At 47.6% G+C, this 288358-nt stretch overlaps 2 protein-coding genes across 5 annotated transcripts; one reads left to right on the top strand and one right to left on the bottom strand.

The window, feature by feature from the left end:
• Positions 1-49394: 49394 nt before the first annotated feature.
• On the bottom strand, positions 49395-79575 carry SUMO2 (small ubiquitin like modifier 2). The gene is made up of 4 exons (XM_063960653.1): positions 79452-79575; positions 78708-78839; positions 76526-76597; positions 49395-50044 (listed from the first exon to the last, which is right to left on the bottom strand). Exons 1-4 carry the CDS (start codon positions 79470-79472, stop codon positions 49982-49984), a joined length of 288 nt encoding a protein of 95 aa, XP_063816723.1. The 5' UTR covers positions 79473-79575; the 3' UTR covers positions 49395-49981.
• A 42708-nt stretch (positions 79576-122283) lies between these two features.
• NUP85 (nucleoporin 85) lies at positions 122284-288077 on the top strand. 4 transcript variants are annotated; one of them, XM_063960650.1, is made up of 19 exons: positions 122284-122446; positions 123593-123686; positions 157848-158019; positions 189812-189882; positions 200348-200391; positions 202950-203019; positions 206970-207091; positions 245933-246067; positions 248773-248895; positions 249161-249292; positions 255754-255860; positions 256076-256159; positions 262155-262220; positions 278281-278432; positions 279013-279130; positions 279986-280086; positions 280172-280323; positions 287648-287752; positions 287919-288077. In XM_063960650.1, exons 1-19 carry the CDS (start codon positions 122414-122416, stop codon positions 288015-288017), a joined length of 1980 nt encoding a protein of 659 aa, XP_063816720.1. In that variant the 5' UTR covers positions 122284-122413; the 3' UTR covers positions 288018-288077. The 4 variants fall into 4 exon arrangements, with proteins under 4 accessions (XP_063816720.1, XP_063816719.1, XP_063816721.1 ...); XM_063960649.1 differs by lacking the exon at positions 122284-122446 and adding an exon at positions 122910-123054; XM_063960651.1 differs by lacking the exons at positions 122284-122446; positions 256076-256159 and adding an exon at positions 122910-123054.
• The last annotated feature ends 281 nt before the right edge of the window (positions 288078-288358 follow it).

Raw genomic sequence — 288358 nt, 5'->3', positions numbered from 1 at the left:
GTTGAGATTGCACCGAAAACAGACATCCACTGTATCCTGGGCATCTCTCGTCTCCTCCCCGAGGGGCCTTTCCACTGCCGAGTCGTGTAATCTGGGAGGCTAGCAAGGTTCTTTTAGAAACCTGGAGAGGTGAAAGGACGTTGCGTAATCTGAGCTGTTCCAACAGGAGTGTCCTGCAGGTGCGTGGAGGGCTAAGCAGATGGCTCCACCGCATACTTCACACCTAAAAGGGAATTCTTTGACTATCCCAGGTGAGACAAACGAAAGGAGAAAAGGTGGGTTAAATAAACACAGCGCTATGTAAGGTCTGCACTATAATGTGTAGAGACCTACACAATTCCATATAAACTTTCTAGTGAACCCGTAGCGCTGCGCTGTTCTACTGACTGAGCTATTTGTGCTCTGTTGGGATTCAAAACCCCGGTCCCCCTGTTGAGATACCCGCTACTAGCGTACTGAGCCGCAACGCTAAAAGTATCTGTTGTGGTACTTGAACCCAGGCCTCTGTGGTTGGGTGTTTAGGGGATTAGTGTGCTGAGCCACACTGTTTTATATATACACATTCCCCAAATTGCCAATAGCATTAGTACCCAGTGACACCAAGGAATAAGAAAGGGAAGGCAACACCCCGCCCTGTATGTAGCGTATCGCTAATTAAGGTGCACCAGATGTTTTTGGAGGTTCCGCTGGCTTTTCAAAATGGTGGCCAGCCTGCGAGAAGAGATGGGGGAAAGTGTTATGTGGCAAGGCGGGGCATTTTGTCGTTATAAAACATTGCGGAAGTGGTTTGTTTTACCCCCTATATCTGGCATTGTATGCATATATATCTAAATATATATATATATTACACCCGCACACATACAAATATCTATATACACAAACAAACACCCAACAGGGTAGATAAATACTGTGTGAAAAACTGTTATTGCACACTAGATTTAAATCCTTAATGAGCTGATCCCCAGCTCCTGTTATATAGCAGGCTCCCTGATCTACAGCCTTTTGTATGGAATGCCGGGCAGAGGACTCTCATGCAGGAAGGAATGGCTGCCAAAGTGAGATATACACAATATCTTATCTCCCTGCACAGAAAACTAAAATCGCCCTTTGTGACAATGAGCGCTGGGAGCCGCCGCCGGGAGCCCGCTGAGCAAAGCAGGAATGTCAGCCTCACCTTTTAAATGTGCTGGAGCGGCCGGGGAGCGGAGGTACTGGAGCGGTCGGGGAGCGGAGGTACTGGAGCGGCCGTGGAGCGGAAGTGCTGGAGAGGCCGGAGTACGCGCTGCTGGAGCGGCCAGGGACTTGTACGCGCTGCTGCAGCTGCCGCGGCCGGGGGACGGAGAGCGCTGAGCCTACAGCGCGGGAGTTAGCTCCGCCCCCCCGCTCCGGAGCCAATTTCAAAAGTGAAACCCGCTGCACATGAAGCGGGAAGCGACTGTATCTCCCCGGCCGCCTGTATGCTGCGGCCGGGGAGCGTAGAGTGCTTAGCGCCGAACGGAGCGGGAGTTAGCTCCGCCCCCTCCACTATTGGCGCCCAATTCAAACTTTTTTATTTTGTGTAAAAATAAGCTCTGCATAACCGGCTGCCTGTATACTGCGGCCGGGGAGTGGAGATCGCTGAGCCCGTTTACAGAGCGGGCTGAAGCTCCCATCTAAAACCCCAAATGCGCCCTTTATACGCTCCGGTATAGGGGGCCACATATGCAAACATTAAAACAGACAGTGGAAGGAGGAGGGGGGGGGGGGGGAGAGGGGAGAGATTGTACTCACCGCTGTCCTTCCCGATACACGCCGCACTTAGCGGTGTTACACTGCTCGACAGAGCGGCCCCGACACGCGCCGCACGCAGCGGTGTCTGCTGGTGTAGCGGCCCCGACACGCGCCGCACGCAGCGGTGTCCGGCCCTTTATACTCACCGCTGCCATGCTGCCGGAATCTTCTGCTGGACGGAGTGGCCCCGACGCGCGCCGCACGCAGCGGTGTCCGGCCATCTCAGGAGAGCTCAGTGTCTCCCTCAGCCGGGGCCCATCCCGAGCCGCACGCAGCTGCGATGGGGCCCCGCCGGCAGCTCCCACGGTGCAGACTGGCAGTGGCAGAGCTGCCAGTCTGTGAGTGTAAGAAAGAAAAATAAAATAATAAAGAAAAAAGAAAAATTTCTTCAGCTAAACCCAAGTGAACCAGCTCACATCGGGCACTAACTAAGACTGCCTTGGAGGGGAGATAGTAGGGGAGGAGCTAGCCACAGTGTGAGAATTTTAAAGTGCCAGCTCCCATTTACTGCCTACTATTTCCCCATTGTAACTACACTGTGGCCCCTAGTGGATGAAGGAGAAAATGGTATCCTTATCAAGGGTCTCAATATCCGCTGATAAGGAATCTGTCCATGCTGCTACAGCACTACAAACCCAGGCCGACGCAATAGCCGGTCTGAGTAACGTACCAGAATGTGTGTAAATGGACTTCAAGGTAACCTCCTGCTTGCGGTCAGCAGGATCCTTAAGGGTAGCCGTATCTTGGGATGGAAGCGCTATCTTTTATGATAAGCGCGTCAAAGCTTTGTCTACCCTAGGGGAGGATTCCCACCGTATCCTGTCCTGCGACGGGAAAGGATACGCTATCAGAATCCTTTTGGGAATCTGCAGTTTTTTGTCTGGAGTTTCCCACGCTTTTTCGCATAATTCGTTCAGCTCATGTGAGGAGGGAAAGGAGACCTCAGGTTTCTTTTCCTTATACATGTGTACCCTCGTGTCAGGGACAGGGGGTTCCTCAGTGATATGCAAAATATCTTTTATTGCGATAATCATATATCGAATACATTTAGCCACCTTTGGCTGTAATTTTGCATCATCATAGTCGACACTGGAGTCTGAATCCGTGTCGGTATCTGTGTCAACTATTTGGGATAGTGGGCGCTTCTGAGACCCCGAAGGTCCAGGCGACATTGGGACAGACATGGGTTGACTCTCTGACTGTACCCCAGCTTCAGCTTTGTCTAGTCTTTTGTGCAATAAATTAACATTAGCACTTAAAACATTCCACATATCCATCCAGTCAGGTGTCGGCACTGCCGACGCAGACCTAACCTTCATACACTCCCCCTCCTCCTTAGGTGAGCCTTCAACCTCAGACATGTCGACACACACGTACCGACACACCACACATACACAGGGTAGCCCTTTTCTGAAGACAGGTTCCCCACCAGGCCCTTTGGAGAGACAGAGAGAGAGTATGCCAGCACACACCCCAGCGCTATATGACCCAGGAAAAAACACAGTATGTTTACCCAGTAGCGCTGTTGTTGTATATATGCGCCAATTATGTGCCCCCCCTCTACTTTAAAATCCTTCTTTCACCGTGTGTCAAGCAGGGGAGAGTCCAGGAAGCTTACTCTCAGCGGTGCTGTGGAGAAAAATGGCGCTGGTGAGTGCTGAGGGAGAAGCCCTGCGCCCTCGGCGGGGGGCTTCTGTCCCGCTCAAATTTTCCAATAACATGGCGGGGGCTCTTTATATACATGTACAGTGCCTAGCTGTACATGTATATATGTGTATTTGCCATAAGAGAGGTTTATATTGCTGCCCAGGGCGACCCCCCCTGCGCCCTGCACCCTTACAGTGACCGAGGTGTGTGAGGTGAAGGGGAGCAATGGTGCACAGCTGCAGTGCGTTACCTCCGTGAACAATCTGAAGTCTTCTGCCGCCTGTGATGATCTTTTCCTCACATACTCACCCGGCTTCTTTCTTCCGGCTCTGCGAGGACGACGGCGGCGCGGCTCTGGGACCGACGGCGAGGGTGAGACCTGCGTACCGATCCCTCTGGAGCTAATGGTGTCCAGTAGCCTAAGAAACAGAGCCCTGAAACTCAGAGAAGTGGGTCTGTTTCTCTCTCCTCAGTCCCTCAATGCAGGGAGTCTGTTGCCATCAGGCTCCCTGAAAATAAAAAACCTAACAAAAATGCTTTCTTACAGGAAACTCAGGAGAGCTCCCTGAAAGCACCCAGTCTCCACTGGGCACAGTATCAAACTGAGGTCTGGAGGAGGGGCATAGAGGGAGGGGCCAGTGCACACCCAGAGTCAAAGTCTTTCTTAAAGTGCCCATGTCTCCTGCGGAGCCCGTCTATCCCCATGGTCCTTACGGAGTCCCAGCATCCTCTAGGACAGGGATTCTCAAACTCGGTCCTCAGGACCCCACACAGTGCATGTTTTGTAGGTAACCCAGCAAGCGCACAGGTGCATTAATTACTCACTGACACATTTTAAAAGGTCCACAGGTGGAGCAAATTATTTCACTTGCGATTCTGTGATGAGACCTGCAAAACATGCACTGTGTGGGGTCCTGAGGACCGACTTTGAGAACCTGTGCTCTAGGACGTTAGAGAAAATAAAATAAAAAGCTTGAGGCTGCATTACTACAGCAGCCCTGTGACCATGCGGCTTCCTGCCGCACCAAGCAAAAAACTGATTTGACCGAGTCAGTGGGCGGGACTATATGGTGAAGGCTCCGATGCATCCTGGGAGGCCAGAAAGCTTGTGACCGTGTTGGTGCCATTTCTGCTGTCGCTCAACCATATCCCAATGTTATCCTGTGGATAATCCTGTGGACCCAGCCAAAGAAATCTTCCGTACTGAAGAGCCTTGTATGAGGCAACCATTTTCCCCAGAAGGCGAATGCACTGATGAACCGATACCCGGGTAGGCTTCAAGACATCCCGGACCATACTTTGGATCACCAACGCCTTTTCCACCGGTAGAAATAGGGATTTTTGTTTACTTACCGTAAAATCTCTTTCTCTGATTCCATCTGGGGGACGCTGCGCCGTTACTTGTGGGTTAGAGGTGTGTGGTTGTGGAGTTTGGCACAGAACTATTACAAAACCTGACTCCTCCCCCCTCTAACCCCTTCCATCTCCTTCCTGTCTAGCCAGCACCTCAGTTAACGTTTAGCCAAGCCAAAGGAGATAAACCAAAAAAAATTAACCGGTTAAACCAGACAAACCCATGGGAGGGATCGCAGCGTCCCCCAGATGGAATCAGAGAAAGAGATTTTACGGTAAGTAAACAAAAATCTCTATTTCTCTTTCATCCATCTGGGGGACGCTGCGCAGTTACTTGTGGGATTTCCCAAAGCAAGCTGAGAGGAGGGAGACGGTGACGGCATAGCAGTCTGTAAAAAATGACGCCCAACAGAGGCAGTCTCCAAACCAAAAGTATGAAAACGGTAAAACTGTGAAAGTATGGACCGACGACCAGGTCGCAGCCCTGCACAGCTGCTCAATAGATGCGCCACCGCGAACAGTCCAAGAGGCTCCAACAGCTCTAGTCGAATGAGCCCTAATTGAGTCAGGAACCGAAACATATGAAGACACGTACGCCTGTCTGATGGCCGAAGTTACCCAACGGGCCACAGTGTTCTTGGAAGCCGGCCAACCTCGTTTGGGAGCATCAATCAATACCAACAAGGTATCCGTTCGACGGAAAGACTCCGTGCGAGACAAATAAACACGTAAGGCCCGAACAACATCCAGGAGGGCCAAATGGGAGTTCTCCCGAGGAGAAGACGACAGAGTAAATGCTGGAAGGACAATGTCCTGATTTAAATGGAATGCTGAAACAACCTTTGGAAGGAAAGGCTTAGTCCGCAGAACCACCCGGTTCTCATGAAACACTAACAAGGGCGGCCTGCAAGAAAGAGCCGCCAACTCAGACACTCGTCAAGCTGAGACAATAGCTAAAAGAAAAACAACTTTTAGTGTTAGATAACTTAGTTCTACAGATTCCAAAGGCTCAAATGGAGATTTTTGAAGGGCTGTAAGGACCAAGTTTAAATCCCAGGGAGGAACCGGAGGAACAAAAGGTGGTTGAATCCGAAGTACTCCCTGAAGGAATGTCTGACCCTCTGGAATGATCGCTAGTTTCTTTTGAAAAAGAACCGACAAGGCCGAAACCTGACCCTTCAGTGAAGAAAGCCTCAGACCCTTCTCGAGGCCCTCTTGAAGGAAAGATAGCAGGCGAGGAAGTCTAAACAAATGCGGAGTCAAGCCCCGCTTTTCGCACCAAGCAATGTAAATACGCCATACCCTATGGTAAATGCCAGAAGTCACCCCGGCAGAGTTTACAAATTTGTTTAGAGATTGAGCCCATAGAGCTTCCACTGTAGCCATGGAGGACTGATCCGCGGAACTTCCCTGCTGGTCTGCCACAGATGCACCAGAGCATGAAGCACAGGGGGTACCTGCGTCCGGGCTACCCTTCGCTAGCTATGACCCACATTGTGAGCAGGAAAAATAAACCACCGAGGTGGTCTTACCCTTTGTAGATTTGTCTGGCTTATGGTCATAATTAATTAATTAATTTAATCTTTTTTTTTTTTTTTTTTTTTTTTTAATGAAATAGCAAATGCACTACAAATGAACAATAAACTCAGTAGAGTAGTGAACAGTACTTTGAATTATACTGTGCAATGTATATTGTAAATATACTGTGAATTATACTGTGCAATGTATATTATATATTGCAAAAATTACATCCCCTCAGAGTATAGAATGACACAATGTAAATATACTGTGAATTATACTGTGCCCCAAAATATACTTGCTGTTTTGAGCCAAACAAGTGTTGCAAGTGCTGCACAGCATCCCCCGTACTGCCTCTGGAGAAGATGGCGGCCGGAGCCCTGTATACGCTGGAGGGGAGAGCGCGCGTGGCCGTGCAGGGCGGGGCGGGAATCTGTCCCTTCGTGAAACAAGGAAGCGCTCAACTTCTCAGAGACAGGAATCCAGCCCCAGTGACCGAAGTGTGGTGGCCTCCAGCAGCAGAATAGCGTGGGAAAATCCTAGCTAACTCCACTCTAATAGTACCTGCCACCTGTATACAAGGACTAGGCACTCCAAGTAATAAAATACCTAACTAAAATCTTACAGAGAAAAAAAAATAAGAATTTACTCACCGGTAATTCTATTTCTCGTAGTCCGTAGTGGATGCTGGGAACTCTGTAAGGACCATGGGGAATAGCGGCTCCGCAGGAGTCTGGGCACAACTAAAAGAAAGCTTTTAGACTACCTGGTGTGCACTGGCTCCTCACCACTATGACCCTCCTCCAAGCCTCAGTTAGGATACTGTGCCCGGAAGAGCTGACACAATAAGGAAGGATTTTGAATCCCGGGTAAGACTCATACCAGCCACACCAATCACACCGTATAACTCGTGATACCATATCCAGTTAACAGTATGAAATTTAACTGAGCCTCTCAACAGATGGCTCATAACAATAACCCTTTTGTGAACAACAACTACGTACAAGTATTGCAGACAATCCGCACTTGGGACGGGCGCCCAGCATCCACTACGGACTACGAGAAATAGAATTACCGGTGAGTAAATTCTTATTTTCTCTGACGTCCTAGTGGATGCTGGGAACTCCGTAAGGACCATGGGGATTATACCAAAGCTCCCAAACGGGCGGGAGAGTGCGGATGACTCTGCAGCACCGAATGAGAGAACTCAAGTTCCTCCTCAGCCAGGGTATCAAATTTGTAGAATTTTGCAAACGTGTTTGCCCCTGACCAAGTAGCAGCTCGGCAAAGTTGTAAAGCCGAGACCCCTCGGGCAGCCGCCCAAGATGAGCCCACCTTCCTTGTAGAATGGGCTTTTACTGATTTAGGATGCGGCAGTCCAGCCGCAGAATGCGCCAGCTGAATTGTGCTACAAATCCAGCGAGCAATAGTCTGCTTAGAAGCAGGAGCACCCAGTTTGTTGGGTGCATACAGGATAAATAGCGAGTCAGTTTTCCTGACTCCAGCCGTCCTGGAAACATACATTTTCAAGGCCCTGACTACGTCCAGTAACTTGGAATCCTCCAAGTCGCTAGTAGCCGCAGGCACTACAATAGGTTGGTTCAAGTGAAAAGCAGATACGACCTTAGGGAGAAACTGGGGACGAGTCCTCAATTCTGCCCTATCCATATGGAAAATCAGATAAGGACTTTTAAATGACAAAGCCGCCAATTCTGATACACGCCTGGCCGAAGCCAAGGCCAATAACATGACCACTTTCCACGTGAGATATTTTTGATCCACGGTCTTTAGTGGCTCAAACCAATGTGATTTTAGGAAATTCAACACCACGTTGAGATCCCAGGGTGCCACTGGAGGCACAAAGGGGGGCTGAATATGCAGCACTCCTTTTACAAATGTCTGAACTTCAGGTAGTGAAGCTAGTTCTTTTTGGAAGAAAATCGACAGAGCCGATATCTGTACCTTAATGGAGCCTAATTTTAGGCCCATAGTCACTCCTGCCTGTAGGAAGTGCAGAAATCGACCCAGCTGAAATTCCTCTGTTGGGGCCTTATTGGCCTCACACCAAGCAACATATTTCCGCCATATGCGGTGATAATGTTTTACCGTTACATCTTTCCTGGCTTTAATCAGCGTAGGAATGACATCCTCCGGAATGCCCTTTTCCTTTAAGATCCGGCGTTCAACCGCCATGCCGTCAAACGCAGCCGCGGTAAGTCTTGGAACAGACAGGGCCCCTGCTGCAGCAGGTCCTGTCTGAGCGGCAGAGGCCATGGGTCCTCTGAGATCATCTCTTGAAGTTCCGGGTACCAAGCTCTTCTTGGCCAATCCGGAACCACGAGTATTGTCCTTACTCCTCGTTTTCTTATTATTCTCAGTACCTTTGGTATGAGAGGCAGAGGAGGGAACACATAAACTGACTGGTACACCCACGGTGTCACTAGAGCGTCCACCGCTATCGCCTGAGGGTCCCTTGACCTGGCGCAATATCTCTCCAGTTTTTTGTTTAGGCGGGACGCCATCATGTCCACCTGTGGCCGTTCTCAACGATTTACAATCAGTGTGAAGACTTCTGGATGAAGTCCCCACTCTCCCGGGTGGAGGTCGTGCCTGCTGAGGAAGTCTGCTTCCCAGTTGTTCACTCCCAGAATGAACACTGCTGACAGTGCTAACACGTGATTTTCCGCCCATCGGAAAATCCTTGTGGCTTCTGCCATTGCCGTCCTGCTTCTTGTGCCGCCCTGTCGGTTTACATGGGCGACCGCCGTGATGTTGTCTGACTGGATCAGTACCGGCTGGTGTAGAAGCAGGGGTTTTGTCTGACTTAGGGCATTGTAAATGGCCCTTAGTTCTAAAATATTTATGTGTAAGGAAGTCTCCTGACTCGACCATAGTCCTTGGAAGTTTCTTCCCTGTGTGACTGCCCCCCAGCCTCGAAGGCTGGCATCCGTGGTCACCAGGACCCAGTCCTGTATGCCGAATCTGCGGCCCTCTAGGAGATGAGCACTCTGCAGCCACCACAGCAGAGACACCCTGGTTCTTGGAGACAGGGTTATTAGCCGATGCATCTGAAGATGCGATCCGGACCATTGGTCCAACAGGTCCCACTGAAAGATTCTGGCATGGAACCTGCCGAAAGGAATTGCTTCGTAAGAAGCCACCATCTTTCCCAGGACTCACGTGCAGTGATGCACCGACACCTGTTTTGGTTTCAGGAGGTCTCTGACTAGAGATGACAGCTCCTTGGCTTTCTCCTCCGGGAGAAACACTTTTTTCTGGACTGTGTCCAAAATCATTCCCAGGAACAGTAGACGTGTCGTCGGAACCAGCTGTGACTTTGGAATATTCAGAATCCAACCGTGCTGGTGTAGCACCTCCTGAGATAGTGCTACTCCTACCAACAACTGCTCCCTGGATCTCGCCTTTATTAGGAGATCGTCCAAGTACGGGATAATTAAAACTCCCTTTTTTCGAAGGAGTATCATCATTTCCGCCATTACCTTGGTAAACACCCTCGGTGCCGTGGACAGTCCAAACGGCAGCGTCTGGTATTGATAATGGCAATTTTGTACCGCAAATCTGAGGTACTCCTGGTAAGGATGATAAATGGGGACATGCAGGTAAGCATCCTTGATGCCCAGGGATACCATGTAATCCCCCTCGTCCAGGCTTGCAATAACCGCCCTGAGCGATTCCATCTTGAACTTGAACTTTTTTATGTATGTGTTCAAGGATTTCAAATTTAAAATGGGTCTTACCGAACCGTCCGGTTTCGGTACCACAAACAGTGTGGAATAGTAACCCCGTCCTTGTTGAAGTAGGGGCACCTTGACTATCACCTGCTGGGAATACAGCTTGTGAATTGCCTCTAGCACAGCCTCCCTGCCTGAGGGAGTTGTTGGCAAGGCAGATTTGAGGAAACGGCGGGGGGGAGACGCCTCGAATTCCAGTCTGTACCCCTGAGATACTACTTGCAAGATCCAGGGATCCACCTGTGAGCGAGCCCACTGATCGCTGAAATTTTTGAGGCGGCCCCCCACCGTACCTGGCTCCGCCTGTGGAGCCCCACCGTCATGCGGCGGACTTGGAAGAAGCGGGGGAGGACTTTTGCTCCTGGGAACCTGCTGTTTGTTGCAGCCTTTTTCCCCTACCTCTGCCTCTGGACAGAAAGGACCCGCCTTTTCCTTGCCTGTTTCTCTGGGTCCGAAAGGACTGTACTTGATAAAACGGCGCTTTTTTAGGCTGTGAGGGAACCTGGGGTAAAAATGCTGACTTCCCAGCTGTTGCTGTGGAAACTAGGTCCGAGAGACCATCCCCGAATAACTCCTCACCCTTATAAGGCAAAACTTCCATGTGCCTTTTGGAATCTGCATCCCCTGTCCACTGCCGAGTCCATAAGCCTCTCCTAGCAGAAATGGACAATGCACTTATTTTAGATGCCAGCCGGCAGATCTCCCTCTGTGCATCTCTCATGTATAAGACTGAGTCTTTTATATGCTCTATGGTTAGGAGAATAGTGTCCCTGTCTAGGGTGTCAATATTTTCTGACAGGGAATCTGACCATGCAGCGGCAGCACTGCACATCCATGCTGACGCAATAGCTGGTCTAAGTATAATGCCTGAGTGTGTATATACAGACTTCAGGATCGCCTCCTGCTTTCTATCCGCAGGCTCCTTTAGGGCGGCCGTATCCGGAGACGGAAGTGCCACCTTTTTAGACAAACCTTTTTAGGAGGTGTTTCCCAACGTGCCCTATCCTCTGGCGGGTAAGGGAACGCCATTAGTAATTTTTTAGGGATTACCAATCTTTTATCGGGGAAAGCCCACGCTTCTTCACACACTTCATTTAATTCTTCAGATGGGGGAAAAACTACGGGTAGTTTTTTCTCCCCAAACATAATACCCTTTTTAGTGGTACCTGGGTTTATATCCGAAATGTGTAATACCTCCTTCATTGCCTCAATCATGCAACGAATGGCCCTAGTGGACATTAGATTTGACTCATCGTCGTCGACACTGGTATCAGTATCCGTGTCGACATCTGCTTCTGCCATCTGAGGTAGCGGGCGTTTTAGAGCCCCTGATGGCCTTTGAGACACTTGGGCAGGCACGAGCTGAGAAGCCGGCTGTCCCGCATTTGGCATGTTGTCAAATTTTTTGTGTAAGGAGTCGACACTTGCACGTAATTCCTTCCATAAAACCATCCACTCAGGTGTCTGCCCCGCAGGGGGTGACATCACTTCTATAGGCATCTGCTCCGCCTCCACATAATTTTCCTCATCAAACATGTCGACACAGCCGTACCGACACACCGTACACACACCGGGAATGCTCTAACAGAGGACAGGACCCCACAGAAGCCCTTTGGGGAGACAGAGAGAGAGTATGCCAGCACACACCAGAGCGCTATATAATGCAGGGACTAACTGAATTATGTCCCCTATAGCTGCTATAATATTTACTGCGCCTAAATTTAGTGCCCCCCCTCTCTTTTTTACCCTTTTCTGTAGTGTAGACTGCAGGGGAAAGCCAGGGAGCTTCCTTCCAGCGGAACTGTGAGGGAGAAATGGCGCCAGTGTGTTGAGGGAGATAGCTCCGCCCCTTTTTCGCTGACTTTTCTCCCATTTTTTTAAGGATTCTGGCAGGGGTAATTATCACATATATAGCCTCTGGGGCTATATATTGTGATTGTTTTGCCAGCCAAGGTGTTTTTATTGCTGCTCAGGGCGCCCCCCCCCCAGCGCCCTGCACCCTCAGTGACCGGAGTGTGAAGTGTGTATGAGGAGCAATGGCGCACAGCTGCAGTGCTGTGCGCTACCTTGGTGAAGACAGAAGTCTTCATGCCGCCGATTTTCCGGACTTCTTCTTGCTTCTGGCTCTGTAAGGGGGACGGCGGCGCGGCTCCGGGACCGAACACCAAGGCCAGTTCCATGCGGTCGATCCCTCTGGAGCTAATGGTGTCCAGTAGCCTAAGAAGCCCAAGCTAGCTGCAAGCAGGTAGGTTCGCTTCTTCTCCCCTTAGTCCCTCGTTGCAGTGAGCCTGTTGCCAGCAGGTCTCACTGTAAAATAAAAAACCTAAATTATACTTTCTTTCTAAGAGCTCAGGAGAGCCCCTAGTGTGCATCCAGCTCGGCCGGGCACAAAAATCTAACTGAGGCTTGGAGGAGGGTCATAGTGGGAGGAGCCAGTGCACACCAGGTAGTCTAAAAGCTTTCTTTTAGTTGTGCCCAGACTCCTGCGGAGCCGCTATTCCCCATGGTCCTTACGGAGTTCCCAGCATCCACTAGGACGTCAGAGAAATCTGTGTCTGTACTCCACAGGCACAAAACTAAAACTGAGGTGCTGGCTAGACAGGAAGGAGATGGGAGGGGTTAGAGGGGGGAGGAGTCAGGTTTTTAATAGTTCTGTGCCAAACTCCACAACCACACACCTCTAACCCACAAGTAACGGTGCAGCGTCCCCCAGATGGATGAAATAGAAATACCCTCTGCACTTCCATGTCGAGCACCATCCCCAGGAAAGAATCTCCTTGTCTGCTCCAAATATGATTTTGGAAGAATCAGGATCCATCCATGTTCCCTGAGCAGTCGAGTCGTGAGAGCAATGGACTGCAACAACCTCTCCCTGGAAGATGCCATTATTAGCAGATCGTCCAGATAAGGAATTATATTCACCCCCTGCCTGCGGAGGAGGATCATCAGTGCCTAAAACTGATGATGACAGCCCAATAGCGCAAAACTGAGATAAGCCTGGTGTAGCGGCCAAATGGGAATGTGCAGGTATGCATCCTTGATGTCCAAGGATACCAGAAACTCACTCTCCTCCAGTCCTGAGATCACCTCTCTCAGAGACTCCATTTTGAACCTGAATTCCCTTAGATAAGGGTTTAGCGACTTCAGGTTCAAATTGGCCTGACCGAACCATCCGGTTTCGGTACCACAAAGAGGTTTGAATAGTAACCCTGGTTTAACAGATGAGGTTGAACTGGAACAATTACATCTGCCCTTTCCAATTTGTGAATGGCTTCCTGAAGGATAGCCCTGTCTGTCAGCTTTAAGAACCTGTGGGGTGGGAGCTCTTGAAACTCCAGTTTGTACCCCTGGGACACAATATCCTGTACCCAGGGATCCAGGCCGGACGACACGCAGACATGGGAAAAAAAAAAAAAAAACTTTTGATCCTCGCTCCCACTTGCCCATTCTCCAGGCAGGGAGGTCCACAGTCATGCTGAGGATTTTGAGGACACAGAGGCAGGTTTCTGGTCTTGGGAACCTGCAGGTGCCTTTTTTTGGATTTAGTTCGACCACCCCTGAAGAACGTGGTAGGAGTCTGGGACTTTTTAGCTTTTGCAGACCAAAAGGACTGCACCGAAGAAGTAGAAAAGGGTTTCTTAGTCATCTGAGAAGCTGAGGGAAGGTAGACTTACCAGCTGTTGCCGTGGAGATCCACACATCCAATGCTTCCCCAAAAAGAGCCTGACCTGCGAAGGGTAGGTTCTCCACACTTATCCTGGATTCCACGTCTGCAGACCATTGGCATAGCCAGAGTCCCCTGCGTGCTGAGACAGCCATGGACGATGTTTTCGTAGTCAGATTACCGAGGTCCTTCATGGCCTCCACCATGAAACCCGCAGAGAATTCTGTATGTTATGTAAAAACAATTCAATGTCACTTCTATCCATAGAATCTAAGTCCTCTAGTAATGTGCCTGACCACTTTACTATGGCTTTAGAAATCCATGCACAGGCAATAGTGGGCCTTAACTCTACTCCTGAAGCAGTGTATATGGATTTGAGTGTAGTTTCAATCTTGCGGTCTGCCGGTTCTTTCAAAGCAGTAGACCCCGGGACAGGTAAAACCACCTTTTCAGACAGTCTAGATACAGAAGCGTCTACTATAGGCGGGTTTTCCCACTTTTTCCTATCGTCCTCAGGGAAAGGAAAAGCCACAAGAACCCTCTTTGGGATCTGGAATTTCTCTGGATTTTCCCAGGATTTTTCAAATAATGTATTTAATTCCTTAGACGCAGGGAAGCTTTCTTATTGTCTGTAAAGTAAGCCTCCTTTACCTGTTCACGTGGTTTGTCAGTAATGTGTAGCACATCCCTAATAGCCGCAATCATGAGTTGCACCCCTCTTGCCAGGGAAGCCTCACGCCCTCGCAAATCCGCATCACCCTCTGCCGTGTCAGAGTCGGTGTCGACCTGCATAATCTGAGCAAGCGCACGTTTCTACACCAGGGGATTTTGAGGTAGTGGGGACAGAACCAGACAAAACCTCCACAGATTGTTTTAAAATCTGTGATTCAGTCTCATAATGTGCAATCCTAGTAGAAATCTGGGATATCATTCCCTTAATAGAAGCTACCCACTGGTGCTCGAGTTCGGAAGGCCGAGACAAAAAATTACATTCCCGAGTACATGGAATGGATGTCTCTGGTGAAGATACATATTCTGCAGCACAAGACACAGAGTCCCTGAACATGGTTATGTGATAATTTGCATACACACACAGGAAAAATAAGATTTTACTCACCGGTAAATCTATTTCTCGTAGTCCGTAGTGGATGCTGGGGACTCCGTAAGGACCATGGGGAATAGACGGGCTCCGCAGGAGACTGGGCACTCTAAGAAAGAATTAGGACTACTGGTGTGCACTGGCTCCTCCCTCTATGCCCCTCCTCCAGACCTCAGTTAAGGAAACTGTGCCCGGAAGAGCTGACATTACAAGGAAAGGATTTTGGAATCCAGGGTAAGACTCATACCAGCCACACCAATCACACCGTATAACTTGTGATAACTTACCCAGTTAACAGTATGAACAACAACAGAGCATCAGATCAACCCTGATGCAACTATAACATAACCCTTATGTAAGCAATAACTATATACAAGCATTGCAGAAGAAGTCCGCACTTGGGACGGGCGCCCAGCATCCACTACGGACTACGAGAAATAGATTTACCGGTGAGTAAAATCTTATTTTCTCTAACGTCCTAGTGGATGCTGGGGATTCCGTAAGGACCATGGGGATTATACCAAAGCTCCCAAACGGGCGGGAGAGTGCGGATGACTCTGCAGCACCGAATGGGCAAATACAAGGTCCTCCTCAGCCAGGGTATCAAACTTGTATAATTTTGCAAAAAAGTTTTGAACCCGACCAAGTAGCTTACTCGGCAAAGCTGTAATGCCGAGACCCCTCGGGCAGCCGCCCAAGAAGAGCCCACTTCCCTTGTGTAATGGGCTTTCACTGATTTTGGATGCGGCAATCCAGCCGCAGAATGAGCCTGCTGAATCGTGTTACAGATCCAGCGAGCAATAGTTTGCTTTGAAGCAGGAGCACCCAGCTTGTTGGATGCATACAGGATAAACAGCGAGTCAGTTTTCCTGACTCCAGCCGTTCTGGCTACATAAATCTTCAAAGCCCTGACTACATCTAGTAACTTGGAATCCTCCAAGTCACGAGTAGCCGCAGGCACCACAATAGGTTCGTTCAAATGAAAGGATGACACCACCTTTGGCAGAAATTGCGGACGAGTCCGTAATTCTGCCCTGTCCATATGGAAAACCAGATAGATTGGCGGCTTTGTCATGTAAAAGCCCTGACACACGCCTAGCCGGAGCTAAGGCCAATAGCATGACCACCTTCCACGTGAGATATTTTAACTCCACGGTTTTAAGTGGCTCAAACCAGTGTGATTTCAGGAAACTCAACACCACGTTAAGATCCCAAGGTGCCACTGGTGGCACAAAAGGGGCTGAATATGCAGCACTCCCTTTACAAACGTCTGAACTTCAGGAAGAGAAGCCAGTTCCTTTTGAAAGAAAATGGATAGGGCTGAAATCTGGACCTTAATGGACCCCAATTTTAAGCCCAAAGTCACTCCCGACTGTAGGAAGTGAAGGAAACGGCCCAGCTGGAATTCCTCTGTAGGGGCATTCCTGGCCTCACACCAAGCAACATATTTGCGCCATATACGGTGATAATGCTTAGCCGTCACGTCCTTCCTAGCCTTTATTAGCGTAGGAATAACCTCATCCGGAATGCCTTTTTCTGTTAGGATCCGGCGTTCAACCGCCATGCCGTCAAACGCAGCCGCGGTAAGTCTTGGAACAGACAGGGCCCCTGTTGCAACAGATCCTGTCTGAGAGGCAGAGGCCATGGGTCCTCTGTGAACATTTCTTGCAGTTCCGGATACCAAGTCCTTCTTGGCCAATCCAGAACAATGAGTATTGTTCTCACTCCTCTTTTTCTTACGATTCTCAGCACCTTGGGTATGAGAGGAAGAGGAGGAAACACATAAACCGACTGGAACACCCACGGTGTCACTAGTGCGTCCACAGCTATCGCCTGAGGGTCTCTTGACCTGGCGCAATACATTTGCAGCTTTTTGTTGAGGCGGGACGCCATCATGTTCACCTGTGGCAGTTCCCAACGATTTGTAATCTGTGTGAAGACTTCTTGATGAAGTCCCCACTCTCCCGGGTGGAGGTCGTGCCTGCTGAGGAAGTCTGCTTCCCAATTGTCCACTCCCGGAATGAACACTGCTGACAGTGCTTGCACGTGATTCTCCGCCCAGCGAAGAAGTCTGGTGGCTTCTGCCATCGCCACCCTGCTTCTTGTGCCGCCCTGGCGGTTTACATGAGCCACTGCGGTGATGTTGTCTGACTGAATCAGCACCGGTTGGTTGCGAAGCAGATGCTCCGCTTGACTCAGGGCGTTGTATATGGCCCTTAGTTCCAGGATATTGATGTGCAGACAAGTTTCCTGACTTGACCACAGCCCTTGGAAGTTTCTTCCGAGTGACTGCCCCCCATCCTCGGAGGCTTGCATCCGTGGTCACCAGGACCCAGTCCTGTATGCCGAACCTGCGGCCCTCGAGAAGGTGAGCACTCTGCAGCCACCACAGAAGAGACACCCTGGCCCTGGGGGATAGGGTGATCAGCCGATGCATCTGAAGATGCGATCCGGACCACTTGTCCAACAGGTCCCACTGAAAGTTCCTCGCATGGAACCTGCCGAAGGGAATGGCTTCGTAAGACGCCACCATCTTTCACAGGACTCGCGTGCATTGATGCGCCGACACCTGTTTTGGTTTTAAGAGGCCTCTGACCAGAGTCACGAGCTCCTGAGCCTTCTCCGCCGGGAGAAAAACCTTCTGGTCTGTGTCCAGAATCATGCCCAGGAAGGGCAGACGCGTCGTAGCAATCAGCTGCGACCTTGGAATATTCAGAATCCAGCCGTGCTGTTGCAACACTTCCCGAGAGTGTGCTACGCTGATCAGCAACTGCTCTATGGACCTCGCCTTTATGAGGAGATCGTCCAAGTATGGGATAATTTCGCTTTCGCAGAAGCCCATCATTTCTGCCATTACCTTAGTAAATATTCTCGGTGCCGTGAACAGATCAAACGGCAGTGTCTGGAATGGGTAATGACAATCCTGTACCACAAATCTGAGGTACGCCTGATGAGGTGGATAAATGGGGACATGAAGGTATGCATCCTTTATGTCCAGAGACACCATAAAATCCCCCCCCTTCCAGGCTTGCGATGACCGCTCTGAGCGATTCCATCTTGAACTTGAACCTTTTCAGGTATATGTTCAGGGATTTTAAATTCAATATGGGTCTGACCGAACCGTCCGGTTTCGGTACGACAAACATGGTCGAATAGTAACCCTTTCCTCGTTGAAGGAGGGGAATCTTGACCACCACCTGCTGAAGATACAATTTGTGAATTGCAGTTAACACTGTTTCCCTCTCGTGAGGGGGAAGCCGGCAGGGCCGTCGGTGAGGTGGCATCTTCTCAAAGTCCAGCTTGCATCCCTGGGACACAATATCTATTGCCCAGGGATCTAACAGGGAGTGAACCCACTTGTGGCTGAACTTACGCAGGCGTGCCCCCACCGGGCCTAGCTCCGCCTTGTGGAGCCCCAGCGACATGCGGTGGATTATTGTAGAGGCCGGGGAGGACTTCTGTTCCTGGGACCTAGCCGTGTTGTGCAGCTTCTTTCCTCTGCCCCCGCCTCTGGCAAGAAAGGACGCACCTCGGACTTTCTTGTTTCTTTGTTCTAAAGGCTGCATTTGATAATGTCGTGCTTTCCTAGGCTGTGCAGGAATATAAGGCAAAACAACAGAATTACCAGCTATAGCTGTGGAGACCAGGTCCGAGAACCCTTCTCCACACAATCCTCAGCCTTCCATATGCCTCTTAAGTCGGCATCATCTGTCCATTGCATATTCTACAGGACACGCCAAGCAGAAACCGACATAGCTTTGTCTCTAGGACCCAGTATACTCATGTCTCTTTGGGCATGTTTCATATATATATATATATATATATATATATATCTCTTAAGACCGCATTAATATATATTATATATAATAAGATTTTACTCACCGGTAAATCTATTTCTCGTAGTCCGTAGTGGATGCTGGGACTCCGTAAGGACCATGGGGGAATAGCGGCTCCGCAGGAGACTGGGCACAACTAAAGAAAGCTTTAGGACTACCTGGTGTGCACTGGCTCCTCCCACTATGACCCTCCTCCAGACCTCAGTTAGGATACTGTGCCCGGAAGAGCTGACACAATAAGGAAGGATTTTGAATCCCGGGTAAGACTCATACCAGCCGCACCAATCACACCGTATAACACGTGATACTATACCCAGTTAACAGTATGAAATATAACTGAGCCTCTCAACAGATGGCTCAACAATAACCCTTTAGTTAGGCAATAACTATATACAAGTATTGCAGACAATCCGCACTTGGGATGGGCGCCCAGCATCCACTACGGACTATGAGAAATAGATTTACCGGTGAGTAAAATCTTATTTTCTCTGACGTCCTAAGTGGATGCTGGGACTCCGTAAGGACCATGGGGATTATACCAAAGCTCCCAAACGGGCGGGAGAGTGCGGATGACTCTGCAGCACGGAATGAGCAAACTCCAGGTCCTCCTCAGCCAGGGTATCAAACTTGTAGACTCTTGCAAAAGTGTTTGAACCCGACCAAGTAACAGCTCGGCAAATTTGTAAAGCCGAGACCCCTCGGGCAGCCGCCCAAGAAGAGCCCACTTTCCTCGTGGAATGGGCTTTTACAGATTTAGGGTGCGGCAGTCCAGCCGCAGAATGTGCAAGTTGAATCGTGCTACAGATCCAGCGAGCAATAGTCTGCTTAGAAGCAGGAGCACCCAGCTTGTTGGGTGCATACAGGATAAATAGCGAGTCAGTTTTCCTGACTCCAGCCGTCCTGGAAACATATATTTTTCAGGGCCCTGACTACGTCCAGTAACTTGGAATCCTCCAAGTCCCAAGTAGCCGCAGGCACCACAATAGGTTGGTTCACATGAAAACTGATACCACCTTAGGAAGGAATTGGGAACGAGTCCTCAATTCCGCCCTATCCATATAAAAAAATCAGATAAGGGCTTTTGCATGACAAAGCCGCCAATTCTGATTCACGCCTGGCCGACGCCAAGGCCAACAGCATGACCACTTTCCACGTGAGGTATTTTAGCTCCACGGATTTAAGTGGCTCAACCCAATGCGACTTCAGGAAATGCAACACCACGTTGAGATCCCACGGTGCCACTGGAGGCACAAACGGGGGCTGAATATGCAGCACTCCCTTAACAAAAGTCTGAACTTCAGACAGTGAAGCCAGTTCTCTCTGGAAGAAAATCGATAGAGCCGAAATCTGGACCTTAATGGAACCCAATTTTAGGCCCATAGTCACCCCTTACTGTAGGAAGTGCAGAAATCGACCTAGCTGAAATTCCTCCGTTGGGGCCTTCCTGGCCTCACACCACGCAACATATTTTCGCCAAATGCGGTGAAAATGGTTTGCGGTAACTTCTTTCCTAGCTTTAATCAGTGTAGGGATGACTTCCTCCGGAATGCCCTTTTCCTTCAGGATCCGGCCGTCAAACGCAGTCGCGGTAAGTCTTGGAACAGACAGGGTCCCTGCTGCAGCAGGTCCTGTCTGAGCGGCAGAGGCCATGGGTCCTCTGAGATCATTTCTTGAAGTTCTGGGTACCAAGCTCTTCTTGGCCAATCCGGAACCACAAGTATAGTTCTTACTCCTCTCCTTCTTATTATTCTCAGTACCTTGGGTATGAGACGCAGAGGAGGGAACACATAAACCGACTGGTACACCCACGGTGTCACTAGAGCGTCCACAGCTATCGCCTGAGGGTCCCTTGACCTGGCGCAATATCTTTTTAGCTTTTTGTTGAGGCGGGACGCCATCATGTCCACCTGTGGCCTTTCCCAACGGTGTACAACCATTTGGAAGACTTCTGGATGAAGTCCCCACTCTCCCGGGTGGAGGTCATGCCTGCTGAGGAAGTCTGCTTTCCAGTTGTCCACTCCCGGAATGAACACTGCTGACAGTGCTAACACATGATTTTCCGCCCATCGGAGAATCCATGTGGCTTCTGCCATCGCCATCCTGCTTCTTGTGCCGCCCTGACGGTTTACATGGGCGACCGCCATGATGTTGTCTGACTGAATCAGCACCGGCTGGTGTTGAAGCAGGGGTCTTGCCTGACTTAGGGCATTGTAAATGGCCCTTAGTTCCAGAATATTTATGTGTAGGGAAGTCTCCTGACTCGTCCATAGTCCTTGGAAGTTTTTTCCCTGTGTGACTGCCCCCCAACCTCGAAGGCTGGCATCCGTGGTCACCAGGACCCAGTCCTGTATGCCGAATCTGCGGCCCTCTAGAAGATGAGCACTCTGCAGCCACTACAACAGCGACACCCTGGTCCTTGGAGACAGGGTTATCAGCCGATGCATCTGAAGATGCGATCCGGACCACTTGTCCAACAGATCCCACTGAAAGATCCTTGCATGGAACCTTCCGAATGGAATTGCTTCGTAAGAAGCCACCATCTGTCCCAGGACTCGCGTGCAGTGGTGCACCGACACCTGTTTTGGTTTTAGGAGGTCTCTGACTAGAGATGACAACTCCTTGGCCTTCTCCTCCGGGAGAAACACTTTTTTCTCTTCTGTGTCCAGAACCATCCCCAGGAACAGTAGACGCGTTGTAGGAACTAGCTGCGACTTTGGAATATTCAGGATCCAGCCGTGCTGTTGTAGCACTTCCCGAGCTAGTGCTACTCCGATCAACAACTGTTCCCTGGACCTCGCCTTTATAAGGAGATCGTCCAAGTACGGGATAATTAAAACTCCCTTTTTCCGAAGGAGTATCATCATTTCGGCCATTACCTTGGTAAATACCCTCGGTGCCGTGGACAGACCAAACGGCAACGTCTGGAATTGGTAATGACAGTCCTGTACCACAAAACTGAGGTACTCCTGGTGAGGAGGGTAAAATAAGATTTTACTCACCGGTAAATCTATTTCTCGTAGTCCGTAGTGGATGCTGGGAACTCCGTAAGGACCATGGGGAATAGACGGGCTCCGCTGGAGACTGGGCACTCTAAAAGAAAGATTAGGTACTATCTGGTGTGCACTGGCTCCTCCCTCTATGCCCCTCCTCCAGACCTCAGTTAGGATACTGTGCCCGGAAGAGCTGACACAATAAGGAAGGATTTTGAATCCCGGGTAAGACTCATACCAGCCACACCAATCACACCGTATAACTCGTGATACTATACCCAGTTAACAGTATGAAATATAACTGAGCCTCTCAACAGATGGCTCAACAATAACCCTTTAGTTAGGCAATAACTATATACAAGTATTGCAGACAATCCGCACTTGGGATGGGCGCCCAGCATCCACTACGGACTACGAGAAATAGATTTACCGGTGAGTAAAATCTTATTTTCTCTGACGTCCTAGTGGATGCTGGGAACTCCGTAAGGACCATGGGGATTATACCAAAGCTCCCAAACGGGCGGGAGAGTGCGGATGACTCTGCAGCACCGAATGAGAGAAGTCAAGGTCCTCCTCAGCCAGGGTATCAAATTTGTAGAACTTAGCAAACGTGTTTGCCCCTGACCAAGTTGCAGCTCGGCAAAGTTGTAAAGCCGAGACCCCTCGGGCAGCCGCCCAAGATGAGCCCACTTTCCTCGTGGAATGGGCTGTTACTGATTTAGGATGCGGCAATCCAGCCGCAGAATGCTCCAGCTGAATTGTGCTACAAATTCAGCGAGCAATAGTCTGCTTAGAAGCAGGAGCACCTATTTTGTTGGGTGCCTACAGGATAAAAAAACGAGTCAGTTTTCCTGACTCCAGCCGTCCTGGAAATATAAATTTTTAAGGCCCTGACTACGTCCAGTAACTTGGAATCTTTTGTCCCTAGTAGCCGCAGGCACTACAATAGGTTGGTTCAAGTGAAAAGCTGATACCACCTTAGGGAGAAACTGGGGACGAGTCCTCAATTCTGCCCTATCCATATGGAAAATCATATAAGGGCTTTTACATGACAAAGCCGCCAATTCTGACATACGCCTGGCCGAAGCCAAGGCCAATAACATGACCACTTTCCACGTGAGATATTTCAAATCCACAGTTTTAAGTGGCTAAAACCAATGTGATTTGAAGAAACTCAACACCACGTTGAGATCCCAAGGTGCCACAGAAGGCACAAAAAAGGGGCTGAATATGTAGCACTCCCTTTACAAATGTCTGAACTCAAGGCAGTGAAGCCAGTTCTTTCTGGAAGAAAATCGACAGAGCCGAAATCTGGACCTTAATGGAACCCAAATTTAGGCCCATAGTCACTCCTGACTGTAGGAAGTGCAGAAAACGACCCAGCTGAAATTCCTCTGTTGGGGCCTTCCTGGCCTCACACCACGCAACATATTTTCGCCAAATACGGTGATAATGGTTTGCGGTTACTTCTTTCCTGGCTTTTATCAGCGTAGGAATGACTTCCTCCGGAATGCCCTTTTGCTTTAGGATCCGGAATTCAACCGCGATGCCGTCCAACGCAGCCGCGGTAAGTCTTGGAACAGACAGGGCCCCTGCTGTAGCAGATCCTGTCTGAGCGGTAGAGGCCATGGGTCCTCTGATATTATTTCTTGAAGTTCTGGGTACCAAGCTCTTCTTGGCCCATCCGGAACCACGAGTATCATTCTTACTCCTCGTTTTCTTATTATTCTCAGTACCTTTGGTATGAGAGGCAGAGGAGGGAATACATAAACCGACTGGTACACCCACGGTGTCACTAGAGCATCCACAGCTATTGCCTGAGGGTCCCTTGACCTGGCGCAATTTCTAGTTTTTTTGTTTAGGCGGGACGCCATCATGTCCACCTGTGGCCTTTCCCAACGGTTTACCAACAGTTGGAAGACTTCTGGATGAAGTCCCCACTCTCCCGGGTGTCGGTCGTGTCTGCTGAGGAAGTCTGCTTCCCAGTTGTCCACTCCCGGAATGAACACTGCTGACAGTGCTAAGACGTGATTTTCCGCCCATCGGAGAATCCTTGTGGCTTCTGCCATCGCCATCCTGCTTCTTGTGCCGCCCTGTCGGTTTACATGGGCGACTGCCGTGATGTTGTCTGATTGGATCAGTACCGGCTGGTTTTGAAGCAGAGGCCTTGCCAGACTTAGGGCATTGTAAATGGCCCTCAGTTCCAGAATATTTATGTGTAGGGACGACTCCTGACTTGACCAAAGTCCTTGGAAATTTCTTCCCTGTGTGACTGCCCCCCAGCCTCGAAGGCTGGCATCCGTGGTTACCAGGACCCAGTCCTGTATGCCGAATCTGCGGCCCTCTTGAAGATGAGCACCACAGTAGAGATACCCTGGTCCTTGGAGACAGGGTTATCAGCCGATGCATCTGAAGATGCGATTCCAACCACTTGTCCAAGAGGTCCCACTGAAAGGTTCTTGCATGGAACCTGCCGAATGGAATTTTGCTTCGTAAGAAGCTACCATTTTTCCCAGGACTTGTGTGCCGTGATGCACCGATACCTGTTTTGGTTTCAGGAGGTCTCTGACTAGAGATGACAGCTCCTTGGCTTTCTCCTGCGGGAGAAACACTTTTTTCTGTTCTGTGTCCAGAACTATCCCCAGGAACAGCAGGCGTGTGGTAGGAACCAGCTGTGACTTTGGAATGTATAGAATCCATCCGTGCTGTTGTAGTACTTCCCGAGATAGTGCTACTCCGACCAACAACTGCTCCATGGACCTCGCCTTTATAAGGAGATCGTCCAAGTACGGGATAATTAAAAACTCCCTTTTTTCGAAGGAGTATCATCATTTCTGCCATTACCTTGGTAAAGACCCTCGGTGCCGTGGACAGTCCAAACGGCAGTGTTTGGAATTGGTAATGGCAATCCTGTACCACAAATCTGAGGTACTCCTGGTGAGGATGGTAAATGGGGACATGTAGGTAAGCATCCTTGATGTCCAGGGATACCATGTAATCCCCCTCCTCCAGGCTTGCAATAACCGCCCTGAGCGATTCCATCTTGAACTTGAATTTTTTTATGTATGTGTTCAAGGACTTCAAATTTAAAATGGGTCTCACCGAACCGTCCGGTTTCGGTACCACAAACAGTGTGGAATAGTAACCCCGTCCTTGTTGAAGTAGGGGCACCTTGACTATCACCTGCTGGGAATACAGCTTGTGAATTGCCTCTAGCACAGCCTCCCTGCCTGAGGGAGTTGTCGGCAAGGCAGATTTGAGGAAACGGCGGGGGGGAGACGCCTCGAATTCCAGCCTGTACCCCTGAGATACTACTTGAAGGATCCAGGGATCCACCTGTGAGCGAGCCCACTGATCGCTGAAATTTTTGAGGCGGCCCCCCACCGTACCTGGCTACGCCTGTGGAGCCCCCGCGTCATGCGGTGGACTCAGAGGAAGCGGGGGAAGAATTTTGATTCTGGGAACTGGCTGACTGGTGCAGCTTTTTCCCTCTTCCCTCGTCTCTGTGCAGAAAGGAAGCGCCTTTGACCTGCTTGCTTATCTGAAGCCGAAAGGACTGTACCTGATAATACAGTGCTTTCTTAGGCTGTGAGGAAACCTGAGGTAAAAAATTTTCTTCCCAGCTGTTGCTGTGGATACGAGGTCCCAGAGACCATCCCCAAACAATTCCTCACCCTTATAAGGCTCTATGTGCCTTTTAAAGTCAGCATCACCTGTCCAGTGTCGGGTCTCTAATACCCTCCTGACAGAATGGACATTGCATTAATTCTGGATGCCAGCCGGCAAAATATCCCTCTGTGCATCCCTCATATATAAGACGACGTCTTATGTTCGCAAAATAGTATTGCTGTTTGACAGGGTTACAGACCACGCTGCAGCAGCACTATCTGCAGGTCTCAGTCTAGTACCTGAGTGTGTAAATACAGACTTCAGGATAGCCTCCTGCTTTTTATCAGCAGGTACCTTCAAAGTGGCCGTATCCTAAGACGGCAGTGCCACCCTTTTTGACAAACGTGTGAGCGCCTTATCCACCCTAGGGGATATCTCCCAGCGTAACTTATCCTCTGGCCATCAGTAACTTTTTAGAAATTACCAGTTTCTTATCGGGGGAACCCACGCTTTTTCACACTTCATTCACTCATTTGATGGGGGAACAAAACACTGCCTGCTTTTTCTCCCCATACATAAAACCCTTTTTTAGTGGTACTTGGATCAATGTCAGAAATGTGTAACACATTTTTTTTATTGCCGGGATCATGTAACGGATGTTCCTAGTGGATTGTGTATATGTCTCAACCTCGTCGACACTGGAGTCAGACTCCGTGTCGACATCTGTGTCTGCCATCTGAGGGAGCGGGCGTTTTTTAAGCCCCTGATGGCCTTTGAGACGCCTGGGCAGGCGCGGGCTGAGAAGCCGGCTGTCCCATAGCTGTTACGTCATCCAGCCTTTTATGTAAGGAGTTGACACTGTCGGTTAATACCTTCCACCTATCCATCCACTCTGGTGTCGGCCCACAGGGGGCGACATCCCATTTATCGGCATCTGCTCCACCTCCACATAAGCCTCCTCATCAAACATGTCGACACAGCCGTACCGACACACCGCACACACACAGGGAATGCTCTGACTGAGGACAGGACCCCACACAGCCCTTTGGGGAGACAGAGAGAGAGTATGCCAGCACACACCAGAGCGCTATATAATGGATAAACACTATCACTGAGTGAATTTTCCCCAATAGCTGCTTGTATAAACAATATTGCGCCTAAATTTAGTGCCCCCCCTCTCTTTTTAACCCTTTGAGCCTGAAAACTACAGGGGAGAGCCTGGGGAGCTGTCTTCCAGCTACACTGTGAAGAGAAAATGGCGCCAGTGTGCCGAGGGAGATAGCTCCGCCCCTTTTTTGCAGACATTTCTCCCGCTTTTTTATGGATTCTGGCAGGGGTATTTATCACATATATAGCCTCTGGGGCTATATATTGTGATTATTTTGCCAGCCAAGGTGTTTTTATTGCTGCTCAGGGCGCCCCCCCCCAGCGCCCTGCACCCTCAGTGACCGGAGTGTGAAGTGTGTATGAGGAGCAATGGCGCACAGCTGCAGTGCTGTGCGCTACCTTGGTGAAGACTGAAGTCTTCTGCCGCCGATTTTCCGGACCATCTTCATGCTTCTGGCTCTGTAAGGGGGACGGCGGCGCGGCTCCGGGAACGAACACCAAGGACGGGTCCTGCGGTCGATCCCTCTGGAGCTAATGGTGTCCAGTAGCCTAAGAAGCCCAAGCTAGCTGCAAGCAGGTAGGTTCGCTTCTTCTCCCCTTAGTCCCTCGTTGCAGTGAGCCTGTTGCCAGCAGGTCTCACTGTAAAATAAAAAACCTAACATATACTTTCTTTTTAGGAGCTCAGGAGAGCCCCTAGTGTGCATCCAGCTCGGCCGGGCACAGAAATCTAACTGAGGTCTGGAGGAGGGGCATAGAGGGAGGAGCCAGTGCACACCAGATAGTAACTAATATTTCTTTTAGAGTGCCCAGTCTCCTGCGGAGCCCGTCTATTCCCCATGGTCCTTACGGAGTTCCCAGCATCCACTAGGACGTCAGAGAAATGGGGACATGCAGGTAAGCATCCTTGATGTCCAGTGATACCATGTAATCCCCCTCGTCCAGGCTTGCAATAACCGCCCTGAGCGATTCCATCTTGAACTTGAATTTTTTTATATATGTGTTCAAGGATTTAAAATTTAAAATGGGTCTCACCGAACCGTCCGGTTTCGGTACCACAAACATTGTGGAATAGTAACCCCTTCCTTGTTGAAGTAGGGGTACCTTTACTATCACCTGTTGTGAATACAGCTTGTGAATTGCCTGTAACACTGCCTCCCTGCCTGAGGGAGCGGTTGGCAAGGCAGATTTGAGGAAACGGCGGGGAGGAGACGTCTCGAATTCCAGCTTGTACCCCTGAGATACTATCTGAAAGATCCAGGGATCCACCCGTGAGCAAGCCCACTGATTGATGAAAAATTTGAGACGGGCCCCCACCGTACCTGGCTCCGCCTGTGGAGCTCCAGCGTCATGCTGTGGACTTAGAGGGAGCGGGGGAGGACTTTTGCTCCTGGGAACTGGCTGTATGCTGCAGCTTCTATCCCCTACCTCTGCCTCTGGGCAGAAAGGACGCGCCTTTAACCCGCTTGCCCCTATTGGGCCGAAAGGACTGTACCTGATAATACGGTGCTTTCTTTGGTTGTGAGGGAACATGGGGTAAAAATGTAGACTTCCCAGCTGTTGCTGTGGAAACGAGGTCCGAGAGACCATCCCCGAACAACTCCTCACCCTTATAAAGGCAGAACTTCCATGTGTCTTTTGGAATCTGCATCTCCTGTCCACTGCCGAGTCCATAACCCTCTCCTGGCAGAAATGGACATTGCACTAATTTTGGATGCCAGCCGGCAAATATCCCTCTGTGCATCCCTCATGTATAAAAGTGCGTCTTTTACATGCTCTACGGTTAGCAATATAGTGTCCCTGTCTAGGGTATCTATATTTTCTGACAGGGAATCTGACCACGCAGCAGCAGCACTGCACATCCAGGCTGAAGCAATAGCCGGTCTCAGTATAACACCTGTGTGTATATATAGATTTCAGGATAGCCTCCTGCTTTCTATCAGCAGATTCCTTCAGGGCGCCCGTATCCGGAGACGGTAGTGCCACCTTCTTTGACAAGCGTGTGAGCGCTTTATCCACCCTAGGGGATGTTTCCCAGCGTGACCTATCCTCTGGCGGGAAAGGGTACGCCATTAGTAACCTCTTAGAAATTACCATCTTTTTATCAGGGTAAGCCCACGCTTCTTCACACACTTCATTTAACTCTTCAGATGGAGGAAAAGCTACTGGTAGTTTTTTCTCTCCAAACATAATACCCTTTTTTGTGGTACCAGGGGTAACATCAGAAATGTGCAACACATTTTTCATTGCCTCAATCATGTAACGTGTGGCCCTACTGGAAGTTACATTAGTCTTGTCGTCGTCGACACTGGAGTCAGTATCCGTGTCGACATCTGTGTCTGCCATCTGAGGTAGCGGGCGTTTTTGAGCTCCTGATGGCTTTTGAGTCTCCTGGGCAGGCACAGGCTGAGAAGCCAACTGTCCCACGTTAGCTATGTCGTCAAACCTTTTATGTAAGGAGTCGACACTGTCGCGTAATTCCTTCCACAGCACCATCCACTCAGGTGTCGACCCCGCAGGGGGTGACATCACATTTACAGGCATCTGCTCCGCCTCCACATATGCATCCTCATCAAACATGTCGACACAGCCATACCGACACACCGCAAACACACAGGGAATGCTCTGACAGAGGACAGGACCCCACAAAGCCCTTTGGGGAGACAGAGAGCGAGTATGCCAGCACACACCAGAGCGCTATATAACACAGGGATCCCACTATAAAATAAGAATTTACTTACCGATAATTCTATTTCTCATAGTCCGTAGTGGATGCTGGGGACTCCGTAAGGACCATGGGGAATAGCGGCTCCGCAGGAGACTGGGCACATCTAAAGAAAGCTTTAGGACTAACTGGTGTGCACTGGCTCCTCCCCCTATGACCCTCCTCCAAGCCTCAGTTAGGATACTGTGCCCGGACGAGCGTACACAATAAGGAAGGATTTTGAATCCCGGGTAAGACTCATACCAGCCACACCAATCACACCGTATAACCTGTGATCTGAACCCAGTTAACAGCATGATAACAGAGGAGCCTCTGAAAGATGGCTCACAACAATAATAACCCGATTTTTGTAACAATAACTATGTACAAGTATTGCAGACAATCCGCACTTGGGATGGGCGCCCAGCATCCACTACGGACTATGAGAAATAGAATTATCGGTAAGTAAATTCTTATTTTCTCTAACGTCCTAAGTGGATGCTGGGGACTCCGTAAGGACCATGGGGATTATACCAAAGCTCCCAAACGGGCGGGAGAGTGCGGATGACTCTGCAGCACCAAATGAGAGAACTCCAGGTCCTCCTCAGCCAGGATATCAATCTTGTAGAATTTTACAAACGTATTTGCTCCTGACCAAGTAGCTGCTCGGCAAAGTTGTAAAGCCGAGACCCCTCGGGCAGCCGCCCAAGATGAGCCCACCTTCCTTGTGGAGTGGGCATTTACAGATTTTTGGCTGTGGCAGGCCTGCCACAGAATGTGCAAGCTGAATTGTACTACAAATCCAATGAGCAATAGTCTGTTTAGAAGCAGGAGCACCCAGCTTGTTGGGTGCACACAGGATAAACAGCGAGTCAGATTTCCTAACTCCAGCCGTCCTGGAAACATATATTTTCAGGGCACTGACAACGTCTAGCAACTTGGAGGCCTCCAAGTCCCTAGTAGCCGCAGGCACCACCAATAGGTTGGTTCAGGTGAGACGCTGAAACCACCTTGGGGAGAAACTGAGGACGAGTCCTCAATTCCGCCCTGTCCGAATGGAAAATCAGATAAGGGCTTTTTCAGGATAAAGCCGCCAATTCTGACACGCGCCTGGCCCAGGCCAGGGCCAACAGCATGACCACTTTCCATGTGAGATATTTTAACTCCACAGATTTAAGTGGTTCAAACCAATGTGACTTTTGGAACCCAAAACTACATTGAGATCCCAAAGTGCCACTGGAGGCACAAAAGGAGGCTGTATATGCAGTACCCCTTTTACAAACGTCTGAACTTCAGGGACTGAAGCTAGTTCTTTTTGGAAGAAAATTGACAGGGCCGAAAATTTGAACCTTAATGGACCCCAATTTCAGGCCCATAGACACTCCTGTTTGCAGGAAATGTAGGAATCGACCCAGTTGAATTTCCTCCGTCGGGCCTTACTGGCCTTGCACCACGCAACATATTTTCGCCAATTGCGGTGATAATGTTTTTGCGGTTACATCCTTCCTGGCTTTGATCAGGATAGGGATGACTTCATCCGGAATGCCTTTTTTCCTTCAGGATCCGGCGTTCAACCGCCATGCCGTCAAACGCAGCCGCGTTAAGTCTTGGAACAGACAGGGTCCTTGCTGGAGCAGGTCCCTTCTTAGATGTAGAGGCCACGGATCCTCCGTGAGCATCTCTTGAAGTTCCGGTTACCAAGTCCTTCTTGGCCAATCCGGAGCCACGAATATAGTGCTTTCTCCTCTCCATCTTATCAATCTCAGTACCTTGGGTATGAGAGGCAGAGGAGGGAACACATACACTGACTGGTACACCCACGGTGTTACCAGAGCGTCTACAACTATTGCCTGAGGGTCTCTTGACCTGGCGCAATACCTGTCGAGTTTTTTAATCATGTGGACGACTTCTGGGTGAAGTCCCCACTCTCCCGGGTGGAGGTCGTGCTGAGGAAGTCTGCTTCCCAGTTGTCCACTCCCGGAATGAATACTGTTGACAGTGCTATCACATGATTTTCCGCCCAGCGAAGAATCCCTGCAGCTTCTGCCATTGCCCTCCTGCTTCTTGTGCCACCCTGTCTGTTTACGTGGGTGACTGCCATGATGTTGTCCGACTGGATCAACACCGGCTGACCTTGAAGCAGAGGTCTTGCTAAGCTTAGAGCATTGTAAATGGCACTTAGCTTCAGGATATTTATGTGAAGTGATGTATCCAGGCTTGACCCTAAGCCCTGGATATTCCTTCCCTGTGTGACTGCTCCCCAGCCTCGCAGGCTGGCATCCGTGGTCACCAGGACCCAGTCCTGAATGCCGAATCTGCGGCCCTCTAGAAGATGAGCACTCTGCAACCACCACATGATGGATACCCTTGTCCTTGGTGACAGGGTTATCCGCTGATGCATCTGAAAATGCGACCCGGACCATTTGTCCAGTAGGTTCCACTGGAAAGTTCTTGCGTGGAATCTAACGAATGGGATTGCTTCGTAGGAAGCCACCATTTTTACCCAGAACCCTTGTGCATTGATGCACTGAGACTTGGTTCGGTTTTAGGAGGTTCCTGACTAGCTCGGATAACTCCCTGGCTTTCTCTTCCGGGAGAAACACCTTTTTTCTGGACTGTGTCCAGGAACATCCCTAGGAAACAGAAGACAAGTCGTCGGAACCAGCTGCGATTTTGGAATATTGAGAATCCAATCGTGCTGCCGCAACACTACCTGAGATAGTGCTACACCGACTTCCAACTGTTCCCTGGATCTTACCCTTATCAGGGAATCGTCCAAGTAAGGGATAACTAAAATTCCCTTCCTTCGAAGGGATATCATTTCGGCCATTACCTTGGTAAAGACCCGGGGTGCCGTGGACCATCCCTACGGCAGCGTCTGAACTGATAGTGACAGTTCTGTACCATAACCTGAGGTACCCTTGGTGAGAAGGGTAAATTTTGACATGAAGGTAAGCATCCTTGATGTCCCGAGACATCATGTAGTCCCCTTCTTCCAGGTTCGCAATCACTGCTCTGAGTGACTCAATCTTGAATTTGAACCTCTGTATGTAAGTGTTCAAAGATTTTAGATTTTAGAATCGGTCTCACCGAGCCGTCTGGCTTCGGTACCACAATAGTGTGGAATAATACCCCGTTCCCTGTTGCAGGAGGGGTACCTTGATTATCACCTGCTGGGAATACAGCTTGTGAATGGCTTCCAAAACTGCCTCCCTGTCAGAGGGAGACGTCGGTAAAGCCGACTTTTGGAAACGGCGAGGGGGAGACGTCTCGAATTTCAATATGTACCCTTGAGATATTACCTGAAGGATCCAGGGGTCTACTTGCGAGTGAGCCCACTGCGCACTGAAATTCATTGAGAACGGGCCCCCACCGTGCCTGAGCTTGTAAGGCCCTAGCGTCATACTGAGGGCTTTGCAGAGGCGGGAAAGGATTTCTGTTCCTGGGAACTGGGTAATCTCTTCAGCCTTTTTCCTCTCCCTCTGTCACGAGCAGAAAAGAGGAACCTTTTGTCCGCTTGCCAACAAAGGACTGCGCCTGATAATACGGCGTCTTATTTTGAGAGGCGACCTGGGGTACAAACGTGGATTTCCCAGTTGTTGCCGTGGCCACCAGGTCTAAAAGACCGACCCCAAATGTCCCCTTTCAAAGGCAATACTTCCAAATGCCGTTTGGAATCCGCATCACCTGACCATTTTACTGGTAGAATTGGACAACGCACTTATACTTGATGCCAGTCGGCAAATATTCCGCTGTGCATCATGCATATATAGAAATGCATCTTTTAAATGCTCTATAGGCAATAATATACTATCCTTATCTAGGATATCAATATTTCCAGTCAGGGAATCCGACCATGCCAACCCAGCACTGCACCTCCAGGCTGAGGCGATTGCTGGTCGCAGTATAACACCAGTATGTGTGTGAATACATTTTTGGATACCCTCCTGCTTTCTATCAGCAGGATCCTTAAGGGCGGCCATCTCATGAGAGGGTAGAGCCCTTGTTCTTACAAGCGTGAGCGCCTTATCCCCCCTAGGGGGTGTTTCCCAACGCACCCTAACCTCTGGCGGGAAAGGGTATACAGCCAATACTTTTTAAGAAATTATCAATTGTTATCGGGGGGAAACCCACGCATCATCACACACCTCATTTTATTTCTCAGATTCAGGAAAACTACAGGTAGTTTTTCCCTCACCGAACATAATACCCCTTTTTGGTGGTACTCGTATTATCAGAAATGTATAAAACATTTTCCATTGTCTCAATCATGTAACGTGTGGCCCTACTGGAAATCACGGTTGTCTCTTCACCGTCGACACAGGAGTCAGTATCCGTGTCGGCGTCTGTATCTGCCATCTGAGGTAACGGGCGCTTTAGAGCCCCTGACGGCCTATGAGACGTCTGGACAGGCACAAGCTGAGTAGCCGGCTGTCTCATGTCAACCACTGTTTTTTTATACAGAGCTGACACTGTCACGTAATTTTCAACAGTACATCCACTCAGGTGTCGACCCCCTAGGTGGTGACATCACTGTTACAGACACTCTGCTCCGTCTCCACATCATTTTTCTCCTCATACATGTCGACACAAACGTACCGACACACAGCACACACACAGGGAATGCTCTGATAGAGGACAGGACCCCACTAGCCCTTTGGGGAGACAGAGGGAGAGTACGCCAGCACACACCAGAGCGCTATATATATATATATACAGGAATAACCTTATATAAGTGTTTTTCCCCTTATAGCTGCTGTATGTTTTAATACTGCGCCTAATTAGTGCCCCCCTCTTTTTTTTAACCCTTTCTGTAGTGTAGTGACTGCAGGGAAGAGCCAGGGAGCTACCCTCCAACTGAGCTGTGAGGGAAAATGGCGCCAGTGTGCTGAGGAGATAGGCTCCACCCCCTTTTCGGCGGCCTTATCTCCCGTTTTTCTGTATATTCTGGCAGGGGTTAAATGCATCCATATAGCCCAGGAGCTATATGTGATGTATTTTTTGCCATGTAAGGTATTTTTATCATGTTTTATTGCGTCTCAGGGCGCCCCCCCCAGCGCCCTGCACCCTCAGTGACCGGAGTATGAAGTGTGCTGAGAGCAATGGCGCACAGCTGCAGTGCTGTGCGCTACCTTATTGAAGACAGGAACGTCTTCTGCCGCCGATTTTTCCGGACCTCTTCGCTCTTCTGGCTCTGTAAGGGGGTTGGCGGCGCGGCTCCGGGACCCATCCAGGCTGGGCCTGTGATCGTCCCTCTGGAGCTAATGTCCAGTAGCCAAGAAGCCCAATCCACTCTGCACGCAGGTGAGTTCGCTTCTTCTCCCCTTAGTCCCTCGATGCAGTGAGCCTGTTGCCAGCAGGTCTCACTGAAAATAACAAACCTAAACTAAAACTTTCACTAAGAAGCTCAGGAGAGCCCCTAGTGTGCACCCTTCTCGTCGGGCACAGAAATCTAACTGAGGCTTGGAGGAGGGTCATAGGGGGAGGAGCCAGTGCACACCAGTTAGTCCTAAAGCTTTCTTTAGATGTGCCCAGTCTCCTGCGGAGCCGCAATTCCCCAAGGTCCTTACGGAGTCCCCAGCATCCACTTAGGACGTTAGAGAAAATAAGAATTTACTTACCGATAATTCTATTTCTCATAGTCCGTAGTGGATGCTGGGGACTCCGTAAGGACCATGGGGAATAGCGGCTCCGCAGGAGACTGGGCACATCTAAAGAAAGCTTTAGGACTAACTGGTGTGTACTGGCTCCTCCCCCTATGACCCTCCTCCAAGCCTCAGTTAGGATACTGTGCCCGGACGAGCGTACACAATAAGGAAGGATTTTGAATCCCGGGTAAGACTCATACCAGCCACACCAATCACACCGTATAACCTGTGATCTGAACCCAGTTAACAGCATGATAACAGAGGAGCCTCTGAAAGATGGCTCACAACAATAATAACCCGATTTTTGTAACAATAACTATGTACAAGTATTGCAGACAATCCGCACTTGGGATGGGCGCCCAGCATCCACTACGGACTACGAGAAATAGAATTATCGGTGAGTAAATTCTTATTTTCTCTAACGTCCTAAGTGGATGCTGGGGACTCCGTAAGGACCATGGGGATTATACCAAAGCTCCCAAACGGGCGGGAGAGTGCGGATGACTCTGCAGCACCAAATGAGAGAACTCCAGGTCCTCCTCAGCCAGGATATCAATCTTGTAGAATTTTACAAACGTATTTGCTCCTGACCAAGTAGCTGCTCGGCAAAGTTGTAAAGCCGAGACCCCTCGGGCAGCCGCCCAAGATTAGCCCACCTTCCTTGTGGAGTGGGCATTTACAGATTTTTGGCTGTGGCAGGCCTGCCACAGAATGTGCAAGCTGAATTGTACTACAAATCCAACGAGCAATAGTCTGCTTAGAAGCAGGAGCACCCAGCTTGTTGGGTGCACACAGGATAAACAGCGAGTCAGATTTCCTGACTCCAGCCGTCCTGGAAACATATATTTTCAGGGCACTGACAACGTCTAGCAACTTGGAGGCCTCCAAGTCCCTAGCAGCCGCAGGCACCAACAATAGGTTGGTTCAGGTGAGACGCTGAAACCACCTTGGGGAGAAACTGAGGACGAGTCCTCAATTCCGCCCTGTCCGAATGGAAAATCAGATAAGGGCTTTTTCAGGATAAAGCCGCCAATTCTGACACGCGCCTGGCCCAGGCCAGGGCCAACAGCATGACCACTTTCCATGTGAGATATTTTAACTCCACAGATTTAAGTGGTTCAAACCAATGTGACTTTTGGAACCCAAAACTACATTGAGATCCCAAAGTGCCACTGGAGGCACAAAAGGAGGCTGTATATGCAGTACCCCTTTTACAAACGTCTGAACTTCAGGGACTGAAGCTAGTTCTTTTTGGAAGAAATTTGACAGGGCCGAAATTTGAACCTTAATGGACCCCAATTTTAGGCCCATAGACACTCCTGTTTGCAGGAAATGTAGGAATCGACCCAGTTGAATTTCCTCCGTCGGGCCTTACTGGCCTCGCACCACGCAACATATTTTCGCCAATTGCGGTGATAATGTTTTTGCGGTTACATCCTTCCTGGCTTTGATCAGGATAGGGATGACTTCATCCGGAATGCCTTTTTTCCTTCAGGATCCGGCGTTCAACCGCCATGCCGTCAAACGCAGCCGCGGTAAGTCTTGGAACAGACAGGGTCCTTGCTGGAGCAGGTCCCTTCTTAGAGGTAGAGGCCACGGATCCTCCGTGAGCATCTCTTGAAGTTCCGGTTACCAAGTCCTTCTTGGCCCATCCGGAGCCACGAATATAGTGCTTTCTCCTCTCCATCTTATCAATCTCAGTACCTTGGGTATGAGAGGCAGAGGAGGGAACACATACACTGACTGGTACACCCACGGTGTTACCAGAGCGTCTACAACTATTGCCTGAGGGTCTCTTGACCTGGCGCAATACCTGTCGAGTTTTTTAATCATGTGGACGACTTCTGGGTGAAGTCCCCACTCTCCCGGGTAGAGGTCGTGCTGAGGAAGTCTGCTTCCCAGTTGTCCACTCCCGGAATGAATACTGTTGACAGTGCTATCACATGATTTTCCGCCCAGCGAAGAATCCCTGCAGCTTCTGCCATTGCCCTCCTGCTTCTTGTGCCACCCTGTCTGTTTACGTGGGTGACTGTCATGATGTTGTCCGACTGGATCAACACCGGCTGACCTTGAAGCAGAGGTCTTGCTAAGCTTAGAGCATTGTAAATGGCCCTTAGCTTCAGGATATTTATGTGAAGTGATGTATCCAGGCTTGACCCTAAGCCCTGGATATTCCTTCCCTGTGTGACTGCTCCCCAGCCTCGCAGGCTGGCATCCGTGGTCACCAGGACCCAGTCCTGAATGCCGAATCTGCGGCCCTCTAGAAGACGAGCACTCTGCAACCACCACATGATGGATACCCTTGTCCTTGGTGACAGGGTTATCCGCTGATGCATCTGAAAATGCGACCCGGACCATTTGTCCAGTAGGTTCCACTGGAAAGTTCTTGCGTGGAATCTAACGAATGGGATTGCTTCGTAGGAAGCCACCATTTTTACCCAGAACCCTTGTGCATTGATGCACTGAGACTTGGTTCGGTTTTAGGAGGTTCCTGACTAGCTCGGATAACTCCCTGGCTTTCTCTTCCGGGAGAAACACCTTTTTTCTGGACTGTGTCCAGGAACATCCCTAGGAAACAGAAGACAAGTCGTCGGAACCAGCTGCGATTTTGGAATATTGAGAATCCAATCGTGCTGCCGCAACACTACCTGAGATAGTGCTACACCGACTTCCAACTGTTCCCTGGATCTTACCCTTATCAGGGAATCGTCCAAGTAAGGGATAACTAAAATTCCCTTCCTTCGAAGGGATATCATTTCGGCCATTACCTTGGTAAAGACCCGGGGTGCCGTGGACCATCCCTACGGCAGCGTCTGAACTGATAGTGACAGTTCTGTACCATAACCTGAGGTACCCTTGGTGAGAAGGGTAAATTTTGACATGAAGGTAAGCATCCTTGATGTCCCGAGACATCATGTAGTCCCCTTCTTCCAGGTTCGCAATCACTGCTCTGAGTGACTCAATCTTGAATTTGAACCTCTGTATGTAAGTGTTCAAAGATTTTAGATTTAGAATCGGTCTCACCGAGCCGTCTGGCTTCGGTACCACAATAGTGTGGAATAATACCCCGTTCCCTGTTGCAGGAGGGGTACCTTGATTATCACCTGCTGGGAATACAGCTTGTGAATGGCTTCCAAAACTGCCTCCCTGTCAGAGGGAGACGTCGGTAAAGCCGACTTTTGGAAACGGCGAGGGGGAGACGTCTCGAATTTCAATATGTACCCTTGAGATATTACCTGAAGGATCCAGGGGTCTACTTGCGAGTGAGCCCACTGCGCACTGAAATTCATTGAGAACGGGCCCCCACCGTGCCTGAGCTTGTAAGGCCCTAGCGTCATACTGAGGGCTTTGCAAAGGCGGGAAAGGATTTCTGTTCCTGGGAACTGGGTAATCTCTTCAGCCTTTTTCCTCTCCCTCTGTCACGAGCAGAAAAGAGGAACCTTTTGTCCGCTTGCCAACAAAGGACTGCGCCTGATAATACGGCGTCTTATTTTCAAAGGCAATACTTCCAAATGCCGTTTGGAATCCGCATCACCTGACCATTTTACTGGTAGAATTGGACAACGCACTTATACTTGATGCCAGTCGGCAAATATTCCGCTGTGCATCATGCATATATAGAAATGCATCTTTTAAATGCTCTATAGGCAATAATATACTATCCTTATCTAGGATATCAATATTTCCAGTCAGGGAATCCGACCATGCCAACCCAGCACTGTACCTCCAGGCTGAGGCGATTGCTGGTCGCAGTATAACACCAGTATGTGTGTGAATACATTTTTGGATACCCTCCTGCTTTCTATCAGCAGGATCCTTAAGGGCGGCCATCTCATGAGAGGGTAGAGCCCTTGTTCTTACAAGCGTGTGAGCGCCTTATCCCCCCTAGGGGGTGTTTCCCAACGCACCCTAACCTCTGGCGGGAAAGGGTATACAGCCAATACTTTTTAAGAAATTATCAATTGTTATCGGGGGGAAACCCACGCATCATCACACACCTCATTTTATTTCTCAGATTCAGGAAAACTACAGGTAGTTTTTCCCTCACCGAACATAATACCCCTTTTTGGTGGTACTCGTATTATCAGAAATGTATAAAACATTTTCCATTTTCTCAATCATGTAACGTGTGGCCCTACTGGAAATCACGGTTGTCTCTTCACCGTCGACACAGGAGTCAGTATCCGTGTCGGCGTCTGTATCTGCCATCTGAGGTAACGGGCGCTTTAGAGCCCCTGACGGCCTATGAGACGTCTGGACAGGCACAAGCTGAGTAGCCGGCTGTCTCATGTCAACCACTGTTTTTTTTTTTTTTTATACAGAGCTGACACTGTCACGTAATTTTCAACAGTACATCCACTCAGGTGTCGACCCCCTAGGTGGTGACATCACTGTAACAGACACTCTGCTCCATCTCCACATCATTTTTCTCATACATGTCGACACAAACGTACCGACACACAGCACACACACAGGGAATGCTCTGATAGAGGACAGGACCCCACTAGCCCTTTGGGGAGACAGAGGGAGAGTATGCCAGCACACACCAGAGCGCTATATATATATATATATATATATACATATACAGGGATAACCTTATATAAGTGTTTTTCCCCTTATAGCTGCTGTATGTTTTAATACTGCGCCTAATTAGTGCCCCCCTCTCTTTTTTTAACCCTTTCTGTAGTGTAGTGACTGCAGGGAAGAGCCAGGGAGCTTCCCTCCAACTGAGCTGTGAGGGAAAATGGCGCCAGTGTGCTGAGGAGATAGGCTCCGCCCCCTTTTCGGCGGCCTTTTCTCCCGTTTTTCTGTATATTCTGGCAGGGGTTAAATGCATCCATATAGCCCAGGAGCTATATGTGATGTATTTTTTGCCATGTAAGGTATTTTTATCATGTTTTATTGCGTCTCAGGGCGCCCCCCCCAGCGCCCTGCACCCTCAGTGACCGGAGTATGAAGTGTGCTGAGAGCAATGGCGCACAGCTGCAGTGCTGTGCACTACCTTATTGAAGACAGGAACGTCTTCTGCCGCCGATTTTTCCGGACCTCTTCGCTCTTCTGGCTCTGTAAGGGGGCCGGCGGCGCGGCTCCGGGACCCATCCAGGCTGGGCCTATGATCGTCCCTCTGGAGCTAATGTCCAGTAGCCTAAGAAGCCCAATCCACTCTGCACGCAGGTGAGTTCGCTTCTTCTCCCCTTAGTCCCTCGATGCAGTGAGCCTGTTGCCAGCAGGTCTCACTGAAAATAACAAACCTAAACTAAAACTTTCACTAAGAAGCTCAGGAGAGCCCCTAGTGTGCACCCTTCTCGTCGGGCACAGAAATCTAACTGAGGCTTGGAGGAGGGTCATAGGGGGAGGAGCCAGTGCACACCAGTTAGTCCTAAAGCTTTCTTTAGATGTGCCCAGTCTCCTGCGGAGCCGCTATTCCCCATGGTCCTTACGGAGTCCCCAGCATCCACTTAGGACGTTAGAGAAATAAGTGTTTTCCCTTATAGCTGCTTTTTTATATATTATATATATATATATCTATACTGCGCCTAAATTTAGTGCCCCCCCCCTCTCTTTTTTACCCTTCTGTAGTGTTTAGACTGCAGGGGAGAGCCAGGGAGCTTCCTTCCAACGGAGCTGTGAGGGAAAAATGGCGCCAGTGTGCTGAGGGAGATGGCCCCACCCCTTTTTCGGCAGACTTTCTCCCGCTTTTTCTGGAATACTGGCAGGGGTAATTATACATCTATATAGCCTCTAGGACTATATATGATGTAGATTTGCCAGCCAAGGTGTCATATATTGCCCCCCCCCCCCCCGTTAGGTAGGTTCGCTTCTTCTCCCCTTAGTCCCTCGCTGCAGTGAGTCTGTTGCCAGCAGATCTCACTGTAAAATAAAAAAATAAGAATTTACTTACCGATAATTCTATTTCTCGGAGTCCGTAGTGGATGCTGGGGTTCCTGAAAGGACCATGGGGGATAGCGGCTCCGCAGGAGACAGGGCACAAAAAAGTAAAGCTTTACTAGGTCAGGTGGTGTGCACTGGCTCCTCCCCCTATGACCCTCCTCCAGACTCCAGTTAGGTACTGTGCCCGGACGAGCATACACAATAAGGGAGGCATTTTGAATCCCGGGTAAGACTCATACCAGCCACACCAATCACACCGTACAACTTGTGATCTAAACCCAGTTAACAGTATGACAACAGAAAGGGCCTCTTAAAGATGGCTCCTTAACAATAACCCGAATTAGTTAACAATAACTATGTACAAGTATTGCAGATAATCCGCACTTGGGATGGGCGCCCAGCATCCACTACGGACTCCGAGAAATAGAATTATCGGTAAGTAAATTCTTATTTTCTCTATCGTCCTAAGTGGATGCTGGGGTTCCTGAAAGGACCATGGGGATTATACCAAAGCTCCCAAACGGGCGGGAGAGTGCGGATGACTCTGCAGCACCGAATGAGAGAACTCCAGGTCCTCCTTTGCCAGGGTATCAAATTTGTAAAATTTTACAAACGTGTTCTCCCCCGACCACGTAGCTGCTCGGCAGAGTTGTAATGCCGAGACCCCTCGGGCAGCCGCCCAAGATGAGCCCACCTTCCTTGTGGAGTGGGCTTTTACAGTTTTAGGCTGTGGCAGGCCTGCCACAGAATGTGCAAGTTGAATTGTGTTACAAATCCAACGAGCAATCGACTGCTTAGAAGCAGGTGCGCCCAACTTGTTGGGTGCATACAATATAAACAGCGAGTCAGATTTTCTGACTCCAGCCGTCCTTGCAATGTATATTTTTAAGGCTCTGACAACGTCCAACAACTTGGAGTCCTCCAAGTCGCTAGTGGCCGCAGGCACCACAATAGGTTGGTTCAGATGAAATGCTGATACCACTTTAGGGAGAAAATGCGGACGAGTCCGCAGTTCTGCCCTATCCGAATGGAAGATTAGATAAGGACTTTTATAAGATAAAGCCGCCAATTCAGATACTCTCCTGGCAGAGGCCAGGGCTAGTAACATAGTCACTTTCAATGTGAGATATTTCAAATCCACCTTTTTCAATGGTTCAAACCAATGGGATTTGAGGAAATCTAAAACTACATTTAGATCCCACGGTGCCACCGGAGGCCCCACAGGAGGCTGTATATGCAGTACTCCCTTGACAAAAGTCTGGACCTCAGGGACAGAGGCCAATTCTTTTTGGAAGAATATTGACAGGGCCGAAATTTGAACCTTAATGGATCCCAATTTGAGACCCATAGATAATCCTGATTGCAGGAAATGTAGGAAACGACCCAGTTGGAATTCCTCCGTCGGAACCCTCCGATCCTCGCACCACGCTACATATTTTCGCCAAATGCGGTGATAATGTTTCACGGTGACTTCCTTCCGTGCCTTAATCAAGGTAGGAATGACTTCTTCTGGAATGCCTTTCCCTTTTAGGATCTGGCGTTCAACCGCCATGCCGTCAAACGCAGCCGCGGTAAGTCTTGAAAAAGACAGGGACCCTGCTGTAGCAGGTCCCTTCTCAGAGGTAGAGGCCACGGTTCGTCCGTGAGCATCTCTTGAAGTTCCGGATACCAAGTCCTTCTCGGCCAATCCGGAACCACTAGTATTGTTCTTACTCTTCTTTGCCGTATGATCTTCAATACCTTTGGTATGAGCGGCAGAGGAGGAAACACATACACTGACTGGTACACCCAAGGAGTTACCAGTGCGTCCACAGCTATTGCCTGTGGATCTCTTGACCTGGCGCAATATTTGTCCAGTTTCTTGTGGAGGCGAGACGCCATCATGTCTACAATTGGTCTTTCCCAACGGTCTATTAACATGTTGAAGACTTCTGGATGTAGACCCCACTCTCCCGGATGAAGATCGTGTCTGCTGAGGAAGTCTGCTTCCCAGTTGTCCACGCCCGGGATGAACACTGCTGACAGTGCTATCACGTGATTCTCCGCCCAGCGAAGAATCTTGGCAGCTTCTGCCATTGCACTCCTGCTTCTTGTGCCGCCCTGCCTGTTTACATGGGCGACCGCCGTGATGTTGTCCGACTGAATCAACACCGGCTTTCCTTGCAGGAGAAGTTCCGCCTGGCTTAGAGCATTGTAGATTGCTCTTAGTTCCAGAATGTTTATGTGAAGAGACTTTTCCAGACTCGTCCATACTCCCTGGAAGTTTCTTCCTTGTGTGACTGCTCCCCAGCCTCTCAGGCTGGCGTCCGTGGTCACCAGGATCCAATCCTGAATGCCGAATCTGCGGCCTTCTAATAGGTGAGCCTTCTGCAACCACCACAGAAGTGACACCCTTGTCTTTGGTGACAGGGTTATTCGCAGGTGCATCTGCAGATGCGACCCTGACCATTTGTCCAACAGATCCCTTTGGAATATTCTTGCATGGAATCTGCCGAATGGAATTGCTTCGTAAGAAGCCACCATTTTTCCCAGGACTCTTGTGCATTGATGTACTGACACTTTTCCTGGTTTTAGGAGGTTCCTGACCAGATCGGATAACTCCTTGGCTTTTCCCTCTGGAAGGAAAACCTTTTTCTGAACCGTGTCCAGAATCATTCCTAGGAACAGCAGACGAGTTGTCGGGATTAAATGGGATTTTGGAATATTCAGAATCCACCCGTGTTGTCTTAGCACCTCTTGAGATAGTGCTAAAGCTGTCTCCAGCTGTTCTCTGGACCTTGCCCTTATTAGGAGATCGTCCAAGTATGGGATAACTAATACGCCTTTTCTTCGAAGAATCATCATCTCGGCCATTACCTTGGTAAAGACCCGAGGCGCCGTGGACAATCCGAACGGCAGCGTCTGAAACTGATAGTGACAGTTTTGAACAATGAACCTGAGGTACCCCTGGTGTGCGGGGTAAATCGGAACGTGTAGATACGCATCCTTGATGTCCAAGGATACCATAAAGTCCCCTTCTTCCAGGTTCGCTATCACTGCTCTGAGTGACTCCATCTTGAACTTGAACTTTTTTATGTAGAGGTTCAAGGACTTCAGATTTAGAATAGGCCTTACCGAGCCATCCGGCTTCGGTACCACAAATAGAGTGGAATAATACCCCTTTCCTTGTTGTAATAGGGGTACTTTGACTATCACCTGCTGAGCGTACAGCTTGTGAATGGCTTCCAACACCCTCTCCCTTTCGGAAGAGACGGTTGGTAAGGCAGACTTCAGGAAACGATGAGGAGGATCCGTCTCTAATTCCAACCTGTACCCCTGAGATATTATCTGCAGGATCCAGGGGTCTACCTGCGAGTGAGCCCACTGCGCGCTGTAATTTTTGAGACGGCCCCCCACTGTCCCCGAGTCCGCTTGAGAGGCCCCAGCGTCATGCTGAGGTTTTTGCAGGAGCCGGGGAGGGCTTCTGTTCCTGGGAAGGAGCTGCCTGTTGGTGTCTCTTCCCTCTTCCTCTGCCTCGTGGCAGGTACGACAAGCCCTTTGCTCTCTTATTTTTGTAGGAGCGAAAAGGCTGCGGTTGAAAGGTCGGTGCCTTTCTCTGTTGGGGAGTGACTTGAGGTAAAAAAGTGGATTTCCCGGCAGTAGCCGTGGCCACCAAGTCTGATAGACCAACTCCAAATAACTCCTCCCCTTTATACGGCAAAACCTCCATGTGACGTTTTGAATCCGCATCGCCTGTCCACTGTCGTGTCCATAAGGCTCTTCTGGCTGAAATGGACATAGCACTCACCCGAGATGCCAGTGTGCAAATATCCCTCTGTGCATCACGCATATAGATAAATGCATCCTTTATTTGTTCTAACGACAGTAAAACATTGTCCCTATCTAGGGTATCAATATTTTCAATCAGGGATTCTGACCAAACTACTCCAGCACTGCACATCCAGGCAGTTGCTATAGCTGGTCGTAGTATAACACCTGCATGTGTGTATATATTCTTTTGAATAACTTCCATCTTTCTATCTGATGGATCCTTAAGTGCGGCCGTCTCAGGAGAGGGTAACGCCACTTGTTTGGATAAGCGTGTGAGCGCCTTGTCCACCTTAGGGGGTGTTTCCCAGCGCGCCCTAACCTCTGGCGGGAAAGGGTATAATGCCAATAACTTTTTTGAAATTATCAACTTTTTATCAGGAGCAACCCACGCTTCATCACACACGTCATTTAATTCTTCTGATTCAGGAAAAACTGTTTGTAGTTTTTTCACACCATACATAATACCCTGTTTTACGGTATCTGTAGTATCAGCTAAATGTAACGTCTCCTTCATTGCCAAAATCATATAACGTGTGGCCCTACTGGAAAATACGTTTGAATTTCTACCGTCGTCACTGGAATCAGTGCCCGTGTCTGGGTCTGTGTCGACCGACTGAGGCAAAGGGCGTTTTACAGCCCCTGACGGTGTTTGAGGCGCCTGGACAGGCATTAATTGATTGTCCGGCCGCCTCATGTCCTCAACTGACTGTTTAAGGGAAGATAAACCATCACGTAATTCCACAAATAAAGGCATCCATTCTGGTGTCGACCCCCTGGGGGGTGACATCTGCATATTTGGCAATTGCTCCGCCTCCACACCAATATCGTCCTCATACATGTCGACACCACGTACCGACACACACCGCAAACTCACAGGGAATGCTCTAATGAAGACAGGACCCACTAGCCCTTTTGGGGAGACAGAGGGAGAGTCTGCCAGCACACACCACAAAGCGCTATATATACAAGGGATATCCTTATATTAAGTGCTCCCTTATAGCTGCTTTAATATATATATATATAGCCATTAATGTGCCCCCCCTCTCTGTTTTACCCTGTTTCTGTAGTGCAGTGCAGGGGAGAGACCTGGGAGCCGTTCTGACCAGCGGAGCTGTGACAGAAAATGGCGCCGTGTGCTGAGGAGATAGGCCCCGCCCCTTTTTCGGCGGGTTCTTCTCCCGCTATTTTTCCAGTCAGGCAGGGGTTAAATATCTCCATATAGCCCCTATGGGCTATATGTGAGGTATTTTTAGCCTTGTATAAGGTTTATATTTGCCTCTCAGAGCGCCCCCCCCCAGCGCTCTGCACCCTCAGTGACTGCCCAGTGAAGTGTGCTGAGAGGAAAATGGCGCACAGCTGCAGTGCTGTGCGCTACCTTATGAAGACTGAGGAGTCTTCAGCCGCCGGTTTCCGGACCTCTTCACGCTTCAGCATCTGCAAGGGGGTCGGCGGCGCGGCTCCGGGACCGGACTCCACGGCTGGGCCTGTGTTCGATCCCTCTGGAGCTAATGGTGTCCAGTAGCCAAGCAGCAAATCCACTCTGCATGCAGGTGAGTTTACTACTTTCCCCCTAAGTCCCACGTTGCAGTGATCCTGTTGCCAGCAGGACTCACTGTAAAGAAAAAAACCTAAAGTAAACTTTCTCTAAGCAGCTCTTTAGGAGAGCCACCTAGATTGCACCCTTCTCGTTCGGGCACAAAATCTAACTGGAGTCTGGAGGAGGGTCATAGGGGGAGGAGCCAGTGCACACCACCTGACCTAGTAAAGCTTTACTTTTTTGTGCCCTGTCTCCTGCGGAGCCGCTATCCCCCATGGTCCTTTCAGGAACCCCAGCATCCACTTAGGACGATAGAGAAACCTAAATATACTTTCTAGGAGCTCAGGAGAGCCCCTAGTGTGCATCCAGCTCAGCCGGGCACAGGATTCTAACTGAAGTCTGGAGGAGGGTCATAGTGGGAGGAGCCAGTGCACACCAGTTAGACCTAAAGCTTTCTTTATAGTTGTGCCCAGTCTCCTGCGGAGCCGCTATTCCCCATGGTCCTTACGGAGTCCCAGCATCCACTTAGGACGTCAGAGAAATATATATACACATATCTATATATATCTACATACTAGGGTCTCAATTTCTGCTGATAAGGTACCTGTCCACGCTGCCCAAGCGCTATAAACCCATGCCGACACAATCGCCGGTCTGAGTAGTGTACCAGAATGTGCACGCTATCTGCAGGATCCCTGAGAACAGCTGTTACGACAGGTTACCTTTTGGGCAAACGTGACACCCTAGGGGAATATTCCCATCATATCCTGGCCCTAGTGGGGAAAGGATACTGCCTGAGAATTCTTTGTGGGAAACTGCAGTCTCTTGTCTGGAGATTCCCGTTCTTTTTCCTCATGAGAGGAGGGAAATTTACCTCAGCTTTCTTCCCCTTAAACATGTGTACCCTTGTGTCAGGGACAGATGAGTCATCAGTGATATGCAAATCATCTTTTATTACAATAATCATATATTGAATACTTTTCTGCCATTTTGGCTGTAACTTTGCATTATCGTAGTCGACACTGGAGTCAATCTCCGTGTCGACATCAGTATTTATTATTTTGGATAGTGAGCATTGAGAAACACTGAAGGTCTCTGCGACAGAGTGACAGACATGGGTAGATTTCCTGTCTGTTCTCTAATCTTTTGTGAAATAAATTCACCTTAGCACTTAATTACACATATCCAACAGAAGTCGACGGAGACACCCTCTCACACACATATTTGCTCTATCTCCTCCTTAGGGGAGCCTTTTACCTCAGACATGTCGACACACGTACCGACACACCACACACACAGGGGATGCTCTATTTGAAGACAGTTCCCCCACAAGGCCCTTTGGAGAGACAGAGTATGCCAGCACACACCCCAGCGCTTTATGACCCAGGAATCACACAGTAACGTAGTGTTAACCCAGTAGCTGCTGTATATATTGTTTTTACGCCAATTTATGTGCCCCCCCCTCTCTTTTCACCCTCTTCTTCTGCAGGGGAGCTTCCTCTCAGCGGAGCTGTGGAGAGAAAATGGCGCTGGTGAGTGCTGAGGAAGAAGCCCCGCCCCCTCAGCGGCGGGCTTCTGTCCCGCGATTTTGTGTAAAAATAATGGCGGGGCCTCATGCATATTACAGTGCCCAGCTGTATATATGCTGCTTTTTGCCAGGAGGTACTCAATTGCTGCCCAGGGCGCTCCCCCCTGCACCCTACAGTGACCGGAGTGTGTGGGTTAGTGTGGGAGCAATGGCGCACAGCTGCAGTGCGCTACCTCATATGAAGACAGGAGTCTTCTGCCGCCGATTTTGTCGTCTTCCTGCTTCATCCCGCCGGCTTCTGTCTTCTGGCTCTGCGAGGGGGACGGCGGCGCGGCTCCGGGAACGGACGACCAAGGTTAGGTTCCTGTGTTCGATCCCTCTGGAGCCAATGGTGTCCAGTAGCCTAAGAAGCACAACCTAGCCGCAGTTAGTAGGTTTCCTTCTCTCCCCTCAGTCCCACGTAGCAGAGAGTCTGTTGCCAGCAGAAGCTCTCTGAAAATAAAAAAACCTAACTAAAATACTTTCTTAATAGCAAGCTCAGGAGAGCTCATTAAAATGCACCCAGCTCCTTCCGGGCACAGATTCTAACTGAGGTCTGGAGGAGGGGCATAGAGGGAGGAGCCAGTGCACACCAGTAGTCCTAATTCTTTCTTAGAGTGCCCGGTCTCCTGCGGAGCCCGTCTATTCCCCATGGTCCTTACGGAGTCCCCAGCATCCACTAGGACGTTAGAGAAATGTCAGTTTCCCCCCAAGTACCTTCAGATTGGAGCCAGCATACACAGCGCCCCAGTAGACAGTTACAGAGTAATTGCCTGGCGCTGACTGTGTACCTTAATAGATTACACAGTAATTTACAGCCTCCCCCAACCCCCTGGTACCTCACAGGATAGCTGGAGTCATGGGGGGCAGCGCTCCCAGTCAGCGTCTTAGTGATGAACCGCAGGAAGAAAATGGCACTGGTGAGCTGCTGGGTCTGCGGAGAAGCTCTGCCCCCAAACATGCCGCGGCTTCCTGCACTTTACAGGATTATACTGGCCTGAGGTAATGCATTCTAGCAGTAGAACCAACGTCCCTGATAGGAGCGGTGATCAGTTCTTAGGGTATATGCGCTGTCCCAGGGCGCCCCTCACAGCACCGCACCTGATGTACCGCTAAGCCGTTCGGAGCGCAGTGTCAGTACTGCGCTCCCACATGATGCCGCCATTTACACCGGCTCCACGCTTGTCGGGTCACCGGTGACCCACACCACCGCGATCTTCTGGCTCTGTTAGGGGGTGTCGGCAAGCTGTAGGAGTGAGCGGTCGCCTCGGGGGCTTAACGATCTTCACCCTCAGGAGCTTAAATGTCCTGTCAGCGGAGATAATGGCCATTAACCTCTGAGGGTTGGACACTACTTCCCCCCCCTAAGTCCCACGAAGCAGAGAGGCTGTTGCCAGCAGTCTCCCTGTGCCTAACATCTTTAAAAAATAAAACTAGAAAAGCTCCCCTAGCTGTGACCGGCTCTTCCGTGCACAATTTCTAAACTGAGTCCGGTAGGAGGGGCATAGAGGGAGGAGCCAGCCCACACTATCAAAGTCTTAAAGTGTCCATGGCTCCTGGTGGACCAGTCTATACCCCATGGTACTAATATGGACCCCAGTATCCCCTAGGATGTAAGAAATTCACAAAACATGACCTGTTTGTGGTACTTGAGGACTGTATTTGAGAACCCCTGGTGAAGTGAAAATTAGTAAAACTTTGCTGTCGCAGTGAATAAGCTAACTTCTTTGGTATACTGGACAACTTAATGCAGTTGCCACAGTAGCACTACCACACAAGAAAAGCAAGGAAACCAATATATAAGTCACCCATTGTCATGAATATTTTTGTAATTAATTGAATAAAAACAGGCTGTTTTCACTTAGGCTGTTCATAAATAAAGCAAAAAAGGTAATTTATTTTAAACAAGATTTATTTAAACAACGAGATGTTGGAAAGGGAATATCTACCTAAAATGTGTTTTTTTTTCTTTTTTTACATCATTCCTAGTTATGCACCCAGCTACATGTAACAGCTACATACAAAAAGATATAAAATCGTTAACAGTTAATAATAAAAAAAAAAAACATTATACCCCAATTGTGATGAGGGTTTGCTCCCATAAGTATAACCCATTAGCTGCTGGAGGTGCCTGTATATTGCAGTGTAGGGATAACCCAGCCAGTACAAAGGTAGGTGCCTGTATTTGACAGCACTGGGTGGGGGTCTGTAAAAGGACAGCAAAATAATTTACCGGAATAAAAGTTGAACAAAATAGATCAAAATAAAGATTAAGGTTGGAGACTGTGCAAATCTCCCACAATTTTAGGATAACTTGGTCCAAAATCAAAATAAACGTAAAAAAACAAACAAAAATTAACCCCTAGAATAACACACATCCACCCTATGTTTATGTACAATAAGGGAAGGGGGATGAGGTGAACATAGTCAGGAAATTTAACAGTGGAGCCAGTAGGTGACGGATTGGGCAATAAACATGTTCTAGAAGTTTCCTCCCGTCTGCTGCTGGAAAACATCAATTGTATCTTCATCCTCCATTTCCAACTAAGTAAAGCAAAAATAAAGTTAGGAAGTGTAGTTTCTCTACATAAATTCAAGCAGCCTTCAAATTACAAGCCTTTACATTTATTGAGACTATTAACACAATTAAAACGTCCCGGTTTCTCTCAATTCCGAGCTAGACCGAAAAAGACAACTACAATCGCTTGTTACGGTTGTCTTGCATATTTTCACTATCAAGTAACATTAGAGACCAGCCCCCCCCCCCCCCCCCTCCAAACAAAAACCCAAAACACTTAGATGCTTCTTGAATAATAGCCACAAGCCCAAAAAGGTACTTACATGAGAGGCATCCACATATCAACCATGGCACATCGCTAAGCATACCACTGCTCATTTGTTGTGACAATGAATGGGTGTGCGCCACTATTTGCCCCTGGTCTCTTTTCCAGACAGATCACTTGTTTTATTCCAGTAGTGGGAAATGTGTGCAACACATTTGTGGACCTACTGGTCTGCATAATCAGACCCCTGGTAATCAATGTTTTGGGGCAGTGTTATAATTAAGAGGCCATTTTTGTTTTATAAATTTACCCAAGATTGCATATTTCTTATGTTCGTAGAGGGGGAGTAGCTGTAGGCCAGCAATTGGATAAGTGTAGCTGAAGCAAAACCTACAAACGTAAACCTCGAATACAACAAGTCAGAGGTTCCCAAACGGTGTGCCGTGGCTCCTTGGGGTGCCTCGGGACACTTGCAGGGGTGCCCTGCGTTGATGGTCCAGGACCAATTCAAATTATTCATGGTCAATATAATAGGCAAAACCAGTGCTGGTGGCTGCCAGTAATAAAATATGTGGCCAAACAGAAGCAAATCTTGTCCCTCACCACACAACTGACCCTAAGGATGACATATAAACGCGATCTACTTAATGTAATATTTATTTCTAAATTTCTCAAGAAATTTTTGGCCTAGGGGTGCCGTGAAAAAAATTGATATTCTAGGGTGCCGTGATTCAAAAAAGTTTGGAAACCACTGCAATAAGTCCATCAGATTTTTAGTAGCATTTACCGGTTAAGAAAGGCAATTTTCTTACTTGTATAAGCCACATAGAAATAGTGTTTGTTCTACTCAAATCTTTCATTACAGACAGATTTCCAGTCCTCTGACAAGGTGGCAGCTTTTCATCCCATATGGGAATGCCCAAATCATACTACCATAGCTGGTATGGGCAATCTGTTGCCATCAGCCATGGCCAAAGTATAGATAACATTGTGGCCCAATGCAGAACTAGTTCATATCGCACACATTTTGGGCAACTTCATACTATCAATGTCATCTAATAGTTATATTGTAGCAATCTGTATTGAAATAAACAATGGTTCCAAAAGGATTACAGAACAGAATATGTAGGAATTTAACAGTCCACACGTAATGCTGCAATTTAATGTACACCATGCTGCTGGCACCGGGCAACACTTAGGGGCCGATTTATCACCATCTGCATCTGATGTGGTATGATAATATCGGCCAAACTCACATGGATGTACCAATTATTGCATGCAGGGACAGAGCTTGTCAGAAAGCTGTGTCCTGGTGATGCCTCTCCGCAGCCTCAGGGTATTTCCCCCCCATCAGGGCAGCGGATACCAACTCCTGGGATAGGCAAGTATGTTTTTTTTTGTAAAGGTGACCAGCACATAACTAATCACACTGGCCGGGTCCTGCACAGCTTTCTCTGCCAGGGGCGTATCAGTGCTGCCCTGTGATTTCGCCAGCCTGAGCTGGCGTTAATATAATAGGGTACACTGCAGTTTATTTTTTTATTTTTTATTTTTTTTTAGTAAAATCGGCCCAGAATGCATTTCCCATTATAAGTATGGGGAATGCCATGCGAGTTACAAAAAAAAAATAAGAATTTACTTACCGATAATTCTATTTCTCGGAGTCCGTAGTGGATGCTGGGGTTCCTGAAAGGACCATGGGGAATAGCGGCTCCGCAGGAGACAGGGCACAAAAGTAAAGCTTTTACAGGTCAGGTGGTGTGTACTGGCTCCTCCCCCTATGACCCTCCTCCAGACTCCAGTTAGGTACTGTGCCCGGACGAGCGTACACAATAAGGGAGGATTTTGAATCCCGGGTAAGACTTATACCAGCCACACCAATCACACCGTACAACTTGTGATCTAAACCCAGTTAACAGTATGATAACAGAGGAGCCTCTGAAAGATGGCTTCCTAAACAATAACCCGAATTAGTTAACAATAACTATGTACAAGTATTGCAGATAATCCGCACTTGGGATGGGCGCCCAGCATCCACTACGGACTCCGAGAAATAGAATTATCGGTAAGTAAATTCTTATTTTCTCTATCGTCCTAAGTGGATGCTGGGGTTCCTGAAAGGACCATGGGGATTATACCAAAGCTCCCAAACGGGCGGGAGAGTGCGGATGACTCTGCAGCACCGAATGAGAGAACTCCAGGTCCTCCTTTGCCAGGGTATCAAATTTGTAAAAATTTACAAACGTGTTCTCCCCTGACCACGTAGCTGCTCGGCAGAGTTGTAATGCCGAGACCCCTCGGGTAGCCGCCCAAGATGAGCCCACCTTCCTTGCGGAATGGGCCTTAACAGATTTAGGCTGTGGCAGGCCTGCCACAGAATGTACAAGTTGAATTTTGTTACAAATCCAACGAGCAATCGACTGCTTAGAAGCAGGTGCACCCAACTTGTTGGGTGCATACAGTATAAACAGCGAGTCAGATTTTCTGACTCCAGCCGTCCTTTAAATGTATATTTTTAAGGCTCTGACAACGTCCAACAACTTGGAGTCCTTCAAGTCGTCTGTAGCCGCAGGCACTACAATAGGCTGGTTCAGGTGAAACGCTGATACCACCTTAGGGAGAAAATGCGGACGCGTCCGCAGCTCTGCCCTATGTCGAATGGAAAATTAAATAAGGGCTTTTATAAAACAAAGCCGCCAGTTCAGATACTCTCCCGGCCGAAGCCAGGGCCAGTAACATAGTCACTTTCCATGTGAGATATTTCAAATCCACATTCTTTAGTGGTTCAAACCAATTGGATTTGAGGAAATCTAAAACTACATTTAGATCCCACGGTGCCACCTTAGGCACCACAGGAGGCTGTATATGCAGTACTCCTTTGATAAAAATCTGGACCTCAGGGACTGAGGCCAATTCTTTTTGGAAGAATATTGATAGGGCCGAAATTTGAACCTTAATAGATCCCAATTTGAGACCCATAGACAATCCTGATTGCAGGAAATGTAGGAAAACGACCCAGTTGAAATTCCTCCATCGGAGCACTCCGCTGCTCGCACCACGCAACATATTTTCGCCAAATACGGCGATAATGCTTCGCGGTGACTTCCTTCCTTGCCTTTATCAAGGTAGGAATGACTTCTTCTGGAATGCCTTTTCCTTTTAGGATCTGGCATTCAAACGCCATGCCGTCAAACGCAGCCGCGGTAAGTCTTGAAAAAGACAAGGACCCTGCTGAAGCAGGTCCCTTCTCAGAAGTAGAGGCCACGGATCGTCAGTGACCATCTCTTGAAGTTCCGGGTACCAAGTCCTTCTTGGCCAATCCGGAGCCACTAGTCTTACTCCTCTTTGCCGTATAATCCTCAATACCTTTGGTATGAGAGGCAGAGGAGGAAACACATATACCGACTGGTACACCCAAGGTGTTACCAGCGCGTCCACAGCTATTGCCTGCGGATCTCTTGACCTGGCGCAATACCTGTCCAGTGTTTTGTTGAGGCGAGACGCCATCATGTCCACCATTGGTTTTACCCAACGGTTTAATAGCATGTGGAAAACTTCTGGATGAAGTCCCCACTCTCCCGGGTGAAGGTCGTGTCTGCTGAGGAAGTCTGCTTCCCAGTTGTCCACGCCCGGGATGAATACTGCTGACAGTGCTATCACGTGATTCTCCGCCCAGCGAAGGATCCTGGCAGCTTCTGCCATTGCCCTCCTGCTTCTTGTGCCGCCCTGTCTGTTTACATGGGCGACTGCCGTGATGTTGTCCGACTGGATCAACACCGGTCTTCCTTGAAGCAGAGGTTCCGCCTGGCTTAGAGCATTGTAGATTGCTCTTAGTTCCAGAATGCTTATGTGAAGAGACTTTTTCAGGCTCGACCACACTCCCTGGAAATTTCTTCCCTGTGTGACTGCTCCCCAGCCTCTCAGGCTGGCATCCGTGGTCACCAGGATCCAATCCTGCATGCCGAATCTGCGGCCCTCCAATAGATGAGCCTCCTGCAACCACCACAGAAGGGATACCCTTGTCCTCGGCGACAGGGTTATCCGCAGGTGCATCTGAAGATGCGACCCTGACCATTTGTCCAACAGATCCCTTTGCATGGAATCTGCCGAAAGGGATTGCTTCGTAAGAAGCTACCATTTTTTCCCAGGACTCTTGTGCATTGATGTACAGACACCTTTCCTGGTTTTAGGAGGTTCCTGACCAGGTCAGATAACTCCTTGGCTTTTTCTTCGGGAAGAAAAACCTTTTTCTGAACTGTGTCCAGAATCATCCCCAGGAACAGCAGACGAGTTGTCGGCATTAATTGGGATTTTGGAATATTCAGAATCCATCCGTGCTGCTTTAGCACCTCTTGAGATAGTGCTAAACCCATCTCTAGCTGTTCTCTGGACCTTGCCCTTATTAGGAGATCGTCCAAGTATGGGATAATTAATACGCCTTTTCTTCGAAGAAGAAATATTATCTCGGCCATTACCTTTGTAAAGACCCGAGGTGCCGTGGACAAACCAAACGGCAGCGTCTGAAACTGATAGTGACAGTTTTGTATAACGAACCTGAGGTACCCCTGGTGTGAGGGGTAATTGGAACGTGGAGATACGCATCCTTGATGTCCAAGGATACCATAAAGTCCCCTTCTTCCAGGTTCGCTATCACTGCTCTGAGTGACTCCATCTTGAACTTGAACTTCTTTATGTACAGGTTCAAGGACTTCAGATTTAGAATAGGCCTTACCGAGCCATCCGGCTTCGGTACCACAAAAAGAGTGGAATAATACCCCTTCCCTTGTTGTAGAAGAGGTACCTTGACTATCACCTGCTGAGAATACAGCTTGTGAATGGCTTCCAAAACCGTCTCCCTTTCTGAGGGGGACGTTGGTAAAGCAGACTTCAGGAAACGGCGAGGTGGCTCTGTCTCTAATTTCAACCTGTACCCCTGAGATATTATCTGCAGGATCCAGGGATTTACCTGCGAGTGAGCCCACTGCGCGCTGTAATTCTTGAGACGACCGCCTACCGCCCCCGAGTCCGCTTGCGAAGCCCCAGCGTCATGCTGAGGCTTTTGTAGAAGCCGGGGAGGGCTTCTGTTCCTGGGAAGGAGCTGCCTGTTGCTGTCTCTTCCCTCGTCCTCTGCCTCGTGGCAGATATGAATAGCCCTTTGCTCTCTTATTTTTAAAGGAACGAAAGGGCTGCGGTTGAAAGGTCGGTGCCTTTTTCTGTTGGGGAGTGACTTGAGGTAGAAAGGTGGATTTCCCGGCCGTAGCCGTGGCCACCAAATCCGATAGACCGACCCCAAATAACTCCTCTACGCATCGCCTGTCCACTGTCGTGTCCATAAAGCTCTTCTGGCCGAAATGGACATAGCACTTACCCGTGATGCCAGTGTGCAGATATCTCTCTGTGCATCACGCATATAAAGAAATGCATCCTTTATTTGTTCTAACGACAGTAAAATATTGTCCCTGTCCAGGGTATCAATATTTTCGATCAGGGACTCTGACCAAACTACCCCAGCACTGCACATCCAGGCAGTCGCAATAGCTGGTCGTAGTATAACACCTGCATGTGTGTATATACCTTTTTGGATATTTTCCATCCTCCTATCTGATGGATCTTTAAGTGCGGCCGTCTCAGGAGAGGGTAACGCCACTTGTTTTGATAAGCGTGTTAGCGCTTTGTCCACCCTAGGAGGTGTTTCCCAGCGCTCCCTAACCTCTGGCGGGAAAGGGTATAAAGCCAATAACTTCTTTGAAATTAGCAGTTTTTTATCGGGGCACCCCACGCTTCATCACACACGTCATTTAATTCTTCTGATTCGGTAAAAACTACTGGTAGTTTTTTCACACCCCACATAATACCCTGTTTAGTGGTACCTGTAGTATCAGCTAAATGTAACATCTCCTTTATTGCCAAAATCATATAACGTGTGGCCCTACTGGAAAATACGGTTGATTCGTCACCTTCACCACCGGAATCAGTGCCTGTGTCTGGGTCTGTGTCGACCGACTGAGGCAAGGGGCGTTTTACAGCCCCTGACGGTGTTTGAGGCGCCTGGACAGGCACTTATTGAGTGTCCGGCCGCCTCATGTCGGCAAACGACTGCTTAAGCGAGTTGACGCTATCCCGTAATTCCACAAATAAAGGCATCCATTCTGGTGTCGACCCCCTAGGAGGTGACATCCTCATATTTGGCAATTGCTCCGCCTCCACACCAATAACGTCCTCATACATGTCGACACACACGTACCGACACACAGCAGACACACAGGGAATGCTCTATACGAAGACAGGACCCACTAGCCCTTTGGGGAGACAGAGGGAGAGTCTGCCAGCACACACCAAAAAGCGCTATATATGACAGGGATAGCCTTATGATTAAGTGCTCCCTTATAGCTGCTTTTATATTAATATATTGCCATTTATTTTGCCCCCCCTCTCTGTTATACCCTGTTTCTGTAGTGCAGTGCAGGGGAGAGACCTGGGAGCCTTCCTGACCAGCGGAGCTGTGACAGAAAATGGCACCGTGTGCTGAGGAGATAGGCCCCGCCCCTTTTTCGGCGGGCTCGTCTCCCGCTATTTAGTACATTTAGGCAGGGGTAAATATCTCCATATAGCCTCTGGGGCTATATGTGAGGTATTTTTAGCCTTTTTAAAGGTTTTCATTTGCCTCCCAGGGCCCCCCCCCCCCCAGCGCCCTGCACCCTCAGTGACTGCCGTGTGAAGTGTGCTGAGAGGAAAATGGCGCACAGCTGCAGTGCTGTGCGCTACCTTAAGAAGACTGCAGGAGTCTTCAGCCGCCGATTCTGGACCTCTTCTTGCTTCAGCATCTGTGAGGGGGCCGGCGGCGTGGCTCCGGTGACCATCCAGGCTGTACCTGTGATCGTCCCTCTGGAGCTTCATGTCCAGTAGCCAAGAAGCCAATCCATCCTGCACGCAGGTGAGTTCACTTCTTCTCCCCTCTGTCCCTCGTTGCAGTGATCCTGTTGCCAGCAGGAATCACTGTAAAATAAAAAACCTAAGCTAAACTCTCTAAGCAGCTCTTTATGAGAGCCACCTAGAATTGCACCCTTCTCGGCCGGGCACAAAAATCTAACTGGAGTCTGGAGGAGGGTCATAGGGGGAGGAGCCAGTACACACCACCTGACCTGTAAAAGCTTTACTTTTGTGCCCTGTCTCCTGCGGAGCCGCTATTCCCCATGGTCCTTTCAGGAACCCCAGCATCCACTTAGGACGATAGAGAAAACAAAAAACCACACATTACATACATATCCGTATTTTGGAATACAGGATGAGTATCCCTTATCCAAAATTCTTGGGACCAGAGGTATTTTGGATATCGGATTTTTCCGTATTTTGGAATAATTGCATACCATAATGACATATCATGGTGATGGGACCCAAGTCTAAGCACATAATGCATTTATGTTTCATATACACCTTATACACAGCCTGAAGGTAATTTTAGCCAATATTTTTAATAACTTTGTGCATTAAACAAAGTGTGTCTACATTCACACAATTCATTTGTTTCATATACACCTTATACACACAGCCTGAAGGTCATTTAATACAAAATAAATATATATATTTATTTTGTATTAAATGACCTTCAGGCTGTGTGTATAAGGTGTATATGAAACAAATGAATTGTGTGAATGTAGACACACTTTGTTTAATGCACAAAGTTATTAAAAATATTGGCTAAAATTACCTTCAGGCTGTGTGTACAAGGTGTATATGTAACATAAATGCATTATGTGCTTAGACTTGGGTCCCATCACCATGATATGTCATTATGGTATGCAATTATTCCAAAATACGGAAAAATCCGATATCCAAAATACCTCTGGTCCCAAGAATTTTGGATAAGGGATACTCATCCTGTATTCCAAAATATGTGTGTGTGTGTGTGTGTGTGTGTGTTATATATATATATATATATATATATATATATATATATATATATATATATATATATATATATATATATATATATATATATGATCCTGAGTGTAGCGGAAGTCCTTCCAAGTAGGTATATCTTATACTATGGATAATTTAATTTCTTGGGTTCCTGCAGTGGATAACCCCTCACCAGAAAGTCACCCAAACAAATGGCCTAAGGCCAATTAGAATAAAAATATTTAATGCAAAGAAATTCATAAAAGTCTTTAGCATGAGAATTTTACAACAGGTTATACATAGATTTTGATAACTCTGACAGCAGAGACATCCAGTAGGTAGATGTATGAACTCCATCACCTTAGCAAGGTGTGCGCTTGGCAAAGGGAGTAATTTTCCTATCTGGAATACTGACTAATTGACTTTTATGAATTTCTTTGCATTACATATTTTTATTCTAATTGGCCTTGGGCCATTTGTTTGGGTGACTTTCTGGTGAGGGGTTATCCACTGCAGGAACCCAAGAAATTAAATTATCCATAGTATAAGATATACCTACTTGGAAGGACTTCCGCTACATCTATACATCGCTCAGGATCTGTTTTTTCTACCCTATGTATGTTTGAGATCTGGCAACGGAGGTCTCGCCTGTAGTGCTGCTGGTTCTACGAGCGCAAGATAAGGATATTGTGTGTATAATATATATATATATATATTTTTTTTATAACTATTAAACAAAGTTTGTGTAAATTAAGCCATCAAAAAACAAAGGTTTCACTATCTCAAAAAAAAGTCCGTATTTCGGAATGTTCTGTATTTCAGAATATTTGGATATGGGATGGGATGATAGATATATATATATATATATATATATATATATATATATATATATATATATATATATATATATATATATATATATATATATATATATATAAAGAATTTACTTACCGATAATTCTATTTCTCATAGTCCGTAGTGGATGCTGGGGACTCCGTAAGGACCATGGAGAATAGCGGCTCTGCAGGAGACTGGCCACATCTAAAGAAAGCTTTAGGACTATCTGGTGTGCACTGGCTCCTCCCCCTATGACCCTCCTCCAAGCCTCAGTTAGGATACTGTGCCCGGACGAGCGTACACAATAAGGAAGGATTTTGAATCCCGGGTAAGACTCATACCAGCCACACCAATCACACCGTATAACCTGTGATCTGAACCCAGTTAACAGCATGATAACAGAGGAGCCTCTGAAAGATGGCTCACAACAATAATAACCCGATTTTTGTAACAATAACTATGTACAAGTATTGCAGACAATCTGCACTTGGGATGGGCGCCCAGCATCCACTACAGACTATGAGAAATAGAATTATCGGTAAGTAAAAATTCTTATTTTCTCTAACGTCCTAAGTGGATGCTGGGGACTCCGTAAGGACCATGGGGATTATACCAAAGCTCCCAAACGGGCGGGAGAGTGCGGATGACTCTGCAGCACCAAATGAGAGAACTCCAGGTCCTCCTCAGCCAGGATATCAATTTTGTAGAATTTTACAAACGTATTTGCTCCTGACCAAGTAGCTGCTCGGCAAAGTTGTAAAGCCGAGACCCCTCGGGCAGCCGCCCAAGATGAGCCCACCTTCCTTGTGGAGTGGGCATTTACAGATTTTTGGCTGTGGCAGGCCTGCCACAGAATGTGCAAGCTGAATTGTACTACAAATCCAACGAGCAATAGTCTGCTTAGAAGCAGGAGCACCCAGCTTGTTGGGTGCACACAGGATAAACAGCGAGTCAGATTTCCTGACTCAAGCCGTCCTGGAAACATATTTTCAGGGCACTGACAACGTCTAGCAACTTGGAGGCCTCCAAGTCCCTAGTAGCCGCAGGCACCACCAATAGGTTGGTTCAGGTGAGACGCTGAAACCACCTTGGGGAGAAACTGAGGACGAGTCCTCAATTCCACCCTGTCCGAATGGAAAATCAGATAAGGGCTTTTTCAGGATAAAGCCGCCAATTCTGACACGCGCCTGGCCCAGGCCAGGGCCAACAGCATGACCACTTTCCATGTGAGATATTTTAACTCCACAGATTTAAGTGGTTCAAACCAATGTGACTTTTGGAACCCAAAACTACATTGAGATCCCAAAGTGCCACTGGAGGCACAAAAGGAGGCTGTATATGCAGTACCCCTTTTACAAACGTCTGAACTTCAGGGACTGAAGCTAGTTCTTTTTGGAAGAAAATTGACAGGGCCGAAATTTGAACCTTAATGGACCCCAATTTCAGGCCCATGGACACTCCTGTTTGCAGGAAATGTAGGAATCGACCCAGTTGAATTTCCTCCGTCGGGCCTTACTGGCCTCGCACCACGCAACATATTTTCGCCAATTGCGGTGATAATGTTTTTGCGGTTACATCCTTCCTGGCTTTGATCAGGATAGGGATGACTTCATCCGGAATGCCTTTTTTCCTTCAGGATCCGGCGTTCAACCGCCATGCCGTCAAACGCAGCCGCGGTAAGTCTTGGAACAGACAGGGTCCTTGCTGGAGCAGGTCCCTTCTTAGAGATAGAGGCCACGGATCCTCCGTGAGCATCTCTTGAAGTTCCGGTTACCAAGTCCTTCTTGGCCAATCCGGAGCCACGAATATAGTGCTTACTCCTCTCCATCTTATCAATCTCAGTACCTTGGGTATGAGAGGCAGAGGAGGGAACACATACCAGAGCGTCTACAGCTATTGCCTGAGGGTCCCCGGACCTGGCGCAATACCTGTCGAGTTTTTCCCAACGGTTTATAATCATGTGGAAGACTTCTGGGTGAAGTCCCCACTCTCCCGGGTGGAGGTCGTGCTGAGGAAGTCTGCTTCCCAGTTGTCCACTCCCGGAATGAATACTGCTGACAGTGCTATCACATGATTTTCCGCCCAGCGAAGAATCCTTGCAGCTTCTGCCATTGCCCTCCTGCTTCTTGTGCCACCCTGTCTGTTTACGTGGGTGACTGCCGTGATGTTGTCCGACTGGATCAACACCGGCTGACCTTGAAGCAGAGGTCTTGCTAAGCTTAGAGCATTGTAAATGTCCCTTAGCTTCAGGATATTTATGTGAAGTGATGTCTCCAGGCTTGACCATAAGCCCTGGATATTCCTTCCCTGTGTGACTGCTCCCCAGCCTCGCAGGCTGGCATCCGTGGTCACCAGGACCCAGTCCTGAATGCCGAATCTGCGGCCCTCTAGAAGATAAGCACTCTGCAACCACCACAGGAGGGACACCCTTGTCATTGGTGACAGGGTTATCCGCTGATGCATCTGAAGATGCGATCCGGACCATTTGTCCAGCAGGTCCCACTGGAAAGTTCTTGCGTGGAATCTGCCGAATGGGATTGCTTCGTAGGAAGCCACCATTTTACCCAGAACCCTTGTGCATTGATGCACTGAGACTTGGCTCGGTTTTAGGAGGTTCCTGACTAGCTCGGATAACTCCCTGGCTTTCTCCTCCGGGAGAAACACCTTTTTCTGGACTGTGTCCAGGATTATCCCTAGGAACAGAAGACAAGTCGTCGGAACCAGGTGCGATTTTGGAATATTGAGAATCCAATCGTGCTGCCGCAACACTACCTGAGATAGTGCTACACCGACCTCCAACTGTTCCTTGGATCTTACCCTTATCAGGGAATTGTCCAAGGAAGGGATAACTAAAATTCACTTCCATCGAAGGAATATCATCATTTCGGCCATTACCTTGGTAAAGACCCGGGGTGCCGTGTACCATCCATACGGCAGCGTCTGAACTGATAGTGACAGTTCTGTACCATAAACCTGAGGTACCCTTGGTGAGAAGGGTAAATTTTGACATGAAGGTAAGCATACTTGATGTCCCGAGACATCATGTAGTCCCCTTCTTCCAGGTTCGCAATCACTGCTCTGATTGACTCAATCTTGAATTTGAACCTCTGTACGTAAGTGTTCAAAGATTTTAGATTTAGAATCGGTCTCACCGAGCCGTCCGGCTTCGGTACCACAACAGTGTGGAATAATACCCCGTTCCCTGTTGCAGGAGGGGTATCTTGATTATCACCTGCTGGGAATACAGCTTGTGAATGGCTTCCAAAACTGTCTCCCTGTCAGAAGGAGACATCGGTAAAGCCGACTTTAGGAAACGGCGAGGGGGAGACGTCTCGAATTCTAATTTGTACCCCTGAGATATCACCTGAAGGATCCAGGGGTCTACTTGCGAGTGAGCCCACTGCGCGCTGAAATTCATTGAGACGGGCCCCCCACCGTGCCTGATTCTGCTTGTAAAGCCCCAGCGTATACTGAGGGCTTGGCAGAGGCGGGAGAGGGTTTCTGTTCCTGGGAACTGGCTGATTTCTGCAGCCTTTTTCCTCTCCCTCTGTCACGGGGCAGAAATGAGGAACCTTTTGCCCGCTTGTCCACGAAAAGACTGCGCCTGATAATACAGCGTCTTCTCATGTTGAGAGGCGACCTGGGGTACAAACGTGGAATTCCCAGCTGTTGCCGTGGCCACCAGGTCTGAAAGACCGACCCCAAATAACTCCTCCCTTAATAAAGCAATACTTCCAAATGCCGTTTGGAATACGCATCACCTGACCACTGACGTGTCCATAACCCTCTACTGGTAGAAATGGACAACGCGCTTAGACTTGATGCCAGTCGGCAAATATTCCGCTGTGCATCACGCATATATAAAAATGCATCTTTTAAATGCTCTATAGGCAAAAATATACTGTCCCTATCTAGGGTATCAATATTTTCAGTCAGGGAATCCGACCACGCCAACCCAGCACTGCACATCCAGGCTGAGGCGATTGCTGGTCGCAGTATAACACCAGTATGTGTGTAAATACCTTTTAGGATACCCTCCTGCTTTCTATCAGCAGGATCCTTAAGGGCGGCCATCTCAGGCGAAGGTAGAGCCCTTACAAGCGCGTGAGCGCTTTATCCCCCCTAGGGGGTGTTTCCCAACGCACCCTAACCTCTGGCGGGAAAGGATATAATGCCAATAACATTTTAGAAATTATCCGTTGTTATCGGGGGAAACCCACGCATCATCACACACCTCATTTAATTTCTCAGATTCAGGAAAACTACAGGTAGTTTTTCCTCACCGAACATAATACCCCTTTTTTGGTGGTACTCGTATTATCAGAAATGTGTAAAACATTTTTCATTGCCTCAATCATGTAACGTGTGGCCCTACTAGAAGTCACATTCGTCTCTTCACCGTCGACACTGGAGTCAGTATCCGTGTCGGCGTCTATATCTGCCATCTGAGGTAACGGGCGCTTTAGAGCCCCTGACGGCCTATGAGACGTCTGGACAGGCACAAGCTGAGTAGCCGGCTGTCTCATGTCAACCACTGTCTTTTATACAGAGCTGACACTGTCACATAATTCCTTCCAACAGTTCATCCACTCAGGTGTCGACCCCCTAGGGGGTGACATCACTATTACAGGCAATCTGCTCCGTCTCCACATCATTTTTCTCCTCATACATGTCGACACAAAAGTACCGACATACAGCACACACACAGGGAATGCTCTGATAGAGGACAGGACCCCACTAGCCCTTTGGGGAGACAGAGGGAGAGTTTGCCAGCACACACCAGAGCTATATTATATATATATATATATATATACATATACATACATACATACATACATACATACATACACACACACACACAGGGGGATAACCTTATATAAGTGTTTTTCCCCTTATAGCTGCTGTATAGTTAATACTGCGCCTAATTAGTGCCCCCCTCTCTTTTTTTTAACCCTTTCTGTAGTGTAGTGACTGCAGGGGAGAGACAGGGAGCTTCCCTCCAACGGAGCTGTGAGGGAAAATGGCGCCAGTGTGCTGAGGAGATAGGCTCCGCCCCTTTTTCGCTGACTTTTCTCCTGCTTTTTTATGGATTCTGGCAGGGGTTAAATGCATCCATATAGCCCAGGAGCTATATGTGATGCATTTTTTTGCCATCCAAGGTGTTTTTATTGCGTCTCAGGGCGCCCCCCCCCAGCGCCCTGCACCCTCCGTGACCGAAGTGTGCTGAGAGCAATGGCGCACAGCTGCAGTGCTGTGCGCTACCTTGTTGAAGACAGGACGTCTTCTGCCGCCGATTTTCCGGACCTCTTCTGCCTTCTGGCTCTGTAAGGGGGCCGGCGGCGCGGCTCTGGGACCCATCCAAGCTGGGCCTGTGATCGTCCCTCTGGAGCTAATGTCCAGTAGCCTAAGAAGCCCAATCCACTCTGCACGCAGGTGAGTTCGCTTCTTCTCCCCTTAAGTCCCTCGATGCAGTGAGCCTGTTGCCAGCAGGTCTCACTGAAAATAAAAAACCTAATCTAAAACTTTCACTAAGAAGCTCAGGAGAGCCCCTAGTGTGCACCCTTCTCGTTCGGGCACAGAGATCTAACTGAGGCTTGGAGGAGGGTCATAGGGGGAGGAGCCAGTGCACACCAGATAGTCCTAAAGTTTTCTTTAGATGTGCCCAGTCTCCTGCGGAGCCGCTATTCCCCATGGTCCTTACGGAGTCCCCAGCATCCACTTAGGACGTTATATATATATAAAAAAAAAAAAATAAGATTTTACTTACCGATAAATCTATTTCTCGTAGTCCGTAGTGGATGCTGGGACTCCGTAAGGACCATGGGGAATAGTGGCTCCGCAGGAGACAGGGCACAAGAATAAAAGCTTTAGGATCAGGTGGTGTGCACTGGCTCCTCCCCCTATGACCCTCCTCCAAGCCTCAGTTAGGATACTGTGCCCGGACGAGCGTACATAATAAGGAAGGATATTGAATCCCGGGTAAGACTTATACCAGCCACACCAATCACACCGTACAACTCGTGATCTGAACCCAGTTAACAGTATGATAAAACGAAAGGGAGCCTCTGAAAAGATGGCTCACAACAATAATAACCCGAATTTTTGTAACAATAACTATATACAAGTATTGCAGACAATCCGCACTTGGGATGGGCGCCCAGCATCCACTACGGACTACGAGAAATAGATTTATCGGTAAGTAAAATCTTATTTTCTCTGACGTCATAGTGGATGCTGGGACTCCGTAAGGACCATGGGGATTATACCAAAGCTCCCAAACGGGCAGGAGAGTGCGGATGACTCTGCAGCACCGAATGAGAGAACTCCAGGTCCTCCTCAGCCAGGGTATCAAATTTGTAGAATTTAGCAAACGCGTTTGCCCCTGACCAAGTAGCTGCTCGGCAAAGTTGTAAAGCCGAGACCCCTCGGGCAGCCGCCCAAGATGAGCCCACTTTCCTTGTGGAATGGGCTTTTACCGATTTTGGCTGTGGCAGGCCTGCCACAGAATGTGCAAGCTGAATTGTACTACAAATCCAACGAGCAATCGTCTGCTTAGAAGCAGGAGCACCCAGTTTGTTGGGTGCATACAGGATAAACAGCGAATCAGATTTTCTGACTCCAGCCGTCCTGGAAACATATTTTCAGGGCCCTGACAACGTCAAGCAACTTAGAGTCCTCCAAGTCCCTAGTAGCCGCAGGTACCACAATAGGTTGGTTCATGTGAAATGCAGAAACCACCTTAGGTAGAAATTGAGGACGAGTCCTCAATTCTGCCCTGTCAGAATGAAAAATTAAGTAAGGGCTTTTATATGATAAAGCCGCCAATTCTGACACACGCCTGGCTGAAGCCAGGGCTAACAGCATCGTCACCTTCCATGTGAGATATTTTAAGTCCACAGTGGTGAGTGGTTCAAACCAATGTGACTTTAGGAAACTCAACACAACATTGAGATCCCAAGGTGCCACTGGAGGCACAAAAGGAGGCTGTATATGCAGTACCCCTTTTACAAAATGTCTGAACTTCAGGCACTGAAGCCAGTTCTTTCTGGAAGAAAATCGACAGGGCCGAAATTTGAACCTTAATGGACCCTAATTTTAGGCCCATAGATAGTCCTGTTTGCAGGAAATGGAGGAAACGACCCAGTTGAAATTCCTCTGTAGGGGCCTTCTTGGCCTCACACCACGCAACATATTTTCGCCAAATGCGGTGATAATGTTTTGCGGTTACATCCTTCCTGGCCTTGACCAGGGTAGGGATGACTTCATCTGGAATGCCTTTTTCCTTCAGGATCCGGCGTTCAACCGCCATGCCGTCAAACGCAGCCGCGGTAAGTCTTGGAACAGACAAGGCCCCTGCTGTAGCAGGTCCTTTCTTAGAGGTAGAGGCCACGGTTCGTCCGTGAGCATCTCTTGAAGTTCCGGGTACCAAAGTCCTTCTTGGCCAATCCGGAACCACGAGTATAGTTCTTACTCCTCTCCTTCTTATGATTCTCAGTACTTTTGGTATGAGAGGCAGAGGAGGGAACACATACACTGACTGGTACACCCACGGCGTTACCAGAGCGTCCACCGCTATTGCCTGAGGGTCCCTTGACCTGGCGCAATATCTGTCTAGTTTTTTGTTTAGACGGGACGCCATCATGTCCACCTTTGGTTTTTCCCAACGGTTTACTATCAGGTGGAAGACTTCTGGGTGAAGTCCCCACTCTCCCGGGTGGAGGTCGTGTCTGCTGAGGAAGTCTGCTTCCCAGTTGTCCACTCCCAGAATGAACACTGCTGACAGTGCTATCACATGATTTTCCGCCCAGCGAAGAATCCTTGCAGCTTCTGCCATTGCCCTCCTGCTTCTCGTGCCGCCCTGTCTGTTTACGTGGGCGACTGACGTGATGTTGTCCGATTGGATCAATACCGCCTGACCCTGAAGCAGGGGTTTCGCTTGACTTAGGGCATTGTAAATGGCCCTTAGTTCCAGAACGTTTATATGAAGAGATGTTTCCATGCTTGACCACAAGCCCTGGAAATTTTTTCCCTGTGTGACTGCTCCCCAGCCTCTCAGGCTTGCATCCGTGGTCACCAGGATCCAATCCTGAATGCCAAATCTGCGGCCCTCTAGTAGATGAGCACTCTGCAGCCACCACAGAAGAGACACCCTTGTCCTTGGCGACAGGGTTATCCGCTGATGCATCTGAAGATGCGATCCGGACCATTTGTCCAGTAGATCCCACTGAAACGTTCTTGCATGGAATCTTCCGAATGGAATCGCTTCGTAAGAAGCCACCATTTTTCCCAGGACCCTCGTGCACTGATACCTGGCCTGGTTTTAGGAGGTTCCTGACTAGCTCGGATAACTCCCTGGCCTTCTCCTCCGGGAGAAACACATTCTTCTGGACTGTGTCCAGAATCATTCCTAGGAACAGTAGACGTGTCGTTGGAATCAGCTGCGATTTTGGAATATTTAGGATCCACCCGTGCTGACGTAACACTACCTGAGATAGTGCTACTCCGACTTCTAACTGTTCCCTGGACCTTGCCCTTATCAGGAGATCGTCCAAGTAAGGGATAATTAAGATGCCCTTTCTTCGAAGAAGAATCATCATTTCGGCCATTACCTTGGTAAAGACCCGAGGTGCCGTGGAAAACCCAAACGGCAGCGTCTGAAACTGATAATGACAGTTTTGTACTACAAACCTGAGGTACCCTTGGTGAGAAGGGTAGATTGGGACGTGGAGATAAGCATCTTTGATGTCCAGAGACACCATATAGTCCCCTTCTTCCAGGTTCGCCATCACCGCTCTGAGTGACTCCATCTTGAATTTGAACCTTTTTATGTAAGTGTTCAAGGATTTCAGATTTAAAATTGGTCTCACCGAGCCGTCTGGCTTCGGTACCACAAACAGCGTGGAATAATACCCCTTTCCCTGTTGTAGGAGGGGTACCTTGATTATCACCTGCTGGGAATACAGCTTGTGAATGGCTTCCAAAACTGCCTCCCTGTCGGAGGGAGACTTTGGTAGAGCAGACTTCAGGAACCGGCGAGGGGGAAACGCCTCGAATTCCAGTTTGTACCCCTGAGATACTACCTGTAGAATCCAGGGGTCCACTTGCGAGTGAGCCCACTGCGCGTTGAAATTCTTGAGACGGGCCCCCACCATGTCTGAGTCTGCTTGTAAAGCCCCAGCATCATGCTGAAGACTTGGCAGAAGCAGGGGAGGGCTTCTGCTCCTGGGAAGCGGCTGCATGGTGCAGTCTTTCCTCTTCCTCTGCCCCGGGGCAGAAAAGAGTGGCCTTTTGCTCGCTTGTACTTATGGGAACGAAAGGACTGAGTTTGAAAAGACGGTGTCTTTTTCTGCTGATGTGAAGTGACCTGGGGTAAAAAGGTGGACTTTCCAGCCGTTGCCGTGGCCACCAGGTCCGATAGACCAGCCCCAAATAACTCCTCCCCTTTATACGGCAATACTTCCATATGTCGTTTGGAATCCGCATCCCCTGACCACTGTCGCGTCCATAACGCTCTTCTGGCAGAAATGGACATAGCACTTACTCTTGATGCCAGGGTGCAAATATCCCTCTGTGCATCACGCATATATAGTAATGCATCCTTCAAATGCTCTATAGTTAACAATATATTGTCCCTATCCAGGGTTTCAATATTTTCAGTCAGGGAATCCGACCACGCGACTCCAGCACTGCACATCCAGGCTGAAGCGATTGCTGGTCGCAGTATAACACCAGTATGTGTGTATATACTTTTTAGGATATTTTCCAGCCTTCTATCAGCTGGTTCTTTGAGGGTGGCCGTATCAGGAGACGGTAACGCTACTTGTTTAGATAAACGTGTGAGCGCCTTATCTACCCTAGGGGGTGTTTCCCAATGCGTCCTAACCTCTGACGGGAAAGGATATAGTGCCAATAATTTATTAGAAATTAGCAGTTTTTTGTCGGGGGAAACCCACGCTTTTTCACACACCTCATTTAATTCATCTGACTCAGGAAAAACTATTGGTAGTTTTTTCACACCCCACATAATACCCTTCTTTGTGGTACTTGTAGTGTCAGAAATGTTCAATGCCTCCTTCATTGCCGTGATCATGTAACGTGTGGCCCTACTGGACATTACGTTTGTCTCCTCACCGTCGACACTAGACTCAGTATCTGTGTCTGTGTCGACCCACTGAGGTAACGGGCGTTTTAGGGCCCCTGACGGTGTCTGAGACGCCTGGACAGGCACTAATTGATTTGCCGGCTGTCTCATGTCGTCAACAGTTTTTTGCAAAGTGCTGACATTATCACTTAATTCTTTTAATACGATCATCCAGTCAGGTGTCGACTCCCTAGGGGGTGACATCACTAACCTAGGCAATTGCTCCGCCTCCACATCATTTTCCTCCTCATACATGTCGACACACACGTACCGACACACAGCACACACACCGGGAATGCTCTGATAGAGGACAGGACCCCACTAGCCCTTTGGAGAGACAGAGGGAGAGTCTGCCAGCACACACCAAGCGCTATAGAAAAATATATATATATATATATATATATATATATATATATATATATATATATATATATATATATATATACACACACATATATACAGGGATAACCTTATATAAGTGTTATTCCCTTATAGCTGCTGTTTATTATTATTTAGCTGCCAATAGTGCCCCCCCTTCTCTTTTTTACCCTGATTCTGTAGCAGGTCTGCAGGGGAGACTCAGGGAGCCGTCCTTCCAGCGGAACTGTGAGGGAAAATGGCGCTTGTGTGCTGAGGAGATAGGCTCCGCCCCTTCACGACGTCCTTATCTCCCGCTCTTTTCTGTAAAAATGGCAGGGGTTAAAATACATCCATATAGCCCAGGAGCTATATGTGATGTATTCTTTTGCCAACCTAAGGTATTATCTGTTTATATTGCGTCTCAGGGCGCTCCCCCCCCAGCGCCCTGCACCCTCAGTGACCGGAGTGTGAAGTGTGCTGAGAGCAATGGCGCACAGCTGCGGTGCTGTGCGCTACCTTAGTCTGAAGACAGGATCGTCTTCTGCCGACGATTTCACCGGACCTCTTCGCTCTTCTGGCTCTGTAAGGGGGCCGGCGGCGCGGCTCCGGGACCCATCCAGGCTGAACCTGTGATCGTCCCTCTGGAGCTAATGTCCAGTAGCCTAAGAAGCCCAATCCACTCTGCACGCAGGTGAGTTCGCTTCTTCTCCCCTTAGTCCCACGATGCAGTGAGCCTGTTGCCAGCAGGACTCACTGAAAATAAAAAACCTAAAATAAACTTTTATTCTAAGCAGCTCAGGAGAGCCACCTAGCCTGCACCCTTCTCGTTCGGGCACAAAAATCTAACTGAGGCTTGGAGGAGGGTCATAGGGGGAGGAGCCAGTGCACACCACCTGATCCTAAAGCTTTTATTCTTGTGCCCTGTCTCCTGCAGAGCCGCTATTCCCCATGGTCCTTACGGAGTCCCAGCATCCACTAGGACGTCAGAGAAATTATATATTATATATATATATATATATATATAAAAATAGGGAGATTTATGGTTAAATCCTTCTGCGAGGTGCACTGGATTCCACAGGGAATACATCAGGGTATAGAGTTGGATCTTGATCCAAGGCACCAACAGGCTAAAGCTTTGAATGTTCCCAGGATGCATTACACAACCTCCTCTATAACCCCACCTCCGGGAACTGAAGCTCAGTTTCGTTAACCAGTCCAATGCAGTAGCAGGTAAAAGACGGTGGATGTTAGTCACATAGAAACACATTCTCACGACAGAAGGGACTAGTGGCTAATGCCATACAAACTCAAAGAACTTAGTGTGTCAGGGTGGGCGCCCTGTGGAATCCAGTGTACCTTACAGAAAGATTTAAACCATGGTAAGTCTATCAAATCTCCTTTTCTGCGGCGGGGTACACGGATTCCACAGGGAAAACATCAAGGACGTCCTAAAGCAGTTCCCCATGGGAAGGGACGCACCGTAGCGGGTACAAGTACCCGGTGTCCAAAGGAAGCATCCTGGGAGGCGGAAGTATCAAAGACATATACCTGAACCTGATGAACGTTTTCACCGAGGACCACAAAGCCAACTTGCAATTGCTCAGCGGACGCGACACGGCGAGCCGCCCAAGAAGGTCCAACAGACCGAGTAGAATGGGCTTTGATAGCAGCAGGAGCTGGAAGACCAGCCTGTGCATAGGCTTGTACAATCATTCTAATCCATCTGGCCAAGGTTAGCTTATTCGCAGGCCAGCCACGTTTGTGAAAACAAAACATAACCCCCCAAAACATAAAAAAAATAAAAATGGGTATCTGACTTCCTGAGGGAGGCAGTCCTCTACGTAAATCCGGAGAGCCCGTACCACATCCAAAGAACGCTCTTTGGATGACAAACCAGAAGAGATAAAAGGCCAGAACCACAATCTCTTGGTTAAGATGAAATGATACCACCTTAGGTACAGCGATAACCAGGGCGAGTTCTAAGAACTGCCCGGTCACAGTGAAAAATCAGAAAGGGTGGACAACAGGACAAGGCGCCCAAGTCAGACACCCTCCTAGCAGAGGCAATAGCCAGTAAAACACAACCTTAAGACAGTTAAGATCCACAGACTCAAGAGGTTCTAATGGAGACCCTTGTAGGGCATTTGAGACAACAGACAGCTCCCATGGAGCCACAGGAGGGACCAAGGAAGGCTGAATCCATAAAACGCCCTGAGTGAGTATGAACGTTAGGAATAGACGCAATTTTCCTCTGAAAACCACACCAACAAGGCAGATATATGAACCTTGAGGGAGGTCGGACGAAGGCCTAAATCTAAGCCTTGTTGCAAGAAAGCCAAAAGCCTAGAAGTTCTGAACGAATAGGCATCAGAATTCTTAGCAGCACACCATGTGAAGTAAGAGTTCCAGACCCTGTAATAAATCCGTGCAGAAGCCGGTTTGAGGGCCTTCAACATAGTTTGAATAACCGACTCAGAGAATCCCTTGGCCCTCAGGAGTGAAGCTTCAAGAGCCACGCTGTCAAAGCCAGTCTGGCCAGGTCCGGATAGACACAAAGGCCCTGAGCAAGGAGGTCTGGGCGTTGAGGAAGTAGAAGAGGACGCTCTATCGAGAGACCCTGCAGGTCTGAGAAACAATGCCGTCTGGGCCACGCTGGAGCAACTAGAAGTAGTATTCCTCTTTCTTGCTTGAACTTCAGTAGTACCCTGGGCAGGAGTGACACTGGAGGGAACACGTATGGCAGCCGAAAGTTCCATGGAATTGCCAGTGCTTCCACTAACGCTGCTTGAGGATCCCTTATCCTTGATCCGAAGACAGGAACCTTGTGATTGTGTTGGGACGCCATCAGGTCTACAGCCGGTAGGCCCCACTTGTCCACTAGGAGTTGAAAGACCTCCGGATGAAGACTCCACTCTCCGGCGTGAACGTCCTGACGACTGAGGAAATCCGCTTCTCAGTTGAAGACTCCGGGGATGAACACTGCCGACAGATGTCGTTCCGCCCAACGGAGGATTTTTGACACTTCCAGCATTGCCATGCGGCATCGAGTGCCGCCTTGATGATTTATGTACGCCACCATGGTGGCGTTGTCTGATCGTACTTGAACAGGCCTGTGTCAACGCATTGAACACCGCCCGCAATTCCAGAATGTTCAATCGGGAGTAGAGACTCCTCCCTGGTCCACCGACCCTGGAGAGTGTTGCTCCAATGCCACCCGTTGTCATGAGGACCCAGTTGGAGATCCAGAAGGGACGGTCCCTGCTCAACTGTTGGTCCTGTAGCCACCAGCTCAGTGACAGATGAACTTCCGGAGTCAAATAGATCATTTGAGACCTGATCCAATGAGGCAGAGGGTGGGAATGAAATGGAGCGTACTCTACCATGTCACAAGCAGACACCATGAGGCCTAGTACTTGCATCGCCCAGTGTATCAACACTCTTGGGTGAGAGGGGAAGTATCTGATCCTGTCCTGAAGTTTCAGGACTTTCTCTGGAGACAAAAACAATCGTTGGCTGTGTGTGCCCTGTAGTGCCCCCAGGTGCACCATGCTCCGAGCAGGGACCAGCGAGGACTTTTTCCAGTTAATGAGCCACCCATGGGCTTGTAGGAATTGGACAGTCAGTTCCAGATGACTGAGGAGAACTTCTTGGGAGTTCGCCAGGATCAGCAAGTCGTCCAGATACGGCAGGATCCCGATTCCCTGAAAGCGGAGAAGAGCCGTCATCACGGCCATGACCTTGGTGAAGATCCGAGGTGCCGTGGCCAATCCAAAAGGTAGTGCCTGGAATTGATAATGTAGGTTGCCAATAGCAAACCGCAGATATTGCTGATGTGATATGGCAATAGGTATGTGCAGGTAAGCATCCTGTATGTCCAGGGATACCATATGGTATTCGGGTTCCATGGCCAGCACTATAGAGCGCAGAGTTTCCATACGGAATTTAAATACTCAAACTTTTTCAGTAATTAGCGGTTGAGTATAGGCCGGAAGGACACATTTGGCTTTGAAACTAGAAAGTGTTGAATAGTATCCCCTGCCTTTCCCTGAGACAGGTACTAGCACTACCACTCCTGTATCCAGGAGGGATTGTACAACCAAGTATAGAGCTTGCGCTTTTAACAGAGTCACAGGAATAACCGCTGTGCAAAACTGGCGAGGGGGACGTCTCTTGAAAGATTGCGTACCCGTGAGACAACTTCCCGCACCCAGGCGTTCAAACCAGGTCTGGGCGAACTGCATAAGTCAGCATCCCACCCTTGGGGACCACCCCCCTCCCCCATCATGCAGCAGGCTTGTATTGTTTGGAAGCAGGCTGACGGGCGGTCAAGGATTATTTCGCTTTGGGCTTAGTGGTTTTGGAAGCACAAGCCTGTCGCGGATACGCCTGACCCTTTGCTTTCCCTGGAGGTCGAAAAGAATGAAAGGTGGTACTCTTAGCCTTCGGAGCAGTAGGATTAGTATTTGGGAGATACGCAGTCTTGGCAGTAGCCAAGTCAGTTACAATCTTGTTTCGATCCTCCCCAAATAGGATGTCTCCCTTAAAAGGGGAGCACCTCCAAGGTCTTTTTGGAGTCCAGGTCCACCTTCCAGGACCTCAACCACTTAATTCGACAAGCCAGGATAGACGTAGTGATGCCTTGGCCACCATTACACCTGCATCAGAGGCCGCCTCCTGAATATAGTGGGAGGCTGTGGTAATAAGAGATATTGCCTGGAGTGTCAGAAAAATCCTGGAGGCAGCTCATCCTCAATTGGCTGAACCCATGCTTTAATTCCTTTTGCAGCCCAGGAGGCTACCGTGGATCAATGTACCGCACCAGTAAGAGAGTAAATAGACTTCAGGCATCCCTCCACACGCTTATCCGTTGGTTCCTTCAGTGAGGTGATAGGCAGAGTAGATGACACGAGTCCACCAGTGGTGGACTTTCCCACTTGTTACTTAATTACGCAGGGGTAAGATAACGAGCTAGCATCTTTTTAGACCTGGAAAATGTCTTTTCTGGAGACTACCAGGACTCCTGACGTATGTCAATTAAATGTTCAGAATGTGGTAAGACTACTTTAGCAACCTTCTGACGTTTGAACTTATCAGGTTTCTTAGACGCAGTAGTAGGCTCATTGTTATCGTCTATTTGAAGAATTAGCTTAATAGCCTCCACTAGGTCAGGATCAACCACCTGGGTTGTAGATTCCTCATCAGAAGCAACTATCAGTGCCGTACGGATCAGTATATTCCCCATCCTCATTTGAAGAATTACCTGAAATATTAGTGGATTGTGAGGAAGAAATGGTCCGTTTAGATGGCCCAAGAGGGGCGTGGGGTAGACTTCTGTCTAATCAAAGATTGATTTAATTGTTGTAATTGGGTAGACAGAGTATCCACCCAGGACGGATTAACTACAGGGACAATATTTGTCTGCAATGGCACCGGAGGTCCCACAGGGGGTGTAAGACATGTCACAAGTGTACTCAGCATACTTGAGAACGCTGCCCATGGTGGATCCCGATTGGCCACAGGTGCTGCAGGTTGACTGGGTGTATGGCACTCAGCTCCTGAACCAGCAGCTAAAACTTCCTCCTCAGGTAAATCTGTGGTGCCGGTACTGCAGGATGCAGAAGGGTCCGTGGATTTCCCACCCTTTGTGGCAGACATAAGGAATGTAGCCTTACGGCGTAACGTTAGCATATAGCCAGACAAACACAATACCTGCAAATAACTCCCTGTGTTATGTGACAGTATATAACCCTGACGCCCCTAGCCCCCCTGGGTACAGAATATAGTGATAGCAGTATGCGATACAGGAGAATGGAATCGCACACAACAGCTACAGGCACACTGCAGAAGTTATAACATATAAACAATAAAACTGGACTAGTAAATTTACATATAAATATGTGTGAGTATAGATATAACAATGCACAGTAGATACTGGATGTATATCGCAAAATACTTGTACTAAATATTCAGAAAGCAGTACACTTGTTCTTAACTAACTGTCTAAAACGACATGTAGAATACTCGTGTCTGTAAATGCACAGTGCTGATGAGACGGCTTTACAGGAGACAGAGCCCTGCAGTCCCAGAGATCAGCCCAGCTAGTAGTGAAGATGGCACCAAAATCTGTCAGGGAGTGAGGGAGAGTGAAATGCAGCTCTAGGGCGGGAACACCAGCAGTAGATGGCGTCCGGAGCTGGGGGAGGGACTACAGGTTAGCGCCTTATCCCCTATGCTGGTCCTCACCACCGGGTACTGTGGAGCCTATATCAAACGGATTTTAGTAAATCCGACCTGTGCTCCCTTGCCCTTGTGGATATAGTGGGGTCCCTGTGCAGTATACAGTGTCCACGCCAGCGGCGCGGTCCATCTCCTGGGACCGTTATTAACCGGCAGGTCCCACCTGGGGGACCCTCTTACCTCCGCCCTGATGTGCAGCCACACGATCCTGGAGAGCGTCCGCGATAGTGTGCCGATGACCAGTGCGCCTCCGCTGCAAGTACCTGGGAACCCAGTCACAGAAGTATGCAGCGCTGCTGGGGAGGTGATGGACACGCAGCACAGAATGTCAGACTGACAAATAGTGCTGCGGCCCTTGAAGTCTTCTTAAAAAGCTCTTTTCAGGGCTGCCTAGCGCAGCGCCACCTGTTAGTGACCTGCACTGCAGGCACCAACTTACAAACTGAGCTCCAGTGCCTGGAGGCGGGGTTATAGTGGCGGCAGTGCAATGCATCCTGGGAAGTCAAAGCTTTAGCCTGCTCGTGCCTCGGCTCAAGACCCAACACTACACCCCGATGTATTCCCCTGTGGAATCCCAGTGTACACTGCTGCAGAAATTACAATTCAAGGATTTGGAGCAGTTTCACGACAACTGCTCCAAATGCCCTTTAATACATTCAATGATACTAAAATATTAAACGGGTTTGTAAACACCATTTACATTATAGTAAAAATTATGTTAATAAATAGGCTCCTTAATGTTTTTTTAAAACTACCCAACATGGTTACCTGTGCTGGTGTGTCCGTCTCATTGATAGGCTGCCCATCAAATCGGAATCTAATTTGCCTCATTGACAACCCCTAGGGAAAATAGACATCAGTTTAGTATTTACATTTAACAATTCAATGCCCCACACACCAGAAAACAAGCCAAACAATTTTGGATTTGTTATTTATATAGCACAGACTTAGTACCCATGACATTACACAGAATATTTCAGTCACTGTTCCAGTGGAGCTTGCAAACTATGGGGCAGATGTATTAAGCCTGGATAAGTGATAAAGCAACGATCAAGCAGTGATAAGTGCAAGGTGATAATGCACCAGCCAATCAGCTCCAATATGTAAACTAACAGGAGCTGATTGGCTGATGCGTTAGCACTGCTTTATCACTTCTCCAGGCTTAATACATCTGCCCCTATATTCCTTACAAAATGCAAACACTAGGCTTCATTTTGTCAGAAGCCAATTAACTGAACAGTATCTAACAGTATGTTTCTGGAGTGTGGTATGAAACCCACACATTGGGAGAACATACAAACTCAACACAGCAAACACCTTACTCAGAAATTGAACTAAAGTGGCAGCAATGCTTACCACTGTGCCAATCATGTAGACCATTTCACAGATTACCTTTCCAGGGAACTGCTCCTCACCTGATCAATTAAATGCCTCCAGTCTGTATACAGACAATGGAGTGTCTCAGTCAGACAATCAGGTTTCTAAAAAGTAAGGAACTCTTGCAAGACACGGACTGCTCATCTATAACCACAAGCCATTTGTATTTTAAGCAATTTAGTATTTCTCCAACATAAAATTTGAAAACCAATTTGGGAAAATACATTTTTTTCTGAAAAGGTTCACTACATATGGCCTCAGTCAATCTACCACTATATTCTATTACAGGATGAGTATCCCTTATCCAAAATGCTTGGGACCAGAGGTATTTTGGATATTGGATTTTTCCGTATTTTGGAATAATTGCATACCATAATGAGATATCATGGTGATGGGACCTAAGTCTAAGCACAGAATGCATTTATGTTTCATATACACCTTATACACACAGCCTGAAGGTCATTTTAGACAATATTTTTTTATAACTTTGTGCATTAAACAAAGTGTGTGTACTGTACATTCACACAATTCATTTGTTTCATATACACAGCCTAAAGGTCATTTAATACAATATTTTTAATAAATTTGTGTATTAAACAAAGTTTATGTACATTGAGCCATCAAAAAACAAAGGTTTCACTATCTCAGTCTCACTCAAAAAAGTCCATATTTCGGAACATTCCGTATTTTGGAATATTTGGATATGGGATACTCAACCTGTACTAAATCTTGCAGAGAATCTTCTGAAACTCCCATCATATTTAAGATGCCTTTTTTGGGGGGAGGGGTGTAAAAGGTTTAAAAAAAAAAAAAAAAAAAGGAGCATACATTATAAAATTATAAAGCTATTTGCAAAGAAGCAAGTATACTTCATAATGTTAGCTGAAGGGGGCAATATTGTTATACATAACACTCCACTTTCATGAAAGACATCACAGAGGTTCATCTGCAGGTGAAGCTAACCAATGTGAGCCATAGGGGTGGCCCCTTCAGAAAATTATATTATAGAGAGGTCCTTTAAATTCAATTTAGAACAAGGCATGTAACCCACCAAATGCTAAAGTTACTGATACAGTACACCTGGAGATACTTAAAACGGTGTTCCATATAGCACCATGAGTTTAATTTTTAATGTTACAACAAAACAGTTGTACAGAAACAAACGTAATCAAAACTACAAACTTATTGGAGCAAGTTTAAGGAGCATCATACACTAGAATGATAATGCCCGATTTCATCTGATTTGGGCCCGATATATCAGGTGAAATCGGGCATTTGAGGCGTTTCTGAACCAAGCCGATGCGCGTTCCCGTGAGCATCGGATCCTCCAGATTGAACGTGCTGCACTCGTGATATGTCGGACCACACAGGCATGGCTGGGATCGCCCAAGATACATTGCATGCAAAAGGACCGCATACGATGCATCTTGGGCGATCCTGCTGCCCGGGAGGCTGCCGGGGTGATCGCCTGCAACATGACGGACAGACATGTCACAGTAGTGAATGTCTTGACTTAAAGCAGATTCCTAACAACTTATAATGTAAATACAGTAGCAACAATGTAAATACTTGCCTGTCGTTCACAATAAGCCTTCATAAGCTTGTTGAGTGGCGTATGTTTCTTGATTTTGAACTGCACCACTGAGCCATCCTGGCCAGCCACTTTCAAGTTAATGTGATCATTGTTCTCAGTCTTCACTCCTTCCTGCAACATGAAAAAGAGCTTAGTAGCATCCATCCTACTACGCAACTACACACTTCCATCCCAAGTAACAGTCACACTTGGAGGGAAAGTATATATATATATATATATATATATATATATATATATATATATATATATATACATACACATACACACATATACACATATACACACACACATACATATACATCTTAAAATTTGAGGCTAGTTATTTTTCTATTAGGATTTTTCCCATTACATCTATATTCAAGGAATGCTCATGAGTACACGGCATGATGCACAGTCACACATCCGTATAGTGCATGCCCCATGCAACCCACTCTCTGCACATAAGAGACCACAGCACTTGCTGTGTGTGTCTGCATATAGCTCCCCCGGTCATAGCATCACCAGCCACCACTTATATCATCGCTAACGAGGCCCTAGAGATCTCGCCCGGCCGCCGATTTACCCCCTACGCAGATATCGCCTTCCCGCCGTGCGTCTGCGCCCCACATACACACAGGCCTCTGCGCTACTCCCAGCATCGCCATCACCTCAGGCTCCCCTCAAGGTTAATACAACCCCGCTGCATCGCCCCGTCAGCCCCACACACAAATCTCGACATCGTACCTTTGGTTTATCGTCCGCCATGCTGGGTCTGACGCCGGTATCCGGTGCTCTCGGTGGTGCCGCCTCCTCCTACTCACAAAGAGCCTGAACCCGCGCGGGTCGTGTGCCGGGAGCGCGCACGCAAGGTGGTTATAAAACGCGTCGTGCGTGCGCAGCCCCGCGTGGACACTCCCCTTGAGCGACGAAGAAGCCCGCTCTGAGGAGCACGTGGCGGCGGGTGCGCGCATACATGGGGGGGGGGGGGGTGCTGGGAAAGTGGTTGTGTAGCATGTCATTGAGCATCTCTGCTGAGTCTGCTCTGCCTGGCGTACCGTAAGATTTTTTTTTTTTTTTTTTTTTAGCATTTATGTAGAATGAGGTATAGACGAACAGAAAGAGTGTGCTTCTGCCAGGGGTAATGTGCTGTTCATGTGAAAGTTTGTATAAACCAGTTGCTCTCAACAGCGGTCCTCAAATACCCCCAACAGTTCATGTTTTCCAGGTCTCCTCACAGGATTGCAAGTGAAATTATTTGCTCCACCTGTGGTCTTTTAAAATGTGTCAGTGAGTAATGAATACACCTGTGCACCAGCTAGGTGACCCGGAAAACATGAATTGTTGGGGGTACTTGAGGACCGAGGTTGAGAACCACTGGTATAAACCACAACATATTGTAGAAGGTACACTCAGTGCATTAGAATGTACAGAGTGTGGGTGGAATTCAAATATTATGGTGCGTACACACAGTGTGATTTCGGCTTATGCCCGATATCGGCTATAAACTGTCTGCATGAGCATCCGATCTAGCCAATATCGACCTTGCCTGCACAGTCTATTTTTTTACGATGCTGATCCCGCGGGAGTGCACGTCGGCATCACAAGAGCATATGTTTGGTGCGATTTACACTAACTTTTCTTACAATATTGACTGGGCAAAATCGTAAGGATAAATCGCACCGTGTGTATGGGGCTTTATTGACGCTGGCAGCCACTAAATGGTGCCGAACAAAGATATTCAAATGTTCAGCTGTGGCGAGCTGAAATGTGTGACAAACGGCATTTTTGCCAATTGCGCCCATTAGTTTAGTCGGGTTTAGTTGCTTTACGCGATTACATCCAACACTAATGGGTGCGATCAGCACGATAGGGGACCTCAATTGTATATCGCCCCCTGTGATCTCCCGTCACTTTAGATGGGAGATCGGGGTCGATAACATTAGGAGTCCCCAGTGTGTGCAAACATTCATGGCAGTATTGGCCTGACTTAAGCTGGGTACACACTTTACAATATATTGGTCAATGTTGTGATCTGTGATGCATCACAAAGTTTGTACCGTCAAATTCAGCCAATTCATCATTTGATGAATTGGGTGGTTGCATCATCCCATTGAATGTGCTACATGTACAATGGGACGATTCCATGGCCAACGTGGTGTCCTTACGTGCAGCATGTAAGACATACATTGCGTTGTCGTACAGCAGATCATCATTGGCATTTCTTTTTTTTTATTTCTTTTTTTATTTTATTGAAGCATATCATATTATAGAATGTACAGTATGAATTTATACAATGTAATGGAATTGACATCAATGCAAAACACAACAATTGCTCTTAAGTCGGAACATGCATTAGAGAACAGCTGTGTCAGTAGCAGGCATATACAGTGGATGGTTATGGATGTTGTATCAATTTACTAAATAAAAGTTAAACGTTTACCAGAGTCCGTGTCCAACTCATGTTTCATTTCCACCATTACCAATAAAAGTAACATATGGTAACGCAGTAAGCCAAAAGGCACAAAGTATACATTAATATTGCATAAGGTAGAATATGCAACACCCGCTATTCATGTCCTGGCAAATTCCGTAGAATCAGGACGTTGTCAGAGTGATCAGAGAAGCACCATCAAGTATTCTCAGGCAATACCAATTAGTTAAGTGTAAACTATTATGGATGGCTCGATGCGTTGAGAGAGGCAACTGGGCAACATAACTTTCCCACATGTCAAAGAATCTACCTATGTATTTTTCTTTGTTAAACATAGTCTCCACCCAGTCCATCCGAAAAATATGGTGGAGTTTTGCTTTGTATAGAGTATATATATATATATATATATATATAAAATTTCCGGGCATCCGCACAATACTGAATCTCTAGAGGACAACACGGTGGTGCTCAACTCCAAGGAATTTCGGGTTCCTGATAATAGTCTTTTGAAAAAAGAGGGCACTCACCAACAATTTCTAAAAGAAGGTCAGAAGGTCATTTATTGGTACATTCGTAGGTCGACGTTTCGATCACATCCCAGTGATCTTTGTCAGGACAACAAAGCAGTGTTGTGTGGTGACAGAGCACCAGAAGCAGAGTGTCAGACATGTTCAACATATACAGGTATTTATACCATCATCAATTTGAATATCCAAGCCCCACCTACATGTGTCACTTCCTGTTAAGTAATCAACTACAAGTATTAAAGCCTTATGTTGTAATACATTGCTGTTACAAGAGAAGTCAGTATCAATCCTTAATGTTGGCACCCCAAACAGGGTAACATATACTTTAAATCGTGCTAGTAGTCTTAGAGAGCGCCGAACACATAAACCAGGAAATGGTCCGTGCGTTCCAACAGCTCTTGGAACGCACGCGCTAACCGGAAGTCACTCGCGTGAACCGGAAGTCTAGTTTAAGGAGCCGAAAACAAAGAGACAAAGAGTGCCGGTGCGTTCCAGCACCACATGGAACGCACAGCATATATCGGAAGTGACGCACATGTCAACCGGAAATGACGCTCAAGTCATCACACCCGGAGTGATACGCGTCGTCATGACAATAGTATAATCGCATCAAAGGGGCAGTATTACCAAATAATTATCATTAGGTCAGCCAGGAATAACAGATAGATGATGGTGTACAATTTCTTCCAAAATTAAAATTAAAACATAACTTTTAATAATGCCATTAAAACTTAACAAATATGTTAATACAATGATATATATTATAATAAAATGATATATATTTTATAGGCCTCCGGAGACAAGGGGATTTAACGAGGCCGCCATAATAATGGCTGGCGTCAAGAAAGCCACAATGTACTCAAACAAAGGCCACATATATATCAATATGTCTGAATAAAATAGAAATACACCATGACTATAGACTATCCCAAAAAAATCCCATACGGGTTTGCTTCATTGAGACCTAGTGGAATAAGTGTCTCTAATTCAAAGATCCACCGTGATTCACGCCGTTTCAATCTCAATTCCCTATCACCACCTCGGATCGAAGGTGGGATATGGTCAATTAGCATACATTTTAGACTTGAAACTGAGTGCTTGTGATGTAACCAGTGTTTGGCTACTGGTTTGTCCGTTTTATTGGTCTCCAGAGCCTGTCTGATAGAGTAACGGTGGTTCGCCATACGTTCGCGGAAACACCGTGTCGTAAGTCCCACATAGTACAGCCCACAGGGGCAGATGATAATGTAAATCACAAAATCAGACGTACACGACAGCTTGTGTTTAATTGGGATTCGTTTTCCACTTTGTGGGTGAACAAAAGAAGATCCACTCATCATAGATCTGCATGTTGTACAGTCCGGACACCGGAAACAGCCTAATTTCCTCCTCGCCAGCCATGTTTGATTTGCGATACGTGGTTGCAGAGTAGGACGCATCAGCAACTGTCGCAAGTTAGGCCCTCTGCGGTAGGAATGCATTGGAGGTCTTTGGCTCAGACCATCCAGTTTGGCATCTGATGCAACTATAGGCCAGTGTTTCCTGATTGTTTTTTCAGCATTCTTGGACTTTGTGTCAAACGTGGAAGTGAAAATAAGCCGGCCAGGCTCAAGTCTTGATGTAGGTTTCTGACCAATACTTTTGTGTTTGACCTTGGCCTTCCTAAGGCATCTGGAGACAACCTTCGGTGAGTACCCTCTCGCAAGAAACCTCTCAGACATGTCGGAGAGCTGTTGATCAGCAGTGTCCATTGAAGAGTTGTTACGTAACACACGTAGGAATTGAGAGATAGGCATACTTTCTTTTAAGCTCTCTGGGTGGTGGCTTGTTGCAAACAGCAGTGTGTTCCTATCTGTTTGTTTGCGGAACAGGGTAGATCCTAAGTGGGTACCTTCTCGGAAAATCGTAACATCAAGGAAATTGATACAGTCATGGTGTATTTCATAGGTGAACCGAATGGGACTATCAATTGTATTCAAATACTGAACCATTCCATGAAACTCGGACTCAGTGCCCCTCCACAAAACAAATATATCATCAATATAGCGGCCGAAATATACCAACTTATCTCCAAATTTGGGGATAATATGTGTATTCTCATACTGATGCATAAATAAATTAGCATATGCTGGCGCCAAGTTGGAACCCATGGCGGTCCCGTTGCACTGGAGGTAAAAGTCAGTTCCATAGCAGAAATGATTTTTACTTAGAACAAGTTCTGCCAGTGTTATCAAAAATTCAGTGGGGGGACCACCATGAGTACCACTACTCAGCGCCAACCTCAATGCTTCAAGTCCAGCAGAGTGGGGGATCACTGTATACAGTGAGTTGACATCCATTGATGCCAAAAACACATCATCATGAATGTCACCAATCTTATAGATCTTATCAAGAAAATCACCCGTGTCCCTGATAAAACTCCACATATTGCTCACAAGTGGTTGTAAAAAACTATCTACAAATCGAGCTATCGGTTGCAGAAGAGAATCGTTGGCCGATATAATGGGGCGTCCAGGGGGGGTATCAAGGGATTTATGAATTTTCGTCAATGTGTAAAGGATTGGACACACCGGGTGATCAACAGTGAGATACATGGCAATCTGCGCATCAATCCAGTTGTTCTGGAGTCCCATTGAAATAGTGGAGTCTACAAGTTTTTTTATCCCTGGCATGGGATTCTGAGTAATTTTACAATAGGTCTGAGTGTCTGACAGTTGTTGCATTATTTCTCTATTGTACTTGGCCCAATCCTGTACCACTATCGCCCCGCCTTTATCGGCTGGGCGGATCACAATTTGATCATTGTTCTTAAGTGCCTGGAGTGCTAACCTCTGTTGTTTATTGAGGTTATCATATGTATGGTCACCCCTCTGTTGTTTCATTTCATGTTCAGTTAGTCTAAGAAACGATTTAATACTAGGATTGTGAGAAATAGGGTCAAAGCTACTGGGTTTTGAAAAGGTGTGATCCCGAGGGGTCTCACAGAGCTGGTTGGAGAAAAATTCCCTAAGCCTAAGTTTCCTGCTAAACTTAAAGTGATCAACAGACCATTGAAAAGCATCGTGTCTTACTGTAGGGACGAAGGATAGACCCAAAGAAAGGACTTCCATCTCAGTAGTGGAGAGGGATACAGTAGACAAATTAAAGACAGTGGTTAAGTCTTTGTTCCTTTGGCTTTTTTTGTGTTTCCTCCCGCCCCTCCTTGTCGGGTATTTGGGGGACGTCTTTCCGGGGGAGTGGTATTTTTGCGGGTACCCCGACCTAAAAAATCACCCCTGGGCGGTCTAGAGTCAGTGAATTCACTATCAGAATTGGATTGAGAGGAGCTATCGTATTGTCTCTGTGATCTATATCTGGGATTGTGTTGGAATCTACGTGTGGAATTTCTAGTATCCCCTTTCAGCCACCTGTAAACTTGGTGGTTCGAATAGTCAGAGTTTACGGTGTCCAATTTTTTTCTCTTGAAAGCAATGAGGTCACGTTGGTATGTAGACACTTGCTCCTTAAGTTTATCAATCCAATTCTCTGATTTTTCACGTGTGAGTGTATTAAGATGTAGTGTATTAAACTCAGTGAGTTCTAGTCTGACCTTACCCAGTTCGGTACCCACTTCCTCAATTACAAGAAGAATTAGATCAAGAGAGCATTTGTTCAATACTCCACACCACCGTGTGCAGAATGACAAATTGTTCCGCCCGATGGTGGGAGTATTGCTAACTCTAAAACCACGAGGGATTTTTTTGTTCCTATAATAATAGATATTGGCCTTTGTTTGAGTACATTGTGGCTTTCTTGACGCCAGCCATTATTATGGCGGCCTCGTTAAATCCCCTTGTCTCCGGAGGCCTATAAAATATATATCATAAAATATATATCATTTTATTATAATATATATCATTGTATTAACATATTTGTTAAGTTTTAATGGCATTATTAAAAGTTATGTTTTAATTTTAATTTTGGAAGAAATTGTACACCATCATCTATCTGTTATTCCTGGCTGACCTAATGATAATTATTTGGTAATACTGCCCCTTTGATGCGATTATACTATTGTCATGACGACGCGTATCACTCCGGGTGTGATGACTTGAGCGTCATTTCCGGTTGACATGTGCGTCACTTCCGATATATGCTGTGCGCTCCATGTGGTGCTGGAACGCACCGGCACTCTTTGTCTCTTTGTTTTCGGCTCCTTAAACTAGACTTCCGGTTCACGCGAGTGACTTCCGGTTAGCGCGTGCGTTCCAAGAGCTGTTGGAACGCACGGACCATTTCCTGGTTTATGTGTTCGGCGCTCTCTAAGACTACTAGCACGATTTAAAGTATATGTTACCCTGTTTGGGGTGCCAACATTAAGGATTGATACTGACTTCTCTTGTAACAGCAATGTATTACAACATAAGGCTTTAATACTTGTAGTTGATTACTTAACAGGAAGTGACACATGTAGGTGGGGCTTGGATATTCAAATTGATGATGGTATAAATACCTGTATATGTTGAACATGTCTGACACTCTGCTTCTGGTGCTCTGTCACCACACAACACTGCTTTGTTGTCCTGACAAAGATCACTGGGATGTGATCGAAACGTCGACCTACGAATGTACCAATAAATGACCTTCTGACCTTCTTTTAGAAATTGTTGGTGAGTGCCCTCTTTTTTCAAAAGACTATTATCAGGAACCCGAAATTCCTTGGAGTGAGCACCACCGTGTTGTCCTCTAGAGATTCAGTATTGTGCGGATGCCCGGAAATTTTACATTTTGGCAACGTGTATATTCTACTATTGCTATCATCCAGCACCTGTGGACCTAGCTCTTTTGATTTCCCTGTGAGATTCACAAGAAAAATAGTTTCTATGCATGTGTTGGTTGTAACAGTGCTTTTAGTTGCATAATGTATCAGCTTGTTCTGTTGTTTTTAACTATATGCCTGTTTTAAGCTCTGACTTAGACATCACTGCTTATTGTTTCAGTTCTGACCATTCCATGAGACTTGTCCAAGGTCTATTGTTATTTGTTAAAGAATACTTTTTTGTTGGTTTAGCTGTTTGCCTATTATGTCACTTGGGGCAAGTAATATACTCGATGAGGCCACGCTGAATCTAGCACAAAATAATTTTGTCTCACTTACTGATGATGACGCTGAAAAAGTTTTATTCGATCACCGTGATTTTCAGAGATTACCAGACGATACACCCATTGATTTGTATCACAAATTGTTGAAATTAAGAAAGCGGGAAATAGATCTTACCCTCCATGGTCAATTTCTTTCTGATTATTATAGGAACAAAAAAATCCCTCGTGGTTTTAGAGTTAGCAATACTCCCACCATCGGGCGGAACAATTTGTCATTCTGCACACGGTGGTGTGGAGTATTGAACAAATGCTCTCTTGATCTAATTCTTCTTGTAATTGAGGAAGTGGGTACCGAACTGGGTAAGGTCAGACTAGAACTCACTGAGTTTAATACACTACATCTTAATACACTCACACGTGAAAAATCAGAGAATTGGATTGATAAACTTAAGGAGCAAGTGTCTACATACCAACGTGACCTCATTGCTTTCAAGAGAAAAAAATTGGACACCGTAAACTCTGACTATTCGAACCACCAAGTTTACAGGTGGCTGAAAGGGGATACTAGAAATTCCACACGTAGATTCCAACACAATCCCAGATATAGATCACAGAGACAATACGATAGCTCCTCTCAATCCAATTCTGATAGTGAATTCACTGACTCTAGACCGCCCAGGGGTGATTTTTTAGGTCGGGGTACCCGCAAAAATACCACTCCCCCGGAAAGACGTCCCCCAAATACCCGACAAGGAGGGGCGGGAGGAAACACAAAAAAAGCCAAAGGAACAAAGACTTAACCACTGTCTTTAATTTGTCTACTGTATCCCTCTCCACTACTGAGATGGAAGTCCTTTCTTTGGGTCTATCCTTCGTCCCTACAGTAAGACACGATGCTTTTCAATGGTCTGTTGATCACTTTAAGTTTGGCAGGAAACTTAGGCTTAGGGAATTTTTCTCCAACCAGCTCTGTGAGACCCCTCGGGATCACACCTTTTCAAAACCCAGTAGCTTTGACCCTATTTCTCACAATCCTAGTATTAAATCGTTTCTTAGACTAACTGAACATGAAATGAAACAACAGAGGGGTGACCATACATATGATAACCTCAATAAACAACAGAGGTTAGCACTCCAGGCACTTAAGAACAATGATCAAATTGGGATCCGCCCAGCCGATAAAGGCGGGGCGATAGTGGTACAGGATTGGGCCAAGTACAATAGAGAAATAATGCAACAACTGTCAGACACTCAGACCTATTGTAAAATTACTCAGAATCCCATGCCAGGGATAAAAAAACTTGTAGACTCCACTATTTCAATGGGACTCCAGAACAACTGGATTGATGCGCAGATTGCCATGTATCTCACTGTTGATCACCCGGTGTGTCCAATCCTTTACACATTGCCGAAAATTCATAAATCCCTTGATACCCCCCCTGGACGCCCCATTATATCGGCCAACGATTCTCTTCTGCAACCGATAGCTCGATTTGTAGATAGTTTTTTACAACCACTTGTGAGCAATATGTGGAGTTTTATCAGGGACACGGGTGATTTTCTTGATAAGATCTATAAGATTGGTGACATTCATGATGATGTGTTTTTGGCATCAATGGATGTCAACTCACTGTATACAGTGATCCCCCACTCTGCTGGACTTGAAGCATTGAGGTTGGCGCTGAGTAGTGGTACTCATGGTGGTCCCCCCACTGAATTTTTGATAACACTGGCAGAACTTGTTCTAAGTAAAAATCATTTCTGCTATGGAACTGACTTTTACCTCCAGTGCAACGGGACCGCCATGGGTTCCAACTTGGCGCCAGCATATGCTAATTTATTTATGCATCAGTATGAGAATACACATATTATCCCCAAATTTGGAGATAAGTTGGTATATTTCGGCCGCTATATTGATGATATATTTGTTTTGTGGAGGGGCACTGAGTCCGAGTTTCATGGAATGGTTCAGTATTTGAATACAATTGATAGTCCCATTCGGTTCACCTATGAAATACACCATGACTGTATCAATTTCCTTGATGTTACGATTTTCCGAGAAGGTACCCACTTAGGATCTACCCTGTTCCGCAAACAAACAGATAGGAACACACTGCTGTTTGCAACAAGCCACCACCCAGAGAGCTTAAAAGAAAGTATGCCTATCTCTCAATTCCTACGTGTGTTACGTAACAACTCTTCAATGGACACTGCTGATCAACAGCTCTCCGAAATGTCTGAGAGGTTTCTTGCGAGAGGGTACTCACCGAAGGTTGTCTCCAGATGCCTTAGGAAGGCCAAGGTCAAACACAAAAGTATTGGTCAGAAACCTACATCAAGACTTGAGCCTGGCCGGCTTATTTTCACTTCCACGTTTGACACAAAGTCCAAGAATGCTGAAAAAACAATCAGGAAACACTGGCCTATAGTTGCATCAGATGCCAAACTGGATGGTCTGAGCCAAAGACCTCCAATGCATTCCTACCGCAGAGGGCCTAACTTGCGACAGTTGCTGATGCGTCCTACTCTGCAACCACGTATCGCAAATCAAACATGGCTGGCGAGTAGGAAATTAGGCTGTTTCCGGTGTCCGGACTGTACAACATGCAGATCTATGATGAGTGGATCTTCTTTTGTTCACCCACAAAGTGGAAAACGAATCCCAATTAAACACAAGCTGTCGTGTACATCTGATTTTGTGATTTACATTATCATCTGCCCCTGTGGGCTGTACTATGTGGGACTTACGACACGGTGTTTCCGCGAACGTATGGCGAACCACCGTTACTCTATCAGACAGGCTCTGGAGACCAATAAAACGGACAAACCAGTAGCCAAACACTGGTTACATCACAAGCACTCAGTTTCAAGTCTAAAATGTATGCTAATTGACCATATCCCACCTTCGATCCGAGGTGGTGATAGGGAATTGAGATTGAAACGGCGTGAATCACGGTGGATCTTTGAATTAGAGACACTTATTCCACTAGGTCTCAATGAAGCAAACCCGTATGGGATTTTTTTGGGATAGTCTATAGTCATGGTGTATTTCTATTTTATTCAGACATATTGATATATATGTGGCCTTTGTTTGAGTACATTGTGGCTTTCTTGACGCCAGCCATTATTATGGCGGCCTCGTTAAATCCCCTTGTCTCCGGAGGCCTATAAAATATATATCATTTTATTATAATATATATCATTGTATTAACATATTTGTTAAGTTTTAATGGCATTATTAAAAGTTATGTTTTAATTTTAATTTTGGAAGAAATTGTACACCATCATCTATCTGTTATTCCTGGCTGACCTAATGATAATTATTTGGTAATACTGCCCCTTTGATGCGATTATACTATTGTCATGACGACGCGTATCACTCCGGGTGTGATGACTTGAGCGTCATTTCCGGTTGACATGTGCGTCACTTCCGATATATGCTGTGCGTTCCATGTGGTGCTGGAACGCACCGGCACTCTTTGTCTCTTTGTTTTCGGCTCCTTAAACTAGACTTCCGGTTCACGCGAGTGACTTCCGGTTAGCGCGTGCGTTCCAAGAGCTGTTGGAACGCACGGACCATTTCCTGGTTTATGTGTTCGGCGCTCTCTAAGACTACTAGCACGATTTAAAGTATATGTTACCCTGTTTGGGGTGCCAACATTAAGGATTGATACTGACTTCTCTTGTAACAGCAATGTATTACAACATAAGGCTTTAATACTTGTAGTTGATTACTTAACAGGAAGTGACACATGTAGGTGGGGCTTGGATATTCAAATTGATGATGGTATAAATACCTGTATATGTTGAACATGTCTGACACTCTGCTTCTGGTGCTCTGTCACCACACAACACTGCTTTGTTGTCCTGACAAAGATCACTGGGATGTGATCGAAACGTCGACCTACGAATGTACCAATAAATGACCTTCTGACCTTCTTTTAGAAATTGTTGGTGAGTGCCCTCTTTTTTCAAAAGACTATATATATATATATATATATATATATATTATTATTATCCTTTATTTATATGGCGCCACAAGGGTTCCGCAGCGCCCAATTACAGAGTACATATGCACATAATCAAAACAGGAAAACAGTGACTTACAGTTGATGACAATTTAGGACAAGTACAGGGTAACTAAGCATAACTACACCAGTAAATGACAGTGAAGTTCCAGGTGGCCAAAAAACTGCTTGATTTGTGCAGTTGAGGATTATTAAAGTAAGAAAAGGATAAGCACATGAGGGAAGAGGGCCCTACTCGCGAGAGCTTACAATCTAAGGGGTATATATATATACACACACTCAGGCTCGGACTAGGCCCTGCCGAGTATTAGCCACGCCCTCTTTTGTGTGAGGGCGGGGCCAACAAGTGTCAGACTGAGGGGAGGAGAGGTGTGCGGCACGCTGCGCTCTCCTCCCCAGCCACAGGAGCAGCAGGTGCTGTGTACGCACCTTCCAGCATTATTCTGGCAGGCAGCGCTGGTGCGGCAGTGAATCTCTGTCGTGCCACAAGTTCGGCAGGAGCATGTACGGGACTTCCAGGACTGGGACAGACGCCCCTCTTCCCTAATCAGGGGAGCCACGCCTCCATCCTACCTCCTCCTACTACAAGGCATCAAGGGTGGGCTGTTCCTAGTGCCCCGCTCCGCCTCCAGGCATATCATGTGAAGGAGAGGGGCCGCAGGTACACAGCCTCCAGGCCGCAGAGACAGTAACCCCAGAAGCGCCAGTTAGCCGCACACCGAGGAGCCGATAGGCCAAAAGCAGTCACCAGGTGGGTGTAATGCTTGCAGCAGTCCCGGGCAATACAGCATGAGCGAGTACCACACAGTGGCCGGAGGGCTGCCACAATGATCCAGGTTCCCTCATAGGAGTTGTGGTGCTAGGCTCGCGGTAAACCCAGGAGGCAGCCAGGTAGAGGCGCAGCATCGGTAGGGATCCGGCAGCCAGAGCCACATGCAGCAGACTGTGGAACATAAGCTGGAAGTCCCAGGAGGCAGACGCCTGACAGTATCTAGCAGCCGCCAATGACACCAGGTACCCCAGGATGACACTGAGGGTAGGAGGGTGGGGACAGAGGCAGTAGGGGATGTAAGGCCACATGGGAAGCAGTGCTCCATGCAGGGGGCAGCTGGAGTCCGGTATACTGTAGGTGACGCTTGGAGCCGGTCACTAGTATGTACACTTGCCGACACTTATCCCTGTGCCGTGCCAGCACCAGTTGGCAAAGTGCTCGGCAGATACAAGCCGGGATGTGTGTGGGTAGCAGATGCCAGCAGGGAGCTCTAACACACCTACCATAGTAGCCTGCCCACCAGAAGTGCCTGAGTTACTTATTTAATGCTGGCAATGCTGGTACAGTGGTGTGAGTACGGGACTTCTGGGCAGGGCCATAACTACGTGTATGCCAGCAGTGCCTGGCACACAGTGCAGGCACCCTGTGAGCGCAACTGCCCACATCCCCGTTGTGCCACCACCATGGGCCCAAAGTCTGCGGCATTGTAATGAGTCAGACTGACTCATTACAAGCCGCCTGTGCTGTGTGCTACCGCTGGAGCGAGGACAGGAGAGTGGGGGACTCTGGAGCCGCAGCACCACACTGTAATTGGTAGCAGCGCTGCTGCGGCTGTCCGTCTCGCTGCCACTGTGAATGCTGGGAGGCGGGAAGGACAGACGGGAGCTGCCAGCAGCTGCATCGAGGAGCCTGAGCCATCTATCTATCTATCTATCTATCTATCTACTGTATATCTATCTATCTATTTTATCCAGGGCCATAACTAGGTGGCACGTAATGCGTAAAAATGGGACGCTGTCTGTCGTAATGTGTAAAAAGGAGTCTGCCTGCCGTAATGTGTAAAAGGGGCTCTACCTGGTGTAGTGGCGCTACTGTGTGGCGTAATTTGAATAATGAAGACTACAGTGTAGCGTAATATGAATTGGTATTATTTTGTGGCCATGCCTCTTACCCATGATGCAACGCACCTGTATTTTTGACGCACACCTACGGCATGCACTGTCCCTATTTTAAAATGGGGAGGGGGGCCGATACTGTTTCTTGCACACATCGCTAAAATGTCTAGTTATGGCACTGATATAACAGGGAAACATTGAATTAGAGAGTGGTTAGAGTGACTTTTTCAGAATAATGTTTTCATTTTGTCCCACCTAGAGGTAATTACTCACATTATTATTGTTGAGCTTGTGACATTAATAATTTGCTACTGTAGCGACAGACAACATTTATAACACCAAATATCAGTACAGATAATTAAATTAATCAGTTTCAAAATGACTGCAGCATACATACAGAATAGTTACTAGCGCTCTTCTCCCCAGCACTTACACGGAGCAGCAGGCAGCAGGAGCGGCAGCAGAGCCCGGGCGGCGGCGGTTACTGTGTGAGGCAGAGTCAGAGACCTCAGACACAGGAGCAGCAGCGGGAGCCGGCAGCAATGAGTAGCACTGTGGGGGCAGTACCTGTGTATCTAGCACTGTGGGGGCAGTGTCTGTGTATATGCACTGTGGGCATATGTGTATCTGGCACTGTTGGGGGCATATGTGTACCTGGCACCTCTGGGGGCATATGTGCATCTGGCACTGTGGGGGCATATGTGTATCTGGCACTGCTGGGGGCAGCATGTGTGTATCTGGCACTGCACTACTGGGGGTGTATGTGTATCTGGCACTGCTGGGGGCGTATGTGTATCTGGCACTGCTGGGGCATCTGTGTATCTGGCACTGCACTACTGGGGCATATGTGTATCTGGCACTGCACTACTGGGGGCATATGTGTATCTGGCACTATACTGGGTCATTATGTGTATCTGGCACTACTGGGGTCATTTGTATCTGGCACTCTACTGGGGTCATTATTTGTGTATACTGTTCTCCCCTGCTGTAACCCAGGCGTGTATACTACTGTTCTCTCCCGGTGTACCCAGGCGCATATACTACTGTTCTCTCCTGGTGTAACCCAGGAACCTATACTACTGCTCTCTCCCGGTGTAACCCAGGCACATATACTACTGATCTCTCCCGGTGTAACTCAGGCACATATACTACTGTTCTCTCCCGGTGTAACCCAGGCACATATACTACTGTTCTCTCCCGGTGTAACCCAGGCACATATACTACTGTTCTCTCCCGGTGTAACCCAGGCACATATACTACTGTTCTCTCCCGGTTTAACCCAGGCACATATACTACTGTTCTCTTCTGGTGTAACCCAGGCACATATACTACTGTTCTCTCCTGGTGTAACCCAGGCGCATATACTACTGTTCTCTCCTAGTGTAATCCAGGCACATACACAACAGCTTGAAGTGGCACTGCTGGGGGCGTATGTGTATCTGGCACTGCTGGGGCATCTGTGTATCTGGCACTGCACTACTGGGGCATATGTGTATCTGGCACTGCACTACTGGGGGCATATGTGTATCTGGCACTATACTGGGTCATTATGTGTATCTGGCACTACTGGGGTCATTATTTGTATCTGGCACTCTACTGGGGTCATTATTTGTGTATACTGTTCTCCCCTGCTGTAACCCAGGCGTGTATACTACTGTTTTCTCCCGGTGTACCCAGGCGCACATACTACTGTTCTCTCCCAGGGTACCCAGGCGCATATACTACTGTTCTCTCCTGGTGTAACCCAGGAACCTATATTTTGCTCTCTCCCGGTGTAACCCAGGCACATATACTACTGCTCTCTCCCGGTGTAACTCAGGCACATATACTACTGTTCTCTCCCGGTGTAACCCAGGCACATATACTACTGTTCTCTCCCGGTGTAACCCAGGCACATATACTACTGTTCTCTCCCGGTGTAACCCAGGCACATATACTACTGTTCTCTCCCGGTGTAACCCAGGCACATATACTACTGTTCTCTCCCGGTGTAACCCAGGCACATATACTACTGTTCTCTCCCGGTGTAGCCCAGGCACATATACTACTGTTCTCTCCCGGTGTAACCCAGGCACATATACTACTGTTCTCTCCCGGTGTAACCCAGGCACATATACTACTGTTCTCTCCCGATGTAACCCAGGCACATATACTACTGTTCTCTCCCGGTGTTCCCCAGGCACATATACTACTGTTCTCTCCCGGTCATAAACAAAAGAGTGTAAAACAAGGGCAACGGAAATTGAGGGTTAACCATTTCCGTCAAAGTAGAATAGAATCGACAACAGCACCGATACAGGATAGAGAAGTTCCCCAAGAGACAAACACTAGGGATCATTTTGGGGGAAGGAGGGATAGATACCCAAATAGGAGGTTTGATAGATTGGGATATGATGATAGAACAACAAATAGAGATCATTTGAATTGGAGGAATGGAAACGATAGCAATAAATGGGGCCATTGGAATGGGAGAGATAGGAGACCCAACTTCACACATCCCAACCGTTTTTTTCCTCTAGATGATATACCTTCATACAATTCATCCCCTTTTTTAGACAGAGGAAGGAAAGCCCCTGTATGGAGATAAAACACACACATAGGGGAAATAGGGGCGGGAAAAATCAGAATCGGATCAAAGCAAGAAACAAAAAGAAAAAGAGTAAAGAAAAATGAGAAAACCTTTGAATAGTCATAAAAGTAATGGTCCAGAGGACCATAGTGTCAAGATTTTTAACCTGAGTTCACATATCCTTTTGAGTGAGGAACGGACCCTACTTGAAAAGGGATTAAAGTTCTCCCCCTCAACAAAGATAGACCAATTTAACACCTTCATTGACATTCAAAAGTTCATAAGGAAATTAACTTTGAAAAAATTCTTCAAACTAAAATCTGATGAGCAGTTGGTGAGTGAAACTGAAGGGAATCTCCCTTTTTTAGACCAAAATCAAATTTTTTTCCTTCACACCTTAAGGGATGTTTTCTAGAGTCTTTCAGTGCATTGGTACTCGGTGATCTGGAAAAACTAGAATCGGAGAAAGTTAGGTATAACCTAACCTTTAAAGAACGGCGGGCTCTTGATACTCTGTCAAAAGATAGGAGTTTAATCATCAAGCCGGCCGATAAAGGTGGAGCCGTAGTCTTGATGGACAGAGTTAAATATGAAACAGAGGTTATCCGACAGTTGAGTGATGGAACGACATACAAAAAAATCAGGGGGGACCCCACTAAAAAAATGGGTATACAATTACGGACCCTGGTAGAAGTCTATAATAAGAAGGGTACCATCTCAGAAACAGAATCCAAGTTCCTCCTAATAGAGAACCCCATCATACCAACTATTTACATTTTACCAAAAATGCACAAAAGCACTTTGAACCCACCAGGACGACCCATAGTGTCCGGGGTGGACTCATTGACAGCGAATCTATCCTCTTTTATTGATTTTTATCTTCAGCCCTTAGTTTTAACGAACAGATCCCATTTGAAAGACACAGGAGATGTGTTAAATTTATTACCAGCTATAGAGTGGAAGGAGGACTTTTTCTTCGTGACATCCGATGTTAGTTCATTATACACAATCATAGAACACAAACAAGGAATAGAATCTGTAACGAAGAAATTGAGACAGTCCAATTTGGATTCTAACCTAACGGAATTTTTAGTGGAAGGTATTAATTTCATTTTAACTAATAACTATTTTGTTTTTAAGGAGGATTTTTATCTACAGAAAAGGGGTACCGCCATGGGCACTAGGTTCGCCCCGAGTTATGCAAACATTTTTATGGGGGAGTGGGAGGATATCTCCATTTGGAATAATAACCCCTTCGGGGCGAACCTAGTGTCCTGGCGAAGATATATCGATGATATATTTTTTATTTGGAGAGGTGGGAAGGAGGAACTTGATCATTTTTGTTCTTTTTTAAACAATAATGATAGGAATATAGTCCTGACTTTTGATATAAGTCAGGAATGTGTGAACTTTTTAGATTTAACAACTTATGTAGAGGAAAGTTCATTAAAAACAAAAAATTACATTAAGCCCACCGACTCCAGATCCTTCATCTCCAGGGATAGCTGCCATCATGACAGATGGTTAGAATCCATACCGTCAGGACAGCTCAGACGATTAAGGAAAAACTGTTCGGAAAAGGAAGTTTTTCAGATGCCGGCTGGAGAAATGGTAAAATGTTTTGACAAATGTGGGTATGATAAAGACAAGACTGAAAAGGCTCTCCAAGAAATTTCAGAATTGGACAGAGACACCATTCTAAACAAATCAGGGGGTAAGGAAAAGGGAAAACAAGAAGAGAAATTCAAATGGGCTTTCATTACGAATTTTTCTTCACAGCACACCAAGGTCCAACGGATCTTTAGGAAGCACTGGCAAGTGTTAAAGAAGGATCCAGTAATAGGGGATGATTTACCTCCGAACCCACTATGTATATTCAGACGGGCCCCTAATCTTAAAACCAAATTAGTAAGAAGCATGTGTCCTGTATCCCCGAAAGGCCCTAAGGTTTTATCCACTGGCTTTTATAGATGTGGGCTGTGCACGGCATGTAAGAAAGTGAAGAATACATTTGGTATGAAAATAATAGAGGTTACGATCAACAATAAAAAGGTCAAAATAACGGATCTGATCACCTGTAATACTTCGAATGTAGTTTACTGTATTGAGTGCACGTGTGGGAAATTTTATATTGGACGCACTGGTAGACCCCTAAAAGTGAGATTAGGGGAACATTTAAGGAATATCACTAAAGGTATAGAAACACATGCCCTTTCCTCACATTTTAAAAGCATCCATAATTGTGATATAGCCCACATCAGGAATTTTTATGGTCTTAAGCATATTAAGGGTGATAGCAGGGGAAATGATTTGGGGTCTAAACTGGCCAGAAGTGAAATGACTATGATCTATAATCATGGTAGCCTTGTCCCTAAAGGACTTAATAAGGACTTCGAATTGAAATGGTTTTTATAAAAAAATTGTTCCCAGACCATATAAAACATTGTTTTAAGATTGTTATCTTTATTTTTATTAATAACAAAAAAAATAATTTTTATCATAAATTTTTTTTTTTTATCCATGGGTTTAATATGTATTTCTAAAGTATCTATAATCAAACCCTTCTGACAGGATATTTTAGCTATTAAGATGTGTTTTAGTATTTAGGATGGAATCTAATTTATCTCTATGTTTTCCCCTTCTTTTGAGGTGATTCCCTTCACCAAAATGACTTTACCGTGGACTGTTAATAAATCTATTATGGTTCAGAAAGGTGGACTTCTCAATAGAGGAGGTCATTCCGAGTTGTTCGCTCGGTAAAAATCTTCGCATCGCAGCGATTTTCCGCTTAATGCGCATGCGCAATGTCAGCACTGCGACTGCGCCAAGTAAATTTGCTATGCACTTAGGAATTTTACTCACGGCTTTTTCATCGTTCTGGCGATCGTAATGTGATTGACAGGAAATGGGTGTTACTGGGCGGAAACAGGACGTTTTATGGGCGTGTGGGAAAAAACGCTACCGTTTCCGGAAAAAACGCAGGAGTGGCAGGAGAAACGGAGGAGCGTCTGGGCGAACGCTGGGTGTGTTTGTGACGTCAAACCAGGAACGACAAGCACTGAAATGATCGCAGATGCCGAGTAAGTCTGGAGCTACTCAGAAACTGCTACGAGGTGTGTAATCGCAATATTGCGAATACATCGTTCGCAATTTTAAGATGCTAAGATTCACTCCCAGTAGGCGGCGGCTTAGCATGAGCAAATCTGCTAAAATCCGCTTGCGAGCGAACAACTCGGAATGACCCCCAGAGAGAGGGGATTGATGGACAACATACTTCCGGCGGGACGTTTGAAGCTGCATACCCGTAACTTCCGGGTGTAGTGGATTGCAGAGGATGTGGATGACGCACTTCCGGCCGCGGGCCAAATGACGTACTTCCGGTCGCGGCTACGGTGATGACTTCCGGCCATCGGGATTTAATCGGTTGGAGGGGACAGACTCTCCCCCTTGGCGGGAATATGTGGCTTATCGGGAAATGTGGACTGGATTAAGATTGGAGCAAGTTGTTAGTATTGTAATGGGGATTTTAGATGATAGCAGTTCCATGTCTGGAAATAGGTTTACCCCTTGGAAAATTAAGATGGGTATATATAGATTAGAAGGTCAGTTCCTCCTTATGCCTTGATGAAGACACTGCTTGTGTCGAAACGCGTCGGCAGGAGGATTTGTCTGTTGTGAGGGAGACGGTTGGGACATCACCTGTGGAGCTGAACGGCTGGTTCCGGGGACGCCCGAGTGTGACCATCTTTAAAAACTTGCTGGTTTTGTCTACTTTGTAGACCACTTCATATGGTGAGAGACCACCCTTATCCCTGTCTTGTATATGTTCAGCACAGTGAATAAAAGATATTGCACCATTGGAGGTTTTCTATCTTTCTTTTTTTGGGTAACACTTGCGGAGAGGAAGACCAGAGCCATTCAGAACTCATACTGGTGGAATTTCAGCTCCCCCCAAAAAAGCGCGATTGTCTACTCTTAAAAAAGTAGACTCATTTATAGGTACAAGGCTGGTGTAACCCAGGCACATATACTACTGTTCTCTCCTAGTGTAATCCAGGCACATACACAACAGCTTGAAGTGGGCAGCGAGGTAGAGCTCTTTTTCTTTATATACTATGCTAGGTGACGCCTATAATGGCTGGCCATTCCTCTCTGGTCATGTGGCCACACCCCTTCCAGCATATGGTAATGCCCCTTAGTGGGCCCCTGTGATTTCATTTCCCTGGTGGGCCCTTTATGCCCCAGTCCGACACTGCACACACTGCTCAAAAAAAATAAAGGGAACACTAAAATAACACATTCTAGATCTGAATGAATGAAATATTCTTATTAAATACTTTGTTCTTTACATAGTTGAATGTGCTGACAACAAAATCACACAAAAATTATCAATGGAAATAAAATTTATTAACCCATGGAGGTCTGGATTTGGAGTCACCCTCAAAATTAAAGTGGAAAAACACACTACAGGCTGATCCAACTTTGATGTAATGTCCTTAACACAAGTCAAAATGAGGCTCAGTATTGTGTGTGGCCTCCACGTGCCTGTATGACCTCCCTACAATGCCTGGGCATGCTCCTGATGAGGTGGCAGATGGTCTCCTGAGGTATCTCCTCCCAGACCTGGACTAAAGCATACGCCAACTCCTGGACAGTCTGCGGTGGATGGAGCGAGACATGATGTCCCAGATGTGCTCAATTGGATTCAGGTCTGGGGAACGGGCGGGCCAGTCCATAGCGTCAATGCCTTCGTCTTGCAGGAACTGCTGACACACTCCAGCCACATGAGGTCTAGCATTGTCTTGCATTAGGAGGAACCAGGGCCAACCGCACCAGCATATGGTCTCACAAGGGGTCTGAGGATCTCATCTCGGTACCTAATGGCAGTCAGGCTACCTCTGGCGAGCACATGGAGGGCTATGCGGCCCCCCAAAGAAATGCCACCCCACACCATTACTGACCCACTGCCAAACCGGTCATGCTGGAGGATGTTGCAGGCAGTAGAACGTTCTCCTTGGCGTCTCCAGACTCTGTCACGTCTGTCACATGTGCTCAGTGAGAACCTGCTTTCATCTGTGAAGAACACAGTGGCGAATTTGCCAATCTTGGTGTTCTCTGGCAAATGCCAAACGTCCTGCACGGTGTTGGGCTGTAAGCACAACCCCCACCTGTGGACGTCGGGCCCTCATACCACACTCATGGAGTCTGTTTCTGATCGTTTGAGTAGACACATGCACATTTGTGGCTTGCTGGAGGTAATTTTACAGGGCTCTGGCAGTGCTCCTTCTGTTCCTCCTTGCACAAAGGCGGAGGTAGCGGTCCTGCTGCTGGGTTGTTGCCCTCCTATGACCTCCACGTCTCCTGATGTACCGGCCTGTCTCCTGGTAGTGCCTCCATGCTCTGGACACTACGCTAACAGACACAGCAAACCTTCTTGCCACAGCTCACATTGATGTGCCATCCTGGATGAGCTGCACTACCTGAGCCACTTGTGTGGGTTGTAGGGAGGTCATACAGGCACGTGGAGGCCACACACACTACTGAGCCTCATTTTGACTTGTTTTAAGGACATTACATCAAAGTTGGATCAGCCTGTAGTGTGTTTTTCCACTTTAATTTTGAGGGTGACTCCAAATCCAGACCTCCATGGGTTAATAAATTCGATTTCCATTGATAATTTTTGTGTGATTTTGTTGTCAGCACATTCAACTTTGTAAAGAACAAAGTATTTAATAAGAATATTTCATTCAGATCTAGGATGTGTTATTTTAGTGTTCCCTTTATTTTTTATGAGCAGTATATATATATATATATATATATATATATATATAGTGTATATATAGGGTGTATCCAATTTTGTAAAATATTTTTTTTTTTAGCTGCAGAACTTAGAGCTAGTAATAGCTTCTTACTCCCTTTGGTGACACGTTGAGATTTGGGGGGGAATCCAAATATAGCACATTTCGGGGAGAAGGGGACATAGGGGGTAATTCCAAGTTGATCACAGCAGGATTTTTGTTAGCAATTGGGCAAAACCATGTGCACTGCAGGGGAGGCAGATATAACATGTGCAGAGAGAGTTAGATTTGGGTGGGGTGTGTTCAATCTGCAATCTAATTTGCAGTGTAAAAATAAAGCAGCCAATATTTACCCTGCACAGAAATAAAATAAATATGTCTCTTGGTGTGAGAGCAGACAATATTCTACGGTGGAATTTCATTTGGAACGTTTCCTGTTTTTTCTGCAGTCTGGAGTGGATGTGGGCCTACGCCTAGGCTCCATTAAAGTCCAGAGTCTATTTTCTTTCAGTGACAATTGGCTTCTCTCCCTGAGGTTCAGATGTTCTTGAAGGGCACGCTGAAACAGGCTCACTATCCAGCATGCTTATTCCACGCAAGGTCTACCGGTCCCGAAATCGGTACAGGCCCCCTCTGCTAGATCGGTGGGTTCCTCTTGGGTGGCTGCTCGAGGGGTCTCGGCTTTACAGCTCCGCTGAGCAGCTACTTGGTCGGGTTCAAACATGTTTGCCAAGTTTTACAAGTTCAATACCTTGGCCTCTGAAGACCGTCAGTTTGGTCAATCTTTTCTGCAGGAACCTCAGCACTCTCCCACCCGGTTTGGGAGCTTTGGTGTTTTCCCATGGTACTAAATGGATTCCCAGTATCCCCTAGGACATAAGAGAAAATAGGATTTTAATTACCTACCGGTAAATCCTTTTCTGGTGGTCCGTAGGGGATACTGGGCGCCCGCCCGGTGCTTCGTTCCTCCTGCACAGTTACTTGGTTACGTACTGTTGTTTGGTTCAGCTGTTTGCTGTCCCTGTTTTCAAGTTTGGTTAGCATGGCTTTCCTCTTGTTCTGGTTGTGCTGGTTCAAAATCTCACCACTTTCCTTTTCTATATCCTTCTCTTAAAGCATGTCCGTCTTCTCGGGCACAGTTTCCTAGACTGAGTCTGATAGGAGGGGTATAGAGGGAGGAGCCAGAACACGTTCTCAAACTTCTATAGTGCCCATGTGGACCCATCTATACCCCCTATGGAACTAAATGGATTCCCAGTATCCCCTACGGACAAGAAAATAATATTTAATCTACATCAGTGTACATACTATAGAGCCACTTATTGAAGTACATAATAATTATTTTATTTGGTGTATATACTATCACCTACTTTTAAATAAGCATAAATACAGATTGCAGATCTGGTCCCTGATCACGATATGTCAATGGTTTCCAAGAAATATCACTATTATAAATAAATATTTCCTCTAATTTTCTGTAATTTTACTACTGTACCTATACAGTCTTCATTTAAAAATATAAAAGTTGTACTAATAAAAAAGTTATATTTTTTATATAATTTCTATTTTCTAGCATCTTCACAAAAGCATCTTCGTGATTTATCTATTTCCCTTCCCTTGTGAAATTCTGGTAGAAATGATTTCTACTGAAATGTCAGGATCCATGCCGGAGGAGTAGCTGATCGCGGGGAACAGCTTGTTGCATTCTACAAGAAACGGGTCTAAGCACTGGTGAGCGCCCTCCGCAATCAAGGGACATTAAAATAGAATGCTTCTTAGCTGGCAGATCATAGAGGTGGACAGCCTAGTATTCTGAAATAATGGGTAAAACTAAACGGACACCTACACTTTACTAAATATTGTTTCTGTAAACATTGTTCACATTATCACAAAATGCTGTATTTCACTGTGGCTCTACTGATGGTGTAGAACTACAAAAAAGAACTAGTAGATTAACTATAGTGGGAGAGCATACACGACTCCCTTCTAACAGACAAAGGGGCCTATTTATCATTCAATATTTACGGCATATCTCCCAAAAACAACCGTTTATGCCCGCAAACATTAAGTATCACCCCAATGTACAGTAGCTGCAACCACCATGGGTTTCTATGGTTCTGCAAAGATGTCAGGTTTATCAAGCTCCGGAATGCAAAGCATTCACAAGTTTGCCCTTCGCAGCTGCAATCTATGGACTGCATTTCACAAAAACTGCTGAGAAAAGGTTTCCCTGTAACCCTCCCTGGGCTCTGGCAATGGGCGCTGCACATGCGTGGTCAGTAGAGAGAACAATCTGCATCAGGTGAGATGAGAGATAATACTTGTGCATACATGGTAGGTCAAGGCCACCATCACTGGTGTATTTATATAAAACTCTAAGAAGGACTCTGGGTATCCTCCCAGACCAAACCAAGTAGGAGATGTGACTTTGGACGTTTTTTACGGAAAGCAGTCGGGACACTGGAAGAAGATAAAGAAGCCTAGGTAAGGTGTGGCCGGAGACCCCGTCAGCCACGTGTGTTAATGTCTGCCACGGCACTGAAGGGATTATCCATCAGTGGCAGGCACCATTTTGGTGGACAATGGGTTTTGATTATGCACTGGCACTAGGTGCCATCTTTAATGCATTGTAGATGCTAGGCGCCGGGTATTTAATGTTTAAATAATAAGAATTTACTCACCGGTAATTCTGTTTCTCGTAGTCCGTAGTGGATGCTGGGAACTCCGTAAGGACCATGGGGAATAGCGGGCTCCGAAGGAGGCTGGGCACTCTAGAAAGATCTTAGACTACCTGGTGTGCACTGGCTCCTCCCACTATGACCCTCCTCCAAGCCTCAGTTAGGTACTGTGCCCGGACGAGCGTACACAATAAGGAAGGATTTTGAATCCCGGGTAAGACTCATACCAGCCACACCAATCACACCGTACAACTCGTGATATGAAACACAGTTAACAGTATGAAACAATAGAGCCTCTCAACAGATGGCTCAACAATAACCCGATTTAGTTAACAATAACTATGTACAAGTATTGCAGATAGACCGCACTTGGGATGGGCGCCCAGCATCCACTACGGACTACGAGAAACAGAATTACCGGTGAGTAAATTCTTATTTTCTCTAACGTCCTAGTGGATGCTGGGAACTCCGTAAGGACCATGGGGATTATACCAAAGCTCCCAAACGGGCGGGAGAGTGCGGATGACTCTGCAGCACCGAATGAGAGAACTCCAGGTCCTCCTCAGCCAGGGTATCAAATTTATAGAATTTTGCAAACGTGTTTGCCCCTGACCAAGTAGCTGCTCTGCAAAGTTGTAAAGCCGAGACCCCTCGGGCAGCCGCCCAAGATGAGCCCACCTTCCTTGTGGAATGGGCATTGACAGATTTAGGCTGTGGCAGGCCTGCCACAGTATGTTCAAGCTGAATTGTACTACAAATCCAACGAGCAATAGTCTGCTTAGAAGCAGGAGCACCCAGCTTGTTGGGTGCATATAGGATAAACAGCGAGTCAGATTTTCTGACTCCAGCCGTCCTGGAAACATATATTTTCAGGGCCCTGACCACGTCTAGCAACTTGGAGTCCTCCAAATCCTTAGTAGCCGCAGGCACCACAATAGGCTGGTTCAGGTGAAACGCTGACACCACCTTAGGGAGAAACTGGGGACGAGTCCTCAATTCTGCCCTATCCATATGAAAAATCAGATAAGGGCTTTTACATGATAAAGCCGCCAATTCTGACACTCGCCTGGCTGATGCCAGGGCCAATAACATGACCACTTTCCACGTGAGATATTTCAGATCCACGGTTTTTAGTGGCTCAAACCAATGTGATTTCAAGAAATTCAACATCACGTTGAGATCCCACGGTGCCACAGGAGGCACAAATGGGGGCTGAATATGCAGCACTCCTTTCACAAATGTCTGAACTTCAGGTACTGAAGCTAGTTCCTTTTGAAAGAAAATCGACAGAGCCGAGATCTGTACTTTAATGGAGCCTAGTTTTAGGCCCATATTCACTCCTGCTTGCAGGAAATGCAGAAATCGACCCAGTTGAAATTCCTCTGTTGGGGCCTTTATGGCCTCGCACCATGCAACATATTTCCGCCATATGCGGTGATAACGTTTTGCCGTAACATCTTTCCTGGCTTTAATAAGCGTAGGAATGACTTCCTCCGGAATGCCCTTTTCCTTCAGGATCCGGCGTTCAACCGCCATGCCGTCAAACGCAGCCGCGGTAAGTCTTGGAACAGACAGGGGCCCTGCTGTAGCAGGTCCTGTCTGAGCGGCAGGGACCAAGGGTCCTCTGAGATCATCTCTTGAAGTTCCGGGTACCACGCTCTTCTTGGCCAATCCGGAACCACGAGAATTGTGTTTACTCCTCGCTTTCTTATTATTCTCAGTACCTTTGGTATGAGAGGTAGAGGAGGGAACACATACACTGACCGGTACACCCACGGTGTCACCAGGGCGTCCACCGCTATCGCCTGAGGGTCTCTTGACCTGGCGCAATACTTCTCTAGTTTTTTGTTTATGCGGGACGCCATCATGTCCACCTGTGGACGACCCCATTGATTTACAATCATTTGGAAGACTTCTGGATGAAGTCCCCACTCTCCCGGGTGGAGGTCGTGCCTGCTGAGAAAGTCTGCTTCCCAGTTGTCCACTCCCGGGATGAACACTGCTGACAGTGCTAGTACATGATTCTCCGCCCATCGGAGAATTTTTGTGGCTTCTGCCATCGCCGTCCTGCTTCTTGTGCCGCCCTGTCGATTCACATGGGCAACTGCCGTGATGTTGTCTGACTGGATCAGCACCGGCTGGTGTAGGAGCAGGGATTTTGCTTGACTTAGGGCATTGTAAATGGCCCTTAGTTCCAGAATATTTATGTGAAGGGCAGTCTCCTGACTTGACCATAGTCCCTGGAAATTTCTTCCCTTTGTGACTGCCCCCCAGCCTCGTAGGCTGGCATCCGTGGTCACCAGGACCCAGTCCTGTATGCCGAATCTGCGGCCCTCCAGAAGATGAGCACTGTTCAGCCACCACAGAAGAGACACCCTGGTTCGTGGAGACAGGGTTATTAAACGATGCATCTGAAGATGCGATCCGGACCACTTGTCCAACAGGTTCCACTGAAAGATTCTGGCATGGAACCTGCCGAATGGAATTGCTTCGTAGGAAGCTACCATCTTTCCCAGGACTCGCGTGCAGTGATGCACCGATACCTGTTTTGGTTTTAGGAGGTCTCTGACTAGAGAAGACAACTCCCTGGCTTTCTCCTCCGGGAGAAACACTTTTTTCTGGGCCGTGTCCAGAATCATTCCCAGGAACATTAGACGTGTCGTGGGGACCAGCTGTGACTTTGGGATATTCAGAATCCAACCGTGCTGGCTCAGCACTTCCTGAGATAGTGCTACTCCCACTAACAACTGTTCCCTGGATCGTGCCTTTATTAGGAGATCGTCCAAGTATGGGATAATTAAAACTCCCTTTTTTCGAAGGAGTATCATCATTTCCGCCATAACCTTGGTAAATACCCTCGGTGCCGTGGAGAGTCCAAACGGCAGCGTCTGGAATTGGTAATGGCAATCCTGTACCACAAATCTGAGGTACTCCTGGTGAGAATTGTAAATGGGGACATGTAGGTAAGCATCCTTGATGTCCAGGGATACCATGTAATCCCCCTCGTCCAGGCTTGCAATAACCGCCCTGAGCGATTCCATCTTGAACTTGAATTTTTTTATGTATGTGTTCAAGGACTTCAAATTTAGAATGGGTCTCACCGAACCGTCCGGTTTCGGTACCACAAATAGTGTGGAATAGTAACCCCGGCCTTGTTGGAGTAGGGGTACCTTGATTATCACCTGCTGGGAATACAGCTTGTGAATTGCCGCTAGCACTGCCTCCCTGTCTGAGGGAGCAATCGGCAAGGCGGATTTTAGGAAACGGCGGGGTGGAATCGCCTCGAATTCCAGCCTGTATCCTTGAGATACTATTTGAAGGATCCAGGGATCCACCTGTGAGCGAACCCACTGATCGCTGAAATTCCTGAGGCGGGCCCCCACCGTACCCGGCTCCGCTTGTGAAGCCCCACCGTCATGCGGCGGACTTGGAAGAGGAAGCGGGGGAGGACTTTTGTTCCTGGGAACCTGCTGTTTGCTGCAGCCTTTTTCCCCTGCCTCTGCCTCTTGACAGAAAAGACCCTCCTTTTCCCCGCTTATTTTTCTGGGATCGAAAGGACTGAACCTGATAAAATGGCGCCTTCTTAGGCTGCGAGGGGACATGGGGTAAAAATGCTGACTTCCCAGACGTTGCTGTGGAAACTAGGTCGGAGAGACCATCCCCAAATAATTCCTCCCCTTTATAAGGCAAAACTTCCATGTGCCTTTTGGAATCTGCATCTCCAGTCCACTGGCGAGTCCATAAACATCTCCTAGCAGAGATAGATAGTGCACTTACTTTAGATGCCAGCCGGCAGATTTCCCTCTGTGCATCTCTCATGTATAAGACTGAGTCTTTTATATGGTCAATTGTTAACAGGATCGTGTCTCTGTCTAGTGTGTCAATATTTTCTGACAGGTTATCTGACCATGCAGCGGCAGCACTGCACATCCAAGCTGACGCAATTGCTGGTCTGAGTATAATGCCTGAGTGTGTATATACAGACTTCAGGATCGCCTCCTGCCTTCTATCAGCAGGTTCCTTAAGGGCGGCCGTATCCTGGGACGGTAGTGCCACCTTTTTTGACAAACGTGTGAGCGCTTTATCCACCCTCGGGGGTGTTTCCCAACGTAACCTATCCTCTGGCGGGAAAGGGAACGCCATTAGTAATTTCTTAGGAATCACCAATTTCTTATCAGGGGAAGCCCACGCTTCTTCACACACTTCATTTAATTCATCTGACGGGGGAAAAACTACAGGTAGTTTTTTCTCCCCAAACATAATACCCTTTTTTGTGGTACCTGGATGTAAATCAGAAATATTTAACACCTCTTTCATTGCCTCAATCATGCAGCGAATGGCCTTAACGGGCATTAAATTTGACTCATCGTCGTCGACACTGGCGTCAGTATCCGTGTCGACATCTACTTGTGCCACCTGAGATAACGGGCGTTTTAGAGCCCCTGATGACTTTTGAGACCCTTGGACCGGCACGAGCTGAAGACTCGGCTGTCCCACAGTCGGCATGTCGTCAAATTTTTTATGTAAGGAGTCTATACGTGCACTCATTTCTTGCCATAATACCATCCACTCAGGTGTCTGCCCCGCAGGGGGTGACATCTCTGCTAAAGGCATCTGCTCTCCCTCCACATCATTATCCTCCTCAAACATGTCGACACAGCCGTACCGACACACTCCACACACACAGGGAATGCTCAAATAGAGGACAGGACCCACAAAAGCCCTTTGGGGGGACAGAGTAAGAGTATGCCAGCACACACCAGAGCGCTATATATATATATATATATACAGGGACTAACTGAGTTATGTCCCTAATAGCTGCTTATACTGTATACAATGCCAATTTAGTGCCCCCCCTCTCTTTTTCCCTCTTACTGTATTGTAGAAATGCAGGGAAGAGCCAGGGAGCTTCCTTCCAGCCGAGCTGTGAGGGAAAAATGGCGCCAGTGTGCTGAGGAGATAGGCTCCGCCCCTTTTTCGCGGCCTATTCTCCCGCTTATTTTGGGATTCTGGCAGGGGTATTTACCTCATATATAGCCCCAGGGGCTATATATTGAGGTATTTTAGCCAGCCAAAGTGTTTTTATTGCTGCCTCAGAGCGCCCCCCCCCAGCGCTCTGCACCCTCAGTGACCGGAGTGTGAAGTGTGTATGAGGAGCAATGGCGCACAGCTGCAGTGCTGTGCGCTACCTTGGTGAAGACAGGACGTCTTCATGCCGCCGATTTTCCGGACCATCTTCCTGCTTCTGGCTCTGTAAGGGGGACGGCGGCGCGGCTCCGGGACCGAACATCAAGGCTGGGCCTGCGGTCGATCCCTCTGGAGCTAATGGTGTCCAGTAGCCTAAGAAGCCCAATCCAGCTGCAAGCAGGCAAGTTCGCTTCTTCTCCCCTTAGTCCCTCGCTGCAGTGAGCCTGTTGCCAGCAGGTCTCACTGAAAAAAACAAATTCTAAGACTATAACTTTCTAAGAGCTCAGGAGAGCCCCTAGTGTGCATCCAACCTCGGCCGGGCACGAAATCTAACTGAGGCTTGGAGGAGGGTCATAGTGGGAGGAGCCAGTGCACACCAGGTAGTCTAAGATCTTTCTAGAGTGCCCAGCCTCCTTCGGAGCCCGCTATTCCCCATGGTCCTTACGGAGTTCCCAGCATCCACTAGGACGTTAGAGAAAAATGTTTTTATTTTTTTTATATGTTTAATGTGCCGTGGCCCCAGACCTCTGAGCAGTGAGTGTAAACCCCCAGTGCACTGCGCTGGGGAGAGAAAGGAAGACCCTGCAGCCGGGAACCAAGTCCTGGGGCTGCGTGTGCCGCCGGTGGGTGACGGGCACCCCAGCATCAGAGCGCACCTCCGTTTCCAAGTCAGAATGAGGAGAAAAGCTGATGGATTTCAGTCGTCGGAGCTTTGTCCTTACTCACAAACTTGGAAGGAGTAGAAAGAACAGTAGATTTCCTGTGCCAATGCAACATCTTTTCATCATACATTGACAGTATTGTCAGATAGAGAATAACGTTGTCACATTTAGTGTTTGTACCCCCTAGTCTACTTAATTATGTTGTATTATGCAAGCATGGTGCACAATGTGAGAGAGAGAATGGGGGGGGGGGGGGGGGGGGGATCAGAGTGGAAGGTGAGAAAAGGAGTTAACTGAAAACTCAATGTGCAGAGATGATTTGGAGAGATGTAGGGGGTCATTCCGAGTTGTTCGCTCGCTAGCAGATTTTAGCAGCATTGCACACGCTAGGCCGCCGCCCTCTGGGAGTGTATCTTAGCTTAGCAGAATTGCGAACGAAAGATTAGCAGAATTGCGAATAGAAATTTCTTAGCAGTTTCTGAGTAGCTCCAGACCTACTCACAGATTGCGATCAGATCAGGCCGTTTCGTTCCTGGTTTGACGTCACAAACACGCCCTGCGTTCAGCCAGCCACTTCCCCGTTTCTCCAGACACTCCCGCGTTTTTCCCTGTCACGCCTGCATTTTTCCGCACACTCCCAGAAAACGGGCAGTTTCCGCCCAGAAACACCCACTTCTTGTCAATCACACTCCAATCACTTCAACGATGAAAAATCTTTGTTCGGACGTGAGTAAATCTACTAAGTTTTGAGCTAAAATACTAACCGCATGCGCACTGCGTACCATGCGCATTTTTGCCTTAATCGCTCCGTTGCGAAAATCGACAACGAGCGAACAACTCGGAATTACCCCCGTAACTCAGAAAGTCAATATACTGCAGAATAGACTCACTCATCAGGAATCAGGGATTTGCAACTGCTTCCACTGGAGCTGCACCACTACGGTCCTGTGTCAGATCGCGGCTGCAGGGTACCTATAGGTTGTGGAGTGTAGGGGAGTTACAGGGAGTGCACAAATTTCTTTGTTTCAACAAAGTAGTAGAGGCCGGATCCCCAAGGCTGATGGGTGCGCAAGGAGGCAGTGAGGAGTGCCGGGGTTGACAGCAGCTGCAGTGTCTGTAGGAGCAGTTTGGCTCTCAATGCAGTAGAGAAGTGATGACTGCAAGCCATTGGATACTGCTTTCTGATAGCCATCCGATGGCTGGATGCATCAATGCAGCTGCAGACACCTGGAAGTGGTGACAGCAGCTCAGCTAATGTGCATATAGGTAAATCTCTGAATGCTTCTGCGCACACTAATAGCATTGCTGGACTTGAGGACTGAAGTGAGTGAGTTGATGATGGGCTTCAGATGTGTCCATCTCTAATTGATGTTGGGCGTCTGGAAACCATTTGATGCCGGGCTTCTGATGTTCATTCCTAGCACTGCTAGGTTGATGCAGCAGGGAGGACTGATAATCAGCCTTCATAACACATGATCCACATGTGGGGGAGGTGTAATGCCACAGGTGGGGATGGGTACTGCCCAATTATCTTCTGTCAAAGAGTGATGGGGTACAAAATAGTCACATAGTGACACAGCACTTGTGGTTAGTAGCACAATGGGACTATCAATAGGTAGATTGGGGGTGGAGTGGCACTGGGCTCTATCCACACTAAGGAGGTGGGGTAATATTACAGTGGATCTACTGGCACTGGGGGGCTTACTGTACTGAGGGGTTGGGAAATATTTAATAGTGAGGGCTTACATTCTTAAAAATGAAAAGTTGTAGGAAATGTAATGATCCTAATTTCCAACCTTTAAATATATGTCCCCGGAAAATAAGATTTTACTTACCGGTAAATCTATTTCTCCTAGTCCGTAGTGGATGCTGGGGACTCCGTAAGGACCATGGGGAATAGACGGGCTCCGCAGGAGACATGGGCACTTTAAGAAAGAATTTAGATTCTGGTGTGCTCTGGCTCCTCCCTCTATGTCCCTCCTCCAGACCTCAGTTAGAGAAACTGTGCCCGGAAGAGCTGACAGTACAAGGAAAGGATTTTGGTAATCCAGGGCAAGATACATACCAGCCACACCAATCACACCGTATAACTTGTGATAAACTTACCCAGTCAACAGTATGAACAACAACAGAGCATCAGTTCAACCCTGATGCAACAATAACATAGCCCTTATTGCAGCAATAACTATATACAAGTATTGCAGAAGAAGTCCGCACTTGGGACGGTCACCCAGCATCCACTACGGACTACGAGAAATAGATTTACCGGTAAGTAAAATCTTATTTTCTCTAACGTCCTAGTGGATGCTGGGGACTCTGTAAGGACCATGGGGATTATACCAAAGCTCCCAAATGGGCGGGAGAGTGCGGATGACTCTGCAGCACCGATTGAGCAAACACAAGGTCCTCCTCAGCCAGGGTATCAAACTTATAGAACCTTGCAAAAGTGTTTGAACCTGACTAAGTAGCCGCTCGGCACAGCTGTAATGCAGAGACCCCTCGGGCAGCCGCCCAAGAAGAGCCCACCTTCCTAGTGGAATGGGCCTTAACTGATTTTGGCAGCGGCAATCCAGCCGCAGAAAGAGCCTGCTGAATCGTGTTACAGATCCAGCGAGCAACAGTTTGCTTTGAATCAGGCGCCCCAAGCTTGTTGGAAGCATACAGGATAAACAAAGATTCTGTTTTCCTGACTCTAGCCGTTCTGGCAACATAAACCTTCAAAGCCCTGACCACATCAAGTAACTCGGAATCCTCCAAGTCAGTAGTAGCCACAGGCACCACAATAGGTTGGTTTATATGAAAGGATGAAACCACTTTCGGCAGAAATTGTGAGCGGGTCCGCAATTCTGCTCTATCCGCATGGAAAACCAGATAGGGGCTTTTAGGTGACAAAGCCGCCAATTCTGACACACGCCTAGCCAAAGCCAAGGCTAGTAGCATGACCACCTTCCACGTGAGATATTTCAATTCCACCGTTTTCAGTGGTTCAAACCAATGTGATTTCAGGAAACTCAACACCACGTTAAGATCCCAAGGTGCCACTGGAGGCACAAAAGGGGGCTGAATATGCAGCACTCCCTTTACAAACGTCTGAACTTCAGGTAGGGAAGCCAGTTCTTTTTGAAAGAAAATGGATAGGGCCGAAATCTGGACCTTAATGGAACCCAATTTTAGGCCCAAAGTCACTCCCGACTGTAGGAAGTGAAGGAAACGGCCCAGCTGGAATTCCTCTGTAGGGGCATTCCTGGCCTCACACCAAACAACATATTTTCGCCATATACGGTGATAACGTTGAGCCGTCACGTCCTTCCTAGCCTTTATCAGCGTAGGAATGACCTCATCCGGAATGCCTTATTCTGCTAGGATCCGGCGTTCAACCGCCATGCCGTCAAACGCAGCCGCGGTAAGACTTGGAACAGACAGGGCCCCTGTTGCAACAAGTGCTGTCTTAGAGGCAGAGGCCACGGGTCTTCTGTGAGCATTTCGTGCAGATCTGGATACCAAGTCCTTCTTGGCCAATCCGGAACAATGAGTATTGTTCTCACTCCTCTTTTTGTTATGATTCTCAGCACCTTGAGTATGAGAGGAAGAGGAGGAAATACATAGACCGACTGGAACACCCACGGTGACACCAGTGCGTCCACAGCTATCGCCTGAGGGTCTCATGACCTGTCGCAATACCTCTGTAGCTTTTTGTTGAGGCAGGATGCCATCACGTCCACCTGTGGCAGTTCCCACCGACTTGCAATCTGCGTGAAGACTTCTTGATGAAGTCCCCCCTCTCCCGGGTGGAGGTCGTGCCTGCTGAGGAAGTCTGCTTCCCAGCTGTCCAATCCCGGGATGAACCCTGCTGACAGTGCGCTTACGTGATTCTCCGCCCAGCGAAGAATTTTGGTGGCTTCTGACTGAATCAGAACCGGTTGGTCGCGAAGCAGGGTCTCCGCTTGACGTAGGGCGTTTTATACGGCCCTTAATTCCAGGATGGTGATGTGAAGGCAAGTCTCCTGACTTGACCACAGACCTTGGAAATTCCTTCCCTGTGCGACTGCTCCCCACCCTCGGAGGCTTGCATCCGTGGTCACCAGGACCCAGTCCTGAATGCCGAATCTGCGGCCCTCGAGAAGGTGAGCACTCTGCAGCCACCACAGGAGAGACACCCTGGCCCTGGGGGATAGGGTGATTAACCGATGCATCTGAAGATGTGATCCGGACCACTTGTCCAGTAAGTCCCATTGAAAAGGTCCTCGCATGGAACCTGCCGAAGGGAATGGCCTCTTATTGTCACAACTGAGGGCCTGAGCTGACGGGAGGCAGCCTCAGTTGTAGGGGCTGAGATGTACCGGAACCTGGGAGGTTGTATCAGACCCCTGGACATGTAAGTAACATGAATAATAACTGCCCGAAGGCGTGACCACGACAACTTGGATAAAAGTCAATGATGTTTATTATGACAACTCCGCAACACAGCAGCAGTAAAAGAAAACGTAAAAGTCAGCAAATAATAAATACAGTTCCTGGGTACTACAGGATGGCAGGAGCCACAGGGCACTGGTAGTGTGAGATAGTTCTTATGATCTTCTAGATGGAAAGTCCTTACCAGGCCCGACTGTAGCAATGGAGATAACCCAGGATTGTGCCAGCTGGTGTTCCAGGAAAAGCTGGGTTGCTGAAGGTAAAACAGCTGCTGTGGATACTGGCTGGAACCAGACTGTTGTTAGCACGGAGTGGATACTGGCTGGAACCAGTTAAATAATAGATGAACTTGGGAGCGATGAAATATGAACTGAAATGTAGAACTTGAGAGCGGAGAAATAATAATACCGGTGGAGAGTGGTAAAGTGTAGAAAGGACACCGGCCCTTTAAGGGAAGCTGTACTCTGCTGAAAGCTGAGCTGGAAGCAGGTAATGTTGTAGCTGGAAACAGATGAATCCACAATGGATTGGAGAGTCAGGCTACACCGCAGGTGGAATGCTGGTGCGGGTCTCTATGGTGGAAGTCTTGAGACAGGAGCTGGAACCTGGAAGACAATCACAGGAGAGAGACAAACAGGAACTAGGTTTGACAACCAAAGCACTGACGCCTTCCTTGCTCAGGCACAGTGTTGACAATACTAAATACTTTTGTCGTATAAACAACCCTTTATGAAGCTAAGAACACTGTACGCTGTTTGCTTAAGAAATACCGTATGGGTACGCTATCTGCGTAACGATCGCTAAGCCGTAGGCGAGACGCTCAAGCGTCACGTTCGCTCACGGCCCAGTGATCACAGGACACGTTATTGGTTATGTCTAGGGGAATGATTCGCTGTAGCGTAGCCTACGCTCGAGACCACGAGGAGGTCACCAGCGATGCAGACGCTCACAACACTATACCTTTATGTTAAAACCTTATACCAATGAAATACACTGAATACCTTAATGTGAGTACAGGGTGTAAGTGCAACCTTGTGTAACCTGACTAACTACAAAGCTGCTTGAGCGTCACCGACGCTCAAGTGAACACTTAACACTATAGAAAATACACAGATACTGGTTTAGGTTCCAAAGCCTATTAACTATGTATTATAACTAATATACTTGCAAAAAGGAATCACAGTACAAATGATACACTACAGTATAACATAAACCACCTAACCAGATAACTATACAGGAAACACACTACAATACAATACAGTTAAGTTTAAGGAGAAATAAGAGAAGATGAGAAGACAAGAGAGAGAGAGAGATTTGAGAGAGATTGGCTCACAATAACATTAAAAGACAATATGGTTGCAGCGAAGCTTACACATGTGAGGAACAATCGCTGCGCAGTTAATCAATGCTGAGAATCTTTGTTTAGAAAGTACTTGAGCTTACCCATGCTGCCTGTCCCTATATACACAACACCCAGCTACACAATCGTCCCTACAATGCCGCATGGGGCAGAAGCTAGACTCCATTTTATTCCAAAATGTCCAAGCCTCAAAACAATGCATATGTTCTGATTTTACAATTCCAAACAATCTAAATCACCTTTCACAATTTCAAGCAAACACAGTATCTCTATAACCAGAGCATATGAGTTATCACAAGACCAGACCACCAGGTACTCACAAGTATCAGCCTGCCATTGCTACCAGCACATATTCAAAAGTACTGCATGGTGGTATTTATGATTAACAAGATCCCAGCTACCATCACAGATTCCACAGGGCACCAACACTAACACCCAACAATCATCACAGCCAAGTTACAATATCCTATTTAAACCAGAAAGCAATATGTCTATATTTCCTTCTATAGCCATGTGATTCTATACTTAGCCTTTGGGAAGGAATTCTGTCCTGGGGATGTAGCCGCCATGCTGCTTGATGCTAGCTTAGTTCTGAGTGTCAGCCAGCCCTGTGATCTCCAGTGGGTATATCATACCTGCATTCCAGCTGTGGGGGTGTGTCAACCACAGGAAGTGTGTGTCCCTCCCAGCATGTGAGCCAGCTGCATCAGTGGCCTTGGTTATGTAACACAATGGGTGATGACCAACACATTCCTGTCTAGTGAGAAGCTATTGTTTGGCGAATACAAAACAGAATCCTGTCTGGGTTTTGTTCTATATTCATGATGTCCACTTTCAGTTGAGACAATGACATCTCAGCCCTCATTCTCCTGTATACAAATCCAGCCCCATTTGTAAACACAGGTGTTGGCCCTCCTTATTGAGTCTCAAAAGCTCAGTGTAATTAAAGGCTATTGTACTCCGTCTGCGGGAAAGATACTGATTTGGAGTACAATTGATCTTCAATTACTATTCCTGTGTTTACCTTATGCATGTGTAGATATGAGGCCCTCTTAACATGCAAACTATTGTTTGGGGGATCTCTGAGGTCAAAGAGACATTTGAGACCTACTGATGCCTGTCTCCAACTGTTCAGATGCATGACTAAGTAAGAACAAATAATAATAAATAAATGGACATAACTTCTTATGTCCATAACTATTCGCACGAGCAATTAATACGCTCCAAACCAACACCGGAATATTGCTAATTAAATACTCTTCCGATGGGTACCAAACACTGCTGTATGATTCCTGTTAGACCCTTCGTACGATGCAAAGAGGGACTCCTCAGCTCAGGGACATTCTATTTTAACCAAACTTTCAGAATCTATCAAAGGGACCATGATCTATAAACTACATTAATTGTGAACAGTTGTAACGAATGGGTCGCACGCTACGACTACGTAAACTCTACCGTAAATACGCATACCGCGCCTGCGAGTGCACGCTATTGCGGGTATGCGCCTCCACGGGAGAGCGCACGCATGCGCAGCACGGACCAGTGTGCGGTGCAAATATGGCAACGTGCATAGAGACATTTTTCTGACTTCGACAGTGTATTTATACCTGCAGCAAGGAAGGGATTGGCTAGGCAATTATGCAGATTATCAATACTGAGAACAGATTGGTGGAAATGATCAGCTGACAGAATCCAAGATGGCTGCGCCCATGCAGACACTTGGAGGGAAGTTTGGTTTGTAATCCATGTGGTAATGAAAACAGTAATGGCGGCGCCGGCCACCGGAGACAGGAGGCGCCAGGCTGACCGATGCACATCCAACCACGCGGACACAGCGGAGGCCGCGGCTGACGTAATCGCCACTCAGACACTCTGCATGCAGAAGTTCAGGAACGGCGGCGGAGGCCGCGGGAGACGCCATGCCAGGTGTAATATGGCGTTTACTGTGACAGCGTCCCAGAGTGACAGGAGAGGATACAGGAATGTACACATCAGGATAACAGATGGGATCCGGTCCTGGAGCGCTGAGCCAGCCTTAGGAGGCATCTGATGGGTAAGAAATGGCGTCCAGATACCCGGATCGTGACACTTATGATGCCACCATCCTTTCCAGGACTCGAGTGCAGTGAAGCACTGACACCTGTTTTGGTTTTAATAGGTTCCTGACCAGTGTCATGAGCTCCTGAGCTCTCTCTATCGGGAGATAAACCCTTTTCTGGTCTGTGTCTAGAATCATGCCTAGGAAAGGCAGACGAGCCGTAGGAACCAACTGAGACTTTGGAATATTTAGAATCCAGCCGTGTTGCAGTTACACTTCCAGAGAAAGTGCTACGCCGATCAGCAACTGCTCTCTTGATCCCGCTTTTATGAGATCGTCCAAGTATGGGATAATTGCGACCCCTTGCTTCCGCAGGAGTACCATCATTTCCGCCATTACCTTGGTAAATATTCTCGGTGCCGTGGAGAGACCAAACGGCAAAGTCTGAAATTGGTAATGACAATCCTGTACCACAAATCTGAGGTACGCCTGATGAGGTGGATAAATGGGGACATGAAGGTATGCATCCTTTATGTCCAGAGACACCATAAAATCCCCCCCTTCCAGGCTTGCGACGACCGCTCTCAGCGATTCCATCTTGAACCTTTTCAGGTATATGTTCAGGGATTTTAAATTCAATATGGGTCTGACCGAACCGTCCGGTTTCAGGACTACAACATGGTCGAATAATAACCCCCTCCTTGTTGAAGGAGGGGAACCTTGACCACCACCTGTTGAAGATACAATTTGTGAATTGCAGTTAACACTATTTCCCTCTCGTGGGGGGAAGCCGGCAGGGCCGTCGGTGAGGGGCAGGGCCGTCTTTTCGTATGGGCTCAATGGGCTCTTGCCCAAGGGCCCCAGGAGTATAAGGGCCCTAGGCTGATAGCTGAGGGTCCCCTCTTTCCAAGGGTACCAGATTTTTGAAAATCGGCCCTGGGGAACCGGAGATATCTGACCTCAAAGTAGTGGTCCGCATCCAAGCCTGTTAATTGCTCTTCCCAGCCAGATATCTTGGGTTCTGTCTGATTTAGAGTTTTTCTGAGGGTATAATCCAAAATCTGTGACTCTCTCCTTTTGGTGGACACTAGCAGCTTGTCTCTACTATGCCCAGAACCAGAAATATCAGCCTTCAAGCAGCTGGTCCCTGCTCCAGCTCCACACGCCTAATATGCAGTTTTAAGTTTTCATTGGTGAATTGCTCTGGCACCTGAAATCTGAGCCCTAACTCCTCAGTACCTTGTGAAAAGTGGGACTCTCTAGTTTTTTATCCCGTTGAAAGCTGAGAAATCTATTTTCAGGAACTTGAGATATCTGTAGTCAAGCAAGCTGTCCTCTCACCGGAAAATGATAAATATTAAGCCCACTACACTATCCACTCCTCCCCTACATATTAAACACCCCCTACCACCCTAAAAGTCATGTACCAGGGCTTCTTCATTCAGCCCAATGCCCCCTTCCATAGTTTAGCCCCATCTGTGCAGTAAAGGAGTAATTAGCAGAAATCACTGCTCCAGGTCCTACATACTGAGCGGAAGATAGACAACCCCCTACCACACACGGGACTTCAAAGCTGCCGCTGATAGCACCCTCTACCCCTACCACTGGAGGATGGGTAGGGGGCCCAGTGCATTGCTGTGCCCAGGGGCCTACACTGCTGTTAAGATGGCCCTGGTGAGGGGGCATCTCCTCGAAGTCCAGCTTGTATCCCTGAGACACAATATCTATTGCCCAGGGATCCAACAGGGAGTGAACCCACTTGTGGCTGAAATTTCGAAGACGTGCCCCCACCGGGCATAGCTCCGCCTGTGGAGCCCCAGCGACATGCGCTGGATTTTGTAGAGGCCGGGGAGGACTTCTGTTCCTGGGAACTAGCTGTGTTGTGCAGCTTCTTTCCTCTGCCCCTGCCTCTGGCAAGAAAGGACGCACCTCGGACTTTCTTGTTTCTTTGTGATCGAAAGGACTGCATTTGATAATGTCGTGCTTTCCTAGGCTGTGCGGGAATATAAGGCAAAAGATCAGAATTACCAGCTATAGCTGTGGAGACCAGGTCCGAGATCCCTTCTCCACACAATCCTCAGCCTTGTAAGGTAAACCTTCCATATGCCTCTTAAGTCGGCATCACCTGTCCATTGCATGTTCCACAGGACACGTCAAGCAGAAATCGGCATAGCGTTGACTCTAGAACCCAGTAGACTAATGTCTCTTTGGGCATGTTTTATATATATATCTAAGACAGCATCATATATATATATATATATATATATATATATATATATATATATATATATACATACACACACACATACTAGGGTCTCAATCTCTGCTGATAAGGTATCTGTCCACGCTGCTTCAGCGCTATAAACCCATGCCGACACAATCGCCAGTCTGAGTAGTGTACCAGAATGTGTGTAAATGGACTTCAAAGTACTTTTACTGCAGGCTATCTGCAGGATCCCTGAGGATAGCTGTTAAGTCAGCGCTACCTTTTGGGCAAACGTGACACCCTAGGGGAAGATTCCCATCGTATCCTGGCCCTAGTAGGGAAAGGATACTCCCTGAGAATTCTTTGTGGGAAACTGCAGTCTCTTGTCTGGAAATTCCCGCTCTTTTTCTTCATGAGAGGAGGGAAATTTACCTCAGCTTTCTTCCCCTTAAACATGTGTACCCTTGTGTCAGGGACAGATGAGTCATCAGTGATATGCAAAACATTTTTTATTACAATAATAATATATTGAATACTTTCCTGCCATTTTGGCTGTAACTTTGCATTATCGTAGTCGACACTGGAGTCAGACTCCGTGTCGATATCAGTGTCTATTATTTTGGATAGTGAGCATTGAGAGACTCTGAAGGTCTCTGTGACATAGGGACAGACATGGGTAGATTCCCTGTCTGTTCTCTAATCTTTTGTGCAATAAATTTACCTTAGCACTTAATTTCACATATCCAAACAGGTGTCGGCGTTGTCGACGGAGACACCACTCACACACACATTTGCTCCATCTCCTCCTTAGGGGAGCCTTTTACCTCAGACATGTCGACACACACGTACCGACACACCACACACTCAGGGAATGCTCATCTGAAGACAATTCCCCCACAAGGCCCTTTGGAGACACAGAGAGAGTATGCCAGCACACACCCCAGCGCTATAAACCCGGGAATAACACAGTAACTTAATGTTAACCCAGTAGCTGCTGTTTATATTGATTTTTGCGCCTAATTATGTGCCCCCCCTCTCCTTTTACCCTCTTCTACCGTGTATCTGCAGGGGAGAGCCTGGGGAACTTCCTCTCAGCGGAGCTGTGGAGATAAAATGGCGCAGGTGAGTGCTGAGGAAGAAGCCCCGCCCCCTCGACGGCGGGCTTCTGTTCAGCTTAAATATACATTTTCTTGGCGGGGGCTCATACATATATACAGTGCCCAACTGTATATATGTGTACTTTTGCCAAAAGAGGTCCATATGCTGCCCAGGGCGCCCCCCCCTGCGCCCTGCACCCTTACAGTGACCGGAGTATGTGAGGTGTGTGGGAGCAATGGCGCACAGCTGCAGTGCTGTCCATTACCTCAGTGAAGAACAGAGTCTTCTACCGCCGATTTCGAAGTCTTCTTGCTTCTCATACTCACCCGGCTTCTGTCTTCCGGCTCTGCGAGGGGGACGGCGGCGCGGCTCTGGGATCGGACGACGAGGGTGAGATCCTGTGTACGATCCCTCTGGAGCTAATGGTGTCCAGTAGCCTAAGAAGCAGGACCTAGCTTCAAAGAGTAGGGCTGCTTCTCTCCCCTCTGTCCCACGATGCAGGGAGTCTGTTGCCAGCAGAGCTCCCTGAAAATAAAGAACCTAACAAAATACTTTCTCACAGCAAGCTCAGGAGAGCTCACTGAACAGCACCCAGCTCGTCCGGGCACAGATTCAAACTGAGGTCTGGAGGAGGGACATAGAGGGAGGAGCCAGAGCACACCAGAATCTAAATTCTTTCTTAAAGTGCCCATGTCTCCTGCGGAGCCCATCTATTCCCCATGGTCCTTACGGAGTCCCCAACATCCAATAGGAAGTTAGAGAAATGTATGTCCCTTGAGCGGTCATTCCATATTGGCCACAAATCCTGTGAGTATGAAATGCAGTTGAGGCTTTGTTGACGAGGCTGAAGTTAGCTTCTTATTCGGCCAGCTTTTTATTCAAGCTCCAGCTTCTTATTCAGAACACTGAGTTCTGATACGGTTAACTAGTCTTGGGCCACAAATTTGACTTCTGAAATCAACAGAGGGTGGTCACTTTGGGGGTCATTCAGACATGATCGCTTTCTAGCTGGTTTTTGCAGTCCTGTGTTCGCACAGTCGCCGCACACCAGGGGGTGTATTTTGGGTGTGCAAGTGTGCGATCACATGTGCAGCCGAGCGGTACAAAAAAACATTGTGCAGTTTCTGAGTAGCCCAGGACTTACTCAGCCGCTGCGATAATTTCAGCCTGTCCGGGCCCGGAATTGGCGTCAGACACCCGCCCTGCAAACGCTTGGACATGCCTGCGTTTTTTCCAACCACTCCCTGAAAACGGTCAGTTGCCACCCACAAACGCCTTCTTCTTGTCAATGTCCTTGCGATCGGCTATGCAAATGGATTCTTCGTAAAGCCCATTGCACAGCAACGACCCGCATTGTACCCGTGTGACATGCCTGCGCATTGCGGTGCATATGCATGCGCAGTTCTGACCTGATCGCAGCGCTGCAAAAAACGCTAGCGAGCGATCAGGTCAGAATGACCCCCTTACTTATCACCCACTTGCTGAAGTTAGCTTCCTAGTAACTACTATTTCTCCAGTGTGCACGATGGTTTGGTAACCCAGTTCCTGTGGCTGAATACGTAGCTTCACATCCTTTTTATATAGCGTCTGGTTTACGACATGATAATGCTCTGACCCCGGAGATTGTTGTGAGTGAGCACTACAGTCAGCATTGTACAGGCAGCTGCGTGAACAGCCCCGGGGTCCTCGTTGGTGTCCTTGGCTTGAGATCACGCGGGAAGCCGGAATAGCCAGCACCAAAGATGGAGGAGCTGGATGTGGAACCGACGGAGATTGTAAGTGTGGCAGCCCCTCGTATGTTCACGCTGCCGTCTCTCTTACCGCTCCTTTTATTGTACGATGCGTCTTGCTAATTGGCTCCTGTCACAAGGCTGACTGCTGTACCTCCCCGTCTGTGTGCAGCCTGACAAGCGGGTTAAAACCCGGTGTGCCAGGGATGTCAGCAAGGAACCTGGCAACCTGTACCCCAGTTCGCCAGGCATGCCCCCATTGTGTATATGTTCAGCATGTCGACGTTCACAGAAATGTTGACGTTGTGACTGCCGATGTTAGGTCAGTTGCATACCTCCCAACATGACCCTCTCCAGGAGGGACAGAATGCTCTGCTTCTGGACTTCCTTCTTAATGTATGATTGCAATCAACTGTGCTGAAACGCCTATCTTATCCATTAACCTGTTCAAAACAGGTGATGGCAATCATAAATTAATAGGGAAGTCCAGGAGCAGAGCATTGTGTCCCTCCTAGAGAGGGTCATGTTGGGAGGTATGCAGTTGGTCAGTGGAGAAACCCATTATTGACATGCCGACTGTCAACATTCTGGCAATGCTGCCACTGAAAGTCGACTTTTCATACCCCAACCTCCTCCCCATTCCAGTGTGGCAGGTAGGCTGAGGGGCTGTTCCCTAATATATTTAGCAGGGTGATGAGCTTTCCGCCACCATGTTACTTATGAATCCCATTTATTACTTTATAATTTTTTTTTTTTGTGCTATCTGAACGGGAAGCGGTTACGACACCGCTAGTCGGTATCCTGGCATAACCTATAAGAAGAAGGGCAGGAACCTCATTTTTTATTTTTTTCTGCTTCTTCACCCCAACATTAAGAGGTTTATTTACTAAGCGTCAGGTTCCAAAACCTGGCACTTCTGATCTTATTTATGGTCCATAAGTTATGCTTTTACTAACAAGACACAGCTAGTAAAAACATTGCTGGGTTTTATAACATGTTGCTTCGTAAATAAACACCTAAGGCTGTCACTCCTGGACTCTCCCACATTAGTCTCAGAGAAAGGGATTAGGGATTTATCAATGAGTACACAATACATTTTTAGTCTAGTTCCTGTGTGTTAGGGATTAGGATTCATTTAACAGTCTATTCCATATATTAACTGTTCCTACCTATATGCCTTTTTCTTTTTAGACCATTCCCGGACTTGGGCAGCGAAACCGTCATATTGGTTTTAACTGGGGACCAGGAGAATTACTGTTGTATGAGACTCGCTATCCAAACACAGGTGAAAAAAATTATATTCCGTAAACCATATGTCCGTACCCCAAGTTCCATGCCAGGGCAGTTTAAGAGAACTCCCTCCCAACAAGTGCTGCACATGGCCTTCCTGCATTTGTAGCAAGTAAAAATAGAGGTACAATTAGTTCTTGCATAGACGTAGAAACATAGGGCATGATTCAATTCAGTGACAGTTGAGTAGCGCTGGGAATTAGCTCCTGGCGCTATTCAATACAGCGCCATGTGACACCCAACGAAGGTTGCAACATCCCCCAGAGGGTTGCGAGCAGAAATCCGACAAAAGTGCCGGCGAAGGTGATTTCTGCCCTTAGCGCGGCGGAAACAGTGTCGCGCTGGGCACTTGTTCTCCCGACAAAACACCCTGTTTAGTCCGGGAGAATGGGCATTCTCTGATTTACCACTGCGCTGTACTGAATAGCGCCGGGAACTAATTCCCGGCACTAATCAACTGTCACTGAATTGAATCGTACCCATAGAATTTGACAGCAGATAAGAAACTTGTCTCCTATAGGGTTCTTTTTAAAGGCTCTCCACTCTTCTGGAGACTACTTACATAAGTTTACTTATGACTGAACATGTACTTTGAAGAGCACACACATCGTTTGTGTACAATGAGGCAGGTCTTATGATTATTGGTACATCCTATAAAATTGCTGCCTCTACCGTCTGTAGGGGACAAGTAAAATGTACAGATTAAAAACATTGCGCCGATGACAAAATGTGTTGTCTCCCTCCAGAAGTGGTCAGATATTAGCTTTGTGCAGCCATGTACTACTAAATGTGTAGTTATGTGACAGACCGCCGGTCACTATACCGACGCTGGGATTTCACCAGGTTCAGAGCCCAACGGTCAGCATGCCGACTAACAGGGACTATACCCACTCATGGGTGCCCATGCCAAAAAGTGGGAAAAGAACCTGTGGCGAGCACACATCCCCCTGCCGGCAATCTAAACATCGGGATCCCAGCGTCTGTATAGTGACCGGCGGGATCCCAAACGCCGGTCACCCAAACCTTACAAAGATCATATTGCAGTCTCCTAAATAATGTTATCACTCACCTATAAAAAAATAATAATGACCAAATGTAGTAACCCTGTAGAACTGACACTATTACACAAACAAGTACATTTTAAGCCAAATTTGAGTAGGATGGAAGAGGTAATTAAGTTGCAGTAGGCATGTGCCTAGCATGTATGTAGGTGGACCTTTCCAGTGTAGCACAGCTTTTGTTTGGGGGTGCCATTTCACACTAATGATTGTCCATGTCCAACAGATCAATAATTACTGTTCGTTTGCAGCAATGTATTTTTCGTTATCTGACCCAATTAGCTGATTAACAGCGGATTGGACCAATTATTGAACAGCGTATGCTCAGCATTGGTGGTGCTCAGTGATATTATCAAGCTTAACCATGTGGATGGATACATGCTAACAATAAATGAGGAGACAGTCCCTAAAATATACCATGTGGTAGGATGCCTGTAGTGTGATGCAATATCACTGGATGAAACTGCAGAAGGGCTATTCCATGTCACCTATAGGACATAAAGGAAACTTCTATTTCTAATTTAGCTCAACTCTATATTAAGAGCCTGTGTTATGTTTTTATGAAAACCTATGCGAAAGCTCAGGATACATGACTACAGTTGTTTATATTTTACAGTGCAGTGTATCGGGCATACTTTAGAATGCTAACAATTTGCAATAAGAAATATTCAGAAAGTCTCTCCTGTAATTTATCTGTTGGAGATCTTGATTATTCTGGGCTTGCAATGTGCAGTGAGGCCACCTAGCTTGTACATGATTTGGAAGCGGTACATGACTGGCATGTTGTGCATAGATATAAGGAGCAAATGACTGATGTTAGAAACCTGTAACACTGCTGCCAGACTGGTCTTCCTTATATGCAGATATTTTCTCTCATCTATCAGCCAAAATCTCCACTGTCTTCCTATCTATCGCAAAACTCATTTTCTCTAACGTCCTAAGTGGATGCTGGGGACTCCGTCAGGACCATGGGGTTTAGCGGCTCCGCAGGAGACAGGGCACAATAATAAAAGCTTTAGGATCAGGTGGTGTGCACTGGCTCCTCCCCCTATGACCCTCCTCCAAGCCTCAGTTAGATTCTTGTGCCCGGCCGAGAAGGGTGCAATCTAGGTGGCTCTCCTGAGCTGCTTAGAATAAAAGTTTAAGTTAGGTTTTTTATTTTCAGTGAGTCCTGCTGGCAACAGGCTCACTGCTACGAGGGACTTAGGGGAGAGAAGTAAACTCACCTGCGTGCAGGATGGATTTGCTTCTTAGGCTACTGGACACCATTAGCTCCAGAGGGAGTCGGAACACAGGTCTCACCCTGGGGTTCGTCCCGGAGCCGTGCCGCCGACCCCCCTTGCAGATGCCGAAGTTGAAGAGGTCCAGAGGTCCAGAAACAGGCGGCAGAAGACTTTCAGTCTTCATAAGGTAGCGCACAGCACTGCAGCTGTGCGCCATTGTTGTCAGCACACTTCATACCAGCGGTCACTGAGGGTGCAGGGCGCTGGGGGGGGCGCCCTGGGCAGCAATGTATTATACCTTTTTTTTTTTTTTTTTTTTTTTTTTTTTTTTTTAATTTTTATTGAAGAGAAGTCGAATATGCTGGTACAAGACAAACAGGAGATGATGACTCCAAATGAAATATTCAAAATTACATACACGTTATCCCATGGGGAATAACCAAATGTAGCATCAACAGGGAAGTACATCATCACTACCATATATATATATATCGACAACAATTTTTCTGTGTTTAAACTTAAAAATGAAGAGAAGGATAGAAGGAGAAAAGAAGAGAATAAGAGAGAGGGGGGGAAAGGGGACGGGGGGGGGTGGGAGAGTGGGGGATCATCCTAGTAACATACATACAAGGTAGAGCCATGTCAAGGGAGGTAGCACCTCCTAACTGCACTCTTTACCAATTTTACAACTGTGGACAGTATATTACTTCGTTTGCTTATTGAGAACCATATGACGGAGGGTATCACACTCCGGCATTAGAGGGCGTAGTATAGGTGAACCAAGGATCCCATATCCTCCTATATTTCTCTGACCTGTCCCGTAAGGAGGCCGTAATTTTCTCCATCATGGAAATATGCCATATTTTGGCTATCAACATGCTCCTAGGGGGGGTGGTGGTTTTTTTCCAATTTTTAGCTATCACACATCTGGCGGCGTGTAGAATTTGGAGTACCAGGCTACTCGCCTGGGTGTCAAAGTTGGGCAGAGGTAGGCCCAGGAGGGCCGACCAAGGGCCCAATGCTACTTGCGAGTGGAAAATGGAACCAATGAGGGTTTCCACCTGGGCCCAAAACGTGCATATTTTGGGGCAGGACCACCAGATGTGCTTAAAGTCTCCAGTCTGGCCACATCCACGCCAACACAATGGAGATGACCCGGGAAAAATCTTATGCAGTGTTGCTGGGACCCGATACCATCTAGTATAGACTTTATAGGAATTTTCCTTCACTAAGGAGGAAATTGAGGACTGGGCTACATTTTGCCTGATGATTTCCCATGAGTCCTCTGCAGGGGGTGGGCCAAGGTCCTGTTCCCATTTACGCTCATGGGGAAGTATGTTCGCTGCCTTCAGAGAACGTAGTAAGCCATAAAGTATGGAAATAATACCCTGTCGCATAGGAGAATAAATACACAAACGTTCCAAGGGGGTAAGTTGACGCATGACTTGGGATTTTGAGAGGGAGCTTAGGAAAGAACGAATTTGTAAATACTCATAAAATACAGGTTGGGGGATATCATATTTGTCCCGTAGGGACTGAAGGGAACGCCAGGAGGAACCCTCTATGAAGTCAAACACCAGTCCCGGGCGCGGGCTCAGGTGGAACCATGGGTGGGACCGTAAGGTGGAACCAGGGGGGAATTCCTGATTGTCCCAAATGGAAGTGATGGGCGAGGGGAAAGTGGATAAACCATAATGCCGAATGCAGAAACACCACAGGGAGCAGGTAAATTTAGTGGGAGGGGGACATGTTTGCATTGTCCGGATTGACTTGGTCGGCGTTAGTAGGGAAACCAAAGTGGAGACCCCGGCCGCTAGACGCTCAATTCGAATCCAGGGTAGATGGGGCGCTGGGGAAAACCAGGCGACAGCCTGGCTCAGGTGAGTTGCATGGTAATATTTACGAATGTCCGGCAAACCTCTGCCTCCAGCTAGTGGGTCACGTACCAAAGTAGAGGTCCTAATTCTAGGAGGCTTGCCCGACCATATAAATTTTAGGAAGAGTCTCTGCATTCGGCCTAAGGCCTCAGCGGGAATGCGTACGGGAATTGTTTGAATCAGGTATAAGAGCCTGGGTAGGATGTTCATCTTTACTGAGACTATCCGTCCGAACCAGGCTATAATCTGCTTGTCCCATGCCCGAAGGTCCGACTCTATACACTTAAATAAGGCTGGAAAGTTCTCAGAGTATAGGGAGTCATAGGAGTTTGTGATGAACACGCCTAGGTATTTAATTTTTTTGGAGCGCCAAGCAAAATTAAAGTTAGCAGCTAGGAGAGATCTGGTATCCTCATTGAGATGCAAAGGGAGGGCCTCCGATTTAGAATAGTTAATACGATATCCCGAATAATGCGAATATAATGATAGGGTTTTAAATAGGTTGGGGATAGAAATATTAGGTGAAGACAGAGTTAACAGAACATCGTCTGCAAATAATGACAGTTTGAACTCCTCGTCGCCTACAGTGATGCCCTTAATATCAGGATTAGCCCTAACCATGCACGCCAAGGGTTCGATGGTCATGGCAAAAATTAACAGAGACAGGGGGCACCCCTGGCGTGTACCGTTATTGATTTGGAAGAGGGGAGAGTCTTTACCATTAACCCGGACCCTGGCAGAAGGGTTGGAGTAGAGTGCCTGTATACCCTGAAGTAGGCTTCCTCCCAGGCCGAACCTACGCAAGGTAGCGAACATGAAAGGCCAAAGTATTTTATCAAAAGCCTTCTCCGCGTCAAGCGAGAGAAGGACAGAGGGCAATTTAGCTTTATTGACCAGATGGACCAAGTCAATGGTTCTGCGGGTATTGTCCCTAGCTTGTCGGCCTGGGATGAAGCCCACCTGGTCCGCGTGGATCAGACGCGGGAGAACTGAATTTAGTCTCAGGGCAAGAATTTTGGCAAAGATTTTAATGTCGTTATTTAGTAGAGAGATGGGGCGGTAGCTAGCACAGGAGTTGGGGTCCTTCCCAGGTTTATGAATTAAAACTATGCGTGCCTCCAGTGCCCGGGGTGATAGAGGGTTACCTCTGAGGAAGCCATTGAAGAGCCTACAGAGATGGGGCAGTAGAATCCCTTTAAATTTCTTGTAATACATAATTGACATCCCGTCAGGGCCAGGGGCTTTACCAGATTTCTGAGTTTTAAGTGCATTATCTAACTCTTCCACAGTTATCTCTGAGCCTAATTGAGAGACTGTCGACCTGCTCAGTGACGGTAGGTCACACTAATCTAAAAGGGATTTGATCCCCTCATCGAATCTCGATGAGGACGACGAAGGGACTGCCTCCGTGTTATACAATAGCTTATAAAATTCCTCGAATTCACCCAGAATGCGGTCGGGGTCGTGTGTTAGTGTTCCCTGTTTGGTGCGAATAGATAAGATATTTTTTGAGGAGATCTGAGCCCTCAACTTCCTGGCCAAAATTTTATCTGCTTTATCCCCTTTTTCGTAATAAATCTGGTTGAGGCGTCTAAGGCATTGTTCAGTCTTATGAGACAACAGCATATTAAGTTCACCCCTAACTTTAAGTAGTTTGTCTAAATCGGCAGGGTTTAGAGAAGACTTATGAACCTCCTCCAGAAGGTGGAGTTGGTCAGAGAGCTCTAAGATCTTTTGGGAGCGCTGTTTGGTGAGCCTGGCCGCGATCTGAATGAAATGGCCTCTAAGGACCGCTTTATGCGCCTCCCACAGGGTCATGTCCGATATACCAGGGGTTTGGTTATCATTAAAATAATCATTCAATGCCTGAGTAATTTATTGCGGCACATCGGTCTGTTGGAGGAGGGCATCGTTAAGGGACCAAGAGGGGGGGGAAAGAGTGCGAGCCAGCCCAGACAGAGATAAGGATATCGGGGCATGGTCAGACCACGTAATTGGATGAATACAGCATTTCTGGATTCGAGAAGTGAGGTCTCTTCCTACCATAATCATATCAATTCTAGTGTATAGATTATGCACTGGGGAAAAGAATGTGTAATCTTTAACTAAGGGGTCGACAACCCTCCAGGAGTCGAAGAGTAAGTGATTTTTAAGTAGGGACTGCAGGGCTCGGGAGTTGCGGGTATGTGTATGGGCCTGGGATGTTGGCAGGGAGCTGGAGCGATCAAGACTATGATGGAGTATAGTGTTGAAATCTCCTGCCATTAAAATGTCACCTTTCCTACACTGAGCAATTTTAGAATCTAAGGAGGCGAAAAACGAGGCTTGATTGACATTGGGGGCGTAGATATTGACCAAGGTGATGGGGACATTATTAAGCTTGCCTACTATAATGAGGAACCTTCCGCGCTTGTCCCTAACAATTTTTTCTGATTCTAAGTGTAGATGAGCGGGGATCAATATGGCGACCCCTCTTTTCTTCTGGGAGTGATCACAGGCGTGTATGGCGACAGGATGGCGTCTAGAACGTAATTCAGGGTGGGAAGTACCTTTAAAATGTGTCTCCTGGAGGAATACCAGATCTCCCCCCACCTGTTTCTAAAAGAGAAATAATTTGGTCCTCTTTTGGGGACTATTGAGACCCTTCACATTATAGGATATTATGTTAACAGACATGATTGCACAGGTGGAAGCAAAACTCTAATGGCCCAAAGGGCCCATAAATGATCTCCCTGGGGGACGGGGGAGAGAAGAGGAGTGGGGGGTAGAGAGAGAAGAGGAAAAAAGGAGGATAGAAACATAAAGAACAGTGCAAAATGAAAAGAAATGAACATGTATAACGTACCGAGCCAATGACCCATTGTACGTATCGTACGGGTCTGGATGTTTGAGCTCCCGTATGGGGTATTAAGGGAGAGGAATTCTCCCCTATGCTCAAAACTGACTATACTAGCTCGGTGGGGGGTATGGCTTTGAGTATCAAGGGGCCCACCGACCAAACATATGGGGGAAGGCGACCTGGGGGGACATAACAACAATTAACCGTAATGAACCATTTTTGACTCTTATGAACAAAGAGAACATATGTTCAGATATATGAACACTGTAGCAAAAATTAACCCGTAAACCTCTAAGCTAGTATACAAAACCGTAGATAATGACATATAGTAACCCGGCAGTGCAGCTGTGAAGAAATGTTCACGAGGGGTCATGTCTCACAGAGGTTTTTGCCGGGACTGTCAACCAAAGGCGTCGAGGCGCCCGTTGCGGGAGGGGTGAGACTGGAGTACGTTGAAGAACTGGAGCTTCCCGTGTGGAGTCAGGTTTATCAGATTCCGGGGGGGAAAGGTTAAGTCTCAAAAGAAGCCGGTGAGCCTCCTCCCTCGAACGTGCCAACAGTCTCTTCCCATCGAGTTGCACAATGAGGGCAAAGGGGTAACCCCATCTGTAACGAATTTGGTTTTCCCTGAGGATTTGGGTGTACTCCCGCAGGTCGAAGCGCCTCTTAAGAGTGGTAGGGGATAAGTCCTGAAACACCATTAGCTTGTGGGTGTCAAATATACACAAGTCTCTATTCCGGGCCGCTGTTAGAATTTTTTCCTTGGTTTTGAAGTAATGACATCGTAGAACTACGTCTCTTGGAGGGGACGAAGTCGAGGGTTTTTGGCGCAAGGCCCGGTGAGCCCTGTCCAGGAGGAACTGTTCCCGCGGGATGTCCGGAAGGAGGTGTTGGAAAAATCTAAGGAGGAAATCTTCCAATTGTGCTGGTTCCACCGACTCCGGAATGTGTTTAATACGCAGGTTATTACGTCGTGCGCGATTATCTGCGTCTTCCTGTTGGTCTTGGAGCAAGTAAATATCCTCCTGCATAACGTAGACTGAGTGTTCCAGTTCCTGCTGGAAAGCAATGACTTCGTCAATTTTCTGTTCAGCGTCATTAGTGCGGGCCCCAAGATCAGATATCTCCGCCTTGAACCCTGAGATGGCTTTATGGATCTCCGAGTGAAAAGCTTGTTTCAGCGACTTCATCTCCGCCAGGATAGAGGAAATGCAATCTTTCATGGAGGGGTCTGGGGCAGATGAGTCTTCCTCAGATTCTGAAACCGGGGCGGGCGGAGGGACGGCCGGTATTTTAGTGGAACTAGGCTTCATCTTAGAAATAAAGGAGGAAATTTCCGCAGAAGACGTATTTTTCTTGGCCTTGGACTTAGGCATGATGTGTGACAGTCCCGGAATTAAGAGAGGTCATAGGGCATATCAGAGTAATAGCATAAATAGCTAGTGATCCATCACGAGGCAGGAATTGAGAATTCGCAAGAACAAGACCCCCATGGTCGCGCCCATAGGCAGTCAGCAGCACATTTCTCTGCTAGATAATAACATAGGAGACTGGAATATATATAGCAGGCGTAGTTGCAGGCAGAGACCAGGAGATGGCGCTCACTGGCTTGTGATATTATAATACAGAGAAGTCCAGCACAGAAGGGGAATATCAGAAAGCTTCAGCAAGTTATATGAAAGTTTAATACTGGGGGGGTGTTGGAGCCTATATAGAGCCCTTATGTGGCAGGAAGATGGCACTCTGTTTAGCCCAGTTGCACCTTAAGGCAGGGGGGGGGGAGAGGACAGACGTCGGCAACCGTGATGGTCGTCGAGTGGGGCTCCCCAGCGACCAGGTAAGATCCGCAAGCCGGGTGCCACCTAGCAGGCCAGGCAAGGAGAGGGCAGAGGGTCTCAAGAGCCCCCACGCTTAATGTAGCTGATGAATGCCCCTTATGAGGGTTAGAAGGCTGCAGGGCTGGGACTGAGGACCAGCCTCAGAGAGAAGTTGGTGCAGGTGCGGTGTTGCTGCGGTGCTGTGTCCCCCTCCGGCGTTCAGCACGGAGAATCTAACAGTGTCCGCCCGCTGGTGTGAAGTACATGCAGCGGTAGGGGGGAGAGTGTGTTGGGGGATCAGCTCACCTCTGGATGTAGTGGAGGCCGCCGGGTCCCGAGTCCGCCGTTCCGTTTCAGGGTCAGAGGTCTAAAATGGCCGCCGTCTCCGGAGCTCCTGATCCCCGGCGTCCGCACCCCGGCCAGTTCCCCGTTCTTCCGCCACCTCCCCCGTCCTGTCAGTATGGGGAGACGTAAGTCAGCTCCCAGGGGGTCTGCGTCAGGGCACTTGAGGGTACTTTAGGGATGGGGCTGAGACTCCGTACGGCCCGCCGCTGGAGACTCCAAAATTTAGGCCCCGGCTTCTGAGTGGTGGGTAGGCCGCAACCCGCAGGAGCCGGGAGACCGGCTCCCCGATTCCGCAGCACTACCCCACCACCGGTGAATGTTCCCTCCGTCAGGGGGAACAAGTTTGGAGGGGTTTTCTCAGGCAGGGAGTGATTTTTTAAGGGCAAAACTCCTTGATCTCTGAGGGGCTCACAGAATGTGCTGCCTTTCAGTTCAGCCTCCAGGCCACGCCCCCCGTATTATACCTTTTTTATGGCTAAAATACATCACATATAGCCCTTGAGGCTATATGGATGTATTTAACCCCTGCCAGATCTCACAAACTCCGGGAGAAGAGCCCGCCGTTTTAGGGGGCGGGGCCTATTCTCCTCAGCACACGGCGCCATTTTCCTGCTCCGCTCTGCTGTGAGGAAGGCTCCCAGGCTCTCCCCTGCACTGCACTACAGAAACAGGGTTAAAAAAGAGAGGGGGGGCACTTATGTGGCGATATGATTACATATGTGAAAATGCTATAAGGGAAAACACTTGTATAAGGGGTTGTCCCTGTATAATTATAGCGTTTTTGGTGTGTGCTGGCAAACTCTCCCTCTGTCTCCCCAAAGGGCTAGTGGGGTCCTGTCCTCTATCAGAGCATTCCCTGTGTGTGTGCTGTGTGTCGGTACGTGTGTGTCGACATGTAGGAGGACGATGTTGGTGAGGAGGCGGAGCAAATTGCCTGTATTGGTGATGTCACTCTCTAGGGAGTCGACACCGGAATGGATAGCTTATTTAGGAACTACGTGATAATGTCAACACGATGCAAGGTCGGTTGACGACATGAGACGGCCGGCAAACAAATTAGTACCTGTCCAGGCGTCTCAGACACCGTCAGGGGCTTGTAAAAACGCCCATTTACCTCACACGGACACTGACTTCAGTGTCGACGGTGAAGAAACAAACGTATTTTCCTTTAGGGCCACACGTTACATGTTAAGGGCAATGAAGGAGGTGTTACATATTTCTGATACTACAAGTACCACAAATAAGGGTATTATGTAGGGTGGGAATAATCTACTTGTAGTTTTTCCTGAATCAGATAAATTAAAGTGTGTGATGATACGTGGGTTTCCTCCGATAGAAAATTATTTGAGGTATACCCTTTCCCGCCAGAAGTGAGGGCGAGTTGGAAAACACACCTTAGGGTGGATAAGGCGCTCACACGCTTATAAAAACAAGTGGCGTTACCGTCTCCAGATACGGCCGCCCTCAAGGAGCCAGCTGATAGGAAGCTGAAAAATATCCTAAAAAGTATATACACACATACTGGTGTTATACTACGACCAGCAATCGCCTCAGCCTGGATGTGCAGCGCTGGGGGGGCTTGGTCGGATTTCCTGACTGAAAATATTGATACCCTTGACAGGAACAATATTTTATTGACTATAGAGCATTTTAAGGATGCATTTCTATATATGCGAGATGCACAGAGGGATATTTGCATTCTGGCATCAAGAGTAGATGTGATGTCCATATCTGTCAGACGATGTTTATAGACACGACAGTGGTCAGGTGATGCAGATTCCAGACGGCACATGGAAGTATTGCCGTATAAAGGGGCGGTCCATCGGACCTGGTGGCCATGGCAACAGCTGGAAAATTCACTTTTGTTACCCCAAGTCACATCTCAGCAGAAAAGGACACAGTCTTTTCAGTCTCAGTCCTTTCGTACCCATAAAGGCAGGCGGGCAAAAGGCCAGTCATATCTGCCCAGGGTTAGAGGAAAGGGAAGAAGACTGCAGCAGGCAGCCCATTCCCAGGAACAGAAGTCCTCCACAGCTTCTGCCAAGTCCGCAGCATGACGCTGGGGCCATACAAGCGGACTCAGGTGCGGTGGGGGGTCATCTCAAGAGTTTCAGCACGCAGTGGGCTCACTCGCAAGTGGACTCCTGGATCCTACACGTAGTATCCCAGGTGTACATTGGAAATTCGAGACGTCTTCCCCTCACAAGTTCCTGAAGTCTGCTTTACCAACGTCTCCCTCCGACAGGGAGGCAGTATTGGGAAAAAATTCACAGGCTATATTCCCAGCAGGTGATAATCAATGTACCCCTCCTACAACAAGGGAAGGGGTATTATTCCACACTATATTGTGGTACTGAAGCCAAACGGCTCGGTGAGATCTAAAAGATTTGAACAATTACATACAAGGGTTCAAATCAAGATGGAGTCACTCAGAGCAGTGATAGCGAACCAGGACGATATGGTGTCACTGGATATCAGGGACGCTTACCTACATGTCCAAATTTTGCCCTTCTCACCAAGGGTATCTCAGGTTCGTGGTACAGAACTGTCACTATCAGTTCAGACGCTGCCGTTTGGATTGTCCACGGCACCCCGGGTCTTTACCATGGTAATGGCCGAAATGATGATTCTTCCTAAAAGAAATATGGACGCTTTCCTGATAAGGGCAAGGTCCAGAGAACAGTTGGCGGTCGGAGTAGCACTATCTCAAGTAGTTCTACGACAGCACGAGTGGATTCTAAATATTCCAAAATCGCAGCTTTTCCGACGACACGTCTAATGTTCCTAGGAATGATTCTGGACATAGTCCAGAAAAGGATGTTTTCTCCCGGAGAAGAAAGCCAGGGAGTTATCCGAGCTAGTCAGGAACCTCCTAAAACCAGGAAAGGTATCAGTGCATCATTGCACAAGGGTCCTGTGAAAAATGGTGGTTTCTTACAAAGCGATCCCATTCGGTAGATTTCACGCAAGAACCTTTCAGTGGAATCTGCTGGGAAAATGGTCCGGATCGCATCTTCAGATGCATCAGCGGATAACCCTGTCTCCAAGGACAAGGGTGTTTTCTTCTGCGGTGGCTGCAGAGTGCTCATCTATGAAAGGGCCGCAGATTCGACATTCAGGACTGGGTCCTGGTGACCACGGATGCCAGCCTGAGTGGCTGGGGAGCAGTCACACAAGGAAAAAATTTCCAGGGAGTGTGATCAAGTCTGGAGACTTCTCTCCACATAAATATACTGGAGCTAAGGGCAATTTACAAGGCTCTAAGCTTAGCAAGACCTCTGCTTCAAGGTCAGCCGGTATTGATCCAGTGGGACAACATCACGGCAGTCGCCCACGTAAACAGACAGGGCGGCACATGAAGCAGGAGGGAAATGGCAGAAACTGCAAGGATTCTTCGCTGGGCAAAAAATCATGTGATAATACTCTCATCAGTGTTAATTCCGGGAGTGGAAAACTGGGAAGCAGACTTCCTCAGCAGGCATAACCTCCACCCGGGAGAGTGGGGACTTCAGCGGGAAGTCTTCCACATGATTGTAAACCGTTGGGAAAAACCAAAGGTGGACATGATGGCGTCCCGCCTGAACAAAAAACTAGACAGATATTGCGCCAGGTCAAGGGACCCTCAGGCAATAGCGGTGGACGCTCTGGTAACACTGTGGGTGTACCAGTCAGGGTATGTGTTCCCTCCTATGCATCTCATACCAAAAGTACTGAGAATCATAAGAAGGAGATGAGTAAGAACGATACTCGTGGTTCCGGATGGGTCAAGAAGGACTTGGTACCCGGAACTTCAAGAGATGCTCACGGAAGAACCGTGGCCTCTACCTTTAAGAGAGGACCTGCTCCAGCAGGGGCTTTGTCTGTTCCAAGACTTACCGCTGCTGCGTTTGACGGCATGGCAGTTGAACGCCGGATCCTGAAAGGGCATTCCAGATGAAGTCATCCCTACCCTGGTCGAAGCCAGGAAGGATGTAACCGCAAAACATTTTCACCGCATTTGGCGAAAATATGTTGCGTGGTGTGAGGCCAAGAAGGTCCCTACAGAGGAATTCCAACTGGGTCGTTTCCTACATTTCCTGAAAACAGGACTGTCTATGGGCCTAAAATTAGGGTCCATTAAGGTTCAAATTTCGACCCTGTCGAATTTCTTCCAGAAAGAACTGGCTTCAGTGCCTGAAGTTCAGACGTTTGTAAAAGGGGTACTGCATATACAGCCTCCTTTGGTGCCCCCAGTGGCACCTTGGGATCTCAATGTTGTTTTGAGTTTCCTAAAGTCACATTGGTTTGATCCACTCACCACTGTGGAATTAAAATATTTCACATGGAAGGTGAAGATTCTATTAGCCCTGGCTTCAGCCAGGAGTGTGTCAGAATGGGCGGCTTTATCATATAAAAGCCCTTACTTAATTTTTCATTCTGACAGGGCAGAATTGAGGACTCGTCCTCAATTTCTCCTTAAGGTGTTTTCTGTTTTTCACATGAACCAACCTATTGTGGTACCTGCGGCTACTAGGGACTTGGAGGACTCCAAGTTACTTGACGTTGTCAGGGCCCTGAAAATATATGTTTCCAGGACGACTGGAGTCAGAAAATCTGACTCGCTGTTTAGCCTGTATGCACCCAACAAGATGGGTGTTCCTGCTTCTAAGCAGACGATTGCTCGCTGGATTTGTAGTACAATTCAGCTTGCACATTCTGTGGCAGGCTTGCCACAGCCAAAATCAGTAAAAGCCCATTCCACAAGGAAGTGGGCTCATCTTGGGCGGCTGCCCGAGGGGTCTCGGCTTTACAACTTTGCCGAGATGCTACTTGGTCAGGGGCACACCCTGACTGAGGAGGACCTGGAGTTCTCTCATTCGGTGCTGCAGAGTCATCCGCACTCTCCCGCCCGTTTGGGAGCTTTGGTATAATCCCCATGGTCCTGACGGAGTCCCCAGCATCCACTTAGGACGTTAGAGAAAATAAGAATTTACTTACCGATAATTCTATTTCTCGTAGTCCGTAGTGGATGCTGGGCGCCCATCCCAAGTGCGGATTGTCTGCAATACTTGTACATAGTTATTGTTACAAAAATCGGGTTATTCTTGTTGTGAGCCATCTTTGCAGAGGCTCCTTCGTTGTTATCATACTGTTAACTGGGTTCAGATCACAGGTTGTACGGTGTGATTGGTGTGGCTGGTATGAGTCTTACCCGGGATTCAATATCCTTCCTTATTATGCACGCTCGTCCGGGCACAGTATCCTAACTGAGGCTTGGAGGAGGGTCATAGGGGGAGGAGCCAGTGCACACCACCTGATCCTAAAGCTTTTATTATTGTGCCCTGTCTCCTGCGGAGCCGCTAAACCCCATGGTCCTGACGGAGTCCCCAGCATCCACTACGGACTACGAGAAATAGAATTATCGGTAAGTAAATTCTTATTATAAACTCCTCCCCATCATCTCAATGCTGTTACACTCTCCACTCCCACCTACATTACCAACCTCATTTCCCTCCGTTCTCCCAATTGCCCACTACAGTCAGCTGGTGTCCATCTTTTTCTCCTCACTAATTGCCACCTCTCACTCCCTCCTCCCGAACATATAGAACTCTTCCTGTCTCTTTAATATTCTACCCTTGTTTCTCTTGCCTCAACTTTAAACTCCTTAAAATTTAAATTAAACTCTTTAAAATCCTTCTAAACTCACTGATTATTGACTTAAACTTACCAGACCACCATGTAGTCCCTACCCACTCCGTGCTACTTTTTGTCTATCAAGCACTACCATTCCTACAGTACCTCTCCCCTTTTGACTGTAAGCTCTTAGGCATGGTTCCCCCTCTCTTGTTCATCTTTCCTGTTTAGTTCTTGTAACTTTGCCGTTACATATACACATAATTATATTTATGTTACCATTGTAGTTTTATACTATGCCTTTCCTGCTTGTAAGCTTGCTCGGTAAAATGCTATGGAATTTTGTGGCACACTATACAGTATATTAATGCTAATAATAACAATCATGTTTTTTGTTATTTTATATCTTTAATTTTGTTTCATGGATTCCCAGTCTCCTGTTAAGCTGGGTACGCTACACAATGTGTGTACCCAGCAATATCGTGGGCGATGGGACCCGGTGGGGGGGGCGGCAGCATTGGCAAGTGCATACATACTTGCTGATGGTGGCTACATTCGACATGCAGGGGCGACAGAGGATGTTGCTGACAATGCGTGGGAGTGCACATCGTCAGCGACATAGCGGGTACACACTATATGATGTACCTGATATGTCGGTGTGAGCTGCCAGATCGGATGACATATCGTCTAGTGTGTAGCCAGCTTTAGCCTTCTCCTTTCTTGGAGGGTGCATGTATTCATATAAAATGTAATGCTACAAAAAAAAAGAAAAAGAAATGGAATGATGTGCTGATTTTCAATACTTGTTTCTGCTGCGGGGTACACTGGGCTCCACAAGTCTGGACAGTGGGGTGTAGAGTAGGATCTTGATCCGAGGCACCAACAGGCTCAAAGCTTTGACTGTTCCCAGAATGCACAGCGCCGCCTCCTATATCACCTCGCCTCCCAGCACAGGAGCTCAGTTTTGTTAGTTGGTGCTGCAGTAAGCAGGCACTTAACAGAGGGACTGCTCCAAGCAGCCCTGAGAAAAGCTTTTTATGAGGTAAAAAGTGAAGACTTCAAGGGCAGCAGCGGTGGTAAATGTCTTGTGACATTCAGTGCTGCAGCTCCAGCTCTCCCCAGCGGCGCTGTACACTCCCGAGCCCTGGTTGCCGGGTACCTACAGCGGAGGCTCCGGTTTTCTTCATGTTAGACACACACGGCTGGGGCTCTCCAGGATCGCGTGGCCGCGCTTCGGGAGGTGGTAAGTGGGTCCCGCTCGCGATCCGGCGCGGTCAGTGGGAGGCGGGCCGCGCGCGCTGGCGGTGGACACTGTGGATACAGGCGATCCCACTAGATCACCAGGGCATGGGCGCAGGTCAGGTTTTCTCTTAAAACCGATTTTAATATCGCCCACAGTACCCGGTGGTTTTGCCAGCAAGGGGGATAAGGCTTAGACCTGAAGCCCCTCCCCCAGCCCCAGGGCGCCATTTCCAGCAAGTGTTCCCGCCCTGGAGCTGCATCTCTGTCTTTTCCTCACTCCCTGTCAGTGTCTGCGGCGCCATTACTCCTCAGCTCACTGTTCCTGGGACTGCTTGGGCAAATCCTCCTATGTAAAGCCGCCTGGTTGTCAGCGCTGTGCCTTTACATGACACTTAAGTATTCTACCTGCCTTTTTAGTCAGTGTTAGTAAGAAAGAGTGCATTTAGTCAGGGGTTTATAGTACAATTACCCTGTGATATACATCCAGTTTCTTACTGTGTAGTGTTATATCTATTGACTATATAGCTGTGTAAGCTAGTCCAGTGCAGTATTATTGTCTGTAATAACCTCTGCATTGTACAAACTGTGACTATTTGTGTGTGCATTGATAGCTGAGTGGTGTCCATCTCGTGTCTTTCACTCAACTTGCTATCCCTATATTCTATAACCTGAGGTGGCTTGGTGCGTCAGGTGTTATTTAATATAGGATTTTCACAAAGATATACTGTATTACGTATTTTTCTCTGTGATTTAGTCACCATATCTCTCCTTTATCTCTGCTGGTGCTGGCTACACTGCGCAGGGGTTTGAGTTTAGGGATATAGTGCTGCTAATAATTGTACTGTGTTACCTCACACTGCAAGTTATATCATGTTTGCTTCTGAGGGTAACGGTTCTGGGGCGGAACACACTGCTGGTGTTGCTGAAGCCACAGGCACATATGGGGAGAATATAGCAGCTGTGGGCTCTGGTTCTGGGGGCTCCTTGCCCCCCAGTGGGACTGTGGCACATACTGACCCTCCGTGGGCCGCTTTTTCCACGCTTCTGCATACGCTAGTTCATAAACTAACACCCCCTATGGGACCCCCAATGCAGGTACAACCGTATGTGGTCCCTGCAGCTAACCCGCCGTGGGCGGACGATTTATCTGCTCAATTAAAGAAGTTGAACCAGTCCCTGACTACTAAAAAGTCTGACCATCGCTCGCCTAAGACCAAGAGGTCCTCTAAGCGAGCGCTCGTCTCCTCGCAATCCACTGCTGTCACTGACACCTCGTCTGATGAAGACAGCGCATACACTGACCCCACAGGTTCTGACTCAGATACGGCTGATGGGGAGGGTAGTTCACATGTGGATGTTCCTGATCTTTTGGAGGCTATTAAGTTAATTCTGCAGATTACGGATGATCCCGAGCCATCCGTTCCTCCTAAGAAACCAGCTAGGTTCAAGCGTCAGAAGGTGATTAAACAAGTTTTCTCTAACGTCCTAAGTGGATGCTGGGGACTCCGTAAGGACCATGGGGAATAGTGGCTCCGCAGGAGACTGGGCACAAAGTAAAAAGCTTTAGGACTACCTGGTGTGCACTGGCTCCTCCCCCTATGACCCTCCTCCAAGCCTCAGTTAAGATTTTGTGCCCGAACGAGAAGGGTGCAATCTAGGTGGCTCTCCTGAGCTGCTTAGAGAAAAAGTTTAAAGTAGGTTTTTTACTTTCAGTGAGACCTGCTGGCAACAGGCTCACTGCATCGAGGGACTAAGGGGAGAAGAAGCGAACTCACCTGCGTGCAGAGTGGATTGGGCTTCTTAGGCTACTGGACATTAGCTCCAGAGGGACGATCACAGGCCCAGCCATGGATGGGTCCCGGAGCCGCGCCGCCGTCCCCCTTACAGAGCCAGAAGACTGAAGAGTCCGGAAAATCGGCGGCAGAAGACGTCCTGTCTTCATTAAGGTAGCGCACAGCACCGCAGCTGTGCGCCATTGCTCTCAGCACACTTCACACTCCGGTCACTGAGGGTGCAGGGCGCTGGGGGGGGGGCGCCCTGAGACGCAATAGAAATACCTTTTTTTGGCTAAAAATACATCACATATAGCTCCTGGGCTATATGGATGTATTTAACCCCTGCCTAAATTACAATAAAAAAGCGGGAGAAAGGCTGACGAAAAGGGGGCGGAGCCTATCTCCTCAGCACACTGGCGCCATTTTTTCCTCACAGCTCCGTTGGAGGAAGGCTCCCTGACTCTCCCCTGCAGTCCTGCACTACAGAAACAGGGTAAAACAAGAGAGGGGGGGCATAAAATTGGCATATAAAGATATACAGCAGCTATATTAGGGAAAAACACTTATATAAGGTTATCCCTGTATATATATAGCGCTCTGGTGTGTGCTGGCAAACTCTCCCTCTGTCTCCCCAAAGGGCTAGTGGGGTCCTGTCCTCTATCAGAGCATTCCCTGTGTGTGTGCGGTGTGTCGGTACGTTGTGTCGACATGTATGAGGAGGAAAATGGTGTGGAGGCGGAGCAATTGCCTGTGTTAGTGATGTCACCCTCTAGGGAGTCGACACCTGACTGGATGATCTTATGGAAAGAATTACGTGATAGTGTCAGCACTTTACAAAAGTCTGTTGACGACATGAGACAGCCGGATAATCAGTTAATACAGGCGTCTCAAACACCGTCAGGGGCTCTAAAGCGCCCGTTACATCAAGTCGATACAGACACAGACACGGACACTGACTCTAGTGTCGACGGTGAAGAAACAAACGTATTTTCCAGTAGGGCTACACGTTACATGATCACGGCAATGAAGGAGGTTTTGAACATTTCTGATACTACAAGTACCACAAAAAAGGGTATTATGTGGGGTGTGAAAAAACTACCCGTAGTTTTTCCTGAATCAGATGAATTAAATGAGGTGTGTGATGAAGCGTGGGTTTCCCCCGATAAAAAACTGCTAATTTCTAAAAAATTATTGGCATTATACCCTTTCCCGCCAGAGGTTAGGGCGCGCTGGGAAACACCCCCTAGGGTGGATAAGGCGCTCACACGCTTATCAAAACAAGTGGCGTTACCGTCTCCTGATACGGCCGCCCTCAAGGAACCAGCTGATAGGAAGCTGGAAAATGTCCTAAAAAGTATATACACACATACTGGTATTATACTGCGACCAGCAATCGCCTCAGCCTGGATGTGCAGTGCTGGGGTGGCTTGGTCGGATTCCCTGACTGAAAATATTGATACCCTGGACAGGGACAATATATTATTGACTATAGAGCGTTTAAAAGATGCGTTTCTATATATGCGAGATGCACAGAGGGATATTTGCACTCTGGCATCAAGAGTAAGTGCGATGTCCATTTCTGCCAGAAGAGGATTATGGACGCGACAGTGGTCAGGGGATGCGGATTCCAAACGGCATATGGAAGTATTGCCGTATAAAGGGGAGGAGTTATTTGGGGTCGGTCTATCGGACTTGGTGACCACGGCAACGGCCGGGAAATCCACCTTTTTACCCCAAGTCACCTCGCAGCAGAAAAAGATACCGTCTTTTCAGGCTCAGTCCTTTCTGTCCCCATAAGGGCAAGCGGGCAAAAGGCCACTCATATCTGCCCCGGGGCAGAGGAAGGGGAAAAAGACTGCAGCAGACAGCCTCTTCCCACGAACAGAAGCCCTCCCCCGCTTCTGCCAAGTCCTCAGCATGACGCTGGGGCCTTACAAGCGGACTCAGGCACGGTGGGGGCCCGTCTCAAGATTTTCAGCGCGCAGTGGGCTCACTCGCAAGTGGACCCCTGGATCCTGCAGGTAGTATCTCAGGGGTACAAATTGGAATTCGAGACGTCTCCCCCTCGCCGGTTCCTGAAGTCTGCTTTACCAACGTCTCCCCCCCGACAGGGAGGCGATATTGGAAGCCATTCACAAGCTGTATTCCCAGCAGGTGATAATCAAGGTACCCCTCCTACAACAGGGAAAGGGGTATTATTCCACGCTGTTTGTGGTACCGAAGCCGGACGGCTCGGTGAGACCCATTTTAAATCTGAAATCCTTGAACACTTACATAAGAAGGTTAAGTTCAAGATGGAGTCACTCAGAGCAGTGATAGCGAACCTGGAAGAAGGGGACTATATGGTGTCTCTGGACATCAAGGATGCTTACCTCCATGTCCCAATTTGCCCTTCTCACCAAGGGTACCTCAGGTTTGTGGTACAGAACTGTCATTATCAGTTTCAGACGCTGCCGTTTGGATTGTCCACGGCACCCCGGGTCTTTACCAAGGTAATGGCCGAAATGATGATTCTTCTTCGAAGAAAAGGCGTCTTAATTATCCCTTACTTGGACGATCTCCTGATAAGGGCAAGGTCCAGAGAACAGTTAGAGGTCGGAGTAGCACTATCTCAAATAGTACTACGACAGCACGGTTGGATTCTAAATATTCCAAAATCGCAGCTGATTCCGACGACACGTCTGCTGTTCCTAGGGATGATTCTGGACACAGTACAGAAAAAGGTGTTTCTCCCGGAGGAGAAAGCCAGGGAGTTATCCGACCTAGTCAGGAACCTCCTAAGACCAGGCCAGGTGTCAGTGCATCAATGCACAAAGGTCCTGGGAAAGATGGTGGCTTCTTACGAAGCGATTCCATTCGGCAGATTCCACGCAAGAACTTTTCAGTGGGATCTGCTGGACAAATGGTCCGGATCGCATCTTCAAATGCATCAGCGGATAACCCTGTCTCCAAGGACAAGGGTGTCTCTCCTGTGGTGGTTACAGAGTGCTCATCTCCTAGAGGGCCGCAGATTCGGCATTAAGGATTGGGTCCTGGTGACCACGGATGCCAGCCTGAGAGGCTGGGGAGCAGTCACACAGGGAAGAAATTTCCAGGGCTTGTGGTCAAGCATGGAAACGTCACTTCACATAAATATCCTGGAACTAAGGGCCATTTACAATGCCCTAAGTCAGGCAAGGCCTCTGCTTCAGGGTCAGTCGGTGTTGATCCAGTCGGACAACATCACGGCAGTCGCCCACGTAAACAGACAGGGCGGCACAAGAAGCAGGAGGGCAATGACGGAAGTTGCAAGAATTCTTCGCTGGAGGGGCGTGGCTTCGACGGACATGGAGTAGCACACAGACTGTGTGTCTCTCCAGCTATTAAACTCCTGCACCAATATCCTGTGTCCCCCCCTGGGCCTGCAATCCACCCCAATATCAGCATTATAGTGTAGGGGTACCCCTGGCCCGCTTGGAGACTTGCCAGCAAACTACCCTCTGAATTAGAGTGACTGCGGTGTGCGGGGGGCCCCGGGCCTGCTACTACACGTGGGTAGCTGACATCCTGCTGCCCGCACAGAGACCTGCACCCGCCTCCCGTCTTCCCTACTGAGACCTGCTGTCACCTCCACCGGGCTCCCGTCCTGGGCACTGATTGCCGGGTCCGCGGCTTCCTGCTGCCGCCACAGAGACCTGCATCCGGCTCCCGTCATCCCGCACCGAGACCTGCTCCCGTCCTCGCCGGGTCCGCGGCTTCCCCTCTGTGGCGCCTCTCCTGCTGTGCTCCGGCGGGCGAACTCTCCCCCGGCCGCTGCAGCACCACGTGACCCGCCGCCGCTCTCTCTCCCTGCTCGCTCCGGCGGCCCCGGCTTGTGCCCTCCGGCTCCTGCACTGTGCTCTGCCGCTGGGGAGGAGGTACACGGCACGGCTGAATTTATAAGTGCCTGTGCCCTCCCCATAATACTAATACTGATGCCTAGTTGAGCTTTGCTCCATCAGGATAGGGAGCAGTGCAGTTAACCCCTGCAGATCCTGTAACACCCTGTAACACGCTGGTCAACCCCAGCCTCCCAGCACACACTTCCCTTCAATTTATTGTGCCTCATATGCTGAGAGGGAAGGAAAGATTTCTATATATCCTCCCGCAAATATTTATTCTGTGCTAACTGAGGCTCCCGGTATTATACACGGTCACTGAACAGTTCTGGTATACTATACTTACCCGTAAGCAGCGACTGGATAATTCTGATATACTACATTCAGTTATTCCTTGGCCGTCCCTGGACAGTTCTTGATATACTATTTCATATATTCTTGCCTCCTGCTGCCCGATCGGCCATAATGGTCAAGCCGCATCAGTCTGCCGCGGCCGCGGCGAAGTTAGAAAAGTATGTCAGAAATCCGCCGACGCGGTCCCAACAGGGTGGGGAGGTGCAGTCGACCTCAGCGCCGCCCTCCCCGTCGGCTGGCTCCTCATCTGCGGATGCCGCCGATGCTGCTCTGCAGAGGGTGCTGGATGCGGTCACGGCCAGTGAAGCCCGCTTGGCCGACAGGATCGGTCAGGTCCAGTCGGATTTATCCATTATACACCAGGACCTTCAGCGGGTGCGAGAGAGGGTTGGTGAGGTTGAGACGCGCACCTCCACGCTGGAAGACACTGTTACGCCTCTCGGTAGACGCACTTCTGCTCTGGAGTCCCAGATGATGGATGTACATAGAAAGATGACGGATATGGAGGGGAGATTGCGGCGAAACAATGTCCGTTTCGTCGGACTCCCGGAGAAAGAAGAGGGTGCTTCCCCTGAAAAATTTCTTGAACGCTGGCTGTTGGATGTATTTGGAGCGGAGGAGTTCACTTCACATTTCGCAGTGGAACGCGCCCATAGGGTCCCGATGCGCCCATTACCTCCAGGGGCACCTCCCCGTACATTTATTGCCAAGCTCCTCCACTACCGGGATAGAGATGTGATTCTGAGACTGGCCCGCACCAAGGGTCCCCTTAAGTGGAAAGGTTCCCCAGTGTCAGTCTTTCCGGATTTTGCTGTCGATGTCCAGAAGGATAGAGCGCAGTTTGTCCCTGTGAAACGCAGGCTGCGTGAATTGAATATCCCCTATGCCATGCTCTTTCCGTCTAAACTGCGGGTGGTCTCGGATGGGGAAACAAAATTCTTCACGACCCCTCGCGAAGCATCAATGTGGCTGGACGGACGCTTTCCGGCACGGCGAGCGCTTGCTGCTGATTGAACTTATGTGTTTGATTTCCCTACTTGCAAGTATACTGCTTAGTTTATGCTCGATATGTTATTGTTATGTTGTCTTGGGAGGGATGTATAGTTGTTTGTGGTTATGTTCCGTATGATTCCCTGCAAGATGTCAGTTTGGCTGGAGGGACACTTTTCAAATGGGGGAGCAATGGCTGCTGATTGCACTCCTGTCTCGGATTTCTCAGCTAAGTCAGTGCGCCACTGTTTGTAATGTGCTTCTATGTGATTTACGGAGGGCTATCTGCGGCCCTTACGGGCCTTTACTGGGAGGGGGTGGCTTTGTGGACGGGCGATTGGTGGAGGTTGCCTTTATGCTTATTTTGGGCCTTATGATCTCGGTGGTTGTTCTGCCATACAGTCCTCAAGGGGTTAACGGGTGCTCAGTTGGGGTGGGGGTAAAGGTCTAGGGGGGGATTGGTTTTGTTTTGAGTTTAGCTGGGGGATTTTCCTGTCTTATGGTCATTAAATTCTTGGCCCCCTTAGTGGATATAGGAATTTGACCTTAGTTGGTACTGGTGGAGTATGTTATTGGGCTCTCCGCCATAGTTGGGATTGTTAGCCCTTAGGGTGTTTTGTTGTTAGGGAATCAGGTATGCCGCTAGTTTTAGGTGGTATACGGGGTGGGGATGGGGGTTATTTTAGATTGTTAACATTCAGGTGTTCTTATTTTTTGCTGTGCAATGTGCTTATTTCCGCTGTGTTTATGTTGCAGCTGACTGCAGGCGTATCCTCTTTGGTATTCACTGGCGGTGGCTGGCCGCGGGTGCTATGCGAAATCACAACAATGCCCTGTTATGGCGTCGGTTAAGTTTCTGTCGTGGAATGTGCGGGGGATCAATGACAAGGTTAAGCGCTCCTTGATCCTTAGACAGATTAAATCTTATGCGTCGGATATTGTTTGCTTGATGGAAACCCACCTACTGGGTACTAAGATTATGTCCCTTAAAAAACCATGGGTGGGATGGGCTTACCATTCTATGCATACAGCTGCGTCCCGGGGAGTGTCGATTCTAATTAGGAAATCTGTTCCCTTTGTGCTTGACTCTGTGCAAACGGATCAATGGGGTAGATATGTATTTCTTAAGTGCAGAATTAACTCCGTCCCCTTGTTATTGCTGGCTGTGTATGTACCCCCTCCATACTCGCACGATGTCCTTAAAAAGGCATCTGTCTTTATGGCTGCTTCCCCTGACATACCCGTTATCTGTATGGGGGACTTTAACAATGTTTTAAATCATGAGTTGGATAGGTTGTCCAGGGTGTCCTCCAACCCGCGACCCGGGAACTCCCCGTTTGCAGACACTGTGTCAGAGTTGGGTCTGATAGACCCATGGAGATTGAAGAATCCTGATTTGAGGCAATACTCATGTTTTTCACGCTCTCATTCTTCCTTCTCTAGGATAGATTTAGCTCTTCTGTCCCGGGAGCTTTTGCCCAAAGTTCAGAATGTAAGATATGAAACTAGGGGTATCTCGGATCACTCCCCTATATCGTTACATATTGACTTAAACTGTCAGCGAGGCCAAGCAGTGTGGAAATTTAATCCCTTTTGGCTGACGCATATGGGCGAGGGATCTGATTTGGAGGCTAGCTGGCTAGAATTCTTTGTCATGCATGATGACACCTCGGATGTGTCTCTGCTATGGGACACTTTCAAGGCTTTCTTGAGAGGTACATTGATCAAACGGGTGGGGAGTCTTAAATCCTCCTTTAGAAAACACGAGTCTGAATTGGAGGCTCGGGTGGCCGCTTCAGAAGTGACGTACGTGCGTGATGGCACGGATGCTTCTAAGCTGGTGTGGCTTCATGCGCAGGGTGAATGGAATGATTATCTGTGGGGGAAAACTCAGCACAGACTTCTCTTCTCCTCGCATGTCCAGTATGCTACGGGCGATAGACCAGGTTCTTATTTGGCCAATCTTGCAAGGGGTGACCGTTCCTCTCATACTGTAGTGGAGATTTTGGACTCGGCTGGGTCGGTGCTGGATCGCACCCCCCAGATCGTGGCGGAATTTGTCTCATATTATCAGGCATTATATAGTTCTCAGTTGACCTGTTCCCCACTGGAGCTATGTGAATACTTGGATGGGGTCCATTTGCCCTCCATCTCCAGTGAGGCCAGGGCCCTTCTAGATGCTCCTTTGTCAGTGGAGGAGATTGAGACTGCGATCTCTGCCTCCCCCGATGGTAAGGCCCCTGGCCTTGATGGCATCCCGTCAGAACTGTATAAGAAATATATAAAATTCTTTGCCCCTCGGTTGCTTGAGTTGTTCAGTGAAATTCTTGCCCAAAGTGCGCTTCCCCCGTCTATGGCGGAGGCATTGATTATAGTGATTCCCAAGCCGGATAAAGACCCCAGGAGGGTTGAATCCTATCGTCCTATTTCCCTGTTGCCCACGGATATTAAAATCCTGGCCAAGGTTCTGGCTTCCAGACTTGGCCGGGTTGTCTCCCAAATTATCCACCCGGACCAAACGGGCTTCATGCCTGGCAAGTCTACTGCTGTGAACTTGAGGCGCCTGTTTACTCATTTTCAGGCTTCTCGGGAGGAGGACTGCTCTGCCGTTATAGCCTCCTTAGATGCCGCAAAGGCCTTTGATTCGGTGGAGTGGGCCTTCCTCTGGGAGGCTATGAGTAGGTTTGGTGTGGGCCCCAACTTTATCAAGTATGTTAAATTGTTATATTTTCAGCCCATGGCCAGAGTCTCGGTGAACGGGTTTGTCTCGGACTCCTTCCCCCTATTCAGGGGAACGAGGCAGGGCTGCCCTTTGTCCCCGACTCTGTTTGCTATCGCTATTGAGCCACTGGCGTGTTTGATTAGGGCAGCTCAAGATATTGAGGGTATTAGGGTTGGCGCAAGGGAAGACAGGATAGCGTTATACGCTGATGACCTGTTGCTCTTTGTGGACGATTCTGTTTCCTCCTTACCTAAACTTCTTGACTTGATAACTGACTATGGACGTTTCTCCGGGCTCAAAATTAACTGGGATAAATCCACCATTACTCCACTTAGAGGCCCGGTTTCGGAGGCCCCGGTGATTCCAACCCCCCTTAAATGGGTAGACTCCTTCAAATACCTGGGGATATGGGTATCGAATAACCCTTGTACCTATGTTTCCCTTAATGTCATGCCGCTGATAGGGTATCTCCGCTCGAAGGTTAGGGTTTGGGGGTCTCTGCCCCTGACTGTTACTGGCAGGGTCAGTTTGGTAAAGATGGTATACTTGCCCAAACTCCTTTACGTTCTCCAGCAATCCCCTATATATATTAACCTGAAGACATTTCGACAGATTGACGGTTTGCTTTCCTCTTTGATATGGGCCAGCAGGAGAGCAAGGCTGAGACTAGACGTTCTGTCCAGGCCGAAAGTGTTGGGAGGCTTAGCTCTCCCTTTATTTCGATTTTACTACTATGCCGCACAGTTGGCACATATATGGGAGTGGGTGAACGCCACGGATGCTCTCACTTTGCACTCCCAATTGCTTCTCCAGATATACCCTGCCGGCTCTCCATTACAGATGCTTCTTTGTGGGAACCCTAACTTGTCCAAGATCCCTATAATAAGACAGGCCGTCCTCATATGGAAAAAGGTACATGTTATCCTACTAGGCCAGGGTATTGACCCAGATACCCCTCTGGACAATGCCCTCGGCTTCCCAGAATTGGCTTCGCTGCGGACTGGGGCGGTGTGGGGGAGGTGGGGTGTGACGTCCCTGGGCCACTTATATAATGATGGTATACTGAGGTCCTTCCTGCAGCTTCAACAGGAGTACAGTGTGCCCTCTTCTCATTTCTACCGATACCTGCAGCTGAGACACGCGCTTAACGCACAATTTCCCGAAACTCCTCCAATGATTGCCGACTCCCCGGTCAAGTCTCTCCTGCGGTCCCTGGGAAGCGGACATCTGGTGTCCAACATTTATGCAAGCATGCTCCGCTCTCACTATTCTGACCCGTTGTCCCTTCTCAGAAACAAGTGGGAGTCTGACTTGGGTGCCATCTCTGATGAGATCTGGGAGGGTGCTTTATGTTCTCCACGATTATCCACTACCACCACTAGATATCAGCAAATTCAACTGTTTATAATACACAGAGTATATATGACGCCGGTGCGCTTGAGACATGTAGGGGGTACCCACTCCTCCAGATGTCCTAGGTGCGATAGTCTGAATGCAGACTTCTGGCACATTCTCTGGCAGTGTCCCAAGATAGCCGTATTCTGGACGGGTATTCCCTCGTCTGTGTGCTCCCCGACGACATGTGTGTTATCTGCTGTGGAGGAGGATGCCCTGGACCCCCCTGCCAAACGATATGTAATTAATCTGTGCGGCCTGGCCAAGGTGTGTATCGCTAGGCTTTGGCTAGCCAGAGATGCACCCACACTGCGATCATGGGTCTCTCTTGTAAACGATACGGCCTCTCACGAGAAATATGTATACCTAGCTAGAAAAGCGGAGAAAAAATATCAGGACCTGTGGGGTCGATGGCTTGAGTCCCCGCTTTCTGGAACCCGAGGTGTTTAGATATGCTGCAAGGGATTAGAGTGGGTGTGTGACTTTTAATCTGCACTGGGTACACTGCCTCTTTTCTCTATGTTATCCCCTGCGCCCGCGGTCAGCCATCCCCGTTCCCGTTCCCCTGCCATTGCTTTAGCTCTGAAATCAGCTCAAATTTATGATGTGCTGCCATAGATATCCATATACAGCTTTCATTGATTTATATGCGCCTTGTTAGCATGCAATACTGATTCTAAAGTACAACCTATGTTTCGGAAGTTAGGCCTGCACCGGTGTTCTATGATAACTATGATAATTGGTCCCTAGTGGACAGGAGAATCTGCGTATTCCCTGGGCTGGGGATCTACTGTGGGTTGTGCTGTTGTTTTTTTTGTGTTTTTTGTTTTGTTTTGTTTTGTAATGTGTTTAATGTTAATCTGAAAACTAATAAAAAAAGTACTGAATTTAAGAATTCTTCGCTGGGCGGAAAATCATGTGATAGCACTGTCAGCAGTGTTCATTCCGGGAGTGGACAACTGGGAAGCAGACTTCCTCAGCAGACACGATCTCCACCCGGGGGAGTGGGGACTTCACCCAGAAGTCTTCCACATGATTGTGAACCGTTGGGAAAAACCAAAGGTGGACATGATGGCGTCCCGCCTCAACAAAAAACTGGACAGATATTGCGCCAGGTCAAGGGACCCTCAGGCAATAGCTGTGGACGCTCTGGTAACACCGTGGGTGTACCGATCAGTGTATGTGTTCCCTCCTCTGCCTCTCATACCCAAAGTATTGAGAATCATAAGAAGGAGAGGAGTAAAGACTATACTCGTGGCTCCGGATTGGCCAAGAAGGACTTGGTACCCGGAACTTCAAGAGATGCTCACGGAAGACCCGTGGCCTCTACCTCTAAGAAAGGACCTGCTCCAGCAGGGACCATGTCTGTTTCAAGACTTACCGCGGCTGCGTTTGACGGCATGGCGGTTGAACGCCGGATCCTGAAGGAAAAAGGCATTCCGGATGAAGTCATCCCTACCCTGATCAAAGCCAGGAAGGATGTAACTGTGCAACATTATCACCGTATTTGGCGTAAATATGTTGCGTGGTGTGAGGCCAGGAAGGCCCCTACAGAGGAATTTCAACTGGGTCGTTTCCTGCATTTCCTGCAAACAGGACTGTCTATGGGCCTAAAATTAGGGTCCATTAAGGTTCAAATTTCGGCCCTGTCAATATTCTTCCAAAAAGAACTAGCTTCAGTTCCTGAAGTTCAGACGTTTGTCAAGGGGGTACTGCATATACAGCCTCCTTTTGTGCCTCCAGTGGCACCTTGGGATCTCAATGTAGTTTTGGGATTCCTAAAATCACATTGGTTTGAACCACTCACCACTGTGGACTTAAAATATCTCACATGGAAAGTGGTAATGATGTTAGCCCTGGCTTCAGCCAGGCGTGTATCAGAATTGGCGGCTTTATCCTATAAAAGCCCTTACCTAATTTTTCATACGGATAGGGCAGAATTGAGGACTCGGCCTCAATTTCTTCCTAAGGTGGTTTCAGCATTTCACTTAAACCAGCCTATTGTGGTGCCTGCGGCTACTAGGGACTTGGAAGATTCCAAGTTGCTAGACGTAGTCAGGGCCCTGAAAATATGTTTCCAGGACGGCTGGAGTCAGAAAATCTGACTCGCTGTTTATCCTGTATGCACCCAACAAGCTGGGTGCTCCTGCTTCTAAGCAGACGATTGCTCGTTGGATTTGTAGTACAATTCAGCTTGCACATTCTGTGGCAGGCCTGCCACAGCCAAAATCTGTAAAAGCCCATTCCACACGGAAAGTGGGCTCATCTTGGGCGGCTGCCCGAGGGGTCTCGGCTTTACAACTTTGCCGAGCAGCTACTTGGTCAGGGGCAAACACGTTTGCTAAATTCTACAAATTTGATACCCTGGCTGAGGAGGACCTGGAGTTCTCTCATTCGGTGCTGCAGAGTCATCCGCACTCTCCCGCCCGTTTGGGAGCTTTGGTATAATCCCCATGGTCCTTACGGAGTCCCCAGCATCCACTTAGGACGTTAGAGAAAATAAGAATTTACTTACCGATTATTCTATTTCTCATAGTCCGTAGTGGATGCTGGGCGCCCATCCCAAGTGCGGATTGTCTGCAATACTTGTACATAGTTATTGTTACAAAAATCGGGTTATTATTGTTGTGAGCCATCTTTTCAGAGGCTCCTTTGTTATCATGCTGTTAACTGGGTTCAGATCACAAGTTGTACGGTGTGATTGGTGTGGCTGGTTTGAGTCTTACCCGGGATTCAAAATCCTTCCTTATTGTGTACGCTCGTCCGGGCACAGTATCCTAACTGAGGCTTGGAGGAGGGTCATAGGGGGAGGAGCCAGTGCACACCAGGTAGTCCTAAAGCTTTTTACTTTGTGCCCAGTCTCCTGCGGAGCCGCTATTCCCCATGGTCCTTACGGAGTCCCCAGCATCCACTACGGACTATGAGAAATAGAATTATCGGTAAGTAAATTCTTATTTTACCTCACTCTGACCACCTAGTGGATATACGTCAGGAACCCTGGCAAAGCCCGGGTACGAAGTTTGTGCCTCAAAAGAGGATGCTGGCTCGCTATCCCCTCGCGCCAGAGCTGTCTAAGAATTGGGAAACGCCTCCTCCAGTAGACTCACATGTGGCTAGGATGGTGGTTTCCTCAGCTCTACCTGTCACTACCGTCACGTCTCTAAAAGAGCCTACGGATAAACGTGTCGAGGGTTGTCTAAAAGTGATTTACACCCTCACGGGTGCTGCACAAAGGCCCACTATTGCAGCTACATGGGCGGCAGAGGCTATTGAAGCATGGGCCTTGGAGTTAGAAGCTGAAATCTCCTCTGACCATGCTAGACAATGCTTGTCCTATATTGTCACAGCTTCTCGCTATATTAAAGAGGCGGCTTCTGATGCCGGTATCCTAGCAGCCAAGGCCTCTACTACGTCAGTCCTGGCTCGCAGGATATGGTGGCTGAGATCCTGGTCTGTGGATCTGGACTCTAGAAAAACCCTGGAGGTACTCCCTTTCAAGGGGGATTTTCTGTTTGGGGAGGACTTAAATAAGATAGTGGCTGACTTGGCTACTGCCAAAACTGCCTGTCTGCCTAATACAGCTCCTTCTGTGTCGAAGGCCAAAGGCACGTCCTTTCTCCCCTTTCGTCCTTCATGTAAAGCAAAAGGTCAGGTGTACCATAAGCAGGTCCGCACTTCCAAACCTGGAAAGCCGAAGCCCAAAAGAGCCTGGGCTGCCCGTCAGCCAGCAGCCAAGACCGATAAGCCTGCCACATGACGCGGCGGGCCTCCCCCTGGGGGATCCCAGGGTGGGGGGCCGGCTTCTAGGGTATACCCAGGAATGGTTGAAGACCACTTCAGATGCCTGGGTACGGGAAGTCGTCACTCGAGGTTACGCCATAGCCTTCAAAAACCGACCCCCTCATCGATTTTGCCAGACAGACGTCCCTTTGGACCAGACAAAGGAAAACACTCTGCATTCGGTGGTACAGACCCTCCTGGATACAGGAGTCGTAGTACAGGTGCCTCTTGCTCAGAGGGGCCGGGGGTACTATTCTCCGCTGTTTCTAGTCCCGAAACCGAATGGGTCCTCCTGGCCCATTCTCAACCTCAAGGCACTGAACAAGTTTGTGAAGGTTTCCAAGTTCCGTATGGAAACCCTTCGCTCTATAGTTCTGGCCTTGGAACCTGGGGACTACATGGTCTCCCTGGACATACAGGATGCTTACCTGCATATTCCTATAGCAGTGTCACATCAACAATACCTGAGGTTCGCTATTGGCAACCTCCATTACCAGTTTCGGGCGTTTCCTTTTGGTTTAACAACGGCTCTGCGAGTATTCACCAAAGTTATGGCGGTGATGACGGTGGTACTCCGCCGTCAAGGGGTCAAGATACTGCCGTATCTGGACGACTTGTTAATCCTGGCAAATTCCCCAGATCTTCTCCTGCGTCATCTGGATATGACGGTCCGGTTTCTACAAGCCCACGGGTGGCTCATCAACTGGAAGAAATCCTCCCTGGTCCCTGCTCAGAGCATGGTGCATCTGGGAGCGCTGTTGGACACTCACAACCAGAGGTTGTTCTTGTCTCAGGAGAAAGTCCTGAAACTTCAGGACAGGATTTGTTGCTTCCTTTCTCGTCCGCAAGTGTCGATACATTCAGCAATGCAGGTGCTGGGCCTCATGGTATCAGCATTCGACATTGGGGAGTATGCTCAATTCCATTCTCGCCCCCTCCAGAAGCTGATTCTAGCCAAGTGGGACGGCCTGCCTCACCGGATCAGGTCTCACATGATCTCTTTGACTCTGGAGGTCCGTCTGTCGCTGCTCTGGTGGCTCCTGGACCGACAATTGTGCAGAGGCCATCCCTTCTGGATATCCAACTGGGTTCTGTTGACGACAGATGCCAGTCTAAGAGGTTGGGGCGCGGTGCTGGAGCAGCACTCCTTGCAGGGTCGGTGGACCAAGGAGGAATCTCTCCTCTCGATCAACATTCTGGAATTGCTGGCGGTCTTCAATGCGTTGAACCTAGCCCAGCATTTGATTCAGAACCGTCCTGTTCAAGTACAGTCGGACAACGCCACCACAGTGGCTTACATAAATCATCAAGGCGGCACTCGAAGCCGTTTGGCAATGAAGGAAGCCTCACGGATTCTACGTTGGGCAGAACGCCATCTACCGGCAATATTCATTCCGGGAGTCCTGAATTGGGAAGCGGACTTTCTCAGTCGTCAGGACGTGCATGCCGGCGAGTGGGGCCTCCATCCAGAAGTGTTTCAACTCCTCGTGGAAAGGTGGGGTCTTCCAGATGTGGATCTGATGGCGTCTCGACACAATCACAAGGTTCCGGTCTTCGGAGCAAGGACAAGGGATCCTCAAGCAGCATTCGTGGATGCGCTGGCAGTGCCGTGGATGTTTTGGCTGCCGTACGTGTTCCCTCCGGTGTCACTCCTGCCCGGGTAATTCGGAAGTTCAAGCAAGAAAAAGGAAATCTGCTTCTCATAGCTCCGGCGTAGCCCAGACGGCACTGGTTCTCAGACCTGCAAGGCCTATCGTCAGAGCGTCCACTTCTACTTCCACAATGCCCAGACCTCCTCGTTCAGGGCCCCTGTGTCTACCAGGACCTAGCCCGGCTGTCTTTGTCAGCGTGCCTCTTGAAGCTTCCGTTTTAAGAGCTAAGAGTTTTTCTGAAGAGGTCATTAAAACTATGTTGCGGGCCCGGAAACCGGCCTCTGCTCGGATTTACCATCGGGTCTGGCATTCCTACTTTGTTTGGTGCGCATCTGACCATTATGACGCTTCCAAGTTTAGTACAGCCAAACTTTTGGCTTTTTGTACAGCAGGGCCTAGATTTAGGCCTGCGTCTGGCCTCCCTCAAGGTTCATATTTCTGCCTTGTTGGTGTGGTTTCAGAGAAAAATTGCGACTTTACCTGATGTTCATACTTTCACTCAGGGTGTGTTGCGTATCCAACCTCCCTATGTCCCGCCTGTGGTTCCACCTTAATCAGGAGATTGTGGTTCCAGCTTTTGTCTCTCCTGATTTGTCTCCCAAAGAGCGTTCTTTGGATGTGGTACGGGCTCTCCGTATATATGTGAAGAGAACTGCTTCTATTCGAAAGGCTGATTCTCTCTTTGTTTTGTTTGGATTTCACAAACGTGGCTGGCCTGCTCACAAGCAGACCCTGGCCAGGTGGATTAGAATGGTGATTGCGCATGCTTATGTGAAGGCTGGTCTGTCAGCTCCTGTTCATATTACGGCCCATTCTACCTTCTTGGGCGGCCCAACGTGGTGCGACCCTTGATCAATTGTGCAATGCGGCTACGTGGTCCTCCGGGAACACGTTCATAAGGTTCTATGCCTTCGATACTGCCGCTTCCCAGGATGCTTCCTTTGGACGCTGGGTTCTTGTGCCCGCTACAGTGCGTCCCCTCCCATAAGGAACTGCTTTAAGACATCCCCATTGTCCAGACTTGTGGAGCTCAGTGTACCCCGCAGCAGAAAACGAGTTTTATGGTAAGAACTTACCCTTGTTAAAACTCTTTCTGCGAGGTACACTGGGCTCCACAAGGCGCCCACCCTGACGCACTTAGCTTCTTTGGGTTGATATGGCATTAGCCGCTGACACTTCTCTTGTCGTGAGAGTGTGGTGTATGTGGCTACTAACCGCTGTCGTCTCTTTTCCTGCTACTGCATTGGGCTGGTTAACTAAACTGAGCTCCTGTGCTGGGAGTTGGGGTGATATAGGAGGCGGCGCTGTGCATTCTGGGAACAGTCAAAGCTTTGAGCCTGTTGGTGCCTCGGATCAAGATCCTACTCTACACCCCATTGTCCAGACTTGTGGAGCCCAGTGTACCTCGCAGAAAGAGTTTTAACAAGGGTAAGTTCTTACCATAAAACTCGTTTTTGTTATGCTAACTACAAAAATAACAGGTGGTCTACAGGTCTAAAAGCAAAGTAAAAGGAGTTCCTGTTGGGGGTAGCTGACTTGAAGTTTTATTAACCTACAACTATGCCAAAGAGACAACAACAAAGTGAGTGTCTTTTTTCTTTTCTTCTGACACTGCAGGTGCTACATGTATTACCACTCCTTCAGCGCTCTGTCCATTCATGTACATCGTACGTAATGATGAAGATATCTACTCCCCAGTCCTGCGCAAATTGTTGAATGAGTCACACAGCATATTTGTGGGCCTGCAAAAGAGCGAAGAAGAAGCCTCAAGCAAGACCCATAAAGCACAGTATGTGAACAACGTTAATATATAAATATATATATATATATATATATATATATATATATATATATATATATATATATAATGTGTGTGTCTCAATTGAATCTGCTCTCACCTTAACATGGTCATTAGTTGCTCTGGTGCCTTCTGTAAACCATTACATAAGACACATCTGACAAGCAGCGGCACTCAGAGACTATGAGAATTGATATTTGCAACAAAGTGCGTTTAATCCATCACATCAATCCCACCCATGTTTCGGGGCAGTGACGCCCCTTTGTCAAGGTGATACAAAGTGAGTGTAACAAAACATACCTTATAAAGAAGACCCGCCAGCAGGAAGTACAGCGGAGAACGGGGTTGGGAACAACTTCCGTATCGTTTCCTGTACGCAGCGTCATGATGTAGGCACGCATGGCGACCATTTAAAACAAAACAAGCAAAAGGGAATAACCAAGCATAGGATTTTTCTTGATTTCTTAAAATGCAGTCAATCAACCGAAATTAAAGTCTGTTGTGGAGGAAGGGATCCTCGTACCTAAGCTCACCTGGCCCAGGTGTGTTCAAAACCTTGAAAGGTATCTTTTAATCCTCCTTTCCACAAACAAGGGGAAACATTTCTCTTTCCAAATTATTTAAAAGAAGTCCTCAAAAATGAGAGAATAGCTTCTCATAGTGTATACAAATGTAAAAAAAAAAATTCTGCTGCGGGGTACACTGTGCTCCACAGGGAATAACATCGGGGTGTAGAGTAGGATCTTGATCCGAGGCACCAACAGACTAAAAGCTTTGACTGTTCCCAGAATGCTTAGCGCTGCCTCCTCTATAACCCCGCCTCCGTGCACAGGAGCTCAGTTTTGTAGTTGGTGCCATGCAGTGCAGGCATACAACAGGTGGACTGCTCCAGCAGCCCTCAGAAGAGCTTTTTTAAGTGAAATCTGAAGACTTCAAGGGCTGCAGCAGAGACACTGTGTGTGTGTGTTAGATGTCAGACATCTCCTGCTGCAGCTCCATCACCTCCCCCAGCGGCGCTGTATATTCCCGTGCCCTGGTTGCCGGGTACTTACAGTGGAGGCTCTGGTTTGCTCCTGTCAGTCACACACCCCGCTGCAGCTCTCCAGGATCGCGAGGCCGCACTTTGGGAGGAGGTAAGAGGGTCCCCCAGGTGGGACCCACTGGAAGCCGCGATCCGGTGTGTCCGGTGGGAGGCGGACCGCACGCGCTGGCGTGGACACTGTGGTAGTACAGGGACCCCACTAGACCACCAGGGCAAGGGCACAGGTCGGCTTTACTAAAAACCGTTTATACATAGCCCACAGTACCCGGTGGTGAAACCCAGCAAGGGGATAAGGCTTTGACCTGTAGCCTCTCCCCCAGCCCCAGGGCGCCATTTAGAGTCAATGTTCCCGCCCTGGAGCTGCATCTCTCTCTCTCTGCGTTTGGGCGCCATTACCTCAAGCTGAGTTGATCCTGGGACTGTTTAAGCAAATCCTTCTCTAAAGCCGCCTGCATGTCAGCGCTGTGCATTTTACAGGACACTTAAGTATTCTACATGTCTGCTGACAGTGTTAGTTAAGAAATAGTGCATTTAGTCAGTCATTTAGTACAAGTACCCTGTGATATTACATCCAGTCTTTACTGTGCATTGTTATATCTATTGACTATATATACAGTGGGGCAAAAAAGTATTTGGACTGCCACCGATTGTGCAAGTTTACCCACTTAAAAAGATGAGAGGTCTGTAATTTCCATCATAGGTACACTTCAATTGTGAGAGACAGAATCAGAAAAAAAAAGGAAATCACGTATGATTTTTAAACAATTTATTTGTATATTCTTGCGGAAAATAAATATTTGGACAATAAAAAAGATTAACTCAATACTTTGTAATATAACCTCAGTTGGCAATTGCCGAGGTCAAACGTTTCCTGTAGTTCTTGATCAGGTTTGCACACACTGTAGCAGGTATTTTGGCCCACTCTTCCATGCAGATCTTCTCTAGACCGGTCATGTTTTGGGGCTTTCGCCGGGCAACACGGACTTTCAAATCCCTCCACAGATTTTCTATTGGGTTGAGGTCTGGAGACTGGCTAGGCCACTCCAGGACCTTGAAATGCTTCTTACGGAGCCACTCCTTAGTTACCCGGGCGGTGTGTTTGGGGTCATTGTCATGCTGGAAGACCCAGCCATGTTCCATCTTCAATGCACTTACTGAGGGAAGGAGGGTTTTGCCCAAAATCTCACAATACATGGCCCCATTCATCCTCTCCTTAATACGGATCAGTCGTCCTGTCCCCTTTGCAGAAAAGCAGCCCCAAAGCATGATGTTTCCACCCCCATGCTTCTTGGGATGCCATTCATCATTCTTCTCCCTCCAAACACGGCGAGTGTAGTTTATACCAAAAAGATCGATTTTGTTCTCATCTGACCACATTGCATTCTCTCAATCCTCCTCTGGATCATCCAGATAGTCACTGGCAAACTTTAGATGGGCCTGGACATGTGCTGGCTTAAGCAGGGGGACCTTTCGGGCACTGCAGGATTTCAATCCATGACGATGTAGTGTGTTACTAATGGTAACCTTTGTGACTGTGGTCCCAGCTCTCTTGAGGTCATTAACCAAGTCCCCCCGTGTAGTTCTGGGCTGATTCCTCACCGTTCTCAAGATCATTGATACCCCACGAGGTGAGATCTTGCATGGAGCCTCCGGTCGAGGGGGATTGTCAGTGATCTTGTATTTCTTCCATTTTTTTAATAACTGCGCCAACAGTTGATCTCTTCTCAGTAAGCTGCTTGCCTATTGTCGAGTAGCTCATCCAAGCCTTGTGCAGCTCTACAATTTTGTCCCTCGTGTCCTTAGACAGCTCTCTGGTCTTGGCCATGGTGGAGAGGTAGCAGTCTGACGGTTTGAGGGTGTGGACAGGTGTCTTTTATACAGATAACCAGTTCAAACAGGTGCCATTAATACAGGTAATGAGAGGAGGATAGAAGATCTTCTTAAATAAGAAGTAACATGTATGTGAGATCCAGACATTTTGCTGCTTGGTAGGTGTCCAAATATTTATTTTCCACAAGAATATACAAGTAAATTATTTTTCTCTGACGTCCTAAGTGGATGCTGGGACTCCGTAGGGACCATGGGGATTAGCGGCTCCGCAGGAGACTGGGCACAACTAAAGAAAGCTTTAGGACTACCTGGTGTGCACTGGCTCCTCCCACTAAGACCCTCCTCCAGACCTCAGTTAGATTCTTGTGCCCGGCTGAGCTGGATGCACACTAGGGGCTCTCCTGAGCTCCTAGAAAGAAAGTATATTTAGGGTTTTTATTTTACAGTGAGATCTGCTGGCAACAGACTCACTGCAGCGAGGGACTAAGGGGAGAAGAAGCGAACCTACCTAACAGGTGGTAGTTTGGGCTTCTTAGGCTACTGGACGCCATTAGCTCCAGAGGGATCGACCGCAGGACCCGACCTTGGTGTTTGTTCCCGGAGCCGCGCCGCCGCCCCCCTTACAGGGCCAGAAGCAAGAAGTGTTACGGAAAAACGGCGGCAGAAGACTTCTGTCTTCAACAAGGTAGCGCACAGCACTGCAGCTGTGCGCCATTGCTCCTCATGCACACCTCACACTCCGGTCACTGATGGGTGCAGGGCGCTGGGGGGGGGCGCCCTGAGGGCAATATAAGACACCTTGGCTGGCAAATCATCACAATATATAGTCCCAGGGCTATATATGTGATAAATTACCCCTGCCAGAATCCATAAAAAAGCGGGAGAAAAGTCAGCCGAAAAAGGGGCGGGGCTATCTCCCTCAGCACACTGGCGCCATTTTTTCTTCACAGTGCAGCTGGAAGACAGCTCCCCAGACTCTCCCCTGTAGTTTTCAGGCTCAAAGGGTTAAAAAGAGAGGGGGGCACTAAATTTAGGCGCAATATATGTATACAAGCAGCTATTGGGGGGAAAAATCACTCAGTTATAGTGTTAATCCCTGCATTATATAGCGCTCTGGTGTGTGCTGGCATACTCTCTCTCTGTCTCCCCAAAGGACTTTGTGGGGTCCTGTCCTCAGTCAGAGCATTCCCTGTGTGTGTGCGGTGTGTCGGTACGGCTGTGTCGACATGTTGGATGAGGAAGGTTACGTGGAGGCGGAGCAGAGGCCGATAAATGGGATGTCGCCCCCTGTGGGGCCGACACCAGAGTGAATGGATAGGTGGAAGGTATTAACCGACAATGTCAACTCCTTACATAAAAGGCTGAATGACGTAACAGCTGTGGGACAGCCGGCTTCTCAGCCCGCGCCTGCCCAGGCGTCTCAAAGGCCATCAGGGGCTCAAACGTCCGTTACCTCAGATGACAGACACAGATGTCGACACGGAGTCTGACTCCAGTGTCGACGAGGTTGAGATATATACACAATCCACTAGGAACATCCGTTACATGATCTCGGCAATGAAAAATGTGTTACACATTTCTGACATGAACCCAAGTACCACATAAAAGGGGTTTTATTTTTGGGGAGAAAAAGCAGCCAGTGTTTTGTTCCCCCATCAGATGAGTGAATGAAGTGTGTAAAGAAGCGTGGGTTCCCACGATAAGAAACTGGTAATTTCTAAAAAGTTACTGATGGCGTACCCTTTCCCGCCAGAGGATAGGTCACGTTGGGAGATATCCCCTAGGGTGGATAAGGCGCTCACACGTTTGTCAAAAAAGGTGGCACTGCCGTCTTAGGATACGGCCACCTTGAAGGAGCCTGCTGATAAAAAGCAGGAGGCTATCCTGAAGTCTGTATATGCACACTCAGGTTCAATACTGAGACCTGCAATTGCCTCAGCATAAATAGTGCTGCTGCAGCGTGGTCTGATACCCTGTCAGATAATATTAATACCCTAGACAGGGATAATATTTTGCTAACATAGAGCATATTAAAGACGTCGTCTTATATATGAAGGATGCACAGAGGGATATTTGCCGGCTGGCATCCAGAATTAATGCAATGTCCATTCTGCCAGGAGGGTATTAGAAACCCGGCAGTGGACAGGTGATGCTGCATGTAAAAGGCACATGGAGATTCTGCCTTATAAGGGTGAGGAATTGTTTGGGGATGGTCTCTGGGACCTCGTATCCACAGCAACAGCTGGGAAGAAAAAATGTTACCTCAGGTTTCCTCACAGCCTAAGAAAGCACCGTATTTTCAGGTATAGTCCTTTCGGCTTCAGAAAAGCAAGCGGGTCAAAGGCGCTTCCTTTCTGCACAGAGACAAGGGAAGAAGGAAAAAGCTGCACCAGCAGCCAGTTCCCAGGATCAAAAATCTTCCCCCGCTTCCTCCGAGTCCACCGCATGACGCTGGAGCTCCACAGGTGGAGACAGGTGCGGTAGGGGCGCGTCTCGGGAACTTCAGGGACCAGTGGGCTTGCCCACAGGTGGATCCCTAGGTTCTGCAAATAGTATCACAGGGATACAGGCTGGAGTTCAAGGCGACTCCCCCTCGCCGTTACCTCACATCAGCCTTGCCTGCTGCCCTCGGAGAAAGGTAGTACTGGCGGCAATTCACAAGCTGTACTTCCAGCAGGTGAAATCAAGGTACCCCTTCTTCAACAAGGCCGGGGTTACTATTCCAAAATGTTGTGGTACCGAAACCAGACGGTTCGGTGAGACCCATTCTAAAATTGAAAGCCTTGAACACTTATATACGAAGGTTCAAGTTCAAAATGGAATCGCTCAGGGCGATTATTGCAAGCCTGGAGAATTTCATGGTATTACTGGACATCAAGGATGCTTACCTGCATGTCCCTATTTACCCTCTTCACCAGGAGTACCTCAAAATTGTGGTACAGGATTGTCATTACCAATTCCAGACGTTGCCGTTGGTCTGTCCCCGGCACCGAGGTATTTACCAAGGTAATGGCCGAAATAATTATCCCGTACTTGAACGATCTCCTTATAAAGGCGAGGTCCAGGGAGCAGTTGTTCGTCGGAGTAGCACTATCTCGGGAAGTGCTAACACAGCACGGCTGGATTCTGAATATTCCAAAGTCGCAGCTGGTTCCTACGACGCGTCTACTGTTCCTAGGTATGGTTCTGGACACAGAACAGGATAAAAAGGGTTTCTCCCGGAGGAGAAGTCCAAGGAGTTGTCGTCTCTAGACTGAGACCTCCTAATACGTATACAGGTGTCGGTGCATCAATGCACGCGAGCCCTGGGAAAGATGGTAGCTTCTTACGAAGAAATTCCATTCGCCAAGTCCCATGCAAGGATTTTCCAGTGGGATCTGTTGGACAAGTGGTCCGGGTCGCATCTTCAGATGCATCGGCGGATAACCCTGTCTCCAAGGGCCAGGGTGTCGCTGTTGTGGTGGCTGCAGAGTGCTCATCTTCTAGGGGGCCGCAGATTCGGCATACAGGACTGGGTCCTGGTGACCACGGATGCCAGCCTTCGAGGCTGGGGGGCAGTCACACAGGGAAGAAACTTCCAAGGCTATGGAAAAGTCAGGAGACTTCCCTACACATAAATATTCTGGAACTAAGGGCCATTTACAATGCCCTAAGTCAGGCTAGACCCCTGCTTCAACACCGGCCGGTGCTGATCCAGTCAGACAACATCACGGCGGTCGCTCATGTAAACCGACAGGGCGGCACAAGAAGCAGGATGGCGATGGCGGAAGCCACAAGGATTCTCCGATGGGCGGAAAATCATGTGTTAGCACTGTCAGCAGTGTTCATTCCCGGAGTGGACAACTGAGAAGCAGACTTTCTCAGAAGACACGACCTCCACGCGGGAGAGTGGGGACTTCATCCAGAAGTCTTCCAAATGATTGTACACCGTTGGGAAAGGCCACAGGTGGACATGATGGCGTCCCGCCTCAACTAAAAGCTACAAAGATATTGCGCCAGGTCAAGGACCCTCAGGCGATAGCTGTGGACGCTCTGGTAACACCGTGGGTGTACCAGTCGGTGTATGTGTTCCCTTCTCTGCCTCTCTTACCCAGGGTAATGAGAATAATAAGAAGGAGAGGAGTAAGAACTATGGCCCTCATTCCGAGTTGATCGGTTGCAAGGCGAATTTAGCAGAGTTACACACGCTTAGTCTACGCCTACTGGGAGTGTATCTTAGCATCTTAAAAGTGCGAACGAAGTTTACGCAATATTGCGAACAAAAAAAACTTAGCAGTTTTAGAGTAGCTCCAGACTTACTCTGCCTGTGCGATCAGTTCAGTGCTTGTCGTTCCTGGTTTGACGTCACAAACACTCCCAGCGTTCGCCCAGACACTCCCCCGTTTCTCCGGCCACTCCTGCGTTTTTTCCGGAAACGGTAGCGTTTTCAGCCACACGCCCATAAAACGCCGTGTTTCCGCCCAGTAACACCCATTTCCTGTCAATCACACTACGTTCGCCGGTGCGAACAAAAAGCCGTGAGTAAAAATCCTTTCTTCATAGCAGAATTACTTAGCGCAGTCGCAGTGCGAACATTGCGCATGCGCTCTAAGCTGATTTTCACTGCGATGCGAAAAAAAAGAACGAGCGAACGACTCGGAATGAGGGCCTATACTCATTGTTCCGGGTTGGCCAAGAAGAGCTTGGTAACCAGAACTCCAAGAAATGATCTCAGAGGACCCATGGCCTCTGCCGCTCAGACAGGACCTGCTGCAGCAGGGGGCCTGTCTGTTCCAAGACGTACCGCGGCTGCGTTTGACGGCATGGCGGTTGAACGCAGGATCCTGAAGGAAAAGGGAATTCCGGAGGAAGTTATCCCTACGCTATTTAAAGCTAGGAAAGAAGTGAACGCAAACCATTATCACCGCATATGGCGGAAATATGTTGCGTACTGTGAGGCTAGGAAGGCCCCAAAGGAGAAATTTCAGCTAGGTCGATTTCTGCACTTCCTACAGTCAGAGGTGACTATGGGCCTAAAATTGGGTTCCATTAAGGTACAGATTTCGGCTCTATCGATTTTTCTTCCAAAATAGAACTGGCTTCACTGCCTGAAGTTCAGACTTTTGTTAAGGGAGTGCTGCATAGCCAGCCCCCGTTTGTGCCTCCAGTGGCACCGTGGGATCTCAACGTGATGTTGGATTTCCTGAAGTCGCATTGGGTTGAGCCACTTAAATCCGTGGAGCTATAATACCTCACGTGGAAAGTGGTCATTCTGTGGGCCTTGGCGTCGGCCAGGCGTGTATCAGAATTGGCGGCTTTGTCATACAAAAGCCCTTATCTGTATTTTATATGGATAAGGCGGAATTGAGGACTCGTTCCCAATTCCTTCCTAAGGTGGTATCAGTTTTTCATGTGAACCAACCTATTGTGGTGCCTGCGGCTACTTGGGACTTGGAGGATTCCAAGTTACTGGATGTAGTCAGGGCCCTGAAAAGTATATGTTTCCAGGACAGCTGGAGTCAGGAAAACTGACTCGCTATTTCTCCTGTATGCACCCAACAAGCTGGGTGCTCCTGCTTCTAAGCAGACGATTGCTCGCTGGATCTGTAGCACGATTCAACTTGCACATTCTGCGGCTGGACTGCCGCACCCTAAATCTGTAAAAGCCCATTCCACGAGGAAAGTGGGCTCTTCTTGGGCGGCTGCCCGAGGGGTCTCGGCTTTACAACTTTGCCGAGCTGTTACTTGGTCGGGTTAAAACATTTTTGTAAGAGTCTACAAGTTTGATACCCTGGCTGAGGAGGACCTAGAGTTTGCTCATTCGGTGCTGCAGAGTCATCCGCACTCTCCCGCCCGTTTGGGAGCTTTGGTATAATCCCCATGGTCCTTACGGAGTCCCAGCATCCACTTAGGACGTCAGAGAAAATAAGATTTTACTCACCGGTAAATCTATTTCTCGTAGTCCGTAGTGGATGCTGGGCGCCCATCCCAAGTGCGGATTGTCTGCAATACTTGTATATAGTTATTGCCTAACTAAAGGGTTATTGTTGAGCCATCTGTTGAGAGGCTCCGTTATATTTCATACTGTTAACTGGGTATAGTATCACGAGTTATACGGTGTGATTGGTGTGGCTGGTATGAGTCTTACCCGGGATTCAAAATCCTTCCTTATTGTGTCAGCTCTTCCGGGCACAGTATCCTAACTGAGGTCTGGAGGAGGGTCTTAGTGGGAGGAGCCAGTGCACACCAGGTAGTCCTAAAGCTTTCTTTAGTTGTGCCCAGTCTCCTGCGGAGCCGCTAATCCCCATGGTCCTTACGGAGTCCCAGCATCCACTACGGACTACGAGAAATAGATTTACCGGTGAGTAAAATCTTATTAAAAATCATACAATGTAATTTTCTGTTTATTTTTTTCAGATTCTATCTCTCACAGTTGAAGTGTACCTATGATGGAAATTACAGACCCCTCTCATCTTTTTAAGTGGGTCAACTTGCACAATCGGTGGCTGTCCAAATACTTTTTTGCCCCACTGTAGCTGTACTTAGTATTCCTTTGTATTGCTAGTCTAGTGCAGTTTTATTGCATGTCATAATTTCTGCATTGTACATGTGACTCTGTGTGTGCATATAGCTGCTGTGTGACTTCCATTTCGTGTATCTCACTCAGATTGCTATCCCTATATTCTGTAACCTGACGGGGCTACGTGCGTCAGGGTTATTGTTTAATATAGGTGTTTCACAGGATATACTTACTGTGTATTTTTCTCTGTGATTTTCATTCACCATGTACCTCTTGAATTCTCTGTTTGTGCTCATACACTGCACAGGGGGTTCTTGTTAAGGTATTAGGCTGCTGATATTGTACTGGGTTGCCCGTGATTTGCGCTTTCGAACATGTCAGCTACAAGGGGCGACGGAGCTGGGGCTGATCCCACATTGCGTGGTGGTGACGCTGCAGACATATTAGAGGAAAACATAGCAGCAGAGGGTTCAGGTTCTGGGGGTTCTCTACCCCCCAATGGTACTGTAGCAACGGGGGTTCATAACAACCCACCTTGGGCTACTTTCTCCACGTTATTATGTACGCTGGTAACTAAACTTACGCCCCCTATGGGACCTTATGTGCCGGTACAACCGCTTATGGTCAATGCGGTTAATCTGCCGTGGGCAGATCACCTGTCCAATCAGTTACAGCAATTGAACCAATCACTGACTAAACAGAAATCTAACCCTCGCCCGCCCAAAACCAAGGGGTTCTCTAAGCGGGCCATTACTTCCTCACAATCCACCCACGTCCCTGACACCTCATCTGATGAAGATGGCGTATATACTGATCCCACAGACACTGATCCAGATAATTCTGATGGGGAATCGGTCTCAGGTGGATGTTCCTGACTTATTGGAGGCTATCAGGCTAATTCTTCAAATCACTGATGACCCAGAGCCTGATGCTACCTCCAAGAAACCGGACATATTTAAACGTCAGAAGGTTATTAAACAAGTTTTGCCTCATTCTGACCATTTAGTTGAAATACGTCAGGAATCCTGGGAAAATCCAGGAAAGAAATTCACACCTCACCAGAAGATGCTGGCTCGCTATCCTCTCGCCGCGGAGCTAAGTAAACATTGGGAAACACCCCCGCCAGTGGATTCGCAAGTGGCGCGGCTGGTGGTGTCCTCGGCTCTGCCTGTAACTACCGTCACTTCTCTGAAAGAACCGACGAATAAGCGTATGGAGGGTTGCTTAAAAGCGATTTACACCCTAGCAGGTGTTGCGCTTCGGCCCACTATTGCAGCAACATGGGCTGCAGAGGCTATTGAAGCGTGGGCTCAGGAGGTTCTGGCTTTGGAACCAGGGGATTATATGGTCTCCCTGGACATACAGGATGCTTACCTGCATATTCCTATTGCAGTGTTGCATCAGCAATATCTGAGGTTCGCTGTTGGCAACCTCCATTACCAATTTCGGGCGTTACCTTTTGGCTTAACCACGGTCCCGCAAGTCTTCACCAAGGTCATGGCGGTAATGACTGCTGTACTCCGCCATCAAGGGGTCAGGATCCTCCCGTATCTGGACGACTTGTTGATCCTGGCGAATTCCCCAGAAATTCTCCTATGCCATCTGGATCTGACGCTCCAGTTTCTGCAAGCCCACGGGTGGCTCATCAACTAGAAGAAATCCTACCTGGTCCCCGTGCAGAGCATGGTGCACCTGGGGGCGTTGTTAGACACTCAGAACCAGTGGTTGTTCTTGTCTCAGGAGAAGGTCCTGAAGCTTTAGGACAGGATTCAATGCTTCCTGTCTCGTCCGCAAGTGTCGATACATTCGGCGATGCAAGTGCTAGGTATCACGGTGTCGGCTTTCGACATGGTGGAGTACGCTTAATTCCATTCCCGCCCTCTACAGAAATTGATTCTTGCCAAGTGGGACGGCCTGCCTCACCGGATCAGGTCTCACATGATCTCCTTGTCGGCGGCGGTCCGTATTTCAACTTGTAGTGGACAAGTGGGACACAATCACAAGGTTCCGGTCTTCGGAGCAAGGGCAAGGGATCCTCAAGCAGCGTTCGTGGACGCTCTGGCAAATCCAGGGAACTGGATGAGACCAGGATGAGAAGGATATTGGTGTAGCTGGCACTGAGGAGGATGTTGACGATGAGGATGTGATGTGGTTTGTTTGAATAAGGCACCAGTGGAGACAGTTGTTGGCCATGGGATGAAATAGCCCATTGTCATGCCTGGGCAAAATACCAAAAAAGCCACCATTTCGGTGTGGAATTATTTCTTCACAAATCCAGGCAACAGGTGTCATGCCATCTGTTGTCTGTCAATCCATAGTAAGTAGGGGTAAGGACGTTAACCACCCAGGAACATCCTCCCTTATATGTCACCTGCAGTGCATTCATCATAAGTCACTGTCAAGTTCAGAAACTTAGGGTAATAGCGTAAGCAGTCCACTGACACCTAAATTATGTGGTTTGTTTGAATATTATTTCTCTATGAGGCTGTAATAAACACTGAAGGGGAGGGGGGGGGGGCTATTTGAGGATGATATCCTGCCTCCTTAGATCCAGCTTGTGCAAGGAGAGATGAATTGCTTCTTTTTTTGGTGGGGGCCCAAACATACCAATCATTTAATCCAGAGTAAGGGTGGCAGACCCTGTCGCTTAAATGATTGGTTTGTTAAAGTGTGAATGTCCTGTTTCTACAGCATAAGGACAATTCCATCTTGCATGTCTATTCTTTGCCACATCATTCCAGGGGTGCTGCCCCACTGCCGTTTAAGTCCAGGGGTGCTGTTGCCTGTCTGCTTTGATGTGTAATTTTCTGCCTATGCTGTATAAGTCCAGGGGTGCTGCTGTACTTGATCCTAGTTTTAAATGAAAGCCTAGAGCAGGTATGAAACATGCTTCAACATCACAAACAGATTTGTGAAAACATAGCCGCAAAAGGTGGAAATGGAAATTGCTATTTTGACTAAGTGTTTTTTAATAAAGTGGGGAGAGACCACATTTGTGTCCAAAGTCAGTGTGACTCAGAAGAGACAGAATCAGAATCCTGCGCAACTGCCGTAGAGGTAAGAGATTTTCTGCCGGAGCATTAGAGAGAGGTTCTTCTCAATTATTTCATGTTAGGGACTCGCTCAAATGAAATGGCTCCAATTAGTCAACCTTCATTTTGATTTATTATTGATGTTCCACATTTTGGGATTATTTATGTAGAAGATGTGCATTTGTTGTACGGGGTTCTTTTCCTAAGAGCTGCGTAGGGTTATCGCAAGACCTTGCGGTGTTAGAAGAACAGAGTTCCGGTGATCTTGCATTGCATCAGCTTTCAATTGCACTGCAGGACTAGATGGGCCAGGAGCTCCTGTGAGGCACAAACAGCATGGAGTCTCATGGTGGCTTACAGCCAGGAAGATGTCTGGCTTGCCAGGCTGAGGCATGCTGTGGGCACAGAGGTTAGCATTGCTTCCTCCCACAATCCTACTTATAGTATGGAATGATTTTCGACTGTAGAGTGGTAAGCTCCACTAGGGCAGGGGCTAAATAACAAAAAATTCACTGCAAAGTTCTGCTTACTACTGTACCGAACCCACCCAAACTCAACTTGCCCCATCCAGGACTGCTGTGGGGGCTCAGGAGGGGCTGCTTTATGAAAAAATTAAATATGAAAAAAATAAACAAGACACACAGGATATGCTCACATGTGTGTAACTGGGACACACAGGTATGCTCACATGCGTGTGACTGGAAGCTGTGAAAAACAAAAATAAGGCACCAGACACAAAATATGTAAATAAAAATGCAATAAAAAAATGGAAAAAAGAAACCCATGAGATTTTAACAAAATAAGTCCCCAGGCTCCATGGAGGGGAAAATATCCAATCTTGATCCTGTGGCATACTCCAGTTTATTTTCATCCCAGCATTAAATCCTGAGATTATCTTAATCCCCGAAAATGGAGATGGGGGTACAAATTTGGAGACTTTGGCCCCTAGTTTTTCAGTTTGTCCAGTAATGTGGTAATTATATATTTGCTTAGTTGAAGTCCTTTCCGTTCCACAACAATATATTGTGTTGTTCCTGATTGTGCGTGTCTCTAATTTCTAATCACCTTCTTGACACTGTCCTCTTCCTCTTGCCTCTTCTCATAATGTGAAAGTCATCAAAGAAGGAGGTAGTATGTTTGTAGCTAGCTATGATTCAAGCTTTTTCCAGGGGGACCACCTGTCGCTGAAATGATGGGTTTAATTAAACTGTGCATGTCCTGTTTAAACAACATATGGGTGGGTGGGAAGGCCCAAGACAATTCCATCTTGCACTTCTTTTTTTCTTTGCATTATGTGCTCTTTGGGGCCTAGTTTTTAAAACTGCCATCCTGTCTGCCACTGCAGTGCTACTCCTAGATGGGCCAGGTGTTTGTGCCGCCCATTTGTGTCGCTTAGCTTAGTCATCAGTGCAACCTTTTGGCCTAAAAACAATATTATGAGGTGTTCACAATAGACTGGAAAGGAGTGGAAATGAATGTTTTGAGGTTAATAATACTGTAGGATCAAAATTACCCCCAAATTCTCTGATTTTAGCTGTTTTTATGTTTTTTTTTTTTTTTTAAACCCATCCAGATCCCAAGACCAATCCAGATCCAAAACCAAAACACAAAACCCGAAAAAGTGTCCGCCGCAGATCTCTCTAGTTTTTACAGGTGCAGTTCTTGCACTCTGTGTAAAACAGTGAAAAGCACTATAAATAAAATAATAGAATACAAATCAAATGTAACGGGAAAAAGCTATCCAGTTAAAGATTTTGTAACTTGTCATACAAAAAATTGCATTTACTTGTTGGTGTTCCTGTAAAAATCAATATAAAGGAAAAACCAGCCGCATGCAAAATGTCCGATTAGCGGAACATCAGACATTCTTAAAGGTTTAGAATCGCATAATGTTTCTCTACACTTTAAGAAGGAACATTGTTGTAATCTCCTATACTGTATATTTGCCCAGATCTGTGACTCATTTCCTAACGCTGGGCGGAGTCCCCCGCTGCACACACTCATACCTCCCCCCACCCGCGATGAATCACCTAGTATAAAAAAATGTGTATCTTTCTGTGGCATTAAAACAATAACCCCAAACTGGAGGAGTAATGATCCGGAGGGAGATTTAGCAAAAGCAGAGATGCGTACTATATATGAACTACATACTTTAATCCCTGATGGTCTCAATGTCGACTTTGAAACCAAGTGGTTCTTTTGAAAAATAGTAATATCTAATAAATGATGCTTCTTTGTTATACCTATAAATAATGTTTCTCCTTTATACATGTAAAGTTGTTTGTTTGGAAAGTAATTTTTTAAGGTATATACCTTATGTTTTGTTTTTTTCATTTTATGAGCTCCGTTGATAATATACCAGATATCGGCGCTGGAACGCATCCAATCAGGAAATATGCAGTCCAGTGACCACTTCTGGCCCACGGACAAGTTAATAGAGGATCCTGGAAGTGCGCTCCATTGCATACTTCCGGTTGCGTTCCAAGCACCGGAAGTGACCATGGACATGAACAGAAGACCCATGCGGCCACTCTAAGTGTGGTAATGGATTTGGGGGATGCACGCTCTTACTTTAAATGGACATTTTGCAATAAGGAATATTCCAGTCCAGACTTTAGAAGTCACCTTTAGTTAACTATGGCAATTAACTGAATATGCTGTTTATATGTTTGTTTTTTACAGAGTGTGTGACAGAATTTTCTTATTTATTGTAATGACTGATTTTTTTTGTACTACTAAGTACCGCATTTGCACTTTTAATAGTAAGGTATTAAGGTTATTTCCAGCTAATTGAGACATGGGTGAGTCTTGAGAGAGACTCGCATCACATGACCCATCTTAGGGTATAAAAATGTCAGCCAGCCAATGCTTCTGTACACCTTGATAAAGGACTCAAGTCCGAAATGTGTCGGTGGAGGAGATAGCCTGCTGCTACGCCAGGCGACCTTATGAATGTACACACCAGGGAAAGTGGAGTTCTACCCGGGTTTTCCATCTTTTAAAAATCCCTCAAGCCTAAAGTGTACCTTTCTCAAAAGGTCACATGCGGTACGCAGTAATTTTTACCATCTTGCGCTGTAATCTTTTTTTTTTTTATGGTGTAATTTTATGGTCATATTTGCACATGCCTATAATAAATGTTTTTAAATTTGTATACACTATGAGAAGCTATTCTCTCATTTATTTTTGAGGACTTCTTTAAAATATTTTGGAAAGAGAAATGTTTCCCCTTGTTTGTGGAAAGGAGGATTAAAAGATACCTTTCAAGGTTTTGAACACACCTGAGCCAGGTGAGCTTAGGTACGAAGATCCCTTCCTCCATACCAGATCTTAAGTTTGGTTGATTGACTGTACTTTAAGAAATCAAGAAAAATCCTATGCTTGGTTATTCCCTCTTGCTTGTTTTGTTTTAAATTGGGTTGATTGGTAATCCTGGGGAGTGTCCCTGCACTTGGATTCAGATCGCATTGTATACGTTCATACTTTTTTGCTCGCATGACGACCATGGCAACCAAGGTTCCCTGGCAACCAGATGCCGGGCTGTCAGGCCATTACACTGCATGATAAATACGGTGTTATGCAAACAAAAACTAAATACAAAAATAAGTTTCACAGCGGGTCTGGGACTCCAGGTCGACAACAAAAAAGTCGACACACCTTAGGTTGACACCAATTGGTCGACACACCTTAGGTCGACATGGACAAAAGGTCGACATGGAAAAAGATCGACATGAGTTTTTAATGTTTTTTTTTGGTGTAATTTTCTTCGTAGAGTGACCGGGAACTCCAATTAGTGCACCGTGTCCCCTCGCATGGCTCGCTTCGCTCGCCATGCTTCGGGCATGGTGCCTTCGCTTCGCTCGGCACAGATTACCGTTCCAATCGTAGTCCACGTGGATCGTTAAGTATGAAAAAGTTTCAAAAAAGAAAAAAAATCGTGAAATTCATGTCGACCTTTTGTCCAGGTCGACCTAAGGTGTGTTGACCAATTGGCGGCGACCTAAGGTGTGTCGACCTTTTTGTTGTCGACCTGGAGTCCGGATAACTTCGCAGCATAGTGAACAGTGTTGTATAGAATAAATATTTACTAAACACATCACAGCATGATATTGGAAACTACGTAGCATGACTATTCTTTATTTTAAACCAGTTTCACACATATCATTATGGGACTTCAAAGAGGACTATTATTGCCCTGCATAATGATAATAAGATTGGTGCTGCTGTGCCATACTGGAAAATGTATCTATATTGATACTGTATAGCAAAGGCTCATAGTTCTACAATACTTGGCATTAGACTATATGATAGAAACTAAGCATAAACAATACATTCTGCGGACGGGTTGACTGATATTACAACTAACAAACTATGTAAATACACATTAAGACACCCTGTAATGTACTGTGTACCATAAAACCAGGTAAGAAACTATAAAACCTGTTAAAGACACTTTAGGTATAAAGATGGTAGTACTAAAATATACTTCATTGAATTTTGTCATTCAGACCCTTGGGTATCATAGTGTCTAAAGTGAACATCCATCTGGCTTCCATTTGTAACAGTTTGCCAGAGTGGTTGCCCCCAATGAGGGGCTTCTGGACGTGATCAGTGATCTGAAAATATAAATCATTGAATTAATGATTAATTTCCGCATAGTGTCTGGCCATCGGTTGATCAGATTGTTTACCTGTTAAGGCAAATTTGACAGCAGATCTTTGTATGGAAAGACGCTCCCTGGCATTACGTACTGTCTTGCCCACATATGGAAGATTGCAGGGGAAGAGATCAGGGGGCAGATGTATGAAAGTGCACTGTGGTTTCTGCTGACCACAGCGCACCTAAAGGGGTATATGCAATTCACGGCGAATCGCGGCAAATTATCACCGTTTTTTAATTCGACACAATTCGACAGGTGAATTCCGGCAGGTGGCTGCCGGAATTCACCATATTCAATGAAAAACGGATTCGACATTCCCGCGGGCGAAAAACGGACGATTTGCCGGATTTTGCCGCGAATTAAAAAAACGGGGAAAAACCCGGGAAAAAATGGCGTGGGGTCCCCCCTCCAAAGCATAACCAGCCTCGGGCTCTTCGAGCTGGTCCTGGTTCTAAAAATGCGGGGACAAAATTGACATGGGATCCCCCGTATTTTTAAAACCAGCACCGGGCTCTGCGCCTGATGCTGGTGCAAAAAATACGGGGGACAAAAAGAGTAGGGGTCCCCCGTATTTTATACACCAGCATCGGGCTCCACTAGCTGGACAGATAATGCCACAGCCGGGGGTCACTTTTATACAGCGCCCTGCGGCCGTGGCATTAAATATCCAACTAGTCACCCCTGGATGGGGTACCCTGGGGGAGTGGGGACCCCTTCAATCAAGGGGTCCCCCCCCCCAGCCACCCAAGGGCCAGGGGTGAAGCCCGAGGCTGTCCCCCCCCCATCCAAAGGCTTCGGATGGGAGGCTGATAGCCTTGAGTAAAATTACAGAATATTGTTTTTTCCAGTAGTACTACAAGTCCCATCAAGCCTCGCCCGCAAGCTGGTACTTGGAGAACCACAAGTACCAGCATGCGGGAGAAAAACGGGCCCGCTGGTACCTGTAGTACTACTGGAAAAAAAATACCCAAATAAAAACAGGAGACACACAACTGACAAGTACAACTTTATTACACACTGCCGACACACACATACTTACCTATGTTGACACGCCGACTGCCACAGTCTCCGACGATCCGAGGTACCTGTGAAAAAAATTAGACTCACCTCAATCCAGTGTCCGGGAGATAATCCACGTACTTGTTAAAAAAAAAAACACGAACACCCGTACCATGCCGGACTGAAAGGGGTCCCATGTTTACACATCAGACCCCTTTCCCCGAATGCCGGGACACCACGTGACTCCTGTCACTGAGGTCCCTTCAGCCAATCAGGAAGCGCTACTTCCGTGGCGCTCACCTGATTGGCTGTGCGCGTGTGACCTCAGACAGCGCATCGCAAAGCCTCTCCATTACTTTCAATGGTGGGAACTTTGCCGTCAGCGGTGGGGTTACCCGCGGTCAGCCGCTGACCGGCGGGTGACCCCACCGCTAGCCGCAAAGTTCCCACCATTGAATATAATGGAGAGGCTTTGCGATGCGCTGTCAGCTCAGACGCGAACAGAGCCAATCAGCAGAGTGCAAGGACGTTGCGCTCGCTGATTGGCTTACGAGACCTTTCAGTGGCAGCTGTCACGGGGGGGTCTCTCTGCATTCGTGGAAAGGGGTCCCATGTGTCAACATGGGACCCCTTTCAGTCCGTGTGGTACGGGTGTCTGGTTTGTTTTTTTGACAAGTTCGTGGATTTACCTCTGGACCATGGATGAGGTGAGTGTATTTATCTTTTCTTTTCAGGTACCCCTGGATTCTACTTGGAGAAGAGGACCGATGTCGGCGTGTGAACATAGGTAAGTATGTGTGTGTCGACGTATGAAATAAAGGTTTACTTTCACGGTGTCGGTCTCCTGTTTTTATTTGGGTATTTTTTTTCCAGTAGAACTACAGGTACCAGTGGGCCCGTTTTTCTCCCACATGCTGGTACTTGTGGTTCTCAAAGTACCAGCTTGCAGGGGAGGCTTGCTGGGACTTGTAGTACTACTGGAAAAAACAATATTCTGTCATTTTTGTCAAGGCTATCAGCCTCCCATCCGCAGTCCTTGGATGGGGGGGACAGCCTCGGGCTTCACCCCTGGCCCTTGGGTGGCTGGGGGGGGGACCCCTTGATTGAAGGGGTCCCCACTCCCCCAGGGTACCCCGGCCAGGGGTGACTAGTTGGATATTTAATGCCACGGCCGCAAGGCACTGTATAAAAGTGACCCCCGGCTGTGGCATTATCTGTCCAGCTAGTGGAGCCCGATGCTGGTGTAAAAAATACGGGGGACCCCTACTCTTTTTGTCCCCCGTATTTTTTGCACCAGCACCAGGCGCAGAGCCCGGTGCTGGTTTTAAAAATACGGGGGAACCCCTGTCAATTTCCCCCCCGCATTTTTAGAACCAGGACCAGCTCGAAGAGCCCGAGGCTGGTTATGCTTTGGAGGGGGGACCCCACGCCATTTTTTTCAGGGATTTTACCATTCCATCAAAAAAAATAAAAAATATATATATTATTTTTAAAAATATATAAATAATACTTGTGCCTCCAAAAAAGACAAACCAAGTACCTAATCCCTTCTAATATAAATAGATATGATATTACCAAGAAAAAAACACACAAAAAAAACATGTTTTAAATTTTTTTTAATTAGTTTCACCCACCAAAGTGTGGCGGATTGAAAATGACGAATTTACTGTCTAAAAGCACTGTTGTCGAATTTCCAAACTTCCATTGAATAGACTTTGTTCGAATTGCAGCATGTGTATCATTGCAAAAAAGTCGAATTTGTCAAAAGTCGAATTTCAAAAAGTCGAATTTTGAAAGTCCGTTTTTTTGTCGGAAAGTACTGAATTGCATTGTCGATTGTTTTTTTTTTTTTTTTTGCGAAAAATTCCCGAAATTCGACAATTTTGGGAATTCGACCGCAATTGCATATACCTCAAAGCGCCCCCAACGCTTACCACTTCCCCGCAGTGGAGAATGAGAGATGAAGGGCAGAGGCAATGTATGATGATTGCCTCTGCTGTCACTTTTCGCCTCCTAAGTCCGCCTACCCGGAATGCCTCCCCCGGGCAGGCGATGTCTGGCTAAAGCATTCGGGGAAGTTTTTTTCTGTTTGTGTTATTGACATTTGTACAATAAAGCTTTACTCCCCACTCACCACAGTCCCGGCCGAACCTCTTGCTCTCTGAGGCTGAACTTCCTGTCACATCCGGCGGCAGCGAGCGCCCAGCCTAATCGCGCATGCGCCTCCGACCGCCAGCAGCCCAAGCAGGGCGAAGGGCAAATGGGCGCATGCGCAGAAAGCCAGCGGCAGCGATCCCAGCCTAGCCAATGTGGGAGAAATGCTATAGCGGGAAAATGCCCTCCCGCATCGGCAGGCACACACATCATACATTGTGGCAGCGGGTTGCGGGTTGCATCACCACAATAATGTAGTGATACGCCCCCAGGCACAAAACGTCCGTTAGGAAATTTTTTGTACATCACCCCCCAGGTATGCTATGTGTGTTGTGGTGCAGGAGAGAATGTGTCTGATATTGAAGGACTAAAACTGTACGTCACTGTGTACCCCTTTCTCTCTTTCCCATTTGTCTGATTATTTGAAGAGAAATTTGGGAACAAGGAGATTCATCCGATCGGAAGGATTGGTGATACTTTTTCATTTGCCTAGCGCTGTGTGAATGATTTCCATACTTTTTTCTTTAACCACTTGCCTGGCATGGTCACATCAGATGCTTTATCTGACCTGGACGACGCACAGGATGCGACCAGTCAGATAAACAGTGTTAGCAGCGGCAGGGAAGAGAAACTTTCCTCTGCTGCTGCTGTCAGTGGGACCAGAAGGTTCCTCTGCTTCCCTGCACTCTCCCCTACTGATTGCCGTGCTGCCGATCACTGCTGATCGGTCAGCACGGCAGGAACCCCCCCCCCCTCCAGCGGCTGCAGACAATGAGTGTAAATTAAAATTGTCAGTTAAGTGGTTAAAGAGCTATCTAATCTTTACCGGGGAATCGCACAATATTATTTGTCTCTCATACCACTATGTGATCTGAAAACAATTTTGAATTTGGGATTTAGTAACATCTGGGTAAGAGTCAATATAGCTTTCCCAAATGTAAAAAAAAAAAAAATATGTTTTAGCCTTCACCTATTTGTGAGGCCTCATTCCCGTCCATTTTGAATATAAAAAAGGCAAGGGAGGGCGTAAGGGGAAAAAGCCATTGTTATATGCAGTTATGAGCGACTGCAGAAATTTAAGTAATTTAAACCTCGGTGCTAAGGATACGTAGCGCTGCCCACACCAGAGTCAATGGAAGAAAGTTTATCAAGTCTGACATACTGTAGTATATTGTTTGATTTGGGCCCATAATCTTTTAATCAGGTAGCAATACCAAAAACTATAGCATGGCAGGAGATGTGGTACATTTAAGGCATTTAGGGGAGTCACATAAGCCCTAGATGGTGACAGATAGCCACTATAAAATATTTTATATAGCGTTTCTTTATAAGTTATCTCTGGCATTATGCAATGTGAGTAGGAGAGGGTAGTTAAAATCTGAGTGCGGAAACTGATCCTGCCAAGCTGTGCTACCTGTAAGATAGTCATGAGAGAAGAGGGGAGTGTGTATGACAGAATAATAAAAGGAGATGGCCTTAGAGGGTTGATATCTGAGAAGAAATGGTTGGTCTAGCGAATTAGCCCAGTCAGATGGAGAAGATTGGAGAGAACTGTATAAATATAATGTGCCTGGTGGAAAGCAAAAGTGTGATGGCATGCAAATTAAATCTGTCAGGGGTTTGTGGGTCCCATTGTCTGCCTCAGGCTTTAACGGCTGGGGCTATTTAACTGCACACTCTTTTTCACCCAACGCCCTTGTAAATGCCCGGGTGTTAACACCTAGAATCAATGAAAAGATCATAGACCTACGCATTAACAGGTTTGCGGCATCCGTTAACACACTAGTTATCAGGGATTTATTTTTGGGAGCATCAGACTTGAGAAACCCGACCGCTTTGGATAACCTTGGAGGATCAATTAGCCCTCAGTAAATAACCACGGTTATTGGAATTTCCCCCTAATTGTGGATAAGTTTGCAGCCGACCAGAACAAGAAGGGAGATGTAGTATGACCATTTTCAAAGTCTGGCTTACCGAGCTGAGGGAGAAACAACTGAGGCATTCAACCACTATTCTAATACCCTTTTTCCACTGACAAAATCCTGGGAATCCTTGCACATGAACCTGGGATTTCAGTCTCTGGAAACGGCTCAACCGGCTAGCCTGCAGGGTTGGTCCCGGTAAAGTGGTTCCCATTTAATACATAGAAAGAGGTGGTGCTAGGTGCAAACATGACCAGTGAAATCACCAGCTCGGCAATATGCCATGTCCTGCCACCAGTCTGAAAGGGTTGCATCTGAGTTTGAGCCATCTGCAAAATGCCTGGTGCGACCTGGAACTTTAACCTAAAAGCAGTATTGATGTAAACCGCACTGTCCACGTAGTCATCAGCAAAAGATTATGCAAACCCGACGGCAGGATATTTTGCCATGTGCAGAAATGCAGTCAGGCTGATGATGTGCAATAAATTTTATGTATAAGTGAATTATTAAACACCATATATTTTTCTAAATATGCAAATATTTAATGCTAATGAGAGTTTAAGATCTAACTTATTGATTGATAAAGTGCTCTTTTATTTATATATATATATATATATATATATATATATATATATATATATATATATTTATTTTATCATCTAATTTCTTTTAATATTTTTGAAGGGATAATACAGAATTACCTTATTAGGCGCTTCCAATAAGTGATAGATAATGTTATTATTTTAATTACAAATTATTTTAGCTTCTGCGATTTGGGCTTAGTCACTTTTAAAAGGAGGCATGATGTGTTGCCAGGGGCTTATAGGTGGCTAATACTAGAGCAGAATGCATATGTAGCCATGGATGTCTCAGACATGAACTAGGGGAAGCTAAGCGAGGGGGGGAAGGAATATATAAAAGGGGTAGACTGGGTTCCTTAAATTCTAACCACGAGTAAAAGTCTGTGAATTTATCATTTGCTGAAGCTACCAAGTCATCCATGTCAATATGGAAGGCTGTCCTCATGAACCAATTTTTCAAAGTATGGGGAGAAGAGGCCTTCCCAGAACTCCGGATGATGATGACAGCCTTTGCGGTGGCGTTTAAATGACTAAGGAGGGATATTTCTGCTGCGGGATACACTGGGCTCCACAAGGAAAGACATAGGGGTGTAGAGTAGGATCTTGATCCGAGGCACCAACAGGCTCAAAAGCTTTGATTGTTCCCAAGATGCATAGCGCCGCCCACTCTATAACCCCACCTCCCTGCACAGGAGCTCAGTTTTGTAGTTGGTGCCGCAGATAGCAGAGGGGCTGCTCTGGGCAGCCCTAAGAAGAGCTTTTTTAGAAGAAAAGTGAAGACTTCAAGGGCTGCAGCAGTGTGTATATGTCTGGAGACATTCACAGCTGCAGCTCCAGCTCTCCCCAGCGGCGCTGTACACTCCCGAGCCCTGGTTGCCGGGTAACTACAGCAGGAGGCTCTGGTTTTCTTCTGGTCAGGCACACACGACTGGGGCTCTCCGGGATCGCGTGGCCGCGCTTCAGGAGGTGGTGAGTGGGTCCCGCTCGCGGGACCCGTGCTGTATCGTGATCCGGCGCGGCCGGTGGGAGGCGGGCCGCGCGCGCTGGCGGTAGACACTGTGGCAGTACAGGCGATCCCACTAGATCACCAGGGCATGGGTGCAGGTCAGGTTTTCTCTTAAAACCTTTTTATGTGTAGCCGGCAGTACCAGGTGGTTTTGGCAGTAGAGGGGATAAGGCTTAGACCTGGAGCCCCTCCCCCAGCCCCAGGGCGCCATTTCCAGTAAACGTTCCGGCCCTGGAGCTGCATATCTGTCTCTCCCTCACTCCCTGTCAGTGTTTGGGCACCATTTCTCTCAGCTACACTATACCTGGGACTGCTTGGGCAAATCCTCCTTTGTAAAGCCGCCTGGTTGTCAGCGCTGTGACTTTACATGACACTTAAGTATTCTACATGTCAATTACACAGTGTCAGTTAAGAGAGTACATTTAGTCAGGGTTTTCTAGTACAATTACTCTGTGATATACATCCAGTTCTTACTGTGCAGTGTTATATCTATTGATTGCCGAGCTATATATATATCTAAGCTGGTCCAGTGCAGTATTATTGTTAGTAATAACCTCTGCATTGTATAACTGTGTCTATATGTGTTTGCATTAGCTTGCTGGGTGGTTTCCATTTGTGTGTCTCACTCAACTTGCTATCCCTATAGTCTATAACCTGAGGGGGCTTGGTGCGTCAGGTTTATAATACTGTAATATAGGATATTCACAAGATATACTCTAATTGTATTTTTCTCTGTGATTTTAGTCACCATATCTCTCCTGTATCCCTGCTTGTGCTGACTACACTGCGCAGGGGTTTGGGCAAGAGGTATTGTGCTGCTGACAATTGTACTGTGTTACCTGATATTGCAAGTTATATCATGTCTGCTTCTGAGGGTAACGGTTCTGGGCCTGAACACACTGCCGGTGTTGCTAAAGCCACAGATCCCTATGAGGAGAATATAGCAGCTGCGGGTTCTGGTTCTGGAGGCTCCTTGCCCCCCAGTGGGACTGTAGCAACGGGGGTCCATAATGACCCGCCGTGGGCTACTTTCTCCACGCTTCTAAACTCGCTAGTTACTAAACTAACACCCCCTATGGGACCTCCTACGCCGGTTCAACCGTATGTGGTCCCAGCGGCTAACCCGCCGTGGGCAGATAACTTGTCTGCTCAATTGAAGAAATTGTACCAGTCCTTGACTACTAAAAAGTCTGACACTCGCTCGCCTAAGACCACGGGGTCCTCTAAGTGAGCTCTTACTTCCTCACAATCCACTGCTGTCACTGACACCTCTGATGAATATGGCGCTTACACTGACCCCACAGATTCTGACACAGATACTGCTGATGGGGAGGGTAGTTCACATGTGGATGTTCCTGATCTTTTGGAGGCCATTAAGCTGATTCTACAGATTACGGATGATCCCGAGCCATCCGTCCCTCCTAAGAAACCAGATAGGTTCAAGCGTCAGAAGGTGGTTAGTTTCTCTAACGTCTTAGTGAATGCTGGGGACTCCGTAAGGACCATGGGGAATAGATGGGCACTTTAAGAAAGAATTTAGATTCTGGTGTGCTCTGGCTCCTCCCTCTATGTCCCTCCTCCAGACCTCAGTTTGAATCTGTGCCCGGACGAGCTGGGTGCTGTTCAGTGAGCTCTCCTGAGCTTGCTGTAAGAAAGTATTTTGTTAGGTTTTTTATTTTCAGGGAGCTCTGCCTCTAAGACAGGACTTGTTGCAACAGGGGCCCTGTCTGTTTCAAGTCTTACCGCGGCTGCGTTTGACGACATGGCGGTTGAACGCCGGATCCTAGCAGAATAAGGCATTCCGGATGAGGTCATTCCTACGCTGATAAAGGCTAGGAAGGACGTGACGGCTCAACGTTATCACCGTATATGGCGAAAATATGTTGTTTGGTGTGAGGCCAGGAATGCCCCTACAGAGGAATTCCAGCTGGGCAGTTTCCTTCACTTCCTACAGTCGGGAGTGACTTTGGGCCTAAAATTGGGTTCCATTAAGGTCCAGATTTCGGCCCTATCCATTTTCTTTCAAAAAGAACTGGCTTCCCTACCTGAAGTTCAGACGTTTGTAAAGGGAGTGCTGCATATTCAGCCCCCTTTTGTGCCTCCAGTGGCACCTCGGGATCTTAACGTGGTGTTGAGTTTCCTGAAATCACATTGGTTTGAACCACTCAAAACGGTGGAATTGAAATATTTCACGTGGAAGGTGGTCATGCTACTAGCCTTGGCTTCGGCTAGGCGTGTGTCAGAATTGGCGGCTTTGTCACATAAAAGCCCCTATCTGGTTTTCCATGCGGATAGAGCAGAATTGCGGACCTGCCCACAATTTCTGCCGAAAGTGGTTTCATCCTTTCATATAAACCAACCTATTGTGGTGCCTGTGGCTACTACTGACTTGGAGGATTCCGAGTTACTTGATGTGGTCAGGGTTTTGAAAGTTTATGTTGCCAGAACGGCTAGAGTCAGGAAAACAGAATCTTTGTTTATCCTGTATGCTTCCAACAAGCTTGGGGCGCCTGCTTCAAAGCAAACTGTTGCTCGCTGGATCTGTAACACGATTAAGCAGGCTCTTTCTGCGGCTGGATTGCCGCTGCCAAAATCAGTTAAGGCCCACTCCACTAGGAAGGTGGGCTCTTCTTGGGCGGCTGCCCGAGGGGTCTCGGCATTACAGCTGTGCCGAGCGGCTACTTAGTCAGGTTCAAACACTTTTGCAAGGTTCTATAAGTTTGATACCCTGGCTGAGGAGGACCTTGTGTTTGCTCAATCGGTGCTGCAGAGTCATCCGCACTCTCCCGCCCATTTGGGAGCTTTGGTATAATCCCCATGGTCCTTACGGAGTCCCCAGCATCCACTAGGACGTTAGAGAAAATAAGATTTTACTTACCGGTAAATCTATTTCTCGTAGTCCGTAGTGGATGCTGGGTGCCCGTCCCAAGTGCGGACTTCTTCTGCAATTCTTGTATATATAGTTATTGCTGCAATAAGGGCTATGTTATTGTTGCATCAGGGTTGAACTGATGCTCTGTTGTTGTTCATACTGTTGACTGGGTAAGTTTATCACAAGTTATACGGTGTGATTGGTGTGGCTGGTATGTATCTTGCCCTGGATTACCAAAATCCTTTCCTTGTACTGTCGGCTTTTCCGGGCACAGTTTCTCTAACTGAGGTCTGGAGAAGGGACATAGAGGGAGGAGCCAGAGCACACCAGAATCTAAATTCTTTCTTAAAGTGCCCATGTCTCCTGCGGAGCCTGTCTATTCCCCATGGTCCTTACGGAGTCCCCAGCATCCACTACGGACTACGAGAAATAGATTTACCGGTAAGTAAAATCTTATTTTTACCTCACTCTGACCACCTAGTGGATATACGTCAGGAACCCTGGGGAAACCCAGGAAAGAAGTCTGTGCCTCAAAAGAAGATGCTGGCTCGCTATCCCCTCGCGCCAGAGCTGTCTAAAAATTGGGAAACGCCTCCTCCAGTAGACTCGCATGTGGCTAGGATGGTGATTTCCTCAGCTCTACCTGTCACTACCGTCACGGCTCTAAAAGAGCCTACGGATAAACGTGTAGAGGGTTGTCTGAAAGCGATTTACACCCTCACGGGTGCTGCACAAAGGCTCACTGTTGCAGCAACATGGGCTGCAGAGGCTATTGAAGCATGGGCCCTAGAGTTGGAAGCTGAAATCTCTTCTGACCATGCTAGACAATGATTGTCATATATTGTCACAGCTTCTCACTATATTAAAGAGGCGGCTTCTGATGCCAGTATCCTAGCAGCCAAGGCCTCTACTACATCAGTCCTGGCTCACCGGATATTGTGGCTGAGATCCTGGTCTGTGGATCTGGACTCTAGAAAAACCCTGGAGGTACTCCCTTTCAAGGGAGATATTCTGTTTGGGGAGGACTTAAATAAGATAGTGGCTGACTTGGCTACTGACAAAACTGTCTGTCTGCCAAGTACCGCTCCTTCTGTGTCGAAGGCTAAGGGTACTTCCTTTCGCCCCTTTCGTCCTTCATGTAAAGCAAAAGGTCAGGCGAACCACAAGCAGGCCCGCACTTCCAAACCTGGTAAGCCAAAGCCCAAAAGAGGCTGGGCTGCCCGTCAGCCAGCTTCCAAGACCAATAAGCCTGCCACATGACTGGGCGGGCCTCCCCCTGGGGGACCTCAGGGTGGGGGGCCGGCTTCTAGGATATACCCAGGAATGGTTGAAGACCACTTCCGATGCCTGGGTTTGGGAAGTCGTCACTCGGGGTTACGCCATAGCCTTCAAAAACCGTCCCCCTCATCGATTTTTCCTGACAGACATCCCTTTGGACCAGACAAAGGCAAAAACTCTACATTCAGTGGTACAGACCCTCCTTAACACAGGAGTGGTAGTACAGGTGCCTCTTGCTCAGAGAGGCCGGGGGTACTATTCTCCGCTGTTTCTAGTCCCGAAACCGAATGGGTCCTCCCGGCCCATTCTCAACCTCAAGGCATTGAACAAGTTTGTGAAAGTCTCCAAGTTCCGTATGGTAACCCTTCGCTCTATAGTTCTGGCCTTGGAACCTGGGGATTATATGGTTTCCCTGGATGTGCAGGATGCTTACCTGCATATTCCTGTAGCAGTGTCGCATCAGCATTACCTGAGGTTTGCGATTGACAACCTCCATTACTAGTTTCGGGCGTTACCTTTTGGTTTGACTACGGCTCCACGAGTCTTTACCAAAGTTATGGCGGTGATGACGGTGGTACTCCGCCGTCAAGGGGTCAGGATCCTACCGTATCTGGACGACTTGTTGATCCTGGCAAATTCCCCAGAACTTCTCCTGCGTCATCTGGATATGACTGTCCGGTTTCTGCAAGCCCACGGGTGGCTCATTAACTGGAAGAAATCCTCCCTGGTCCCTGCTCAGAGCATGGTGCACCTGGGAGTGCTATTGGACACTCACAACCAGCGGTTGTTCTTGTCTCGGGAGACAGTCCTGAAGCTTCAGGACAGGGTTCGTTACTTCCTTTCTCGTCCGGAAGTGTTGATACATTCGGCGATGCAGGTGCTGGGCCTCATGGTGTCAGCATTCGACATGGTGGAGTATGCTCAGTTCCATTCTCGCCCCCTCCAGAGGCTGATTCTAGCCAAGTGGGACGGCTTGCCTCACCGGATCAGGTCTCACATGATCTCATTGACTCCGGAGGTCCGTCTGTCGCTGAACCGGTGGATACAGGACCAACGATTGTGCAGGGGCCGTCCCTTCTGGATATCCGACTGGGTCCTGTTGACGACAGATGCCAGTCTAAGGGGTTCGGGTGCGGTGCTGGAGCAACACTCCCTTCAGGGTCGGTGGACCAAGGAGGAGTGTCTCCTCTCGATCAACATTCTGGAATTGCGGGCAGTCTTCAACTCGTTGAGCCTGGCCCAGCATTTAATTCAGAACCGTCCTGTCGGACAACGCCACAACAGTGGCTTACATAAAACATTAAGGCGGCACTCGAAGCCGTTTGGCAGTGAAGGAAGTCTCACGGATTCTGCAATGGGCGGAACGCCATCTACCAGCCATATCGGCAATATTCATTCCGGATTCCGGGAGTCCTGAATTAGGAAGCTGACTTTCTCAGTCGTCAGGACGTACATGCCGGAGAGTGGGGCCTCCATCCAGAAGTGTTTCAACTCCTAGTGGAAAAATGGGGCCTTCCAGACGTGGATTTGATGGCGTCTCGACACAACCACAAGGTTCCGGTCTTCGGAGCAAGGACAAGGGATCCTCAAGCAGCATTCGTGGATGCGCTGGCGGTGCCGTGGAGGTTTCGGCTGCCGTACGTGTTCCCTCCGGTGTCACTCCTGCCCAGGGTAATTCGGAAGTTCAAGCAAGAAAGAGGAATTCTGCTTCTCATAGCTCCAGCGTGGCCCAGACGGCACTGGTTCTCAGACCTGCAGGGCCTATCGTCAGAGCGTCCAATTCTACTTCCACAACGCCCAGACCTCCTCGTTCAGGGCCCCTGTGTCTACCAGGACCTAGCCCGGCTGTCTTTGTCGGCGTGGCTCTTTAAGCTTCCGTCTTAAGGGCTAAAGGGTTTTCTGAGGCGGTCATTCAAACTATGTTGCGGGCCCGGAAACCGGCTTCTGCTCTGATTTACCATAGGGTCTGGCATTCTTACTTTGTTTGGTGCGCATCTAACCATTATGACGATTCCAAGTTTAGTATAGCCAAGTTGTTGGCTTTTCTTCAGCAGGGCCTGGACTTAGGCCTGCGTCTGGCCCCTCTCAAGGTACAAATTTCTGCCTTGTCGGTTTGGTTTCAAAGAAAAATTGCGACCTTACCTGATGTGCATACCTTTACTCAGGGTGTGTTGCGTATCCAACCTCCCTATGTCCCGCCTGTGGCTCCTTGGGACTTGTCGGTGGTTTTGGAGGCGTTACAAGAGTCTCCGTTTGAACCTCTTGGTTCAGCTGACCTTAAGTGGCTTTCCCTTAAGGTGGTGTTTCTGCTGGCTATTGCCTCAGCTAGAAGAGTGTCGTATTTGGGTGCCTTGTCTTGTAGTTCCCCATATCTGATATTTCACCGTGACCGGGCGGTTCTTCGGACTCGTCCCGGATATTTGCCTAAGGTGGTTTCTTCGTTCCACCTTCATCAGGAGATTGTGGTACCGGCCTTTGTTTCTCCTGATCTGTCTCCCAAAGAGCGGTCTTTGAATGTGGTACGGGCTCTCCGTATCTATGGGAAGAGAACTGATTCTGTTAGGAAATCTGATTCTCTCTTTATTCTGTTTGGGTTTCACAAACGGGGCTGGCCTGCTCACAAGCAAACTTTGGCCAGATGGATTAGAATGGTGATTGCACATGCTTATGTGAGGGCTGGTCTGTCAGCTCCTGCTCACATTATGGCCCATTCTACTCGGTCTGTTGGACCTTCTTGGGCGGCCCGCCGCGGTGCGACCCTTGAACAATTGTGCAAGGCGGCTACGTGGTCCTCCGTGAACACGTTCATAAGGTTCTATGCCTTCGATACTGCCGCTTCCCAGGATGCTTCCTTTGGACGCCGGGTTCTTGTGCCCGCTACAGTGCGTCCCCTCCCATAAGGAACTGCTTTAGGACATCCCCTATGTCTTTCCTTGTGGAGCCCAGTGTACCCCGCAGCAGAAAACGAGTTTTATGGTAAGAACTTATTAAATTTGTTAAAACTCTTTCTGCGAGGTACACTGGGCTCCACAAGGCGCCCACCTTTACGCACTTAGCTTCTTTTGGTTGGTATGGCATTAGCCGCTGACACTTCTCCTGTCGTGAGAGTGTGGTGTATGTGGCTACTAACCGTTGTCGTCTCTTTTCCTGCTGGTTATCTAAAAACTGAGCTCCTGTGCAGGGAGGCGGGGTTATAGAGGAGGCGGCGCTATGCATCTTGGGAACAGTCAAAGCTTTGAGCCTGTTGGTGCCTCGGATCAAGATCCTACTCTACACCCCATTGTCCAATCCTTGTGGAGCCCAGTGTACCTCGCAGAAAGAGTTTTAACAAAGGTAAGTTCTTACCATAAAACTCATTTTTTTTAATAACTGCTGGTTGAGGACTTGGTGACGTTAAGTAACCAAAACCCTGGAACAGCTAGGACATACTTGCCCCAGATAGTTGTAGAGCACTGTATTACTGCATCCCAAAAGAGAAGGATCTTAGGGCAGAGGTTCCCAAACTTGGTCCTCAAGGCACCTCAACGGTCCAGGTTTCAAGTATATCCATGCTTGGCCACAGATGACTTTATTAGTACCTCCGTTAATTTGATTTAACCATCTGTGCTGAGCCATGGATTTACTTAACTCTGGCTTGGGGCATTCCCACAAAATGTGCATGAAACTGCTTGTGGCCCCCTTGCAACTCCAACAGGTTTAAGAGACGCCAGGAAACATTTTATGCAACAAATCAGGGTATTCTCTACTGGGTGTTTGATTCTTTTAATATTCTCTACACAACACTTGGAAATTTCTTGCAGCGAGGTGGAAAAAGCTGGTATAGTGTGGGGATAATTATTTCATTATTTTTTTTGCATGTTCCTCTTCCCAGCTGTATGTTGATATTATGTATGTTTACATTTTAACAGGCTGGTCCGAGTCAGTAAAAAGTATCGCTCAGTTCTGCAGGCTTGCATGGAGGAGATGAACTCACTGGCAGGTAAGAGCAGCAGTCTCACTGCTCTGCTATTATGATTAATAACTTGAAGCCTTTACAATAAGTACAATCATTTGTAACCATTTCTCATGAATTTTACCTGAGAGACACTGAGCTACCCTAGGGTGTAGAGCAGGGGTGTCAAAGACAAGGCCCGCGGGCCAAATCCGGCCCGCCAGACCTCGTCTGATGGCCCGCGGTGCCGCCGCCATGAAACCCCCTTCTCCCGAGTGCCCAGCTCGGGGGGGGCGGGGTTTCGCGGAATGACGCGATTGCGTCGTGACGTCACGGCGCAAACGCGTCATTCAACGAAACCCAGTCGGAGGAGGGAGAAGGGAGCCGCGCAGACGAGGAGGGAGAGGCGGCTGAAGAGCGGCGAGAACCGCTTCAAATGTAAGTCAGCCCCTCTCCCTTCCTCTCTTTCTCTCTCTCTCCCTCCTTCCACCACCTGCCACAATGTGTAAAATGGGGACCTGTACCTGCCGCTATGTGTAAAATGGGGACCTGTACCTGCCGCTATGTGTAAAATGGGGACCTGTACCTACCGCTATGTGTAAAATGGGGACCTGTGCCTGCCACAATGTGTAAAATGGGGACCTGTGCCTGCCACAATGTGTAAAATGGGGACCTGTACCTGCTGCTATGTGTAAAATGGGGACCTGTGCCTGCCGCAATGTGTAAAATGGGGACCTGTGCCTGCCGCAATGTGTAAAATGGGGACCTGTGCCTGCCACAATGTGTAAAATGGGGACCTGTGCCTGCCACAATGTGTAAAATGGGGACCTGTACCTGCCGCTATGTGTAAAATGGGGACCTGTGCCTGCCACAATGTGTAAAATGGGGACCTGTGCCTGCCACAATGTGTAAAATGGGGACCTGTACCTGCCGCTATGTGTAAAATGGGGACCTGTACCTGCCGCTATGTGTAAAATGGGGACCTGTGCCTGCCGCAATGTGTAAAATGGGGACCTGTGCCTGCCGCAATGTGTAAAATGGGGACCTGTGCACTATAAAAGGGGGCACATGGCTGGGCACTATAAAAGGGGGCACATGGCTGGGCACTTTAAAAGGGGGCAGATGGCTGGGCACATATAAGGCAGGTGGAGCGGTAAATTTTGGATAGACCTACAGATACAACCGGCCCTTTGATGGGGACCAAACTGCTGATGCGGCCCCCGATGAATTTGAGTTTGACACCCCTGGTGTAGAGGGTGCTGCCCTGAAGTAGGCATTTCTGTAAACTAAACTTGTTTGATGCCACATCCTTCCCTTCTACACCCCTCCACCATCTTGGATTTAAGTTTTCTTAAGTGCCCACAGTGTAGGGCACTTTTATTTATTTCCAAGAATACAGCTATAAATACACTGACTGACTTTTTTAAAGTATTGTAAGTCAGTCATGGATGACCTATCTGTGGGGAGTAAGTATTTTCTCCACGTTTCCGTGAATTGACTGTGGATGCTCTGGCTTCCTTCCACATTCCAAAGACATACTAGTAGGTTAATTGACTTCTGACAAATATTAACACCGATGTGTATGTGTGTCCAAGTTATAGGGAATATATGTCCTCACACACTGAGCATCTTTACACCATATGGCACAATACGGCCAACGCGACTGAGATGCTCCGAGGGCAGAATCATACCATATTTTTCTTAAAATTTTGTGTCTTGGTCGCATTGCAGATGCAGTGAAACTCTGCATAGTGTACTAGAGATGCTAGGCTGTGACTTTAACCCACAGTAATGGAATAACACACCTACAAAGTCACAGATTAATCACATCGGAACCTGGAGTGAGGAAGCCCTTTCTCCTTCAATCCATAGGGGACACAGGCTTAAATTGCGGAAATAGACTGGGCACCAACTAGTTAACTTTATTCCCAGCAGCCAGGCTTCTTTTCCCCTATACGCCCCCATGGAGGTGGACGCTCATGTGTTGCCTACCTGCAGGGCTCGTACCACTGTACTTTCTCCCCAGGATCTGGACCAGGATTGTCTCTTTATCTGGTGTTTCACAAATACGGAGCAAGAGGTCACATCGGCCACAGCTTCCAGCCAGGGACCGGATAGGGTTTTCTCTCTTTCACAGGTAATGTTGCAGTAGGTTAATAGGCTTGCAACCCTTGCGCCTGCTCCCCCTGCTAGTTTCACTACAGGGGCTCTGCCTGCCACTTATGCCATCTGATCTGAAGTTACCCGCTTTAGAACCACCGTGGATGCGGTCCTTCTCGCAGTCAGTACAGGGTTTGGTACTGGTGTTAGTATCTTTCCAGCAGATGCTGGATAAAGACTGCACTTCCAAGTGCAGACCCTCCAGTCCGGAAGGTTCTACTCCCCAGTCTGGTTATGATTTGGACTCTGAGGTTTCCTCAGACCACAATGAAAACGTGTCCATTACCTAATATGTTGAGACCTCCTTTGTCCCAGAGGAATCCCTCTGTCAAGTCAATGCATCGGCCCTAATTAAATTTGTTAAATTAATCTTTTTAATTGAGGGTGGGGGACAGGCACTTAAGCTAAAGCTCTAGTGTTTAAGTGTCAGAAGAGGGTTTCAGCAGCATTACCTACATCTAATCAGCTTGAGGATCTTTTGGCAGAGACTCTGGCTATTCCTAATAAGCGCTTTCAGGTCTCTTAGTTCATTGCTGTTTATTTGCTTCCTGCCGTGTATCGGTCCAAGTCAGATTCTCCTTCCTTTGGTTGACGTGCACATTGCCCGTCTATTTAAAAACACTACTCTCCCTATCCCTAAAACTGCTTCTCTTAAGGATCTGATGGATAGGAAGTTCCATAAAGTTATTTATTCTCATGCCGGTGCTATCGCATGTCTAGCCCTAGGGTCTGCTTGGGTGGCTTTGACAGTTAGGTGGACCTTCTATGTCATGTACAGCTCCACCCCAATCTCTCTAATTCTACAGGTCCTATGCAAATTGAGGTTGAAGGTTGGCGTTGTGGTCCTTGTAGCTACTGATTAGCTGCAAAGGACATGGTATGCAGATATCCTAGGCCTCTCTATTGACGCTCCACTGCATCTTCCTCTATGGCTGGACCGTCTATCTCCGGGTCTGTCCTTCCATCTGGCTCTGACCTGTCTTGCTTCGGGGCGGCTCTTATCTCCGTACTGATAGCTAAGGGTTCTAAAAAACGGTCATTCATACCATTCTGAATGCATGTAAACTGTCTTCTGCAAGGATTTATCACCGATTTTGGTGGACTTGCTTCACCTGGTATTTACTATAGGTTGTTTGGCTAGAGGTTTTAACCCCAGATCATTTTGACTCTCGCATTTCCCATTCTTTCTGCATTTGTGCTGCTGCCTGTCTTCTTTGAATGTGAATGTCTCAGTCCTTTATGCCCATTTTCAAAGACCGATTGCGCTGTTACCTAATGTTCGGACCGTTCCTGCACGGTGTCCTCCACGTGTACCCCCGGTTTGTTTCTCTGATGGCTCAGTGGAACTTATCTTTAGTTCTCGGGCCTTTTGAGCCTCTGGATTCTGTGGACATTTGTGCCGTAGCGTCAGTATAGATGGGGTCCAAAGGAGCCAGTGCACTTTAAATTTCTTCAACTGGGTGTGCTGGCTTCTTCCCTCTATGCCCCCTCCTACAGGCAGTTTAGAAAAAAGTGCCCTCAGCAGAGGATGCACATCTCTGCAGCTCCAGAGAGTTTTCTTCAATGTCTTTTAAGACTTTATTATTTTCCATATGCTGTCTGGGCAACAGCATACCTGCGCCCTGGGGGGGGGGGGCGGCTGTCACCGGCCTTACGAGGTGCAGAGCCGCTTCCCCTGCTGCTGGACCACCGTCCTGAGGGGTGGTTGTTCAGCGGGGCACTGCGCCTTGGCTGTCAAAGCCGGAGCACGCCGCACACCCCTAACGCCTGAAGGTGACATCGGTGTTGAGTACACACTGGAGGGCCCCGCTAGGGGGGTCCCCCGGTTCAAAGTGCAGCTGACCACGGGCCTGGCGTACGGGACCCTCCCTGTGGGATCCCGCTAGGATCCCCCGTGTGTAAACTGGCACAAAACTGCTTGACCTGCACTTGTGAGATGTTTTAAGCTGTTTAGGAGACTGCCAGTATAAAAAAATATGTACAGCTCTGGCGCCCTTGGAGGGGGCGGAGCTTCCTCAGAGTGGGACTTGGGTCGTTTTGGCGCTTTCCTCTGCTTACTGCAGCCATCTACAGCGCACACACAGTGCTTCCTGCCGCACAGACATGCTGAAAAACTGGTACAGGGTGTAGCAAAGGGGGAGAGCCGCTTGTGTACACTATCCTGCGCATATTTAGGATTGCAATTGTTAGCGTTTACTGTGTTTTACAGAGCTGACAGTCTCACTGGGGCTGTGCAGCTCAGAGTGTGCTGATATCATCCCTCTCTCTGTCTCATCTCACATACAGTAGGGCAAGCTTCCATTATAACTGTCTGTGTGTATGTGTATGTTTTTGTACTTACTGTGAAATATGGGTAAGCACAAGTTGTGCAGTGTATGTCGCACCAGATTCTCTCCATTATATAATGACTCTGTTTCCTGTGAACAATGCAGTCAGTCTTCACAGATTAGTGAAGAGGCTGGGGGAGGGGGTCCAGAGCCCCACTGGTTAGGGTCTCTTAAGACTATGATGCCAGATATGTCATCCCAGCTCACTGCTAATGTTCAGAAAACTCCGCTACTGCAACAAGGTGTTGCAGATTTCGCTGCTAGGGCAGATGCACAGCACCCCCCTCTCTCATGCAGGTCCCCAGAAGCGTGGTTTACCTGTACTACTATCTGATACAGATGATGATATACAAGATGATGGGGATGACCTGGATCCCGTTAGTGGGGATCCCGATTCTACTTAGGGTATTGAACCCCTAATTTTGGCTATAAGGAATGTGCTAAATCTCCCTCTAGAGGACACTGCGTCACAGCAGTTGTTTTTCTTTGTACAAAACAAGCCCAATGTCACTTTCCCTGATTCTCCAGAGTTAGAAGACTTATTCAAACAGGCCTAAAAAAATCCAGACCAAAAATTCCAAGTGTCCAAAAAGTTTTTTCTCCTGAAGGTAGAACATTTTGTGAGGAACCCCCTGGCGTGGATGTCTCAGTCTCTCGCCTGTCTAAGAAGGCGGTGCTGCCTGCCCCGGGCTCCTTTGCCATGAAGGATCCTGGGGATTGGAAGATAGAGACTACCCTAAAGGCTATATACACTGCAGCCGGTCTCTCACAAAGACCGGTCATTGCGGGTTGCTGGATGACCCATGCTATTCATTCTTGGTCCATTAAAATTCAGAGGGGTCCCTTAGTTACTATGGTAACCCTACTGAAGCACATTCAGGACACTACACTTGTCCTCTGTGTGATTCCCCCAAGGAGATGGGGAACATTAATGCTCGGACGTCCATGGCAGTGCCGGCACGCAGGGCCTGTGGTGGTGTCAGTGGATTGCGGACGCAGAATCCAAACGTAGTGTGGAGTCCATACCCCCCCCCCCCCCCTTTTTTTTTCTGGGGAATGGCTTTTTGGGGTTGAATTGGATACCTGTATTTCCAAAGTTACGGCTGGGAAATCCACGTTTCTTCCTCTGGGGCCCCGCCAGCTAGACGCTCCTATCCGGGGCCGTCTGTCCAGTACTTTCGGTCTCACAGATTTCGATCAAAGGCCAGAGGTGCCTCCAATGTGGCTAGAGGCACCAGAGGTAAGTACAGAAAACCTGCAAGCACCAGTTCTCAGGAACAGTCCACCGGTTCTGCTTCCATCAAAGCCTCAGCATGACGGTGCCCACCCACTCCGAGGGGATCTCGAGGTGGGAGCTCGATTGCGTCACTTCAGCCACGTCTGGCAGACCTCCTACCGGGATGCCTGGGTCAGAGTGCTCGTTTCTCAGGGCTACAAGCTGGAATTAGACAGTAGCCCTCCCCCCCCCCCCCCCAACGATTTTTCGATTCAAGCTTGCCAGCTTTGGTGGATATGCAAGTTACGTTACAACAGGCTATCCGGAAGTTGGTCTAGTCCCACGTCATTGTTCGAGTACCACTACCGCAATGCAGCAAGGGGTTTTCCTCAAACCTGTTTGTGGTGCCGAAGCCGGACGGTTCGGTCAGACCCATTCTGAATCTGATATCCTTGAATCCTTATTTCTCTTACGTCCTGGAGGATGCTGGGGTCCACATTAGTACCATGGGGTATAGACTGGTCCACCAGGAGCCATTGGCACTTTAAGAGTTTGAGAGTGTTCCCTAGCGATCGCCTCTGCCTGATTGACAGGCAGAGACGGTCGCTGGGGGGGAGGGGGCGGCACGGCGGCGTTTGGCCGCCAATATGGGGGCGCGGTCAGGCCAACGCAGGTGTGGCCGGACCATGCAGGGGGGCGGCCCGCAGTGGCTGCGTGACGTCACACACAGCCGCTGCGACCAGGGGCAGCGACGATCAACTCCCGGCCAGCCGCAAGAGCTGCACTGGCTGGTAGTTACTCCATAAGTTTTAGCAGATCATCGGCCGGTGGGGTTGCCCACAAATAGACATGATGGCTTCTCGTCTCAACAAGAAACGTATTGATCGCGGACCAGGGACCCTCAGGCGAGGGCAGTGGACGCACTGGCGTCGCCTTGGCCGTACCGGCTGGTCTACCTGTTTCCTCCGCTCTCATTCCTCCCAAGAGTGCTAAAGCGAATCAGGAATCAAGGTGTCCAGACAATTCTAATTGCCCCTGATTGGCCTCGGAGGGCATGGTACTCGGATCTTCTGGACATGTCCGTCGAAGACCCTTGGCCTCTACCACTCAGAAGAGATCTTCTTCAACAAGGACCATTCGTCTACCCGGACTTACGGCGACTTCCTTTGACGGCATGGAGGTTGAGCGGAACATCCTAGCTCACAAGGGCATTTCCAAGAAGATTATTGCAACCATGGTTCAGGCCAGGAAACCAGTGACGTCAAAACACTATCATCATATCTGGAGGAGATTTGTCTCTTGGTGCGAGGAACGCACATATCCGCCTGCTGAATTTCACTTGGGACGTTTCCTGCCGGCTGGTGTGGATAAGGGTTTACGTCTGGCTTCCATTAAGGTTCAGATTTCAGCTCTCTCCATTTACTTCCAGAAGAAATTGGCAGTGTTGCCTGAAGTTCAGACCTTCTTGCAAGGGGTACTTCACATACAACCACCTTTTGTGCCGCCTACGGGACCCTGGGATTTGGAATGTAGTCTTGGATTTTCTACAGTCCTCCTGGTTTGAACCTCTGATGACTGTTGAAGACAAGTACCCCACGTGGAAGACAGTGATGTTACTGGCCCTGGCTTCTGCTAGACGTGTTTAAGAATTGGGGGCCTTATCGTGTAAAAGTCCGTACTTGGTCTTTTACGAGGACAGAGCGGAGCTCTGGACTAGACAGCAGCTTCTGCAGAAGGTTGTCTCCGCATTTCATCTGAATCAACCTATTATAGTTCCGCCCAGTTCTGACGCTTCTGTTCCTCCGGAAGCGTAAGCTCAGGTCAGAAAGACGGATTCCTTGTTCATGCTCTATGATGCGCAGAAGAAGGGTTGCCCTGCTTCAAAGCAGTCCATTGCTCGTTGGATTCGGCTTACTATCCAACAGGCCTACAGATGGGTCCATGTTTATCTTGACCTTAAATAGGATTAACTGAGACTGGGCAGTCGGACTTAATCCCTTGCTGTAATGACTTAGGGGGTCATTATGACCCGTTCGCTCGCTGCTTTTTTTCGCAGTGCATGCGCCGACGCATGCCAGACGGCCGAAGGCCGTAGCAGGGCTGCGATCGCCTCTGCCTGATTGACAGGCAGAGGCGGTCGCTGGGTGGGAGTGGGCGGAACGGCGGCCGGTCGTGGGCATGGTCCGGCCAACGCAGGCGTGGCTGGACCGTGCGGGGGGGGCGGGCCGCAGCGGCTGCGTGGCTCCACACGCTCCACACGCAGCCGCTGCAGGCCGGGGAGCGACGAGTAGCTCCCGGCCGGCATGCTAAAGCTGCGCTGGTCGGGAGCTACTCTTGAAGTGCAAAGGCATCGCCGCTGTGCGATGCCTTTGCACTTCTGCGGGGGGGGGGGGGGCACTGACATGTGGGGCGACTAGCCCTGTGCTGGGCGTCCCCTCGCATGTCAGTGTGAATTTAGCACAGCTACGGTCAACTCGAAATGACCCCCTTAATCCTCTGCTGTATTGTTCTCTGTATTGTATTGCAGCTGAGAACAATAGATGAGGGGTTTGTGTTAATAAACCATGGTGTGCCTAGGCGCAGCAGAGAAGCCAAGATGAACGTGGCTCCATCTGTATGTTTTGGCAGCCTTACCTGTTCCTAAGTCTCTAAAGGCCCACTCTACAAGATCAGTGCGCTCTTCCTGGGTGGCTGCCCGTGGAGTTTCGGCCTTGCAACTATGCCAAGCTGCTACCTGGTCGGAGAAGAACACTTTTGTGAAGTTCTACAAATTTGATACCCTGGCCAAAGAGGATACCCAGTTTGGGCAGGCAGTGCTGCAGTAGTCTCCGTACGTTCCCGCCGTTCTGGAAGCTTTGGGATGTCCCATCATACTAGTTTCCCCCAATATCCCTTATGGATGCTAGAGAAAATAGGATTTTAATACCTACCAGTAAATCCTTTTCTCGTAGCCCATAATAGAGATTGGGCGCCCGCCTCAGTGCGTTGACTTTTATGCAGGTTCTTATCCTATGGTTACCTGTTCAGCTGTTGCTGTTATTACAGCAGTGGCTGGTTGTTGTATGTTAGTGGTGTGCTGGTGTGTAAATCTCACCACCTTTTCTGTTATCATGTTCCTTCTAACATATATGTCCTTTCTCCTTCGGGCACGTTTTTACCTATAACTGCCTGTGGGAGGGGACATAGAGGGGAGGAGCCAGCACACCCAGTTGAAGAAATTTAAAACTGCACTGGATACTTTGGACCCCGTCGATACCCATCATACTAGTTTTCCCCAATATCCTTTATGGACTACGAGAAAAGGATTTATCGGTATGTATTAAAATCCTATTTTTCACATAGACCGGGCGGCGCTTCGGATACGATTAGGCTACCTCCCTAACAAAGTTTCTTGGCTTCGTATCAACCATCAGACTGTGTTTCCTGTCTTTCATGCACAGAATTCATTGTCGGAGGAGGCCTCTTTGGATGTAGTGCGGGCCCTCCAGATTTATGTTGACTGGACGAGGGATCTCCGTAAGCCGAAGTCTCTCTTTGTCCTGTATGACTTTCACAAGCGGAGCTGGTCGGCTTTGGCTATGTGGCTCTGTTTGACCATCCACCGCGCTTACTCTGCGGTGGACCTTTTTATCCTGCCGGGGAGACTGCTAATTCCACCCGGTCAGTGGGGACTTCTTTGGCGGGTCGATGTGATGCCTCTGTAGGACAGTTTTGTAAAGCAGCCACGTAGTCTTCTGACCATTCTTTTAATTTGACACCTTCACTTTCGCTGATTCAGCTTTGGGTGAAGGGTTTTCAGAGCAGCTCAGGGAGCTTCCCCACCCTTAGCGGGAATAGCTTTGGGATGTCCCACATCTAAGCTTATGTCCCCTATGGATTGAAGGAAAAAAGGAGATTTTATATGCTTACAAGTTAAATGCTTTTCTTTAAGATCCATATGGGACAGAGGGCGCCCACCCCGATGCGCCTGGCTTGTGGGATATTTAGTCTTCTTCATCTTTGTCTTTTTCGTCTTCTTCGTCTTTCTCTTTCTCCTCCTCCCTATGGATATCAAGGACTTAACAGGTAAGCACATAAATCTTCTCCTTTGTTTTTATTTTTTGTACACAGTCCATCTCGGTTGTATACAGACATACAAATGTCGCAAGTCTCAGTGGTATGTGTATACTACAAATGACGCACATTTTGAGTGATTGAGGCGGCTGAGTTGCACGGTACCTGGCACACCGAGAGAAACTATTTGCGCGATTTGAACAACAGTATAAAAGGACACATCTGTAGATGTAAGATTCACTGGGGCAGAGACTGATGTGAATGACTGAGATTCTCTAAAGATCTGCTGAGTGTTTATATTTAAATAGCTTAATAAATAAGTACTTTAGTGACTGTAAAAAGAGGTTTTCCTAATGAACATTGAAGCAGTGACATCAGAACCCACAGTTTATACTTGCATCAGTATAGCTTGTGTATTAAATAAGGTATCATCGTGCATCCCCCATCTGCTCCCTATGTTGGCTCTAGAAATGATTGTGTATTTATTTCCTGGCTCTACTCCTTTGCAAAGAACTGGTCTGATAGTGTTTTAATTGTTATTACAGCCTTTGTCTTTTTCTCTCTTCATTCTCCACTCACTCATTTATTTATTTTTTATTTATTTTTTTGCCCACTATACTATTTTCCCTTTCTGGTCTGTCACAGTATCATGTTGTAGGTGTTTTGGTGACACTGCCACCTTAGTCTATTGCCTTCCGGCCATCGGTAATGCACACTTATACCAGAATTTTAAACATTTTTAAATTTTGTCTTTTAGTTCCTATACGAGATCCAACTCAAAGTGCCAAGAGGTCTGAGCAGGTAGGTAAATGTTTTCAATGTGGGTTTGTTATGTACATTTTTTTTTTATAATTCCGTGTATGTTGCTCAAGTTCAGCTTGACATGTATCTCACTAATCAAATCAGTATAACTGTTATAACGCAAAATTAAGGAGACTGTGAAGCAAGTAACAATGTTATGTGAGGATATTAATATTCCAGTTGAAGAGTGCACATCAAATGGTCACCATTGAGAGAATTTGGTAGATTATCTCATAGTAAGGAATTTGCATGTATATCTGTTTTATTATAAACATTCAAAACCAATTATGCTTATAAAATCTTTTGTTATGTGTGATTATATAAATAGTCATAGCCTAATTAATACCAAGTGGTGGTGTTTTGCGCTGCCTTTCTGGTTGTTACGTGACAACCATGGAGCTGCGTCTGCTCAGCTGCAGAGGCATCCAGCTCTGGCAGTTGCTCAGGAACGGGCGCCGCACAGGATCATGGCTGTTCCTAAGCAGCCGGGACGCCGTTTGTTTGTACGTGCAGCCACACAGCTGTTCTGACCTTTTTATTAGGAGGCGTGGCTAGGTGGGAGTTCCTGATTGTTGTTTGCTCCTGTTATCAGGCTTCCAGCCCTCACTTACTGGTAATAGTTTTATTCTGCAATTTGTTATGTATGCTTTCTGGCTCAGCTCTGTGTCCTGAAACCCTGGTCCTGGCTTGGGTGAAAGCTCCAGACTATTTCTGCTCATTTCTGCCTGTGCCATGTCCTTGTATTCTAACCGGAATTGGGAACCCTAGTCTACAGCCTCTGTTAGATTTAGTACTACAGTGTTTATAAGGGTGGTCTTCAGTATGCCGAATGTCGAGATCCCGGCGCACAGTATACCGGCGCCGGAATCCTGACACCCGGCATACCGACAGCTGTTCTCCCTCGTGGGGGTCCACAACCCACCTGGAGGGAGCCACCGTGCCCGCAGCGTGGCGAGCGCAGCGAGCCCGCAAGGGGCTCCTTTGCGTTCGCCCCGCTGTCGGTATGCCGGCGGTCGGGCTCCCGGTGCCGGTATGCTGGTCGCCGGGAGCCCGAGCTCCGGCATACCATACTACACCCGTTTATAATATATTCTGCTTTTGCCATTTGCACCACCTGTGGCTTAGTATCAGAAACCTACATGATCAACCCCCATTCTGTCCCAGCACTTAGTTCCACCTCCATCTGCTTCTGCGGTCACCTAGTGATCACCCGACGATTGTATAATCCCCTACTGTTGCGAGTGTAAGTCCAGACAGCATCCTAAGTACCATCCTAAGTACCAGTGAGTGTGTCGTACTTTAAGGGAACAATGGGCGACTGTTATTGGCAGAAGACCTCACTTGTGTGACTCCAGGGGTCTTTTATAATCGCTTGGGTGTTTCATTAGTTGTGTAAAACAATTTCATTCATGAATCCAATGGACCACATGCTTACATAAGTGAATGAGCCGATCACCTCACCTAGCTGTTAATCTTATGTGCTCCACACCAATTATTCTTAAACTTTTTAGATTGTTGTTACACAGACTGAACTATTATTTCATTGTGTCTATGTTCTCTACAGCAGTGTTGTGTTATTTTTGTAATTGTCCATTTTCGACTAATCTCTTGCACCAAGTACAGGCTGATAATGATGATGTTATTAAAACCACGCTGAAGGATAGGAGTGGGATGGTCGCATACCTGAAATTTGTCAGTTTCGCGAATATCCACATTTATTTCCGTACACACACTGTGAGGGCAGCTGCGGTCCCTTAGTGAGCAGATGCTCACCAGTGTGACCCTTATCAAATGCCTGCTAAATAGATGACTAATCTGAGCATCTAGGAGTCAAATCCTGTCCCATTGGTTCTGAAGGATATGTAGACTTATTTTTTAGGTCTTCTCATTCTTACTAAAAAAGATAGATGTGGCCTACAATAGCATATATAAATCAGTGTCCACTGAAGGCTGCTGTCCTTATATTGGTTATGTAGATGTTGAAGATATTTGGTAAGTAAACTTTGCTAGAGGATTTTGTGATTTCAATCTTGAGTTGTAGCCTTGTGATTGATGGAGCAGATTAGTTCATGATGATGGAAAATGAGTCTGTCTGTGCAGTGGAAACATATCAGGCTTTGCCTTTTTTTATTCTTATTTTATGTTGACTAGTAATTGTCAACTCGACTGTGACCGTTAAAGCTCTGGTGAGGGCAGGACCTGGGTCCCTCAGAAATAGGATCATCTAATCCTCACAGCATATTTTTTTAAATTTAGTTTTAGGAGTAATGCCTATCTTTTACTCTTGTGCCGGCCAGGCCGGCTGCTTACTTCCAGTCTGCCAAACATTTGTATCCTACGGACCCTCATTAGTGTGGTTGTCCCATGAGAGCCCACACGTTTGGGCCCATTTTTTAAAATAAACTGTTAGAACTTAACAATGAAATCCAGTGCTCTAATGAACTTCTCTGTACAATGTTAGGTGCATCGGAAACATTGCTATTTTAGAACTTTATGTAGCCTTAATAAAACATGCATTTTATTCACTTTTTGGTTTAAACAAATACTTTGTGTTATAGCTCTCTTTCCTGTCTGCCATGGAGCTGTGTTGGAACCTGTGTGAAATACTTTTTATTGAAGCTGCCACAGGTGAGACTTTGGAAAATTACAGACACAAAGGGCCAAATGTAAAAGAGTGAGAGTTTCAAAAAGTGAGAGATTTGGTAAGGTTTTGCAGGTTTTTTTAAATTGGCAATCATTTACACAGCAAGATCAACCTGGTTTTGCAGTGTAAATGATTGCCACTTTAAAAAGAACTGAAAAACCTTACCAAATCTCTCACTTTCTGAAACTCTCACTCTATTACATTTGGCCCATAGTATTACTTTTCCTACATCACCTATCTTCATGTAGATCTCATGGTTGAAAGACAAAGCACATGCTCCTCCACTATATCCTTTCCAGTATCAAATATGGTGAAATTACAGTTAAAATGTAAATTTGAAAAGAACATATTTATTAAAATGTTACAAATGCCCTGAACAGCATTTGGTGCAATAAGTTACATAAAGTTAACATCTGCATTTAAATGCTAAATTTTTGTTACTTAAAGGCCAACAGTAGCCAAAACTAAATGTTTCATATTGCTGTCCTAATCTTATGTGCTAATAATAGTCTTTAATTCATAGTGTGTAGTAAAGTGCATGCATTACATGGTGCTAAAAAGGGTGGCCAAAAAATGCGATAAAGATTGTCCCAAACATACAGTTTTTTTGTCCAGTTAGGGAAAGTGTTCCAGCCCAAACCGTGCTGGCTCTCTGGTCCTACTGATATGTCTCCTCCTCAGTGTAAAAAACACAACTTTTGCCACAATGTTATTACAATTCACACACCAACTGCGGGATGTAATGGCGTCCGAGTTTGCCGGAGGTGCGGGATGCCGGCCGAACTCTGATGTTTTTTTTAAAGGGGCAGTCATTTACAAGGCATGGAGTTCGTCCGACATCCTGCACCTCCGGCAAACTTGGACGCCATTACATCCCACCACATGTGTAGAGATAGAGTTTACTGGTTGTAGGTTAACCATCTCAACAGACTTCCAGAAAACGGAGTGCTCCAATAGATTTTATGATCCCTTAAAGACGTGAATCAATGGATCTCTTAAAATTTAGTTCTACTGGAGAAAAAGCGCTATCTAAATAAAATTATTATTGTTCTTGTTATTAAAATTATGTTTACATAAACCCTTACACAAGTATCACTGGTTACCATCAAATAAAGGTATCTTTGTTCTTCCATATGTATTCTTAGATGGAAGACTTTATTGTCTGGTAGCATAAAATAATACAAATACTCAGAGTGCATATATCAAGCACATAAAGATTTCTTAAATAATAAAATAATCAAGGTGGATGTTATCTGTACCAGACAGTATGGTAGATGGCACATAACAAACTCCAGGCAGAAAGATGGAACCCAGGTGTCCTAGCACTGGGTTAGAAATGGACAGCTGGATCAGACAAACATCCCACCACATAACTTTTCCAATGCGTTTCAACACCCACTGGCGTTGTCTTTAAGGTGAGTGACTGCCATGTGCGACAACAAACGGGCACTTTGGAGTGAGCCTAATAAATTAGGCAGTCACTCCCAATGGAAAAGATTTTATTGGTTTTTCTTGCTACTGCAACCAGCTAATACTGTGCCAGAAGTGCTTCTCAGGTTGCAGAACTAATAGAGTATGAGAGTGCAATGAAAAAAGCTTTGTTTCATAAGCTTTCTTTGCATCTCCTTTTTTAATACAGGTTGAGTATCCCTTATCCAAAATGCTTGGGACCAGAGGTATTTTGGATATGGGATTTTTCTGTATTTTGGAATAATTGCATACCATAATTAGATATCATAGCGATGGGACCTAAGTCTAAGCACAGAATGCATTTATGTTCATATACACCTTATATACACAGCCTGAAGGTCATTTTAGCCAATATTTTTAATAATTTTGTGCATTAAACAAAGTGTGTGTACATTCACACAATTTTTTTATGTTTCATATGCAAACTAATACACACAGCCTGAAGGTCATTTAATACAGTATTTTTAATAACTTTGTATATTAAACAAAGTTTGTGTACATTGAGCCATCAGAAAACAAAGGTTTTCTATCACACTCTCACTCAAAATTCCGTATTTTGGAATATTCCGTATTTCAGAATATTTGGATATGGGATACTCAACCTGTAATTTATCATTTAATTTCTTCTTTTGCCCACTAGGGGGTGCAGGGACCACTGGTTTATAGCCTGGAGAGATGAGACTCTGGGCATCAATTAGTTAAAAAAAATAATAATAATAATAATTCCCAGCAGCCCCAGACCTCGTCTCCACTAAACCCCCACCCCCCAGCCACCTGTAGTCAGTTTCAGTTTGGTGCTAAGCAGGAGTGGGCACCATGTTATTAGGAGCTGCTTCTGATGGCCGTTTTGCTACTTTTATTTATTTGTTATGGGTAATCAATTATTCTACTGATAATCAGAGCAGAAGTAATTTGTATGTTCACTTTTATAGAATGTATAATGCTAGTTAAAATATTAACACTAATAATAAACTTTGAGTTTAAGAAATGTATAAGCTACTGACGTTAGTATAACTTGGGCACATTACAATGACCTCCTATTGCAAATAATACACGGATTTCCCAAAATAGATATCTGAATCTCGTATAAAATGGGTATATTACAGTATAAAGCTGCTTTATACCAAACATAAGTTTATTCATGGTTTTACAGTGTACATTGTTTCAAAAAACACATTATACCGTATTTTCTGCTATATACTTCACAAAACATATAAAAAAAAAAAAGAATTTAAGTTAATCTATGAAACACAGAAAGAAACCTTTATAGTTAGCATAACTTTAGCAGTGGTTAGAAAACACAAGGTAATTCAGACCTGATGGTAGCAGCAAATTTGTTAGCAGTTGGGCAAAATCATGTGCACTGCAGGGGGTGGGGGGGATTAACATGTGCAGAGAAAGTTAGATTTGGGTGGGGTGTGTTGAAACTGAAAACTAAACTGCAGTGTAAAAATAAAGCAGCCAGTATTTACTCTGCACAGAAACAAAATAACCCACTCAAATCTAACTCTCTGCAAATGTTATATCTGCCACACCTGCAGTGCACATGGTTTTGCCAGACTGCTAACAAATTTGCTGCTACGATCAGGTCTGAATTACCCCCACAGATCAATAATTATTCAATCAGTGCATTTTTACATTTTATATGTGTTTGTTTGATAAATGTAATATGATGTAGTACCTAAAGGCAAAACTATAAAGAACATGTCCTCATAGGATAGCTCCGTAGCAGCCAATGTTAAATATAATCATCCTATTACTGATATAATTTTGGCTGGCCTTATTATAGGGTTCACCTGCATGGCGACATTACGTATAATTCTTTTGTTCACACTTGGAGTCACAAGACGATTCATACAACAGAAATTTGCGCCGAGAAAAAAGCACAAAGGATACTAGCGTCTCCCCTGCAAGTCAGCACTGAAAGATCAAAAAAACTGACCTAATAATCATTTAATAATAAAAAGATGAAAAAAAACATGATTTTTTTTCCATTCTATGCTCTGTTATGGTGTCACAGCTTCTGTAAAACGGATTTAACCTTGTGCTAAATTTGTGGGGTTACACTAATTATGTAAAATGAAACTAAGGAAAGAATCACAGCAGATGTGTACCAATTTTTGTCCTTCAATCTTTGCCTGTTTTTTTTTTCTTTTCTATATGAAAATATAGACTTAAACAGAAACCCTATCTGCTTATTTGCAGAAAACCATAACTTCCATAAACTACAAAAAGATTGCCACCATCTCTTATTATGAAACTGGTTAAGCTGTTCACAATTTTATTAAAAATCACTACATTGAATTTATTGACAAAAATCCAGCTGCAGTACAAAGCTATATGTGCTGAACTCTATTGGAATGATCAGCCCACAAATTCTCATTGGGTTGTGTGGAAGTTATCTACTGCTTAAATTTGGGATCATGTAAATGTATTCATGAAATGTCTTTGCTTTCTCTGTTAGCTGGGTCCCTTCTGATATTGCTGCTTGACTGGGTGCGTCTTCATGTAAATGAGGTGGACCGTGTATATCAAGATGTAATACAAAGTGACAACCCCACTCAACATGACAGGTTCTGGGATGCAGTAAGTGTAACCTGCTAGGGAAATGTTTTCTTGTAAATTTCCAATAAATTCTGCATTGCTGGGCATTCAGAATTACAAATGTTATAAGATCGTTATTCATAAAAAGAGTACACGTTCAGATGAGGTTGATGAAGTAGGTGCAGACATGAAACAGAGGGCCCTGCTCGTGAGAGCTTACAGTCTTGTTGGTGGTAGCAGTGCTGTGTTGGTGCTCAAAAAGGATTCATCTGTCATTGTTTTTCCTTTTGCAGAGTCATAAGATATATACATAATGTAACTTAGTAAATGATCTAATAACAAAGTGGCAGTACTGGTGCATGTCTAAGCGCAGACCCTCGAGACAGGAAAGTTCTATGCTTTTCAAGACGATTCCTCAGGCCATGAGGAAGATGTATACTTTCATTTTTTTGTTGAGACCTCCTCTGTCCTGGAGGAATCTCTATCTCAGGTAGATGTGGCGGTCCTGATTAAGGCAGTTAAATTGGTCCTTTTAATTGCGAAGCAAGCCCCTAAGTCTAAAGCTCCTGTGTTCAAGTGTCAGAAGAAGGTTTCCGCTGAACTCCCAATTTCTGCGCAGCTAGATAATCTTTTGGCTGAAGCTTGGTCAGTTCAGGTCTCCAAGTGCATTACTTCTTTATATCCATTTTGTCTGTCTCCTTCCCCGTTTGACGCTCACTTTGCCGGCCTAGTCCAAAACACTACCCTTCCTATCCCAAACACGGCTTCCCTTAGGATTCCAAAGGATAGGAAGTTGTAAACTTTGCTTAGTTATTTATTCTCATGCCGAGTCTATCGTGTGACCAGCCCTAACATCCACTTGGGTGGCTAAGGCCGTTGAGGTTGAGCAGACACCCTTGAAGAAGGCCCCATTTCTGATACTCGCAGAAACCAGGTACTGTCCCTGATAAGGGAGCAATAGACACTGGTCACCTAACATCCAAGGTGTCCGCTTCCTTTAGGGTCTGCTAAGAGAGCCCTCTGGCTTTGTTCCTGCACTTGGACTCTAAAAAGGCCCTAGAGGTTCTTCCTTATTCATGGGACATTCTCTTTGGTCCAGAATTGGATAATATCATAGCCACCATGGCAGCATCCAAAACGTCCTTCCTTCCTTCTGTGGCCGCCCCTATTGTGCAAGTGTTTAATTTTCGCTCCTTTTCGTCCATAGGGAAAGGACAAGGGCAAGTCCTTTTCTACGTTCTAGGGTTCTTCCTCCAAAAGCTCCAAGCACGAGGCAAACTGCCCTGGTCTGCCAGACTCCCTGCCACCAAGGCAGTTGACAAGCCTGCCGCAAGATGTGGTGGGCCTCCACCTGGCAGACCCCAGTGTGAGAGGCCGGCTTCTGCTTTTCTATGAGACCTGGATGGCAACCACGACGGACTCCTGGGTACGTGGAGTACTCTCCCAGGACTGCTCTCTAACCTTCCACTGTTTTTTACATAGGATTTTCACAGGATCCAGGTAAAGCAAAAGCCCTGCGTGTGTCCATTCACTCCCTCCAAGGTAATTGTTCCGTTCCCCCTGTCTCAGGCTTCTATGCCAACCTCTTCTTGGTTCAGAAGCCGACTGGTTCCTTTCCGCCAATTCTTAACCTGCAGACGATCAACAGGTTCTGCATTTAGGGGGTCATTCCGAGTTGATCGTAGCTGTGCTAAATTTAGCACAGCTACGATCAGGCACTCAGACTTGCAGGGGGACGCCCAACACAGGGCTAGTCCGCCCCGCACCCGCATGACAGTACCCCCCCCCCCCCTTCAGAAATGCAAAAGCATCACACAGCGGCGATGCTTTTGCATCTCAGGAGTTACTCCCGGCCAGTGCAGCTCCTGCGGCTGGCCGGGAGAACCTCTTCGCTGCCCCAGGTCGCAGCGGCTGCATGTGACGTCACGCAGCCGCCGCAGCCCGCCCTCCTCCAACGGTCCAGCCACGCCTGCGTTGGCCGGACTGCGCCCCCTAAATGGCGGCTTAACACCGCCGTCCATCCTCCTCCCGCCAAGCGACCGCCTCTGCATGCAGTGCCTCTGCATGCGCAGTCCCGACCCGAACGCTGCGATAAACTGCAGCGAGCGATCGGGTCGGAATGACCCCCTTAGTCTCTGTGTTCCATCATTCTGCCACTGGAGCAGAGGGATGACGTGGCCTCCTTGCACATCCAGGATGCCTATTTACATATACCTATCCGGCTCAGTCACCAGTGTTTCCACCGGTTTGTGGTCTGGGAGGAACATTATTAATTTTGGGCTTTGCCTTTTGGTCTTTCCACTGTTCCTCCTGTCTTCACGAAAGTCATGGCAGCTCACTTGCGGTGCAGGAAGGGTCAAGAATTCTTCCTTACCGGAATGACATAATTATCCTGGCTTAGTCACCAGATGTCCTCTGGAAACACCTTTGTCTCATCATAGATCTGCTTCAGTCCCACAGATGGATCATCAGTTGGCAGAAATCCTCCTTGACTCTGTCTTAGGAGATGCTCCATTTGGAGGCCTTGTTAGACTTCAAAGTTCAGCGGGTCTTCCTCCCTGCGGACAAACTTGGGATCTGTAGCACAAGATTTGCAGGTTCTCATATCCCCGCCGAGTGTCCGTACACTCCTCCATGCGTATCCTGGCTCTTTTGTCTCTATCTTCGACATAGTTGGGGTATACCAGGTTTCGCGCCTGCCCTTTTGGATGGATGTTGTTGATAGAACAAATCCCATCGGCAGATCAAGTCACAGAAAATCATCCTATCTTGGGAGGTCCAGCACTCCCTCTTGGGGTGGCTCTAGAGGTCCCACTTGGACAAGGGTCGTCCCTTTTTGGATTCAGGATTGGGTGCTCCTCACCTCCGACACAAGTCTTTGCAGGTGGGGGACCTTAACCTGTCAGCAATCCTTTCAGGGTTGGTGGACAGTTCAAGAAAGCGGGCTTCTTATAAACATTCTGGACTCTGCACGTTTTTCAAGCTCTCTGTCTAGGTCGGTCGGCGCTCGCAGTTGCAGCACCATGAAGGAGGTGAGTCGCATTCTCAACTGGGCAGAGCATCATCTGCCATCTCTATTGACTCTTCATTCCTAGAGTCTAAGAGGCGGACTTCTAATCTGTCAAGACATTCACTTGGGAGAGTGGGCTCTTCATCCAGGCTCCTATCCGCTCCTAGTCCATTGCTGGGTCTTGTCGGACATCGACTTGATGGAATTTCAGCACAGGCACATGCTGACGAGGTACTGCTCCCACACCAAGTACTTGGGGCCCCTTCTGGTAGATGCCTTAGCTGTTCGGTGGACCTTTCATCTCATGTACATCTTCCCCTCCTGATCTCATTAATTCTGCTGGGTTCACTGCAATTTGAAATTGCAAGGCGATACCGTAATCCTAGTAGCTTCTGATTTGCCGCGATGAGCTTTGTATGTAGATCCCCTCGGCCTCTCCATTGCATCTTCCCCTTCAGACCTAAGCGCATTATTTTGTCGCTCTCCACTCGAACCGTGCTGTGCGTTGGACGCGACTAGGCTTCTTCCCTAAGGTAGTTTCTTAGGGGGAGATGTACTAAGCAGTGATCAGACTGGAGAAATTGGATTTTGTAGTTTAATAGATTTAGCTGCTGGTAACAGAGAAAGCTCTTTTACTTTGATTATTCCAGACTGTCTTCTATTGATAATCAAATGTTTCTTCTAATCTGCTACTGGTGCATTAGTATGTGAACTGCAGTGTAGTGACCATAATTAATCAAGTACTACTTCTAGTGATCTGCAACTGATCACAACAAAAGGACTGACTATTGGCCATCCTCTAGGCCAGTGTTTCCCAACCACGGTCCTCAAGGCACACTAACAGTCTTGGTTTTAGTGATATCCCTGCTTGAACACAGGTGACGTAATTAGTACCTCAGTTATTTTGATTTAACCATCTGTGCTGAAGCCTTGATATCACTAAAACCTGCACTGTTGGTGTGCCTTGAGGACCGCGGTTGGGAATGCCTGCTCTAGGCTGTTATGAGAAATATAATAACACACTAGTGGATTTAGGTGTACAAAATAGACAGAGACAGTGAAAATTAATGTCTCCATCCAGATGTCATCTTCAGACAGCTATCATCCGGAGTCTGTACTCATCCCAGTGCTGTACTGACTCATTTTCCTAGTGGGCACTGTGGGCAACAGTCTGTTTCTGGCGGTCCTGTTGAGGAATAGCAAGATAAATAACACCACCAATCTCCTCTTCATCTTAAATTTAGGGGTAGCAGACCTCTGCTTCATCATATTCTGTGTACCCTTTCAAGCCACCATATACACCCTTGAGAGCTGGGTCTTTGGCCCTTTCATGTGCAAAGCAGTACACTTTTTCATATATCTCACAATGTATGCCTCCAGCTTCACCCTCACCACAGTGTCCCTGGACAGGTAAGAAGACCTCTTGATATTTAATATGGAACTATACTTAGAAAACGATATTCCACATATGTCATGTATAATTGTTTTTTTTTTTTTTTAAATTCCTTTTTTTATTTTAGTTGGAGCACAACAAAAAATTCACAATAAAGTACACCAAAGTATACAATCGGTAAAAGGTATAGCAAAAGCAAATGTCTATCAAGTAACAAAAATAAAGCAGCAGTGTGAACCGACATGAGAACCAATATACATAGTAGAATCACAATAAAGGTTCTTTCAAGTATTGAAGACAAACAATGTAAGCCTGGATCCATGCCCACATCAACACCAACGTCCACTTTCTCTCATAGTAGAGCATTATGTTCCCTCCTAAATAAGCCTGGTAAAAAACTAATCAGCATCAAACGAAATTGGGGGGTCCTGCCCATAAACCCTAGTTTCGTACCATAAAGTGTTGTTAAAGCATCGCCACACCTGTTCCTTTAATGGGTGGGACAGGGTTTTGATGTAGCTTTCCCATGTCTCGAAAAATTTCATGGTAAACCTTTCCTTTTGTAAAGAGGCCTCCAGCCATTCCATTCTGAAAATATGAAAGATCTTCCCTAGGAAAAGTGATATTGGCGGGGCCGAGGGCTGTAACCACATCAGTAAAATACATTTTCTCTTACGTCCTAGAGGATGCTGGGGACTCCGTAAGGACCATGGGGTATAGACGGGCTCCGCAGGAGACATGGGCACTATAAAGAACCTTAGATGGATGTGCACTGGCTCCTCCCTCTATGCCCCTCCCCCAGACCTCCGTTAGATCCTGTGCACAGAGGAGACTGGGTGCACTACAGGGGAGCTCTCCTGAGTTTCTCTGAAAAAGAATTTTGTTAGGTTTTTTATTTTCAGGGAGCACTGCTGGCAACAGGCTCCCTGCATCGTGGGACTGAGGGGAGCGAAGCAGACCTACTTAAATGATAGGCTCTGCTTCTTAGGCTACTGGACACCATTAGCTCCAGAGGGTCGGGACGCAGGTCTCACCCTCGCCGTTCGTCCCGGAGCCACGCCACCGTCCTCCTCACAGAGCCGGAAGATAGAACCCGGGTGAGTATAAGAAGAAAGAAGACTTCAAAGGCGGCAGAAGACTTCAGATCTTCTCTGAGGTAACGCTGCGCGCCATTGCTCCCACACACAACACACAAAGCGGGCACTGAAGGGTGCAGGGCGCAGGGGGGGCGCCCTGGGCAGCAATAATAAACCTCTAGGGACTGATATCTTGTCATATATATATATATATATATATATATATATATATATATGGGCTGCGGAGGCAGTATATATTATAATCCCCCGCCAGTATTGGAAATTTGAGCGGGACCGAAGCCCGCCGCTGAGGGGGCGGAGCTTGATCCTCCAGCACTAACCAGCGCCATTTTCTCCACAGCACACTGCAGAGAAGCTGGCTCCCAGGACTCTCCCCTGCTGAACACGGTGACAGAGGGCAAAAAAGAGGGGGGGGAGACTTTTAATTATCGCAGTGAGTGTGTGTATGTATATATATATATATATATATATATATATATATATATATATATATATATATATATATATATATAATATATAATATATAAGCGCTGTTGTATCTGGGAATTTGTTTCCAGTGTCAGTTGGCGCTGGGTGTGTGCTGGCATACTCTCTCTGTCTCTCCAAAGGGCCTTATTGGGGAACTGTCTCCATATAGATATATCCCTGAGTGTGTGGGTGTGTCGGTACGCGTGTGTCGGGATGTCTGAAGCGGAAGGCTCATCTAAGGAGGAGGTGGAGCAGATGATTGTGGTGTCTCCGTCGGTAACGCCGACACCTGATTGGTTGGATATGCTGAATTTTTTAAATGCAAATGTGTCTTTATTACATCAGAGGTTGGACAAAGCAGAGTCCAGGGATAGAACAGGGAGTCAATCCATGGCTTTGGCTGTGTCACAGGGCCCTTCAGGGTCTCAGAAACGTCCCCTGTCCCAAGTAGCAGACACTGATACCGACACGGATTCTGACTCCAGTGTCGACTACGATGATGCAAGGTTACACCCAAGGGTGGCCAAAAGTATTCATTATATGATTATTGCAATAAAGGATGTTTTACATATCACAGATGACCCCTCTGTCCCTGACAAGAGGGTACACATGTTTAAGGAAAAAAAACCTGAGGTAACCTTTCCCCCATCTCATGAGCTGAACGCGTTATTTGAAAAGGCTTGGGAAACTCCATAGAAGAAACTGCAGATTCCCAAAAGAATTCTTATGGCGTATCCATTCCCTACGCAGGACAGGTTACGGTGGGAATCATCACCCAGGGTGGACAAGGCGTTAACGCGCTTGTCCAAAAAGATGGCGCTACCGTCTCAAGACACGGCAGCCCTCAAGGATCCTGCTGATCGCAGACAGGAAACTACCTTAAAATCTATTTATACACATACGGGGGCCTTGCTCAGACCGGCAATAGCGTCGGCTTGGGTTTGTAGCGCTGTTGCGGCTTGGACGGATACTTTGTCAGCTGACATTGATACCCTGGATAGGGATACCATTTTGTTGACCTTAGGTCACATTAAAGACGCAGTTTTATATATGAGAGACGCTCAGAGAGACGTTGGTCTGCTAGGTTCGAGAGCCAACGCCATGGCGATTTCTGCTAGGCGAGCCCTGTGGACCCGCCAATGGACGGGTGATGCCGACTCAAAGAAGCATATGGAAGTTTTACCTTACAAAGGTGAGGATTTATTTGGGGAAGGTCTCGCGGACCGGGTTTCCACAGCTACCGCGGATAAATCTACTTTTTTACCTTATGTTTCCCCACAGCAAAAGAAAACACTGCAATATCAGATGCAGTCCTTTCGGTCGCATAAGTCCAGAAGAGGTCGGGGCTCTTCCTTCCTCGCCAGAGGTAAGGGAAGAAGGAAAAAACTGCCTGCTACGGCTAGTTCCCAGGAGCAGAAGTCCTCCCCGGCTTCTACTGAATCCACCGCATGACGCTGGGGCTCCACTGAGGGAGACTGTGTCGGTGGGGGCACGTCTTCGACTCTTCAGCCACGTCTGGGTTCAGTCAGACGTGGATCCTTGGGCAAGGGAAATTGTATCCCAGGGTTACAAGCTGGAATTCGAAGATGTGCCGCCTCGCCGGTTTTTCAAATCGGCTCTACCAGCTTCTCCCCCAGAGAGGGAGATACTTTTAGCTGCAATTCAAAAACTGTGTCAACAACAAGTGGTTGTCGAGGTTTCCCTAGTTTAACAGGGGAAGGGATACTATTCAACCCTATTTGTGGTCCCGAAACCGGATGGCTCGGTCAGACCCATTCTAAATTTAAAATCCCTAAACCTGTACTTGTAAAAGTTCAAATTCAAGATGGAATCGCTCAGGGCAGTGATCTCCAGCCTGGAAGGGGGGGGGGGGGGGATTTCTGATGTCACTGGACATAAAGGACGCATACCTTCATGTCCCCATATATCCCCCTCATCAGGCGTATCTGAGATTCGATGTACAGGATTGTCATTACCAGTTTCAGACGTTGCTGTTTGGGCTTTCCACGGCCCCAAGGATTTTCACCAAGGTAATGGCGGAAATGAGGGTGCTCCTGCGCCGGCAGGGACTCACAATTATCCCGTACTTGGACGATCTCCTGATAAAGGCGAGATCGAGAGATCAGGTGCTGTGAAAAGTGTGGCACTCTCCCTGAGTGTGCTGCGGGAACATGGCTGGATTCTGAATCTACCAAAGTCACAGTTGGTTCCAACAACTCTGCTATATTTCTTAGGCATGATTCTGGACACGAAACAAAAGAGGGTTTTTCTCCCAATGGAGAAAGCCCAGGAACTCCAGAACATGGTCAGAGACCTGTTAAAACCGAAAAGAGTGTCAGTCCATCAATGCACTCGAGTACTGGGGAAAATGGTGGTGGCTTACAAGGCCATCCCCTTCGGCAGGTTTCATGCGAGGAAGTTTCAGTGGGACCTTCTGGACAAGTGGTCTGGGTCCCATCTTCAAATTCATCAGAAAATAAGCCTGTCCCCCAGGGCCAGGGTGTCTCTCCTGTGGTGGCTTCAGAGTGCTCACCTTCTAGAGGGTCGCAGGTTCGGCATTCAAGACTGGGTTCTGGTGACCATGTACGCGAGCCTCCGAGGATGGGGAGCAGTCACACAAGGAAGAAATTTTCAGGGAATATGGTCAAGCCAGGAGGCTTGTCTACACATCAACGTACTGGAATTGAGGGCCATATACAACGGCCTACGTCAAGCGGAGAATCTTCTTCGCGACCTACCGGTTCTGATTCAATCAGACAACGTCACAGCCGTGGCTCATGTAAACCGCCAAGGCGGAACAAGGAGCAGAGTGGCAATGGCGGAAACCACCAGGATTCTGCGCTGGGCGGAAAATCACATAAGCGCTTTGGCAGCAGTCTTCATTCCGGGAGTGGACAACTGGGAAGTAGACTTCCTCAGCAGACACGATCTCCATCCAGGAGAGTGGGGACTTCATCAAGAAGTTTTTGCAGAGATAACAAGTCATTGGGGACTTCCTCAAATAGACATGATGGCATCACGCCTCAACAAGAAGCTTCGGAGGTATTGTGCCAGGTCAAGGGACCTTCAGGCAGTAGCAGTGGACGCCCTGGTGACACCGTGGGTGTTTCAGGCGGTCTATGTGTTACCTCCTCTTCCACTCATCTCAAAGATATTGAGAATGATAAGACAAAAAAGAGTGCAGACAATACTCATTGTTCCAGATTGGCCTCGAAGGGCCTGGTATTCCGATCTTCAGGAGATGCTCACAGAAGATCCGTGGCCTCTTCCTCTCAGAGAGGACCTGTTGCAACAGGGGCCCTGCGTGTTCCAAGACTTACCGTGGTTACGTTTGACAGCATGGCGGTTGAACACCGAATCCTAGCTGGGAAAAGCATTCCGGAAGAAGTCACCCCTACTCTGATGAAGTCTAGAAAGGAGGTGACGGCGAAACATCACCATATCTGAAGAAAGTATGTATCTTGGTGTGAATACAAGAATGCTCCTACGGAAGTTTTCCATCTGGGCCGTTTTCTCCACTTTCTACAGACAGGAGTGGATATGGGCCTAAAATTAGGTTCCATTAAGGTACAGATTTTGGCCCTATGAATTTTCTTTCAGAAGGAATTGGCTTCTCTCCCAGAAGTCCAGACTTTTGTAAAGGGAGTGCTGCACATACAGCCTCCTTTTGTGCCTCCAGTGGCACCATGGGACCTTACAGTTCTTGAAATCTCACTGGTTTGAACCTCTTCAAACGGTTGAATTAAAATTTCTCACTTGGAAGGTGGTCATGTTGTTGGCCTTGGCATCTGCAAGGCGGGTGTCTGAATTGGCGGCTTTTTCTCACAAAAGCCCCTATGTGATTTTCCATGTGGATAGAGCAGAATTAAGGACTCGTCCTCAATTTTTGCCTAAGGTGGTTTCATCGTTTCATATGAACCAACCTATTGTGGTGTCTGTGGCTACGGGTGACTTGGAGGATTAAAAATTTATGTAGCCAGGACGGCTCGGCTTAGGAAAACAGAGGCACTGTTTGTCCTGTATGCAGTCAACAAGGTTGGTGTTCCTGCTTCTAAGCAGACTATTGCTCGTAGGCTCATTCTACGGCTGGATTGCCGTTACCAGATTCGGTGAAGGCCCATTTCACTAGGAAGGTGGGCTCTTCTTGGGCGGCTGCCCGAGGCGTCTCGACATTACAGCTTTGCCGAGCGGCGACTTGGTCGGGTTCAAACACTTTTGCTAAATTCTACAAGTTTGATACCTTGGCTGAGGAGGACCTCATGTTTGCTCAATCGGTGCTGCAGAGTCATCCACACTCTCCCGCCCGGTCTGGAGCTTTGGTATAATCCCCATGGTCCTTACGGAGTCCCCAGCATCCTCTAGGACGTAAGCGAAAATAAGATTTTAAACCTACCGGTAAATCTTTTTCTCCTAGTCCGTAGAGGATGCTGGGCGTCCGTCCCAGTGCGGACATTTTTCTGCAAGGCTTGTATATAGTTATTGCTTACATAAGGGTTATGTTACAGTTAAGATCAGTCTTTGGCTGATGCTGTTTTGTTCATACTGTTAACTGGTTGCGTATATTCCATGTTAGACGGTGTAGATGGTGTGGGCTGGTATGAATCTTGCCCTTAGATTAACAAAATCCTTTCCTCGTACTGTCCGTCTTCTCTGGGCACAGTTTCTCTGAGGTCTTGGGGAGGGGCATAGAGGGAGGAGCCAGTGCACACCCATCTAAGGTTCTTTATAGTGCCCATGTCTCCTGCGGAGCCCATCTATACCCCATGGTCCTTACGGAGTCCCCAGCATCCTCTACGGACTAGGAGAAAAAGATTTACCGGTAGGTTTAAAATCTTATTTTTTAGCTGCTGCAGAAATTATCATCAGCAATTTTTTAACACCCTGTTCCACCCTAGTACCCTCCTGCATTATACCAAATATTGCCCATTCAGGGGTAAGCAGTAAATAGTTAACTAGGTGTTGGGTTACGTATTTCCAGATCTGGACCCCAAATCTCCGGATTATGGGGCACCCCCATAGGCAGTGAAACAGCTCAGCCCGTTGTGTGCCACATCTAGGGCAGGAAGAGTCTTCTAACAGACCCATTAGGTGTCTACGGTGTGGCGACAAGTACGTTCTATGCCAGATATTCAAAAAGAGTTCGACATAGGACGCAGCAGGTTTTAATTTAATGGATAGCTCAAAGGACCTCAATAATGTTGTCATCGTAAGGGACGGAAAATAATCTCTCCACTGTGCCATTCCTGTCGTCATGTCATCATATTGTAAGGGCGTGTGCAAGAATGAATAATGGGTAGAGATTGCCTTGGAAGAGGGGTTCCCATTCATTAATAATTTGTCTAACGGGTTGTCATAGTCCTGCGGGGATAACAACCTAGAAGCAACAGCCACGTAATGTTGAACTTATAGGTACGCTAAGGGAAATCTATTCAATATTGGAAAGAGTGCCACCGCCTGTGCAAGCGTGAGTGGTTTTCGCGACTCACCGTTTGTAATTTGACGTATGGAAGTAATGCCGTGTCTTTCCCAGAGAGTGAAAGGATGGCTCGAGTTTCCTTCCTGAAAATGGCTATTGCGAACTAGGGGAAGGAAAAGGGACACATGTGGGTTCAAGGAGCATTTACGCCATAAGATGTGCCAAACTCTCCGAGTGGACATCAGCAGTGGATTCGCGCAAACCGAAATGGGTATCTCTTCTTCATGTAGATGCAAGAAAGAGATAATACTATCACCACCCAAGAAGGCAGTCTCTAGGGTCGTATTGGAATACATATTTCCACCATGTAGCCAATCTATCAAATAGCGTAAGTGGGAGGCATGACTATATTCCGATACATTAGGGAGATTCACACCTCCATTGTGTCTACGCTGCTGCAGTTTCACCAAACTAATTCGTACCCGCTTACCGTTCCAAATGAAAGTACGCATTATTTTATTAATTTCCGTAGTAGTACTCCTAGACAATAAAATAGGGAGGGATTGCAGTCGGTATAAAAGTCTAGGAAATAGAATAATTTTCACCAAGTTCACTCTGCCCAAATACGAGATTTTAAGATGTCTCCAATGTTCTGTAGCCTCACTCATGCCACGCACGATCTGCTGCAGATTAAGACACTACAAGTTGTTTACATTTTTTGGGATCTGTACACCTAAGTAAGTAATTGCTTTAGTTGTCCAACTAACTGGGGCCTCCCGAAACCAAGCCGGGCGTGCGTAGCCTGGTTTTAAATACAGAGCCGTGGACTTTTCAAAGTTGGCCTCGAACTCCGACACCTGCCCAAATTCTCTGATACGGTCCATCAGCGGTCCCAGGGTCCTCCTTGGTTCCGACAAGAATAAGAGGACGTCGTTGGCAAATGCCAATATCTTTTCTCTATCGTCCTAGTGGATGCTGGGGTTCCTGAAAGGACCATGGGGAATAGCGGCTCCGCAGGAGACAGGGCACAAAAAGTAAAGCTTTTCCAGATCAGGTGGTGTGCACTGGCTCCTCCCCCTATGACCCTCCTCCAGACTCCAGTTAGATTTTTGTGCCCGGCCGAGAAGGGTGCAATTCTAGGTGGCTCTCATAAAGAGCTGCTTAGAGAAAGTTTAGCTTAGGTTTTTTATTTTACAGTGATTCCTGCTGGCAACAGGATCACTGCAACGAGGGACAGAGGGGAGAAGAAGTGAACTCACCTGCGTGCAGGATGGATTGGCTTCTTGGCTACTGGACATCAGCTCCAGAGGGACGATCACAGGTACAGCCTGGATGGTCACCGGAGCCGCGCCGCCGGCCCCCTTGCAGATGCTGAAGTAAGAAGAGGTCCAGAATCGGCGGCTGAAGACTCCTGCAGTCTTCTAAAGGTAGCGCACAGCACTGCAGCTGTGCGCCATTTTCCTCTCAGCACACTTCACACGCAGTCACTGAGGGTGCAGGGCGCTGGGGGGGGGCGCCCTGGGAGGCAAATGTAAACCTATATAAAGGCTAAAAATACCTCACATATAGCCCCCAGAGGCTATATGGAGATATTTAACCCCTGCCTGTATTCACAAAATAGCGGGAGACGAGCCCGCCGGAAAAGGGGCGGGGCCTATCTCCTCAGCACACGGCGCCATTTCCTCTCACAGCTCCGCTGGTCAGGACGGCTCCCAGGTCTCTCCCCTGCACTGCACTACAGAAACAGGGTAAAACAGAGAGGGGGGGCAAATTTACTGGCAATATCTTGATATATATAAAGCAGCTATAAGGGAGCACTTATTATAAGGCTATCCCTGTCATATATAGCGCTTTTTGGTGTGTGCTGGCAGACTCTCCCTCTGTCTCCCCAAAGGGCTAGTGGGTCCTGTCTTCGTTTAGAGCATTCCCTGTGTGTCTGCTGTGTGTCGGTACGTGTGTGTCGACATGTATGAGGACGATATTGGTGTGGAGGCGGAGCAATTGCCAAATATGGGGATGTCACCTCCTAGGGGGTCGACACCAGAATGGATGCCTTTATTTATGGAATTACGGGATAGTGTCAACACGCTAAAGCAGTCGTTTGACGACATGAGGCGGCCGGACAATCAATTAGTGCCTGTCCAGGCGCCTCAAACACCGTCAGGGGCTGTAAAACGCCCTTTGCCTCAGTCGGTCGACACAGACCCAGACACAGGCACTGATTCCAGTGGTGACGGTGACGAATCAACCGTATTTTCCAGTAGGGCCACACGTTATATGATTTTGGCAATGAAGGAGGCGTTACATTTAGCTGATACTACAGGTACCACTAAACAGGGTATTATGTGGGGTGTGAAAAAACTACCTATAGTTTTTCCTGAATCAGAAGAATTAAATGACGTGTGTGATGAAGCGTGGGTTGCCCCTGATAAAAAGCTGATAATTTCAAAGAAATTATTGGCATTATACCCTTTCCCGCCAGAGGTTAGGGAGCGCTGGGAAACACCTCCTAGGGTGGACAAGGCGCTAACACGCTTATCAAAACAAGTGGCGTTACCTTCTCCTGAGACGGCCGCACTTAAAGATCCATCAGATAGGAGGATGGAAAATATCCAAAAAAGTATATACACACATGCAGGTGTTATACTACGACCAGCTATAGCGACTGCCTGGATGTGCAGTGCTGGGGTAGTTTGGTCAGAGTCCCTGATTGAAAATATTGATACCCTGGACAGGGACAATATTTTACTGTCGTTAGAACAAATAAAGGATGCATTTCTTTATATGCGTGATGCACAGAGGGATATCTGCACACTGGCATCACGGGTAAGTGCTATGTCCATTTCGGCCAGAAGAGCTTTATGGACGCGACAGTGGACAGGCGATGCGGATTCAAAACGGCATATGGAAGTTTTGCCGTATAAAGGGGAGGAGTTATTTGGAGTCGGTCTATCAGATTTGGTGGCCACGGCTACAGCCGGGAAATCCACCTTTCTACCTCAAGTCACTCCCCAACAGAAAAAGGCACCGACTTTTCAACCGCAGCCCTTTCGTTCCTTTAAAAATAAGAGAGCAAAGGGCTATTCATATCTGCCACGAGGCAGAGGTCGAGGGAAGAAACAGCAACAGGCAGCTCCTTCCCAGGAACAGAAGCCCTCCCCGGCTTCTACAAAAGCCTCAGCATGACGCTGGGGCTTCTCAAGCGGACTCGGGGACGGTGGGAGGTCGTCTCAAAAATTACAGCGCGCAGTGGGCTCACTCGCAGGTAGATCCCTGGATCCTGCAGATAATATCTCAGGGGTACAGGTTGGAATTAGAGACAGATCCACCTCGCCGTTTTCCTGAAGTCTGCTTTACCAACGTCCCCTTCCGAAAGGGAGACGGTTTTGGAAGCCATTCACAAGCTGTACTCTCAGCAGGTGATAGTCAAGGTACCTCTTCTACAACAAGGGAAGGGGTATTATTCCACTCTATTTGTGGTACCGAAGCCGGATGGCTCGGTAAGGCCTATTCTAAATCTGAAGTCCTTGAACCTGTACATTAAAGAAGTTCAAGTTCAAGATGGAGTCACTCAGAGCAGTGATAGCAAACCTGGAAGAAGGGGACTTTATGGTATCCTTGGACATCAAGGATGCGTATCTCCACGTTCCAATTTACCCCTCACACCAGGGGTACCTCAGGTTCGTTGTACAAAACTGTCACTATCAGTTTCAGACGCTGCCGTTTGGTTTGTCCACGGCACCTCGGGTCTTTACAAAGGTAATGGCCGAGATGATGATTCTTCTTCGAAGAAAAGGCGTATTAATTATCCCATACTTGGACGATCTCCTAATAAGGGCAAGGTCCAGAGAACAGCTAGAGATGGGATTAGCAATATCTCAAGAGGTGCTAAAGCAGCACGGATGGATTCTGAATATTCCAAAATCCCAATTAATGCCGAAAACTCGTCTGCTGTTCCTAGGGATGATTCTGGACACGGTTCAGAAAAAGGTTTTTCTTCCCGAGGAAAAAGCCAAGGAGTTATCCGACCTGGTCAGGAATCTCCTAAAACCAGGAAAGGTGTCTGTACATCAATGCACGCATCTTCAGATGCACCTGCGGATAACCCTGTCTCCAAGGACAAGGGTATCTCTTCTGTGGTGGTTGCAGAGGGCTCATCTATTGGAGGGCCGCAGATTCGGCATACAGGATTGGATCCTGGTGACCACGGACGCCAGCCTGAGAGGCTGGGGAGCAGTCACACAAGGAAGAAACTTCCAGGGAGTGTGGTCGAGCCTGGAAAAGTCTCTTCACATAAACATTCTGGAACTAAGAGCAATCTACAATGCTCTAAGCCAGGCGGAACCTCTGTTTCAAGGAAGACCGGTATTGATCCAGTCGGACAACATCACGGCAGTCGCCCATGTAAACAGACAGGGCGGCACAAGAAGCAGGAGTGCAATGGCAGAAGCTGCCAGGATCCTTCGCTGGGCGGAGAATCACGTGATAGCACTGTCAGCAGTGTTCATCCCGGGAGTGGACAACTGGGAAGCAGACTTCCTCAGCAGACACGATCTTCACCCGGGAGAGTGGGGACTTCATCCAGAAGTTTTCCACATGCTAATAAACCGTTGGGAAAGACCAATGGTGGACATGATGGCGTCTCGCCTCAACAAAAAACTGGACAGGTATTGCGCCAGGTCAAGAGATCCGCAGGCAATAGCTGTGGACGCGCTGGTAACACCTTGGGTGTACCAGTCGGTGTATGTGTTTCCTCCTCTGCCTCTCATACCAAAGGTATTGAGAATCATACGGCAAAGCGGAGTAAGAACGATACTAGTGGCTCCGGATTGGCCAAGAAGGTCTTGGTACCCGGAACTTCAAGAGATGGTCACGGACGATCCGTGGCCTCTACCTCTAAGACAGGACCTGCTTCAGCAGGGACCGTGTCTATTCCAAGACTTACCGCGGCTGCGTTTGACGGCATGGCGGTTGAACGCCAGATCCTAAAAGGAAAAGGCATTCCAGAAGAAGTCATTCCTACCTTGATTAAGGCAAGAAAGGAAGTCACCGCGAAGCATTATCACCGCATTTGGCGGAAATATGTTGCGTGGTGCGAGGATCGGAGTGCTCCGACGGAGGAATTTCAACTGGGTCGTTTCCTACATTTCCTGCAATCAGGATTGTCTATGGGTCTCAAATTGGGATCTATTAAGGTTCAAATTTCGGCCCTGTCAATATTCTTCCAAAAAGAATTGGCCTCAGTTCCTGAGGTCCAGACTTTTGTCAAAGGAGTACTGCATATACAGCCTCCTGTGGTGCCTCCGGTGGCACCGTGGGATCTAAATGTAGTTTTAGATTTCCTCAAATCCCATTGGTTTGAACCACTAAAAAATGTGGATTTGAAATATCTCACATGGAAAGTGACTATGTTACTGGCCCTGGCGTCCGCCAGGAGAGTATCTGAACTGGCGGCTTTATCTTATAAAAGCCCTTATTTAATTTTCCATTCGGATAGGGCAGAGCTGCGGACGCGTCCGCATTTTCTCCCTAAGGTGGTATCAGCGTTTCACCTGAACCAGCCTATTGTAGTGCCTGCGGCTACAAGCGACTTGGAGGACTCCAAGTTGTTGGACGTTGTCAGAGCTTTAAAAATATACATTTCAAGGACGGCTGGAGTCAGAAAATCTGACTCGCTGTTTATACTGTATGCACCCAACAAGTTGGGTGCGCCTGCTTCTAAGCAGTCGATTGCTCGTTGGATTTGTAACACAATTCAACTTGCACATTCTGTGGCAGGCCTGCCACAGCCTAAATCTGTTAAGGCCCATTCCACAAGGAAGGTGGGCTCATCTTGGGCGGCTGCCCGAGGGGTCTCGGCATTACAACTCTGCCGAGCAGCTACGTGGTCGGGGGAGAACACGTTTGTAAAATTCTACAAATTTGATACCCTGGCAAAGGAGGACCTGGAGTTCTCTCATTCGGTGCTGCAGAGTCATCCGCACTCTCCCGCCCGTTTGGGAGCTTTGGTATAATCCCCATGGTCCTTTCAGGAACCCCAGCATCCACTAGGACGATAGAGAAAATAAGAATTTACTTACCGATAATTCTATTTCTCGGAGTCCGTAGTGGATGCTGGGCGCCCATCCCAAGTGCGGATTATCTGCAATACTTGTACATAGTTATTGTTAACTAATTCGGGTTATTGTTTAGGGAGCCATCTTTCAGAGGCTCCTCTGTTATCATACTGTTAACTGGGTTTAGATCACAAGTTGTACGGTGTGATTGGTGTGGCTGGTATAAGTCTTACCCGGGATTCAAAATCCTCCCTTATTGTGTACGCTCGTCCGGGCACAGTACCTAACTGGAGTCTGGAGGAGGGTCATAGGGGGAGGAGCCAGTGCACACCACCTGATCTGGAAAAGCTTTACTTTTTGTGCCCTGTCTCCTGCGGAGCCGCTATTCCCCATGGTCCTTTCAGGAACCCCAGCATCCACTACGGACTCCGAGAAATAGAATTATCGGTAAGTAAATTCTTATTTTCCTCCTCCACGCCAATGCTAATGCCTCCGAATTGGGACCAGTTCTGTAGCACCCACAGCATGGGATCCAATGCCAAATTGAAAAGCAAGGGCGAAAGGGGGCAACCCTGCCTCATCCCTCTGGTAAGCTCAATGTTATCCCCCTTAGTCCCATTAATCAGTAATGAGGTGTACGGTTGGGTATAGAAGAATTTTATCAAGGATTGGAATGTCCGTCCAAAACCCCTCCTCTCCAATATATTGTATAGATAGGGCCAAGAGACCATATCAAATGCTTTAGTCGCATCTAGGCTCAAAAGCATATTTGGAGTATCCGTCTGGAGACTCGCCGCCATGACCGCAGCTATGGCAGTGCGAATCCCCTTCACCGAGTGTCTGCCCTTGGTGAAGCCTAGTTGATGGTCTGTGAGCATGGACGCTAAAGAGGATTGGAGCCTGTCTGCCATTATCTTAGCCAAGATTTTGAAGTCAGCGTTCAAAAGTGTAATGGCTCGGTAAGAGGATGGCAGGGAATGATCCTTATTGGGTTTTGGTATAAGGGTTGTAAAAGCCTGATTGAAAGTGGGGTATAGAGGAGACTCTGATTGAATATGTCTGTATAAGGTGTGTAATGCTGGGATAGCATCATGATGTAGGAGTTTATAATATTCTACGGAATAGCCATCCGGTCCCGGTGCCTTGTTTAGATGCATATAGGAGATAGCCTTAGCAATCTCTTCCTCTGTGATCGCCCTCTCAAGGTCTTCCCGCTGCAGGGGTGTTATACAAGGGAGATTTGCCTTGTCTAGCAGTTTAGCCGATAAAGTCGGATCATGTGGGGTCGGTGTGCAAAGTTGACGAAAATAGTCCTGGAACGTCCGCACGATGGGGGTCATTCCGAGTTGTTCGCTCGTTGCCGATTTTCGCTATATTGCGATTAGTCGCTTACTGCGCATGCGCAAGGTTCGCAGAGCGCATGCGCTTAGTTATTTTACACAAAAGTTAGGTATTTTACTCACGGCATAACGAGGATTTTTCATCGTTCAGTTGATCGTACTGTGATTGACAGGAAGTGGGTGTTTCTGGGCGGAAACTGGCCGTTTTCTGGGAGTGTGCGAAAAAACGCTGGCGTTTCTGGGGAAAAACGCGGGAGTGTCTGAAGAAATGGAGTGTCTGGGCGAACGCTGGGTGTGTTTGTGACGTCAAACCAGGAACGAAACTGACTGAACTGATCATAATGGCTGAGTAAGTCTCGAGCTACTCAGAAACTGCTAAGAAATTTCTATTTGCAATTCTGCTAATCTTTCGTTCGCAATTCTGCTATGCTAAGATACACTCCCAGAGGGCGGCGGCTTAGCGTGTGCAATGCTGCTAAAAGCAGCTAGCGAGCGAACAACTCGGAATGAGGGCCGATGTCTGCAGTTTTAGTGTGTAAGATATCAATGCGACTGTCACATACTAAATAAATGTGGCCACGCCGCTTAAAGCTTTTGGTCATGTTTGCTAGCAAAGTCCCCGTTTTGTTTCCCCAGCGAAAATATTTTTGTGTAGTCCAGTTTCTGCTGAGCCTGTGCTACTAAAAAAAACTATCATACAGGCGGCGGGATTCAACATAAGTGTTGTGAGTGAGGGAGTTAGGGTTGGAGATATACTCTGCCAAGCGTGTCTGCATTGTGTGTAACAGGTCATCATGTTGCGCCTTGTTTACCCGATTTCTATTCGCTACATATGACATAATGTGCCCCCTCATCACCACTTTGGATGTTTCCCAAAACAAGACAGGGTTGTCCCAGTTTTCCAGATTATCGTGCGAGAACTCCGCCCATTTCAACTTGAGAAACCTTTTGAACTGTTCTGAGTGAAAAAGGTAAGAGGGCGTGAGCCCATGGAGTGGGCACTGAGTGTAACCGACACCGGCGCGTGGTCAGAGACAGCATTGTCCCCCACCTGGGCATCCCGTGTCCGAGAGCAAAGGCGTGGATAACAGTATGTAATCTATGCGGGAGAAACGTGGAAGACCTATCAGTGGGATTAAACAACCTCAACGGATCTACTATAGAATGTTCCACCAGTAATCGAGAAATCTGACACCATTGGGGGGCCGTTCGGTTTATCGGGGTCGGGCATTTATCAACTGAAGGGTCCGAGATTGTATTGAAATCACCGCCTATTATGAGTTCATGATTGCTCCTACTATGAAGAAGTTGCGAGATACGTTGGTAAAAAGCCGGCTGTTCAATATCAGGAGCATACAGATTGAGCAGAGTGAACTTAGTATCGTATACCTGAACATCCATAAGGATATAACGACCCTCCAGGTCTAGGTCCATTTTCAAAACAGTATAGGGAAGGTGTCGGGCAAAAACTATTGCGACTCCGCGTGATTTGGTGCGGTAAGGCGCAGAAAAACAGTCACCTATCCACCCGTCGCGCAGCATAGTGTCCTCCCCCCTCTTCCAATGCGTCTCTTGAACATAAACAATATCAGGCTTAAGTTTTTTAAGGGCGGAGGTCACCTTTTTGCGTTTTATTGGGGTGTTGAGACCCCCCACATTCCAGGGGGTGATTTTGATGGAACAGGGCAGTCGTTGGAGAGAGCCGTGTGGTCTAGGACAAGAATTCGTCATCCTATACCTGTCAGTGGATGCGTTCAAATGCAAGTATATCTAGCGAATGCGGGGCCACCCCTGTCCCAGCAAGCAGGGCAAACCCCAAGGGTGCATAATAGGCATGGATCCAGGCCCAATACATAAAATAAAATCGTACACAATGGGTATAACCATAAAGAAGTTAGCTTCAAAAGAACATTTTCAAACTGTTTTCCTTCCAAACAAACATAACGCCGGCCCCTGAAGCTCATTTCAGGGGGTGGCAAGCATAAATGTGAACAAAACCAAACATAGAGAATAAACATCATAACAGTTGCGAAAGATAATATACAAGTGGTATGACCAAAAGTATCAATTACCACGAATTCAGGAGAGCGTACTATCTCATTTTCCAGAAAGCCATAAAGGCTCATTAATGTGATCGGGCAGGTGAGCCCCCAGATTGACGAGTCTGCTGTAAGTGGGCCCGGGCCTCGGTTAGATTGTCAAAAATAAATGTCTGCCCATTTTCGGTGATTTTTAATTTAGCAGGATACAACAATGCAAAGCGCTTGTTGTTATCAACCAGGAACTTACAAAGCGGGGAGAACTCTTTGCGTTTCTGGGCCACCGCGAGGGAAAAGTCCTGGAAAATGAGAATAAGATGATCCTCAATGACCAGGTCACGGTTCCGTTTAAAAGCAGCTAAGATCCTCTCCTTGTCACGGTAGTCCAGAAATTTAGTGATTACTGGGCCTAACCGATGAGCCCGCTCAATACATGCGGCGTCCATGTCACTACGGAGGTTGAGCGCCTCGACCAGTTGAATACATATAAAATCTATCAGGGCCGACCCCCTAACCCAGTGATTTTCAACCTTTTTTTTACTCGCGGCACACCAAACAATATTTTAAAATTGCCAAGGCACACCATAAGTTCCCCACAGAAAAAAACAGCACACACACATTGGCCCTCACAGTAAAAAAAAATCCACACAAACATTGGCCTACACAGAGAAAACAATCTCATTGCTCCCCACATAAATCATGTTGCTCAATACATAAATCCTATTGCTCCCCACATAAATCAATTACATTGCTCCCCACATAAATCATATTGCTCACACATAAATCAATCACATTTCTCCCCACATAAATCCTATTGCTCCCCACATGAATTATTCACATTGTTCCCCCCATAAATCCTTATTCTCCCCACGTAAATCCTATTGTTCCCCACAGGAGAAATAAAATAACAAATATTAGCCCCTACCGGTCAGCTGTCCTCCTTCATGCCCCTCAGTGGCGGGGGTTGTTCATAGTGGAGTGCTGCGAATACTGAGCAGCGGGCAGTCACGCAGGTGTGGATGTGGGTGGGCAAGGCACGCTGTGTATGCAGGCAGGACCTGGAGGATGTGTATGCAGGCGGGTGGGCTGGCTGGGTGGTGAGACGTGACGGCCGTGACCTATGATATCAGCACGACTAATCCTCTAAGAAGACCCTGGGCCAACAGTTCACTCTGAAGGTGCAGGAAGCTGCTCTGGCTCCGCGGCACACCTTCCAACTGCTCGCGGCACACTTATGTGCCACGGCACACTGGTTGAAAAAGCCTGCCCTAACCTGTTCGGGGATACCCACAAAGCGGAGGTTATGTCACCTGTGTCGATTTTCTAAGTCGTCTACCTTGTCGATAAGCGCTTGATTGGAGGCCATAGTAGATGTGTTGGATGACTGAATGGGTACGCAAGTCATCCTCAACGTCACTAACCCTTTGTTCCAGTGTACCTAGCCTATTAGAATGGTCAGACAAGGAAGTAAAGGCTGAATCTAAAGATGTTTGTAATTTGTCCAACATTTTGTCAATTTTGGGCATTAGCTGGTCAAATTTAACCTCAAATCTGGGGAGGAAATTCTGAAGTCTTTCATCTATCATAGGCATGAGTAGTTCACATTTCTCCTCGAATTTCGGCATTAACACCAAGTAATGCCGATGGGATGTGCAGGGGAGGAGCCATCATGTGGTGAGGGCGGGGAGGGGCCAGGCTTCGCTGGCGTTTTTTGGGGGTTAATCATAGTACGAGTAGTTCTGGGTTGGAATGAAGACAGGGATCTGTTAAGAAACCTGTCAGTACACCAGGCTAAAAGACAAACAACCCAAACTCCAAAGTATCAAAGGATAAAGCAGTTCCAACCCGGAAATGATATAACAAATAGAAAAGAGACCGCTCTCCAGGGACTCAGCGAGTTCACATCCTAGAAGTCAAACAGCAAATACTAAAATGAAAATTACCCTAATGACAATGTAACAGTAAGTGTGCAAGAGCAGTTGTATAATATTCTGAATAGCAGTTAAAGCACAAATATGGAGACCCAAGAAAAATTACTGATAAAGCCTAATCTATATCCTATATTAAACACGCTAAAAGGTTAAGAGACTCAGTACGCTATTGGAGTAAGTGGTATACCGTAAGAGTACGCACGTAGCGTACAAACGCTCAGCCGTGGACGAGACGCACGAGCGGCACGTTCGCTCACGGCTTACAGCGTAAAGGCAAGCACGCTATAGGCTGCCGACTAACGTAATGATACGCTATCAGCGTAGCGGACGCTCGAGACCACGAGGAGATCACGAGCGGCGCTGACGCTCACAGAGTTAAACCTTTGTAACAATACCATAAACAATGTACTTAAATTGTAAACCTTTGTGCAGTGATAAGGTGTAAATGCAACACAGTGTAACCTTGTTAGTTTAAAAGCTGTATGAGCGACTCTTACGCTCTGAGAACCCTTTTGCAATATAATAAACACTCAAATACCGGTCTAAGGGTCTAACACCTTTTAAGGGAGAGAATGAACGTTCAATCGCAAAAGAATACACAATACAAGTTATACACTACCAAACTAACATAAAATACCTAACCGAGTTACTACACGTTTAAAATACAACAAAGACACAATTACATTTAAGGGTGAAGGAGAGAGAGAGAATGGCTTACAACAAACTAGGAGACAAATATGGTTGCAGAGAACTTACGCACAAGGGGAACAATCGCAAGCGCCTTTCTGGATATCCAGCTCCCGATTATCAGTGATGAGAACCGTTGAGAAGAGTAGAGAGCTGGCCCAGATCGGCTTGTCTTTTTATACACTACACACAATACAGTACAATGGTCCCTACATTCTTATTGTTCATTGGACACAGGAATTCGTCTCTGCATTATAACAAAAGTTCATAGGTTGGTTCATACAGGTGGGCTGTGACTATTTCAAACTGCTCAGGTGGGAGGGAAACTGGGTTTCCCGCCGCATGGGTAATAAAGTGCAAATATAGTAAATGTCCATAAACTTCTTATGTCCATAACTATACGCACGAGCGAGTAATCCGCTTCAAACCAACACCGGAATATTGCTAATTATATTCTCTTCCGATGGATACTAAACACCACTGTGTAACCCCTGTCTGACCCTTCGTATCAAACAAAGAGGAATCTCTCTGTCCCCGAACATGCTATATTAACTAAACTTTCAGATTCTATCAAAGGGACCATAATCTACAAAATACATTATATGACTAAAATATGTTACGATTGAGTCGCCCGCTAGACGAACACAAACTCTACCGTAAATGCGCATACCGCGCGCCTGCGAGTGCACGCGACCGCGAGTATACGCACGCACGGGAGAGCTCATGCTCGTGCAGCGGGCACACGCATGAGGTGCATATATGGCAATGTGCAGCATGATATTTTTCTGACTTTGACAGTCCACCCTTTGGCAGTCACCAATAACTGCCACTTCCTAAAACAGTTCAAAAAGAGAAAAATATATGTCATGTATAATACATTTCTATGATTGGGTAGGGGAGAAGAGAAGAAGGTGGGAAAACGGTATGACCTAGTGAGATAGTAGAAGCATGTATGTATGAGTCCATGTTTGAGGGGTCATGTATCATCGTGCCGTACGTGTTTTAAATCAAGCTTCGAGGTATTGCGAAGTATACATTTGAATTCCTTCTTATCCCGTGGTACGGGTCTGTGGATGGGCTGTCAAACTTTACCGAGCTCTTTTCGGCTTTTGGTTGCAACAAAATGGGGGAGCACATTTTAGTTGATGATACATGAATGGGGGGATATGTGAGTGCTGATATCTGTGCCTATATTCCCTATCGACTATGTGTGTTATTACCTGAAGGTTGTAGAGATGAAGATAAGAAGCAATTATGGTAAATGTAGTCATAAACTATGTGAGTTTAATATACATTTGCCGATTGAGGTCTTGTCTTGTGTCTTGTCTTGTCTTGTCTCGATGTACATGTTGACTGTAGTCTCCCGATGCTTTTGCTATAAACGGTGTGCAAAAAGCTTTTTCAATGTCCATAGACTTACAAAAAGTGTTGGGCTAGCGTAAAATTTTTCATCACAACATTGTCTCTATCGTTGGGTCATAAACCAAATCAGTCGTTGTTATTACAGTATCTTCACTTCTTAAACTCATCACTCGGGCGCTACGTTTACACTTTGTTAAAACCCGAACGCATCTAAATATCAGACCGACCAATATGATGACACCCAGAATACACAAAAGAAATTTCCCTACATCCATGATAATTCCTTGAGCCCATTCTCCTAAACCAGAGAACCAATTTCGCGGGTTCAACCATGACACCCAACCGGTCAGCTCATTACCCACAGCAGCGAGGGTGAGATTGTGTCTCCTGCGGAACTCCCACTTTAATTGGAGAATGTCGTCCATCTTTTGGTCTATGACCTCGACCGGGTCCTCGGTGCTATTCGTAATATAAGTGCAGCATTTTATGCCGTACTGCGTTGCCAGTGTGACACAATATCCACCCGTCACTGCCGTGAGATAATTAAGAACCATCCTATGCTGAACCAGTTCTGTTTTATAAGCTTGGAGCTCCCTTCCGGTATACCTGAATGTGTCATCTTACATTTCAGTGATATTGTCTAATAAATTTGCAAGCACAGATATATATTTATAATTTATCACTCCTCTGGCGGTACGAGTGATATCTAACGCGATTAGGAATTGAATCCCGGTGGATTCATGGATCAGGTCAGAGGCCGGATGCTCTGTTCTTTCTATCAGGTGCCGTTTAACGATGTGCTCGTAATGAGTGTGAGTATAAGGAGCTTGGGCACTGCGGTGAATATCCTTCATTTTAGTGTGAGATACGGTCATTACCTCAGGCAGTACTTTTCCAATATAACATAACCCTTCTGAGTTTGGGGCAAGCCACTTATACGCCTTCCTCCCGCATATGAAATATGCATCATCGGGGAGAACATATGGGACGGAGTAGGACATAACCATATTACACATTTTCCATATGAAATCTCCTAACCCTAATTCTCCCATCTGTTTAGTACACGTATCAGTTTGTACGATATGTGCACAGTATCCTGGTGATACTTCTCCAACTCTCATGATCCTACTTCCTAGGGTATACCTATATCGGAAATATTTTCCACTACCGGCTATGTGGCGTATAAATTCTGTATCTGTAGGCATTCTATCGGCTCTGTATGAAAAGGTCATGGTTTGGTTATTCCATGATACTTCCCAATTTCCCGGCTTTCGGGGATTGGAAATGTTAAAACATACTAGGGATCGATCCACATGATATTGGTGGAGCTTCAAACTAGGAGGACTGGAGATATTAAACCTCCTGTCCACCGGCCTCCCACCACTTAGCTCAAGTACCTACCCTATAGTTAAAGGGAATGGCACTAATCCTGATTTGCTATGGCCTTGAGGTACTTGAGAGCATACCCAACAATCTGTCTGATTTAACACTTTACCCACTAAGGAGTGATAGTCACTCAATGAATGCCGGTCCATGTGGATATTAAAACTGGACTGACATTTCTTGATGCACCCATCCTCAACTACACTGTCACAGAGTCTACAGATACAGTTCTCTTCAGCTAACAATCCTTCACAATTCCTCCTATTGTCAATGCTATCGGATCGTTTTCTGATACTCGCCTTTGCTTGATGATTATGTTGTTCTTGGAAATCTACGCCTCCAACTTTGTCATCAGAACCCATTCCAGAACCTCTCTTGACCTTCATGGTACTCTCGCCGGAACAGACTGCTCTGGTCAACATCATGGTCAACAGGAAAATCCGGATCACAGTCTCTTGGGGCAAGTCCATCTTATAGGAGGAAATGGAGAAGAATGAGAAGGGGGAAAAAAATAATTGAGGGAGATGGGATGGGAAGTGGAGAAAAACAATAAAAGGGAACAGGGAATCGACAACTGCCTCCGATCTTATTATTCTCAATGCTCAGGTGCCGTCTCAGTCCTCCTGAAACAGACACTCCAGTGATACAACTTCCTCTACCGTCTGTTCTTTATCACGGGACCTCTCTGGATCAGCAACCTTCTTACAATGGGACGAAATGAACCCAAGTCTCTCTCTCTCTGCAACCTTCAATGCTGTCGTGCTAATCAATAAGACTTGGTATGGTCCTTCCCATCTGTCAATAAGGCAACCTGAGCGTAGAAAATTCCGTATCATTACATAATCCCCAGGTTCAATGTCATGACAATTACTATCTGGCAGATCAGGAATCGCCAACTTCAAATTATCATTCTGATTCTTTAGCTGTTTACTCATCTTAACCAAATACTTTACAGTCACTTCATTGTTACACTTCAAATCATCCTGAGGGTTAATCATAACATGCGGTTGTCGACCGAACAGAATTTCAAAAGGGGACAGATTAAGAGGGGACCTGGGAGTGGTTCTGATGCTGTATAATACAATGGGCAAAGCTTCTGGCCATGTTAATCCTGTTTCCGCCATAACTTTGCTCAATTTATTTTTAATAGTGCTGTTCACTCTTTCTACTTTCGCACTCGCCTGGGGGCGGTATGGAGTGTGCAGGTTACTGTCAATTCCCATCAACTTACACATTCCTTGAAAGACATCACCTGTAAAATGGGTACCCCTATCACTTTCAATTATCCTAGGGATACCGTATCTACACACAAATTCCTGCACAATTTTCTTAGCAGTAAACATAGCGGTGTTTGTGGCCGCAGGAAATGCTTCGACCCAATTTGAAAACACATCTATACAAACTTGTACATACTTCAAATTTCGACAAGGGGGTAATTGTATGAAATCAATTTGTATTACCTGAAAAGGGCCGCCTGTAGGTGGGATATGAGATGGTTCTGTTGGTATTGCCTTTCCGATATTCTTCCTCAAGCAGGTGAGGCATGTCATTGCCCTTTTTCCCGCATGGGAAGAAAATCCTGGGGCGCACCAATATGCTCTTACCAACTTGCACATCCCTTCCTTGCTTAGATGAGTCAGCCCATGTGCTGCTTCCGCTAAACTTGGAAGGTATGCTCTGGGTGCCACTGGTTTACCCTACCCATCTGTCCAGAGTCCTGAGGACTCCTGGCCATATCCTTTTGCCCTCCAAACTGCCTTTTCCTGTGTGGAACACAAATTTTGCATTTCACACAATTTCTGTGTGTTGACGGTATTAAATACCATCAGTTGTGTGGTGTCTGTCTGTCTGGGGGTACCAGCTGCTAACTTAGCAGCTTCGTCTGCTCGGCTGTTACCAAGTGATACCGGGTCTTGGCTATTTGTATGTGCTTTACACTTGATAACAGCCACTCTGTCGGGTTCCTGTATCGCTGTTAGAAGCCTTTTGATGTGGGCTGCATGCGCTACCGGTGTACCAGCTGCCGTCATGAAATTTCTAAGGCGCCATAGGGCTCCGAAATCATGGACTACTCCGAATGCGTATCTAGAATCGGTATAGATATTGGCTGATTTGCCCTTAGCCAATTCACATGCTCTGGTTAGGGCAACCAGTTCAGCAACCTGGGCTGAGTGAGGTGGGCCTAGCGGTTCTGCTTCTATGGTGCCTTTGTCATCTACGACTGCGTATCCAGTACACAAGTCTCCCGAGTCAGTCTGTCTGTGACAACTACCGTCAGTGTAGAAAGTAAGATCTACATCTTCCAGTGGGTTGTCACTGATGTCAGGCCTTGCCGTGAAATTTTGGGTCAAATATTCCATACAATCATGCGTGTCATCCCCTGTCTTAAATCCTCCTTCACTATTACTCTCATCCTCCACCCTTTGTGCCTGTCCAGGCACACCTGGGAGATACGTTGCCGGATTTAATGCACTGCATCTCTTTATGGTGATGTTTACGGGGGCCATTAATGCCAATTCCCATCTTGTAAACCGTGCTGATGAGACGTGTCTAGTTTGAGCCGAATTCAGCAAGGCTGACACTGCATGTGGTGTATGGATTGTGAGGTTGTGTCCTAGCACTACATCTTCGCTTTTTCGTTACTAGCAATGCTATCGCAGCGACACTTCGCAAGCATGTGGGGAGAGATCGCGCTACCGTATCTAGCTGAGCGCTGTAGTATGCTACCGGCCTGCTGGCATCACCGTGCTTTTGGGTTAGGACGCCTGCCGCGCAACCAGCACTTTCTGTTCCGTACAGCTCAAAGGGTTTCCCATAGTCTGGCATACCTAATGCTGGTGCCTGCGTTAGGCACTGTTTAAGTCTCTCAAATGCCGTCTCGGATTTGTCTGTATGCGAAATCCGATCAGGTTTGTTTGAGACCATCTCCTGCAAAGGTAATGCTAGAATGGAAAAACCTGGGATCCAGTTACGGCAATACCCACACATTCCTAGAAACGTTCTGATCTGTTGCTGGGTTTGTGGCAGAGTCATGTCTCGAATTGCTTGGATTCTATCAGCGGTCAGGTGTCTCAGTCCCTGTGTCAGACAGTGTCCCAAATATTTTACTTTAGTCTGGCATAATTGCAACTTGTCTTTAGAAACCTTGTGTCCTGTGTCTGAAAGATGAAACATTTCGGTTTCGTATCTTTCAGGGATGCTTCCAGTGAATCTGAACACAGTAGTAGATCATCCACATACTGTATCAATATTGATCCACTCTCTGGTTGGAAAGACTGTAAACAATCATGCAAAGCCTGTGAAAATATACTTGGACTGTCTATGAAACCTTGTGGTAATCGAGTCCATGTGTATTGGACTTCTCTGTATGTGAATGCAAACAAATATTGGCTGTCAGGGTGCAGAGGTACCGAGAAGAAGGCTGAGCAAAGGTCAATAACAGTGAAAAATTTCGCAGTGGGAGGGATTTGCATAAGGATGACAGCTGGATTTGGCACTACGGGGAACTGGCTCTCAACTATTTTGTTAATCCTCCTTAGATCCTGCACTAGCCTGTAACCCCTCCCCCCACTCTTTTTCACAGGGAAGATGGGACTATTGGCAGTGCTGGATGTTCTTACCAGAATGCCCTGTTGTAGCAAGCGCTCTATTACGGGGTATACTCCTAACTCCACCTCTGGCTTCAGAGGGTATTGTGGGATTTTTGGAGCTATCCTACCATCTTTTACTTGCACAACTACTGGAGCTACGTTTGCCATTAATCCAGTGTCTTGTCCATCTTTAGTCCAAAGTGACTCTGGTATTTGGGATGTCATTGCTTCTACCTGGGATGAACTCCTATTTATCATAACGGTATGTGACATTAATTTTGATGGGGAGTCTAGCATGTCTCGTACTTCCTGAGCGTGATTCTCAGGTATGTCTAAGAATACGCCTTCAGGAGTACAATAAATGACGCACCCCATTTTACACAATAAATCTCTTCCCAGGAGATTAGTCGGTGCCGATGCAGCCAGCAAAAAGGAATGCTTGGTATGCAAAGGCCCTATTGTAATCTCTGCTGGTTTGCTAACAGGGTAGTGCTGTACTACTCCCGTTACTCCCATGGCTGGAATTGTTTTACCAGTGGTTCTCATGCCCACTGTCGAATTTATCACTGATTTGGCCGCCCCCGTATCTACAAGGAAATTGAATGATTTACCAGCTACATCAATTGTGATCTCGGGTTCACTTCCAAGACTTGCAATCAATTTAACTGGCTGCAGATTACAGGTGTGGCCACACCCCTATTGGGTATGGTGACCTCCCTGAATCGCGCTGGCAGCAATTACTTGTGGTGGGGGTAGATGGGAACTATCAGAGATTTGCCAGTCTCTTCTTGGGGGATACCTTTTTGTTTCCCCTGCATGTGGCTCATAGCTCCGCCCTTTCGGTCCTTGATCCCAATGTCTCGTATCAGGTCGTTGTCTAGGGGATTGATATGAATTTTGTATTTGTCTTGCTTTACAATCACGTGACATGTGTCCCTCTCTGTGACAACTATAACATTTTATACCTCTTGACTTACCCACAGGGGTCACAGTTTTGGGCTGAGGTGGCCGGGTAGTGAGGGCCTGTATGCTTACAGCCATTAATTTATCACTCTGTGACTCCCTGTGTCTGATGATATTCCGATCATGCCCAGCAGCAGCCTCTCCCAATGCATCCACCGACATACCTCTCCAATCAGGCCTAGTGGTTTGTATTCTATTCCTTAAAACCTCCTTTAGACCGTCCATTAATACTGAAACAGCTACTTCCCTGTGGTGTACATTAGTTTTAATGTCATCTATACCAGTGTACCTAGCCATATCCTGCAGAGCCCGGTGAAAATACTCTGGTGTGGATTCACCTTCTTTTTGTTTTATTGTAAAGATTTTATTCCGCTTTACTACTGCAGGAAAATATACCCCTAACTGTAAGTTGATTCTCTTTACATTATCCTGATTATACTCGTCTGTTAGTGGTACTTCCTCATCTAACTTGCAATCAGCGATAAACTTTAACGGATCAACACTGGGGGGTAAACATGCCCTCAAAACTGGCCTCCAATCTTTGTTATTTGGCTCTGCAGAATTTCCTAGCTCCCTAATATACTTTTGACATGCAACTAAGTCTTTCCTAGGATCAGGGAATTCAGACATCATTGATCTTAATTCTGCTCGGGAAAAGGGACAGTGCATGGCGATGTTCCTGACAGGAGTTGCTCCTGAAGTGTCAGTTTTCCCATTTGGCACTGCAATTACCCTAACAGGATTAAGTCCAACAACATCATTCTGAGTAGATTCTACAACATGTGGTGAAATGGTTTCAGCATAGTGTATGGTGCCGTACTTACCAGTCGATACGACCTCACCTGTCCCTCCGCTAGGGGCCTTTGATACTAATCTTATGGGTTGGGTCGTGCCTACTGCTGTTTCTGATATGGTGGCTGCTAGGGAGAGTGCTGATATTGTTGTGGGCTCATCCTCTTGGTCACAATCCTGGGGAAAGTTCAAAACAGGGTACAACTTGCACGGATTAGTGTTATCATTAATTACTTTGGTTACATTATCCTTAACTTCTACACATTTAACATAACCCTGAGTGCCATTCTCTGCAACCAATTTCTCTCCAGGTATGTACGGTGGTGGGGGTGCAGTGGCTATCAGTTTCCTGATAGGGTTAGATCCAGTGGCTTGCGCCAATCCCCTTTGTATTTCACCTTCCTGTTGCCACAATGTTAAATAATCATAATGTTTAATACGCCTTTTTGAAGATTTAATCAGGCACACTCTTCTCCTTAAATTCTGTAATACTTCTGGGTTAAAACTACCTACCCGGGGAAACTTTTCCCCGTCATGCACAGTCATCCTTTCCCATTCATTGCACAACATTTCTGTGTGATGACCATATTTCTCACACATGATATACCTTGCCGACCCGATTGGTCGGTTTACCAAATCAGCCTGAACCTCGGTTGATCACCCCTTACCTGAACAACTGGCCCCCATCTCTGCAGGTGCTGCTTTCACTACCTCTGACTTCAAATCAGGGTCTTCGGCAACCTTACAGAAACCAAGATGTCCGGGGTACGGCTGCGGTGGGGGTTTTGCAACGAGGTCCGCCCACTTAACTCCGCCCACGCTGGCCAATACGGCGACCAAAGTTCCCAGAGGTTCCGTACCCAACCTAGGGCACCTAAGTACGTCTACTTGCTCGGGCGTGTGGGAGTGTCTTACCCTCCCCAGCAAGTATCAGTCGCTGGAATGTCCCTGAGTGATCAGGCTACTTCCCTTAAAATAAAAAAAATTACACAAATCACGTTAACAATGTGCAAGTAGCGTTCGTCTGAATTCAAGACACGCTAATGCACACAATCACATGCGGTACAATCGTATCTGCACACAAGCAACTAATCTTATGTGCGGAACGATCAGTGGAATCGAAAATTTCGGCTGCGAATTCCTTCAGCAATGAGCTTCTTTGGCCTATATGGGTCTCGCACCAACCCTCTTCGGTTGTGCTCTCTACTTCTAGTCTGCTGTACCTGAACCTCCTGGTCCTTGACCTCCTGGTCTGTTATGTACAGCAGACTCTACTGCTCATAAATATGTCGAGATTAACAAGGGACGCCTCCCAAGCCACCCCACGCTATCACTCTTGCTGGTGTACCTCTTTCTACTGGCCTATGGTTCCTACTTCCGTAATAAAAGAGAAATCTTATATATACACACTCTTACATTCGAACACTCTTATTTCTGTACAGAATTCCTTTCATTCAGTAATAGTCTAACCCAGAAGAATTGCAACAGAAAAAGTCTTTTTCTTTTAACTTTAAACTTTTGGATTTGAGATAGATTTGTGTTATTTTCGCGTTACTTCCTTATCGCCTATTAAAACAATACTATCGTGCGGTTTGTATTATGTGGGCGTATCCGTACGCTCCGTTGCGTAATATACGCTCCGTGCGTCGACCCTTGCGTTGCGTACGCCCTGCCCTTGTAAGGACACGTGTACGCAGATCAAGTACGTCCACAGTAACACACTACACGTTTATCAATGTGAATGATCTTTAACAGTAATCCTTCACTGAACACCACTCAAATCTCCCTTGTATTCTAGGCGAGATTGTGTGCGTGCCTTTTACAATTATTCCCTTAAATATTTATCTTTTAACTATTAATAACAACAAATGTCTCAACACGTTATCACTAGTGTGTGGCAATCAGGAGAATGAGGTATGGACAAATAATGCTAAACACGAGATACAGGTGTGTGTGCTTATGCGTGCGTTCGCAAAACAGAAACTAAACAGGTTTTAAAAGACAATAATGTACTGTTCTTACCTTCCGGTTCCGGATTCCTTCAGCACTCCTTACTAAGCGAAGCAGACGCTTATCTGGTCAGCACTACGAGGAATATTACCTCCCGCCTTTTGCTGACCGATAATGTCTGCTGAAATTACCTAGTGCAGATATGTGAAGAGCGGGCGAGTCCCCAATTGATAAAGCCTAATCTATATCCTATATTAAACACGCTAAAAGGTTAAGAGACTCAGTACGCTATTGGAGTAATTGGTATACCGTAAGAGTACGCACGTAGCGTACAAACGCTTAGCCGTGGACGAGACGCACGAGCGGCACGTTCGCTCACGGCTTACAGCGTAAAGGCAAGCACGCTATAGGCTTCCGACTAACGTAATGATACGCTATCAGCGTAGCGGACGCTCGAGACCACGAGCGGCGCTGACGCTCACAGAGTTAAACATTTGTAACAATACCATAAACAATGTACTTAAATTGTAAACCTTTGTGCAGTGATAAGGTGTAAATGCAACACAGTGTAACCTTGTTAGTTTAAAAGCTGTATGAGCGACTCTTACGCTCTGAGAACCCTTTTGCAATATAATAAACACTCAAATACCGGTCTAAGGGTCTAACACCTTTTAAGGGAGAGAATGAACGTTCAATCGCAAAAGAATACACAATACAAGTTATACACTACCAAACTAACATAAAATACCTAACCGAGTTACTACACGTTTAAAATACAACAAAGACACAATTACATTTAAGGGGGAAGGAGAGAGAGAGAATGGCTTACAACAAACTAGGAGACAAATATGGTTGCAGAGAACTTACGCACCAGGGGAAACAATCGCAAGCGCCTTTCTGGATATCCAGCTCCCGATTATCAGCAATGAGAACCGTTGAGAAGAGTAGAGAGCTGGCCCAGATCGGCTTGTCTTTTTATACACTACACACAATACAGTACAATGGTCCCTACATTCTTATTGTTCATTGGACACAGGAATTCGTCTCTGCATTATAACAAAAGGTCATAGGTTGGTTCATACAGGTGGGCTGTGACTATTTCAAACTGCTCAGGTGGGAGGGAAACTGGGTTTCCCGCCGCATGGGTAATAAAGTGCAAATATAGTAAATGTCCATAAACTTCTTATGTCCATAACTATACGCACGAGCGAGTAATCCGCTTCAAACCAACACCGGAATATTGCTAATTATATTCTCTTCCGATGGATACTAAACACCACTGTGTAACCCCTGTCTGACCCTTCGTATCAAACAAAGAGGAATCTCTCTGTCCCCGAACATGCTATATTAACTAAACTTTCAGATTCTATCAAAGGGACCATAATCTACAAAATACATTATATGACTAAAATATGTTACGATTGAGTCGCCCGCTAGACGAACACAAACTCTACCGTAAATGTGCATACCGCACGCCTGCGAGTGCACGCGACCGCGAGTATACGCACGCACGGGAGAGCTCGAGCTCATGCTCGTGCAGCGGGCACACGCATGAGGTGCATATATGGCAATGTGCAGCGTGATATTTTTCTGACTTTGACATTACATACAATGGCAACAAGAAAGTCACTTATCACGAATGACAGGCGTCTCAGGAAATACAGCAGGCTTCCAAACGGTATAGTGCTATGTAGACCGGGTCAGCATGTTAGGGTGTGGTAAAAGCACTGAAGGGCTTGGGGTATGCATAGGGCAGTATCTGCATATGGTGTAACCGTAGCACATGTTCTTGCAAAAGGCGCAATGGTCAGCTGATTCCAGGAAGCGTGTAGCAGGGAGGATCTGGTGGTCTAGACAAACCAAAAGTACGAATGTTCAGGAGGCAGGGCGGAGGCAATGAAAGAGAGTCATCAGTGGGGAAAAATGGATCGGAGAAGGGGAGGGAAGGCGAGGTGGGGGATTCGGTACACACAGAAGGGAGGACGGTTCAAAGTGGAGGGTAAAAGGAGGTATTGTGAGAGATGTTAATAGAAAAGAGAAAGGTATACACACACAATGTTAGTACCTTGCGGGGGGGGGGGGGGGACGAATCCAAGAGTCAGAGGACCGGGACACAAGAACCAGGGATCGTCAGAGGGGCCCAGGCACCTCACAGCCTATGATATTGCAGCAAACCCCCAGTCAGGATCAGACACCTTCGCAGCAGCGCCGGGAGTATCCACGGTTAGATTGCACAGCCAGCCAGATCAGGTAAATAGCAGTGATGGTGTCCACAGCAGCAGGGTGCCAGCGTCAGTCCGGTGTCGTGGGAAACGTGCAGGGCCGGCATGGAGAGCGGCCGCACCACTCCAGCAAACGAGCCGCCGTGGATCTCCCCGAAGCAGGGGGCGCCCCCGTCAGCCGGCGCTCAGGCCGCAGATACCAGCTGCAAGGAGGAGGTAGGAGTCCCTTATCGTGATGTCCACCGGCTCAGTTGTCAGGCCTCCCGTCATACAGTGTCCCACGCCGGGTCCACAGCTGATAGCCACAGCGCTGCAAGGGCGATCCAGAGACAGCTTTCAAAGGGTAGGCGGCACACAGGGTAGTGAAGGGAAGCACCCGGTCACAGGTAGCAGCTAAGAGTAGTCAGTGTGCGGGAGCACGGATTCACGCCAACACCACGTCGGCGGTCATGCGGACCATCTCAGCTGATGGCTTGACTCCGGGGCAAATCTCCACGGACGGGCACAATAGAGGTGTCCACGAGTGCAGGAAAGATTCCACAGTAGTGGAGTACAAGTTGTTGTAGCTCTGCAGATCCCTAAACAGGGAAGGATTGCCCCCGATAGTTCATGCAGCATGGAGGAGCAGAATTAAAAAGCGGCCATGCCAGCTGGCTCCGCCCCCAGAACGTCATGTATAATTTATAGTGATTGTATGTTGATTAGGCTGTATTAGAGATGAGGGTACACCTGACTGTTAGGTCTTTTTTTGACAAAACAAAATAGCTGCATTCTCAGCTTATACATCCATGATAAAGTTAAGATAGCCGTAAATAAACCAGGTAAACGTACAAGAAAATAAAGTGATATTTCCAGGTATTTGAATTATGCATTTTTTATGCAAAGGAAGGTATGTCAATCAGAATGACACTAAACGTCATTGTCCCAAGTGATAACATACCCATCTGTGTATTTAAAATGCATTTAATTTGTGTAGTATAACTGTGGTTTTGTTATTTTTTGGATTGCCACTTCTTCTATTTTGGGGGTATATTCATGAAGCAGTGATCAGACTGGAAAAATGAGCCAGTGGAGAAGTTGCTTATGGCAACCAATCAGCTGCTTTGTATAACTTTAAAGTATGCAAATTATAAATGTTACTTGAATGCTGATTGGTTGCCATGGGCAACTTATCCACTGGCTCGCTTCACTCTTTTCACTGCTTAGTACATCTCCCTCTTGGTTTCATATTAACAGGAGATTGTGGTTCCGGCCTTTACGGCTCCTGATTCTTTGCCTCCTTGGATGTCGTGCAGGCCTTCATACAGGACGAATGAACTCCGTAACTCAGAGTCCTCCTTTGTCCTGTATGACTACCACAAATGGGGCTTTCCAGCTACCAAACAGACTTTGGCCATGCTTACTCAACAGCTGACCTTCCTGTCGCAGCCGTGGTGACAGCTCATTCTTCCTGGTCAGTGGGGCTTTCTTGGGCAGCTCGATCTGGCGCCTCTACGAAGCAGCTTTGTAATGCGGCCATGTGGTCCTCTGCCCATGCTTTTTTCAAATTCTATCCATTTGATCTGTTTGCTTCTGCGATCTTTGGCCGAAGGGTTCTCTGTGCAGTTCAGGAGCATCCCCTCCCTTGGAGGAAATAGCTTTAGAACAGCCTATCGTAGAGCCTGTGTCCCCTATGGATTGAAGGAGAAATGGCTAAAGCCTCTCTAATACAGCAGAAACTTCTCATGGTTTTGTACAGAAAAAAGTTTGCTAAAACAAGTGCACGTAAACATAATATATGCCAGAGCGACAGAGAAATTCACAGTCAGCACCAGCAGAGTGTTCGCAATCAGCCAATCAAAAGTTGTTTACTACTGTAGTATTAGACTCTGTCATCGTCATCCCCTATATGCATCTGCCCCTGACCATCAGCACATCATACAGCTTTTTAAGGCGTATATTTATCTTTGTCCCAGGCTCCAAGTGTTAGCAGTTGTTCAAGTATGCTTTTACTGTACTCATCTTGTATTAGTACAGGCCTATCCTGACATAAGCAAATGTAAGTGGCTGAATTACACCAGTCTTCATGGGTGCAATCGTATACACCCAGAATTCTAGGCATAGGGGGTAATTCAGAGTTGATCGCATATGTGCTAAATTTTGTACATCTACGATCATTTACTGTGACAATGGGGGGGACGCCCAGCACGTGGTAGTCTGCCCTGCATGTCAGGCTCTACCCCCCCCCCGCACAAATATAAAAGCATCGCACGGCGGCGATGCTTTTGTACTTGACAAGTAGCTCCCTACCTGCGCAGCTCCTGCGCACTGGCAGGGAGCTACTTATTGCATCCCAGGTCGCAGCGGCTGCGTGTGACGTCACACAGCCGCGCAGCCCGCCCCCTGCACGGTCCGGGCACGCCTGCATTGCCTGGCCCCAAAACGGCGGCCAAACGCCGCTGGCCCACATCCTCCCGCCCAGCGAACATCAATCAGGTAGAGGTGATCGCTGGGCTGAGATGCCGATAGCATCACTGACATGCGCACTGCGGCGCATGCGCATTTCAGAGCTGATCGCCCGTTGTGCGAAAGTGCACAGCAGCGATCAGGTCTGAATTAGCCCCATAGACAGAAATTGCACATTACGTTTCCCACAAAACAATTGAAATCCCCCCAAGGTGTGCTAGGCAAGTTTGTGTGCTACTCCTTCTTCATCAGCCCTAGGTAATTCTATCTGTTATTTTATATGTAGATTATTTTATGACAAATAATTATATTTATTCTGCACATTATATATGGTCTTATGTTGTGTATGTTTTTAAGTGTAATAAGTAGTTGTTGTGCTGATCCTTTGTTTTTAGCAGCACCGTAGGAATATCTAAACTCAATGTAGGGCGGCCTTGCTTTATTTGTTCTATGATTGGTTGCTGCCGCTTTTTTCTTTACAGACTGCATTAGTCTTGTGGTATAGTTACAGTATGCGCTGAAGCAATTAAACAACCATAGTCCAGGGTTAGTTCTATTCTTTGGGAAAATGAAATAAAACATACAGCATAATAAATGACAGATGACTGTCAATCCCTAGGTCAGTGATTAATTTGTAGTGTTCAGGTGTAAGGGTAAGGTGTGTTACACACGATGGAATTAGGTGCATGCATGCACTGAAATAGCTTGGTAACCTCTCTGCTTTGTACCGCCTCTACAGATCACTGGTTTTGTCTTGCAAGGTCGTATGGAAGAAGCACGCCAATTGCTGGCCAAAGAAACTGCTGCTTCTGTGAGCACCCGGAGTATGTGCAGAGTTCTAGATGAACTATTGAAGAATATGCCCATTTTCAGTGTATGTAACCAAGATTACACAGCCCAAGCTATATATGTAATGAACAGTACTGTTGATTGTCACTGCTATAAGAAGAGTTTGATATACAGTACATGTGAACTTGGGTCATTATTAACACCTGCTCACTGTGATTCTGGGCCTGATTCAGAGATATGTATAAAAATGCTAAGGTGTCTGTAGGAAAAAGGGGCCTCCTGACAGCATCTGCATTTCAAGTGCTGCGCCCGAAAGCGCCACATCAGATCACCATCCTGTACCCCCAAATATACACAGCCTGTCAATCAGGTTACGACTTTGGGGGCACTGCATGCGATCAAGCAGGACCTGTTATGCACATGTGCAGCTGCCCACCATCGACGTTGTGAACATCTCTGAATGAGGCCCTGTGGTGGGAGGGACTGGGCCAGATTGCATCACTGGGGTGTGCCAAAGCAATTGAAAGACGACTGAGCACAAAGGCCAGTAGCTATACATAAAGTCATTTCACAATGGGGAAACTACCGATAATGAACCAGTCTATACATACTGTTAAAACTATTGAATCCTACATCTTTATGGTAGTCCATTATTCAATTACGGTACAGCTTTAATTACTGTTCTAAGTCTTTTTTTTCTTTTTCTTCTTTCATCTTTTAAAATAGGTCTAGTCTCTTAAATATTATTGTATAAAAAATTGCCCATCGGCACCGATGTAACCCATATGATTTTCCCTATCCTGACCCCTTCTTTTAGATGATCTCCGAGTCAGGAGAATACTTATACCCCTTTCACACTGCACAAATAACCCGGTATCGACCCGGCGTGCGGTGTGAAAGGGGCATTGACGAAATCGTGGGTCGCCTGACCCGGCAATTCAACCCGGGTATAAAGCAGCGTTATACCCGGGTTGAATACCGGGTCAGTGGCTGCGTAAACGGGCTCCCGGGTCGATGCAACCCGGGACCTGTTTACTAGATAGGGAGAGGCGGCGCGGAGATGAGCTCATCTCCCAGCGCCGCTTTCACCTCCATCCCCGCCGCCGGCTCCCCCGCCTGCTGCTATGGCAACCTGCCCGGCTTATTGCCGGGTCGGGAAAGCCTGCAGCAGCTGCCAATGCCGGATCCCGCCCGAAAAGGACCCGTTTCCAATTCCCGGGTGGGATCCGGCATACCACAAATATTCCACTTTGTTTAGGTCAAACCACTCTGAAGCTGTGTTGGGTTGGAGATGATTGGACCAGCTGTGGTGTGCTACAACCTGAAACAGCCACCCCCACTCAGTTTGAATATTCTCCAAGCTTGGGGACATATTGAATTAGTAATAGAGATGCCAGAAGCATATATTTGGAAGATGTCAGGAGACACCTAGTCACTGTTGCTGCAGGTTAGTGTGTGGGGCTGCTTGTTCCCATGCCATCCAGCAACACTCTATCAGTCCGTCCGGTTGGAGATGTGAGCTGTGTTTTGAGCGTAATTGGTCTCCAGCACGAAAGCCTGCGTGGAAAGAGTTGGTGTGATGTCCCTGCTGCAATGTAGGGAAGTCAATTGGGAGCTGCTTGTTATAACAACCTGCTACTAGGCACAGAGTAGAGCTGGACATCTTTTGTAGGCGGCAGTTTTCCTTTAATGCTGGGCTCTTGACAGAGATCCCTATCTAGCACCTATTGTTTGGTGGGATTTCTACACCAGCAAGTAATCCAAAGGACATGGCAGCAGCTCCTTCTCCTCCTCCTCCTCCTGCCCTCTGATCTGAGGGAAAGTAGGGGGGTCTTGTGTTACTGTGGGTTCCCTCCCTTTCTTCGCTTATGTCTGTAGTTTACACATACAAGTGTTCTCTCCTTTCTTTTCTCCTAGTGCCAAGCATGGAAAGATAGACAGTGGCCAATCTAAATTGCTTTATAGCCAGTCTGAGCCAGTTGCCCTATACAGTAGTGTCCTCGTACACCTAGCCTCAATATGCCATGCGGCGTGAGACATCTGGCATGAGTGTGTTGCACTGAGCGTTCTAGCGTATTTTTTGCTTGAATGTGTGTTTTAGTTGCAGTCTGAGGTGACAAAACTGCTTCACGAGATTGCACTGATTAATTTGATATGAAGCACCTGTATATCTGCCTGTGACTGAATCTTTATGCGAAGCTTAACAGGACTTGGGACGATAAAAGCTACGGCCGCTGCATTGTAGCACTTCGTATAAAGATTCAGACTTAGTCGAACACAGATATGCAAGTGTCACCTATCAAATTAATCAGTGCAGTCTTGGGGGGATGTGGTCAGGATCCAGGCGGTCAGAATACAGACTCCGGGATCCTGACCTCCAGAATGCCGGCAGCACCGCCACAGCTATTCCCACTCCTTGGTATCCACAACACCCATGGAGTGGCAATGGAACCTGTGGCGAGTGCGCCGAGCCCGCAATGGGCTTCGTTGTGCTTGCCCCCCTGCCGGCATTCTGGCAGTCGGGATCCCGGCGTCTGTATTCTGACCGCCGCGATCCCGTACCCAACCCTTCTTGGGATGTAGTTTTGTCGCATCGCTGCATCTCTAGGACAGACTTCCTCTTGGACTCAGGGATCAGATTACGCTGTCTGCTCTAGGAGTTTAAACCTTGTTGCAGATGATAAAACTCGTGAATAAATCCGCCCCTTAGTATGTAATCATTAAGAGTTAACTGTTTTTCTCTTTGCATTAAGGTTTTTGTATGTATTTTATTTTGTCTATTTGCTGCAGTCTGCAGGGTCTCAGACACTGACAGAATTTGAATTAAAATGGCAAAGCTGGCAGGAGAAATGTGCACGTCACTTGCAGAGTGGGACCTTCTCATCCAGTCCCCAAATGGAAGCCATCTGTAAGGTGAGAGTGGGCTGCTGTTACATGTGTGCTTGTATTGGATTATTTAGTCTTTCCTTTCTCTTAATATTACATGACATATCTGTGGTGTCTCTGATTTATTAAGAGAATGAGATCAGGGATGTTTTAGAGAGGTGTAGACTTTACCAATTGTACCATGTGACGCTCTGTTCCTCTTTAAATAGACTATGGTCTGTAAGAGACAGGTCTGCCTTTATGTGACCAACTTGAGACCAATCTTGATTCTATTTTTTTGCATTGCAAATAGGTTTTGCTCGGAGATGAGGATGCTTTGCTGGAGAAGAAGGAGCTTATGATCACCTGGTATCATTTCCTTGTATCACAACTACTCTTCACACACCCGACTGTGAAACCGACAGAGATGCACTCCTATGCTCAGGTTATACACGAACCAACAATCTGTCCCCTGAGATAAACTATAATTCACAGTTGCACTTGGTACATAAAAATGCAGACATTGGCACAAGGATTTATGTAGTGGCAAGGAGAAAATCACCTCAATGTTTGTGCCAGTTCTTCAGTGAAAGCTCACATTCCTCTGCCTCTCACGTGGTTCTTGACACTTATTATATTTATCTTAGTTATGTGCAGATTGTCGTGATTACTGTGTTCAGCACTGGACAGCCAAGGAATGGATATGAATGTCCTCTTTTCTCTAGCATCCACTAGGGGACACTGGTGGCTGAATACACTGGGGATAAACGGGTTGGCTTTCAGGAGCTGGCACTTTAAGTTTATCTGAAGATGTTGCAGACTCCTCCCCCCTCTATCCCCCATCAGCCTCAGGTTTTTTAATGTGCCGAAGGAGACGGTCACAGTTTGCTGGTGCTCCAGCACTACTACTTAGAAGAGATACTCCAGGGAGGCCCTTTGCCACCTATTAAAAGGTGGGGTCCGGGTCCTCGAGCAGCCTGATTGACTCAGGAAAGGGACTGTCAGGGCTTACTTTGAAAAGCTGCTGCCAGTCTTCTACTGCACAACGCTCACCTGGGATCTCACACAGGAGGTAAGAGCGCGGAACTGCTGCCTTCCCCTCTTCGGTGTTAGAGCGCTGCTAGTCCCGTCATGGTAATAGACGTGGGACATAGACTACTAGAGCTACAGCTATTTAGCGGCTCATGGCGGGGTTACACTTAGCGGGAGCGCAGCAGTGAAATGCCGCAACGGTAATCTAAGCGCGGCTAGAGGATTAGCCGTGGCTCTACTGTACACAACCCCCGTAGCGCTCTAGAAAGGAGGGGAGAAACAAATATAACAGCAGCGTGTAGCGCTGAGGGGCTAACTGCTGTAGATATTTAGCGCCCTGTTATGGCTGGATACCGACAGACAGTGGTACCCAGCCACGCTCCTCATGGCGCTGAGCGGGTACAGGGCAGCGGGAAGATAAGGGGGTGGAGCTTGTTCTACAAATCAAGCTCGGGCAAACGCACTATACTCACCCTCTGTTCACTTTGTAGTGTGAATCCAGTATCACTGAACAGCTACTTCTTGATACCGTCACCTTACTTGAGGTTGAAGTTCACAGGGAAAGACACAGGGGAAATTAGTTTCTAATTATAATATTATGGGGAAGAGCTTCTGGCCTCAGTGTGCTCTCTCCTTCTGCCTCTGCCTGCCCTCCCTACCCCTTGTTGGTTACGTATGCGTGTGTGTGAGCGTGTCTACATGTTGTCCTTGAGCCTGGACCACAATGACGGGAAAGGGTACAGTGCAAAAAACTTCGCAAGGTTCTTTGTATGTACTAAATGCAACAAAAAGTTGCCCCAGGCTTCGGATTGCTCGGCTGTATGTTTGGCCTGCACACAAGATGACATAGCTCAGGTGTCTACCCCTGCTTGAGGGTTCAGATCCTTCTTGGGCTTTGACCTTAGCACAGGTTATGTCGGACCTTAGATCCGAATTGGTAGCTTCTCGCAGAGATAGTCAGCCAGGGCTGGTGATTCTTCTTTACCCCCTTCTCTTCCAACTGAACCGGCATGGGCTACGGGCCTGGCCAGATCCGTGGAAGGTTTAGTTAGGTGGATGGATTCTTCCACCAGACAGATGGTACCTGAGCCGCCTAAAAATACCATGTTAAGGGAGGACATGCACTGTGTCGAAGCCCTTACAAAGGCGGTTTGTCATTTATTGAACATCACGGACACGGTGCCCCAGGAATCACCCGATTCTTCCCTATTCAGTGACAAGCGCAAGTCTTTAGTGATTTTCCTTTCTCGCCAAAGCTGGATGAACTTTTGTCTCAAGCCTGGAAACATCCAGACAAACGATTCCAGGTCCCGAAACGGTTCCTTTCTACATACCCTTTTCCGGCAACTATGACGGGAAAATGGGAAAAACCTCCTCAGGTGGACTCTTCACTATCACGATTGTCGAAGAAAACTGCTTTACCGGTCTAAGGGGCGACATCCTGGAAGGATCTGTGGGATCGTAAGATGGAACCGATCCTGAAATCTATACTGCCGCAGGTGCCCTACTGCGACCGGCATTGGTCGGATTGTGGTTAAACAAGGCAGTGGAACATTGGGCTGCCCAGTTGATTACAGATTTAGAGGCTGGAGTTCCGACTGAAGAATTAGTACTTCTGGCGGAACATATTAAAGAATCTGCTGCCTTCTTGTGTGAAGCCTCAAAGGACATTGGCCAAGTGAGGGCTCGGATATCAGCCTCCGCTATTGCGGCTCGTCGAGCTCTTTGGTTACGTTCCTGGCAGGCTGACTCGGAATCTAAATGGACGGTGGAGGTTTTACCGTTTACAGGGCAGGTGCTGTTTGGAACAGAGCTTGACAAACTAATCTCTCAGGCTATGGGTGGGAAATCCACCTTCCTGCCATCAATAGCTCCGCCTACTAAGAGGACTTAATCTGGTCCTTCTTTTCACGCCTTCATTTCCTTTCGGTCAAGGTCCAGAACTTTGACAGGACAACCCAGGGGTGGAAAAGGCAGATGTGTCCACAAACTACCACTCATCGCCAAGAGCCCAAACCCAAGAAGACACTGGCATGACGGGCTCCATTCGCACCTAGGTTCTCCCATGGTGGGAGAACGCCTCCAAACTTTTCAGGAAGGCGTGGGTGCACACGCCCTCGGATGCGTGGGTACGTACCCTTGTGTCCAGAGGTTACAAAATCGATTTCAAAGTTTCACCTCCCCCAAGATTCTTTACCACCACCGGTCTTCCAGTCTCTGACCAAAGACAAGTGGCTCTTCAGGGAGCGATCCAGTCTCTCTTGGACTCAGCGGTGTTGATTCCGGTCCCGGGCCCTCAGCGGACAAAGGGCTACTACTTGAACCTATTTGTAGTGCCGAAACTGGACGGTACGGTGAGGTCTATCCTAATTTTGAAATCTTTGAATCAATATCTCACATATTACCGATTCAAGATGGAGTCCATAAGTTCAGTAATAGTGGGCCTAGAGCCAGAAGAGTTCATGATTTCCCAGAACATAAAGGATGCGTACCTGCACATCCCCATTTGGGAGCCACACCAGGAATTGTTGAGATTCGCACTTCTTCTACAAGACCATTATCAATTCAGAGCACTCTCATTCAGACTATCTTCGGCTTCGAGAGTGTTTACCAAGGTCATGGTAGCACATCTTCAAACTCTGCGGGGTGACTGTTGTACTGTACTTGGACAACCTTGTACTCAAGGCGCCATCGGAGGACATTTTCGGGAACATGCCTTGAACCTACGAGGTTCTTCTGCGACATACTGAACTTCAAAAAGTCCAATCTCTTTCTATCACAGCGCATCCAGTTTCTGGGACTAATCATGGATATCAAACTACAGAGCATTTTCCTGTCAGAGGAAAAGGCTCTGAGTATCCGACTGATGGTTCAGGAAGTCCTCAAGCCAAGGAGGGTGTCGTTACACCTTTGTATTCGTCTCTTGGGGAAGATGGTTGTAGCCTACGAGACTTTACAATACGGTCGGTTTCATTCTCAACTGGACCTCTTGAATCAGTGGTCAGGGTCACATCTCCACCTGCACGTGATGGTGCAACTGGCTCCGAGGACTCGTGTATCTCTGCTCTGGTGGCTTCATTTGCACAACCTCCTGGCAGGGAAGAGATTCGGAGTATGGGATTGGATCCTGGTTACTACTGATGTCAGCCTCAGGGTCTGGGGAGCGGTGATTCTGGACAATCCCTTCCAAGGATGATGGTTGGGGCAGGAACGGTTGCTGCCATAAATGTTTGGAACTACGAGCGATCTTCAATACTCTTCAGGAAGCAGTCCATCTACTCTGGTTGAAAGCGGTTCGGGTACAATTGGACATTGCTACCACTTACAACAACCGCCAAGGCGGCACACAAAGTCGCATGGCCATGAGGGAAATGACCCGAACTCTGCGGTGTGCCGAACTTCACGAAGTACTGCTATCGGTGGTCTTCATTCCAGGGGTAGACAACTGGGAAGCCGATTATCTCAGTTGTCAGGACCTTCACCCGGGAGAGTGGGCTCTGCACCCTCAGGTGTTTCAACAGCTGGTTCGGCGCTGGGGTTGCCCATAGGTAGATCTCATGGATTCCAGGTTAAATCAACGTCCCCACTACATGTCCAGAACTCTGGATCCAGGTGCAGAAGCCATGGATGCTCTCACAGCTCCTTGGCCATACAATCTGGTGAATATCCTTCATCCGTTTCCACTTCTATCTTGAATGCTCAAACGAACCAGGAGAGAATTGACTTGGGAAATTCTAGTGGCCCGAATTGGCCTTGGAGATCTTGGTACTTTGACATCCTCCTACTGCTTGCAAATGACCCATGGCCAGTGACTCTTCGCCCGGACTTGTTACAACAAGGGCCGTTAGTTCACCCCAATTTGACACAGCTGCACTTAACGGGGTGGCTCTTGAAGCCTCTATCCTGAGAAGGAAGGGTATTCAACCTTCAGTTATTCCGACCATGTTGCGTGCTCGCAGCCTGTCACAGCTGCCCACTACCATCGTATCTGGCGAGCTTTTATGTCCTGGTGCGCAGCTAAGGACTATAACCCATGGTCTTCCAGTTAGCCCATTTGCTTTCTGACGCTGTCAAATGCGGTTGGCCTGTTTCTAAACAGACTTTGGCAAGATGGATTAGGTTGGCCATTCGGCAGGCCTACTTGAGTAGGACTCCTGCTGTTATTTTTACGCACTCTACTCGTTCTGTGGGTCCATCCTATGCTGCTAGCCGGGGTGCCTCGATGTCTCAGCTGTGCCATGCGGCTACCTGGTCTACAGCTCATACTTTTGTACGATTTTACTAATTTCATATATTTGCCGCCTCCGCTTTGCGGTTTGGTCGGCTTTGTTTTGCAAATTCCTCAGTGCTCTCCTGCCAACAGGGACAGCTTTGGGACGTCCCCAGTGTATTCAGCCTCCAATGTCCCCTAGTGGATGCTAGAGAAAATGGGATTTTGGTACTTACCGATAAATCCCTTTCTCGAAATCCATAGGGGACACTGGACGCCCACACAGGACTGTTTCCTGCCTGCATTGTGGTTCAGGTTCAGAGGCTGTTTGTTCCTTGTTTGGTTGTGTTGTTGTTGTGTTCCTCTCTGTTACGTCTCCTCTCGGCTCAGTTATTAAAACTGGGACTGATGGGGGAATAGAGGGGGGAGGAGTCTGCAAATTCTTCAGATAAAGGTAAAGTGCCAGCTCCTGATAGCCAACCTGTCTATCCCCAGTGTATTCAGCCTCCATTGTCCCCTATGAATTTCGAGAAAGGGATTTATCGGTAAGTACCAAAATGCCATTACCTGTAGGTCATAGTGTATAAGAGTCTTAAAGAAATTGCACTGGATCTTTTTTTTCACGGCAGGATAAAAGTGTTTTTTTTTTGTTTTGTTTTTTACATTTGGGAAAAAACTATTAAATTAAGTAAATTGTGCCTACTTGTCATCCTTACATACCTCCCAACATGGCCCATCCCAGGAGGAACAAAATGCTCTGTTCCTAGACTTCCCTCTTCATGTATGATTGCCCTAACGCCTTTCTTATCAGTTAACTAGTTAAACAAAAGTGATGGCAATCATACATTAAGAGAGAAGTCCAGGAACCAAGCATTTGTCCCTTCTGGAATGGGTTATGTTGGGAGGTATGTCTTTAGGGTCAGTTATGAGGTGCTATACAGTTGTGCTACTGATTTGTTCACATGTTTTATGATTGGCAGCCACTAGCACTAGTTTTGCCTATCACTTTGACCATAAAATATTTGCTTTGGTCCTTAACCATCAACCTGAGGCACCCCTGCAAGAGCCACGCGGCACCCCAGGATTTGGAAGCACACAGTTTGGGAACCACTGAATTGCCTATTAATTTGATTGGATGTCTTCAGTTATAAAAGGGAACAAATCTCTTCTGGTTTCAGCATACTGATAAGACCTCTACTGTATGACAGTGACATCCGCTATGCTTTAAGGAAGAGTCATGCATTAGATGGTTGAAGCAGAGTTAATATAAGGGCCCTTTTGATGTCATTAATCAAGGGTCCTGTAAAGAGAAGATGCCATGTAGGTTAGAGTTACAAAACAATGAATGTTATTGGAAAGTAGCCCAGAAGCTTAAGCATTCAATTTGCAGGCAGCATTGGAAGATTTAGGGGGAGATGTACTAAGCAGTGAAAAGGGTGGAAAAGTGAATCAGCATTGAAGTAACATTTATAATTCGCATACTATACAATTATACAGAGCAGCTGCTTGGTTGCCATGGGCAACTTCTCCACTTTCTCAGTTCACTCTTTTCACTGTTTAGTACATCTCCCCCGTCGTTATTGCATGGATCTTTCAGAACATATAACTGACCTATCTAACTGTGCAGTGATGCGATTTACACCCTCTGTCTGCTTTCCTCTCAGTCGTGCCTGGACATCTTTACCACTGGTGACAGCAGTTCCGAGCCACTGGACAATATCCTGCTTGCTGCTTTTGAACTCGACATTCATCAAGTCATAAAGGAATTTAGGTAACAAATAAATCCACACTTATTTCTCCTGGTCGTCCAGCCACAATCTCCTTGCCCATTTTACTGTATATTTATTCCTGTCTTCTCTATGTTGTCACATCGTGTTCTTCCATATTCCTGTCTTCTCTATGTTGTCACATCGTGTTCTTCCATATTTTATTCCGTTCTTTGTTTCACATATTGCCTCTAAACTAACTTTCCCCCTGTTTCCGCAGCATTGTCTCACATAACTGGTGGTTTGTGGCTCATCTCACTGACCTGCTGGATCACTGTCAGCTCTTCCAGTCTCACAATTTATAGTAAGCTATATAGAGTTGAATGAAGACTGTTGTCCTTAAAAATGAAAAGATGATATTTAACAACAATTTAAATTTTCTCTGACGTCCTAGTGGATGCTGGGACTCCGTAAGGACCATGGGGAATAGCGGCTCCGCAGGAGACAGGGCACAAGAATAAAAGCTTTAGGATCAGGTGGTGTGCACTGGCTCCTCCCCCTATGACCCTCCTCCAAGCCTCAGTTAGATTTTTGTGCCCGAACGAGAAGGGTGCAGGCTAGGTGGCTCTCCTGAGCTGCTTAGAATAAAAGTTTAATTTAGGTTTTTTATTTTCAGTGAGTCCTGCTGGCAACAGGCTCACTGCATCGTGGGACTAAGGGGAGAAGAAGCGAACTCACCTGCGTGCAGAGTGGATTGGGCTTCTTAGGCTACTGGACATTAGCTCCAGAGGGACGATCACAGGTACAGCCTGGATGGGTCACCGGAGCCGCGCCGCCGTCCCCCTTACAGAGCCAGAAGAGACGAAGAGGTCCGGTGAAATCGGCGGCAGAAGACAATCCTGTCTTCAGACTAAGTTAGCGCACAGCACCGCAGCTGTGCGCCATTGCTCTCAGCACACTTCACACTCCGGTCACTGAGGGTGCAGGGCGCTGGGGGGGGAGCGCCCTGAGACGCAATATAAATGATAATACCTTAGGTGGCAAAAGAATACATCACATATAGCTCCTGGGCTATATGGATGTATTTTAACCCCTGCCATTTTTACACAAAAGAGCGGGAGATAAGGACGTCGTGAAGGGGCGGAGCCTATCTCCTCAGCACACAAGCGCCATTTTCCCTCACAGTTCCGCTGGAAGGACGGCTCCCTGACTCTCCCCTGCAGTCCTGCTTCAGAATCAGGGTAAAAAAGAGAAGGGGGGGCACTATTGGCAGCAAATGACAATATAAACAGCAGCTATAAGGGAATAACACTTATATAAGGTTATCCCTGTATATATATATAGCGCTGGGTGTGTGCTGGCAGACTCTCCCTCTGTCTCTCCAAAGGGCTCGTGGGGTCCTGTCCTCTATCAGAGCATTCCCGGTGTGTGTGCTGTGTGTCGGTACGTGTGTGTCGACATGTATGAGGAGGAAAATGATGTGGAGGCGGAGCAATTGCCTGCGTTAGTGATGTCACCCCCTAGGGAGTCGACACCTGACTGGATGATCGTATTTAAACAATTAAGTGATAATGTCAGCACTTTGCAAAAAACTGTTGACGACATGAGACAGCCGGCAAATCAATTAGTGCCTGTCCAGGCGTCTCAGACACCGTCAGGGGCCCTAAAACGCCGTTACCTCAGTGGGTCGACACAGACCCAGACACAGATACTGAGTCTAGTGTCGACGGTGATGAGTCGAACGTAATGTCCAGTAGGGCCACACGTTACATGATCACGGCAATGAAGGAGGCATTGCACATTTCTGACACTACAAATACCACTAAGAAGGGTATTATGTGGGGGGTGAAAAAACTACCAATAGTTTTTCCTGAGTCAGATGAATTGAATGAGGTGTGTGATAAAGCGTGGGTTTCTCCCGACAAAAAACTGCTAATTTCTAATAAATTATTGGCACTATATCCTTTCCCATCAGAGGTTAGGACACGTTGGGAAACACCCCCTAGGGTAGATAAGGCGCTCACACGTTTATCTAAACAAGTAGCGTTACCGTCTCCTGATACGGCCACCCTCAAAGAACCAGCTGATAGAAGGCTGGAAAATATCCTAAAAAGTATATACACACATACTGGTGTTATACTGCGACCAGCAATCGCTTCAGCCTGGATGTGCAGTGCTGGAGTCGCGTGGTCGGATTCCCTGACTGAAAATATTGATACCCTGGATAGGGACAATATATTGTTAACTATAGAGCATTTGAAGGATGCATTACTATATATGCGTGATGCACAGAGGGATATTTGCACCCTGGCATCAAGAGTAAGTGCTATGTCCATCTCTGCCAGAAGAACGTTATGGACGCGTCAGTGGTCAGGGGATGCGGATTCCAAACGACATATGGAAGTATTGCCGTATAAAGGGGAGGAGTTATTTGGGGCTGGTCTTTCGGACCTGGTGGCCACGGCAACGGCTGGAAAGTCCACCTTCTTACCCCAGGTCACTTCACATCAGCAGAAAAAGACACCGTCTTTTCAAACTCAGTCCTTTCGTTCCCATAAATACAAGCGAGCAAAAGGCCACTCTTTTCTGCCCCGGGGCAGAGGAAGGGGAAAAAGACTGCACCATGCAGCCGCTTCCCAGGAGCAGAAGCCTTCCCCTGCTTCTGCCAAGTCTTCAGCATGACGCTGGGGCTTTACAAGCAGACTCAGACTTGGTGGGGGCCCGTCTCAAGAATTTCAACGCGCAGTGGGCTCACTCGCAAGTGGATCCCTGGATTCTACAGGTAGTATGCAGGGGTACAAACTGGAATTCGAGGTGTTTCCCCCTCGCCGGTTCCTGAAGTCTGCTCTGCCAAAGTCTCCCTCCGACAGGGAGGCAGTTCTGGAAGCCATTCACAAGCTGTATTCCCAGCAGGTGATAATCAAGGTACCCCTCCTACAACAGGGAAAGGGGTATTATTCCACGCTGTTTGTGGTACCGAAGCCGGACGGCTCGGTGAGACCAATTTTAAATCTGAAATCCTTGAACACTTACATAAAAAGGTTCAAATTCAAGATGGAGTCACTCAGAGCGGTGATAGCGAACCTGGAAGAAGGGGACTATATGGTGTCTCTGGACATCAAAGATGCTTATCTCCACGTCCCAATCTACCCTTCTCACCAAGGGTATCTCAGGTTTGTAGTACAAGACTGTCATTATCAGTTTCAGACGCTGCCGTTTGGGTTGTCCACGGCACCTCGGGTCTTTACCAAGGTAATGGCCGAAATGATGATTCTTCTTCGAAGAAAAGGCATCTTAATTATCCCTTACTTGGACGATCTCCTGATAAGGGCACGGTCCAGGGAACAGTTAGAAGTCGGAGTAGCACTATCTCAGGTAGTGTTACGTCAGCACGGGTGGATCCTAAATATTCCAAAATCGCAGCTGATTCCAACGACACGTCTTCTGTTCCTAGGAATGATTCTGGACACAGTCCAGAAGAAGGTGTTTCTCCCGGAGGAGAAGGCCAAGGAGTTATCCGAGCTAGTCAGGAACCTCCTAAAACCAGGCCAGGTGTCAGTGCATCAGTGCACGAGGGTCCTGGGAAAAATGGTGGCTTCTTACGAAGCAATTCCATTCGGAAGATTCCATGCAAGAACGTTTCAGTGGGATCTACTGGACAAATGGTCCGGATCGCATCTTCAGATGCATCAGCGGATAACCCTGTCACCAAAGACAAGGGTGTCCCTCCTGTGGTGGTTGCAGAGTGCTCATCTTCTAGAGGGCCGCAGATTCGGCATTCAGGATTGGATCCTGGTGACCACGGATGCAAGCCTGAGAGGCTGGGGAGCAGTCACACAGGGAAGAAACTTCCAGGGCTTGTGGTCAAGCATGGAAACATCTCTTCATATAAACATTCTGGAACTACGGGCCATTTACAATGCCCTAAGTCAAGCGAAACCCCTGCTTCAGGGTCAGGCGGTATTGATCCAATCGGACAACATCACGTCAGTCGCCCACGTAAACAGACAGGGCGGCACGAGAAGCAGGAGGGCAATGGCAGAAGCTGCAAGGATTCTTCGCTGGGCGGAAAATCATGTGATAGCACTGTCAGCAGTGTTCATTCCGGGAGTGGACAACTGGGAAGCAGACTTCCTCAGCAGACACGACCTTCACCCGGGGGAGTGGGGACTTCATCCAGAAGTCTTCCACATGATTGTGAACCGTTGGGAAAAACCAAAGGTGGACATGATGGCGTCCCGTCTAAACAAAAAACTAGACAGATATTGCGCCAGGTCAAGGGACCCTCAGGCAATAGCGGTGGACGCTCTGGTAACACCGTGGGTGTACCAGTCAGTGTATGTGTTCCCTCCTCTGCCTCTCATACCAAAAGTACTGAGAATCATAAGAAGGAGAGGAGTAAGAACTATACTCGTGGTTCCGGATTGGCCGAGAAGGACTTGGTATCCGGAACTTCAGGAGATGCTCACGGACAAACCATGGCCTCTACCTCTAAGAAAGGACCTGCTCCAGCAGGGGCCTTGTCTGTTCCAAGACTTACCGCGGCTGCGTTTGACGGCATGGCGGTTGAACGCCGGATCCTGAAGGAAAAAGGCATTCCAGATGAAGTCATCCCTACCCTGGTCAAGGCCAGGAAGGATGTAACCGCAAAACATTATCACCGCATTTGGCGAAAATATGTTGCGTGGTGTGAGGCCAGGAAGGCCCCTACAGAGGAATTTCAACTGGGTCGTTTCCTCCATTTCCTGCAAACAGGACTGTCTATGGGCCTAAAATTAGGGTCCATTAAGGTTCAAATTTCGGCCCTGTCGATTTTCTTCCAAAAAGAACTGGCTTCAGTACCTGAAGTTCAGACATTTGTAAAAGGGGTACTGCATATACAGCCTCCTTTTGTGCCCCCAGTGGCACCTTGGGATCTCAATGTTGTGTTGAGTTTCCTAAAGTCACATTGGTTTGAACCACTCACCACTGTGGACTTAAAATATCTCACATGGAAGGTGACGATGCTGTTAGCCCTGGCTTCAGCCAGGCGTGTGTCAGAATTGGCGGCTTTATCATATAAAAGCCCTTACTTAATATTTCATTCTGACAGGGCAGAATTGAGGACTCGTCCTCAATTTCTACCTAAGGTGGTTTCTGCATTTCACATGAACCAACCTATTGTGGTACCTGCGGCTACTAAGGACTTGGAGGACTCCAAGTTGCTTGACGTGGTCAGGGCCCTGAAAATATATGTTTCCAGGACGGCTGGAGTCAGAAAATCTGACTCGCTGTTTATCCTGTATGCACCCAACAAATTGGGTGCTCCTGCTTCTAAGCAGACGATTGCTCGTTGGATTTGTAGTACAATTCAGCTTGCACATTCGGTGGCAGGCCTGCCACAGCCAAAATCTGTAAAAGCCCATTCCACAAGGAAAGTGGGTTCATCTTGGGCGGCTGCCCGAGGGGTCTCGGCTTTACAACTTTGCCGAGCAGCTACTTGGTCAGGGGCAAACACGTTTGCTAAATTCTACAAATTTGATACCCTGGCTGAGGAGGACCTGGAGTTCTCTCATTCGGTGCTGCAGAGTCATCCGCACTCTCCCGCCCGTTTGGGAGCTTTGGTATAATCCCCATGGTCCTTACGGAGTCCCAGCATCCACTAGGACGTCAGAGAAAATAAGATTTTACTTACCGATAAATCTATTTCTCGTAGTCCGTAGTGGATGCTGGGCGCCCATCCCAAGTGCGGATTGTCTGCAATACTTGTATATAGTTATTGTTACAAAAATTCGGGTTATTATTGTGGGGAGCCATCTTTTCAGAGGCTCTTTTTCGTTCTATCATACTGTTCACTGGGTTCAGATCACGAGTTGTACGGTGTGATTGGTGTGGCTGGTATGAGTCTTACCCGGGATTCAATATCCTTCCTTATTATGTACGCTCGTCCGGGCACAGTATTCTAACTGAGGCTTGGAGGAGGGTCATAGGGGGAGGAGCCAGTGCACACCACCTGATCCTAAAGCTTTTATTCTTGTGCCCTGTCTCCTGCGGAGCCGCTATTCCCCATGGTCCTTACGGAGTCCCAGCATCCACTACGGACTACGAGAAATAGATTTATCGGTAAGTAAAATCTTATTTTTCTTGTGGTATTTACTGTGATATCCTGTCCTTTAATAACATGAATCCACATGATTTGTACTACAGAAAATAATGTAAAAATAAATAAATGAAACTGGCATTCAAAACACATTCATAAAGATGTAACAATTATGTAATACAGTTTTTGGGAAGAAAGTGCTTACATTTGAGAATTGATGCATGTAAATGGGTGAGTCTATGGTGCATTCCTAAAATAATCCTGTCCCATCTATTTTTAGTTTTGGATCCAACATGCGAGAATATCTACTGCTGGAGTATGCATCTGGTCTCTTCTCCCATCATAGGTATGTGCTCTTAATTGGAAAAATGTCATATTGTTTTATCTTAATCATCCATTGGCGGACACAGGAAGCAGTACTATGGAGTATAGTGTATGGAGTGGGTTTTTCTCCGGCTGGTTCCACAGGTTATCCACAGGATATGCCGGAGTGACAGCGGAAATGGCACCAAATAGTCACAAGCTTTCTGGCCTCCCAGGATGCATCGGGCTCCTCCATATAATCCCGTCCACGGACTCAGTCAAATCAGTTTTTTGTTTGGTGCGGCAGGAGCCGGACCATGGTCACAGGGATGCTGCTAAGGCAGCTCTAAGCTTTTGTTATTTTATTTTTATAGTCTTACTAAGTTTTGAGCGATCTTTCCTAACAGCGTCTTAAACGCATGCTGGAAAGAGTCGCTCCAACAACTCCCCACCAGGTCGCAACAACGCTTACCCGCGGGTATTAGTGCTGTCTCGACGGGCGTCTGTGTCGGATGTTCTAGCAGGTCCAGCAGACTTTACCAGGCTGTGGCCAGAGTATGGGGAGAAGGTAAGGCATCGATTCCACTTACTGGAGGAATTCGGACACAGCCGCACTGTATTGGAGGAGACTACCAAACAGTGGCTGATGCGCCGCCACTCTTAAGTGCAACAGCGCTATGCTGCAGGAATCATAGGTGCCAGGACTAGGCTGAGGCCGTGATCCTTGTGGTCTATGTCAGCAGGGGCAGACATACGCTCTCCTGGTCGCCCCTCCCCCCAGTTCATGAACTGATGACCTCACTTCCGTCTCAGACGCTACCACGAGGGTACTCGGTCGCAGCTTAGACGTTGCAATTGTGTACACTAGAGTTGCCGCCGAGACTGGGTCGCAGACAGGAGCGTCTGCATACACTCATCGTTCACTGAGCGTCTGGGTCCGTTATTGAGCGTCTGTGTCTCTCATCAGTTACCGGAGTGGCCGTGTACACCAGTAGCGTCTGAATCCACTCAGCGTCTGTCGGGCGTATTGATTGATTCTGGAAGTGGGGTGAGTCTCCCTGTATCCCACTCTAACTAAGGGTTATACAGTACTAAAATTCTTTCTACTTGTTAGTATGAATAGTTAATTTTGGTACACAATGCATATGAGACCTGTACAGTACTGTTGTTTTCTGCATAACATGTCTGAGAAAACTTATGATGTTACCTGTTTAAAAACAGAAGTACAGTAATTGTAATCCTACATACTAGAAAAGTATTCTGTGGTTGATTATTTTCTCATATGACAATGTCTAATAATTAACATGTGACTGACTGCTAGTGTGATTGCTGACTTTTATATGTTTGTCAAGCATTGTTTCTGATCCTCAATTCAGGTGCTCGGATTGTGGTCAGATTGATATCACTTCTATATCCATATAGGTGATTTTCAGTCACAGAGAGTGTAGTTTTTGTAAGATGGATTATTTACCATGTCTATGAGCGGCAAAGGTGACGAGGACACTTTATCAGGGGCTCCTACACCCTTAACATGCTTATCTTGTAAGATAGGGATTTTGGATGAAATAACCCAGTATGTTGCTTATGAGGGGTTATGTGCTAACTGTTTTGCGTATAAGCAAACTAAAAAGCAGGTCCTAGTGCAGCAACCGGTAGAGCCACCATGGGGTATGTTCGCACAGACTTGGTCTACAATAGCGGACAGATTAACACCTGCAGTTCCACCCCCGGGAATAGGTTACACTATTAACCCATACATGCAGCTCCCTCCTTATGGTTTGATGCCAACAGCTTCTACAAGTTGCCAGGCTATTAATACCAGGGTAGATACATCCATGTTACAGACTACACAAGATGATACAACAGATGAGGATACAGTGTATTCAAATACCCCATATGACGACCAGTCGGAGGGCTTCAGCACAGGGGATATAGCTGAGCTCATTGATGCCATGAAAGCTATTATGTGTCTGGAGGAACCAGCCAAAGCAGTGTCAAAATCTAAGGCACCTAAGTTTAAACGTTCAAAATCGGTTAAGACTGAGTTTCCGGAGTCAGAGGATCTGACGGAAATTATGGAAGGACTGTGGGCTACTCCTAATAAAAAGTATAAGATTCCGAAGAAATGGGATTCTTATTATCCTTTTCCAGCTGGGAACTGTTCAAAAAGGGAGGTTCCTCCTAAGGTAGATGCACATGTTGTACGACTTGTGCGTAAATCTGCTTTACCATTACCGTCTACCTCACTGGATGATGTCACAGATAGAAGAGTAGATGGTTTCTTGAAAAATATTTTTTCTCTCTCAGGGGCTGTGGTAAGGCCAGCTATGGCTTCAGCCTGGATGGCGAAAGCAGTGGTAGAATGGGAGGAGGAATTAGAGTGTGGCCTCTCCATACCTACCAGGGAGCAGGAGTCTCAGCTAGGCTATATAAAACAAGCTGCGCAATATTTGGAAGAAGCAGCAATTGATATGGGTACGATTGCTTCTAAAGCATCAGCCTTAACGGTAGCCGCTTGTAGAGCAGTCTGGCTACGTACTTGGAAAGCGGATGCAGAATCCAAGAAAGCTCTTGAAGCGTTGCCTTTCACTGGGAATATTCTGTTCGGAAAGCAATTGACAGATATCCTGGAGTCGGAAGCTGAATCCAAGAAAGTTAAGTTTCCGGATAACTATGCCCATAAATCGAGGGGAGCAAAATTTCGTCCGTTTTGATGGCAAGGTAGTCTAAAGGAAAGGTTGAGACTAACCAACCCCAGTACAATAAATCAGCTAGGGGCAAGAAGCAGTGGGCCAGTAGACGGCCAGCTTACAAACCAGTTTGAGGGTACGGGCCTCCGCCTGGAGGATTCCGGGGTTGGGGGTCGACTCCTTCACATTGCACACATTTGGCGCCAGTCGACGACAGATGCTTGGGTACAGAAGGTGGTATCTCTTGGTTATGGTTTCCCTTTCAAGAAGCAGCCTCCTCAAAGGTTCTTTTGCACCAGCCCGTCTCGTATAGAGTCGAAGGCCAGGGCTTTGCAAGAAGCAGTTCAGAAATTGCTTCAGTCTGGGGTAATTATCCCGGTACCCCTGACACATAGGGGACGGGGATTTTACTCGAACCTGTTTTTGATCCAGAAGCCAAATGGATCATTCTGACCAATTCTCAACTTCAAAGGGTTAAACGAATACATTTGGGTTCCAAAGTTTCACATGGAGACGTTACGCTCCATAGTATTGGCCATGGAACCAGGAGATTACATGGTATCTCTGGATGTACAGGATGCTTACCTGCATGTGCCCATAGCAAGGTCACATCAGTGTTACCTCAGGTTTGCCATCCCCCAGCAGCATTATCAGTTCCAGGCTTTGCCCTTTGGGCTAGCAACAGCCCCCAGGGTATTTACCAAGATTATGGTGGTTATGGCAGTTTATCTCTCCGCAAGCAGGGAATAAGAATTTTTCCATACCTAGACGATCTGTTAATCCTGGCTCAATCCCAGGAGTTACTCTTGGGCCATCTCCAACAGACAGTAGCTTGTCTACAAAGACACGGATGGCTCATAAATTGGGAGAAGTCGTCCCTGAATCCATCACAACGGATGGTTCACTTGGGGGCCATATTGGATTCAAGTCTACAAAGGATTATTTTACCGGAGAAGAAGATCTCCAAGGTACAGGTAATGACTCAGGAATTGTTGCACAGTCAGACAGTTTCAGTCCATGCGGCAATGCGACTGATGGGTCTGATGGTGCCAACATTCGACATGGTGGAATATGCGCAATTCCACTCCAGACCCTTACAGCACCTCATTCTAACCAGATGGGATGGAAGACATCAGACAATAAAGAGACAGATGATAAAGCTTCCAGTAAGCGTAAAAAGGTCACTAGCTTGGTGGCTACAGACGGACCATCTAGACAAGGGGAGACCCTTTTGGATAGCAGATTGGCAAGTACTGACAACGGATGCCAGTCTTCAAGGCTGGGGAGCAGTGTTCGAAAATGTTTGGTTCCAGGGAAAATGGACCACGAAGGAAAGTTCCCTGCCAATAAATTTGTTGGAAATAAGGGCCATATATATGGCTCTAGTTCAGGCAAAGGACATTCTGCGGGGAAAACCAGTCCAGATCCGTTCAGACAATGCAACAGCAGTAGCGTACCTCAACCATCAGGGAGGAACTCACAGCAAAGGACTGATGGAAGAAGTAACTCACATACTAAGGTGGGCAGAACTTCATCTTCCGGCATTGTCCGCAGTGTTTGTACCGGGAGTGCTAAACTGGGAAGCGGATTTTCTCAGTCGACACACCATTCAGGAGACCGAATGGGCATTACGCCCGGAGGTATTTCAAACTCTAGTAGACAGATGGGGTCTGCCAGAGATAGATCTCATGGCTTCCCATTGGAACAACAAAGTTCCAGCATACGGGTCGAGAACAAAGGATCCCGGGACGATCCTTGTAGACGCGTTGTCAGTGAAATGGGAATTCCATCTGGCATATCTATTTCCTCCTATCTCCCTGTTGCCCAGGGTAGTGAGGAAAGTAAAGCAGGCAAAGGGAGCCATAATTCTAATAGCTCCAGCCTGGCCCAGAAGACATTGGTACATAGATCTGCTAAGGATGTCCCTGGAAGCTCCAATTCTGCTTCCTCAACGTCCAGATCTACTGATGCAGGGGCCTTGTTGTCACAGCCATCTGGAACGGCAGTCTTTGACTGCGTGACTGTTGAAACCTCTATCCTGAAATCAAGAGGTTTTTCGCAACAGGTAATTCAAACCATGCTTAGAGCAAGAAAGCCTTCTTCAGCTCGGATTTATCATCGAATATGGCAGGCCTATATTCTGTGGTGTAACAAGGGAGGTATGAATCCAAGATCTTTTAAAGTATCCAGGATTTTGGATTTTCTCCAAGCAGGAATAGATAAGGGTTTAAAAGTGGCTTCTTTGAGAGTTCAAGTATCAGCATTAACTGTATGGTTTCAGAGAAAGATTGCGAACCTGCAGGATGTGCGTACTTTCTTTCAGGGAATGTTGCACATTCAACCACCTTTTGTTCCTCCTGCAGTACCTTTGGGATTTAAATCTGGTTCTTAAATTCCTTCAGGGGCCTCCTTTTGAACCACTTAAGAGAGCAGATCTTAAATGGTTAACGGCTAAAGTTCTTTTTCTACTGGCAATGGCGTCAGCTAGAAGAGTGTCAGATTTAGGGGTACTATCGTGTAAGTCTCCTTTTCTGATCTTTTATCCAGATAACCAGATTTAGTTCTGAGAACTGCTTTATCTTCCGAAGGTGGTCTCAAAGTTTCACCTGAACGAAGAAATTGTAATCCCGGCTTTTCAGGTATCGGGACTGTCTGCGGGAGAAGCGTCGCTGGATGTAGTCCGTGCATTACGAATTTACGTGCATCGTACTAGTGCCATCAGAAAGACAGATTCTCTCTTCATTCTTTACGGATTTCACAAAAGAGGATGGCCTGCTACTAAACAGACCCTAGCAAGATGGCTTCGAATGACCATTTCAGAAGCATATTCTCGTGCTGATCTCCCTGTTCCGGCTAATGTCTCTGCACACACTACACGTAGGGTAGGTCCTTCATTGGCAGCACAGCATGGTGCTTCAGCAGAACAGATTTGTAAGGCAGCCACATGGTCTTCCATTAACACATTCATTAGACATTATGCCTTGGATACTTTTGCCTCTCATGATGCAGAATTCGGACAAAAGGTTCTCCTGGCTAATCAGGAGCGTCCCCACCACTAATAATGGCTTTGGGAATCCCAATGTTATCCTGTGGATAACCTGTGGACCCAGCCGGAGAAATATACCGTTATGGTAAGAACTTACCGTTGATAACGGCATTTCTCCTATGTCCACAGGTATCCCACCCTGACGCACCTGATTTGAGGATCTTGACAATCACTAAACCTCTTCCCTCTTGTATGGAAGGGTGTGCATGTGTGTTCTTATCGCCTGAATAGGGTTTTACATGATACTCCTGCCTATTTGCTGTGAAAACAACTGATTTGACTGAGTCGGTGGGCGGGATTATATGGAGGAACCCGATGCATCCTGGGAGGCCAGAAAGCTCGTGACTATTTGGTGCCATTTCCGCTGTCGCTCCGGCATATCCCAATGTTATCCTGTGGATACCAGTGGACATAGGAGAAATCCCATTATCAACGGTAAGTTCTTACCATAACGGTATATTTAAAAAAAAAAAACTCTTCCGCTCTACACCTCGGCGTATGTCTGGGAGTTTAGTTAAGTGCCCACCAGGTGTATTTTTTTTCCTGGAGAGGGACTTGGCCACTGCCAATATAAGTAGTTCATGGGACCCCTGCTCTTCCAGTCATTGGGCAGGCACTGACACCGAATCACACAACAAGACGTGGGGACCTGGGTACTCAGTGTAGGCTTAGATCAATAAGGCTGTAGAAAGCTGGTTGGAACAATTTCCTGAGAGATTAGGTTCTGATAGAAACAAGGTTGCTGCAGGTGGTGGAGCATATCGATGAGGCCTCCATGTGTCTGGGGAAGCCGCCGTTCATATGGGACTTCATGGCAATAGGGCTCCAGCGTGCACTTTGGCTTTATACTTGAGAAGCAGACAGTGAGAATGAGAAGGTAAAGAATACCTTCAATAATATAGGGAGGTTCTGAAATGAAATGCAGAGGCTGCCAGCCATTGCGCTCCGTATAGGCGCCATCTAGTGGCTGTAGGTGGGGCAACATTTGAATGTCGCCTATAGGATCACAATGTGTTAATGCTGCGTATTCCGATACTGTTATTTGGGCCAACATCAATATCAGTATTACACTATGTAGACAAAAGTGATTGGACACCATATTGCATATTTGTTTTACTCTTTTGGGTGCACCGCCACACTTTGTATACCCCATTTCTGCTGCGGGGTACACTGGGCTCCACAAGGAAAGACATAGGGGGTTGTAGAGTAGGATCTTGATCCGAGGCACCAACAGGCTCAAAAGCTTTGACTGTTCCCAGAATGCATAGCGCCGCCTCCTCTATAACCCCGCCTCCCTGCACAGGAGCTCCGTTTTGTAGTTGGTGCCGCAGATAGCAGGCACATAACAGAGGGGTTGCTCTGGGCAGCCCTAAGAAGAGCTTTTTTGAGAAGAAAAGTGAAGGTTTTCTTCTGAGTCAGGCACACACAAGGGGGGCTCTCCGGGATCACGTGGCCGCGCTTCGTGAGGTGGTGAGTGGGTCCCGCTCGCGGGACCCGTGCTTTATCGCGGTCGGTGGGAGGCGGGCCGCGCGCGCTGGCGGTGGACACTGTGGCAGTACAGGCGATCCCACTAGATCACCAGGGCATGGGTGCAGGTCAGGTTTTCTCTTAAAACCTTTTTTGTGTGTAGCCCGCAGTACTTCGTGGTTTTGCCAGCAGAGGGGATAAGGCTTAGACCTGGAGCCCCTCCCCCAGCCCCAGGGCACCATTTCCAGCAAATGTTCCCGCCCTGGAGCTGCATATCTGTCTCTCCCTCACTCCCTGTCAGTGTTTGGGCGCCATTTCTCTCAGCTACACTGTTTCTGGGACTGCTTGGGCAAATCCTCCTTTGTAAAGCCGCCTGGTTGACAGCGCTGTGACCTTACATGACACTTAAGTATTCTACATGTCGGTTAGACAGTGTTAGTTAAGAAAGAGCGCATTTAGTCAGGGTTCTCTGGTACAAGTACCCTGTGATATACATCCAGTTCTTACTGTGCAGTGTTATATCTATTGACTACTTAGCTATATATATAAGCTGGTCCAGTGCAGTATTATTGTTAGTAATAACCTCTGCATTGTATAACTGTGACTATACTGTCAAAGTCTAAAAATATTGCAGTACACACATCACGTACAAACTACAAACAGATGGCCTCCGCGCGTGTACTTGTTCTGCTGTGCGTGCACATATTCGCAATTTGCGTATGGTCGCTCCCGCGGTCGTGCGCATCAGCGCGTGGTATGGGTATTTACGGTAGAGTTTGTTAACGCATGGAGAGCTATCAAAACACATTACATATTTAATCCAAATAGTGCACAATGTACACATAGCCTCCCTGCACCACATCAGAAATTAACATCAGTTTAAATGGTAACAGAACAAAGGGATTCACCTTTACAGGATAGGAGGGGACAGAACAAGGTTACAAGGTGGTGTTTGGTATCCAGCTGTAGGGTATTTTAAGGGAAACATTCCGGTGTTGGTTTGAGGAAGATCGCTTGTTCCTGCGGATAGTTATGTGCAGGAGTAGAATATAGATATAAACTGTATTTACTGTACATTATGTATGCTGCGGGAATCCAGAGGAGACCACCCACAAGAGCAGTGAAAATAGACATCGCCCACCTATTCAAACAGACCTATGACCTCTCCTGCACTGTAAATGTGCATTCCTGTGTCCAATGGACAAAGAGATTACAGTATCTATTGTATTGCTTTTTGGAAGAATTGTATAAAGAGAGCTGCTGCAGGCCTGGTCTGACACAAGACTCACAAAGTTATCTATCAGATGACCGGGGACCGGCCGGGTTGCGCAAGCTTGTCCACTCACGTATGTACCATTGAATGTAGCCATTATTCTGTTATATTGTCTTATATTGTATATATTGTAACCCCCTTTCAGCAATATTACGCTGTGGTGTCGGAACCCAGTGATTTAACTACAAATCGGTGTTGTGTCTTCCTTTCCCCGCTAAGGTTTAAAAGTGTATTAGTAACGCATTGCATTGCTGTATAAGGTTTAAAGCATATTCATTGGGTGTGTACGCGCTGCGGGTGCATTGTACCGTCAGCGCGGCGTTAGTACACAGAGTCAGTACATCGTACGGGACTCTGTACGCTAATAGCGTAAAAAGTACGTAGCGTGTGTACCAAGTATAGCGGCCACAGCGGCTAAAAGTTTAAAGTGTGTTTAGAGTGTATAGAAGGTATAGCTTTTCATTCCTGTATATAAATCGACATTATCAATATGTGTGTGCATTAGCTTACTGAGTGGTTTCCATTTTGTGTGTCTCGCTCAACTTGCTATCCCTATATTCTATAACCTGAGGGGGCTTGGTGCGTCAGGTTTTATAATTATATAGGATTTCTCTATCGTCCTAGTGGATGCTGGGGTTCCTGAAAGGACCATGGGGAATAGCGGCTCCGCAGGAGACAGGGCACAAAAAGTAAAGCTTTTCCGATCAGGTGGTGTGCACTGGCTCCTCCCCCTATGACCCTCCTCCAGACTCCAGTTAGATTTTTGTGCCCGGCCGAGAAGGGTGCAATCTAGGTGGCTCTCCTAAAGAGCTGCTTAGAGAAAGTTTAGCTAGGTTTTTTATGTTACAGTGATTCCTGCTGGCAACAGGATCACTGCAGCGAGGGACTGAGGGGAGAAGGAGTCAACTCACCTGCGTGCAGGATGGATTGGCTTCTTGGCTACTGGACATCAAGCTCCAGAGGGACGATCACAGGTACAGCCTGGATGGTCACCGGAGCCGCGCCGCCGGCCCCCTTGCAGATGCTGAAGACAGAAGAGGTCCAGAATCGGCGGCTGAAGACTCCTGCAGTCTTCTAAAGGTAGCGCACAGCACTGCAGCTGTGCGCCATTTTCCTCTCAGCACACTTCACACGGCAGTCACTGAGGGTGCAGGGCGCTGGGAGGGGGGCGCCCTGGGAGGCAAAATGAGTACCTATAAAGGCTAAAAATACCTCACATATAGCCCTAGAGGCTATATGGAGATATTTAACCCCTGCCTGATTTCTCAAAATAGCGGGAGACGAGCCCGCCGGAAAAGGGGCGGGGCCTATCTCCTCAGCACACGGCGCCATTTCCTCTCACAGCTCCGCTGGTCAGGACGGCTCCCAGGTCTCTCCCCTGCACTGCACTACAGAAACAGGGTAAAACAGAGAGGGGGGGCAAATTTATGGCGATATTTTTATATAACAAAGCAGCTATAGGGGAGCACTTATTATAAGGCTATCCCTGATATATATATAGCGCTTTTGGTGTGTGCTGGCAAACTCTCCCTCTGTCTCCCCAAAGGGCTAAAGATATACTTTAATACGTATTTTTCTCTGTGATTTTAGTCACCATATCTCTCCTGTATCCCTGCTTGTGCTGACTACACTGCGCAGGGGTTTGGGCAAGAGGTATTGTGCTGCTGACGACAATTGTACTGTGTTACCTGATACTGCAAGTTATATCATGTCTGCTTCTGAAGGTAACGGTTCTGGGGCTGAACACACTGCCGGTGTTGCTGAAGCCACAGATCCCTATGGGGAGACCATAGCAGCTGTGGGCTCTGGTTCTGGGGGCTCCTTGCCCCCCAGTGGGACTGTGACAACGGGGGTGCATAATGACCCACCGTGGGCTACTTTCTCCACGCTTCTACATACGCTAGTTACTAAACTAACACCCCCTATGGGACCTCCTATGCCGGTGCAACCGTATGTGGTCCCTGCAGCTAACCCGCCGTGGGCGGATCATTTGTCTGCTCAATTGAAGAAGTCAAACCAGTCCTTGACTACTAAAAAGTCTGACCCTCGCTCGCCTAAGACCAAGGGGTCCTCTAAGCGAGCTCTTATCTCCTCACAATCCACTGCTGTCACTGACACCTCGTCTGATGAAGATGGCGCTTACACTGACCCCACAGATTCTGACACAGATACTGCTGATGGGGAGGGTAGTTCACATGTGGATGTTCCTGATCTTTTGGAGGCTATTAAGTTGATTTTACAGATTGTGGATGATCCCGAGCCATCAGCCCCTCCTAAGAAACCAGATAGGTTCAAGCGTCAGAAGGTGGTTAAACAAGTTTTACCTCACTCTGACCACCTAGTGGATATACGTCAGGAACCCTGGGGAAACCCGGGAAAGAAGTTTGTGCCTCAAAAGAAGATGCTGGCTCGCTATCCCCTCGCGCCAGAGCTGTCTAAAAATTGGGAAACGCTTCCAGTAGACTCACATGTGGCTAGGATGGTGGTTTCCTCAGCTCTACCTGTCACTACCCGTCACGTCTCTAAAAGAGCCTACGGATAAACGTGTGGAGGGTTGTCTAAAAGCGATTTACACCCTCACGGGTGCTGCACAAAGGCCCACTATTGCAGCAACATGGGCTGCAGAGGCTATTGAAGCATGGGCCCTAGAGTTAGAAGCTGAAATCTCTTTTGACTATGCTAGACAATGCTTGTCATATATTGTCACAGCTGCTCACTATATTAAAGAGGCGGCTTCTGATGCCGGTATCCTAGCAGCCAATGCCTCTACTACATCAGTCCTGGCTCGCCGGATATTGTGGCTGAGATCCTGGTCTGTGGATCTGGATTCTAGAAAAACCCTCGATGTACTCCCTTTCAAGGTAGATATTCTGTTTGGGGAGGACTTAAATAAGATAGTGGCTGACTTGGCTACTGCCAAAACTGCCTGTCGGCCAAGTATCGCTCCTTCTGTGTCGAAGGCTAAAGGTACGTCCTTTCGCCCCTTTCGTCCTTCAGGTAAAGCAAAAGGTCAGGCGTACAACAAGCAGGCCCGCACTTCCAAACCTGGTAAGCCGAAGCCCAAAAGAGCCTGGGCTGCCCGTCAGCCAGCTTCCAAGACCGATAAGCCTGATGCATGACGGGGCGGGCCTCCCCCTGGGGGATCCCAGGGTGGGGGGTCGTCTTCTAGGGTATACCCAGGAATGGTTGAAGACCACCTCAGATGGCTGGGTACGGGAAGTCGTCACTCGAGGTTACGCCATAGCCTTCAAAAACCGACCCCCTCATCGATTTTGCCGGACAGTCGTCACGTTGGACCAGACAAAGGCAAACACAGGTGCCTCTTGCTCAGAGGGGCCGGGGGTACTATTCTCCGCTGTTTCTGGTCCCGAAACCGAATGGGTCCACCCGGCCCATTCTCAACCTCAAGGCATTGAACAGGTTTGTGAAAGTTTCCAAGTTCCGTATGGAAACCCTTCGCTCTATAGTTCTGGCCTTGGAACCTGGGGACTACATGGTCTCCCTGGACATACAGGATGCTTACCTGCATATTCCTATAGCAGTGTCACATCAGCAATACCTGAGGTTTGCGATCGGCAACCTCCATTACCAGTTTTGGGCGTTACTTTTTGGTTTAACTACGGCTCCGCGAGTCTTCACCAAAGTTATGGCGGTAAGGACGGTGGTACTCCGCCATCAAGGGGTCAGGATACTGCCGTATCTGGACGACTTGTTAATCCTGCCAAATTCCCCAGAACTTCTCCTACGTCATCTAGATATGACTGTCCGGTTTCTACAAGTCCACGGGTGGCTCATCAACTGGAAGAAATCCTCCCTGGTCCCTGCTCAGAGCATGGTGCACCTGGGAGTGCTATTGGACACTCACAACCAGCGGTTGTTCTTGTCTCAGGAGAAAGTCCTGAAGCTTCAGGACAGGATTCGTTACTTCCTTTCTCGTCCGCAAGTGTCGATACATTCGGCGATGCAGGCCCAGCCTCATGGTATCAGCATTCGACATGGTGGAGTATGCCCAATTCCATTCTCGCCCCCTCCAGAGACTGATTCTAGCCAAGTGGGACGGCCTACCTCACCGGATCAGGTCTCATATGATCTCATTGACTCCGGAGGTCCGTCTGTCGCTGCACTGGTGGCTCCAGGACCAACGATTGTGCAGGGGCCGTCCCTTCTGGATATCCGACTGGGTCCTGTTGACGACAGATGCCAGTCTCAGAGGTTGGGGAGCGGTACTGGAGCAACACTCCCTTCAGGGTCGGTGGACCAAGGAGGAATCTCTCCTCTCGATCAACATTCTGGAATTGTGAGCGGTCTTCAATGCGTTGACCCTGGTCCAGCATTTAATTCAGAACCGTCCTGTTCAAGTACAGTTGGACAACGCCACCACAGTGGCTTACATAAACCATCAAGGCGGCACTCGAAGCCGTTTGGCAATGAAGGAAGTCTCACGGATTCTACAATGGGCGGAACGCCATCTACCGGCCATATTCATTCCGGGAGTCCTGAATTGGGAAGCCGACTTTCTCAGTCGTCAGAACGTACACGCCGGAGGGTGGGGCCTCCATCCAGAAGTGTTTCAACTCCTAGTGGAAAAGTGGGGCCTTCCAGACGTGGATCTGATGGCGTCTCGACACAATCACAAGGTTCCGGTCTTCCGAGCAAGGACAAGGGATCCTCAAGCAGCATTCGTGGATGCGCTGGCGGTGCCGTGGAGGTTTCGGCTGCCGTACATGTTCCCTCCGGTGTCACTCTTGCCCAGGGTAATTCGGAAGTTCAAGCAAGAAAGAGGAATTCTGCTTCTCATAGCTCCAGCGTGGCCCAGAAGGCACAGGTTCTCAGACCTGCAGGGCCTATCATCAGAGCGTCCAATTCTACTTACACAACGCCCAGACCTCCTCGTTCAGGGACCCTGTGTCTACCAGGACCTAGCCCGGCTGTCTTTGACGGCATGGCTCTTGAAGCTTCCGTCTTAAGGGCTAAAGGGTTTTCTGAGGCGGTCATTCAAACTATGTTGCGGGCCCGGAAACCGGCTTCTGCTCGGATTTACTATAGGGTCTGGCATTCTTACTTTGTTTGGTGCGCATCTAACAATTATGACGCTTCCAAGTTTAGTATAGCCAAGTTGTTGGCCTTTCTTCAGCAGGGCCTGGACTTGGGCCTGCGTCTGGCCTCCCTCAAGGTTCAAGTATCTGCCTTGTCGGTGTGGTTTCAGAGGAAGATTGCGACCTTACCTGATGTGCATACCTGTTGCGTATCCAACCTCCCTATGTCCCGCCTGTGGCTGCTTGGGACTTGTCGGTGGTTTTGGAGGCGTTACAAGAGTCTCCGTTTTAACCTCTTGGTTCTGCTGATCTTAAGTGGCTTTCCCTTAAGGTGGTGTTTCTGCTGGCTATTGCTTCAGCTAGAAGAGTGTCGGATTTGGGTGCCTTGTCTTGTAGTTCCCCATATCTGATATTTCACCGTGACCGGGCGGTTCTTAGGACTCGTCCCGGATATTTACCTAAGGTGGTTTCTTCGTTCCACCTTAACCAGGAGATTGTGGTTACGGCACTTGTTTCTCCTGATCTGTCTCCCAAAGAGCGGTCTTTGGATGTGGTACGGGCTCTCCGTATCTATTAGGAAATCTGATTCTCTCTTTGTGCTGTTTGGATTTCACAAACGGGGCTGGCCTGCTCACCAGCAAACTTCGGCCAGATGGATTAGAAGGGTGATTGCACATGCTTATGTGAGGGCTGGTCTATCAGCTCCTGCTCACATTACGGCCCATTCTACTCGGTCTGTTAGACCTTCTTGGGCGGCCTGCCGTGGGACCCTTGAACAATTGTGCAAGCCGGCTGCGTGGTCCTCTGTGAACACGTTCATAAGGTTCTATGCCTTCGATACTGCCGCTTCCCAGGATGCTTCCTTTGGACGCCGGGTTCTTGTGCCCGCTACAGTGCGTCCCCTCCCATAAGGAACTGCTTTAGGACATCCCCTATGTCTTATCTTGTGGAGCCTAGTGTACCCCGCAGCAGAAAACGAGTTTTATGGTAAGAACTTACCTTTGTTATAACTCTTTCTGCGAGGTACACTGGGCTCCACAAGGCGCCCACCCTGATGCACTTAGCTTCTTTGGGTTGGTATGGCATTAGCCGCTGACACTTCTCCTGTCGTGAGAGTGTGGTGTATGTGGCTACTAACCATTGTCGTCTCTTTTCCTGCTACTGCATTGGACTGGTTAACTAAAAACTGAGCTCCTGTGCAGGGAGGCGGGGTTATAGAGGAGGCGGCGCAATGCATTCTGGGAACAGTCAAAGCTTTTGAGCCTGTTGGTGCCTCGGATCAAGATCCTACTCTACACCCACTATGTCTTTCCTTGTGGAGCCCAATGTACCTCGCAGAAAGAGTTTTAATAAAGGTAAGTTCTTACCATAAAACTCGTTTTCTCATAGAGGGCTGAATTCCCTCTAATTATTGTGGAATATACCTACTAGCCTTGTCGATTCCATGCTCAAAAGATTTCCCATCTGGTTTGGAAGACCTGCATCACCTTATGTTAAGCAACAGACTTTCCTACTTCTTTTCGTTTGGACATGGTATTTCTGCCGGATAGTCTTGAATGGGGGTTTGAACCTCATCTAATTGAAGTTTTAGGTCTCAGCCCCTTTCATTTTCACTCAGAAAGCTACCTCTGTTTCTTGAAATAAAGACCTTCTTACAAAGGGGTATTTTTCCGACACCATATATCCCTCCTATAGCTCATTGCAATCTCATTTTGGCTCTTTTCAAACCAGTGGATTCAGTGGAGTTGAAATTTCTGAGCCAGGAGCGTTTCAGAGTTGGTTGATCAATGTTATTGGTCTCATAGAAAATTAGATTTTTTATTGTTACATCCTTTTCTCATAGTACAGTTATGCCTTGTGTTCTGTGCTTGTTCAGTTACTTTTCCCGTTATCCTCATTAAGTTTGATGATCTCCTTTCTCTGTACGCCTAGCCTTCCCTTTGGTACTTACTGTCCCTACAGAACTGTGGCTCACATGTAACCAGTGGAGTATACAAGGCGATTAGGCGGGTTTTATAGTGCTTAAGGTCCTGCAGTACACAGTATACCCCATAGTACTGCTCACAGTGTTTTTTAATGGCCTACTAGAAAGGCATGTAGTAGGTATCCCAACAGTTAGGACCACGGCCGGCAGAATCCCGACACCGCTGAGAATCCTGACAGTCAGCATCGCAAACGTAAGTATGCTGGTGAGGGTTGCGGTTAGGCTGCAGGGGGAAGGGGTAGACTGCCGGATGGGAGGGTTATGGTGGGGAAGGTTGAGAGGGTAGGATTAGCATACTTCCTAAAAAGTGTTGGGATTCTGACAATCCGATGCCGCTGTCGGTATTCTAACCACCGGCATCGGATTGTCAGAATCCCAGCTTACCCAACCCACTAGAAAAGGATTTACAGAATCCCATTTTATTATCCTCCTTTCACAGTTTTATGCTTTCTGTCATTGTTGTTGGTGCTTGGCTGACCAGTCTATCCCACACACTCTCTAACCTTTTTGGATGGAGACATCCAGTTTGCGAACACATTTTGTAATATAACTGGTATCAGTGTAAGCAAAACATCGCTATATATGAAAATCAATTCATTTCTTGCAGTCTTTGGCAGCTGGGAGTTGATTACTTGGATTACTGTCCTGAATCTGGTCGAGTCTACCTTGAACTTCTCATGGAGAGGATCCCTCTGACCACTGAGAAGAAAGCCCTGAAGGCATTGCGGATCTGTGAGCAGAGGCAGATGACTGAGCAAGGTGTGTTTGAGAAAATATTTAGGTTACTCAGCTCTATTTGTTTTGTTACGGCTCTTTCATCCAAGGTAGACTGCGTTTCTTAAGGTGTGTACACACGGTAAGATCCTTGCTATGGCCGATTTTGACTATGCTGTTTCCCGTGAACTCCCCGGAACCCAGCACCACCGATTTTGATTAACTTTTCTTGAGATATGGACTATGTGTACTTACGATTTTGGCTTATGTGAGATTTTGGCTTATATGAGATGTCATTGACATGTGAGATGAACTAGATAGTACACAGATCTAGCAAGGATTGACTTGCCTGCACAGTCTATCTTTTCGTGCGATGCCGACCTGGCGGGACCGCGCATCGGGATCGAATCAGGATCGCAAGGTGACTTTCACCTTGCGATCTGCACTAACTTTTCTTGCGATTTTGACTATATAGTCAAAATCGAAAGAAAATAGCTCACCGAGTGTACACACCTTTACATTGCGAAGGCTGGCAGGATTTGCCAAGTTGGTGTCTATATATAAATAGGTTGTGCTGGTTGTTATTTGAGGATATTATGTTTTTTATTTGTCTTCTCATTTCCAGTTCGCAGTATCTGTAAAACGATGGCAATGCAAGCTTTGCGCAATGGTCGATTGGGGTCAGCGTTATCATGGAGCATTCGAGCCAAGGATGCAGCATTTGCAACTCTCATATCAGACCAGTGAGAATAGTCTTATACTAAACATAAGAATGTAGACCTGGATATGTTGTAGCAGTGTATCTTTATTTCAGTTGCTCTATTACCATATTTATGAGTAAATCTGTCCCATTTCCCAAATGATCTACTTGCTGGCAGCTGCAGTATATGCCACAGAGGAGCCTTTTTACATTGTGACCATAAATAGAGCTAGATTTACTGTACAGACAGATAAGAAAAATGCTCAGGGCATAATATAAATGTGGTTAGGTGTTGTTTCCCTTTATTTCTTGGTCTTCCCCAACCATATTATTAACCTGTTTAACAATTTATGGTATTTGACTTACAGTGCACAGGGAAGCATCCGGCCTAAATATGGGCTGTATATTTAGTTTTAAGTACAATAGAGACTGTGGTGGCAGCTATTTTATAGGCCAGAACAACATTCTTGGCAATACGAGCTACTAATTCTTTAGGAAGCAGTGACTAACAAAGAATTGGTCATGAAATGCCTCAGTGAGATTACTGCTGCTCAGTGAATTGATAGCCTGCAAGGTCATGCGTATAAACGGGATCAGTATGCGATCCCGCCGCACGGGTTGCCGAATGTCAGGATACAGACATCGGCATCCCAGGAGCTAGAATGCCAGTAGGGGGCAAGCACAACAAAGCCCCTTGTGGGCACCCATAGAGTGGGTATCGCCCACCTCGCCGATATTCCGGCGGCAATATAGTACCCCCGTCGGGATCCCGGCAGCAGTATTGCGACAGCCGGGATCCCGACGGGCGGTATGTTAACTGCATACTGTATAAACTGGCTATGTGCCCGCAATCTATTTCTGCAGATGTGTGACTGCATAATTTGTGTTACTTGTACAGGTTTCTGAAGGACTACTGTGAACGAGGGAAATTCTCAGATTTAGACCTCATTGACAATCTTGGTCCTGCTATGTTGCTCAGTGATAGGCTGACTTTCCTAGGTTAGTGTATTAAATGTATACAAACTCTGCTTGTTTCTCCCCAATCTATGGTACTACTGAAATTATGGCTATCTATTAATTCCAGGGAAATACAGAGAGTTTCATAGGCTGTACAGTGAGCAGCAGTTTGAGGAAGCTGCTTGCTTGTTACTCTTACTCATGACTGCACGGATAGCTCCTTGCTCCTTTTGGCTTACCTTGCTGCTGGATGCCCTGCCCCTGCTTGGACAACACCAGGTAAGACATGCAGAGAGCACAGGATTCAGGAGAACGGGTGCAACTGCCAGATATTTAAAATGCCAGTTTTTTGCTTTCCAAATTTAAAATATAGCCCCTTCTGATGATAATGGGAAATGCTGTCACACCAGAGAAATGTAGGACTGTGATATAGAAGCCTCTTTATACTGTCACCAAGTTGTACAAGATAAATGCCCGGGCCTCTGCAGATGTGGGCTATGTAACACACTTGTTGTAGGCAGCAGTCCGCTGTGCTTTAGTTCGGACGTTTGTGATGATTTTGTCTCTGGGTTGAAGTTAATTATTTTTTATTTTTATACATTTGGAAATTTAAATTTGCAGTTTGGGAAACTCCTCTTTTGGGAAACATGTTTGGCGAGTCTATTTCAGTCCTTCCATTTGGATTTATTCCAAGAAGACTTAATGCAACCACCACTGTAACTATGGGTACATAGGCTCTTCCCGGGTGTGACCCGCCATGAGACCCCCTTTCAGTCTGGCAACGCATCCCGGCAATATGCCAGGTTGGGTTGCCATCAGGGGCGGGAGCTGAGTCAGCGTCATTGGGGGCGGTGCTGAGATCATCTCCACGCCGCCTCTTCCATAGTCGCATAGACCCGGGTAACCCGTTCACACCACACCTGACCCAGTAATAACCCTGCTTTGTTCCCGGGTTGAAATACCGGGTCAGGCGACCTGGGAATTCGGAACTTACCCCTTTACACCAAACATCGACCCGGCAATATATCGGTTATTTGTGCAGTGTGATAGGGGTATTAGTATTTCTCTGACGTCCTAAGTGGATGCTGGGACTCCGTAAGGACCATGGGGAATAGCGGCTCCGCAGGAGACTGGGCACAGCTAAAGAAAGCTTTAGGACTACCTGGTGTGCACTGGCTCCTCCCACTATGACCCTCCTCCAGACCTCAGTTAGAATCTTGTGCCCAGCTGAGCTGGATGCACACTAGGGGCTCTCCTGAGCTCCTAGAAAGAAAGTATATTTTAGGTTTTTTATTTTACAGTGAGATCTGCTGGCAACAGACTCACTGCAGCGAGGGACTAAGGGGAGAAGAAGCGAACCTACCTAACTGGTGGTAGCTTGGGCTTCTTAGGCTACTGGACACCATTAGCTCCAGAGGGATCGACCACAGGACCCGACCTCGATGTTCGGTGCCGGAGCCGCGCCGCCGGCCCCCTTACAGAGCCAGAAGCAAGAAGTGTTCCGGAAAATCGGCGGCAGAAGACTTCTGTCTTCAACAAGGTAGCGCACAGCACTGCAGCTGTGCGCCATTGCTCCTCATGCACACCTCACACTCCGGTCACTGATGGGTGCAGGGCGCTGGGGGGGGGGGGCGCCCGCGCCCTGAGGGCAATATAATACACCTTGGCTGGCAAATCATCACAATATATAGTCCCAGGGCTATATATGTGATAAATTACCCCTGCCAGAATCCATGAAAAAAGCGGGAGAAAAGTCCGCCAAAAAAGGGGCGGGGCTATCTCCCTCAGCACACTGGCGCCATTTTTTCTTCACAGTGCAACTGGAAGACAGCTCCCCAGGCTCTCCCCTGTAGTTTTCAGGCTCAAAGGGTTAAAAAGAGAGGGGGGGCACTAAATTTAGGCGCAATATGTGTATACAAGCAGCTATTGGGGGAAAAATCACTCAGTTATAGTGTTAATCCCTGCATTATATAGCGCTCTGGTGTGTGCTGGCATACTCTCTGTCTCCCCAAAGGACTTTGTGGGGTCCTGTCCTCAGTCAGAGCATTCCCTGTGTGTGTGCGGTGTGTCGGTACGGCTGTGTCGACATGTGGGATGAGGAAGGTTAAGTGGAGGCGGTGCAGAGGCCGATAAATGGGATGTCTCCCCCTGTGGGGCCGACACCAGAGTGGATGGATAGGTGGAAGGTATTAACCGACAATGTCAACTCCTTACATAAAAGGCTGGATGACAAAACATCTGTGGGACAGCCGGCTTCTCAGCCCGCGCCTGCCCAGGCGTCTCAAAGGCCATCAGGGGCTCAAAAAACGCCCGTTACCTCAGATGGCAGACACAGATGTCGACACGGAGTCTGACTCCAGTGTCGACGAGGTTGAGACATATACACAATCCACTAGGAACATCCGTTGCATGATATCGGCAATGAAAAATGTGTTACACATTTCTGACATGAACCCAAGTACCACATAAAAGGGGTTTTATGTTTGGGGAGAAAAAGCAGCCAGTGTTTTGTTCCCCCATCAGATGAGTGAATGAAGTGTGTAAAGAGCGTGGGTTCCCCCGATAAGAAACTGGTAATTTCTAAAAAGTTACTGCTGGCGTACCCTTTCCCGCCAGAGGATAGGTCACGTTGGGAGATATCCCCTAGGGTGGATAAGGCGCTCACACGTTTGTCAAAAAAGGTGGCACTGCCGTCTTGGGATACGGCCACTTTGAAGGAGCCTGCTGATAAAAAGCAGGAGGCTATCCTGAAGTCTGTATATACACACTCAGGTACTATACTGAGACCTGCAATTGCCTCAGCATAAATAGTGCTGCTGCAGCGGGGTCTGATACCCTGTCAGATAATATTAATACCCTAGACAGGGATAATATTTTGCTAACATAGTGCATATTAAAGACGTCGTTTTATATATGAGGGATGCACAGAGGGATATTTGCCGGCTGGCATCCAGAATTAATGCAATGTCCATTCTGCCAGGAGGGTATTAGAGACCCAGCAGTGGACAGGTGATGCTGCTTTTAAAAGGCACATGGAGATTCTGCCTTATAAGGGTGAGGAATTGTTTGGGGATGGTCTCTGGGACCTCGTATCCACAGCAACAGCTGGGAAGAAAATTTTTTACCTCAGGTTTCCTCACAGCCTAAGAAAGCACCGTATTTTCAGGTACAGTCCTTTCGGCTGCAGAAAAGCAAGCGGGTCAAAGGCGCTTCCTTTCTGCACAGAGACCAGGGAAGAAGGAAAAAGCTGCACCAGACAGCCAGTTCCCAGGATCAAAAATCTTCCCCCGCTTCCTCTGAGTCCACCGCATGACGCTGGGGCTCCACAGGCGGAGACAGGTGCGGTGGGGGCGCGTCTCGGGAACTTCAGGGACCAGTGGGCTTGCCCACAGGTGGATCCCTAGGTTCTGCAAGTAGTATCACAGGGATACAAGCTGGAGTTCGAGGCGACTCCCCCTCGCCGTTACCTCACATCAGCCTTGCCTGCTGCCCTCGGAGAAAGGGAGGTAGTACTGGCGGCAATTCACAAGCTGTACTTCCAGCAGGTGAAATCAAGGTACCCCTCCTTCAACAAGGCCGGGGTTACTATTCCAAAATGTTTGTGGTACCGAAACCAGACGGTTCGGTGAGACCCATTCTAAAATTGAAATCCTTGAACACTTATATACGAAGGTTCAAGTTCAAAATGGAATCGCTCAGGATGATTATTGCAAGCCTGGAGAATTTCATGGTATCACTGGACATCAAGGATGCTTGCCTGCATGTCCCTATTTACCCTCCTCACCAGGAGTACCTCAAAATTGTGGTACAGGATTGTCATTACCAATTCCAGACGTTGCCGTTGGTCTGTCCCCAGCACCGAGGGTATTTACCAAGGTAATGGCCGAAATAATTATCCCGTACTTGGACGATCTCCTTATAAAGGCGAGGTCCAGGGAGCAGTTGTTCGTCGGAGTAGCACTATCTCGGGAAGTGCTACAACAGCACGGCTGGATTCTGAATATTCCAAAGTCGCAGCTGGTTCCTACGACGCGTCTACTGTTCCTGGGTATGGTTCTGGACACAGAACAGGATAAAAAGGGTTTCTCCTGGAGGAGAAGTCCAAGGAGTTGTCGTCTCTAGACAGAGACCTCCTAATACAAATACAGGTGTCGGTGCATCAATGCACGCGAGCCCTGGGAAAGATGGTAGCTTCTTACGAAGAAATTCCATTCGCCAGGTCCCATGCAAGGATCTTCCAGTGGGATCTGTTGGACAAGTGGTCCGGGTCGCATCTTCAGATGCATCGGCGGATAACCCTGTCTCCAAGGGCCAGGGTGTCGCTGTTGTGGTGGCTGCAGAGTGCTCATCTTCCAGGGGGCCGCAGATTCGGCATACAGGACTGGGTCCTGGTGACCACAGATGCCAGCCTTCGAGGCTGGGGGGCAGTCACACAGGGAAGAAACTTCCAAGGACTATGGACAAGTCAGGAGACTTCCCTACAAGACCCCTGCTTCAACACCGGCCGGTGCTGATCCAGTCAGACAACATCACGGCGGTCGCTCATGTAAACCGACAGGGCGGCACAAGAAGCAGGATGGCGATGGCAGAAGCCACAAGGATTCTCCGATGGGCGGAAAATCATGTGTTAGCACTGTCAGCAGTGTTCATTCCCGGAGTGGACAACTGGGAAGCAGACTTTCACAGCAGACACGACCTCCACCCGGGAGAGTGGGGACTTCATCCAGAAGTCTTCCAAATGATGGTACACCGTTGGGAAAGGCCACAGGTGGACATGATGGCGTCCCGCCTCAACAAAAAGCTAAAAAGATATTGCGCCAGGTTACGGGACCCTCAGGCGATAGCTGTGGACGCTCTGGTAACACCGTGGGTGTACCAGTCGGTGTATGTGTTCCCTTCTCTGCCTCTCATACCCAGGGTAATGAGAATAATAAGGAGAGGAGTAAGAACTATACTCATTGTTCCGGATTGGCCAAGAATAGCTTGGTACCCAGAACTCCAAGAAATGATCTCAGAGGACCCATGGCCTCTGCCGCTCAGACAGGACCTGCTGCAGCAGGGGGCCTGTCTGTTCCAAGACGTACCGTGGCTGCGTTTGACGGCATGGCGGTTGAACGCCGGATCCTGAAGGAAAAGGGCATTCCGGAGGAAGTTATCCCTACGCTAATTAAAGCTAGGAAAGAAGTGAACGCAAACCATTATCACCGCATATGGCGGAAATATGTTGCGTGCTGTGAGGCCAGGAAGGCCCCAACGGAGGAATTTCAGCTAGGTCGATTTCTGCTCTTCCTATAGTCAGGGGTGACTATAGGCCTAAAATTGGGTTCCATTAAGGTCCAGATTTCGGCTCTATCGATTTTCTTCCAAAATATAACTGACTTCACTGCCTGAAGTTCAGACTTTTGTTAAGGGAGTGCTGCATAGTCAGCCCCCGTTTGTGCCTCCAGTGGCACCGTGGGATCTCAACGTGGTGTTGGATTTCCTGAAGTCGCATTGGGTTGAGCCACTTAAATCCGTGGAGCTAAAATACCTCACGTGGAAAGTGGTCATGCTGTTGGCCTTGGCGTCGGCCAGGCGTGTATCAGAATTAGCGGCTTTATCATGCAAAAGCCCTTATCTAATTTTTTTATATGGATAGGGCGGAATTGAGGACTCGTTCCCAATTCCTTCCTAAGGTGGTATCAGTTTTTCATGTGAACCAACCTATTGTGGTGCCTTCGGCTACTTGGGACTTGGAGGATTCCAAGTTACTGGACGTAGTCAGGGCCCTGAAAAATATATGTTTCCAGGACGGCTGGAGTCAGGAAAACTGACTCGCTATTTATCCTATATGCACCCAACAAGCTGGGTGCTCCTGCTTCTAAGCAGACTATTGCTCGCTGGATCTGTAGCACGATTCAACTTGCACATTCTGCGGCTGGACTGCCGCACCCTAAATCTGTAAAAGCCCATTCCACGAGGAAGGTGGGCTCTTCTTGGGCGGCTGCCCGAGGGGTCTCGGCTTTACAAATTTGCCGAGCTGTTACTTGGTCGGGTTCAAACACTTTTGCAAGAGTCTACAAGTTTGATACCCTGGCTGAGGAGGACCTAGAGTTTGCTCATTCGGTGCTGCAGAGTCATCCGCACTCTCCCGCCCGTTTGGGAGCTTTGGTATAATCCCAATGGTCCTTACGGAGTCCCAGCATCCACTTAGGACGTCAGAGAAAATAAGATTTTACTCACCGGTAAATCTATTTCTCGTAGTCCGTAGTGGATGCTGGGCGCCCATCCCAAGTGCGGATTGTCTGCAATACTTGTATATAGTTATTGCCTAACTAAAGGGTTATTGTTGAGCCATCTGTTGAGAGGCTCTGTTATATTTCATACTGTTAACTGGGTATAGTATCACGAGTTATACGGTGTGATTGGTGTGGCTGGTATGAGTCTTACCCGGGATTCAAAATCCTTCCTTATTGTGTCAGCTCTTCCGGGCACAGTATCCTAACTGAGGTCTGGAGGAGGGTCATAGTGGGAGGAGCCAGTGCACACCAGGTAGTCCTAAAGCTTTCTTTAGTTGTGCCCAGTCTCCTGCGGAGCCGCTATTCCCCATGGTCCTTACGGAGTCCCAGCATCCACTACGGACTACGAGAAATAGATTTACCGGTGAGTAAAATCTTATTATTTATATTGATCACAATTGGATACACACTCAGGGTTGTCTTTTCATATGGGCTCAGTGGGCACTTGCCCAAGGGCCCCAGGAGTATAAGGGCCCTAGGCTGATAGCTGAGGGTCCCCTCTTTCCAGGGGTACCAGATTTTTGAAAATCGGCCCTGGGGAACCGGAGATATCTGACTTCAAAGCAGTGGTCCCCATCTGAGCCTGTTAATTGCTGTTCACAGTCAGATATCTCAGGTTCTGTCTGAGTAAGAGTTTGTCTGAGGGTATACTCCAAAAGCCGGGACGCTCCCCTTTTGGTCAAAGCTGGCAGTTTGTCTCTGCTATGCCCACAACCAAAAATATCAGCTTTCCAGCAGCTGGTCCCTGCACCAGCTCCACATGCCTGGGATGCAGTTTTATATATTTGTGTAAGGATTGCTCTGGCTCCTGAACTCTGATCCCCAAGTCCCCTGAAAGGTGGGACACTCTCTAGTTTCTTATCCCATTGAAAGCTAAGAAATCTTTTTCCAGGAACTGGAGATATCTGCAGTCAAGCAAGCTGTCCTCCCACCAGCAAATTATGAATGTTAAGCCCACTGCACTATCCACCCATCCCCTGCGTATTAAACACCCCCTACCACCCTGGAAGTCATGTACTGAGGCTCAATGCTCCCTTCTAAAGTTTAGTGTTCTCCCTCCCGCCCGATCTGTGCAGTTAAGTAACTGCAGAAATTACTGCTCCAGGTCCTACATGATGAGCGGAAGATAGAACACCCCCTACCGCCTGCGGGACATCAAAGCTGCCGTTGATAACATCCCCTACCGCTGGAGAATGGGTAGGGGCCCCAGTGCATTGCTGTACCCAGGGGCCTACACTGGTGTTAAGACGGCCCTGTACATACTAGCTCCAAAACACACATGGTCATATCATGTGTTTTACTAATCAGACATCTGCCTTTTATAGGTAATCTTTTCAGCTGAGCAGACATACCAACTAATGCGATGCCTGGAGGACAGGATGGAAGCGAAGCGAGAACCCATCGTCTCAGATGTGAGCCAGAGCTCTCAGGTATATCACACTAAGCAGACAAGTCATTGACATTCACTATAGTACAGTAGATTACGCAGGGAGCTTTATCTTTTGTGCCTGCACAGTCTTTAGGCATGAATGATTAGAGGAGCATTTGATATTTTAGTCATTATTTGGTACTAAATGGTGATTTTCTTGCACACAGGACAAAAGCCTTGAAAAAACCAAAGTTGACATGCTGCGCCTGGCTCTTGCACGAAACCTGGCACGTGCCATAGTAAAAGAAGGAACACTTCAAGCATAAATGGAGGGAATGCATAAAATGTTTTGTATAGAAATTTTCAAATAAATATCTTTTTTTCCAGTTTCTAGTCCCTTGAATCTGCAGATGTACTATACATAAAATGCACAAAATACTTCCACAATAGTAAACATAAAGGGATATTGATGCACAAACTTTTCTCTGAGTCCATTGGGCGGATAATGGTTGCCATAGGAGAAGGAGGCTTGTTTTGGGCTTTGATCCTACATACCAATTCTGCAGCAAATTCAGTTATTTCTCTCATTCACTAGGGGACACTGGAACAGTTCATACAGTTAGGGGTTGTGAAGTATGCAGACCGGAGGTGGCACAATCTAACCTAA

Source organism: Pseudophryne corroboree, chromosome 3 (genome assembly GCF_028390025.1).
Source record: "Pseudophryne corroboree isolate aPseCor3 chromosome 3, aPseCor3.hap2, whole genome shotgun sequence".
Classification (NCBI taxonomy): Eukaryota; Metazoa; Chordata; class Amphibia; order Anura; family Myobatrachidae; genus Pseudophryne; species Pseudophryne corroboree.
This window is presented reverse-complemented; position numbering and strand designations above follow the sequence as displayed.

What these genes read in the sequence shown, in the direction of transcription:
- SUMO2 (XM_063960653.1), bottom strand. Translation starts at nt 79,472, where the DNA reads ATGGCGGACGATAAACCAAAG. An exon ending in AGGCTTATTGTGAACGACAG is followed by an intron (nt 76,598 to 78,707) that starts GCAAGTATTTAC and finishes TATTTTCCCTAG; the next exon opens with GGGTTGTCAATGAGGCAAAT. An exon ending in AGACGGACACACCAGCACAG is followed by an intron (nt 50,045 to 76,525) that starts GTAACCATGTTG and finishes TGCTTTACTTAG; the next exon opens with TTGGAAATGGAGGATGAAGA.
- NUP85 (XM_063960649.1), top strand. Translation starts at nt 122,971, where the DNA reads ATGCCGACTGTCAACATTCTGGCAATGCTGCCACTGAAAGTCGACTTT. An exon ending in TCCCCATTCCAGTGTGGCAG is followed by an intron (nt 123,055 to 123,592) that starts GTAGGCTGAGGG and finishes TTTTCTTTTTAG; the next exon opens with ACCATTCCCGGACTTGGGCA. An exon ending in ATGTGAGCCAGAGCTCTCAG is followed by an intron (nt 287,753 to 287,918) that starts GTATATCACACT and finishes TCTTGCACACAG; the next exon opens with GACAAAAGCCTTGAAAAAAC.